This window comes from Cygnus atratus, chromosome 3, assembly GCF_013377495.2.
Source record: "Cygnus atratus isolate AKBS03 ecotype Queensland, Australia chromosome 3, CAtr_DNAZoo_HiC_assembly, whole genome shotgun sequence".
Lineage (NCBI taxonomy): Eukaryota > Metazoa > Chordata > Aves > Anseriformes > Anatidae > Cygnus > Cygnus atratus.
This window is the reverse complement of record NC_066364.1, coordinates 63948940-64237297: the sequence shown is the minus strand read 5'-3', so window position 1 is coordinate 64237297 and position 288358 is coordinate 63948940. Positions and strand designations below refer to the sequence as shown.

At 42.6% G+C, this 288358-nt stretch overlaps 2 protein-coding genes and 1 long non-coding RNA gene across 15 annotated transcripts in view; 2 read left to right on the top strand and 1 right to left on the bottom strand.

Annotated features, from left to right (window-relative positions):
- The window catches only part of AIG1 (androgen induced 1), a 123549-nt gene extending 15946 nt beyond the window's left edge, over positions 1 to 107603 (bottom strand). Inside the window, exons 1-4 of one of the 2 annotated variants that reach the window (XM_035538866.2) lie at positions 107331 to 107603; positions 70500 to 70655; positions 62475 to 62576; positions 40103 to 42118 (exon numbers count right to left, since the gene is read on the bottom strand). In XM_035538866.2, coding sequence (XP_035394759.1) covers positions 41717 to 42118; positions 62475 to 62576; positions 70500 to 70655; positions 107331 to 107471 — 801 coding nt within the window. In that variant the 5' untranslated portion in view covers positions 107472 to 107603 and the 3' untranslated portion in view covers positions 40103 to 41716. Of the gene's footprint in view, positions 1 to 40102; positions 42119 to 62474; positions 62577 to 70499; positions 70656 to 107330 lie in introns of those variants that run through there. The other variant, XM_035538867.2, reaches the window with a different exon arrangement.
- A 22241-nt stretch (positions 107604 to 129844) lies between these two features.
- Positions 129845 to 265884, top strand: HIVEP2 (HIVEP zinc finger 2). 12 transcript variants are annotated; one of them, XM_050709704.1, is made up of 15 exons: positions 129845 to 130126; positions 164401 to 164506; positions 180148 to 180284; positions 180400 to 180795; positions 188601 to 188662; positions 189774 to 189849; positions 198925 to 199712; positions 210775 to 210872; positions 237469 to 237513; positions 238796 to 244424; positions 245189 to 245343; positions 250382 to 250557; positions 253178 to 253279; positions 253850 to 254760; positions 263318 to 265884. In XM_050709704.1, exons 10-15 carry the CDS (start codon positions 239007 to 239009, stop codon positions 264134 to 264136), a joined length of 7581 nt encoding a protein of 2526 aa, XP_050565661.1. In that variant the 5' UTR covers positions 129845 to 130126; positions 164401 to 164506; positions 180148 to 180284; positions 180400 to 180795; positions 188601 to 188662; positions 189774 to 189849; positions 198925 to 199712; positions 210775 to 210872; positions 237469 to 237513; positions 238796 to 239006; the 3' UTR covers positions 264137 to 265884. The 12 variants fall into 12 exon arrangements, with proteins under 12 accessions (XP_050565661.1, XP_050565659.1, XP_050565660.1 ...); XM_050709702.1 differs by lacking the exons at positions 180148 to 180284; positions 180400 to 180795; positions 189774 to 189849; XM_050709703.1 differs by lacking the exons at positions 189774 to 189849; positions 198925 to 199712 and having other exon boundaries at positions 180148 to 180482.
- A 9484-nt stretch (positions 265885 to 275368) lies between these two features.
- LOC118243974 (uncharacterized) lies at positions 275369 to 285875 on the top strand. The gene is made up of 2 exons (XR_004777406.2): positions 275369 to 275655; positions 285590 to 285875. It is a non-coding gene; the product is annotated as an uncharacterized LOC118243974 (long non-coding RNA).
- Positions 285876 to 288358: the final 2483 nt, after the last annotated feature.

The following is a 288358-nucleotide window of genomic DNA, read 5'->3' as shown; positions in this document are numbered from 1 at the left end:
GCAATTAGAAGCGTAAGGAGAAAAAACAGAGACATGTATCTTTAATCTTAATCACTTAGAGCAAATGCAGGTGCTACCTGCAAACAGCACAGTTTTAAAAAGCCAAGGATGAACTTCAGTTTAAGATATTCTAATGAAACCGCCACTTTAAAAAGCTACTTCAGATGCTTCACCCAACCTACAACAAAGATAAAATTTCCCTTTCCTACACTTCCAGCCCCTTCAAAAACCTTAATTTAAAAAACATAACCCTTTCTAAGCAGGGATACCTTCTGTCAAACAAAACACTTAGAAAATAATGTTGATGCTTCCTTGACCTGTTTGTTAAAGATCATGCAGTGCTCACCAAAGATGCCCAGTTAGTATCTTGGGGACTGATCCCATTTGCTCACCATCGGGCTTGGTACAGGCCTGGGAAGGACAGCACATTTCTCACCCTGCTTGTCAAAGTATCTCTAGAGGCTTACTTAAGAGAAGACTCAGGCATGAAGAGGTTCAAAATGGTGAGGATGATTAGTCACTGTAGCAGAAGCTGTCATTCTGCAACATTTAAAGTCTTAAAGAAAAGGGCAACTTATAGAGTATAGTGACTAGTATAGTGAATTATAATAGTAGTAAACTATGCTATTATGAGCAAAAAATACTATATGGATAAGGCATTTTTATTACTACCGAAAAAAAAGGAAAAGGAGATTTGACAGATCTGCTAGCAAGTGCTGGTCTCTGCAGAGCAGCAAACTGCAATTTCCTCCCCATTTTGCATCCACCACTCAGTGCTGCTTCCTGAAGTTTGGTCACCTACAAGTGGGGAAGAAATTTGGCTTGCCGAACCTTCAACTGCTCGTAACGATGCGTGAAGACAGACAGAGACCAGCTTGACTCACAGAGCCCAGGTGGAATTTGCAGGAAGGATATCATATGGATAATTTGATCCAGGAAACTCTCAGAGACTGACTCCGAAGGAGCAGCCTCTGAGTGAAGCTCAAGAAGTGGACCAAAAACCAGCCTGAGGGCTGCAGGTGGTTAATTTCTCGAACCACTGCAACAACTTTCTGAGAGAAATTCTGCTTGAAAGGCACAGTCTTCAAAAGGTATTTTTAAAATATGCACCTCCCCTCACATGGAATATATGTGCCTAATGACATATTAGGCTGGAAAAGCACATTACGAATAGGCAGCACATCTGAAATGTTGGCTTGACAAACCGAGATTTGATGGAGGGCTGCACTTCTGCAACAGGTAGCTGGAAGAAGAGATTTTATGTAAATCAAGTACATTAGGAATGAGTTCTGTAATAGTCTTTAGGCAAATTAAATGCTTGCTCTTGAAAGCCTGATTGTATGTTTTATCTTCCAACTAGTAAGTGCTGCTTTTTTTAACACTGTTTTCATCAGTACCTTGACTAGCCTTTTGTCCTCCCCTAACTGTGCTCTAAGGGGAACTTTAAAGCCCTTTAGAAGGTGCTAAATCAACAGCTTTGAGTATCTTCTGTCCTTAGCACAACCCATGGCGCTGCTATCTTCCCACTAAGCCACCCGGTCCTGATCTGCAGAGGTTGACCAGAATTACCTTTAAGACCAGGAGTGCAGTCTAAAAGAGCACCTGCCTCCTCAGGTTCCCAGTTAGTGTGCAGAGGCTTTCCTGGAAGCTTTCCTGGAGTAAGGAGCCTACGTGTACGTGCTGATCTATGTAATTTCTGCAGCCTGGGACCTGGAGGACTGCTCCCACACCTGCTGCGGAAGCTGCCCTGCACTACGTCACCACCACGCCAAAGGCTGCTGATGCTGCCATGAATCTGTCTGAGGCCCCTCCTTGGTGCCCTCTGCGGAAATGGCTGTGCAAACTGCTGCATGCCGGCTGCCTCCGTTTTCTGTCTTCCTAAATTCCTCTCAAAAATCTAGTTTCCATCAGTAGGACGCCATCCTTCGCTTCTTTTTCTGAGCTCCCAACTCGATTATGCGTTGTTAAACAGCTGCTGCATGTCAGAGTGAGTGAAGCAACCTGTCTGCATCTCCTTCTTACTGCTCAAGAGTTTGTGCAGCTCCCGAGATTAAAGACTTTACAGAAATGATCAGCAAAGTAACCCATGTCCATTCCTCTTAATTTAAAATCACAACCAGTGTATTCTCCCTAGAAACCAATACTAGTAGGCCTAAAAATCTCTACAGTCGTAGTCAGCACCATTTGTAAAGTAATAGCAGTAATAAAGCTGCATTTTCCGCATGTTCCTACTGGAGTAAAGTGGAGAACCAGATCAGAAGCTAGTAAAACAAGGGGCATGATCGTGATTTACTTGTTGAGAAACTTCTGAGAAAGGAACAGCTGGCAAGAGAGTATTTATGTGTCATCTGAAGGATGATACCTTCCACCAAGGCAGCCTAATCCATAAAGAGAGCAGCAGGATATCAGAACTGGGTGCATAATAAATTGGAATCCTTGAGTGAGTCTGAACCCTTCTGAGACTGAAAGTGCTGGTAGCACTTTTCCTTTTACCAATGAGAAATTATGACTATTAACTGAGACACACTGATGCACAGGATGCACTCCAAGGCAGCCACAGACAGCTCATTAATTACTATTGTAGGTTGGAGAGAGGAAGAAGTATTCCATGATCTGAACAAAGACTAATACCATACAATGCCACAAAACACACAAGAGCCAGAGACAACCGTTTGCAATCAATATGAGTGCAGAGTCCTTTGAAAAGAAAATTAACACTTCCTCCTTAATGCTAGCCCCTCTTTTCCTCTTTTTTGTACATAAATTCAGTGGACACGGTGTATGTTATGTAATCGGAATTGTATCATTTTCTCCACACATACCTACAGTTGACGGGTTTGTTCTCCTTGTTCCTGACATATGCAGTATACACTATACACTGGAACAGCACTGTCAGTCTGCTCTCACCCCTGTGATTGTATTAGTGTCAGGGAAGGTTATATATAGGTGCTTATCTATAGAATTTCCACAGTGCCAATCACTGAGGCACTTCAGCACCTCTAAAGCTTTACTAAACATACCCTTGCAGCAGTCCTGCTCTGTAGGGGCAGGATGTCCTATGCCCATTTTGCAGAAGGGGAAGACAGAGATGGAAGGCCTCACTCAAGGTCACGTAGGGTAGCTATGGAGGAACGGAGGACCACATCTTATTCCTCAGTTTCTGTGCAGGGTGTCGGCCTAGGAAGAGCAAGCATGTACATAGAAGTAATAAAATTTTGGTAAGAAAGCACCTCTACTCATTCAAGTTTATAGCTCTGAGACATCTTGGCCCTTTTTGGCGTCTCTCAGTGAGATCACCTCTTTCACTGTCGTGGTTCCTCTCCGCATTTGGAAGTTTCTCAACTGTTTCCCTCTGAGCTGTCCCTCTCCCATCTCAGCTCCTACTGCTTCAAGTTGCTGCTTTGCAGCTCTTGTCCTCCTGGTCCAAGGGACTCCCTCTGTGCCTTCCTCACCCCGATTCAGTAACTCCTGGGGCGATGCACCCTCACTTCTGTCTTGGCCTCTTTGAGTTACCGCAGGCTGTCCCTGCAGATCCGTCCGTATGTTTGGCAGGTGCAGATGATGCCTTAACTTAAGACACAACAAAATCTTGGTCACTTGGACTCGAAACAAGATGGTGGCAGGGACAGGATGGGATAGGATGTGGCACATCTGGTATAGCAAAATTAGGTAATACCAGTGCCGTGATGCCAGCTGAAACAGCACTGTCATGTTACATGCTTATTTTTCTTTCCTCTGTACGATTCAATATGACTGCTTTTAATACATGTCACGTATCCAGGCACCATGAAACACATGCAAAATACAATGTCATGTAAGTCACCTCTCCCTCTCTGCTGGGACCCCTTAGCCAGACTTTCTGTTCCTTCAGGGACGTGCCCAAACTCCCCAGTCAGCTCCCAACAGTGTGCCCTGCATTACTGTTAGGAGACTTTTGAAGTACGAGGGGAACCAACAAAGCTCAGCTCCTGTTCAGTCAGCTGCAGCTGAGCAAACTCTTGTGAGCCCCACTTTACTCTCAACCTCAAGTCCTTATTTCTGCCACAAAATCATTAGAAAACATGCCAGTAAGGACTGGAACATACACACACACATGCATGTCCTGTGCAAGGATCACTCACTCATTATCAAAATATTAGGCAAAGTATTTTTCTACATATTTTGTTCAGCCTATTTGACTCTTACCGGTTAAACCATTTGCCCTACAACTTCCTAATCTACCACTTGCAAAAAGGTTTATCCAGGCAAAGAAATATTTTCTCGTGTCTTGCAATTATCCTTAAAATCAATGTTTATAGACATATATGTACAGACTTACGTGTAGAACAGATTTAATTTACACGAATGACTGCTAGGTGTTTATGCAGGTCATGATGAAGAAGTGCTAGTAAATTCATTGAGCCTCATGTATTCCTAGCACAAATGTAGCTACAGAAAGCTTGCAGATGTATTTTAGCAATGGTTTAAAGCAATTCTACTCATATGGAAAACAGTATTCCTCTCCTTGAAAAGCCAGTTCCTTCCATATCATGAGGCCAATTACACAGGACTCAAAAGGAGAAAATAATTTGTATGAATATGCTTTCTAAAGCTCTTTTAACTGATTTGAAAAGTTTATCTATACATAAAATGTGCCGTGTTAGATTTTAGTGTCTGGCATTCTTCCACGGCTAGCACTAAGGCTTTCACAGAAGGATATTTTTGGCTTCATGATAGCAAAAGGATCCTCTTTCTAACCTGAAGACATTGGACTTTGGATCTGTCTCTGGTCCAGGACTGAATATTGCTTGTCCTGGGCTTCAGGCCAGTGTAATTTGGGGAAAGAAATTCCACATTTGGGAAAATCAAGAATCCATTCTTTGGCAGTTTCTTTTTCAAATGGTGGCTCTTTGATGCTATTCGGAAATTTAAAATCTTGGAAGCGGTTACTGAGGAGCTGGATTTATTGGGTGTTGTGCAGGTGAGGTAGCCAAAGGTCAAATTTTCGTCTGTCACATGGTAACTGCAACTTACCTGCAACTTGGTTCAAACAATTTATTTCATGGGCATTATCTATATTTAATTATTTCTTTATATTATACACGCAAATTCCTTTGGTAAACAATTCTGTGGGGAGTGACACAATTTCCTAAGCCTTTTTGCTCCTGTATTACAGAAAGAAGTAGCACAATAACACGAGCGTAGTTTCATTACCGCACCCAGCAATCTGTCTGTAATCAGCTTTGCATGACATGCATTGCCCTGCATCTTCTAAACAGCGTGCACTCCACTGCAAGGCAGATGTGCGTTAAGAAACAGCTTCCCAAGCCGCTGTGGCCATGCCCCTGGCCAAACACTGCAATAGCACCAGCTCCACGCTCCTCCAGCCTCTGTGCTGACACTGGGTAGCTGCCTGCCTTTGTTGGTGGCAGCCCGGGCAATAGGTATGGCTGGAAACCTCGTTGAGGGGGAAAGTGAGGCTGTGCAGGAAGGTGGGAGAAGACAGAGGGAGGTACGCCCCCTGTGCGTCCTCTAGAGCTGCTTCTCCTCTGCAAACCAGCCTGGGGAACATCCTGAACTAAGGTCTTCTGTCACGAAAACACACTGACAGTCCCTACTTATTTTGCTCGCTATATGACATACTTTATTTAGGAGAATCACTGTGCTTCAAACTCAGTTAGTCCTAAATGCTATTGTTCATGTTAATACAATTGTTATTTTGATTGATAATAAAAGCCTACACTCCATAGTAAAAGCAGCAATGTCGGACACAAAGACATGACAAAATCTATAACCTGACCCTTTAAAACCTGCCTTGAACCATCAGGCTTGACTTACGAGACTAGTTACAATAGCGCTTCATGCAAAAAGCATTAGGTTAATGCTGGATCAGGCAATGTTGCCAAACACACCCTGGCATAATTAATCAAGAATATTTCAAAAACAGATCACCTCCAAGAGGTTATTGATTTCCTGTCACGACACGTTTTCCTTATGAGGTGCTACAATGCTATGTATCTGAGATGTGCTGGCATGTATTTTTCAGTGACTAAGCCTTGATCTATCTTCCTGGATTCCTGCCACTGGTGCATTGACATCTGCAACTACTCATGTTTGACAGTCTCATGCATGAGCTATGTGGCTTCCAAGTTGGATGGGATTAGTACAGGAGACTTTCTGAATACTTCAAATGTAATTGAAAGCAGATAAATACAAGGGTCTCAAGAGGGTGGCATACTTTGTACAAATGGTATCACATTCAATCATGCATATACATGCTTAGAATGAGAAAGATCGCAGTGTTAACCAGCATAGTATGCGAGGAAGTTTTCCCCCTTGTTCTAAAATACGTATGAATCCTGATAATGTCCCGTTTTTCTAAACTCCACATATACTGCATGGCTGAAGTGTGGCTGCACAAGCACGCAAATGTACACATTTGGGAGAAGGGTCAGGGGAAGAGGAACATGTTTTGAGACTGGCAGGTGTTTTGCCTTTCATTCATGCTTGAACTAAGGCACTTGTCTTCTGTGAGCCATGCCTGCTATATGATGACAGCTGAAGACAAACTACACATCAAGTAATCTCAAGATTATGCCGTTATAATGTAAAATGTCAGCAAATGAGAAATGATCTTTTCTATTAGAGCAAAATTCAACTTTATTCCTTACATAGAGCACATTTTTACTTACCTGTTTTTCTTGGTGAATGTAGACATTGATATCCTCATCTGTAAATGCATGTTTGTATATATTTACTGAATATTGTAAAATAGAGGATGTAAACTCTGCTGTACAGAGTTTATCTTCTACGTTGCCTTTTTTAGATTTTGAACTCTGCAAAAACAAGTAATCTTCCTTTATTGCAGATAATGCAGAGCTTGATAAACTCTTCTAATGGGAAATAAACTACTGTTTCCTGCTGTCAAATACCTATTGAGGATTGCAGTGATGGGTAACATATCATAAGTACAAGAGGGCTATGATACTGAATATATGTGATACCAAAGGGCTTCAAGATAATCAGTTTGTAGCAGAGCTACAAAACTTCTCCATGTTGTCTTGCAGACTCTGGCCTGATTTTTTCTGTTCGCTTTAACCTTGGTAAGCCTGGCTCTGATTCCCTCCTTAAGAGCTCTGTCCCCAGCCAGGCTGGTCTCGCTGAGGTATCAGTGACCTGCATGGCCTTTCTATTCCAGATGTGAAACAAGAAGAGATGGAGATGTGATGTGATTCTTCTTCTTACCACATGGTAGCATTTTTCCTAGTAAGGAGGGCAGCAGAACTGTAGCATGTGGTGTGGTTCCTCAGAGAGCAGCAGGTGAGGGGAGGAGTTGCAAGAGGATAAGTGGTCTCACGTCTCATACACTGGGGAACCCTGGAGAAAAGAGGACTTCCTACTCTGCCTGGTGTTGCAGCTCTGCCATGGAATGAAGTCCTGAAAGACTTCTGTTTCAGCCTCCCAGCAACAGCAAATCTGCTGAGGTCCTAAGCAGCTGGTGTAAGGTACCCCTCGGTCTCCTTCCCAGGACCCTGCTAAATGTGGTCAGAGGAGTTTATCAGCTTGGTCATAATTGCAGGATCGTAATGCATTCTGGTATCAGAAATCTTATCCATATTCCCCTACTGCTACAGGGATTCAAGACAGGACTTCCTTTGCAGCACCTGCTCATAAAACTGTAAAACAAGGCAGCTGTAAAGTTTTGCCATGTATCTTTCAGCTGGTCTGATCTCTTCTGTGTTGGGAGATGGATGCTCGTATCAGGACTGAGGTCACCCATACATGCAAGTGACTCATGACACTGTTCTTTAAAGGTTAGAAATATCTTATTTTACTGGAAGGTTAGCCAAACACTGAAGGCTGCAGTGTCTCTGTCCTTGGAGATATTCAAAGCCTGACTGGACAAGGTATAGTGCAACTGGCTTTAGGTGGCCCTGTTTGAGCAGAGGAGGTGGACAAAATGATCTCCAGAGCTGCCTTTCCACCTTGGCAACTCTGATTCTGATCCATGATCAGAATGTTCTTGGGAACATGATCTATGTTCCCAAGTGCCTGTCTGTTTGGTTACTGGCCTTTACATCCAGTCTTGTCAGTCCTCCCTACCTCTTCTTCCATCTCCCCTTCCTGGCCAGGACTGGGACCATAAAAAGTTGCTGCATTTTTACGCATGGTCTCGATACTGTCTCCTTGGTTCTCTGGGGTGAGAGCAGAAAGGGAGAACTGAACTGCCCTGACCTGCAGCATTTCACCACTGTGTACTTAAGAAATCTCTTTTGTTCACACTCAAGGTATTTTCTAAATACAACAGTCCTGTAATTGTCAACACTTTGTAGCTGAGGAACAGAGAGACAAGAGGAAGGCCTCAGCTCCACATGCAGTTTCCTCATTGTTAATGATCACACTGTGTGTGACTGTGTTTGAGGTGGAAGATTATGGAGATGCTTTTCAGGTGGGAACAGATTGGTCAGTCACTGGACGTGTTTCATAATGTTAGCTATAACATCATTCTGTTTCAGCTAAAGTACTCACAGTGTGAGAATTGCAGAGTAAACCCATACAAACGGGGATGATCCCTACAGACATTCATTGGTGAAGAGAGATAACAACAACCCTGACATGCCTGAGACTCACTCTTATAGAGGTCATACACTGGAGAATGGCATCTGCTGGGAAGGGGAAAATGCACATTTGATTAAGAGCACCCCAATTCCACAGCAGCAATATTTTCCACTTGGAGGGCAGTAAGATTAATCTTGCTGCTAGGGGAAAGACAAGGAAACCTGGCCAAGATGCTGGTGTGGAAGCCAGGGTGGCTGGCTGGGCGGGCACAGAAGGTGAGGGAAGAAGATATCTGTTGCAAAAAGCAGGTTTACTGTGAAAGGCTGGTTAAGGCCTCCATCTCCAGATCCAGAGCTGCAGCCACCTCAGCTGCACAAACTGAGACTTGCTTGAAAGGCAGATTTGGGCCTTCACCATGCCTGGACATCTAAGGTAGTAAGAGCACATGGTGTATATAGCAAGGACGGAAGAAGCCATTCTACCAGGCCCGAGAAGGAGGACTGAGTTAAGAGCATTGCAAAGACAGGCCAGGAGGAAAAAAGACTTACCTAATACTGTCAACTTATTGTCAGTCACTGGCTTTCCCATGTTACATGCTTATTTTTTCACTCCCATCAATAAAGCTGCCTTTGCTTTAAGCCCATGGAGCCACTGCTAGCAAGTATCTATACACTGCTTATTAGGGGCACCCACGTGTGTGATTCACTTCTGCAAGTCTGTATGTGGGATCCCGAGCCAGTGTTATTTTCAGCAAGAATACCAAAGTGATTGAATCCGGTCCGTTCTACTGGCAACAGCACTTGATAAACAGGTTACATGAGGTACATCCATGCCAGGCTGGGAACTTCAGTCCTTTTGTTTCTCCTCTGGTGCTGTGGCTACAACACGTTCTTAGTGTGTTACTGAATTTTCCCTTGCAGAAGTATCTGTTTTGTGTGTGTTTTGTTGTTGTTGTTTTTGGACTGGTGTTAGTATTCTAATTACTTCACCTATTAGCCTCCAAAACTGTGGGGTATTTTTGTTTAAGAATCTTTTTTTAGTCTTGAACCAACTTCTTAACACTCTCCATTTTTGAATAAAATTAAAAAAAAAAGACTATCCCTCAGATAAAATGTCCAAGAGCAGCAGAACTACTAATAAAAGGCCTGAAACTATATTATAGTCCTTCAATAAATCCTAAACTTTAAAGAGGTAACCCTAGTAGATGCTATCACTTCTTTCTCACCTCAGGAATACCAGTTACTATTTTACCATGTTGCCATTTTACTGCAAGCAAAAAAGCAAAACAAAACCAAAAAATCTGAGCTTTTAACAAAGGGATGAGAAGTATACTGAGGTTCCAGCCAGCCCCCAATCACTGTGGGACCAGCAGGGATTACTATAGTACAATTCCTTGTCATGTGGTATATTTTCAGTTTTATCAATAATTAAGTTATCTTTTAATTGTCACTATGCTCTATAAAACTCCTCTTTACCCTTGTTAGATTTCTGTGAGGCTTGTAAAAAAAAAAAAAAGTAAGTAAAAGCACTTTATCTGTGAAGAAATGCATGCAAACAAAGAAAGAGCATCTTGTCTAAACCAAAGCAAGGGGAAATCCATCAAAATGATGGATTTTGTTCTGGAATGTGGGTGTTGGCAGTGCCTTCGGCTGGGCTCAGCCCACCACACCTCTTCCATGTCCGGAGGTCAAACTCGGAAAAGTCCTGGTGTGAGGTCCACAGCTACATAAGGGCTTGAAGGTACTGACCTCATACGTTCATGGCAGCGGGAGAAGAAAATCCCGTGGATAAAATCCAATAGTTTAAGCACCCAATCTAAGCACGTTATTTAAAATCATTTTATTAAATATGAGTGTATCTGCCTCTGTAAATGTCAACATAGACATGCTAGAAGAAGCACGAGAGGAAAAGCCAGAGGAATATTTGGGCTGTTGCCTGATAAATTTATTCTTGTTCTGACCTCTCTCTGCTGTTGAAAGCAGAGAGCAACTGGGACTTAAAACTAATGGACTGCAGCTCCAGGGCAACTTTAGACAGGGTCCATGAATGTGAGCCCAGGGTTTGCAGCATGCATCTCGGTGACTCATGTGATTGGGATTCAAGGATTCATGGCATGCCTTCAGCTAGGCATATCTTGGGAAGCAGAGAGGATGCAGCAGTAGGTTAGGGAGCCAGGCAGATCACAACAATACTTGGGAGGGAGTTGCCGTACTGTTTCCAACCTCCCCTTCCTAGGAAAAGTCACAACACATTTAAGAATAACCACAAGACCAAGGAAGCTAACAGAAACTAGCACTTTGGTCTCCCCCTCCGGTCAGCCTTCGGAAGGGATGAAGGAGCTGAAATGACTCCAGCAACATTAGTGGCTGACCTCAGGGTGGCTATGGACGTACTACAAAGCGTCGTGCCACGACCGACATCTGAACAGACGCTAGTTCCATCACCCCCACGCAACAGCTGGGAACCTGGCAAACACCAGCCAGCCTCTAACACTCCCCATAGCAGGGAAGCACTGCCTGTGTTTTAAAGGGGACCAAGCTATCACAACTGGAATTATTGGCATGCTGCCTAAGTGGCAGCACTAGGAACTGCGTCTTGATCCTTCAGGAAACCTTCTCTGTGGACCGTTCTCCTCTGCTGCGATAAAAGCTCCTTTTTTATTTTATTTTTGCCAAAACGTAAGGAATTCTTCTCACTCTGCATCTGGGAGAGGTCAACAGCTCCTCTAACCAGTAAATCCACGCCTGAGAGTTGAGGATTGCAGATTAATTAAATTGTAGGTATTCAGTTGTTTACAGCTGGTTTTGTGCAGGGAGGGTTAATAAAAAAATCTTCTATTTTTCAGAAAGGAAAGCAGTGTGGATTTAGGCTTTCTTTAATCTTGACAGAAAAAAAAAGTATTTGCAAAAAAAATCTGTTTTTTTCCCCTTAAAATAAGAAAAATAATTAAAGTATATATTTGATTTCAACTGAAAAGCCATTTTTCATTAAAAAGTAGCCTGAGTTTAATATGTGACCAGCTCTGGTGGTAAAGTAATTGAACAATATTATTGAAAAAATGTCCCGGTGCCTACTAGAATTCCTTTGTGAAGAACAGATGCATCTAGTGGGACTGAAATATAGTTGAAATAGGAGAAAATATTTGGAAGACCTTGCTAAAAGTAATTTTTCATCAAAGACATTAGCACTCTATTTGTCAAAGCATTCAGAAAGCTCTTTAATTCTGCTAGACTTGTTGTTAACACTGCTGCCTATGTTGGGACAGTAATAATCTCCCATTTAATAAGAAGCCACATTATTTAATTTTGGGTGAGGATTTGCAAATGGCAGTCTATTCATTCATTTATATATTCCAGATGTATTTAACAGTCTTCAAACTGCTTGGGGCTGAAATTGGGGAAACAAAAAATAGATTGACTGGAATATGGCAACAGTCTTCAGTACATTATACCATGCTTTCTGCCCTCTGAGGAGTCTGAAATCATTTCAACTTCCATTTCGCTGTCTTGGTTTTATTGAGAGGAAGGAAACCTCTAGACCTGACCTCATTTGGGAAGAGCAATCACCACCTGAAGCGTTCTTTCTCTTCCTACATTTATCCATCTTTCCTCCATGGAACTCCTCTTTACCTTTCTGCTGCCAGCCTCACATTGCCTGGGTGCTGCTCTGCTCCTCCAGTCTCTCTGTGCTTGTGTGGCATGGTGTGAGGAAAGGTGTTAACATAGGCTTCATCACTGGATGTCGTGTCTGGCCTTTGGTGGAGAAGAAATCCTCCTTCTTAATGCTGTGTTCCAGCAGCAGCTACAAGAGAAGCTGCCTCGTCATTCACAGCCACAGCGAGAGGCAGGCTTTCTAGAGACAGCGCAGCTATTAAGTCCTCCTAAGAGGAAAGCTCATGGAAGTTGGAGAAAAAGCATTCTTGGTTAAGGATGCTCAGGTTTAAAATGTGCAGTGAGAGGCAAGTAAATATGTCATCATTGGTATTTTCAACAGTGGGAAAGCCAATATTTTCCCAGTCTTGTAAGGATGAAAAAAAAAAAAAAAAAGAGAAACTGGAAGCAGTGGTAAAAAACAAACCTACTGAGCACCCTAAACTCAGGGAACATAAAGGATCCCAGACAAAGTGCAGAATCCACTAGAGACATTGCATTACACGTCTCAAGTGCCAGTTCTTGCTACTAATACAGCATGAGGTATTTATGCTCCCTGCTTACTTCTCAATGAGAGATGGGCAACTTACCTTGCATCTCGAGCAGGCGTGTGTGAGGCAAAAGCATACAGACAGACATAGCAGATGGAGAACATATGAGTCAAAGCACGCTCTGTAAACAGAAGTTACAGAGGAAGATAGGTGGAATGAAAATTATTTTTTATTAAGTGCTCTTAGCATGTCCTTAGGAGCCAGTTCCTTTAGCATTAGGAAACAGTTCTTCTTGTAAGGAACTCCAAACTATTTGTTTTACTGATTGCTTTGGTAGAGATGTAAGTTTTGGGAATCCAAACTGTAAGATGAAAGTTCAGCACTGGTAATGATGTTTGCGTAGGATGCATGTATCTTAGCCTGGAGGCTGACACAGGCTGAATACATAACATTCGAGCTGTGCATTTCAAAGAGAAGATACACAGCTTTCCAACATTTTCTCATTTCCATCTCAGCTCTTCATTCTTTTTAAATGTCTTCTTAGGGAAGAATGAAAGATGAGGCAAGTTCCTGGATATTGCTTTTTTTCATTCACTGACATTAAGAAGAGAAAATGGCAGAAAGATAAAATGGGAGGAAGAAAACCCATACTGGTAAAAATCCAAAACACTGAAGTTTAAGTTTTGATAAAAACCCAGAGATTTAAACAACAATTATGAAAATGAAAAGTTTCTGCCAAAGGACAATGGTTTATTTTCTTTGTTGGAAACAGCTTTTAATAATTCTATTATGCATTTGATACCTTCCAACTATAAAGTGCTATCGGTGCAAAAATTTTAAATTGAAACAAGTTACATAAGGTATTTAAATTATAATGTCCATACATAGATATATTAGTATATACTGTCTATATAAAACTCCTAGCATTTTACAGCTAAGATTTCAGCAATCTTAAAATGTCATGCATCTGCAAAATACCATACTTTGTTGTTTTCACCATAAGCACATATGTCTGAGAACTATATGGACCTTCTAAAGATCTTGACAAAGTATTGTGGTTTCTAGAGGTACACTAGCTCTTTATAATATTTCCAGAAAGAAATTTGATGTAAAGCCTGCATATAACTAACTAGTAAATGTATGTGTCTCCTGGCAGGTCACTTATTCTCAAGGTTTCCACCCAAAGATGAAGTCCTAAGATTCACTCTGCTTTCCCTTGTCTCTGCTCCTCATGGTTGAATTCTGATGTTTGCTCGCTGAAAGGATGAGTTAGCTCAGAGTTAATGGTGCTATATTTTACCTGCCTGAAGAATGGCCAGCAGAGAGGGCCGCTTTTATTTCCTTTAAAGCCACGTTGCCATAATATTCTATTGCATTTGATAGTCAGATGACTCTTACAGTCCACATAGAACTGGAAATGATGTTACTGCTTCTGTTGCTTAAATAGTCTTTTTTCAAAATGACTGGATTACCTAAAACCACTTAGATAACCTTGGTGCAGTTTAGATATACAAGAGAATTTAGTATAACCGATGTTTTCTGCCAAATGTTATTTTTTAACACTTCCTCCTATGAATCCTAAACCACTTTTTGTTATTCATCTCACTAACCATTCATGGATGAAAGGCAATTGCTGAATGTCTCAGAAACAACACCTTGAAAATGTCATTCAAATCAATTTCTCAACAGCATGAGAGGCTAGGAGGTAATTCACACTTCTTTTATAATAATATTCTATAAGAGGTACTGTAGTCATTTGCCTTCCCCCACCCCCTCCAAAAGTAAAGGACTATAAATTCATTCTCATTTAGCGCAGCCAAATGTAACAGGCTGAGAAAAACACTGCAGGCAGAATATACTACGAAGACTGCTAAGCTGTGGGAAAAAAACACCTCCACTATTGCCCCAGAACTAACCCGTTCCCCCAGAGCAGCAGGCGCATGAGGAGAAGGATTCTGCAAGGCAAACCTGGAAAATTTCCTTCCTCCTGTATGGAGCAATCTATCCACAGCCAGCAACTCCAAAAGCATCTAAGCCCAGTGCCTTGAACGCTGCCTCCTTCCATCAAGAGGAGTTCAGAACCCACTTTTGTCTCCCAAATATTACCTACGTATGAACACCCCCAGGGTCCTTCTTCCTGAAACTTCCAACAGGACATATACACTTTAGGGTTTCAATGATCTCCTGATCCTCAGATGTCAAGACACTATTATTCCAGCATTCATTAATATCCAGCTCTGCCCTGACTCTAAAGCAAGCAGTGGTTCAAGTCCCAAAGCTGGGACAAAGGGATTAGAAACCCTACGGCTAAAAGACTTGTTTCTTCCTTTCAGGTGTCAGCTGGTGAATGAGGAGGTACCAGCTAAGAAGCTCGTACCACAAGATCAGTCCCACATCTGACATTTGAGATCAGTTTCTGGCAGCCGCACCACGTCCCCTAAGCACCCTAAACCACTGCAGCAGCAGATTTGAACCGCAGCAGAAGAAGGAATGAAGCAACCAAACCCAAACCATCTCTTTTCAAAGTCTGCATATATTACTGAGAGCAGCTGTAAAAAAAATACGCTGCCTCTTTCCCTAATCAGACATGCAGACCAGGCACATTCCTGTAAGTCAGTTACTTTCAGGCAAAACCTCTGATAAATCTTGCAGCTAAGGGTGGACCCACTTTTTAGCACAACATTTGAACCTGAGCTCTTTGCTTCTGGTGACTTCATATGAAGGATGCTGGCACCACACAGTCAAGGACGCCGTAGCTCAAACTCCTCTCAAGGTGGACGCTGCATAATCTCTCTCTCATTTCACACACAGAACAGAACAGCCTGCACTTGCCGTGAGCCTCAGCCTTGCAGGACTGTCGGGGAGCTGGCAGATATTCTGCTGTATTTCAGTGCTTCTCCAGCTCTCCCTGTTAGAACAGCTTCGTGCTCTTTTAGTCTGACTGGTGCCTCACGTAGGAAAGATTACTCTTCCCTTCCATCATGCCTGGAAGCAACAAAGCAGACTTGCAGGCCAAAAAAAACCCAACCCAACCCTTTTGAATTCTGTTTTTCAGCATTTTCCATGACGATTCCCAGTCTCCAATACAAGGCTGAGGAATTCATCGCGTGCTCAGCTGGTAAGACATTCTTTTCCCCACAGCATATCTGCTAGCACTGCTGAGCAAGAGCTCCACTGTGCAGCATCTCCCTTGTCATGGAAGACATACCCTGGGGAGAAGGGGAACTTCTACAGTGCCGTTTTCTGGGCTGCTGCACAGCCAGATAGGGCTCAGGTAGGTCAGGGAGCTTCAGAGGCTGCCTGGGATGAAAGCAAAGCTTTCACCTTTTCCTGATGTATCAGGAAGAATTTCTGAAGTGAATTGCTCGTGTTCAAAGGCTTGGACCTACCCACAGAAGCAGTAGAAAATTTAAACCCGCTGTGGTGCTTCGTAGCTATTGAGCTGTTCACACGGCCTGTCCTTCTGTCCCACCAGCGAACATTTCCTGTTAAAAGAATTTCTGGCAGGGCCGCTTCATTCTGTGCAGGGGGCAGAAAGTCAATGCACTGATTAGCAGTCGCTTTGCTAAAGAGTACCCCACAAATCAGGTCTCGTCTATCTGTTTGCCTTCACATTTCTTCTGGAGCCTCTATAATTAATTTAAACAGATATAAGCACTTCTTCTCCTCTCCTTTTTGATGCCAGCTCTTCCAACAGGCTGTGCACTGAAGCTGCAGCAATTTCAAAGGCTTCCGCTCCCTGTGCAGAGTGGAGCAGCTGCAAGAATAGTTTTTTGAAGAGGAAATGGCACCCAATGGGACTGGCAGGCGGCTGCGAGCCGAGCTCAAACAGCCCCCGAAGTCCTTGGGAGCATCTGAGGACATCAAAAGACAAAAGATCCAGGCTGGGACAAGCCTGAAGAATTAATTTAACAGAATCCCCCCCCAACCCTGGAGCTTTCTTCTTGCAAACAGTGCATCTGGGAAGAAGTCTTCCTCACATTTGGTTCTGATGATCCCACTCCCATTGCAATGCTGGAAATACAGGGCTGCACGAGGGGCAGTCGCATTCCTTGTTAGTTTTTTAAGTTACAAGTGTTTAAATGGATAAATCTATATAAAAAAAACTGCAGTCCTGTATATCATTAAAAAGCTAATATATTTCTATTAATATAAATGTAGTTAATATAAATAAGCATACTGCCATATTTCAAAGTGACCGTAAACTACTCACGGTGTTTCATGCATGTGTAAGTGGTTAACAGATGGACTCATTGACATGATTGATCTCAATAAAACTGTACTTTTTATGATAGCTGGCAAACATTCCTCTGTTATTTAGAACACAGCACACACATTCCTCCTATCTTGTTTAAGAGATGTATAGAAAACAGTACCTTTGTTTCATATACATGAGCTTGTGCACAGGTGCACACGTCCTCTCCTCCCAAAGTGTGTAAGGTCAGTGACTTGGAGTCGAACTTTGTAACCTGTGTGAACTTCTAGAGCTGATCCAACAGGCTTCAGACTGAGCAGCAGGGCATTCGCTGAAGCCCTGTGGCCACTGCCACTCCTGCAGGACTACCATAGCTGAAACACGCTCTTGAAACAGCAGTCAATTTTCATGGCAGGCTCACAGATCAGAACTATTAGACCAAACGCATGTTCTTTTCTGAAAGCTGCATGCTTCCTTAATTCCCTATGTATAAATAGATGCCATTTTACTAGACTCTGCTACCGCACATCATCAAGAAGTTGTCTAGAAAAAGAACTGACACAACACATCCTGCAAAAGCCTCTTCTTTGTCAGATTGCACTAATTATACACCCACTGCATCAAACTTCTCCATCTTTGTCCTCCTAACTGGCAAATTCTGTCTTTCCCCATCAATTTCACACCACTCTTCTCTCTCTTCACTTCTGAATTTTGCTTTTCGATGAATTTAAGTTCACGTACGTACAAGTCTGAGTTAAGCAGTGTGCAGACATATTGTGCATGCCTGTTTGTGCACCCAACTCTGCACACCAATTGTCACAGATCTGGGCAGTCTTTTTTCTGAGACCTTGCTGTGTTCGGCAGGACAACACAGCGTACTGTCAGGAACTGCCCTGAAACAATTTTGCTCTATTATCAGTTTTACTTTGTGATTAACATTATGCCACATTGTTCTGGTATTGCCCAACAAATTGTGATATAGCATTATATTGTGACTATTTATTATACATTACTATGAATCAACTAATAAACTTAATTAAAAACATTTCACTTTTCCTAAGCATATAGGCTGCTTAACTGAGTTATTACATGATGTGGAAAAATAATACAGAGAACTAAGATGAGCTCGGTGGGATAATTTTCACTGGCACATTTCTCTCTGAAGTACAAGGTACACTGATACTCCACGACATTTCACTTCTTAGTTGTATTTTAGAAGTCTGACAGGGTCAGGTGTTGAGAGACAAAAATCCCACAGCCAGTTGTTTAACTTAGGACACCAAAATTAAAATGCAGAGCGAGAAATAAACCAAAATGGTCTCATACTTGAATGGAATATAAACATGCTGCTTAATTAGGTCACTAAGCATATGTTTGTTTACTTGGATATTTTCTCTCTGGCAGTTCATCTTTGGGTAACGCAACTACCTCACTTCAGATAGGGGAATTCCCATGGCAAATAACATAAAATTTATAATTTGGGGGCTGGAAAAGTGTATTTATTAGCACTATGTCAAGCACTTGATAATGAAGAGAGCTGAAGTGTGAGAGCAATATGTAGCTCACCGGCTTCTGTGTTGGATTGGTGTCCGCACAATATTTTTGCTTAGGACAGCAGAGCCATCTTAGGACAGCAGAGCCAGCAGGGAGCTGGCTGTGACTCTGAATTTCTGCCTGTCCCTGATTTACCTTCTTGATTGATTCCAAGGCAGAGATGGGTGTTGGAGCTTCTGATGCCTAATCTGTACATATGGAAAATCTTCCTGTGTTGCAAACTCAGAGGCACAAGCAATCTTCCGCCTACATTCACCTCAATCCCTACATAATTTTTTTTGGAAGAGCTGCAGAGGAGAAGCTTTGAAATCTTGCACTGTTCCCCTAAAGCTGACCAAGGAATTAGAAAATAATTACAGCTTTTAAAGTATTCCGTACAGTTGATCTGAACAGAAACGGCATCAGCAGCTTGGAGTGCCAGTCTGCGTTCAGAGGGACCCTCTCCCTAAAGCTGTCTGCAAGCAAATTGAGTTCCTGATTTTATTTCAACTGAACAAACTCCCATTAGTCCACTGTACCCTGAAGGTATGAAAGCTACCTCTCAGCTTTGCAGTGTTGGCTAATCCTTTCTGCTGCAGCACATGGGGCCTAGAAATCCCTCTATCAGCTGTGCACATGCTATCTAAAGCAGAGCCTTTCTTTAAGAGTTGAAGAAAGCCAGTCACTAGGAAGAGTTTGAGAAGCATGCTTTACTACTGTGATTCACAACTATCTGCTAATGCTGAGGCTCAGGAAGGAAATCCTGAATGCTGGGATTCACAGGAACATCCACAGGCACAGAAATGCTAAGCCTGACCCCTTCTGCTCAGAGCCCTACCATCTTGTCATTACTCTGTTCACCTCCTTTCTGGCTCTGTCACAGAGTTCCCTCTTTTACCAACCCCTACACAACTCTCATGGGACTTTAGTCCCATCCCTTACCAATCACTCTGTGCTGCATCCTCATCCACCTGCTTTCCACACGGTTGTTTCTTTCCTGTCCCCCATGCTCACTACCAAGGAACTGGTATGGGTATAGAAGAGGAAGGTTTGCAACAACTCAAAAGCCTCAGATTGCCACACACATCTAAGAGTCTTTGATTTGGGATCCTGTGCTTAAGTCCTGGCTTTCCCAAGGAATATGGGACCAGCCACTCAAAGTCAGAGCTCTGGCATGTCACAGCGCCAGGAAAGTGTAACATGTTTTGAGTCCTGCCTGGGAAGGGGTGTCTCTTGCACAAGGTTCACAAGGAAATCCGTCAAGCAAACAGCTTGAATGTTGCTGTTTCATTCATCATAGGCAACGAACCTGACTGCTTGTAAACAACATTACATCACTTGAATCTGCATGTTGCAACAAACCTGCAAATTATTTTTTTAGAAAAGCGTGTTATTTGTAGATTCTGGAGATGTATTTGATCTCCAGTACTCTGAGATACTATCAGGATAACTGAATGTAGAAAGAAAAAGGGAGGAAAACTAGACCATTAACTCAAGAATACCTGTGGTCACCGAGCAAAGAAGAAAAGGGGACAAATCTATGTTAATAGAAGAGCTTGAGCTAAGTCACTTAAAGGCATGCCTGCACAGATGCATTCAGTACTTACAGTTCCCATATTGCCAAAGCAATCCTCAGCAATCCAGAGGAGCACTGACATCAAAAGTCAACCCTCCTACTTGTATTGGGTTTACACGGCAAGGTTTTGGTAGCAGGGGGCTGCAGGGGTGGCCTCTGTGAGAAGAATCTAGCAGCTGCCCCATGTTAGAGCTCCAGCTGGCTCCAAAAGGGACCCGCTGATGGCCGGAGATGAGCCAGGGAGAGAAGTTTGTGCCTCTGGGAGAGAAGATTTAAGAAAGGGGAAAAAAAAACCTGCAATGCAACAGTAGCTGGGAGAACGAGGAGTGAGAAGCAGCCCTGCAGACCCCAAGGTCATTGCAGAGGAGGGCAGGAGGTGCTCCAGGCAGGCAGCAGCAGTTCCCCTGCGGCCTGTGGAGAGGCCCCTGGTGGAGCAGGCTGTCCCCCTGCAGCCCATGGGTCCCACACGGAGCAGATCTCCACGCTGCAGCCCCCCCGTGGAGGAGCCCCCGGTGGAGCAGGTGGATGTGGCCTGGAGGAGGCTGCGGCCCATGGAGAGCCCCCGCAGGAGCAGGCCCCGGGCCGGAGCTGCAGCCCGTGGAGAGGAACCCACGCAGGAGCAGGGGGTCTGGGGGGAGCTGCCGCCCGTGGGGGACCCATGCTGGAGCAGTTTACTCGTGGGGGATGGACCCTGTGGTACAGAGCCATGTGGGAGCAGTTCTTGAAGAGCTGCTGCCTGTGGGCAGCCCCCGCAGGCTCAGTTCGGGAAGGACGGCATCCCGTGGGAGGGACCCCGCGTGGAGCAGGGGCAGAGAGGGACCGTGAGGGAGCGGCAGAGACGAAGCCTCAGGGACTGACTGCAGCCCCCATTCCCTGTTCCCCTGAGCTACTCGGGGGGAGTATGTAGAAGAGGATGGATGGGGGGAAGGTGTTTTTAGTTTGCTTTTAGTTCTCACTGCTCTAGTCTGTTACAAATAGCAAATAAATTGTATTAATCTTTCTACATTGAGTCTGTTTTGCCCATGACAGTAACTAGTGAGTGATTTCCCTGTCCTTATCTTAACCCTTGAGCCCTTTTTCATTTTACTTTCTCCCCCTGTTCCTTCAAGGAAGGGGAGTGAGAGGCGGTGGTGGACCACTCTGCTCTAGGCAGCAATACGCTCAGTCCTTCTGAGGACACGGTGCATGCGCAAAGCGATCCTCACTAGGAGCCTGGGGAAGTGCCACCTCTGTGGGACTGAAGAACCAGGTGCCCAGTTCTGACAAGCCTGCCCTGAGTCTGGAGCATGTCAGAAGCTTGCCCTTAAGCCAAACCCTGATAATACCTGACAGACCAGCAAAAGACATACCTATGCAACATTGTCTCTTTGGCAAAATTCAGCCCCTTGCTCTAATGATGAAGGTGTTGGAACACCTCCGATATCAAAAGGAGTGTTTTTTCATAATCCAGTTCTGATAGATGGCTGACCTCTGTTTCTGAAGTTCCCTCCTGAAAAGATTGGGTAGGAAGGTGACTCCTCACAAGGAAAATTTCAGGCTGTCCTTTTTATCTTGATGAATTTAGAAGTAACCGAAAGCGTTAGGCAAACTTAACTATAAACACTTTTATGCATAAAATTTATCTTTATAAAAAGATGCTCCAATCTGCATTTCTCTTCATTTGATTTAGTCTGCATCCCATTTTCCCTCTATACCCATCCTTTTCCTGTTTGTTTTAAGAGCACAGGCTGCTGGGAACATGTATCCAGCCTTCATATCTTCAGAGGTCCCAGCACACTTCTGGCGGTGGATAAAAAACCTTCCTTTTCTTGCGTTGCAGGCCCAAGCCCCGGCTGAGACTCAGGGAAGCCCTTCTGAGCCGGCTGCAGCACGGCACAGGCACTGTGGCGACAGCAGATCCTCCTCACCACGGCAGACCCCTCCTTTTATGGGCCTGAGTCGAAAGCAGGACAGGGTTTCAGAAACTTGCAGCCTCCGTTCCCCCCCAGATCCCACTTCCCGGACGCAGACTTTAAGGACAGGCGTGTTTTTCACAAATAGCCTGTATTTTCTGGACAGAGTGCCTCAGCAGTTGTTCCTCCTCTATCAGCCTCACGTCATCTCCTGGGATGAGTTCTGATTTCTCAACACAGATTACTTGCACCTGGACGGGAATGACAGGGTGTTGGCAGAGACGCCGAGCAGACAACAGGAGCGGGGAGAACCCTCGCCAGGCTTTGTGTGTGCAACTGCTGAGTCAGTTCAACAGCCTCAGATACCCCCACCCCACAAACACAGGTGCAGATGACCATAGAAAAGTAATCTTAATTTGGCTGCCGCCCAAACTCCAGATTCCTCTTGGCTCCCCCGAACACTTCTCCCACATGACCTCATCTCCCATGCCCTTGCAGCAGATAGCCAAGCAGACAAAGCACAGTGGATTTCCTAAACATCCAGGAGTTGTGGAAGTGGGAAGGAGATGAGAGCCTGATACAGGAGAGAGGAAGAGCAAATAGGCATGCCTGGGTCTGGGCCTCTGACCCTCAGACTTCCCCCACGCCCATTAAAGTCCAGGAGCCACATCCTCAGAGCTACCGGGTTGCCTTTGTGTCCTTCCAGCAGCAGCACAGGGCTGCAGGAGCTCCCCATGTGAGGAAGCCTCTGCTAGTGTCAAGCTGCTCTGCACAGCACCCTGCAGTCCCTGCTTTGTCCCCATTTGGGACAGGATTAGAGACTGCTCCATACCAACCTTGTGGGAGGCTCAAGCTGTCACCATTCAGCCCCAGTCCCTCAGGGAACTGGTCAGGCCCCTGCCCCTCTCTGCCTCATGCCCCCCACCCCCCCCCACCCCCCCCGTAGATGAGGACCTCAAGTCCCCAGGCTTGAGGACTGAGGGCTACTTTCTGCACTCATCCCAACACACGAATTAAGGCCGAGTACAGCCATGGCATGCAGAGCTCACAGATACCCAAACACAAACACCGAGGACTAAGGAAGTTAGGTTTGACCTACACAACCCATAAATGTGCTCCTGACTACCATGCAAGCCTTTCCTACATTAACTTACATTACCCACCTCTTTACAAAAGAAGGGAAAACCCTTGCCTTTCTAATCCCTTCCTAACAATTAGCCAGTCCACATGTTTACCAGTTGCTAATGAGACTCATGGAGCCGGACCCAGTGGCAATGCACAACTCCTGAACAAAGGCTGTGTCCATGCTGCGTTGCAGTTTCCAGATGAAGCCACTTCAGCTGCACAGCCAATGAACTTTGTAACTTGCCCCATTTTGTTCTGGGAGACTCTTGCTTTTTCCCCCTTTACTGATATTTCACAGAAAAGTAATTTTTTTTTTTTTTTTTTCTACTTTTGATTATGGTGAAGCAAAACAGATCTTGGAGTACTTCAGATAGTGGAAGTTTCAGGAATTTACTTGCTGTTTGAAACAGGGATGTGGACTAGGAACCTCTGCACACCCCCAGCCGTAGGGACCACTGCTTCAACAGCTATGATTTGGTATAGGAAAATCAAAATCTGTAGCACTCAGATGTGTATCACATTTCATGACGCATATTTAAGAACCACCCATTCCCTCATCTCGTGTTTAGCATATCCCATGTGTTAGGGCAAAAAATAAAAACCTGAGCAGAAGGCACGAGAATGACAACACCATCGGGAGCCTCCTGCTGTCGGAGGCTATATAGAGGGGAACTTTGTTAGTTTGGCTGAGCTTCAAATTTGCCCTAAATATGGTACAACTGGCTTAGAAGAGATGGGACAACAGGGTGAGGAAGCTTGCCACTGGAGAACTTACAACATAAGCTGGTGGCTACTTTCATCTTTGCTGGGCTCTCACACAGACTGAGCAGTAAAGGTAACACTAATAAATACTACCAGGTGTTACGTACGGTGCGTGCGAAACTAACATCGGACTACTAACACACAGCAGGGGTTGTGACCCCGTGGGACAGGCCACCAGCAAGGAGTGGCACGCAGGTGTCTGCACCCTGAGGAGCTCCTGGTGGGAAGGAAAACATCAACTGTGAGAGGAATTCCTTTTTTAACACAGTGTGAGAGGGTGCTCTGCACCTATTTAAATCTGAATTGTGTGGGCAGTGGAAGTGAAAAGGGAAGGGTGGGCAAGGTTAGGACTGCACGTAAAATTTTCTGGATCAGATGGGAAAGATTCCTATTTGGCATCTGAACACGCTGCGGGAAGCACTCTTGACTTTGTGTCTATACTTTTGGCCTCCTTTAGGGCTACAACCTTGTGTAAGAGACCTTTGCACAGTAGCCATGAAGTTGCTTCACAGTCTTTGCCGGCTCCTAAGGACAAATACTGAGTGGGAAGCTTTACTCTTTCTGTCAACCTGGACTGCAGTCATTGCAACCTTCCAGGGTTGCAGACTGTGTCCAAAGAGCCTACAAGCATCCTCTTGCACATGGGCTCTGGGCTAGGCTTTAGTTTGAAATCATGCTGTGAACTTGGGAGAAAGGAGGTGAGTGTGAAGGAAGATATGAGAACAGAAGGGAAGGACAAGGCAAGAGCCAACAGTATGATGGAGAAACGGAGATATACGTGAAAGTTGTCCTCACCAGAAACAGAACAGAAAATTGTTGACATGACACCCTACGTGAAACAGAGCTACAAAAAATACTATTAGCAGCGTTGGAGGTGTGCATGATCAGAGAGTAACAAGGAGGAAGGAACATCCTGAATCTGAATCACTATCTGTCCTCGAAACAAACAGCTAATTAATTTTTGTTTTTAAAAGCTGGAAGAGATCACTGATCATTTGAGCATGTTTCAGCATGATTAAAAACAAATAAGGACAAACCTAGCTTACAAGTACCAGCAAGCCATGTTTGGGATGATTTGTTTTTATCAGAATTTTTTTAGAAAGAGCATTTATAAAAATCCAAATATAGATTTGCTGCTCCGTATGTATGGTAAGTAGAACATTTGGTTGCACTGTCATCTCAGTGGTATTAACCTGCAGTCTCGTGATTCATTATTTATAACATCACTCTTTGTGAAGTACCAGGTCACAATCATCATAAAAACAGAGATATTTCACGTCAGTACTAAAACTGTGATCAGTCTCGAAGAATACAAAAGGAGGAGAAATTAAGTCACTCAAATGGGCAAGATAATTAGATTCTGCGAGAACACACAAGAGGACAAGCAGATCATGTCAACAGGAATTTTGGCTCTAATAGCTTAAAGTGTGGATAGAAGCTCTCATGTCATGTTTGTCAAAAGACCGTGCACAACAGCTCCACCATGTAAGCAGTTGCTATAACCTTCTGTGGACCTGCAAACAGCAAATCAGTGAATGTGCACTACTGATCTCAGCTAGTAAAATTCTGCCCTGCTCCCACTTGTTCAAGTTGTGGCAGTTCAAATTCTCATTAAACAGCATGAATCCAGGGTAAGGATCACCCCCCACTCTGTGCTTGCACAGTGCCAAGCATGAGGGGGTGGAGGACTCTGGGTGCCACACAATACAAATAATAGTGATTCATCTTTCTGATGCCTCACTATTAGTTTGATTACCTGGCTTGATTCACCTGATGTCTGTAATGGTTTCCGTGGGCTGTCAGAAGCCTTATTTCATTAAGACGTTTCTAATGGTGAAAAAAAAACAACACACCTGCTTCCTCAGAGGATTGGTTTGAGGCAGAACACAGCCTCTCCTCTTAATGCTAGCGTGCACAAGTTTGCCTGAGCTGTGACTGAGGTGAAGAGGAAGGTTAGGAATCCAAACTCTGTATCTGCAGCCAAGAGTAGCTTATCTCTACTTCAGGTGAGAGTTATGTTTTCAGGGAAACAACGCCCCAAACTGTGCTACTGCTTCTCACCCCTGCAAGGGACTGGAGGTTCCTCCTGCTCCCTGAGCACACACAGGGCATGCTGCAGCAAGCAAGTCCCAATGCCCTCGCTCTGCTCTAAGCCATGTCCTTGGAACACTTGCTGCTACAACAGTTCTGTGGAAGCAGATATTTGTTCATTTTAATAAAGCCTTGCATCTATTAATTCATCCTGTCCACATTCTCATCAAGATCCAGACTCCCTCTGTGGCTGTCTGGGACATTTGGAAAGAAAGCAACGCCTTGTTACTCCAGCCATACTCATCTATCATTTGTTTTTACAATAAATCATTTGTTTCTTTACAAACCCTTACTCCATGTCACAGTTTGATCAACCCACAACCTATTTCTACCTTTCCTACATTCATTTGGTTTAGGTATTGTGCATTTACCTGTGCTGGACTAGTATTCAGCAATTTTCAGGCTGTTCAGCATCTTTTCAGGTCTTTTTTTTTTGTTAGTTTTTTTTTTGTTTGTTTTTGTTTTTAAATCTGGAAGTTAGCCATTTGGCTATCCAGCACATTCACCCCGCAACTTTAATTCCCAAGAGCTGATGGCTGCTGTGATAGCCAGCCTCCTTAATCTCAGAGTACTGTTTCTTTCAGTATAAGGAGTAAATTGTTGAGGAAAAAGTAAAACTAAACAGAAACCCAAATTTTAAAAACAGTCCTCATGCCTGCCTCTTCTACTTAAATGCTAACAATATCTCTACCTACCTTTGCAAGTGTAAGTTTTGAAAGTTTTTCTTTCAATAACTAGTCTGATTTTGCTGAACAACTCCTCCCCCCATCAACAGGATTCCCTTTCATTTCTTATATCCCCCTCCAGTGCATGCTTTTTTCTTCTTCACATCCTGCCATTGTCCTTTAACCATACTTGTAAAAAATGTTTGTGGAAAAACTGCGCCTCTCTTTGGCCTCCACTATTTCCGTTCTCTTCTGTCCAAGACCTATGACCAAAATCCTCCTAATCATTAAGAAAGCTTCTAAACTGTACAAATAACCAGAGACAGAGACACCTGACAAAATTACATCTTGTGATCTAAGCCAGTTATAGGCAGAGTATCAACCTCGACTAATTACACAGTTACGAGCTGTTTCAAAAGCCTTCTTCCAAGCCCACAGCTAAAGCTGGCGAAAGTCTTCAACATTAAACTCTTGCAGCTTCTAAAAGCAATGTCACATCTCTTTTCCTTTTTGTGCACGATTTTAAGTGATCTAAACTGTGAAGTTCAGTCAGTCACAGCTCCAACTGCACCTCCGATCACCTGAAAAACATTCACAACGTAAGGCAGACAGGTTACATAGTACGCTCTTTCTTGAGGAGTACAGGCCATTAATCTCTCTTGTGTAGCCAGTGTGAAGCAATTCCCTGTCAGCAGACACAGAAGAGGAGATGGGAAGATAACCTTTCCCTATCTGTGTTGCAGCAGCCTCTGAAGGCTGTTAATCTCTCCAGAACAGCCATTACCATGATGGCTCTGCATGCTGCGCTTGAGAACAGTGACATTTCATCAGCTGCCTGCTAGAGATGCTGAATCAATGGAGAATTACTTTACAGTTTTCCAGGGACAGACATGACTAACAACGCATGCTGTATCTGCTAAAGCTTCTGCACTGCTCACTCACACATTATTAGTATTTTTCCCACGTGCTTATATTCCTGCGTACTCCTCCTGAAACCTCTCTCAGACGTACCAGCCTGTAACCTACCCTGTTCTGCTGCAGAACCTCTGCTCAAATAACCTCACCATAGCAAATGCACATCTTGGCATCTTGCTTTTCTGGGCTTGCAACAATGGCTCATAGTCAGCATTATTCTACTTCTCCATATTGGAACAGAGCAAAAAGCCAAATGACACCACTTTAGGTCACACACAGTTAAGCGAAGGTAACCTTGAATCAGGATTGATGTTAGCTACTGCTTTGTTCTGCAGCCTCCTGAAGGATCCATTTCCTAAGTCACTAAGCATGGGACAGACTTTTCCAAAGTTATCTATATACCCAGAGCCCACATTCTGCCTTTAAGTGAGGGAGGAACTCAGGAGCCATGTATGTTTGAAAAGGTAATTTTGAAATCAGAGAATGAGAGGAAAACTGCGCTGGAAAGGGACCTCTGGAAATAGCCTAGCCCAAACCTGCTGCTCACAGAAGGTGTGAACTACAGCAGGTTGCCCAGGGCAGTGTCCAGCTAGGTTCTGAGTATCTCCAGAGATGGAAACCCCACAGCTTCTCTGGGCAGTATGATCCAGTGTTTAGTCACCTTTACAGTAAAAAAAAAAAAATTTTCTTATGCAAAAGTAGCTCAGGATATCATTCAAATATTTCTCTCTCTTCTCTGAGTAACCTGAAAAGCTGCCTACTCATCTGGGGGAAACTCCCCCAGCAAGTGGGAAGCGTGGGTTCCCTGCCCTCACACATCATCTTGAATTTTTTAAGACAATAATTTACAGCATAGATTGCTAATTCTGAAAAGAGATGCTTATTACTGTGTCTGTTTTCTAGCAAACAGCAGAAATTATGCAAACATTGTGGAAACAACATTAAAGAAAGCCTATATCTCAGCAGTCCTTTTTCTTACCCTCTTTTCCAGCTCCTAGTTACCAGTGCTGATGAAGTGGAAGAGTAGAAGATTTAGCAGAGCTTTGTTCTTCCTTTTATTACTGTATAGGATACTGATGATGCTATCTGCCTCTGAGATTCATAAGCAGGATGAAAACAATGCCAGTGTCATGCCTATCCCTTAGAACCTAATGTTCAGTCTAAGACCTGCATACAGCATCTATCTGTACATCACAAAAAGAAGGGCTTTCAAATGGGACTTGCAGCCAGCCATCAGGCCCACTGGGATTTTTCACCAGTTTGTCCATCACATCTCCACCTTTCTCTCGTAAGGTTATTTTTTTAATCACGCTTACTAATATCAGGATTGGTTGAGTAATCTTCCACACTGTAGCTTGCATTTTCTTCACCAACATAAATTGGTAAATTCAGAGACTCGTTGATCCATTTTACAATAGTTAGCTACTCATTATTAGCCCCAATTAGGCTTCAAAATAATAAAAAATGATAATAAAAAGGTGGGAAAGAAATCCTCCGAAGTCTGGAAGCAAAGCTCCTGAGTACAAAGAGGATCACTGCCGAAGAACCAACTGAGGTGACTTCTACACAGACAGGGTTGTTTAATACAAAATGCATTTTGGTTGAAGTAGTATCACCTATGCTGCCAACATGCTTTATGACCTAAAAAATAGCTGATTATGAAATGAGGAAAATGATGGGATGATATAAATATAACCAACTTCCAAAGCAGTAATTAAGGTAATGCTATAAGATAGTCCATGGCCAGAGAGGGAATTATGGGTCTTTTTTTGGTAAAGCTGAGAAATGGATATGTCAGATCAGCTACCTAGTACAATAAAAATAAGACAGCTTCCAAAGTAACTACAAAGTATAATAGATGTACTAAGTCATTGACTGCAAAGGTTAGAGACACCTGGACCAAGACAGGATTATCTTTGCTGGATTTTTATATGGAAATAAAATGTCAGCTGAAGTCAACCTTGTCTGTACCAGAAAATTATATTCTATTATTATGTATAAAATAACTCAACATGAAAAGATTAGGGCAGACAAAGACTACTACATTTAAAGGACCCTGATGTTAACTGGAACAACAGAAAATGATATGAAGTTAAGGATGACAGTGCTACATGCCATGTCAAATTTAGCTCATGTAAACTAATATGATAGCTAAAGGATGTTCAAGTATAGCTTCCAGATGGAAGAGGGAGAAAAAAGAAGTCAGAAAAAACTTGCTTAAGATGATTTTTGGTGACTTTATTACTGGAAGAACATAGTCAGCCAATTAAGACTACGCTAAAAAGAACGTAGCCTCTTGCAGGAATTGTACCCCACCAAACAGAGCTCCATCCATCCATCTCTACATATATGCACAGAACTGTTGACAGATACTGTGACAGAATAAATGTAAATACAGAAAGTTAGCCATTTCTACCACTTTTAAATATTTTGAAAAGAGCAACTGATATAAGGACATAATTGGGGTAAAGCTCAACTCACTAGCTTCTCAGTTACAAAAGGTTTTTGCTAAAATAATGTCCTATACTGCTTTCCAGTAGAGACTGCTATATTGCTTATGCTGGATTGCTCACGGATAAAGAGGTGTTAGAGAGATACCTTTACTAATGAGAGGGCTGAGCAATCACCAACCACATGACGTTTAACAAGAGCAAGTGCTGGACTCTGCACCTGGGATAGGGCAACCTATACATATCCCTATATGTATATACATACAGAGTAGGGGACAGGAGGCTGGAGAGCAACCCCACAAAAAGGGATCTGGGGGTTCTGGTTGACATCAAGTTGAACACGACCCAGCAGTGTGCCCAGGCAGCCAGGAGGGACAACCATGTCCTCGGGTGCTTTGGGCACAGCATGGCTGGCTGGTTGAGGGAAGGGATTGTCCTTCTCTGCTCTACACTGGTATGGCCTCACCTCGAGTGCTGTGTGCAGTTTTGGGCACCACAATATAAGAAGGTCATAAAACTATTAAAACTATTAAAGAGTGTCCAAAGGAGGGCTACAAAGAAGGTGAAGGGTATGGAGAGCAAGATGTATGAGGAGCAGCAAAGTCACTTGGTTTGTTCAGCCCAGAGCAGCGCAGGCTGAGGGGAGGCCTCATGGCGGCCTGCAGCTCCCTCACGAGGGGAGCGGAGGGGCAGGCGCTGAGCTCTGCTCTCTGGGGACAGCGACAGGACCCAAGGGGACAGCATGGGGCTGGGACAGGGGAGGGTCAGGCTGGGGGTTAGGGAAAGGTTCTGCACCCAGAGGGTGGTCGGGCACTGGGACAGGCTCCCCAGGGCAGGGGTCATGGCACTGAGCTTGACAGAGTTCAAGGAACATTTGGACAATGCTCTCAGCCATAGGGTCTGATTTTTGGGTGGCCCTGTGTGGAGCCACGAGCTAGACTCAGTGATCCTTGGGGTCTCTTCCAACTTGGAATATTCTATGATTCTGTGATTCTATGAAGTAGAGATATCACAAAAAAATCTAGTTGCAATGGAGACATTTATAGTGTCCTTCAGTAAAACCAAAATGAAAACAACTAGCAGTAAGATGGTAAGGCCTGAAGTACAAAACATCTGAATTAAATCAGAATACTTGTTAATCAAAGATACATGCTTTCATTATGGACGAGTCTTTAAGAGGAACTTATTAGATTGCTTCAGCAATTAACATACCATTGTCAAATGCATTATAAATAAAAATATGGATATCAGAAATAGTCTATCTTCATTCCAGAACACAGAGAATTCATTCCATAAGCAGGAAAAAGTGGTTTTCAAGCCCTCCTAGCACTAGAACTGGGTATTTGCTAATAGTTTCTATCTTGGATTATGAGTATCAATGTCTTTTGAATTGTAGTTTTCCACTGATAAATGCAACTACTGTACCACCACCCTCGTTACAAAGTAGGAATAGAAGTGGAGGGCAAGACATACGTAGGAGAAGAAAACAGAAATACTGTATTGAAACTTTATGATGCTGGACCTTCTCTCAGGCATGTTTTCAATGATGAGCGACATGTTTTGAAGCTGCCATGATGTGGCCAATAAGCTGTACTGAAGGTGAGAGCAAGACTGCTGTATTGAATTTAAAGGTGACCGTAAGGGCCATTATGCTCAAGCTCTAGCCAGCATAAATGAGCAAGAATCAGCATGCAAACATAGAAAACCTTGACCTTTTGTACTGCCTGGTCGTAACCAGAGCCACTAGCATCGGGATCCCAAAATGTAATGAAGACTAAGAGATGTGTCTACTCAGATACCCTACTAAACCTAACTCAGCACTGGCGGTTTATGTTGGCAGGAAGTTCCTCAACCAAAATACACTACAATGACAAAAATATTTTTGTTAAGTATAACCCTGGTATAGCCACATCCACTTTGGTATAGAAAGGAAGCAACACCAGACAACCTAAATCAACACTGCCATGGCAGGAGGAGTTTCAAAGATAACCAGCTTCCATATGTTAGCTACCGCATAGTCTGCCACATTTCTTCTAAATCAGTCTTAGATATAAACTGATGTAAGGGGCTGGCGAATGGCAGCTGTAGTGGGAGAGAAGGCCTTCTCTATCCTCTGCCATGAGATACATCCTTGCTGCAGGAGGAACTCTCCAACAGCCTTCTTCATGTTCAGATTCTCCCACTAGTTTGCCACAACAGCTGAAGAAGTGTCATCAGGCTGGAGAAGACCACTCATACTCCCTTTGCCATTTCTTCTCTACAAGCATTAGCTTGAAGGGGAAAAAAAGAACAAAAGAAATACAGGAACTACAAAATACACTATTGTAATAATAGTATTTTCTTAAAACTCTTTGGGAGAAAGGGCACAGAAAAAGAACACTGATTTTACGCTCTTCTTCACATTCCTTTCCATACACCACATCCCCAAACAGGACATAACACAGCAATGGAAACAGTGAGCTATGGTTTTCCTGCCATATGGCCCCTTACTTGTCCACCTGAAAGTCCTGCACTCTGCTGAACTGAACTGGGCCCAGAGAGACAATGTAAAGCCCACTAGTATTAGCTGTATATGAAGTTATAAAGCTAAATTGCTTGAAAGCATTGTATAGGTATGTAAGTCTTATGGTGGTTTTTTTTTTCTGCCTTTTTTTTTTTTCTTCCAGAAGATATAGAACTGGATAGAACTGGTGTATTTTCACTTTTCCTTGTAGAATGCTAAATACGGATTTAATCCTCTTTTCCAGATTCTTACACATTTTCAAAGCCCACTAACACAGTTTGGTTTAGGAAGAACTTGAATTCTGACCTTTTTATCAATTACTAAGAGAAACTGAGAGTTACACCAACTTTTTTTTTTGTTGTTCTTGTTAGTTTTTGGTTGTTTCTCTGGGCATTTTTGTTTTTTAAAAACAATGGAAAGGAAATCATGTGTTTCTATAACTGGCCAGGGTTTCTCTATCACATCAGAAAATATTTTTGAAGCTTGGATAAAAAAAGAGTGACCAAATGTTTAAATAACTTTTTTCTTCCTGGCAAAATTCCAAGTATTTTTCTTCAAAAAAACTGTATTTGCCATGACTTTTAAAGAACTGTCAGAGGCTTGGCCACACATCTTCTATTAATATAAAGAAAAAAAAAAAGATGTGGGCAAACCTTTTCATCCAATTCCCTGAAAATTTCAACCTTTGATAAAACAGAACACCAAAACAAACGTAGTAATAATGTGGTTGATGTTAACTTGAATGGTTCAGATGTTTAAGCTTTATCTGATTCCATGCTTCCTGAATATGGATAATTTGGTTTCTGGAATAATAGCAGTTTGGATAGTTATTTCATTATTTCATCTCAACTGGGTTTTTGAGGAAATGTTAGTTGATTTGTGGGTATGTTGTTCTTATTTACCAAGGAAATATTATATTCAAATACAGCAAAGGCTTTTTCCCATTTGTGTGATATATAAAATAATAACAATTCAGCAGTATCCCTGGAGGATTTCTAACTGACAAAATCCTTCCACGGGTTATTTTATCCTCTGTTTTTTTTCTTGTTGTTGTTCTTGCTTCCAGTTTGTCAGCAATTGAATCAATAATTAACTTGGACTGTCATGCTTTCTGTAACATAAATAGATCATTTAAAATAACAACCCTGAAAAGCCCTATTTTCCTTAGGTTACACAACATCTCAAAAAAAGTAGACTGAAAACCACCACACAATTGATTTCCATGTTTTGAGTTCTGAGGGAAAGTCATCTGCAGGACTTCTGTGCCTGTTCTTCAGAGGCTTAGGATGAATGCAAAGTGACCACTCTTCACATGTTTTCTAAAGTAGTGTATAACGGTTGTTTTTTCAACTGCCTATGAACGTGGCATTTTATTGCTATCCTTACAAACACCTTTGATGGACAGGTTAGGACCTATCAAAGAATCTCCTTTCTCAGGGGCTCACAAAAGATGACAGCAGGCAAGTACGCACTGCCTTCTAGGCAGCAGTCATCCTAAACTCCAATTCATATGACTGATATTAGCAAAGACAGATGTCTAATCTATTAATATAAAGAAAAGAAAACAATCCTCACTTGTATCTGCTCTCTTCAAAGCTCTCTACTTATATTAGCTGTGTCATTCTGTTTCTTAGGGAGATCATACAGTATATTTCTTACAATTTTAACAAGATGGGAAAAACAGTGACATGACATCAATGGATATAAATGCAGTTGCAACTAAGACTGTCAAAAATTTCTTGACTTATGAAAATAGTTTTGCCCAGATTCAGAAGGGTTCAATTATTATGCCTCATTATTTCTGATATATTATGGGGAGGAAAAAATACACTGAGAATGATACGTGGCAAACAAAAAACATGGAGTCTGCCAGCAATACTGACTGCAGCATTCTACGTTTAAGCATGCAGTGATGTGTGATCTTATTTCTGGAGATATGCTGTACTATTTGGTCTAAAGAGAACATAGTGTTGTTAAAAAGACAATGGAATATAATTACTGAGAGGTTCTTTTGAAAAGGATCACAGGAGGACAACGTAAAAGCAGGAAAAAAAAAAACACGATTATTAGGCTTAGAGTTTTGTCATTATGGACTTTGCTGTGCTGAAGACAATTTACTACATTTTTTTCCCTTCATGATTTCTTAAAAACACAAGGAGTGAAATAATACTAAATGCAAGTTTTCTAGACCGAGATGAATAGCACACCATGCCACACGTTAAAACTACAGTCTGGTTCTAATAGCTCAATAATTCTTTCCCCATGGGCAAACACTGAAGAAGTACCAAAAAGGAAATGACACTCTGACCCAGCTCAGGCTAAAGATTTTGGTGTTCACTTTGAACATGGGGAATCAGTTTAGGGCAACAGCCTTTTTATGAAGGGTCAGTTTAATAAACAGCAGAGAATGTTCCCTGCTGAAACCGCCTGTGCAAATCTACACTTCAGACCGAGGATGTGCATTATGTTGACCTCATTATCGGGGACCTGGCTGCCCTCTCCACTCCTGTATCCTAAGAAGCAGTTCTGCAGCTCAGCGATTTGATGAAGCGCTTTCTCATGACATTCTGGAAAATGATTCAACTAATGGCTTGGTGGGCAGGTCCAGTTTTCTGCTTCATTGTCTGTGTTCTGACTCCAACTCTGTATAATATTTTGGAGAAAGTTCGCCTTTTCTGTACTGCGCCGAGTAAATATTTTGTCAGTTGTTAAGGATGAGCTACAGAGTAAGACCCGGCAATGTATCCAAATTCAGCAGCAAGACTTGGAACTGCGTTAGAGCTTTTTCCAGATTGTGATTTGTAATGTATTTCAGAAGCCAGCAGAAAACCAACCACTTGAACTATTACAGAAAGGCTGAATGAACCCTTTTCAGAGCACTGAAAATGTTTTTTCCGCACAGTTGGGAAAAAAGAAAATCATTAACGCTAGCAGAAAGGGCTGGGTGACAAACGAGGAAGTTCACTTCCCAGCTGGCCTGTGGTGTGGCACCTTCTCTGACCAAGAGCTGCACCAGGGACAGAAACCTTAGTGGGCTGAGGCAAAAATACTGCACAGGCCAGGGCCAACGTAAGGTTTTGAAAGCTAACTGCATGTGCCACAGACACATCCACACTTGCAGTTTGGGAGGAATGAGCAAGGAAAATGCAAATAAAGGCTGCCTTACTTCCTGTCGCCAAAGTGGAGCTATAGAGAAGGCACAAATGAAGACTAAACAAAGACTCATTTCAGGAACCTAATTATTTGATCTCTGCTGCAGCCAGGCAATTATTAGAAGTGATCATCACTAAAACTGAATTCCACTGCTTAAGCTTGGAAAACATGCAGCTTATAACGTACGGAATAAAGAGAATGAAAAGTCAACGCAACTGCGCAGCTCGGCGTCAATCTATAACAATGTCATGGTAACCACTTGTTTGTACTTACTATGTTATGCCTAACTTAAAATCTCTACAGTAATAATCTGTGGAGAAAAAAAAAAAAGAAATAGATCCATATACAAAGTGCTGTTGTTTGGATCCATGAAGAAATAAAATAAAAAACACCCTCCTTCCCAATAAAACAGTCCTTCCTGGTTTAATTTTGCAGCTGTATTAAATATTTGGTATCTTGAGATGTCAGAAATATTGCCTCTCTTTTACTGTTATGATTGGGACTCAAAAAAATAAATTTTACATTTGGCATGACAAGGTACAAAAATCCTAAATCACTGGTAAGCACGCAAAGGATGGAAAGGACCACCAGGAAAGCCTAGACTGTGAGGAAACAGAAACTTGAAAAAATGACGTTCCTGTCCTCAATAAAAGGTATACCTGTGAAAAATTCTGTCACTACCACAGCTATGTAACAGAAAGATGGCAGTTTTATTTCTTTCCATCCATCCATCCATCCATCCATCCATTTCCCTTCCCTTCCCTTCCCTTCCCTTCCCTTCCCTTCCCTTCCCTTCCCTTCCCTTCCCTTCCCTTCCCTTCCCTTCCCTTCCCTTCCCTTCCCTTCCCTTCCCTTCCCTTCCCTTCCCTTCCCTTCCCTTCCCTTCCCTTCCCTTTTCCCTTTTCCCTTTTCCCTTTTCCCTTTTCCCTTTTCCCTTTTCCCTTCCCTTCCCTTCCCTTCCCTTCCCTTCCCTTCCCTTCTCTTCCCTTCCTCCTTCTTTCCTCCCTTGCTTCATTCCTCCCTCCCTTCTTGCCTTCCTTCCCCCTTTTCCATTTTTTCTCTTTCTCTCCCTCCCTGTCCCTCCCTTCCTCCCTTTATTTTTCCCTCTCTGTATTTTTATGCTATTTGGAGGTACAGGCTTTACACGGGAGATACTGCTAGCAGAGAGCAACACTTCCTCAATCACGATTTTTTTTTAGATAGCGTTTACAATCAAGCCTGGCTAATTGTTCTAATCGCAAACTGACCTTCCTTCATGTGTGCTCAGAGCGAAGAAAACCAGTCCTTGAGTGAAGGTGATATAGGAAAGCTACAAGAAGGCCAGAAGGATTTAATTTTTGTTGCAGCTATACTTTGCTATTGGCAACAACATCCAAAATGTCTTGCTGTATTATCAGGCAACAAACCGAGGCATGAATTGATAAAATCTACTGATTTCAGTTTGTAAGAATAATGATTCTTGACAAAATTTACAATTTGCACTGTGAAAAACATTTTCAGTTTTGTTTCTTTAGCACGTTCATAAGCTCTCCCTCCAGCCTCAGGGACATCACATCAGACAAAAAAGAAGCACCAGCTTTTATTTCTTCTCCGGACAAACATGCCCTAAGTACTGGCTTGCCCCAGAAATCCTCTATTTGCTATCCTCCCATCCCATCTGATTTCAGGAGCTTCCTGCCACGCTCTCAGGCCAAGGGCACCCACGTACCACCACCTTTCCCTCCCCATCCATTGGGTCTTCTGTGCCATCCCCCGAGCTCTGGGTGTCCCTCCATGCCACATTACAGCCCCTTCCTCCTCCTCCTCCTTCTCCCCACTGGGGCTTCATACACTCTTTTCCCCCCATCCTGTTCCTTTTCCTTCCGTCCACCATCAATGTTTTCTGATTCATTGGGACTGAAACAGAAGTGACACAACCAGCTGAAGAAGCCAGAGGCAAGGAGCGTGGTTTGTCCTGTTTTCCTGCAGTGGCTCAAATGGCAGCGCCTGCCGGCAGCCAGAGCCTTACAGATAGAAAAAAATTGCTAGAGGAATATAAAACTTCTGAGGAAAGTCTAGAGGAAAGTGGTTAGTGGGGTGTCTCGTGACACATGCTGCTCTCTGTTTTGAGAAAGGCTTCTTAATCAGATTTCATAAGGAGTCAAAACTACGGATAAAACAACAACAAAAAAGATTTGGAACAGATATTGCCAATCCATTTCATACTTTTTGGGCTACTTCTGAGAGCTACACTGCAGACCAGCCAGAGCCCAGAAAGTCAATACAGGCTGCAAGACGCACCCTCGTGGTGCTTCGGCTCTGGATAATGCCAAATCCTCCTGGTATCATGAATGTAACGAGGCCAAAAAGAGGAAGGAAAACGCTTACCCAATTAATTCCTACATGTTGGGAAAAAGGCATGAGATGGCACAAGGATCTCTGCCTGCTCCTTAAGGACTGCTGAAGCAGGTGGGAAAAGAAGCTCTTTTATGCTTAGAATTTCTTCATATAAGTGAACATCACAAGAGGGATGGGACAAAGCATTAAACCTGCAGCCTCCTTTCAAGGTCTGCTCCCATTTTCAACCCACGTTTATATCTTCATCAGTGTAACTTTGCTCACTTAGGGAGGCCCAGGCCACGGGACCATTTCATTTTTCTCAGCTTGTGGAATTCTAGAAGACCGTCCAATGAGAAATGTTATTTATATACACATTCGACCAAATCCTGAAGGCTTTTATCATCTGCTCTCGCAGGCAAATGTCAATGTCCATCCCAGAATATAAGCAGTTTGCCTGAAGAGAAAATGGGTAAGGATCTAATTTCCATTGACTTCAGCATCAGAAAATCTTTCATCCCCTGCCACTTCCTTAGTGCCCTTCTGCTGTCCCAAGTACTATTGCTTATAGCCAGCTGTTTGAACTATTGTTCAAACACTGTACTCGCCTGAAAAATCTACCAGTGCCACAATCAATAACAATACGTGTGGCAATGCTGCAACTGTTTCTTACATTTTAATTATTTGTTGCTCTTAAGGAACTGCATTAGCTCATACATCATCAGTAAAGAATTTAAATTCTCCTAATCAGAAGGGACACAATAAACTGTCATTGCCTCTTTCTGGTATGCACACGATATTTCAGTGAGATTGCAGGTGCAAATCTTCTCAGCATTTCAACAGCCAAAGTCCTTTCCTTTTGTGTCAAATTTGTGCTATCAATAAGAAACACCACTGAGCTCCCAAGCCATTTAGGCATGTGTTTCTAATTATTTTCTTTCCGTCTGTTACCCAAAATAGAAATTACATTAGTATATAAACACAAGTTTTCTCAGTCATGGTTTATCTTTTCATCTTCCTGCTGGCTCAACGAATGAAGTCCTAAGAAGTTATTTATGTATGTTAAAAGTTATAGCCTGCTTATGTGTATTTACTTGCATATAAAGCCAAGAAAAGACTATGCTTAAAAAGTAAGTACAGTCCAAATAAAGGTCATTGCTTCAACAAAAAAATAAAAGGTATTGCTTTCCTCAGTAGTCTGTCTCAATGAGGTGTGTTCCACATTCTTATCAACCGTAAAACCTGACTGAGGTTAAGTGAATGAAGGGAGAGTCAGCGACTAAGTAAGGAGATAGCAGATAACAGAATCAGGAAATTAGGTATATGCCAACAAAGGATTAACTATACAGACACAGTCCTCTAATCTACTCTATCTGGCATCTGGCCTGGAAGAATTTGCAGTGCATGTACACTCACTACCTACATCTGGCTTCAGCGGTGCACATGCACATGCCTATCCCCCAGTTCCACCACGTTTCTGAAAACACACCGCAGACATCCATTTTTTTGGCGTGTGCATGTTTAAGTTACTTGCTTTTAAGAAACACATCATTTCTGGGATATCTGGCAATTCAGACTGCAGTACTTATTTCTTTAAGCCTAGTGACTGAAAGCAAGTTTCTGCAATTTTGTTTACTGCTGTGAAGAAATTCACATTGCATCTTGACAGCACATAAGATGACATATGATGAGGAAACAGCTTAATAAGGCAGGCAAATATCAAACAGCAATTCAATACAGCTTGAGAAAAACATTTTAAAATTTTGCTTTGAAAAGTTCCATTATATGTATTTTAAAATCTGTAAGCGTGCTTCTTAAAAAGCAAACCATTGGATAATTCCTTACTGCACTGAAAGAAATGACCAAACTTGTGCTGATGTCAAAGGGGTAAGACTTCACTGCATACATCAAAACAGTAACTACATCAAATGATAAATAGCAAAATGTTTTGCAGGGTTGTAGAGTATGTTCAGATCATGGTAAGTATAAAGACAGTATTAATTTAAAAATTTTTCAGAGGCAAGAACTGGATTTGTGTAAGTAACTTTTCCTTACTACGTGCAATATCTAGCATTTTGAACAATGCAAATTTCACCCCTCTTGAGGAAATAATAATAAAAAATACTAGAACTTTATTTCAAGAACGATCCAAGAGAACTGATGAAGCAGTCTTAACTTCACCAAAAGGAAGACAATATAGCAGACATCCTTACTTCTTTTTTTTTTTTCTTTTTTTTTTTTTCTTTTATGCCATGGGAAAAGGAATAAAACAGTGAAAAGCTAGAAGCAGCTGGGGAAGATTCTTCTTGTACAAGCTCCATGAGGACAGTTGTATGGTTATCCTCAAGGATAATGTATACAAAAGTAGAGATTTATCTCACAGCACAACTGCAATTTCACACCACACACATCCCAGTGGGCAGCCTGTGTAAATCACTGTAATTCTGGCAATATAAACCACAGCACAAGTCTTTCTAGCCAATGGCGCAGAAAAGATGCAGGAGGACTTCAGGAGAGCCTACCATCTCCATTGCTTCCTTGGGGCACGATTGTTGAACCTTTCAGAGGCTCCATGCAGCACCTTGCCTGCAGCTCCAACACGTGTAAACTAAGTATTTCTTCACATTTAATTTATAATTATCTTTTTCACATTGTCATCTGACCTTCCATTCAGACACCTAGTCAGGACTCCTTCTCCCTAGAAATCTGGAAGGACAGGATTGTTGTGATTTGAGCTGTGGCAACACCTTTCATTTTCATCTAAGATGTCAGAAGATTGCATTTGGGAGGGATGAGAAACCAAACTGAACTGAACAGTGGGGTGGATTTTTAAAAAAATGTACATGTATGGCTAGTCTCTAGCCTTCATTTTGAGAACTGTGATGAACTACAAGTCTATGGAGGCAAACTTGACAAATTCTTAATCAAATTTTTCCTTTCAGAGTATAAATTACAATCATTTCCAAAATTATCTTCCACACACCACTGCAACAACAAACACAAGTCCATGCTGATGAGAATATCATCTCACTGGCTGATCTAATCTCACTGAGAGAAAGGGAGGCTTATAAAAAATGTTTAAAGACTAAACATTACAGCTAGTGCCAAGTTTCGCTTGACTCATGCTATATGGAAGCAGAGGCCCAAATAGCCAATGTTCTTGTCTGCCAGAGGCCCACGTTCTCATGTACAAACACATTTGCCAGTCGTATTTCCAGGAATCACCGAGTTCTATTAAAGAAGACATTTAGTAGCTCATATGACACCATATACTATATTTAATTTTCTCTTTAAAATGCATTACGATATGTTTTCTCAAATATAATTTACTCATAAACTAAACATAATCCCGATGGCTATGAGTACACAGACATTTTGGAAAGGAAAGGCTTGAATTCATTGTTTCTGAAAGGTCCTGAAGTTTACAAGGTCAGACCAGAAACTTTCAAATAATATTAAAAAAAACAAAACAAAACAAAACATGAATGTATAGAAGTAACAAACATCTGTCAGGCCACAGTTCATACTGCAATTCAAAAGCAACACAAAGAAATGCATGCAAATAGCATTCCAGTTTTGGTGCTTCTGGTGAGATTTTAACTAACCAGGAAATTTTTGGTTAAGAGGAAAACAGAAAAAAAAAAAAAGCTATGAAAACTCATCATATTCCAGCTCCATCCTCCCTGACTGCATTGCCGAAAATAAGATAGAAACCTCTGGCATTTCTGATCCTCCTTCTAGAGGGAAGCAGAGAGTCGGTCTTCCTTATCCCAGTGAGTAGGCTGTGCAAGTGTATGCTGGCATTTTGAGACAGAACAGGGATGTATCGGAGGCCAGAAAATCCCTTTCCATAGGTTGTCTTCACTGCAGCAGACCCGTGGGACGAAGGAGAGAGGAAGCAGCGCGGGGTGGCAGGCGGCGGCTTGGGCAGGAGCCCAGGCTGCTGAGTGCGCAGAGCCTGGGAGCGGGACCGCGGGGAGGGCAGGGCACGGCTCCGCCCGACCTCATCGAGAAGGAATCCTGGAAAATGTAATCCTGGGATCTGCTGGGATTTGCAGACCTCCATAGAAAGGCATATTTGGAAGGAGTGCAAGAAAGGAGCAGTCTCCTTTCTAATAACTGAGCGAAGTCTGAAAGAAACGAGAGCTGATGCTGGTCTCTCCGGAGAGCAGGGACACAGATCCCCATGTTGGACCGTCCCTGTCGAAGCCAGTAACTTAACCACTGCAACACCTGGGGTAGCATTAAAACCTGTGAGCAGGCCTTTAAACAAAACAAAACAAACAAAACAAACCTTATTAGAAGTGGTTTTAGTTGCTTGTTTGTTTAGACTTTGCCACTGGGGAAACAACTTTCTTCAGAGCGAAGCTGTGTTGTCTTGAAAAAACTTGATAGGCAAGGCCTGCAGGGAGGATTGGCCTGTAACACGCAGGAAAAGCACACGCAATGGTAACGGATTCAAAGGTTAAAGCAGAGTCAATGAGGAAATTAATTGGGTTAATGAATGCCCTCAGCCACCCACCCACCCCTTCATCCAAATACAATGGCGTAGCTGCACTCCAGATCCAGGTACATCCCCAGGCGGGATGAGGAGACCCAGACACCCCAGCAGCACCGTCAGAGGCATCACACAGACACGTAGGTGGAGAGCCCTGAACGTGTAACCAGACCGGCAGCCTGACTGACCTGGCGCTGGGAGAGGCCCTGCTGGCTGCCGTTTGGCCTCCTGCAGCGCACAGGTTACAGGATTTTGTTCTGCAGCTGAAGGAAGCTATTCCTGTTAAGTATGTGGTGTCGCTGAGCCCAGCGTGATCAGGTTTAACTTAACTACAGGCCATAATGCAGGCGGAAGGTTTGCCTGCTTCCCCAGCCACCTTTATAGCTGGGCTCTCTCACACCGGCCCCTGAAAAGCCAAGGCAGCTAAGTCACTGTTTCAATTCAAGCAACATTTTGGGCTGCTTCACCAGCTCTAGGTGGCCCTGCTTCGGTGAGGGGCTGGACCAGACGACCTCCACAGGTCGCTCTGGCCTCAACCAGTCTGTGATGCCGGGTGGCTTCTGAAATGACCTCCCAACCTTTCCTCTCCGATCCCAGATTCAATAAACAAACTCTAGCCAAAATTCCAGTTCACAGCTGGTAATCAGTTTACTGCGACTGGCTTATTGAATGTCATCCCTCTGGATATATTAAAAAGAGGTGAATAATGACTATGCAGGCTACTGTACGTCCATATAGCAGCAGTGCGTTTGGGTCTGTCATGTGTGAGACCCTGGAAAGATAGATGCTACGGCAGGGCTATCTGTGCTGGATTTATGAGCATATACAATGTACCTTTGCTAAGCTCTATCATACTATCCAAAAAGGAGAAACAGAGACTGTTGTATCTTCTGGCTTATTTGGGGCTATGAAATAAAAAGAGAAACAATAATGCAAACTCCCATTCAGGTAAACTGAGCTGCAGAATTTGCTGTCCTTCCTGGGGAAAAGCTTTTTCGAATGCAAAAAGAAAAAGGATCGGGAGGGCTTTAAAATGAGTCCAAGGCCAGGAAGCCATAGCCTTAAATTCAGCAGCACTGACAAGTAACGAGTTCACATCTGTCTCTAATAGCACCAGAAGTGGTTGAAGCGTTACACCTAGTCAGCTAGGTCAACTGTGTGTAAACTATTTATTGTATACAACCTATTTTCTCTGTCAGGCTTTCCTCCTAAAATAAACAGCACTGTGCTCCATGAAAGGCAGATGGTGACCATCTCACATTGTATGCGTGCTGATGTGCTAGGGACGATCAAAATGATCTATGAGGGGATGCTGAACCCGTGCATCTGCTGACAGCTCAGGTGCCCCTTATTAAAAGAGGGTATTGGAGCAGGGGCAAGAAGATCCACCAGTACTACTGGGAGACTGCAGAAGATCTCCTGCAAGACTCTAAAGGGTCTTAGGCTGATCAGTTTATCCAAAGAAGGTAATCACAGAATCTCGCCCTGCACAGAAAACAGTGATACAAAACAACAAATAAAGGGCTCTTATTTCTTATTTCCAATATTCTATTTTCTTATTTCCAATATTTTATTGGAAAGCACAACAAGCTGAAGTCAGACAAGTTAGAAATTTGGAAAAGAATTAGCAGTGAAAATGAGTAATGACAGGAGCAAGCTGCTAAGGAACAGAAGATTGTTTATCTCTTCAGTTCATGACCAAAGGCTTTTCTGAAAGATAAACTTCAGAGAAACTAAAGTTACTGGGCTCACTACAGGTACAAGTGAAATGTTAAACGCGCCTGTGTTAAATGGGAGGTCAGACAAAGTGATCTAATATTTTTTCTGCCCTTAAATGCCATGAATGTCTGGGTTTGTCTGCGTGGTATTTAGTTGGTAGGTGAGAACTCACTCTGTTTCTGAGTCTGGATGAATCCAAGCCAGCAAGGAACCTGGAGCTGTGTAGCTGTGGTTAGCACAGTGCAGAATCCAACCTAATAAACTTGCTCCTGGCTTGCAGCTGGCTGATGTCCGGCCAGCTCTGAACACAGAATAGAGTTGCATGTCTGCAAAATACCATACAGACACACCTACCCCAACCCAGCAAGCCAGCCGCCCTCGCGCATTTTCGCAGATAAGGAGACAAAAGGCATGTCTGTGCCACGGCCTGGAACGCGGTGCAGAGATTTCGGAGATGGCACTCACCATGCCGGCTGCGCAGCCCGCGGCAGCACCCTCCCCTCCATCCCACCGAAAGAGCCTGGCAGAGGGACCAGCCTGTCCCCTGGGGTCCAGCGTGTCCTGACCAGGCTGCGCTGCTTGCAGAACCAAATCCGTTTGTTGGCACAGGTGCTCTCCTACGTGGTGCTGGCAAACAGCCGTCCACAGTGTGGGGTAGGTGGGCACAAAGTCTTCTTGCTGCGTGTGCTACTCCGAGGCAAATTATATTACAAATTAACTTTTTCCTGAGCAAGAATGGGGGCTCAAAACGTGCTTACTGGTCATGGCTGGAGCTTAACTGCTCCAAAAGGACCACCTGCATTCCCCCTCTGTCAAACTCTCAGCACCTCCTCTGTGACCTCTCTTGTTTTCTCAGCATGAACCAAACTAAAGCAATTCTGACTGCAAAAGGGGCGATGTGGTTGCACACTTTTCTGTGCTAGGCATCTGAAGAATAAAATAATGAACAAGATGATAAGAATGTGTGTTGGACAGGCAAAGAAGGCCAAACAATGTTAATAGATGCTAACATCATTGTCACCACCCGGCCTACTTTTACTGAAAACAGAGTAAGCAACACATTGAAAACCTCAGTTTCTCAGCACAGAGCTCTGCACCAAACTAGAACAGCACAGCTTAAGCAAAGAAGACAGAACATGGTCCTAAGGGAAGACTGTTTTCCAAAAGACCTTATGCCACAGGACAGAATTCATGATGTTAAGAAGTTATTCAAGTAACACTGCAAACCAAAAGTGAAATTCAGACATCCACTCCACTTGGCATGAGCCTGCCCAAAACAGTAAGAGCTGGGAAGGAATTAATATGGGAGAAAGCATTAACCACTTCTCCATAAAAATGAACGTAGTAAAGCACTTTTAAAAATATCTTAAGATTTGGAAGAAGCACCAGAAGTTTACACAGAACTCAATTAAAAAATAAGAAATACAAATGTAGAAAACAATCAGTATAAGCTAACGTGTCAAGCAAAACTCCTTGGTACCAGGCTGTATTTACTGCGAGACACAGACTCTCCTAGGAACAACTGACCCTCCATCATGTGGTTTTAACGTCATTTGGTTCTATATTCAAAGAAATACTGCAGCTCTTCCAAAGACTAATAAACAGTAACTGTATTCAAAGTGCAGTAGCTACGGTTCTATAAGAAGTCCTGAAGTTGTAATAAGTGTGAAAGATGAAACTGAAAAAAATCACTGATACTAAGTACATGGCACTGAAAGTTAAGCCTTTCCTTCAGTGTAGTAAAGCAGGTGACACGTCCTACACTCACAGCACTGTCATGTATTTCACGACATTTGGATTTTTTTCTTAAGGCATCAGATCCTCAGTTTACGTGATTAGTTGATAATCTCAGGTTTTATTCAATAAAAAAGGTATTCCAATCCTTCATGATGTGAAGAAGAGCTTAAAACAGACCGTAAGTATTAAACTACAAAGGCAAAACTTCAAAATTTGCATTTTTCTGAGCTTCTGCTCTTTCTAATCCTGACCATTCATATGTTAATGCTTGCAGGCTTACCTTCCAGACCACTGACACCTGGTAAAGAGCCCAAAAATACTGGCACCAATACAGGATGCTCAGGGTTTATCCACATGTTTCACACTGAGACTACGTAAAGAAATACTCAATGAGAAGGACTGGTGCATGAGCAGTACTAGCACATACGACTTTCTCCACAGGATAGCTCCTGAAAGCATCCTGTGTAGCTATGTGGGTGGACAGTTCCTTGAAAGAATAATACCCAGTTGAATGAGCAGAGTATTTGGAAAGAGGCACTGGGAGTGAGGGGTGTTAAGCAGTACTTCAGCTACTGCAGATACACTATAAAACATGTTAAACATTTGAAAAAGGCCTATTAATGGCAGAAAAGGGACATCTAGGATGATAGCGAACAAAGTTAGGTTTTTCTGTAACCATAAGCCTTTAAAAGTTGAAAATTCTCCTTCTTCCATCTCTATTGTGCACCAGTATGATTCTCAAGAAAACACCACCCCAGTTGCTGTGCTAGGAACAAAAACAGGATGGATATTAGACATTGGAAACTCTCCATTTGCCTTTACCACAAGTTGTTGTTTTTTTTTTTCCCTTCATAAGAAGGGCAGCCGGGCATTCCCTTGAGGCAAACAGAGATGTTTTCAGAACATCATGCAACAGGAATACTCCCTGACAACATGTCTATAATAATATGTTCTAAGTTCAACTTTCTGTGCTGCACCTCAGGCTGTTTGGCGGTGGACATATTTTTATGCCCATTCATTGCCTTGAACCTGTGTAGGGACCAATGCAACTACACAACGGCCTTTAAAAAGCAGGACGTCTCATTTGGCCACACATATGCTCCTAACTAGTCAACACGTCCATAAAAATTTCTGAGAAAGTATCTATGTATCATCATTATCCAGTTTCTCAATCAGCAAGGTGGAAAAGGTTATGATGAAAGAAATGTACTTAGTCACTCAGTATCTGGCGAGAAGAAAGATTCCAACCCACTCCTCATCCCAGCATCTGGTTTCCTTACGCAGCCTCTCTGTGGCCAGGCTTCGATAAAGAAGTGAAAAGTGAGACAGTGCCAAATGCCATCCACGGCTCTGCTGTGGATAGACTTGCAAAGGAAAAAAAAAAAAGGAAGATATTCTGGGTTCGTTTCAGTCCCCCAAGGCTTCACTCAGCACACAGCGAACATAAGTACCACCCCAGGCGGTGCTTCCCCAAGCACTAACAACAGGTCCTGGGCTCGAGGGGTGTGCTAGACAGCCAGGCTCAGGTTTGGTAGATGCCCTGCTATGAATGCAGCAAAAGGAATGAGATTTTTGACTCTCACATGCTCTCAGAACAGCTGCCTTCTCTTTGCATCGCTGTGAATCACAGCTGCAGTAGCCCTGCTCACTGAAAATAAAATTTCTCTGTGCTGCTGATGGTCCTTTCCTTTTCACATCTGGAGACTGTTAACTGTTTCCCATGTGGTCCGAGTTTTAGCAGCAAAAACACTCCAACAAATTCTAGTAAAATTGATTTATTTTTATTAACTGGACACTGGATACCAAAATAATGCTGTAGGAGCGACTTTATTCTCCCTTCCTCTTCAAATTGACATTTCACCTCGACGGGTTCTATGAAATAAATAGTAGGGGAGCCTCATGTTTTAGCGGTTGGAAGTTCAGAACTGAAAAGGTCAAAAGCTGAAAATAATTTAACCGTGACATCTCTTCTGCTTAGGAGAGCCCAAGTACCTGTGAGCAGCAGAAGTCTCAGCTAAAACTCAAACTTGATCCTGTGAGGCTGTGACTGCCCCATGGCTACCAACAGCTCAGAGCAACCCCTCTTTGTGCAAAGTCATGATTTGCTGCCATGGGAAGAATTATAGTAGCAGAAATGGAACACATTGCTTCAAATCTTCAAGGAACAAAATACTACAGGAGCAAAAAAAGTGCACATATATATATGTGCATTTTTTGCAACTGCATGAAAGAAGAATCCAGATAAATACAGCAAGGGGGAATGCAGAGTGGAGCTGGGAAAATGGTTTTAAGCTGCTAGCATGGAGGAAAAATTACCCACGTCTTGGATAGCACAATTTACTACTCTTCCGGGCCCTCTTCCCAAGCCTTTCTGCTGCCCACGCTGCTACAACATTTGTTGCTGTGTGAGGGGCTGACAACCCAACGCACCCTGGGCTGCAGCCTGAGGCTTTCTGCTGCTGCTGCTGTGGCAGGGGAGTGTGCTCCCACTGCGACTGTGCTAGGGAGGGTATTTCATTTGGGGATTTACGTCGTGGAGAAAGGTGATGGAGTGCAGGATGCACAAAGGCTGTGCTTGGATGGCTTACATCTAATTTATGCATGGGTGTATAGAGGCATGAACTGCTCAGAGAAGGCTGCCGAACACACCAGGCTCCAGCTGTAACGTGGTGCAGCAAACATAAACGGCTCCTGCCCCAGGCAAGCACTGGCTTCTGGAGAAAAGGTTTATTGCTCAGCCCTCATCACCACATACTCGGGAAAATGAAAGAGAACAGATTTTATTTCTACTACAAATCATGCACAGCACCAAAACCCTTTGTTGCAGTCAGAAGAAAAGCAAAGGTCATCCTGTTATATCCCAAAAAGTAAGACCTTTTTTTTTTTTTTTTTTGACAGACCATAAGCTTTGAGATTATGGAACAGAGTATCACTTTAAGAGTTTTAGATACTATTCCCACTTAAGAAGAAGAAATGTGAAAATCGTAAGATAGCGGAGAGATTCCTGCAGTATGAGAAATTATCTTTGAAGATTTTGAAAGCGGTGCCACTGAGCCTTCCAGCCCCTAGGTCAATGCAAGCCACCGATGCAAGAGCTCGGGCAGGGAGGGTGTGCCTGCCAAATTCCTCCTAACTGGTAATAAGGACAGCTGAAGACATTGGCCTCTGAAAGAATAAAAAAGATTGAAATGGTGGACTAACTTCTTCAGAAACACCACCACCGCTTCTGAGGGGAGCAGGAGATCTACAGGCACGGATAGATTGAGGCTGATAGCTATAAATAGCCCCAAGCTGGCAGCGCTACAGCAGTAACAGAAGCCAGACTGTGGTAACAGCCGGCTTCGCTGTAGAAATTTTCATCTTAATGCCATCTTCCTTCTTGCCTTGGGAGACGCACTCAAAACAGGTCTGGATAGTATATTAAAACTCTATCGTGCTTTCAACAAGGTTTCACAAGGTTACACGGGTAATTTTTCAACAACGTTTTAGAAAACTACATTACTTTTCTTTGGTTCAATCTCTACGCAATAACCTATAAAATTCCTAGATTTCACTGCTTATATGAAAATGCCAAGGAATCTGACCTTAAAATACAGTTTATATACATAGTAAGTTTTCTTTATAACAGCAGTAAGGAACCTTATAACGAAAGCATTCAGATAAATTAGCCAGATTAAAGAAGCAAATACCCTTCATTCCTTTTGCTGATGTTGTTGTTTTAAACTGATATATGTGATTTATTCCTTCAGAATCGATGTCACACCTCAATATATTAAAAAAAAAAAAAGAAAGGAAAGAAAAAAAAGCCTAGGTAAACTGTCTGCAATACTCTTGTAAAGTTTAATTAATTTGCTTGCAAAGTGACCTGAGTTCTCTGTAAAGATTAAGTACTACTTTCTCTTCTTAGTAAAGGTTAGAATATGGTTGGAAATTCTGCTGCAGTGATGCTAAAGAGGTTGTTTCCCACAAACATAACAGAAACACGAGATTCTCATGTACATCACATCTGCGTTGCACACAGTGCGAGAGCATGGCCTAGAAGCAGAGAGGAGTGAAGTCCCACCACCTTCCTAACCTTCTGATGCTATGGGGTTTCTGGGGCCCGCATTTCCTGCAAGAGTCAAGGAGAATAATTTGCTGCTGTCACTTGCACTGACAGTAATGGCCTCATCTGTGTCATCTGTCAGGGGACTAAGCAGGGACTAGCTCTATTTAAATGCTGTGTGGTAGAAACATTGTCAGAGACTTTTAAACGCTAGCAATTTTACATATTGCTATTTATATTTTGAAATTGCAGTCACAATGCCATTTGAGTGTTCAGACTCGCCTTTCTCTGCCTGACAAGGTATAGGTGGGATGTTCCATGTACAAGCCAATTTGATATACTTTGCTTTCAGGTTCACTGCAAAATGTTCTTCTTTACACTGTAAAGAGGCTTACCACTTACCAAGAGGCTGTACAGTATTATATTACATGGTAATGGTATTTCCAGAAAAAAAAATGAATTGCACACGAATAAGGCAATGAAAATATGCAGGTAACCATGGCTACTGTTGTGAACTAAATAACATTTTTTATACAGCTGTGAATATTTGTATTGTTGCCAGTTAAGCTGTAGAGTTCAGATTCGAGACAGGGCTAGTAAACACTGAATCCTTGCCTGAAGAAAGGTACTTCCCGAAGTGAATGCAGGCCTCTACATCATGTCACTGCCCATTTTAGTGCATTTTTTTTTGTCTAGTAAACACTTCTCATTTGAAATAATCAAAATACAACCCTTCATAGCCAGTAGTCAGTGATACACTTTTGCACAAGTTACCTTTTCTGTCTTAAGGATATTTTTACTTCTGTCCCTCTTGCCACGTACCTGCACCTGCAGTTCCATAAAGGCTTTTTAAATATCTTTGTCTCAATAAAAGAGACTTTTGGAAGATCTTAAAGAAATTTCCAAGCAGAACTCTCAAATTTTCTTGGTTGTTTTACCAATGGTAACATCCGTCTGGACAACAACAGAAAAATCAAGTCCAAATGACAGGGGAGATGAGAGGGGCCTTTTCTGCTTTGACATTTTTTTGAATTTCCAAGTTCATCCTTCTTAAGTTATCCTTTTGTTTACGTGTCAGTCTTTCTTCTCAAATCATCAGTCATCAGAGGACGAATGGAAAACTAAGGGATCTTTCGTCTGATAAAAAGGTACGCCCAAAAAATTATTTGGAACAAGTTGATGGTGGTTGCTATACTAAAAGAAAACAAAAACCCAAAAGCAGCTAGTGAGATGAACCTGTACTTCCAGTAATATAAACAAACTGCAAATAATGAAACGCCTGTTGTAACTAAGTGAAGGAGAACTTAGAGCAACATCTCTCTGTTCAAAGATCGAGTCACTTCTTCCTTCCAATAGAGCGAGAGTTTGAAACCCAAGTGAGTGCTCTTTCACTCCCTATGAATCTGTCTTTCTTGCCCAGTTCGGAGAGAAAGGATCAGTTCTTAGTAAAAGCTCTGGGTAACAAAGTAAATCCAGATTCACTTCGCAGTTCGATCTCTAACAAACTTCGGTAACCTCAGGCAAACCACAAATTCTGTGTTTCAGGTTCTCCTCTGTAATATAACTCATTTCTCCCAGTCTTTACCTGTTTTGTTCATTTACACTGCAAGAGGTTTGAGGAAAAAAACATTCATCTGTATCAAGTGCCCAGCTTAAAGTTACTCGAGATGTTCTTTAAAAGGGTACTGTCGTTGTTATTACACTAATAGCCAACCTACCATACTAACATGCTACGATCCTAGCAAACTGATGACATAGAGAACACGACTATGGGAGGCTCAGCAGCAGAGTGCTTGGGCAAGTGACTGGGAGATCTGAAGAGCCCCAGGGATAGGGGACAGAGGAGCAGTGAGAGTACAAAGCACTTCTTTTGTTTCTGTATGCACAAAAAAGTCAGACAAAATCGCTCTGCCAACAATGATCCTGCATAGTGGTCACAGGAAACCAAACGAAGCCGAATTTCTGCATGTTGGTCTAGAATGAATGGAGGGTCGCATTTTCAATGTATGCTGGGTACTTGAAGCTTCTCTTTCAAGCTTTTCCTCAGTGATGTACAGTACACACAATTATCACCTCCACGTTCTATGTCTCTCTCCAGCTGACTACTATTAACACCTCTTTATTTCAATATTTGGTTTCCTCTACTTTGCTCGCTTTTCTGTCTTTTCCTCTTAACAGCCTCTAAGACCATCATTTTTTCTCCTAGCTTCTGACACATGCGTTTCTTTCTCCTAATTCCCTCTGATTTTTCATCTTTCATTCCTCTGTTTCACGAGCAAAGACCAAAATGACATCCCCCTTATGTCTCTGATCTAAGAATACATATATTCACCTTTCAAAATGATTTGCAGCTGTATTTTTAAACAACTTGCAGCCAACGCACATTTGTTTGTTAATGGGAACATCAGTAAATCTGTGTACTAGTAAAAACACATTTGAATGGATGTTTCCTTTTTAGAATATGATATCATTTCCCATTTCATTTTAAAAAGTGCCTTAAAATACAAAGTTCAGTAGACCAACATACATATTTAATCTTTCCCATAAATAGTTCATGAAAATTTTCTACATTACATATTGTATTTGCAAAAGAAGCCACAAAAATGTGCATAGTAGTGACTCAGCAGTTTGGAACCCTGCATATAGGCTTTATAGAAAGCTGGTAAAACTCAAAATAACAGAATAAAAACCTAAAAGCCCCAAGATGCAAATAAAATTTCTTCCTGTGGGAAAAAAACTTAAGGATGTGATTTGAATATTAGAGCCATTTTTGATAAGGAAGAATTTCCTTTCCAGGCTTATTTGAACTTTCTATACTACGCATCACATCAGCCTACAGTGTTTTATGAGATACTAGTAGCCTGAAATTTAGTGTACAACCTTAGGTTATGTTATTATTTGGAGTGGAGGTCACTTCTGTTCTACAGAAGAATGGACAGCAATACCAGCTTCTAGCTCTTAGCTGTGTCTGCACCCATGAACCTCAAAGTAATTTGTAAAAAGGCCATTCTCTTCTTCATTGCAACTGAATGAACTGGATGCTAAGGCACATGAAAGGGAAATATCTGTGAGCACAGTGGTATTCTGGTCTGGGGCTGCAGCTGCCCTGCTTGGGACACCTCATAACCAGAATCAGGCATGGTGATATAAATCCTGTAACAGCCACCACTGTCTTGTTAACTGTCATTACAGAGCCCCACAAAATGCAGATGTTAACTAATTAAGACACATAAAAGCTTGTTTTCGATCGAACATTACGCAATTTCTGTCATTATTCAGTAAAATAGTGGCAGAACCAGGAATGAAACTGAAATTTAAAAACAGAGTTTAAACAGCACCTCAAATACACAGAGTTACTTGTTTTGAAGAGAAAGCAAGCTACGCAGAGTTAAAGGACACCAGTTAATATTGCAACAAAGGTGTAAGAGGACACACTGGCCACTGACCTGCCTTTTGCCACCTTGAAACACCTCTGTGCCCAGTGCTGCTTCTCCATGGTGGAGCTTTTCCGTGCTCAGGGAGCTGTGGTGTCAGAGGGATGAAGAGAGCCACCTTCCCACCCTCACGGTCCCTCTGAGAAGTGCCACCTCTGGAAGGCCACTCTTTGTGCCGGGCAGGGCACCAGGCTTGGACGGTGGTGATTTAGGTGAACATCCAAAGATAAACAGGGTTACTGCAGACCTGTGTGACTAGTGGCAGTGGCATACACATCTCTCAAAAATGCCCCTCAGGCTACACCCCGAATTTGAATCTCTTGTATTTGAAGAGTTACTAAAATGCAGTTTTAACTTATTTGTTTCTGTGTGGGAAAGTAAAAATATGGGGACTGAACTGCACAGCAGGGCAGAAACCAGGTTATGTCAAATGCTCATAGGCCACCATGAGCAAGAGTAATTCCCAAGCTCATTCCAAAATCCTTGATTTCTACAGATCAATGTGCACAAAACATTACTGCTGTGGCACTACTTCAACTTATTAATCATCTGAATATGAAATGCTTTCCCCAGAAATGCTGTCTGTTTCCAAATACAAAGACGTGTAAAAAGACAGCAATTAACAAAGAGAAAAGTTACTTTTAAAAAGTGGTAATTTGTTACAAAAACAATGTCAAAATATTTCCTTGTATTAGCATTCCTGTAGCGCTAATGATCTTGTGATGGAGGGAGAAGTAATATCTTTTATTTCACCAACTTCAAGGGCTGGAAAAAGCATCTAAGCTTTTGGGCTGAAACTCCCTTCACCAGGTCTGCTGATTCCTCTGGTATCGGGTCCATGAGAAATAACCCACTTTCCAACAATGATAAATAGGTAAAAATCTGGTCACTGAGTTAGTGCATATGTCTTCAATTGAAGGAAATGCTGTCTGCCAAGCTTCAACCAAGTAGATCATAGGTCTGTGAAAAAAAGAATCTAAAAGCATGGAATCCAGTTGCTATAGCGGCAAATTAAACAAATAAATGAGATACCATGGAATGCTGCAAAATATTTGTGGTCTGATTAAGTCATATTTGCCACATGTGTGAATACTAACAGCACAGTTTAGTACAGTGGGTACAACATAGTACAAATACACTTTTATCATATATACATATTAATTCTTATCTGAGTAAGTGCTAATGAATGTTAACAAGCGTGTCCAAGGATACAAAACACTGCACTTTATTGTAATCATAAGGTGAACTACAGTTCTCTTAAATGCATAAAGACAGACAATAATTGCATATTAAGCTACTATGTCTTTGAAACAATACTTGCATCCTAAGGCTTTTTTGTAGTGATCACTTCTAAGATGACTTGCAGACGGGGTGCTTTAGAATACGTAACCTGTAGCAGGGAGCTAACATACTAAACTTTCTTTAACATGAGCAACACCCCCAATATATAATTTTTTTCCCAGTGAAATGTTCTCCTTTCTTGATAAAAGACGCTATTTGAATATACTTATTGTTAATCATAATCCTGTATCAGTCACAGTTTGATCTTATCATCTGCCTATGTTCACTGGAAAAAAAAAGCACAAGAGAAAAAACAGAAATCTATTATGTTGAAAGATAAGGCAGGCACCTGATTTTAATTAAGAGAGAAAAGGGCATGCAGACTGTTATCAAAATGCTTATAAATTATTGACGCATTTTGCACTGATTTAAAAGTTAAACATTATAATCTGCAAACCGCATATCTGAGATATTGTGTGGTAGCAACAGAAAGATGTACCTGCTTAAGCACCCCAAAAGAACTGTGCATGGCTCCAGCAGTGACTGGGGTGAGCAATATAAGCTGCCCTGAACGTGAACGGTCAAACAAAACTAGCATTCTTATTACTGTCAGAGTTATGGGGATGAAGTGAGTGGGTTTCTGTCCCACTCTGCTGCTCGTTTAACAAACAAATCCAGCGTTCCAGGGCCAAACCCTGGTTCTAGGAAAACACTGCTCAGTACATTCTCCACACCCAGAGGAAGACAGAAAGTCTAAGACGCCCTTTGGACATCTTTTGGGGGCTTTTCATTGGTCATTTGTTTTGCGCCCATAGTAATCACTTTACCAAACATTTCTATGAGCAACTTCATTTGAAAGCCTGTTTCTGAGCTTTATTATTACTATTACTACTATTATTAATTTCAGGGTTACCCATGACTTTTTCCTGTTAAAGCAGAAAGGGTTGAAATGCAGACAGTACTCTTCCTTACCACCGGTGCCTCAAATACATGATCTTCCAGCATGCTCGCATCCCTCAGCAAGCAAATAGCTCATTTGACTGCTGTAACATGCAACACAACCCACACTTCACAGCTAGTTTGGAAAAATAAGGCACACTCTAAACAGGCTTGTTTTCAGCAGCAGGTCTGGAGGTTTGAGGGTCAGATTTTTGAGGGTCAGTCAAGACAGTGTACTGCATTGCCAGATAAAAACAGAGAGAGGCACCTGTGCCATTCTACATACAACACCCAGATACAATTCATGTGAACACAGGTCTTGTATTAACAAGTTCCACGTGGTTTTATCCCTAAATATTTTACAAGGATTTGAAGCTCCTGGCATTTCACCGTGCAAAAATTACTTCGTCTACCCTGTAGACCTATGTTCAACAGCAACAGAAGAAATTACACCCCTCTCAACAGCAGCATCACTGAGCCATCTCCTTGCTCTCACCTCCTCTGATTAGCAGATTGCAGGGAAGTTTTCCCAGGGAAGTGATGGAAAGATATGGTGAGGAACTCATACTCTTCATTTCCTCTTTTTAATCTTTTTCTTCTTTCTTTGCTTCCCCTTTCCTCGTCCTTCCCCTCCCCAAGATCCTCTTTATCATTTTGTCTCTTCCATCTTGTTTACATTACTTCCTGGTTCCTTTTTTATTCACTTGCCTCAGCCGCCCTTTTTTCTTCTTTTTAGGTTGGAACAGTATCAACTGACTTTTATATTCTTTTCTTTCCTCATACCTATCTTTTCCTCTCATCCAACTATCTTTCCCTAACCTCTTTTTTTGCTCTCTCCCCTTTGACAGCCACTGTCCTTGTTTTGGTGTGGACACCACGGGCTTTCAGCCTCTGTGCTAACAGGCTGAGTTACATTGCCTTGTCAACAAAGGAAGGCAAGCTTCAGAAAAACATCTGATCTGGGGAGCTTGGCTCTCACGCTTTTCATTTGTAATGCTCACCTCTAGAACAGGGCTCACAGGTTTAACATAAAAACTCAACAGTATTTTACTAAAGGTCTATCATTACTGTGTGTTGGGTGCTTATGTGTGGGGAGGAGGCTGTGTGTGTGCTTTTTGTAGATTACTAGAGATAACAAATAACCAGAAACATTCAGCACCTGTGCTCAGTTAGAAACCTGTCTTCAGCTTACTGTGAAGAGTCTCCTCTGGCAGCTATACAGCGTTGTTAAGGCCAGCTTCCCACTCCACAAAAAACACCGTGCTGTTACTGCATTAGGTGAAAGGGGTTTCCTAATGGTCTCAGAGGATGCCACCCACGTAATTCCGTCTTCTTTATCTAGAAGCCTCTCTCAATTTGGAAGTGCTAGCTATCACAAATTTTGACATACAACCAATTTCCATGCCCTTCACATAAGTAACAGAAAATCAAAAAAAAAAAAAAACAAAACCACAACATTTTTATGCGATTGCTCTTCTTCTCCCCAGAGTGGGGGGATAATTGGTCCTACTGTATTCATGCTCCAGTTGTGGAGCTGGCAGATAATGAGGAGAGATACCAGACACAGCAGCTTAACTACAGTATGAACATGCAAGGAGTGTACAGATCCAACAAGATTATTCTCACTCTTTTTTATAAATACTCTGAGTCCACAAGGGACCAACATCAATGATATTCTTTTCTTCAGACAGATGTTTAAATCATAGCCATCTAAAACTGGGTATTCTGTGGGAAATGGAGTTTATAATTAAGCTACAAATTTTCCATGATTGCTACCAGAAAACTTTGCAAGCTATGTAACAAGTGGAAACTACCTCCTGGAGCACTGAAGATCTTATTCACACCTAACATAAGAAAATACTATAGATGATTCAAGAAGAGCATTTAAGTTGTAATATCTTTGAGAGCCCTAAACTGGATTGAGAAACAAATCTAGGAACAGGTTAGATTTCTAGACATAAGTGTGAGACATTACCAAGGTGCAGTATATAGAGTAAAAATAGCCCACATATGGGATGTTGGTGCATTAGGAAATCCTCAAGAAGAATACTATACTACACTACTTCAAATGAGTCGTTTATGAAGAGGATTTTAGGACAACACACTGGATGAAAACACTTTGCTGAAAGAAAGGTCATCTCCTTGTTTGTACATCAGAGTGAGCATGGTGTAGCAACTGACCTGACTAATGAGGATGAGGCAGTTTCACCAAAAATTGCCAGTTTTAGACCTTTGAATCTCTACAGATCAGATTAACATGAATTTTAATTTTTGCGTGGCTTTTGTATTTTTATGCTCACTGAATCATTAAGGAAAAAAGCTTTCAACCAGAAAAAAAAAGGAACAAACCAGCCAAGGCCACTGAATCTAACACAAGACTGCCAGGAAGAGCAAAAATCGGATAGGTGGCGGGAAGGACTCTGTACCACTCTCCAGTGGGCTGAGGTTTTCAGCTGAGCAGCCAGAAAGAAAAAGAGAGGCAACTTGACAAAGAAGAAAAGATGTGTCACTTGGACAGGCTCCTTCCTCTCTTGTTTGTGTCTGCTATTTGTCCCTGGTTTTGTGCAACCTCTTGAGTGCCTTTGTTTCCAAAAAGTGGAATGAAAAGAATAGATTACTGAACAGAAAGAGTGCGTACAGATTGTAGTGGCACATAATCCATACAATAATCAATTTTCCAGCTCCTCAGAGTCTGACTGTATTCCCCTTCCCCAGCCTCTCTCCTCTAAAGAGTTTTCTTATGAAGACAATTCTTTGTTTCCGACCTCCAGAGACATTAAACTCTTCACTAAGTAAACTCTATCTCTGTATTTTACTTTCCTTGCCACAAACAAAAGATGATTCACATCTTTAAAAGGAATTTGGGACAGTGTCTATGAAAAACACAGAAGGACTCTTGCTGAAATGGTATGCTAACTTGGATAAATACTGTATGCAATCCTGCCATGTAACCTGGCTCAAAATCAACAGTGCTCAAGCTTAAATTAATTCAGACTACAGATCTGTTTATGTGGGCATCAGTTAGAATAAGGGCAACCTCTAGTTTTATAGTCTGTGCTAATATCAAAGAGAATATCACTTTTGGAAGCAGATGCTCTCCATGCATCATCCTACCCAGTCCCAACACAAAAGGGTAAAACAAATGAACAGATATGAATTCTATTACTGTGACATACCAGTTTTAAGCACTGAAGGTTAGCCTTTAATTAAAAATGCCTAACACTGATATAGATCACATAGATGGACATCAGAAATAGGGAAATAATATTTCTCATAGATAATAGGCCTATGGAATTAGGGGTTGATGTGGATTCAAAGTGCATGACAGTCTCAAGAACATGAACAGCATCTTTGACGGAAAAGTTCAGTAATTTGGCAGCTAAAATGGTAGCCAGCAAAGATGAATTCATCTGCATAATACCTAATAAATACAGGAAGTGAACGTGACACTTCAGAAACAGACCCAGGCTTAGACACAGCCTTATTCTTCAATAGTTGTCTTTACAGAGGTAGATTATTCCTACTGATAGAAACTTAACATCAGCTATTCAGATGTGGTCCTTCACGCAATAAACACAGATGAAGTCCCTGCTCTGCTAAAATCAACAGCAACCCTGCCCTTGACCCCCCCATGATTTCTCAAGTCTTAGTGATACCATTGGTTATGAATGAATCAACTGACTGAGGCGATGAAATATAAGAGCCTTATGGCACAGTACAACTCTATTAGTCATGTCTTTCACAAGTGCACAAATCTGTATGTATGGGGTACCATCTGGTACCAGAAAGTGCCACTGACTACACAGATTTTTCTGTAGACAAGAATTGTATTTTTAACTATTATGGCATATATATAATAGAAATATCATTCTGAAAAACCAAAGGCAATTTTATAGTCTGGTAAATAGTTTGTGATTTGACATTTGTGTACTGTGATGAGCCTTCTTCCGTTTCTATAAAACTTTATACACAATACTAAGAGTAATATTAAGAGTGAATTGGTAATGGGATTGCATAGCCCTGGGGCTCATTTCCCTTATGCTTTCCATTTCTAGAGATTTTTTTTTTTAAATTAGGCATATTTTTAATATTGAAAAAATGTTTCTGTGAAAGAGTGGTATGAGTGCTAGCAAGACATTAATATCAATTCAATAAATGTTTTTTTTTTAATTATAGACAAAGTTCTAACTGCAGAGAATGGATACAAAGGTAGGAGAAGGAAAAAGGGTGAAGAGAACTAATTACTGTAAACTAACAAAGCAGCAGACAGTGCTGCACAGAGTACTTCTGCTTGGGCTAATGCACTTAATCGGGCCAGCCCTTCAAACAATTTCTTCATATAGCCTTAAAGATAGTCACCCTAAAATGGTTTTAAAGTATGCACACTCCAGAGTATTTTGATATATGTCCGTATTACTGTTGAGAATGGTTGCTATTATTAGAGCCACAGATTTTATGACTTACCTTTCCTTTTCGCCTTGTAGATTTTGCAGGCTGATGTTGACAGTCGAGCAACTTGTTACAGCTAGTTATAATACGTGTCAGAAACTTCTGAAAAAATGACTTCATTTAAAGTAGGGAATCTTCTTACCATGGAAGACATTCTTACCATTTTAGTTGAATTCTTCCACTTTTTGTGGCTATTTTTTCTAAGCACATGCTTAGGGAAAGTAGTAAAAAAAAACCTGGACAGACTGTTTACATGTGAAATTAGCATTTAAGCTCAAATCATTAGGAGCTGCACCAGGCACTGTAGGGAATGTTCACAGAGAACAGGAACTTATCAACAACAATGTAGTAACAGAAAGACCCAACTCTTCCTGTCTGATTTCATTCTGCCAAGGGTAATGAATCGCTTCTGTAAGTTTTGTTGTGCAAGGTTAGGCTCCAGCACAGCCACTCTTGAGTTCAGAAAAATTATCACCAAGCGTGCACAGCTGCTGTCAAAATGTACAAGAAAAGATGAGAATAAATGTTTACTTCAGTAGAAAACAATAGCTGTGGACTTTGACTTTTCTGAAACTCTGTTGTTAGAGGTCCTACCCTCTTGCCAAGGGGACCTTTATCATGTTCTCTAAAAGCCACCATGTCAAAGTTGTAACTCTGCTAATAAATGAGGCCAGCATTCTCACGGTAGTTTATGAAGAACAATTTCTCCCCAGAATCTCCATCCTCATCCCCCAAACCCCGTCACATTATGATGGGCAATGCATCAGAATTAATTATTATGAAAACTGGTGAAGATAAAATGATGGCTAAAACATCAAAAAGAATTAGACTGAAAGGTGGTGAAAAGCCCAACAGTCATGAGCCTTCCCTGTGACTGAGCTGAAGAACACTTGGATAAATGGAGACTGACACAGCAAACAATTCCTTTACAAAGAACTTTCAAAAATGCCTTCTACAATATTCCAAGCTGAAAATAAAGATGTCTAAGATGACTGCATGCAATTCATCTCAGCAAATGCTGCTATGCCCAAAAATTTCAAACAGAAGATTTCTTCAAATCTACCAGTAATTATATACTTCTAACAAAGCGGCAGGAACTTGAATTGCCTTTTAGTTATGGCACAGAAGAGACTTCCTGAATACACAGGACCACTTGTTGTCAAATGCTTCACTTTCATGAAAAATGTTACAGGTTAGGCACTTTCAGTATGTGGAATGTCACCTGGAAGAAACATCATCAGAGTTGGCACTGATGTGGTGTTGGAAAAAATGTACGTATGGCTTGGCAGCACTTGCAAGTGTTCAGTTTGTGACCTCAAAACTCAAAGGAGGACAGTCCAAACAAACACTGTTAAGAGTCACCGGTCTCTTTGCTCAGCTCTACACATACACATCATTCATGCCATTCTTCTCACAACATCATAAAAAAGTGCAGTATCTAGCAGAAGCTGATGCTCCTCTTATCAGTAGGAACTCTCATACTGCTCCTTTAACATAAACAATTTAGGGAATGAATATACAGCAATGCCATCAGCCCCACTCCACAAAGGAGCAATTTATCAAGGTCAACAGCAGTGGACAAATCTTGATCTGCTGCGGATCTGCTGAAGGATAAGCTCTGTTGTCATCTACCGATGAACAACAGTGTAAAGTGGCTTGCCATGCCTTGCTATGGAAAACAAAATACCAAAGAAATATTTTGCACCAACAGAGCAAGAGAAGCAAACATTACACCTTTCAACTCCAAATACTGCATGAACTGTTGTAAGCACCTGTTGCAAAAATGTACCCCTTACCATTTAAACATACAGTTGAGAGAAATAATGTCCTACCTGACATACCAGATAGGGATGAAAAGTTCAAATTTCTTCTCGGAAACTACTTCTATGAGTACAGATTCAGCAATTTTAAAACTACTACACCTTTACCTTAATGCATGTAATTCCATATTTAAAAAAAAAAAAAACAAAACTCTGATACAGGTTCTGCTATACGAGTGTGGTATACTTGAGAAATGAGAAAGTATTTTGATTTTTTTTTACAAACACAGAAGTCCAAAAAACGTAAAGAGATTTTCTGAACATTCATTTTTACCAAAAATATTTCATCACAAATAACACTTTTTACAGAGTTGTAAAGAATCATTCAAATGTTTCTGTCATTTTGCAGCAAGATTTGTCAAAGTCAACACTTTTGTTTTGTGGAGAGTATCTTTTGATTAAATTTCTACATGACCAGGATGGCATTACTCTGGGAAGGGTACCCTATCACAGAAAACAGCCCACCCCCAAAACTAGCCTGGGATGTAGGACGCACAAGTTCTAATCTCCACATTGTTTCAACCTAATAGGGATTCAAATGACTCAAGGACTCAAGGAAGGAAAGATGTTATTCTCGCTTGCAAGCAATGTTCCTTAATCACTTCTGAGAAGATTAGTGCTAAGTGTACACAGAGTCATACACATAGAATCTTAGACTTTTATTTACACAAGGAAGCATTTGCATCACTTTACTCACCATTCCATGATTTAGCCATGCTGGTATAAAATTATCGAGCAGCTTTGGGTAAACCAGTTCCCTGTCATAGATATAGATGCTCCAAAACATCGTCACAACAAACTAGGAAAAAAAAAAAAGGGAGACATAATTAAATAAATGTTTCTGAGCAATTAGCTACATATTCTAGATTGCAAAGTGGGGCATTTAGCAAATGATCTATGGACAGATATAGATACAATTGTTCTTTGACCCAATCAATAATATGAACCTGGATTATTCTTTGCATTCACTGTTCCAATTTTTTTTTGACTTTCAGCCTGGAAAAAAAATCCCTTTTTTTTGACTTATGTGCCTGTGGCCAAATTACAACTGAGTACTGTACTTTAGTAGCAGATGTGGTGCATAAATAATGTTCCACCACTAATGGGACAGAAAACAAATGGAAAATCAGGCAAAATATCACTTGGAATTCATAAAACATATAAGTATGAAGCATTCATCCCTGAACGGAAGCCTATAAACTCATCTTAGCACTTTTTAATGTCAGCCATCAAAATAGCATTATTAAAAAAAAACATTAACACTTCAGCCAGTCTGCACACAATTCACGGACTGGGATGCACAGAGAAGAGTTCCAGTATTCCCCTCGCTTGTCAGTACAAAATTTGCCCTAGCTCTTGTCAGAGACTATTTACTTGGAGCCCAAAGAAAGACCATTATTTTCTCTAAACTGAGGGCAGGACAGATGGCTCAGATAAAGTTTGTGCTAGGCTCAACATTTGCCAAATTGTCACTAATTCATTAAAGATAATCTGATGTCTGAAAAGCAAAGACAATATAAAACCACAGAAAATTACAGAAATAATAGTTTTAGCTTACCTTAGCTGGGGAAAGAACAGTCTGTAGCCTTCTAATTAAAATGCAATTGCTTTTTTTACCTTGAATTTGAGCTCTTATTGCTTACAGCAGTAAAAAATGGTATCTAGGCCAGGAGCTTTCCAGTGACAATTTTGAGGGGATCTCTACGCTGTAGCAACATGTCTGAGTTTCAAGTTTGAGACAACAGATATGACTTGCACTGAAATCAGCAAGGAAGTACTCATATACATCTGAACCGATTTGGCCCGTGATCTTACTTAGATGGATTAGGACTAATCTTGGAGGAAGAGATGAGAGAAAGTGCAAGAAACATGGGGTGAGCACAGCGAGGTCAGCAAATTATGAGTGTGTGATAGCGTAGGTATAAGTTGTTTCATATGCTTGTAAGGTCTGTAAAGCTAAAACCGAGGTTACAGTTTATCGGTGGCACCTTGTTCTAGCCTCAGGAACACACGCCTCGGTCAGACAGCTATGTGAATGATCCGAAGCAGTACGCTGTTCCCTCGGCGTGCATACAGTACATAGTTTCTTGGTTTCCAGCACACTCACCCGTCTGTTACGACAGCTATCGGTGCCTGCTCGGAATAAGCTCGGAGACCATTTGACTAGTACGCTGAGGCCAGGAAAAAAAATAGGGTATGATGGACAGCCCGAAAAATATTGCAAGTGTAAAGTACCCCACAAGAAGTCTCTCTTCTGGCATTGGCACAGCCCAGCTCTATACACACCTGCTGACACATGAGTGCCAAGATAGGAATAGCTGAACAGCGGGGAAAATGGAAGCAAAGTATCCTCTTCTCTATAGGCTTCCTAGAAGTCACGCATTATTGCAGTGGGTCTCTGAGAACCTGCTAAGACCAACTGGGACATAAAACCTCACGGAGATTCAGGCACACGAAGAACAAGATTAGATAATGCTTTTTTCCAAAGAAGTTTTACAGCAAGGACAATCACCCAGAACTACGCTGAACCTCATTGTGCTGAACACAACATAGCTGGCATGTTTTGATCTACGATTTCTGTGTGGAGCAGCATAAAACAATTGACTTTGCCATGGAGGTAAAGATAGGAAAAGAGGGGATGCGCCATCTGTCCCTTTACCAAAGTCAGCCAATGGATGGAACGAGATCAGCCTAGCTGGTTGCAGCCATCTGGAGGTACAGACGGCAAACGCTGCTTAGCGAAGCACTATCGCAAGGTAGACATAAGGTAAAGGAAGTGCGCAAAACCCAGAGTGTTACAGAACCAGCCTGTCCCAGAGGATGACCAGACACGAGACAACACAGCGCCCTGGGGAAGATCCCTCCCGGTGTCTGGATGGTTCACCTTGCCTTTCTTTACAATTCGTTCATTTGGATAAAATGAATCCTACAAATGAACTGTTGAACTAAAATGAACTATAAAAATAAACAATTTGGATAAAAAAAGTTATTATGAGGACTTCCTATTTAGATCCTTTGGCTGCTTCTGAATTTGTTCTTTGATTAATAAGCAGTTCTTGCTCTGGTACTTCAGAACCACCTCTGCTATTCCTACACTGTGCTACTGGTAAAACGTTACCTGAGCTGGGCTTTGCCAAGGTCACACACAGCCATGAACTGCAAGGCCACTGCAAGGAGCTGCTTCTTTACGCTGCCTATGTAAGGCTCAGAATTGCATCTCTTACGCTTATAATCCCATCTTCCTTGTGGCACGGTTCATTACTGTTAGGGCCAGAGTCATGGTACTGCCCTCAAAAGCCAAGCTGAACAGGCTGCTCAGGGGCAGCACATAATGATTATTTCTGGGAGTCCAGTACTTTTATTTTCCTTTGTTCCCGAGCCAAAATGACACAAATGTCACTCTTCCACCACCTCTTCACACAAACTCGAGGTCTGGAATTCGAGGAAGAAAACGGACACCAGGAATTGCTTTTACACTTCTTTGCATAGAAATATCCTAAGACTGCCAACCTTCTGAAGACACTGATGACTTGGTTAAACAATATAAGGTTAAGCACCATAAAAAAACAGAAGAGTCCCTCTTTTGCTGCTTTCCTGTCTAGGGTCATTACAGACCAAAGGGAACCTCAAATTTGCAAACAAACCTTGGAAATTGTTTGAAAATATGGAGTAGCTACAGACATCTGGAGTATCACCAAATAAATACACACCAGCGGAAACAAAAAACAAGTCTGAAAACAAAACTCTTTTTTCCCATTTAAGGAGATTCTCCTTAAGCTTTTGTCTTCTGTCTCTGAAGCTTTAGAAAAGGACATGAGAACATGTGGCACTGCCACAGGGGCAATTTTAGAGGACAAGCTGGGAAATGGTTGGTGAGTCAAAAAGGAAAACAAGAAGCTTTATCAAAATACTGTGAATGGAAGCAAAAAAGGAACTAAGAGGGGGAAGCCAATGAAACGAATTGCATAATTTGCTGTTTCAGATGAGCCCAACCAAGAAATGTTATGCAAAACAAGAATGAACCCAGTGGATCTTTATTTTCCTGCACTATGTATTTTTGGTTTTGGCTGGGCTGCAGTTAGGTTCACTCATTTCCTGGATGGCTTCACGACAAAGTAAAAAAAAACAACTCTGGCCTTGACAAAATTACATCTAAGTACACGTTGTGCAGTTAAAGGTAAGTTTTCTGGCTGTCTCCCAAGACAGCTGTGGTTAAGTGCAAGTATAAATATATCACTTGGGAGCATCGTTGAGGGTTAAAGGCATTACATATAGAAGTGAATTGTTATTAAAAGCAGACTGCCATAAGTGCAAACTGGCATGGTACTACTGGCTTTATGTGGGATCTAGCGCTAGCACAGAATCACACCAACTGAATTGCAAAAGGGCCAATGAAAGAAATCACAAAGAGTGTGAACTGAAAACCAGGGAGGGCTCTCCTTGGAAAAGAGAGTTCAGCAGTCAGCTGTACTGCATGCTCATGCTTCCCTCACCAGTTGCTATTTCACCACCAATGAGGGCAGAATCTGGAATAGAAAGATTTTGGCACGGCAGAATCAGTTACAGAAATAAAAGTGTTTTGTAGTCCAGTAAAATAACAAGGTAAGTAGAGGACTGCAGCAAATGCCTACACATCTTTCCTTGGGATAAGATCTCTAATCAGTGTTATTAATTGTCAACAGAAGAAGGGTGATCAGCTTTCCTTTTGACTGCACTAGCGCCTTCTTAAAATACCACAGAGAAACCAGAGATACGGAAGCATGCCTGGCTTTCTGTCTTTAGCATCACAGCTTTTTAAAAGCATAAAAGTATAATTTATGCAAATGAGATCATTCTTGCCAGTTTAGACTCAGGCCCAAACTGAGCTATTAAAACTACATAATAATGTACAGTCTGTGATTTTCTAGACAGCAATTGCTCTTCTAATATGTAACAATATCCATTTTCTTTCTTCATTCTATTTCTATTAGACATAGTCTTAAACACCTAGAAATGCCCATTCTATCTCTTTCTCTTCTTGTATGGTACAAATGAGTCACAATAACCACTGATAAAGCCATATACAGTTTACACAAAACACTAAGTAGCAAAAGAAACTTGGAAACTCCATGATCTTGTCAAACAAATAGAAAAGAGTAGGGATAGTTTAAAACACTGGCATAGGCTTTGACTTGTACGCTTGCCTTACATTTCTTTCGTAAACTATTCCCAACACAAATCTCCTTCAGGATGATAAAGGGGTGGTAAGCGCACCCAGAATAGACAAGAATTGGTAGTAGACTTCTAAAATAGGCCTATTGCAAACTTTTTTTTTTGGTGGATGCTTCCTGATCTCTTAGGCATTTGAATAGTATCCCAGCCTTATAGGAACCTTAAAAAGGGCCAGAAGTGTTGCCCAGCGACTTCATATGGAATAACACTTTACTGCACAGAAAATTGGTTTGTTGATTTCTGATTTCATTCTCTTAAAAGCTACACTAAAAAGAAGAACAACAGGTACACAGGAGTCATTAGGTCCTTCGAAGAGGTTCATGTTTATTGCTTGATGCTCCTAAACCTAATAGCAGGTTGGCAACTCTCAGTTTTATCAGAGCCCCTGGAGATACGCAATGCATAGCACAACACTGGAGAAATTTGATTTGCTGCAAAGATTTTGCAAGATTTGATTTGTTGCAAAGCCACCCAAGGAGTTTGTTTGCCCTTGGGCTCGTTCTTTCCCTTCCTTTGGAAGGTGGGAGGAGGTTGGTGGTCAGACTTCCCAGGTGGTTTACATGTTACACTTTTAAAGGAAGTACTAAAAATGAAATGCTGTAGTTTGTTATGTGTTTTTTCACACATCATTGTTTGACTTGGGAGTGGAAACCCCTTTTCTCATCTATATTTCAGAGCAAGTCGTCTCAAGGGCTTCAGTAAGCAGGAAATAAAGAAAAAATGTGTTGAATAGCTCTTGAGAAACTACAGTTAGTGGGCTTTAAAATGTTCCCCTAGTATTTGCATTATTCCCTAAATATGCCCTGTGTAAAACACTGAGCAATAAGAATAATTTAGATGTTAAAGTAACTGACAAGTATTTAAGCATGGCCACTGTACTGTTACATTAGAAACCCAACAAGGATTTTATTCACATCTGTTCAATTTTTCTGTGTGAATATTCCCTCATGCCGCTACTGGAAAGCACTGAGAAGCTCCACGGAGAGCTACGTGGGTGAGACTCAAAAAAAAAAAAAAAATCCGCATTTGAACTTACATTGTTCTTTTTTTTTATTTTTTTGGAGTGAAGAAGCTGTTAAGAGAATATGGGAAATAAGGGAACTTTAACTTTTTTCCTGCAGACACTCTGTTTTTTAATAACTTCTTCCTAAACAAGCACCCCTGGCATATCAGAATTTCACTGGGTATTTTCTTGCACATAAATAGGTCTTTAAAGAACAAAACCAGCATTAGACATTTGCTACTTTCAGGCAAACCCTTCCTACTCATAACCACATTAAAGAAAAGCGGTGCCAGCCTGTGGCGGGTCTGCTGTCCCACAGGCACTGCCTAGTGCTTGGGCACATGGTAGCTGTGATGGCTGTCAGAGAGGGTAAGGTTTTGGGAAGGAGCTGCCTTGGTGTGTCTTACATGTTAGACATGTAAGCCTGAGGCAGGGCAATGAGGCCAGTGTTACTTTCTGAAGCTCTGTTTGTCTCTCAGTAGCCATGAGAAGAAGCAACAATAAAAACAACCTTTTTAGGCTTTCTTCATTAGTAGTAAATTGAAAGAATATGTGGTAAACAATTGTTCCACCTCCCCACTGAAACATTACCTTTAGGAATTAAGAGCATCTGTTCAAGGAGCGTGGCCATTCCTTTATTTTCTAGATTATTTTCTAGATTTTTTGTGTGTGTGTTTGTGTGTGTGTGTGTGTGTAAGAAGTTGTTTCTGCATGAAACCACTGAGAAGCAAGCTAGCTCCAGGTATGCAAAATGTCCCTTGGGAACTGTGTAAATTTTGCAACAGTACATTTAGAGCAGGGGATGACTAGTGGTGATTCCTTGCTTACTAGTGGCAAGCAAAACACTGCATGAAAGAAACCCACAAAACATGCAGCCGAAAATTGCTCTCAGAATTGCCAAGCCAAAATGAAGCTAATATTCTCCAAGATCTTGAAAGTTTCAAGGTCAGAAACACTGCAAGGGTGGAAAAGTACACTGACATCAGAACAGCGCTAAAACGGAGGCAGGAGAGAATCCTTGTAGATTGTTTTGATGCTTACACTTGTATATTGAAAAAGGCACTTAAACTCTTTAAATAAAGACAAATAATGTTATATTGTTCTTTCTTCACTTCTAGTATTAACATGGTAGGAAAATGAGCTGCTGCTGATCACAATCACTACTACTTCATAATTCCCAAACTCCCTCAAAATATACATGTAACATATATATCTCTGCACACATAAAATACCTATTTGCAAGCCTACTTATTCAGAGATTTTTTAAAATGTATTATTTGATACTAATTCCTCTATCATGGCTGGAGAACTGCAGTTTGCTACCCCAACATGAACTGTGGCAGTTCCCAAGAGGTAGGCCAGCAAGTACAGTAAGTGAAGGCTACCAAATGGGTATTTATGCAGGAAACACCTTCACAGGGTTTCAGATACGCTTTGCATTTTCTAACTTCTTGCAAAAGCATTCTTTATTTCTTCATATATTGTGAAATCTCACATTACTGAGAATCACATGTAATGAAGCATCTCTGAATATAACAAATTATAAATGATATATTGATAAATTGGGTTAAGTGCTGTTAATTGAAAATGAGTGTTCAGCTTTATTGAAACGGTACAAACTTTGAGGCAGTTTTCTAGTAGTTCTACAATGAAAAAAGTGAATGTATTTTGAACTACTCTACATCGAAATTAAAAATCAGAAATCAAGTTTCAATCCAAATTATACTAAAAGCAGTACTTTAATGAAAGGTTCTCCATTCTTTTAATGTAGCCTAAACTTAGAACTAATCTGAGACAGACACACTCCCACGTAAAAACATAAAATTCTGGATTTTCAGACTTTTTCAGTGTGTGGTATGAAACACCTCAAGACATTGAGCGCCTTTTGCCTCTGAAAGAGAAGTGCAGTGTCCCAGTGGAACAGAATCCAATCCAAAGAATAGTTTTCCTTTGAAAAAGACATCTAAAACCATATTATTCCATATCTTCTGTGTGCCTTTTTTTACGTTACCGACTAACTCCTTTTTTCCTACCCCATTTCTTCTGTCAGCTCCAAATCCCCCATGGGATTAACAAGGATCAACCTGGATTTTAGCTTCCCTTCTTCTCCATGACAGAACTGCACACAGCCTGGGAGCTCCAGTCAGGTCGTTATGGTGTAAAACATGTCAGTCAGCACTTTCTTTCCAACTGATGATGACACAAGGTGCAGAAGAAGCCCAGACTGATTCTTAAGAACCCACCAGTGGAATTCACATTTGAAATCACTTCTACAATCTACTTCCTATAGTAAAGTACATTTTTTAATGAACCAAAAATAATTTCAGCAACATCAGCGTTCTCTTACACCTGTGATAAATACAGAGTAGTAAAATCACCTCTACCATGTTTCTCTTTCTCTGTAGTCTCATGTGAAGAGATGTAAAAGCCTTTCAGGCAAAAGACAACCAGCAAACACCACCACTCACCCAGCCTGTGAAGATGTGCACAGATTAACACCACACTTACCACTCCGATGGGGAAAGCCAGAACAGCCATCATCCAGTCGCGGAGGGAAATGAGTTTTTTCAGCTGCCTTTCTTGTTCTTGACTGTCATTTCCTTTAGTGAGAAGACTGGAAAGGTCGGTCAACACGCAGATCCCAAAGAAGACAGCCTGGATAACCTGCATAGAAACGGGAACACATCTTGAGGAGTGGAAACACCGGATTTTGGCAGAGAGCAGAGGCAGATGCAGGCACAGGTGAGGAATAGCACCTCAGAACAGTGTCAGGGAGTGGGGAAGTTACCTCAGTTACTTCAAGATGAGTAGAATTTGTTCACGTTAAACATAAAGGTCCCTTGTGCTTCCAGGCTGGGAGTTATCTGGGTAAGTACAGTATTCACCTAAACCAGTTTTCCAATTGTTAGTCCATAAGGTTCACATTCTGAGCACACTGAAATAAACACTCTGACCAGGATGCCAGTGCAGGGAAAATACACTAAGTAGGTAGTTAGTAAAATTAAAAGAAACCTGATTTTGCTGTTGGTAGGTTTCATGTCCATTACCTCAGCTGGAAGACCCTGCTTGCTTTTCATGTTTCTGGGGGAAGCTGTGCAAATGGAAGGACTGTTTCGCTGGTGGTAAGCCCACCCACGCGTCAGCCAGGTGCCACCTGCCTGGGGGCTGAACTACAACGATCACCCCTGCTTCACCCCATAAAGCTAGGCCCCAAAGCCTTCATCTCAGCAGTGGAAAAAGCGAGAAACGCTGCCTGTAAAAACAAAGGAAATAAAAAAGATGAGCGGTTCTTCCTCATGTGCCAGGAGCCAAACCTGGAGACCCCCCCTGCCCAGGAGCGAAGAACATGCCTGAGGCCTCCTGAGAGACTCGGCACGCACCACAGGCACTGGCAGATCCGTCACTGCAGCTCGGGTCACCAGCGACACAATGACCAAGCTGCAGGAGTCAGCCAGGCTCTCACTTCGTGATGGCAGTCTGCCATTTGCCTGTCCTCTTTTTTGTGTGTTTATGTGTGCAACACTGTGAGATTATCTCTTGTATTAAATTGTTAGTTTAATCACCTGAACTCACCGATTTGGTTCAAACTTGACTTGGTCTTAGCTTGATACTGTGTTTTTCTTCCTTAATTAGCTTAGTAAAATTGTAGTAAGTTAGCTCAGGAATGCTCTTGCCTGAGGACGTATCAACTTGCTCATCCTTTTTAGTACAGTTCAGAAAAAGTGCACAGAGTTTGTTTACTCTCAGAGCTTGAAGCCCAGGTCACAAACCCACATGCATCGGGTAATCTCAGGTAAGAAATTAACAAAACACGGGCTTGGTTCCCAAACTGCACAGTGATTCATCAAAAACCATACACATACACTTAAAATACATACTAGATGTTTTTTCCAAAACAAGCCTGGAGTACTAGTGTAAAAGTCTAATTGTAAATCTAAGCGTTTGCCTGACTGCAAGCCTCATACTAAAAAGCAGGCCGTCTGTAAGAAATAAGAATAGCACATCCCTAGATTTTTCAAGATACAATTTATTAAGTGCACGTATCTTTGCAGAATTTGAACTATAATACAAGTACTGTAAGAAAACTCCTCAGGATAGAGAACACTAATTCGGAATAGGGGAGGAAAGAAAGAGGGAGGAAGGAAGGAAATACCAAAGAGATGTTGACTACTAGAAAGAAATCCAGAGAAGCGAAATGGTTGGATGGCTTAAAGTACATTCCCTTCCTCAACAATCCTCATATAACCCAAATACTTATAAATTCTGGCTGTAAAGCTGTGAACGACAGACGTTCAAATGGCCCCTGAATATTCTGTCATCAACATAATAAAGGAGCTGCTTGCAATTCTGCTTCCATTGCCCTCCCCTCTCCCTGCTGTAGCTCCATATAATTTGCTTGATAAATAGCACAGAGCATAGACCAGCAACATTGCAAAACATTCCCTGAAGCCATGAAATGTGACAGACTACTAATGTTGGACCTGAGTATTCAGCTAGAAAAAGGTATAACTTGAAATGACTTTGGAAAAGTTAATGTTTTCTATGTAACTCCTGAAAAACATTTTAAATCAAAGTAGGGGCTCCTTGGAGCTACATAATCGCACAAAGTCCTTATGCATTTTTTCATGTTATTTATTTGAAAGAAGCACTTAGTAGAAAAAAAAAATCTTCCCATCCTCAGCCCTGTTTTCCACCAGACAGATGGCCTATTTGGAGAGAAGGAATAGAAGCACTAATTATGTATTTGCTTGACTTAAGAGGAGATATGATACCATCTACACTATTCGCTCAAGAGTGTGAATGCCAAAGAAGGAAAGAGATTCAAGACAGGACTGAAAAAAAAAAAGTATACCTAAAGGTAATGAGATCAATCTGGGTGTAAAGAAGTTTAGGCTGAGTACCAGGAAATATTTCCTAACAGGGAGTTCTACCAGACCATGAAATAGTTTCTCAGAGGAAATGGTGGAAGCCTCATTGCTTGAGTCATTCAAACTGATATTGGACAAAACATTCAATAATGTACTGCAGGGAACAATATTACGCTGGCAGGGCTTGAACGAGTGACTAATAGATTGTTTGCAGCTCTAACTATGATTCCCTGAAATGGTCTCTCTCCAAAGTAACACAGACTCAAACAACCACACACCCACTTTCCAAGGGAATTGGAATCGTACATCCACTAATCAATCATAAACCGAACAGCTTCTCTCCCCATTATCCTCTTAACGAACACACCGTTTCAAGGGAAAATACAATGATATCATAGGGAATAACTGAAAATTCCTAAAGGGAAAGACAGTACCCGAAGTCTTCAGCAAGTAGCTATGAAAGAAACCATTCTACGAAAAGACTAAAAAATAAAAATACATATAGGAAAGAGAAAATTACATATTTATTGAGAATTGCTGAACATACAGAGCCAGTGAAAAAATCCTACAGTGTTCAGGGAGCAACATTTCCAGCCTATTCATACAAATAGCATGTGTACAAGCATCACAATACTTTCTTTCCTTTCTAGAATGTGCAAGAAAATTCATCTGACAACTATCAACATTCAGGATTAGCCTAAGGACGGCCAGAGCTGCCTGAATCTCAACAGCATAAACTGAACAGCCACAGTTAGTAACAATTTACATCCTTTGGGGGTCTGGCATAGGGAAAGCAGAGGATGCTCACAGAAGGCTCAGGGGAGACCTCATTGCTCTCTACAACTACCTGAAAGGAAGGTGTGGGGAGCTGGGATTCGGCTTCTTCCCAGAGATAACAGTGACAGGACTAGAGGGAATGGCCTCAAGTTGCACCAGGGAAGGTTTAGGTTGGAAATGAGGAGACATTTCTTGTCAGAAAGAGTGGTCAGGCATTGGAACAGGTTGCCCAGGGAGGTGGTGGAGTCACCGTCCCTGGGGGTGTTTAAGGAAAGGCTGGACCTGGTGCTTAGGGACATGGTTTAGTGGGTGATATTGGTGGTAGGGTGATGATTGGACCAGGTGATCTTGGAGGTCTTTTCCAACCTTAATGATCCTATGATTCTGTGCAGCTAATGGCAGTTTATCGTATAAAACAAATTTCCAAAGTCCATACTCCTCAGTGTGAATGTTGCATAACAGATGTAAAAAGTTCATAGCGAGGGAGAAGAAACTCCTCTGTAGCCATATGCTCCAAAGTACCCTGACCTTACCTCAGATTTAGGATCGCATTTTCAAAACAAGGACCTTCTTTTGAGAATCTGCAGGTGGTGAATCTATACAAGAAGCAGCCCCAAATGTTAAGCAAATAAGTGATTTTTTTTTTCTTGGAAATGTAAGTAATAAGAGTGCTTCAGAGCAAATATACTCCAATTTTTGCCTCTAACTAGAGTTTGAAGGAAAACAGTGATTAAAAAATGACAAATGCAACATGACAGGAAACAGCCACACCTTCCTTACACCATGTAACAGTGATAAAGAGGCAGAAACTTGTAAGCAGAGTATGGAAAAACAAGCAAATCATTGACAAGGGTAAAAAATACTAACTTCCTGCTGACCCCATTTTTTCCACTGAAGCCTAGAGGGGCAAATGCTACTGTGCTTGATACTACAGTACCTTTAAGATTTGTTATGTAATGGCAAGTAATGCAAACAGACATCTACAGGTATTTTAGTAACACAGAACTCTGAGGAGAGACAAAACTTGTTAAAATGCTGCAGGAGAAAACAGCTATGAATAGAAGATGAAACCAAGCAACCAAGAAAGCTTCTCAAACAGTGAGATCTGTTCAGATTATGTATCAGAAAAAATATTTCATTTTTTATTGCACCTTATGAATGATTAGGATCAAGTAAGCTAATTGTACGTGTCTGTCTCCTACAAGATAATAACGGTTTGCTTCAGTACAGCTGTCTTCCACAAGATGCTCGCTGAAAGATAGCAGCCAACAACCCCCCCACATTCCCCCTGACTTCTTAGACGCAGCCTTTCGGGTTGAATGACCGAAAATATATTTCCTCATAAACCTTTCTTCAGTCCATGCAGCTTCTCTTCTGTCCCATGCCGTGGAGCCCCACAGTGCAGATATATAAATCTCTGCACAACAGAGGTCAGCAAAAATTCTGTCACCGTCCTTAGCAAGGCAGAAAACTCCTACTAAATTCACTGAATCTAGGATTTCATTGCCTGTGGATTGTTCTTCTTTCAGGCTGCCTCACAATGAGAAGCATTCCTTAGAGCTCAGAGCAGGAGAACTAGAAAAGGCTGTGGAAGTACCACCACAGCCTTATTCACAGGTACGTTTTGCTCTATATTCTTTGACAATGGAGAATTCACTGTCCTCCAACATATCATTTTTAAAGATTGCCAGCATTTACAAGGTGTTTCATGCACCCCTCTATGAAATAAGGCACATGAGCAGGCTGGCAAATAGGCAGGGCTGCCAGAATAAAACATGCAAGTAACACTCAAAAAATTAGCAAGAAATAACAAAAAAGGATGGAAAATTAAGTAATGTTCAAATTTTCCAATCTGTGTTTTCAGAACATGGTCTGACCTCCTTTTTGAATAAATTGAATATGATTTACAGCTCCAAAGTATGTTACCACTCCTCATCGCCTTGTGCCACTTTTGCTTTCCTTCCTCCAGCCTCTATATTATTATTCAATATGAAAATGCGTAATATGATTCAGCAATTAGGATGACTCTGTTGTAAGAAACTGAAATAATTTAAGTCAGATTTTTATCTCTCTGCCCTGACTGGACTCTGTTTTGGGACCATGCTTAGTTTCGATTGCAGTGTGTTAGACCATACCCAGGCACCTGTGGATATCCTGCATCCTGTAACACATGCAGACATCCTGCAGCCTGTAAAAGCAGCTCAATGAGCTGAAGTTGCAATACAATGAGCTAGTCCAGGTAAGGCAATAGCAACAAGGTATTTTTGATAGAAAACGTACTGTGTTTACAGAACAAAGCCATGGACTGTAGCTATTTATTAATCTGTTACTACTCTTGACTGCATGAAGCTACCGATTCTCGTCTGCTGCCACTCCACTGGTGCTCACGAGCACATGGCTTTCACTCTTGACATTCCTCCTCTCCTCTCTGTACCTTTGTTAGTCTGAACGGCAAGCAGAAGCTGGACAATATGTAATCAAGTGCTAAATCTTTGTACCAGAGAAGCCACTGGCTTTAGGTAAGAAAAGGACAACTCTTCGTGCTTACAGACAAATGAAAGACAGAAATAAAGTCATAAAAGCAAGAAGCAACAGCATTTGAGGTATTAAAATACACACCAGTGTAGTATGTCTAATTACTAAGTTTACAATTAAGTAAATTGAAGTGCAAATACCTTGAAGAAGCATTGTGTGTTACACAGAATCATTACTCCTTTGCAAGGAATGGGGAAGAAGACTCGTATTTTAAAGGCCAGAGGTAGAAGAGCAGCATCACCCTAGAAGGTTCAGCCCTCGTATCAGTTTGGGAGCAATCTTCTTCCACACTGACTGCAGTGCCGTGGCTGTTTTGTTTGTCAGAGCAGATTTCAACGATGTCATAGCCCAATGCAACACAGACAAGGAACGCATCCCCTGCGCATCACAAGCCAGCGGCCTGAGAAACCAAATACACAATGTACAGGCAAAAAGGTAAGGGGCAAGGGAACAAAATCAGAGTAAGCCAAAAGAAGACTAAATGCAAAAGAAGACTAAATGCAACTACTTTGCTCTAAGTTGTTTCATGGTTAAGCATCTTGAAATATGTTTTTCTTCCTTCTCTTTCACTTACACAAATTAGAACTTAAACTTCACCAGTAAAACATTACACTTATTTCTATCAGAGGAGCCATTAGAAATTTGGTAAGTGCACATATTTCACACTGACGGACAGCCTTATAAATATCTAGCATAATCCTCATCCACAACAATGACTCACGTCTCCCTTTACAGCCTTCGGTGGGGGGTAGGTTCCTGTAACCAGGATGTCACACATGAAGCCAAGCCCTTACTAGGAAATGTAACTTCATTTTCATGATTTAGTCATATGACATGAACCAGAGCTTATAAAACATGCCTAATCCCTTACCATAGGATATATGTTTGGGGACTGTTTTAAATATCCTTTACTTTCAACATAACCTCCTGTAGCCTTTTCCTCTGAAGCCCACCAGGACTGTCCAAATGTAACCAAGGAAGGACAGGGTTTTAAACCAATGAGATTTTACAGATACAGAAAAGAATAAAGTCCACCGTGCAATTATTATGCATGGAAAATAAATCTATTTGTCTCCCGGGTCTAGTTTTTATAGGTACTAAATCATTTGAGCCCAATTATTTAAGTACCTACAGTGGAACTGTGGAAAGGGGACACAGCTGTGTAAGTTAAAGAGAGACCTTGTATTTCCAAAAGGAGAGAAGTACTGCAAAATTCTGCCTGTTGGAACACAAGATGTGTTTTTATCTGGACAGACAGAAAGCGACTTTTTTTCTGGAAACTACAGCAACTTAAATAAGAAATCAGAAATCTAAAACAGATGTGGGTGCCTAAAATATAATTTTTATAGCATTGCCTTTCAGTCTCTATTAGAATTCACAATTGCCAGCAAATGAAATAAAACAATCTACTGTATAATATAACCCTATTGCATGCACCTCTTCCTTTCTCTCTCCATCATTCCATGACTTTACCCAGAAAAACACCAACACCTTACTGCACTACGCTTACTGGAGAGGTTAAGTCTCAGACCATTCTGTCTTAACATGATTCTTGCCCATCTTGTAATGGTTCTCAAACACATGCCACACAGTTCTCACAGAGCTAATGTGGTTGTGCTAATGTAGTTTTACAAGTAGCCTCCTTAATACTGTCAGAATTTCTATAAGAACATTTATAATTACTACAACAGACTATATGGAAATTTCGTAAAGTATCAAAATATTTGGAAATGCTTTAATGTTTAAAGGCAAAAAAAAGCATATTTCATTTTGTGTTTCACATGCGTAAAATGTTCCCAACAACAACAACAAAGTTGCCCAAGTGGACGACAATTGAGAAACTTATTTTGAAGTACGACTATATCTCAGCTGCGTTGCATAGATGACATTTCCAGCATGATCTCAGCATGAGAGACTATATGCCATCTGGCTCAGAAGTGTTAACAGCGTGGAATCCACTACCACTATCAGATGAAGAGATGAAATGGACAAACACAGAAAGAGGTATCAACAAAAATTTGACCAGATGCTCAGAGAGTGTTAAATTTTCTCAAATCTTCTGCATTTTTTTAGCTGTGTCATTCCTCTCTAACCTCATGTCCACCCAAGTCTTCCTTCTTCCTCTAAAAACTACAGGCATTTTTCTGGATGCTTCTGAGTTATAGATCCCTGAATATCTTATTTTGATCTTAACTAATACACTCAAAGAAGCACTAAGTTCATTGTTGCAGCATTTAAGAAATTATTATTCTATTTTTATCTTTATCCTTTTGATTTTAAATTGTTTTGACTAAACTCATTTTCTAATAATCCCCATTTTCTTTCTTACTCTCTTGCATTGTGTATAGAAAAGCTGCCATTACTACTTATTGTATCCTGCTTATAAGACACTATAATTTCATTAAACTTATATAATCCATTCAGCAAACATGTATAATACAGTTTATTCAGAATAGATTATGATTTTATTAGGTTATATCTTTTATGTTTCTCTTTGCTGAAGCTTAATCCTATTAGGATTATACACTGCTCAGAAGGTTATGTCATTATTTTGGCTTAAATGCGAGTTTTACACATTTCAGCATGATTGGTACGGTCTCTGTAGCAGTGGCCTTGCACTCAACCAGCAGGAATGGCAGCGCTCTAGACAATGTTTGGGATAGCTAGCTAAGAAGCTAAGACTTGTTCTGCAGCTGTCTGTGCTAAACTGAGCTTTAGGATAGGGTTTCTGATGGCTGGAAAGTCCCTAGAGCTTTGCAGGTTAATTACCCCCAAAAGAAATTAAATTTTATTAAATACAGATTTCCTCAAAGAAATGTCTTGCTTAAAACTTCAGAAACTTCTGCATTGCACCAACTTTTTCATGTTTAGAAATACTATGTGAAAGCCACTAGAGGGAAGCAATTTTGGCAGACCAAATTTGAAAAAAAATAATAAATAGAAGCTCTTTAACATGAGAGTCACTGCCTTTGCTTTTTATTTCTTCCCTTTTTAATGAATAAGGTAACAGCTGCTTTCTAAATTGCTGAATCTAGAAAAGGCAATGACTGATATATCTCAGCAACATGGTTACAGAGCTGGAAATGCAAATGGAAAAGGATTACAATTTTCTGAGACACAGCAGCCACAGTGCTGCCCTACCACGTCTGCAGGAAATAAAAGGTTTTAATCCTTCTGTTTTCTGAGCACTGTAAAAGCAATAATGAATGACTCCTCACACCAGTCCAGCAAGGTAGAATATTAAGTGATACTGTCTCAGTCAGGCAGTTCTCCCTCTCTCCAGGGAAGGCAGGGGAAGGAAACATTATGCCACCTCTTCGTACAACCAGCCTACCAACAACGCACAATCTAGGTAAGTTGCAAACCCACATTGTGAAAAATAGCTCAAGTCTCCAGTCGGGGTAACCTTCAGCTTTTGCTTAAAGCAACTTTTCTTCTTTGGCTCACTGCTGCAGCAGCTGAAAGATAACTTATGAGGGACACGTAAAGTATGTTCATAAATAAAGTTATTACTAAAACAAGGATGTTTTGTAATTAGACCACAGCAAAGGATGCTGTTATTCAAGCTCCACTTTAAAAAAAAAAAAAAGAAAAAAAAAACAGCGAACATAATCTTGTACATTAATTATGAAACACATGATTAAATGAAAACTGATCTAACATGTTGTACTGTCCTCATAGACAAGACTATTCTTTACAAAACATTCCAAAAAAGGCATTATAAGTTATAAAGAGTTGCATTTCAGGGGAAAAAAAAGGTCTTCATTATCTCGTATCTCTAATGAAAACATGGGAAAAACCCTGACATAAGCTAACTGTATTTAAATTAAATAATACGAGGGAGGTTGAGTGTTCACTAGGTGTGTGGCATTTCAACCCTGAATAATACTACTTCCCTGTGTACATTGTCTTTCACAGAAATAAATCTCAAAGGAAACCGAGGATTTGTTTCCCAACTGTCCATTGGTGAAAGTGAGGCACGGGGCAGCGCGCTGCTCAAGGTCACGCAGGGAGTCAGCAGGGGAGCCGGGAAGTGAACTGCCGAGCCCTGACCTCCAGGCAGCTCCCTGTCATTAGATCGTGCTCTTTTCCTTGCAGCTGCGCTCCTTACAGTGAGAGCTATTTCAACTGCGAACGAAGGAAACACTCCTGGCTTTCTCAGAGAGGTAGTGTGGACTGTTTCTGTCCCCCCAAATACAGCCACACAACTGCTAGTGTAAATACAAATACTTTTCTTCTTATGCACCTCATATTAATCATAACTTCCAAAGACCTTTTTTTTGCTTTAGTGAATCTTTCAAAGTTTTCTAATGGTTAGATACTCTAATCCTGACTAGCTGATCTTGTGCCAACCAACGAGTTAGCACGTTCTGAAATATGACAGCTCTGGAGAGCTTGTCCATTACACCATTCCCACCTTCACTGTTCTTACTCTTTAGTTCATAATACCAGTGATTTTGAGCAACATTAGCACTGAAAAAAATCTTTTTTTTTTTTTCCTTCACTTGTTCTGCTCCATGTGAGTAAGTCTGAGGAGCTGCAAGATCAGCGTGTTGCACACCTTGCTTCCCTGCATCCCCACAGGTCGGAGTGCTGGGTAGGAGAAGCACGGCCATCCCATCTGTGTCCTTCACACTGTCTTCAGAGGAAGGTCCTGAAAACGAAATGGCCTGGAGCCCTATCTTGCCTTACAGGCCTGTGAAGGCAGGCACAGCTCAAACCTCCGTGCCTATCACGAGACATGCTCACACCATCCATGCCTATCAAGGGACATGGCCCACAGGTCAGCCGGGCAGATCACATCAGGAAACGCACAGGCATCACGTATCCTCTGCTAAACCTCTCAGTACTCCAAGACCAATGACTCCGCGCAGCGAGTAGGTGTGGTGTCCTCTGAATTACCGCTCCAGCTGCAGTCGCAAGGCAGCTGGGGATAAGGGCCGGGCCGTGCACATGCCAAGAGTGCTGACTCACCAGAGGAACTCCCTGGGCAGTCCCGGGAACTCCCCAGACAGTTTCTGTGAGAGGAGATAATGAACTGAAGGCTGCGGGAGTGCAGGAGCCCGCCCCGACCCCACCAGAGTCAGAGGGATCGATGAAGGTCCCTGGGCAGCCCCAGTCCAGCTTCGTGTCAGCCAGATAAGTGAGGGTGTGACAGGGGCTGGGGTGGCAGGGAGATCCCGGCAGCCCTGGGAGCAACACGGGGAGCTCCTGCCCCACACACGTGAAGGAGCTGGTGGCCTGGCAGGCACTACTCGTGTGTTCGGGTATGTTCATCACTGGACGGGGCAGTTCCTGCACACGGCTGAGTTGACAGAAACTCACCATGTGTGCACCAGAGCGGTGGCATGGGAGCACAGGCCAGCTGGATTTTAAGAATTCACCAGCCAGTGGTTTGGGGAGTCTGATCTGAACCAGCTGAAAACGCTGTTACGAGTACACTCACAACAGAGCCTCCTATCACCACATGGCCACACTGTCACAACAGTGACAACACTTACACAAGAGCATTACCTCATGCGGCTGATCCACACTAGATCCTTTAGCTAACACGTACGCCAGTGTTTGTGTAACATGGACCAGAAGGATCTCTATGAAAACGAGAGCCCACCACCACACAAGATGTCCACAATGAAATCACATGAGGCTTGAAATACTACCCCAGAGTGTAAGGGCATTTGTCCAAGGAAGTGTATCTGACGCCACAGTCGGATATTGTGTAAGGTAGCTATAATTCTGGCTTGCAGAATACATGCTCCTTTCCCAAAATACCTACCAAATAACTGCATTCCAGTATCCTGCCCCACTCCTCACAACACAAAATTGCTGGTTACACAGATAATGTTCATAAGCATTGGTGGTTTGTGGGCAATACCCATTTATTTATAATCTGGCCATAATCCATTACAGCACCAGACACAGACGCTCCACTGGTAGGAACAGGCACTCCCCTTCAGGCCGTCTGTAAACATGCGACAAGAAACTTCACACCAGAGTCTCTGATCAGAGCTCCTGACCTGCTCCCTTGGCATGCCTGTCCTGAGACTAACAGCCAGACTAGGTCACGCTCATCCTCTTGCTTTTAATCAGCCAGGAATCCTGGCTCCGAGACTTGTTACAAATTTCACAGTACACGGCCTGAGCAGGGACCCGAACCCCTCAGCCCTCCTGCCATGACAGCAAGGCCAAGTGCTCAACACAGAGCTGAGATGAGTCCCACCTGGACGCTGCCTGAGGACAACCATGTGGGACTCTTCCTCCTGTGTTCAGGAAAATGTGGCGTGGGCTAGGCCTGTATCCACAAGGAGGTTTAGGTGTGACACTGAACAGGGTGCTTTGACACCTGGCTCCTGAAGTGGAATTCACAAACCTAAGTTGTGCACACAAAATTCAATTTCCAAAAAGCAGACCATAAAGGGGAGAGATATTTTAGAAAAAAATAACCGGATATAACTGGTAAGGAAAGGAACATGTCCGGAATCCCTCCTACAAGGTACATGCATGCAGCACTAAAGTGACTTCAGTCAGTTACTTGTGTGAGACTGGTATTCACAGCTTGAAGCCCAGAAAGGTGTTAGGTGTGTAAAGAGTCAGCCATTATCTCTAGGGATTGCTTTCTGTAACATATGGGGGAAGGAAAAGACAAATTATTAGTATCGACTTTAATGCAACGCTGAAAGTAAGTATAGTACTTGTTAGGGAATGCACCTTCTACACCCATTTCAACCCCAAACGAGCCTAAATAATAATTCTTAATTCAAGAAGGCATATATTAGTGACCATGTCAGAGACCAGGATGTTCCCCCTTCCTTCTGAACTATGCCAGTGTGAGAGCCCACAGATATCTTTGGAGGCTTATACTGAGGTCCCAGTCCTTCACCTACATTCCATGTGGAAAACCTATTTGCTAAAATGCCTTAACTTCATCTGGAACAAGAAACAGAAACCAGAAATCGGGACTACTTCCTTCTGTCCCATCCTTCTCTACACAACATGCAAACTGGACAGAAACACTCTATTAGCATAGCTCTCTATGAATGCTCAGTCTACAATCTTGATTTTAAAATACTCTGCCTAGGGGAAAAACTCTTGGTCACAAAAACAATATTCTCTGCAGGCCTCACTGTAGAACTCAGATGTATCACATTTCTTAAGGTATTCTTAAGGTATGAAACCTCAAGCAACACACATACCAGAGGTGTCTTCAAGTTCCGCTTGACTCAATTTACCTTCTTCTTCCCACCCCACTGAAGGGAGGAGGCAGGGGTGAGCTCTGGCCACGTCCAAAGCTCTGTATGAGTCTGCTGTCAAGACTGGACCCTTTGACTTCTTCACTTCTATTTATAAACATAGTTAGGTATTACAAGAGCCAGACTACTTAACCATGAAGACTGTCAAAATAGATAATGTATTGTGTCTCACTGAATTACAAACTGGCTGGGTGCCTAGCCTTTTGACTTCAAAGGTCCACTCCATCATAGTTCAAGCAATGTCTTCTATCTACTTTAAAAGTTGTGACAACAGTTAACCGTGAAGTGACTATATGGATCATCCAAATTGTATTTGTTAATCATTCTGTTGGTAAACTGCACCAGTTACTAGATCTGATGCCAACTTAGGAAGAGCAATACTCTACCAGAAAATGCAGCTATGACCTTCATTCTAACAGGATAACGCTCAGCGGTGGTCTCTTGTGGTATCCACACTGACGTGTGCTCAGAGAAGTGAAGGTGTTAACTTACTCTACGGGTTGTCTGAGAAATTGCTTTCCTCATGTATGTAGGGAGCCCATGTGCATCCACAGTGGGATCAAGATTAGTATTACATTTCAAAGAACAAAGTACTTAACCGTAGTAACAGCTACAGCACAGTAACTGTTTTTATGAGGCCCATGAAATTTTATTTACCTCAGTGAAGGCATTGCTTGTATCTGCTTCCATTAGTTAGAAAACTAATGGCATTTATGGGGGTTAATATGGGTTAATAAACCTATAAAAAACCTGCAAGAAAATCTACAACAAATACAACAAATCTAATATAGATAGGAAAACATCCCCTTTTGAGAGGAGAACGCTGAAATAAAACAATAACCCAGAAAAATACACATTGACTCCAAGTTAAAATATCACAGCTTGCTTTTATATAAGATTGTACTAGCTGATCTTTTGGAGGAAAATATAAATTAAATACTGCTTTGATTTATAAAATGCCTGACATCTGATTGTCTGATCACTAACCTGCACACGCACTGAATGAAGTGCAAGCACATTCTGTTGCCCCAGAAAAAGATTTCTTTTAAAGATGGAGCGTTTATCCAGCTATGGATGTTGACAAAACATATATTTAAAAGCAAAATATTATATAGTACAACAATATCATAGGATTATCATTACTATAAAACTACAAGCTTCATGAATTTCATCTCTATATTTACAACGTTTGTATGAATGCAAAGATAAGGTGAGCACATCATACATAGTCAATTTGAAAAGCAAGGACAAAAAAATCAACAGCATAAAGAAAAGCCACATATTTTAACCTTGTGTTTACCAATCATGTATGCTAACAGGTAAACCATCATATCATGATTTCCATATTGGGTCAAAGAAAAATTAATCAATTTGTATATCACAGCATTACCACGGCATTATAAATGTCTCTCCGCAAACATTCTTCTCACACTTTTTTTTCCCCCCCAGTTTATATTTCCCAGGTTTTCAGACTGAAGATGGAGAGAGCATGAGAGAGACTCTTGCCTAGAGATTTTTTTAAAAACAAAAGAAAACCATAAAGCAGAAACCAACTGATTTTTGAGTACACTTAATAAAATCTGGTTCAGTCCTCAGAAACTATACAGTGTGCTTCTACCTTCTTAATTCTTCTTAATAGTAGCCTTTCATAAAACTCTATAAAAGAGATTTTCCTTACAGGTCAAAAAATTTATTCAGATCAAAGCCAGGAGTAAGATTCAAAACTGAGAAGATCCCTATCAGTGACCATTTCATAACAAGGCAGGAATAGTACATGTTAACTTCAGTGTTTGTATAATAGCACATGAGGAGCAAAAAAACAGCAAAGTAGGCAAATCCAAAGCCATTTACTGCTTACTAATTCAAACCAGCACTTTAAAGTCAGCTGGGAAAAAATACAGGAAAAGCTACTGTAGCTGGACCAAAGAAAAACAAAAGGTAATTTCTTTGTGCCAAGACATACTTGGGAAGCAGACTGCTACATTCTGCACAACTTACCATTTCTTCGATGAAGACCCTGCTGAAGAGCACCTCAGAGAAATAGGGCATGAGGCACTGTTGCCACATAAGCACCACAGAACAGTCACATTGAGTGCAACCTCCTGTCAACCACGGACAGAAAAAAGGACTCTCGTATTTTGGAACATAACCTGACTTGCAAGGGCCGAAACCAATAGAATGGCAAACTCTTCTCTAAAGAAATGAAAGCCTTTTTTTGCTATATTCCTTTTTTTATTATTATTACACTAAGAATGGGGGGATTAAACTGGTGCATTTATTTTATCTCTAATAGATAAGTATCAGGACTGGTGACAGGATGAATTTGGATAGAAACTGGAATATATGAAAACTATTCCAACCAAGTTTGAACTGTTTTAACTAAATAAATGAACTTTAATAGTGTTGCACATGCAAAGAAAAGCATATCACAACACATTGTGTATTTAAATCTGATATACTCAACAAATGAAATGTTTTCTGTAGTATGTAAAACCGGACTTATTGTTTCTTTTCACCATGCCCTACAAGATTTTAGAACTCATAGATCTTAGCCTCCCACACCTCATTGTTATTTGCAGACAAGGAGAAGGAAAACCAGCTTTCCTACTTTTTAACTTCTAGTTGTTTTCTCGGCTAATTTTTCTTTATCCTGTTTGGATGAATTAGTTATTGAACTAAACTACTGAATAACAGAAATAAATACTTTATATCTGCGGAGAAGGCTACTGTTGTCAAAAAAATAATAATAACGAGGCAAAACCTTGTGCTTTTGCATTATTGCATTATCTGGTGCTTGAGCATTACTTTCATTATCTCTGTGGTGTGGCTCCTCCTAAAATCTTCAGTAATACATATGCTGGCTAGATATAACTAGACCTACAGAAAAACTTGGATGCGGAGCCCATGCCCATAAACAATTCCAAAAATATGCTGTATCAGGCTAGATGACAGATTATGAGCACACATGCTACATTATCACATGACCAGCAAACAGGATCATCAACAGCGAGATCCTTAACAGGTAACACAATTGAGCAGTTCTAAAATACAATAGAAGGAGATGGATGTGTAACTGTAGAAGGGTATTAATGTACTGAAGAGTGGAGGTTTTCAAGCCATTAGTCAGGACCCGGCTGGACAATGTCCTAGGAAACCTGGGTCAGTGTTGAGCATGATCTGAATAAGGGGTTGGACTAGATGACCTCCTGGGTTCCCCTCCAACCTGAACGATTCTGTAACTACATCAAGTCTGCGTGTTCACATGAGGGAAAGTCTTTAGTTATGTCAAGGACTGTGAAATTTCTTCCCTGTTAGCAAAACACAGATATGTTTTGAATGACTGGATCTGATTATTACATTTTGAACATTTCTGAAGTATTTGCACAATTTACTGAAGGACTTTTCCTACAGTCATTATAGGTTTAAACTTCACATGAGGACTTTGGTGCAGACAGTACAGCAACAGTACTTGGTCTTGCTCAAGTGTCTCCCTGCTGGTGCAGCACATTAAATACGTTACTCAGTTTGGGGGAAAATAGCCAGGGGACTCTCACCAACTGAGAATTTGAGCTTAAACTCATATAATGGATGATCACTAAGTAATATGTACTAGGTAGCATTTGATTGCCATTTTGTATGTTCATACAAAAACAGTAATAACAAAACTGGAGATCATTCTGTGACTACAATGGCAGTAAAGATAATCTAGGCTCAATTCACCCATCAGAATAAAGACAAGCTACTTTTGCACATTTCAGCATGTGTCTGTTACTGACACACGGAAAGAGTGAAGACAAATAGCTGGTTATTTCATTGCAATTTGATGTCTAACAGGTCAGTAAGTTCTCTTGACAGTTCACACAGTTCACACCAGTACTCCCTTTTAAACTGCTGTACATTTCACATGTAATCACAGGTTGATCTTTCACCTCTGTGGTGCCAGTCCAAAATCTGCTTTTATCTCTACAAAACCAAAAAACATTTAAAACAATGGTTTTGTCTTTTACATGTAATTTTACAGTCCACTATTTTCCTGTCATATGAAGAATTCTTACATCCTGTGTCCAACTCTCGGTTCACATTAAGGTGATGCTACACATTCTTTGCTGAGGTCTTCATCGTGGTATGTGATCCTGGATCCTTACAAGTCCTGGTCTAGCAGCAAACTGACATCAATTCAACTTTTGCCAAGATTAAACATTTGTTGATTAGAAGTTTGTTACGTAAGTATCCGTAAGAAATTTGTCACTTACTTATCTGGAAGACAACTTGCAGGTGAAATACAGCACTAATGAATTTTCTTGAAAAAGTTTATACAAGTCTTCTGGCTAGCCTTTCCACCAGATAATGGTGTATTATTGAAGTGCTTAACAACTTGGGGAGTGTTCTAAGGACTTGAATTTCCATAGGTTTCTCATTGGCATCTGTGTGCAATGTAGACAAGATGCTAACAAACTAGATGGAAATGTTTTCTTTTCACTTTGTGGAGTCATTTGTCAATGAAAATGCAATACACAAGAAAGGGATATGCATGAGAGCATGTAGTCACAGAGTTTTCTCTTTTGCTGGAAAAGGCTGAAATCAAAGCTTCAGTTTGTCTTCAGAGATTAGAGTCACGTTAAAGGTGCAGAATTCAAAAATTGGCTAGCCTCAAAAGAATTCTATCATTCTTCACCGCTGCTAATTAAAACTGATCAATAGAGAAAGGACCCAGAATCTCAATGCCTGTTACAGCACCATAATCACATCTACAGCGGTCTGAAGAGATAGATATACTTAACCAGGAGAGAAAACAAGAACATGGCGACTGCGGTAGAAGGGATTGTTTTGCTACCTCTCCCCTTACAAAAAAAATATGACCTACGTATCCTATACATATTCCATTTCACAAGCAATATTCACCCTCATTTTGTTACTTTTCCTCCTCTGTTCAGCCCCGTAGTACATTCTGGTTGGGATCTCACAAATATGTGGCCTTTCTTGGGATTTCTGCTCCACTGATGCCAATAGGTGCCTAAGATAACTGAAGCAAAGTTTTTGAAAAATCCCACTTTTCCTAATCATATGTTGTATGAAATGAATATGCAAAGTCTAAATGAAGGACTTTCATATAAGTCTTGCTGAAGGTCCGTAACCCAGTCTTATATGCCCTGTCAGGTGAACTTCAGTTCACTGTGGTTTTTTTTCTTATTTTTTTCCTGGACATTGAGAACATCTGATAAAATACATGGATGCTGGCTCCATATGCTATAAATTAAGATAAGGAATATTTTCTAGTGCAGTTATACAATATCACATTACTGGTTTATTTGAAGAAACTGTGAAACAAATTTACAGCTAGTAAATGCTACAGCAAAGTACTCATCCTTTTAACATTCATAGCTCGGACTTCAGAAGAAATTGAAAATGAAACCTACTAGACTTCATAACACAAGGCACAAAGCACAGAAAATCATGTTTTGTTATACTTTACGACATTACCAATGAAGCAACAGTAGCTAATTTTATTGTCACATTTTATAGATAAACTGAAGCACACAGTTTATGAATTACCCTGTGATGACACATTAAGGCACAGGAGATTCTGGAAAGATGACAATCAGAACTGCGGACTGAACTAGACTCCCTGAATAATCCTTTTGCCCTTGATAGAAGACAGTTGGCAGAAATTCTTCAGGATTTGAATACCTGCCTTCTTTATAGACATCTTTGAAAGGTCACACTTAAATATAGTTATACACACTTCTAAGTAAACACCACTTGCTTTTCCTTCCTGTTGATAAAGCTATGTCCACGTGGTAAGTCTATCACGGAGAAAAGTAGTTTTCATGTGGCAACATGAAACATAGTTAAACATGAACATAGTTAAAGACTCTGGAAACAACTGGAAAAGTTGCAGTATACATTTAAGATTGTTCTCCATGCTTCGGTTTGTCTATTTACCAGATTAAACAAGTGTTTTTAACTGGCATCTGCCTCACGTGAGACAGAGCCTTCATCCATCCTAAGTCTAATTTCCTATTGCCTTAAACATTCAAACTTACCTACATCTCCACGTAAAACGAAGATAAGCTACTAGCAATATCAAATGATACTGATGTGCATTCACTTTACCAAGACGTAAATGGCAACACAGGGTGCAAGCCAGAAGCCTTAAAACAGGATGAAGAATGCACAGAAGTTCAAGCGCTAACAAAGCTAAATTCTGAACTCATTTGGAAGAGAGAGGAACAACAATAAAAACTAGCACAATTTTCAAAGTGAAATTGTCAGAAGCAAATTTGGACTATGATTAATCAAGAATATAAACACCTAAAATTCTTTTGCTGCCATGATTGTTTACTACTAATTAAGCAGATAATTTTTTCACACTCCATTTGCAGCAACATCTTCTGTTTGAAGTGTTGTAAAGATGTTGTGTTTGTCCAATACAGAAACAAACACTTGTAAATTTCCCTTTTTGATGGTTCTACACTTTGATCATGTCAAAGTGAATTTTATGACTTTTATGACTTCAGAAAACCTGGCTTTTAGATATTTACTCAATTTCCTGGTCTTAAGCACAGCGAGAAATGGTCATATGAAGTGTTTGATGACCACCACCTTTGGCTCTTTACATTGTTGCTCTGTGTCACAATTGAGACGATAAAAATAAAGCTGTGGAAAAGTCAGGTTAAGTACAAATATTAATATTGCTTCCCTTTGCTGCTGTGGTTCTTTGTAAGACACTTTGACATACTTGGTGAATGGAAAAGGTCTGAAGCATGCTTTGTTCACAGAACTGCGGAAAGAGGAAAGGAGGGATGTTTATAATGGAAGTGGGTCTGATTAAGCTTAAAGCTCAAATCAGATAAATTATTTAGGATACAGATTTTCAAATGATAAAAATCTGAAAGCTGCTGTCATATGATTACACATTTAAATGGCAGCTACTCCCACAGCTAAGTGCATCTGGAAGCTATCTCCTATGCTTAACTGAAGTCCTGCGGAAGCAGATACATGACCTTATCTGAGTGTCAGGTGCAAGGCAGTCTTCCAGTGCTGGGGTCCAGGGCAGTATGAGCCATACTCTACAGCAGAGTAAAGGAACTGACACCAAACCTTGCTCTGTGATTCCTGAAGTTTGTTATTGGGGTACTTTTGCTCCTTTTTATGTTCTTCTAGTATACAATTTTGCATCTTCAGATTTTCTTTTTACATCAATTTTCCTTAATTAAGGCAAAGACCTTTTAAGTCCACATAGCTGAAGGAGATACTAGGAAATTACTCAGAAAAGATTAATTTCATGCTCTGGGATGGGAATGCAAAAAATGTACTCACAAAATATGCTTGGACAACATTCTTGTAAGAAAAAGAGTAAGCCATAAACCCTTATTGTCTCCACAGAAAAGTGCTAATTAATGAGATAACTGAAAATCATAAACAGAAATCTACAAAAAATATTAAATCCCAAAGAGTTTGTGAATTAACTTGACACGTTCCACTTCAGCACACCATCATGACACTTCCTGTTGTACCCCGTGTCCTTCTTTCTTTTTATATACAATCATAAGAATATATATATGCATTCTGTCTTGCATCTCAAAACCTTTGGGCTAGGGCTGGCATTGTTTTTTTTTTTTCCCGAAACAGGGCGATGTGCTCAGCAGCTATGAGAGCTGGATCCCTGTTTCTGGAATTCCTCATGGGCTGCTGCAACGCAGCTGCATTTATGAGCAGGCAGAGGAGCATGCCCAGCGTTTCCCTGGACGAACACAGACGCTCAGGAACCAAGTGGCAGACTGTGTGTGGGCAGTGCTTGGCTGTGAGGCCTCTCTCATCTGCCCACGACTGCTCCCCATCTCCCCCCAGAGAAAGGCAGTGAGCCGCACGGAGCCCCTTGGGCCACTTCTCCAACAGCATCGCTATGGAGCAGCAGTAGCCATGAAGCAGGGTCCCTACGCACAGATGCAAGTCGTACATAGCCCTAAGTGTTTACATAACCACTAATAAATATGGGCACGCACAGAATCAGGATTGGATAGACAGCCAGAACAATATGTTCCTCTCTAAAGAGCACAGACCACAAGTTCAGCCCAGCTTTCGAGAAGAAACCTTCACATATAGAGGCCCAGTTCAGCAAAACAGGGTCTTTATTTGTGAGGACTGGGGGACTGAAGAAATACTGACAGTATGGTTTTTGCAATCTCCTCCACTGTAACTCACTGATCCTTTACAAATTTTTAAACAAATAATGAGTAACAACATTTGAGAAAAAAATTGTCCAGCACAAGCGAAGCAACAATCCACGGTCATGAAATGCATTCCTCATTTCTCCCTCCATTCAACTCTGCAGCTACATGAAGACGGCAACACAGTAAACAAGCCTCCTCCTCCTCAACACACTTCAAGTCATTCTTCCCACACACAGCTGCCACTATCATGCATATTTCAAAGCCTCCATCTGGGCTTGACAACTGTACCTTCCTCTCTCCCAGCCAAAAGAAATACACGTCCTACTCAAACACGCAGGGACGATATCGCGCTGTTTATTTCAGAAGAGAAGCTGCCACTGGTGTTCCACAAGTAGGTCATGTGGGTGGAAGCCCCCATGCTAACCTACATGCTAACCGCAGAGGTGAGAGCTACCATACATTCATTTTTCCCCCTTTCCAGCTACAAGTTGTCTCCAGGCAGAATGGGGGGATTCGTGGTAGTTGTCCGGGCTGCTGAATGCCTGATTCTTCTGGATCAACATCTACTGCTCACGCAGGGATTGACTTCACAGCGTGTATGCAGCAGGTTCGACATCTTCCAGAATTTCCTGATTTACGCTGCATGCGCTACACAGTGCAGGTACACCTCCTTCTGCCCAGAAGTAAAAAATAAACCCCATGGCTGCTGCTGACCTGGAGGATGCCCTCAATTTGGCATATACAGGGACCAGATCTCTGGTCTGGGGCCTCCTCCCTTCCTCCTCAAGGTCAACTCTCCATGCTCCAGCTATCCTTGATGCTCTGCTGCAATAACCACCCACTCTGCACTTGTGGTAGCAGCCTACGTTCTGCCATTTAAATAGCTATTTCTCTTCCTTTCTCCCTCATCAACAGTCTGGCCGCAGCACACCCTTCCTGTACCATCACATCCACCTTCCTAGATCCACCAGGCAAACCAGCACCCTGCCCCTCCCCATCTCTTTTCCTGCAGCAAGTTGAGCACGGTGCCTGTTGCTGCAGCTCTGGGAAGGGCTGAGCCCAAAGTAGGACGTGGGGCTTATCTTGAAGAGCAGATGAAGCTGGGGCAAAACGGGAGTCAGAGTTGAGCCTGGCTGCTCTCAAGGGGGAGCAGCTGCCTGCAAGAAGAGTGCAGCCCTGCACTCACTCCTAATGGCAGGCACCGTGCCCCTACAAATAGCCACACGCTTCCCACCTCTTTGTGAGTAGCAGTGGCAGCACCTGAGTCAGTGGGTGTGACAGGGAGGGCTGGGGGTGAGGTTTCACTACCCAGACAGTGCTGCTGGAACAGCCAGTCCCAACCCCAGCCCCACCCCATCCTGCAAAAAAGCCCAAAGACTGAAGGGAGTGATCACCTCCTGGACCACCTGAGATTAGCGGTGTTCTAAAATATAGGTTATACAACTAAGATAACACCACGAGGATTTTAATGACTACATGTCCAGCTGATCTGATGCTTCTCTGCAGAGGGATGTTGTGAAACTTCGTTAGCTAATACCCCCTAAGTGATTTGAGATCTTGTAATAAAATAAATTGGCACTACAAAGCAATTTTACTCTTAGCAAGATCCTGGCTAGCAGGATTTATTAATTTGGTCCTAAAGAGAAATCAGAAGATGTCCGTCTACGTGTGCATTGCATCTTTCTTGGATGATGGAGAACTAAAGAGTTCATATGGAAACAAGAGTATACCAAGTAAATGGACAAGGTTGGCTATTTGGAATAGTTACTCTTCACACGTTTATAGTATTTACTTATGCTTTCTTTTGGGAAGATCACCAAGGAGGAAAACCGCAAAGAAAAACCCAGCAGAAAGACACTTTCCACCCAGAGCACTGACTCATTATAGGTACTATGGAAGAGACGTGGCCTAAATCTTCTGCCACTCTGCAGCCACTGCCTGCCTTCCTATTCTAACAGCATTTCCAACACACTGAGATATGGCTTTAATTTCTATAACCTGATCATTCAGGCTTTAAAATTTTTCTCTGATATTTCTCATAGTGCTTTGGAGGTCACCCAGGCATTTTATGCAGACTGCCGGTACGCTTAATCATTTCAGTGGCTTCCTGCAGTAAATCAGGAGACATTATATTAATAAAAGATGGGGCTGTTCCAGGTCTGATTCATAATGCTGAATGCCCATCTACCTGGCTTAAAAGAGTCCTTTAGAAAGGTCAGTTTACTCTAAGGAATTCTGAATGGCAAGGACGTGTCTTCTCTGACACAAGACTCTTGCAGAATATATACGCTCCAGGCTGGCAACCCGAGGGGTGCAGAAGACACCAGAATGATTCAGAACCGGGGCTCAAAGATGTGTGGGCCACAACCCAGCCAAGACCTCCTCTGAAAATGCACCGAGATACAGGCACACCGTGCAAATAAATAAGCATCTCGTTCAACAGTTTTACCCCCATATTGCTGCACTTCTTTGTCTGGCAAACCCCATTTAGACACATTCATTGAGCACATAACCCAAAACAGTTAAAATAACAGGTCTAGGAGGGAAAAACTGGCCAAAAGGAGACTTTGCTTGTACCACATTCTTATTGTTCGGTTACTTCTCCAAAATATGTACTAATCCCCATAATCTCGATGCACCTAATAAAGTAATAAAAAAAGAGATTAAACCATTTTCAGTGAAAACAGCTGGCAAAATATTGCTGAATGACAATTTCTCACTGCAAATGCCAATTTGTTTGCAATGTAATTTTTTCCAAGTATCTTAATGAAAACAATCAAGTGTTTTGTTTTCACTTGGTCAGTCCAACTGCACTGAAACCGTGAGTTTGAAATACTTTTTCTAAATCTTTTTTTTAAATGAGAAATTGTGAGATTGATTTCTTCTTCCCATAGAAATTCACAATTGCTAAATTTACTGTCACATCAGAAGAGACTTAAAATAATAATAATAATAAAAAAACCTTCAGGGCCTTATCTTGCAAGATGCTGAAAACTCTCATATTTCTAGCTTACAAGCAGCATGGTGAGTGTCACCTCCCATCCAAACCAAGCAGAAGGAATGTGGATAAAATGGAGTGAACACCTTCCTGTTAGCTGCCAGAAGTAACGCCAAAATACCTCTTACAAGATCCACAGACCTTCTGTGACGTTTTTTCACTAGGCCATCGTGAGCATTGGTTCCAATGGCAGGGCACACAAATTGAACCCTGTGGTAAGACAAGACTCCCTGCAACAAGCTGCATCGAGACAAATCTGCTCCCATCGTAGTGATGCTCTCAGCCTGCAGCCCCCCCCGTGCTGGTCACAGGGAAGAAAGAGGCTAACCAGGGGGGCTACAGACCCTGTGTGGTCATATGCTGAGCGCTCCTTGTTCCAGCCGTCACTTGACTATTTGGCTGACATATCTTGCAAGACATTCTTGAGTCTAAACCACCTGGCCCAGTCAGAATTTTATTTGTATTGGCATACATTTTAGAGACCTGTTTTTACACTTACAAGACACTATGGTAAGATCCCTAAGGACTTTACTGGGCACTGCACTGGAACCCAAACCTTCCCTGCCTGAGTAACCACTCTGGTGATAAATGTAAACCACAGGTGGTCTGTGAGCAGCAGGCAGCGTTTCAGTCAGTTCACTCATTTCCCAGGGAAATCTCAAGCCCCAGAAAATTGCTACGTTACATGATAAAAGGTGTACACCACACACACACACAGGTGCAGAGGGAAACCAGTGCCACAAACTGAAGTCAGACCATGGCCTCAGGGGACCGTGCTTCTGTGGTGTCAGCACCCAGAGCAGCGAGGGTCCATATGTGAGGGTCAGTGCATGACCCCCAGTGAGCACCCTGTGGTGGCTGAGTGACCCCAGCCACTTAGCACAGGTACCGCCACCGTATTTCTGGGCATATTTCCCACCAGCAGGCCTTCACCCTGATCAGCAAGAAACAGGAGCAGGAGCAGGGTGTTGTTGGTGTGCGCGCCAAGTGCTGCTGAGTGTTTCTGCCTGTGCTGATCTCTGTGGCAGGCCCTGCATGCATGTACATACGTATCATGCAGGTGCGCTTCTGCGTGCCTACTGGGCACGTATTTGACCTTGCTCCTGGTTGGACCTGGGGGCACGGAGCTGTGGCAGGCTCGGCTCTCTCAGACTTTTGGGTCGGCAGCCCTTAACAAGAAGGAATATTCTTCCCTATAGGTTTGAATAGAAAGTTACCGCTGTGAAATGCAGATTTCCCTCTTCCCCCGTTCCCACATTCTAAATTGCAACATACGTGTCTGCATGCACTCCCAATCCGCCCACACAAACAAAGAATAAGTACTTATACACGTTCACATGAAAAAAAGCAAGCTTCCTCTATTAACAACAATAATGGCTGATAAGCTAAGCAATGTTTCAAAATATTTTTGTTCATCTCACTGCACGCAGCAGATTTCAAACCTCACAATTACTATTACAAGATGTGTTTACTTGCTAGGCAATATAAAATACAATTAGAAGAATTTCAGCATCATTTCAAATATACAAACTGCCAAAAAAGAAAAGACAAAATGTCTGAATAAACAGTGACTGACGATTCCCTACATCATTTTGATTTTTCCACTGGAACATCAATTTTTATCAAGGACCTGCTTCTGAATTGGAAAATTTATCACAAAAATTTGCATGTCAGACTACCAAAAAATGACAAGATTTTAACACCATAACAAACATTAGGCTCTTGATCCATTATGCTTAACACTTATGGGTGTTTTTTCCTGTAATAAGGATGCTTAAAAACTTGCTCAGAAGCAGAGAGCAAAGCTAAGATACTTATGTAACAACATGATTCCAAATGTGGTTTCTTTGAGGCTATCACTAGTCTGAAATCAGGCTTTTCTGGTGAAAGGTGGCTGATTCTTCGTTGTTATGGGTCTATGCTGGGTGCTTTAAGAAGACACAAGAATGACAATAAGTAGATGAGGTATTGGGGATGGACAGGATGAGGACAGGATGAGACAACGTAAGGCAGTGAACGCACAGGGAAAAAAGACAGGATGCGTGAATGGTGCGAAAAGTATAATGAGCACCATGGGGACAAGAACAGAAGCACTAGAGGGGAAAACAGGCTTCTGGAAGGGGACTGGGTGTGCAGTTGGAACTAGGAAACCGAGCCGAAATATCATGGACATGATGCTGGGTAAGAAGAGATGAGAAGGAATGAGGAAAGGAGTGCTGCACAGGCAGGTTCGCACAAGGAAGAAAGGGAAAATGTGAAACTGGGGAGCCTGGCTGGGTGATAAGGGACACAAATGGAACAGGGCAAAGTGGGAGCACTTGTGTTCATGAAGCCAGCAGTTGATGGCTAGAATCATCCCTTGCACACCCTGAAGCATGAATGAAAGACATCCATGCTTTGCTTTTATGTTGTTGGTTGAATTTTAAAACTGAGAAGTTCAGATCCGACTGGCTCAAATCGCCGAAGTAGAGAGAGGTCCTTCTGACATTTTCTAAAATACATCTGCATAAAATACATCTCATAATTTTAACTCAACCTCATACTTCACAGGAACAAAACAGATTTTAATTAATTTGGCAATACCATTTTTGTAGCTCCTGCCTCAAACCACGAGAAAAAGAAAACAAAACCTAGCTTGAAATGCCACATGATTTAATAGCATAGGATATTATCTCTGGTAATTTAGAGGTGTTTAGCTTCTGAAATTATGCTGGCATTGAGTCAAGGGGATTTGAATGCTAATCTTCTATAATCACGTTAGAATTAGAAACAATCGTTAGCTTCTTAATAAATACAGGAATATCCCTTTCTAGCCCTGCTAGGTCATGAGACAGCTGACCTGAAAGCTGCCTGCTCTCCCTTCTTAGCTCCAGTTCTTTGACGCTCGAAAACTGAACAGTGTCTGGTACCTCAAACCACTCAAACCATTCTACCTGTGGTTCATTAACTGGTCACCTAAGCAGTCTTCAGTGGTTAACAGGCCAATTTACTCTTATGTGTGCACAGCATATGGAGAGATTAGAGCACAGAGCAGCTTTTATGAACACAGCTTAATATTTTCATACTGTGTGCGGTGTAAGTAAATAACAATTATCTCAAACGTACACACCGATGCATATCCGTCACCAAATACCCCAAATCCCCTTCAGCCTCCTGATTGTCCAGTTCACCAGCACAGTGCTTGCACAAGTCCCACGTGGTAGAGGTTTCCTCCGTGACTCACACCTCCTTAGCACTCGCTTCCTGGGACATATAGGAAGGCCGCTAATTGTGTCTAGTGCTCATGCAAATTCTCAGTTCCTGGAACACTGCTAGAACAAGTAAAGTAAGGTCAAGAAAGTTTTCACAGCGTGGAATTTCAATTTGTTTGGGAGCCTAAGTGAACAGCAAATGGGGACCTCTGCATCTGTCAGTGCATATGGCTCCCAACGAAGAGCAAAGTTTCGCAGGCACCCTGCGCTGCAGAGCAGAGGGCTAAGCCAAACACGTCCTGCAGGGACGTGATTCTGTGCTGCCAGCGTGAGGCCGTGGGGGCGGCGGTGGTGGGGTGTCGGAGGAAGAAATGGGGAGAGGACGAGGAAGTCCGAGGGAGCCCCAACACACGCTGGTTTGGGTGAGAAATACTGGCCGCTTCCCATCTCCACACCTTGTTTTCCCTCATTTCGTCCTCATAGCTGGCACACACCCAAACACCAGCTTGTCACAGCGCTAGGCTCGTCAGACGGTGTGCTCTCTCACCTGCTCACCCCAGCGCGAAGTGCTGTCATCTCTTCCTGTTCTCTCCCACTTTTTCTACTTGCAGCCTTCACAGAGCTGAGCCTGCACCAGCATTTGGGCATGACAACTTGCGTCTTCTCTAGGGAAGAGAGCCCTACTGCAGTGTCTCAGGATCACACACAGATGCTAGCCTGAATATTAGCTGTATGAAATGCTTCTATCACTTCGGCCACGAGCTTGTTAAGCACCTCAAAGAGAAAACATTCCTTCAGCATTCATGCATTTTACCAATTTATACAGCAGCATTAAAAGCAACTTCTTTTTTCTTCCTCTTGCATCTGAAACAAGGACATTTAGGAACATATGCCACCTGTGCCCTGCATGTGGAACTCCCACTCCTACTTAAGTGTAATAATACTAGCAATAATAATAATAAATAACATTTTGTTACTTAGCTGCTGCCAGGGCCAGAAGGCTTCAAGATACCTGATAAATATATACAAATAGAGGAAAGGAAAAAAAAAATAGTAAATTCACCCTCAGGTACACAAAGGTTTAATTATATATATAGATACAGACGGCACTGCTCAAAACCAAAAATAAGCCAGAGCAAAACTGAAATTCCTTGCAAAGCCCTTATACAACCAACTCAAACAGTCTGAAGCATCTAGCAGCATTTGTGCAGGTAAATTCTCATAAATTGTTTCACTTACACTAATTCATTGCAAAAATGTACCACTCCTTGTGCTTTGCTAGCAAGGAATCAGCAAGGGATTTGACATTCTCCTCTCCTGCACATTCTGTTCTACTTTATCAGGACACCTAATATTCAGCTAGTAAAAATCCAGCACTACTAGTTTTGTTTTAAGCTCTACAGGACTGTTTTAAGCAGTCCTGAAACACCCTGAAACGACCAACCTTACAGACAACCGTGGCAAAAATACCTGAGCTATGTCAGTTGCGCACAGATTTCAGTGGAAATTATGATATAATTGCACCCTTTGACAAGTGTTTGTTTGGAAAACCCTACTGTAAACAGGATGCTTGCAAGGACAGTGGCAAGACAAGATGTTCAGGGATTGTTGCATGAGGCATTCAAATGTTTCTTTCCAACTTGAGAGGGAAAACAGGGACTTACCTAAACTGCCAGAAGGAGCCTTCATACAAATGACAATCAGGTTCTGATTTCCTCCCAGCACTTCATATGAGCTTAGCCTGTTTCCAGCCAATAGAATCTCTACATTTTGCAGTAGATTGCAAAACAAACAAACAAAACAACAACAAACAATGCCAACTATATGTCAAGAGCGTGTAAAATACCCTGAGATAACTGGTAAATTGCTGATGAAAATCCTCAAACCACTTAACCCCAGTCCAAACTGGGAAAGAGACTTGCTTTTAAGTCTTACCAAAACGTGTTATTTTATTTTACTTTCGTTTGTTCCTCTTTGAAATAGCTAGAAGTTTTGCTTCAGCTTCCCACTGTTTTATTTGTTTGCTTTTTTCCCTTCAGGCTGCTGCTAACTTTTCCATCCACTAAAGCTAAACACACCTTTTTCAGTTGTAGTAAATGTCGCTACGCTGAGTTGAAAAAATCTTGCATCTTATATAATAAAAACGTAAGGCTTTGAAGACTAGTAACAAATTCAGGGCTTTTGAAAATATGGGTTGGGTAAAATGTAGTTATTCAAATAAACGCAGGTGAATAAGGCAAAACTTGAAAAAGTTTCCATAAGAAGCAAGAAAGCTTTCCATATTCACCCCATTCACAGAGCGAACAAGAAGTTTGTGTTTCACTTAGGTCTTCAAAATAAACCAAGGCTTTGCCAATTTTCTTTCTGCCTTATAAATCACATATAAACCTGGACATCCAAGGTGTGAAACTGACCCTCAGACTCAGACAACTGAAAGAAAACAAACAAAAAATAGAGAGAAATTAGATGTTTTACATGTGTATATTGCAAGCAGTAACATCCCTCTGGTTTCAAATACAGGAATGTGTCCAGTATCGTGTGAAATTATTACATGCCAATATTTCTTTCACTCTTAATTCTGCTGAAAAAATACAAACGTGTCACTGGTGTTGGTCATGCAGTTGCATTAGCAATTACAACTCTAAATGACAAGGAATTCTCCACCTGTGCCGAGCTCCTCCCAACATCAGATTCTGTATTAAATTAGCACCCTTAGAAAAGTGTTTTCTAGATACCTACCGCATTAGGACAGGTAGGCACTGACAACTCCACTTACTAAATATGGAAAGATGAAGCGCAGAAATGACTGCATATAATGAAAGCAACCTGAAATATTTTGATTTTATTGCTTTGTTCACACACTTGTCAATCTCTTGTAATACATCTACATTATACCATATTTCATACATTGCAGAATTGCCTATTTTTTCAACTTGATTTTATTCTATTTTATTGTCATTGTACTTTGTTCAAATCTGCAAACAAGTTTATTTTGTTAGGAGGACATAATGGCACATTTTATTTTTCCATCACACTGATAATAAAAGGATTTTATTGTGTGTTTCCCTATTTTCAGATACCTTGATCGATTTTTTTTTCCACCTGAAGAACGAAGCAAGCAACAACCTGCATGGACTTCTATCATGCAATTTTGAGTACAGCCTCAGGTAGATCTAACTGCAAAGAGTCAAATGGAATTTGATTTTATTTAAAATATTTCTAATTTAAAAGGCTAAGTCTGCAATTTACTATATTATTTGAAATATTACTTAATAGGCTATATAGATCTCCAGTAGAACTTAAGAAGGTCAATCTCTTTCTTTTCTTGTATAAGCTTATATGGCCTCATTAGTGTAACAGAAATACAATATCAAAAACACATACAGCAATTAAATATTTTATTATTGATTTATATTCACAAAGACTTAGTACAGCCCAGGACCCCAGCTTTAACTTCACAGAAATTCCTTGAGATACACTGGATGTGTTGTCATTGTTTAAATTTATTGTTTAAAATACTTAATAACTTCATCATATGGATACATATAAGAAAAACTGAGTTATTCTTACCACTAAAATAAAATTATGAAGAAAATCCTTCAACTGCAATGCAATGTAAATAGGATTTTTTTCAAAGGGAACAGAAAATCTACTAAACCAACTGCTTGAAGTTGTCATCTGAAACTGCTTTGGCAAACTTGTTTGGACTTTTCACTGTTTTATAACATAGCACTGTTATCTATCACTTACATACTCCAAGTTATAAAATAATATTACTGTCATTAGTTAAATCTATCACCATAGTAAGTGATCCCAATTTGTCCTCTCTTCTATTCGCCTCCCTTCCACTGCCAACCCTTCTGCCAACACAAATATTTCATGACAGCCACAACTTTCCTAAGAATTCCCAAATTAAATGTTGAACATACTTAAGTCCAATTGTAAAATAAAGACATGCTAATGTAATGTGAAAACAGAATTCTTCATACGGCGCTCGAATTTCACTGAACTTGTGCTACCAAAAGCAAACGGAAAGCACGGTCTCCCAATGACAAGCGGTGACACCATTATGTTTTTATTACCGCACTGACAGCACTACACACAACTGTTTCTCTGACACGTTTATAGCCAGAGAGGGAACAAGAGAGCTCTAAAAGACATACTTATTAAAAGGCTCCTTTACCTATATTGTTGCCTATTCTCTCAAACACATTAAGCACCATTAAGAAACCTCACCTTGTTATTCCTAAAGAAGCAAGCACTTAGCTTCTTTCTCCATAAATTGATAAACACTGGTGGCTGCATTCTGTGCTATAGTAAGAACACAGACACCTAGGCACGCTGATGAATTACCTCTGCGAGTAATACAAGATAACATCTTACACTTCTGTAGTCTTTTCACACAGAAGCCATAAAGCACTTGACAAAGATGGGTGAATATCAGGGTAACTTTACAGATGACGAAAGAGAGGAGCAGAAGGTGAAATTCATTTCAGTAAAGGAAATCCCGGAAAAGAGTCATGTAATTATATTCCACGGAGTGAGGGATACGTTTTCACTCGTGTCCTCTGCGTTGCAGCAAGCTCAACCCATACAGTTAGCAATGAAACTCGCTCAACTTCAGGTAGCGAGCCAACCGCGCGGTCTGGAACACAAACTGCCTTTTGATCTCCAGACCTCAGCTAGAAACTGCAGCAGCTCAGAAAGGGCACGAAAGAAACTAAGAGTTTACAGCAGTAAAACAAGAGGATCTCGCTTATAATCTTTAACAGATGCAGTGAATACATGCAGGGTAATACCACACAGAGGAGAAGTCAAGAATTTACATCCATATTTATGAACACAGTATGAAATTTGTGAAATATTTGATTATATGGATAATGAATGACAAGGAAAACCAGCGTAACTTTCTAAACTCTGCTCTACCTCAAATACCACTACCTGGTGGCCAGCTAATCAACCTTAACTTCCCTAAATTTATAGATTCCATTTCAAAAATGATTTCAGAGCATCTACAGTGAGGACTTTCAAGTGCAGTGCCAGAGAAGCACAAGCCCAGAGCAAAATCTATATTTTGTTAATACTGAATTAATATTAGCGGTAAGAGTCTATGTACTGTAATAAAGTACTACTAACAGTGAGGCATTGTGATTTCATAAGGTAAACAATACATCTTCTAATAAAAAATGATCTAATTTTACAGCAGGCGATGACTACATAGCCTGTTTGCAATCAAGCTGACTTTTTGACTTTAACTTAAGGAAAAGCCTCAATTTATTCCTCACTTCTGACTTCTTCTGGCCACTGGCATTTATTGGTCATGCCATTTCCTATCAGAATGGCTAAATTCAGAATGGGCACAAATAATCTATAATTTTAGCCTTGCTTTGTTAAGCAGATATCTTTTTTCTAATAACTGTACCTCGCACGACTTAATAACTAATAAACAAAAAATGTAAAGGATAAATGACAGATCTACAAATTCTAGTTCCTAGTGCTATTGTTGGTAACATGCCCCCCTGAATTTTTCCAAAGGCAAGAAATGAACTAAGTTTTGATGACTTATTTAAACTTAATGAAACTAAATCTAAGGATATTTTCTACACAACAAATACAGCATGTATTAGCAAAAAATAAACTGCAAGCAAAACTTGTAATTGTTTTTCTGTGGAACTCAATCTGCCAGCAATGTATAAAAGTAGATACACAGACATCTTGCTATTTCTTTTACAGGAGTAATAAAAATATATGGCCAGACAGATTTATATATAAGCAAAATTAATTTCTCCCTAGCCTTGGCTGCCCTGAATCGAGGTATGAATACTCGTGTTAACATTCTGTTATTCAAAACAGGGACATTAATCATAATCATAAAGCATAACACTTGGGACTGCTTCCAAAAAGCCAGTCTTGTTTTTTGTCTCTATAACTACCCTCATCGGCCTGTCAGAGAGCCCCTATGATTAAAAAATCCAAACAGGATTTTGTTATTGCAAGCATATGTGTGTGCAACAGTGTATCCTGGTTTATTCACGCCTGTTTGAAGAATAAAATTTCTACAGAAACTGCACAATAAAAGTTACAAGCTATTTAGATGAGGCACCCCTTATTAAAGAGATACATACTTAGGTTAAGATACTTTTCTGCTAATTATCACACAAATCTAAACACAAGAAGTAGAGGTGGTCTTCCTTTGGCACCCACAGGCTCCACTTCATTCCAGAATACAAACTGCGTTTATTTTTTGTCTCCTCTCGCGACAATAATAAAAGAACCAAGAGAAATAAAACTTAATCCCTGCAGCAGTAAGGATCCTGCCATTTTTGAAAAGTTGTCACAAAGGGATCCCTCAACAAATGTGTTTATAAAGGCAGGTGCGTGATTACAATGTCTGCAGAACGACCCAGTTATCTTTAATTTGGCTACTTCCAGCACTTAGAGAGCTGAACAAACAGAGGTACAAGTAGGGAAGATTTCTGGAAGATTTATGCAGCTGACAAACTTGTTGCAAAGAATCCTTTCGTACTGGCATCATTTTCACCCTGCGATAACTTTCACTATGAGGCACAGCAATGAACTTACGGATAATGGTGCAGGGAACAGTGGAGCAATCCACTACTGAAGCACCGAGTGGTGAATCTAACAAAGGCAGCTATACAGGAGATTTTAGGCAGATCTCTTGGTGTATCCCACCTAAATCCAGTTCCTTGCCATTCCCACAGGAACTAACTTCGGAGCTTGGTTTGTATTGTGAGGCTAAATTGAAGCAACATGTTTTACTTTTGAAGTAGCCTGAATGTTAAATTCAATAATTTGATCTGCTGGGCCCACTAACTGGTCTTGGCAGCAATTCTTTACCTCTCTGCATCTCCCTTTCTTCCTCTATAATGACACTGGTACTAAGCGGAAGTCTGTTCCACTTTTGGAATAAGCCAGGCAAGCACCTATCACCTTTGCATACTCAGGAGAAAGCCCCAAGTGGAGAAATGGTCATTAGTAACAGTGAGGAGCATCACCAGTGTACTGACAAAACATACTTACAGTACATTCTCCATTCCAGTACATTGCTTCATAAACCAGAAAAATATGGAAATAGAAACATGTCTATGGAAATAGACAGGGATGTTTAGGGAATGTTACTGCCATATTAGCAACCGCAAAGAAACAGAGTCAGTAATTGGAATGACAGCAGTTAGAAGTCATCAATAGTGCTTATTTTCCTTCATAATCCAAGGACGGGTGAGATTAAGCAGGAATACTGGCACCCAAGACAATATTACTTAGCTGTAAACATCCAAAATATTATGGATGGACAGGTACCATACAGCTTCAGCTTTGTATGAAACAGTTTCCTCTTAATGCTTGACTTCTACAAATAGCGTAAGTGCTGTTCGGATCAATAAATACATTTAGAATATTTTACTCTGTCTAGTGTTTCAGTGTCCAAACTACTAGATTTTCATAATATGGTTCAAAATTCTATTACATGCAGGATAATTTTAAGTCATTTCACATAGTACCTCTGCAAAGCCAGCTACCTGAATCTCTGAGACGTTTACTGACGCTGAGACTGAGAGGAATGTTCCATTATAAATGGGCAGGTGAAAAAAATCCAAATGATTTTTCAGATTCAGTTCATAAACTCACTTTTCTCTAAAAGTGGTAGCTGTTTTTGGAAACAGATTTTCTATGTGCTTCTATGATGTCAAAGATGAAATCTCTGCTTGTGGAGGTACAATCTGTAGCAGGAACACGTCTGCCAAGACTCTGGCATGGCTGCTATTTTGTCTAGACAGACTCTGAAAATGACTGACAGAGGAACACTGCACATGGCTGAGGAAGCTGAAACTTATGGAAGAGTTTTTCAAGACTAAGCCAACACACAGGATTTTGGAAGTGTGCCTAACATCCTTCAACCTCTCCTCCTGGTATCCTCCTCACGAATCTAACAGTATTTTGTTTCTTCAAGTCTCCCAGTTGTCCCGGGAGAAGCGAAGGTATATTTGCTTAGATAACACGCGAGCAGGGCCTTTTGGTCATAAGTAAACATTGTCAACAAGTGGGGAGGTCTATTTGCTGGCAAGTCACTGAGAAAGGCATGCAAGCAGTTGTGTCTGTTATTTGGAGGAGCGAAGACTGTAAGGAGCTGTTAACCTTTTCTCACCTATACAACTTGGTAACTATGAGAAACACATGACGAGCATCAGCTAAATGACAGAAATGACTAGTTACAGCTCATCACTGTTCTAAACACTTCAAAATGCACTCTATATTTACCTTGACCTTTAGGGCCACGTCAGAAGTAGCCTGAACCATGCGTGTGTTTTGACAGGAAAGTCCACATGAACTTGCCATGGACAGCAGACTGTAATTTTGCAGAAGTAATGAATATAATGTACTGTCAAATGTTATTTTCAGTGTATGACAGCCTCAGTTCACTTAATCCTCAAGCAACTGTCAGGGTTAGAAGAGGGAAGAAAAAGGAAGAGACTCGAAACCACATCACTGGCTTTTAGCTTTAGTTGGTTTACATCCAATTCAATCCCCACTGAAGTCGATCCCTGATTTACTGGGATTTGGTGCTAACTTCTATCAATTACTATCATTGCCTGTACTGTTCAGTAGCCTGAAAGAATAAAAAAGGCGAATTTAAACATTAGTTTGTCTCCCAGGAGAAAATCAGGCCTTAAGACACTGCTTCAAAGTAGCAGTAAAGCACTAGTTGGGGTTGTGGATCCCCAAAGATCCGGCCAATTTTTCACACCCAACACAAAAATTGTCCTGGCTACATGAAAAATATGGGAGCTGCTTCTTCTCTCTAAATAAAATATGGACCGCGATGAACCTTTGCTTAACCCTGCTAAGGAAACTGCCACGCTCCACCTACGAGGTTAGCAGTGTATAACTTTGGTCTCCACAAACCCAACCTACGGACTGGACGTGGGGTGCTGAGGCTGCTCACACAGCAGCAGCAGTACTTGTGAATCTAGAAGGAAGCTGTAAGAAGCACTGGAAGCACGGGGAAGCACTGAGATACTGGCATTTTGAGACATTTCTGTAGCTGCAGGAACCGTAAAATGCCTGTAGACTCAAAGAAAAGGAACCGAAGGGGGTTGTTGTAGGCACTGAGGGGAAGCAGCTCCCTCATTTCCGAAGGCAGAGCGGTTTCCCCTCCCCTCCCGGCCGTGCTCCCGCCCCTCCCCTCCCACCTCAAGGCTCTGAGCGAGGCCGCGCCGCCGGCGGAGCCGGGACCAAACGCGGCCCCGCTGCCGCACCGGGCTGGTGGCGCTCCGGCGGCCGTCCCCGGCCCGGATCCGGGGCGGAGAGAAGCGGAACGAGGCGTCCTTTGTGCCACGGGCTCCGGCGGGGAGCCGGGGAGCCGAGCCGCCAGGCGCCTCTGCCTGCACCTGCCGGGGGCCGAGCGCCCCGGGGCGCGCTGCGGGTCCCCCTGCGCCGTCCCCGCCTTGAGGTCGCCGCCGTTAAACGGGCAGGGACACACACACACACACACACACAGAGACACACACACAGAGCACACGCACGTACCAGGTCTATGAAGGTCAGGAATTTCCAGCTGCCCCCGTAGGTCTGGTGGGCGGGCATGTCGATGGCCTTGTAGTTGCAGAGGATGGAGCAGTAGGACAGCAGGATGGCGGCGCGCAGCACCTGGCACGGCACCAGCGCCATGTTGCGAGCGGCGCACGGGGAGGCGGCCCCGCTGGCGGCGGCGGCGACGGCCCCGGTGGCGGCGGCGGGCGGCGTGTGGCAGTGCCGGCCCAGCCCGGGCTGCGCTTCCGCCCGTGCCCGGCCCTGCGCGCCGCTGCCGCCCGGCCTCCCGGCGCCCCCGGCCGGGGCGGAGCGGAGCGGAGCGGCCGCGCCGGTGCCCGCTGGGGCCGGGGAGGGCGGCGGCGGCCCCGGGGAGGCGGTGGGGGGGGGGGGGGGGGCGCGCTGCCGGGCTGCGGGCCCGGCGGGCAGGTGAGGGGACGGAGGGGAGCGGCCCTGGGAAGGAAGGGGTGTGTGGGGGAAAGCTGTTTTGGGTGCCCCGCTGCTGAGTAAAAAAATAAATCCGGCCGTAGTTGCGGTTTTTAATCAATACAAGGGCCGGGGGAGCTGGGGCCGTCGGCCCTACACCAACACTTTATGTAGAGCGAAGTGCGGGGCCGCTGGTTGTAACCTGCAGAGCGGCTGGCACCTTGCCCATGGCTCTCTTGGATCTCCGTATTTGTCTTGTGGCATCTGAGCAGGCCCTCAGACCTGTTCCTCTTCCTTTAGTCTGGGAGAAGACAGAAAAAACGACATGGCACTAAAAATGTACCTCACAGGCGCAAAATCAAGTGCAAGATGGCACCTGTGGAGGTGAGCACCCATGTGGTGTGAGGGATCACCATGCCAGGCTGTGCTCAAGGGCAAGGTCAGTTTCTGTCAGCTGAGGTTTGATCTGGAAGGCAGCTTTGATGACAGGAGCAACTGAGGGGGTCCTGTGCTTGGGCTTCTGCACCCTGAAAAGGAAAGGGTCTTAACGTGCTTGGTCGCGGGCTACACATTAAATTGTTCCACCATATGGAAAAGTTGTTATAAAAACACACAGTGATGTCTGAGCTTGGATAGACAAATGTCTTCTATAAATACCATCTTCATATGAATATCATCTCCATACATCTGTCTTCTGAAATAAATATTTGAACAATAAAAATTTGAATCAATGACTGTGCAATGTGTTCCCTACTTTTATTCATTACATAATGAGTAAAATCTTAATCTTGCATGCCTCTTAATCTGGTATCTGCTGTGTTCAAATTCTGCTAAAACGAAGGACCATTTGGGAGAACGTGTGCTAGCAGCTATCCTAGATGAAATTAGGACAGTTTAAGACCCCTGCTTCTGTAGAGGAATTGTAATTCAGGCTTGGTCAAAGAATCCACAGGGAGTATGGAGCACAAATTTCCCAGCAGATCATTCAGGCTATCTTACCAATCAGTTTTGAGCCACAAGCAAGCACATTAGGCAATCAGACCCTCTGTGGTATGTATTAAAATACATCTTACAGGCTAACAGGCTAAAAGGGTTTCGTTTCACTGAAATCTTAAGGTCCAGTGTGAGAGGTAATGATGAAACGTAATGGTCTGCAATACAATAGGAGACCGTGCTAATAGCATCAGTAGTGTGCCCCAGTGCAAGTGGAACAGCACCGTTGCTGAGAACCCGATGCCTGAACTGCATGTGTTGAAGGAGATTTCACTTCAGGCTAGCTCTTACTTGGACCTGTGGACTGAGTGTTTGTTGGAGGCCAGAGAGCATTAAGTGAACCCCTGAAACACATCTTCCGTTCTGGTTTTATTCAAAAGGAATCCAGCTTGCTTTGTGATGGATGTCAAGTTACAAACCAAAGCGCGGTATAAGTCCGGATGATCAGGAGACTTACTGCTAAAATGCACTCTTGATCTGAACTGTAGTGCTGCTGCAGAGGCACCCTCAGTGTGCGAGTCTTGCTGCACTGCAGTTCTGTAAGCTCTTAGAGGCAAGTAACTGTGCGGAGCTCTACAGTATGACTGATCACGGATGTACACATGCACACACTTGTGTCTTGAGATCTGCCTCTGACATGAAGAATTTGGGGCTGTCTTAAGCCTTAGGAGGTCTGTCCTCTACTTCTCTAAGTGTACCTCTGTGTCACTAATACAGTACCACAGACATGAATACTCGCTGAACACATCTTGAAAACTGCCATTCCTGTTTTGCCTTTTAGTCACACGCTTTTAAACATCCTCCAGGGGTTGTGCATCCTTAAAACTTTTTTAAAAAGAAAAAAACTACTCAGGCTTTTTGGAGCCCCATTTTCAATGCTCTTCAATTCTGCTTTCCAATCTTCATTAGAAATCTCAGCAAAACTTGCAGAAAATCCTAACCTCACACGAAGAAAAACTTCACTCAGCCTTGTAATCCAAGGTGAAAGTCTAAATGAAGCAGAATATATAAACACTTTTGTTCCCGGTTTTTTTTCTTCAGTCATGAAAATCTCAAGGCAGGCTAACTAAAATGCTTGGCCCAGCCAAGCTTCTTCCTGGTCAAAGACTCTTCTTTATTAAGCATTTCTAGACCTCTGAAAGGAAACTGAATTCCTTTGTGGGTGGGCTGTTTGTGCCTGTGTCCTTTTTAAAGAAATATCTGTTGAATCTCTGGACAGTATTATAATAAGGACTAATTAGATTGTAGGCTGCCATTAGCCTTTATGTGCTACTCCAGAGTTTATACTCCCCGTCTATTGAAAGCAAAGCGGCAAGGTCTTTTTTGGCTGTGGTTGAAATGGGTTTGCAGTGGATTTTGTTCTCCTGTGAGATTTGGTCTCACTGTTTTTCAGCAAAGTAAAAATGAGTAATTTACTAATTTGCCCTTTCTATTGCTACATGAATGCAACTTTTCCGTATTTTGTAATATCTTTAGATCTCGGGTTTTTGATTATGTACATAAGTAGTAATAAGGTAGACTATAAACGCGTAAAATATGATATTCAGTACCAAGCTGTGATTTTTTCAGGTAAATTGTACATTTTTCCAATTGTAAATTGTGAAAAGCCTCAACTGAATTTTCCAAAGTCACATCCTGTAAGTTTGTTTGAAAGTGAGAGTTTGACTTGGATCATGCTTGTCATCCAGAAGAGATGGAAAATGGGTTTAGAAAGGAGAGAGAGTCAGAAGCACTGGTATATCTGGGATGGGGGGTGTTAAGAAACACTAGGTACTACGGGGGATAAGAAGCAAGATGCCTGCAAATATGTCACAGAACTGAGTGGAAAAAACATCTGAAAAAGTGGGTTTCCCATCCACTTGTTAATAGGAAATGCATTTTTTGCTGTTTGGCACTTTGGGAGAATAGCACGTAACATCTAGCAGGTGAGAATGCTTGTGTGGGTATTTTTTTCTCTCTTTTATTTTTTTTTCTATTTTTTTCTTTTTTAAATGAACAACATTTGAATTTCTGAACAGCATTGTATTTTGTATTAAGGAAAACATTGGTGAATGATCTTTTAGAGATATTTTGAAACTTTTGGGTCTCCTTTGCCTTCTCTTATGCAATTGCTTTAGGTGGAAGTGTGCTGTTCACAAGGAATTATGCCACAAGCAGTTGCCTCCAAAGAATAATACACAGTAATGCATGCTTGAACTCATAGGAAATTGGTAAGTGCTGCCTCATCACAGTGTGTTCTTGGCAATGCACTTGATACTGCAATTCTAATATTTGAGGCAGAGTGTACAAACTGTGCCAAGGTAAGTGTACTTAGATGTGTGGGAGTGTGAGTCCCACAGAAGCAGAGATGCAAAAATTAAGCTTTCTTGCAATGGATATAAGTGAAATTACTGGCAACACTGCAAGTTAAAGATCAACAGGCAATTTTTGAAAATAAAACAGCTTGCCTTTGTCTAAGACATAGGAGTCTTTAGAAATGTTCTAAGATTGTATGTATGTATTTAATATATGGCTCTTCAGTCAGGACAGCTATCCCTACGGTAGTAAATGACCCCATGTATCAAGCGAGTATGCAGCTCAAAATCCTTGGTAAACACTGCTATAACTGAGCCCACTGTTAATATCACTAATAAAATTCAGTCAAGTTTTATTTCTTCATTCCCTATTTTTACTTTCTTAAATTAGGGAAATTTACTTTGTGCAGATATAAATGAAAAAATTGAGGGATAGATTAAAAAGAGAATAAAATCGAAAGAACACCTTTGTGTGAGGTCTAAAGAGCAATGTGTTTAATAACACTTCTGGAGCTACTTGATGACTGAAAATATTGTTGCTAATTTTGTTTTAAGTTTAGGTTTAAGAATGGCAGTGAAGTTACTAATTGAACATTTTGTACTGGCTAGTCTACAGTATATATCTATCTATACCTAATAGTGGGAAATAGAGCTGGAGCAGAGACAACCAGGAGATAAGTGGAACAGAGTTTGGGGGAGCTAGAAATTCATTCATCCCCTCTGCAAGTTAAACTTTGTTTTATCCTGTAAGACCATGAACTTTCTTGCTATAAATGAGAGACAAGCAGATAAAATTTGCTGCATTCAGCCTCTCTGTTTAACTACAATTTCTTGAAGTGGTAATTTTTAGAACGAAAAAGCCTTATTATACAAATGAGTTGTGTACGTGTATGTGAATGTGTACATTGCTGTGTAAGTTGATTAACTTTTGTCAGTAGGACAGTATCATACTGCAAAAACAAGCAAACAAGTAAAAACCCCACCACAACAAAGCTCTGAAAATGTAAGTGGAAAGGAATGTCTATGTGAATGTCCAGAAGTTCTGGTTCTGGACATTATGCACAAAACATAGCCTATTTTCAAGCATCTTCAAGTCTTGCATGTACTTATGCAACCACTAACCTAGCAGCTTTATCATTTATGAGCAGCCCAGGTGGCACACTGGGATTCAGAAACCAATCTAAATCCTTGGAGGACTACATTTAATTTTGACTGGTTTAGATTAATCACAAAACTGACCTTTCTCTTCATGGTTTCTGAACCTAAACAGTCCAAAGTTTGAGAGTGTTTTTATTTGGGGTAGATTTTTTTTTTTTCCTCATCATATAAGAGAGATCTTTCTGTCAAAGTAAATGATATCATGAACATTTAGAGCAACAATTAGAGAGAGGGATCTTTAAAAATTTCAAGCATTCCTGATGGAAGCTGGGGAAATTCCATATTTTTCATTTTGTCACTGAAAACCTGTCCAAGTGTGTCTATTATCCTAGTAAAGGATTCATTATGGGACAACAGCATGCTGCCTACTATAGAACTGAATACAGTATGATGGATTGAGACAGAAGACATCCACACTTTTCCTTCTTCCAAGACCAACACAGCTAGTTAAAACCTTATTAACTGTAATATAATGATGTTTCTTCTCTTGGGACTTACTTGCTTATAACAAGGATAGGGTGTATTGCAGGGGAATGCAAACAACGAACATTCAGTATTAGTATAAATTTCAATTGGTTACCTAAATCTCTATGAACCGAATCATCTTTACATAAGTCAGCTTTTTAAGATAATTAATATAATGGGAATGCTTAACTACTGTGTCTTTTCCACTTATCCAGTATAGTTCTTCTGTCTTTTATGAGTAAGTTAGCATGCCTAAATAAACTTGTACTTTTATCGAAATTAGTCTATAAACAGTTTTCTAATTCAACTAACCATCCAAATATGTGTTCAGTTTTAACACCGGCAGTGGATCTGAGGTGAAAATTTGACCCTTCTTCTAAATTTAATGCTATAGCTTCCAGTGGTAATGATAGATGATCAAACCAGTGCTCATGTAACTTACTAATTCAAGGCCAGCGTTCCAGCATCATTGAAGGTTTCAAACTAAGGTGTAGAGTGTAGTTTCTATGCCACAACTGGTACTCAGTACACTTTGAGTAACATCATTTTTCTCTCAGTATGAGCATATATTCTTAGCATTCACTAATGTGCCAGTAAGCTAAAAGGGGGAAAAAAAATGAGCAGAATATTAAAGTAAAACAAAAAGCAGTCATCCCCCCCCCAGAAAAAAAAAAAAGCGTGCATGCAAATTAAAGTATTCTATGGTGGTAGGAAGTGATTGCATCCTAAGCCCTTTACCTTTTTCACAGGTTTTGCGTTATTCTCTAAACTCTAAAATGATAGCAATGGATCAAATAACTTTCATAAAAACAAAACAAAATCCACTGTTATTAGGCTGAACAGATATACCATGTAGACCTTGTTACTATTTGCTAATTTTCAATTAATTCATTAAGATCATCTCTCATTTTTTAATTTTCAGTAATCAGTGTCACTCTGTTATGAAAGCACCTCTGCAGTCTAGACGGTACATACTCATTTATGTGATAAATAATGGATAAACACTGAGTGTGCCATTAGCCGTTAATGCAGTAGATTGATTCCTTGCAGCACATACTCTCTGTCCTTGTTTTAGCACTTATGCCACCTGTCTCTTGCACTTACTGCATGATGCTTCAATAATGCGAATGGGGTTCCCTGATCATTCTTAATTTAGCTCATTTTTATTACCTCATAAATAGATTGGCACTGGTATGACAGATGAGCAAATCAGAAGGTGCCTCACTACTACATTTATGATTGCTATTACTGCTTTATCCAATGGTTTTAGTACAATACAGATTACTTGTGGATAACCAGATAGAATCAGACCTTTTTTCTTTTCACAGATTTCCATTTTAACGTATTGGTACTGCTTTGTCTGATGGCTAGGACAAGGACTAGCTATTTAAAAGCTCTGTTCCCATTTCCTTAAGATACAGGAATGGGGATTCAAAGTGAATTAAAACAAACTTAATATCAGAAAGACACCAGGACAGATTGGCATTCAACCAAGATTTTGAAGGAACTCAAATGTGAAATTGCAGAATTTCTGACCAAGGTGCTTCACGAGTTATAGAAATGGCCACTGTTCCAGATCACCAACGTAACTTCCTTCTGCCAAAAGGGCTCTTAAAGAGATCTGGGGAACTACAGACCAATGGATGACTCTATTCCTGATGAGACAGTAGAGTATATCTCACAGAGTTAGATACCCGATCACACAGATAAACATCGACTGTTGGGAAGAAGTCAGCATGTTTACTTTAATAGGAAAGGCCATTTGAAGAACCTGCTCAAGTTCTGTGATGGCAGTCAATAAGCACAAGGATAAAGGGTACTGAGGAGACATTATATCTTTCATTTTCAAAAGATCTTTGACACGATTCCACACCAAGGTTTACTACAAAAATTTAATTTTGCATGGGGAGGAGGTTTGCTCTTATGGAATCAGACCTGGTTAAAGGATTGTGAAATTTAATGAGTTTGATGAGCACTACTAAAGGGGGGGTCAGTTACTGGTATTCAGTGGTTTAACCAGTTTTATATAACATCTTCCTGAGTGACATGGAGTAGGATGTATGCGGTGAATTATTCAAGACTTCTTTTCAGTAATGAAATGCAATGTTAATAATAAGGAATACCAGAAACAACTTAAGGAGCTGGGTGAGCAGGCAAGCAGGTGTCAAACTATCTTCAGTGCAGACTCTATGGAAAAATAATCTAAACTCCATGCCTGCACAATGTGAAGTGAAAAGTTACAACTTTAGGAAGAGATCTTGGAGTTACCATTGACATTTTCTTGAAAACATCTGTGTGGGGTGGCTGCCAAAGAAAGCCAGTAAACTATTGGACATCATTAGGAAAGGTATAGTGATCAAGACAGGAAACACATTGCTATTTTATAAAACATCAGTGCACCCGCATTGTAGGTGCTATGTGCTTCTGTCACTACAACTCAAGAAGACATGGTGAAATTAGAAAAAAAAAATGTAGAAAAAGCAGATAAAAGGGTTGAGGAGAAAGAGCAGCTAACTCATAAGAGTCTGAAAAAAAATGGGAATTTTCACTTAGTAAAGATGAGAATTGAGGGATATACGTTCTAAATCATGAAGACAGCACAATACTAAAACAGATACTCAATGAAACTAGCAGAATATTAATTTAGAATGTCTTTTAAAAGTACTACTTCACAAAGCAAACAGTAAACTTCTGAAATCTGTTGTCTCACCCAAAATTCTATCTCCTTATACAGCTGGAGAGAGAATGTTGGGCTAAGTGGACCATTGGTCTGAAACAAGGGGCCATTTTTATTCTCATATTCTTGTGCAGCATTTGAGGCTAACCTAGAGAATGTCTAGTGCATGTTGTGCCTCATTTGCACAACTTTTGTCACAGTTTTCAGTCAAAACCAGGAAAATAAGGAAAAAAGTGTGCTTCACACACACACAATACAAAGACTGATGAGCAAACTAGAGGTGTTGCAGTAGTCAATGGTGCATCCCGCAAGTTAAAAAGGAGGAGATTCAGAGTAGAAGATGTACACAGGAAATGGGGAACACAGTTTCAGCCTCACTATGTGCCTCAGCATTGCCAATGGGATAGTAGTTGACTGGTGTGACTGTTGTTATTCGGTGTGAACTGGACATCTTTGACCCATGACAATGTGTTAGATATGACACAGTGAAAGATTAGGACAAGAATGTCCACTATACTGTAGGAAAGATGAATGAAGGAAAGCACAGGAAAGGAAGGACACAAGCAACTGGAAGATGAACTCTTTTTCCTGAATAATTCAGTGGTTAAAGCAGTCACTTGGTATATGAGAAAGTTTGGTTCACTTCTTCCCAGTAGCAGAACAGATTACAATCTGTTGTTCTTGTTGTTCCAATTCTTGTTCTCTCCAACATGATAGAAGATATGTTTGGGTGGGAGAAGGATGCTTCTGATTATTTTTGGTGACCGTGTATTTTAATAAAAAATAAAATGCTCTTTATTTTGGTGATTAACATTCAGGTTTCATCTCTGAAGCAGGACTGAAGGCTTGTTGTGACTGTGGCTGTTGACTTTTGTTTTACGCAAAGAAAAAAGTGTCACCTATAGAAAATTCTTCTATCCCATAGCTGAGCCATTAAGGCTGTCACATGCAGATAATAGGAGAGCTAGTCTGAATCTACTCTCTACCTCATTCATGCATACCCATGACTTTTTAGCCTTGTTATTTGTATTACTCTCCCAGCAAAGTACAGAACTTGTGTTGCTCATGTCTTGGGTAAGAATTTTAACCCTTAAGTTATTAACTAAAAAAGAGGGAGAAAAGATGCAGGGAAAAACAGGGGATTCTTTTTGCATCTCTGTGAATAGAATCCTCCCCACCTCCCAAAAGCACCCTTCAGTCAAAGGGATCCAAGCATTTCAACAGATATTTGCAAATAATTTCAAGACTATTAAAAATGAATTTTCCCTGAATCCATTATTCCTTTCTTACTTGTTTAATTCTACGTAGACACAGCTATCTGATTTTCTCCTTGGATGGGCATGTGTGACTTTCCTAAGCATGTGAAAGACGGTTAGCAGAGAAAATATCCTTTGAAAAATATCTCTACAGAGAGCTCGTTTGTGTCTTACTATATCAGAGCCAAGAGTAGTGCAGAATGGCCAGAGATTTCAGGTCTCCAGCACTTACAGCCGTAGCCCAATTTTCACAGGAGCTAAGTCTGTAAACCAGTCAGGTTAGTGTAAATATATAACAGAAATATAGGGATCTGATGTGATACATCTTTAGAGTTCCACTTACTCTGAGACAGTTCTTCCAGATTCAATTCCTCACAGGGAAAGTTGCCACTATAAGGTATTTATTCAGGAAGAAGAATTACGTCTTCCCACGTCCATTTGTCTTTGCTATAGTCAAAATGGAAAATTAAATTTTTTGAAAGGCTTTTAGTCGGAGAGCTGATTCTTTCTTCTTTTCGCCAGCACTTGCATCTTGCAGAACTACTAATATAAGAATATTAGAAATTAAAACTGAAGTTCATGAGGAAGATTTCAAAGTGATACCACTGGAACCAAACCAAATATTGGGATGAATATTGTTATTGAAAATTAGACAATTATTGCTTGCCAGGAGAACATTATTCACCAGCAGTACCAGAATATTCCCAATGTTTATGGCTAAAGCTTGATAGGCAGGGCTTAAACAAAAAGTTCAATAAGAAATGAAAAAAACATCCTAATGCCACAGAGCTGCCTTTTCCTACCTACGTTTAATGTTTGTTGTAGTTGTTTGTTTAATGCAAAACACATACTGCCTTGGTTGAAGATATAGCTCATGTTAGTCACTAGCATTAAGCCACGTAAATAAGGATCTGGGTTCCCATTAATAATAATGTCCTGCTTTGGTTGAGAGGAGTCCCCAGATATGGCCGTGGCACTGATACTTGATGCCATCTCTTCCCTTGGTATCAAGAACCTCCTTGCCAGAGAAAGAGTTTTCCTCCTCATGAAAACGGCTGGACTGCCTGGAAAATACACCGTGGTGGGGCTCTTCACAGCACCAGCCCCAAAATCTCTCCCTGTTAGATAAGCCAGAAGGTCCCTGCCCCATCTTTATCTCACCTGATGGTTGCTTCTCAGAGAGGCTGAACTTCATCTTGGGTACCATGAAGTTCTCCTGCAGAAGAGATTTCCTCTTTCACTGGCCCTGGCGAGGTCTGCACCAGCTCCGGCCCTGGGAGCTGCGTGTGCCGGAGCGTGACCGACGGGCTGGCTCTACAGAGGCACAAACGGATTCGACCGTAGTGAAACAATAGCAGGAAAGGTCAGATGCAAGTGTATTCAGTTTAATCAACAACAACTATTTCCTCAAAGGACTGTTGGAAAAAAAAAAAAAGATTCGCTTTTATTCAATCTGCTCATTTTGCAGGAGAAAGCTACTTCTCTGATCCTCAAATTAAATTTATTTATCCAGGCGTGAGGGAAGAAAAGTGAGTCTGAGTGATGCCCTGAGATTTAAAATTCTGTATATTTTGCTTCCGGCTCCATTAGATCCTTTCTTTCTTGAATTTCAAAGACTTTTAAGCAACTGAGTCATGCTACGTAGGAAAATTACACAAAGCAATCTGACTTTCAAAAGAATGATTATTATGGCTGAACCCTGGAAAAATCAGTAAGAGGCCAGCATAAAGCACTGGTCACATCTTAATGTCAGTCTTGCATCACTGAGCGATGTTCAGCTGTGATAGTGTACTTTTCTCAGTATGTTTTCATATTGCACTCAGGAAAGCAAAGTTATTTCAGGATGAACAACAGCAACAACTACTCCTGTCCTTTACACAACACATCCCATGTATATTTACTGTAACTAATCTGACTCGTGTATTTAATTCATGGCTTCTTAATTCAAAGGAAAATCACAACAGCCTTAAAAAACTTGCACTGAGTACCAAGAAAAGGTTGGTACCAGAAAAATGAGGACAATTGGAAAATGAAAGCACCAGTCTGTCTCTTCTTTCCTGTGCCAGCCCATGAGTGTTGCTACTTAATGTGTCCTAGCGGGTTCCTGATCTCCTGGGGCTTTGGGTGTTTGCTCTGGCTCCTTGCCTGTGACCCCATCCATGGAGCAAGACATCAGACCGAGACTGGGGGCCGGTTATACCAGATGCTGATTCTGTCACATTCTTCCCTAGTGCCTTGAGGAAAGTCCAGGGCAGTGACAGAAATCTCCCCGCTCCGGGAACTGAGCAGCATATCCCAGCATATCCCAGCAGCATATCTTTGCTCCTGTAGCAGCCTAGCTGTACTGCCCTAGGAAGAGCACTGAGAAGGAATTATATATATCCGTAGATGCATGCCTTCCCCTTTTATGAGATGCAAATGCTGACAATGACAGATTGCTTGCTTTTGACGTCTGACTCCTGATAGATGGAATTGAGCCGTTGATTCCACTTGCCATTCTATATACAAAATCCATCAAAGCTTGTGTGGTGGAAATGCACCAAAAGGAAAGAAATTGCAACCACTCTATATGAAAGTCACAGAAAGGACCAGGGGGGTCTGCTCCTCCTTGTTTTCTTGCCTGCCAGCACACAGTGAAGTCATAATCTTTTAGCTGCAGCTTCCCATCTGTAGAAAAAGACTATATTCCTCCTCTTACAGAAGGCCTGGGAGAATAAAAAATGAATCTTTTTAGAAACAGCCACACACTACAGCAACAGTAGCCACAATAAAGAGACAGCCTCCACTGGTGAAACCTTCAGGGGAGCCAGGAGCTGACTTCCAGCTGAATCCTACACTTTAGCATGCATTACGTATACGTATGTGTATATACGTATACGTATCACTACTTGGCACATGTAGCACTACTGAGAAATAGCAGGCTTTTGAAATATTCTAGTCAGTTAACTGGTATGATACTCATATCTGTGTCCTTAAAAAGATAAAAATAGATGTTTAGGTTACATAGTTAATAAAAACAACCTTTCTTTTTAAAATCTTCCCCAGTATGTCTTCGACTTTATTCCCTTTAGTCCCTTTAGAAGGGACTTTAGTCCCTTCTAAATATCTGTCGCCTCTCTGCGTTGCAGCCTGGGTCTCCGCCTGTCCCAGCAGAGCAGCCCATGAACGCTCAGTTGGCTCTAGCAGTGCTCTGACTCAGTGGCAGCAGGGACAACCTGGTAGGCTTGTCATCTGGAACATCCACTCAGCATCCTAACTCCTACTTTTTCAAATAATGTATGTATGGCCTTCATCACTGTTTTCTTTAACCTAAGCCCAGTAAAATCTGAAGGGAAAAAATATTTTTCGTGGTGATTGAGGATTATCTGACTGATAAAGTTGTGATATGTTAGAAAACATCTTGTAGCCCCTAAAGAGAAAAGAAAAAAATATCCATCACAGAACCTATAAAAATACTCTAAATATTCTTTCATAAATTGTTTATCTGTTTTGCATGTTATGAAAGTCAATTTGTCAGAGTTATAAATAACAGCACAGTAAAAGTCAGATTAATGTATAGCAATACCAAATGTATTCCATCAAGCAGTACAGCCATTCATGTAGATAGCTTTAGTCGGTATATTACTAAACTGATTGGATACTCAGGATACTTATAATGGATTTAATTTAGTAATAATAAAGTATTGCTTATGCTAACTGTGCTATCCAGATTAATAGGTTTTAAATGGTTAGTGCTATTTTATTGTCTCTCCCTGAGTAATGAACTATGTCTATATATGCACTGTACATTGAAAGATGGAGACCAATAATTCAAATAGTATCATTACAGTGGTATCAGTATGGGACAGCTGAGAGGTCTTTTTCCTATGTGTTAAAGGGACAAGTTGAAGTTTATGGGGGGAAAAATGCTCTCAGTGTTTAATGCGTGCAACAGAAACTGTAAATAGCTGACAGAACACTAGGAAATTGGTAGTGTCTGAATGCCTCACCACTACTCACTCAAACCATCTGTCACATACTTCTTCAGGAAAAAAAAAATCAGAAATGTTTGTTCTGAAAATGCAAATTATTATTTTTTATTTATTCCCAGTCACGTAGCTGGATCTGTTTCTTACACCACGTCTGCATGGAGATATGGTGCTTATTTAACTGCTTCAGAAAAACATTGTGAAGGCTTGGAAATTTGCAGTCCCCATCCAAGATAAGCTTGAAATCTCTGTTTAGCATTGCTAAAGGAAAAGAGGAGTGGATGAGGACACACAGAGCACAGTTTAACAAGTGCCTAAAGGTCATGTCCTGCCCCTGTTGCTGGATATGTTGCTGGATATATTGCTGGCATGTTAATGGTGCTGGAAAAAAATAATGTTTTGCCCTCATCTCTCCTGCTTACATTCTCCAGACCCCACTGACATTGCTGGCACCAGCTGCATGAGTGAGTGCAGCTTGCGCAAGTACTAATGCCAGCAGAGGAGAGGTGGTGGAACAACAGGGCGAGGGGCTGTGGGATGAGGAACATCACCTCTCAGTGGCACCATGGACTTGCACCACCCCAAGCAGCTTGTGAAACTGCTGCAGAGCCCCAGCTCAGCATGTTGCTTAAATATATGCCTAGCTGGAGTCGCACATAACGTTGGTATGAAAGCAATGAATCATATGCTTTAACTTAAAATACATTATTAAGAGCTTCCTGAATTGAGATGACTTCCTTCTCAGTACTTCTCTTCCCATCCAGCATAATTTTATTTTTTCACTCCCTGCCAATATGTGCTTCATTTCCCTCCTTGGATATTGCCAGCTATCCCTTTACTTTCTGGCTGCCCACCGTTTCATCCTCTCGGACAAGCTCTGTCTGGCCATGCGGAGCAGGGCCAGGGCACGGTGCTAGCCTTCTGCTTGCAGTCACATCTGCGTTCAGCAGTTCCCAGGTTTGCTGGCATGGTTTGGGCTTGTGGCAAGCAGCCATCCACCAGGCACACCTGGGTACAGCCTGGGGAAGAGCATGGGCTCAGGGCTGTCCCTGTGTGTGGTGCTGCTCTAGTTTGGGGAAAGCATTCAAGATTTAAGGGATTAAAGTTGTACGTCCTCCAGGGACAAAGAATGGGCCCTCGCCTGTCTCGCTGAGTAGTACAGCTACAGCTTTGTTGTCTTCTGTGTTGTATGAGTCTAGTTCAAAAATAATAACCAAATAAGAAAGTCCAAATGCCTTTAAGTGAGTTTGGATTCAGACTTCCATAGCAGCCTGCTCTGGGATCAGGACCTATGTTATTGAAGGAAGGCCTACTTCTGCACCACTTCCAGCTCCTGCTCTGTCTCTTGTGGCCTTGGGGAGACAGACTGGGGAAATAAAAAGCTTATAAGTCCTGCGCTGTAGGGGAGCTAGGCAGTGCGAGACAGTGCAATTAGAAGTCCCAAACTGTAGACAAGTTTAGGTCACAGCTACCCGATTTGTGGGCTGAACTATTTCAGTATCAGAAGAAGGTTTTGTTCTTGATTGCACTGACAGCACTTCACGGAAGCCAGACTTGAAACCTCCTGTTTTCTCAGGACTTAGGTCTTTGTTACATTTGGTCCACAAAAGTTCTTCTTCAGTTGTGGTAGCTTGACTGATGCAGCGTATGCAGGCAATAACTTGCTATGCTCAACCAAATGGGTAACGCCTATAGGGTTTCTGAGGCCTTATTGGGATGATACTGGAGGACTAGCACTGAAGAGGACTAGCAAATCTGCCAGCCTGGTTTACCATTAAAACAGCCACCTATTTTGATCTCTGTGTTATCTTCTCTGATACAGTATTCTACTTTTACTTCCTTTAATCAGTCTGAATTTGTATGTGACCTGAAGGAATCAGTGATTTTTTTTTTCTCCCCACAATGCCTTCACCTTCGTGCTATATCTGTCTTATCTGTCTGCTGGAATATATATATATATATATATATTTATTTATTTATTTTAACCAAAATCCAAGTTAATTTACACTTCAGGAACATCTTTTGTCTACAGTCATAAACTCATTAGCCATTTATTTATTTATTTATTTATTTTCTGTCAGACCAAAGATGAAATTTTGATATTTTGGAAGAAAAGCATTTCACCTAAACTGTTTAACAGACCTTTATACCTACCTAGGGCAGAGAATATAAGACAAAAAGGTGGCCTTTAAGTTATTATTACATGTGTGTGAATGAGGCTTCTATGCCCACTGCTCACAGCACACAGGGATAGCTGCTGCTAATTTCTCTGTAGTATTAAACATTTATGGAATGTTGAAAAATAAGTGTAATTACAGTTCAAACAAAGACATCACAGAACTTTTAATTTGCTCTTTTAGTAATCTCTACATTCCAGGGACCTTGAGACAGGAACATTTGTGGTGATGCTGTTGGGCCAGGAGCAAATTTCTGTTTCTATGTGTTGGTATCCACCAACTGACTTTCCCCAGCTGACTTTCCCCTTCTGTTCCATAACAAAATATTGTTATTACACGGGAAATGACAATTTTTAGCTTTAGGGTAAAAATATCTTTTTTTTTCTTTCTTTTTTTTTTTTTTTCTGTCATTGTCCTTATTGACCCAAAAGACAATGTGTCTCCTTTTTTTCTTTTCCCACCTCCAGCAATTCTTTGCAATTATACTGAGACCACAATTATAATGGTAACTCATCAACATCGAATGCAAACTTTTTGAATTTAGCAGTGCCAACCCACATGAAAAAGTCGGTGATTCTCAAATAGTAGGAAAACCATGTACATGCACACTAGCAGTCTCTGAAGAAGGGAAACTGTTTCATTAAGTGTACTGATTTAGGCTAAATTGTACTTCTAGAGGTGTGTAAGAAATGTTCCCATCTATGAGAAAGGATAGAGGGCACAGGACTGTGAAGTCTAGAACACTTAAGCATTTTTTTAAACTTAAGCCCAAGAGAGCATCACCAAAATCACTGGGTTTTTTCCTGCACTTACCAATAAGAGTACCTTTACTCAGCGGCTTACCTTCAGACTTTACTGTACTATACCAACTGTGCAATTTTACCCAGCTCCCACTGATGTAAGAATCGTTATGCAGTCTTTAGGGGGTCATAAGTGAGATTAAATATTCTATTACAAAATGTTGTTTCCATTACAGTTTACAACAATTTTAACATTTAAAGACTATCATTAAAATATGTAGCCTTATAACATACTTTATTCGTATATGTAGCAGATTGCTACTTACTGGCAACTGGTCATGTATTAATTTTTTTCAGAAACATGTTTCCTGAATATGACTAATGACTCATATCCCTTCCATATCTCTTTAATAATGATGAGTTCTATATAGATTCTAAAATGCAAAACACATGCTGACCATCTAATTAGAGTGATACTGTCTGAGGAAATATTAGAAGTTCAAAATATACAAATTTAATAAAAAGTTTCCTGTTTTGGTACTTTACATTGAATACTTGTGGTGTTTAGAAATAGGATTTATGTCGATCTTTTCAGTACTAGGATTCGTTAAATCATGACAAATCAATATCTTGCTGGAGATCTTTTGATACGTTTGTGTTTTTAAAGCAGAAAATATAAAATGTGCTTTGCAATTTCTCTTTCACCATGTAGAAAAACAGTTCAAGGATGAACCAACTTTTTTTTGAATGCTTCTGCATATAAGCTTTGAAACTGAAAATTATGAAAAAGCCAAAAAGTATGTTTACAGAAAGAGATGCTAATAGTGACTGAAAAAGAAAATAAAGATCCAGAAATCGGTAGGAAGAAAAGGGCTGCCACTGTTGCAACCAGATGGAAGCTCTGTGTAATTTATTGTCCACAAAGAGTGGCCAGTTACAGTGCTGAGGGAAGGAATTCCCACTTTTTGTCTCCCTTGTTACAGCCTCTTCTGCCAGACAGCGAGGGGACTGGGTACGGACCCCCTGAGCATCCATGTGTGTACGGGTGTTGTTCTAAGCACTGATAACAGGCTACCTCATGGCTAACAGGGCACCCCTCTTTGTGAAGATGTTCATCCTTGGGCAGCCCAGGGATTTCTTCTGCCCCAGGTTCACATTTTCATGGTGTGCTGTGCGAAGAAGTGGCTCTTTTCACTTGTTCTAAATCTGCGACCTGGTACTTCTCTTGGAGGGAAGCAGGACACCCTGATATCTTTTAGGTTTTGAGAGTGTCAGTGAGTATTCAGTTCCAGCTCACGCTCTCTTGTGACTAATGTAATAGGCACTACGAAAAGGATGTCCACCCGCTGTAATCCACAAAAACCTCCCTGTGCCTGAGAGCCACGCCTCGGGAGCTGATGACAGTGCTGGAGAGCTAGAGGTGGGCTTAGGTGCCACATACCTGCTGCACTGCATCCAGCATCTCCTTTCCAGGCTGAACACATTTTGTCTGGTTTGTTTAGTCCCATTTGGAAGCTGCTCTAGGTTGTCCTTGTCAACCCGCTCTAACTCCATCCCAGCCTTTTCTTGTAGAAAAGGACCAGAACTGCACTCGGTATGCGCCATCCTGGATTTATACAGAGCTGCAGCTTTTTTTTCCCTCTCTTTTCTGACTCCTAATAACTGTCTTCTTGGCCACCGCTGAACACCACGCTGATGCTCTTGCAGAACTGCCCAGAGTGGCTTCTAGACCTTTTTTTTGATCGCTGATAGTAGAGATGCCATGAATCATACGGCATGTTTAGAGTTGGATTTCTCCCTTGGTTTGTGGTTGCTGACAATGAATTTTATTTCCCTTGTATCTCCCACATATGTGAAACCTTGAACAGCGCAGTTTCAGGCACTACAGAGGTTTTAATGTACCTCATGAAATGTCAGTTAAAACTGCACGTGACAAAGCCAGTAGAAACACTTCCAACTGTTATAATACACATTTCAGACTGAGAATACATTAAGATACTTACTTTAAAACATTTTATTTCATTTTTTACTTTCCAATGGAAACAGAACAAGATTTCTCAGGAATAAATACGCCCAATAGAGAAGTGTGATAAGCTTCAGAGACACATATTATCTGTTAGTTTCAGTGAATCAGAATTTTAGTTTTTTTGAGCATCTACTGTAATATACGCGAGAAGAATTTAAATCAGACTCCGATATGAAAGGCTCTCATAACCAGTTTTTCAGTTGCCAGTCCCAAAGATTTTAATAAAAGCCATTGTCTTGTTAAAATATTTATTTATTATTTCAACATGGTTTTCTAGTTGAAACAACGCTGGCCAGTGTTTCAACTTTGTTGATATTTCAGTTATACTCCAAAAGTGATGCATTCCCCTGTAGGAAGAACTTCATAACATGAGACATGGGTAACCGAAGGACACTGTGTAGGTGTGTCAAACAAGTTATGGCAACAACTCTCTGAAGTTCCTTTTGAGCTTGTTCAACCGAATGATTAACTCAAGAAAGTGCGCTATCAAAGGGAACTACTGTCTGACAATGAAGGAAGTTGTTTGCTCATTTGTTAAAAAAAAAACAACACCTTGCTGCTACCTAATAGACAGCAAATACCACGATATCAGTGTAACCAACACATCCTTTGGTTGTACAGATTACCCCTAAAATCTAAGCTTTCTTGAAGTTATAGCCTCAATTCTTGATATTCATCCCACTTTTGGCAAAAGTGGCAGTGTAGGGGTAACACAGTTGCTTTCAGACAGAGGATTTATTTTGATCTCAAATTACACTGCTTACGCATGGATTAGATGGAACTAGCCTGGATCGCATTTCCTCACGTTCACCTTCATGACCTTCCAATTGCTGAGTTTTCTAACTTTCATAAGCCTAACTCCTAATAGCTAATTCCTAATTAAAAACCGTGGTGTGGAGACCTGGAAAGTTGAGGAAAGAAACTAAAGCAAGTCCAAGGCATACAGAAAGTGGCCGAGGTCCTTCAGTAGGTGGCACACTTCCCTCTGAATCAGTTGTGAGCGAAGGTTACTGCAGGGTGCTCAGGGCACCGGCCTGTGGGAAGCCTCCTGAGATGCAAAACCAAGAGGGCTACCAGTGTGGTTGGGAAGGCTCCCAGGGCAGGTGCCGGAAGAGTAAAGGAGATGGGTTAATGCAGCCAAATTCTAGGCGGCTCCAATTTAATGTAATTTTTCTTACTCAAAGTGTCCTCTGCCACTTTGAGGAGGCAAGATGTTCTCCCTTTCCCCCATTTTCAAGCTGTCACTGCACACCACCAGGGTGGTGTGCCCCTCTATCTCTCCCCAGCCCATATGGGAAATTCTCTATACATGAAAGCACCTGAGCTTTCTTTGAACTGGAAGATGACAGAAAACTGAGAGTCACCTATCTGAGAAGAATGCTGAATGAAAGGCTATCAGGTCTAGTGGGAATTCAAATAGGTAAGCTTTTTAGAAAATAAAGTCACTTAATTATTCAGGCTATATATAACTCAAAAGTTGCTAAATCATGCTGTGCCTTTGGCAGGCTCTTACTTCAGCTGTTCCTAGAAAAAGTGGGGCATCAGGAAGGGTGGGGTGTACACACGACTGAGAGCAATACACCAAATAAGTAGGAGCTATTACATCTCCTTTAAAGAGAAATAACTGGTAATAAAGTGCAAAGATGGCCTGCTTGTTAGCAAGGCAAAATATTTTCCCCAAACTCCTAAAAGTAAGGGTCTTTCAAAACCTTGCCTGGGTTGTGATAGTAACAAAAATGGTCAAAGGGAATCTCGCTGCAGCACTCACAGGGCTCATTTATCTCGTATTAGAAGCACACGATGGGTCACTTGGCTGAGTTTCTAGTCAGCATTGTATATTTTCTTATTCAGCTTGCTAAGTGGCTCTGAAATATGGAAGTGGGTAAAAATAATCAAATTTTATTTAAAAATCCTTTCCCAGAATTCATGGGCTTTAAAAAATATTCCCGCAAAGGGGCATCATTTCAGAAAATTTTGTCTTTTTCATTTTTCCCCCTCTTTCAAGGTCAAGTGACGACGTGTTATCATCATCAAGCTGTTGATAATCACACACAGCATGCTAGTTCTGCATCTGGAAATACTTTATGTGGAGAAAGCCACTTTTTTGGGGGGTCGTGGGGGATGGAGGGAGGTAAGGGTGAGCTCAATATAGCAGAAAAGTGTTTTACCTTCAGGAAATAGATGTATTTGTTCATTACCAGGCAAATAATACTCTCCTTCCTTTTGGCCCTCGTCCAGAGTTATTTGCACAGTGACTTATTCAAGCGAACCACCTCGGCTTTGGGCTCCCTCCCACCATTTGGTGCTGCGGGAGCTTGAAGCTGCTGCGGATAAAGAAATGCTTCACTGGGACGTCTTTGTGCTCTGTAGAGGAGTCACGGGCACACTCCCCTATGAGGAAAGACCGCTTCTTGTTTACACAGGAGGGCAGACAAACGAGATGCAGCAGCCCTGCATCATGTAACGCGTGTGGAGGTGTCGGGAGGGTGGCCCGGCAGCGTCCTTTCCTCTTCTCACAGGGCAAGGCGGCACTTGAGCAACGTGAAAGCAGTGTGTGCAAGTGGGAAGGTGGAACGCTGTGGCTGGAAATACGCTTTATGGTATTGAATGACTGATATGTGAAACTCATAGCTGCTGGTTATCTCCAAGGGCAGGAACTCGAGGGGGTCAGGAGAGGGTAAATATCTCTGGAAACAAAAGTCCCCTCAGTTATCAGAAGTAATGCTGCCGTACAAGCTGATTTTTGATGCGCTCGGCATCCAAAGCAAAGCAGGAGACAGACACAACCCTTTGAGGACTCTCTCCCAGCCTCCTGATCCAGCCGGGTCTTGCTTTTTGTCTCACCTCGGCTCTTGGGCAGTCCCCATGGGGGGCTGCTGGCAGAGCCCCTGCATGGCTCTGGGGCATCCCAGCCCCAGCTCGGGGCCCTTCTCTCCCCCACAGGGGACGAGGATCAGATCCTGGAAGCAGCCCTTCCCGATGGGCTCCTGAGGGACAGGATCGATCCCGTGGTGGGAAGGCAGCGTCTCCTCTGGCGGGGCTGCATCTGTGACAACTTTGTGAAGAAACGGTGAAGAGCCTTGCAGGTATAGGCTTGGGGAGCAGAGTAATTTTTCCCAAGGAAAGGCAGGATGAGTCCCTGCGAAACTGTCAGCTATTTTAGGAATGGCAATTTAGCGTTTCGACTCGACTGTATCATTACAGAAAAAGTTATGTAACATATTTCCCATTATCCGGCTGGGGAGCAGCACGGCTTACCCAACCTATGTATTCTGTATGTCCTGAGAAAAACAAACAAACAAACAAACAAAAAACATCAAAAACACAGGTCTTTAGAACAATTTATGGCGTTTAATAAACTGTGAGCATCACTGCTGAATTATAATGGATCTGTGTTGTCACTGGCAGCGGCCGCGACGGCCCAGGCGACACTCGTGCGGGTCGTTACGCGCCGTTATTAACGCCGCCGTGCCACAGGAGAGAGCACCCGCCGCGGTGCCCCCGTCACGGTGAGAGGCGCCGCCCCGCCCCGGCCCGGCCCGCCCCGCCGCGGGGGATTCCCCTCACGGCCGCTCTGCACCCGGCTGCGGCGGGAGCGCGGCCCCGGCCCGACCCGGCCCGGCCCGGCCCGGCCCCTCCCCGCACGACGTCGCGGCCGCTCATTGGCTGCGGGCGGCCCCGTGGGCGCGAGCCCCGGCGGCCGTTAACCGGCCCCGGGGGTCCGCGTGTGTGTGTGTGTGTGGGGATGGGGGGGGGGGGGGGGGCGGCGGCCGTTAAAATAACGGCCCTGTAACGGCTGAGGAAGTGTGAGGGGGGCAGGCGGGGGAGGCGAGCGGCAGCGCGGGGCGCCCCTGAGGTTCCGCGGGGAGGATGCCCGCTGCCCAGCGGGACACGCGCGGCCGCGCGGGGCCGGCTCCCCGGGGAGTTCCCTGCGCGGGGAGGGGCCGGGGGGAGCGGAGATCTCCCCCGGCGGGGCGAGGCCGAGGCCCTGCCCCTTCCCCTTCGCCCCGCCTCTCCCCGCCGCACCTCTCCGCTCCGCTCCGCGCCCCGCTCCTTCGCACAGCCGCGCGGGCAGCGCCCATCACCCCGCGGCCGGGCGCGCCCCGCTCGCTCCGTCCCTCCCCTCCCCTCCCCTCCCTCCCTCCCTCCCTCACACGCCGCCGCCGCCGCGCTGGGGGACCCGGTGACGTCACGGGCGGCGCGCTCCCGGCGCTGGCTCGGCTCTCGCCGCCCCGTAAGTTGTGCCGTGGGAAGCGGCGCCAGGAATAGCCCGGCCGGGCTGCGAGCTGCGAGCCCTGCCTCGCCTCCCCTCCTCTCCCCTCCCCTCCTCTCCTTCCCGACCGCGGCCGCCGGCCTCCGCCTCGCCCCCGTCAGTGCCGCGGTGATGCTGGTGCGTTCCCGGCGGAGGGGCAGCGATGAGCTACCTTAAGATAAATACGCGAGACAGACGCCCCTTGGCCGCTGGAATATCTCTGCCTGGCCTTATATAAAGAAACGCCGCCGGCCGCCGAGCTCCGGGCAAACAGAGCGCCCGGCGGGAGCACCAGCACCGCCGCCAGCGGCAGCAAGGGCACCGGGAGGGCTCCGCTCCCTCCTCCTCCGCCGCCACTTCCCAGGTGAGCGGCTGACAGCCGCCCCGCGGGGCCGGGGGGGGGGACCGGGGCTGCGGGGAGGGGGCGCTTGACAGGCGGCGGGGGGGCGCCGGCCCGGCGGTGCCCGGGGCAGCGCGGCCGGCGGGGCTGGCCCCGGCGCCGGAGGGGGCCCGTGGGTGCCGGGGCCGGGCCTGTGCGGGTGACACGGCGCCGGGGAACGCGGGGAATACCCAGCCTGCGAGCGCACGCAGCTGGGGAGCGGGCTGCCTTGCGCAACCCCCTGCCGCGGCGGGGAGCGGGCAGGGTGAGCGGGGAGGGGGGTGCGCGGGGGCGCCCCGGCCGCGCTCTGCCCGCGGCCTCGGGGGGGGGGGGGGGGCGCCCGGGGCCACCCGGCGCGGCGGCGGCGGCCGGAACGCCCCCGCAGGGCGGGCAGGGGAGGGGGGACGCCCGCCGCCGGCCGCGTGTGCGCGTGTGAGTGTGCATATGTGAGCGTGTGTGTGCGTGTGCGTGTGCGTGTGTGTGTGTGTGTGTGTGAGCGTGTGCGCGGCGCGGCGGCTGTTCCCTGAAGTGGGTGGGCCGCGGGCCCGTTCCGGGAATGTTCCATGACGTGTGAGCGCCGCAGGAAGGGGGTTCGCGAGGGGCTCGGCAGCCGCCGCCGGCGGTGGTGGCAGCGGCGCGGGGTCTGCCGGGGGCACGGCCCCTTATGTAAGGCGCGCCGCCCGCCGCCGTTATGTAAGCGGCAGCCCCGGGAGGCAGCGCCGGGCCGGGCCGCGCCGAGCAGAGCCGAGCAGAGCCGGGGCGGGAGGGGAGGGCAGGGAGGGGAGGGGAGGGGCGGGGCGGGGAAGCCCGACCGGGGCTGGCGGGCAGGCGCCGCCCGCTCCTGCGCCGGGGGAGCCCGCAGCGGACGGGGGACGGGCGGCGGCGTCCCGGCCTCGGGGCTGCCCCCGGCGGGGTCCCGGCGCCTCCCCTCGCCTTGTCGCCGCGGGCAGGCGGCCGGGGCGAGCCCCGGGGCCGCGATAAAAGCGCTCCGGGAGGAATTCCCGGAAAAAGGGCTCGCCGGTTTTCGCGTTACTTGGCAGCGCTGGTCAAGCGCTGCCTCGAGGTGTTTTGTTTTCTTAATATGGTAATTGCAGGAATTAAACTTCTCCTCAGACATTACAGATCTTTTATTCCAATAACTCTGAAGTACCCTCTTACATTAAGCTCGCAGAAATATTCCTGAATTTCGGTAGAAACGTTCAGCTCGCTGATTTTCCCTTCTCTCATTCTGCAAGGAAGTAAACTTCGATATAAAACCCGACTCCTATTTTTTTTTTTTTTGTACGCTATTAAATACGGAAACACATGCCTGCTTAGCCAAGGGTGTCGCTTTCATTTATTTATTGATTTTCAACTTGCGCCGCATCTTGCCCGGGGATTGCTCGGCGGGGAGCAGGAGCGGTGCGGGCGGCAGAGGCAGAGCCCGGGCGGGCCGTGCTGCTGCAGCTCCCGGCGCAAGGGGGCTCCGGTCATCGCCCGAGCGCGGGGACACCGGCTAATTACGGTAATTACTGCACCCAGAGAGCCGCCGCACTGACGAGGAACAAACGCGGTGGGCCCGGCTTTTAAATTCTCTTGTTGCAGGTTGCCGCTGACTGCCGGAGGAGTTTGATCCTCGGGCCGTGAGGACACGGTGCGGAAGCCTCGGTGTTTTGATAGTGAAAATGATAGGCAGACGTGCTCCGAAACTGCAGCTGGTTTTAAAGATAGGAGACTCTCTGCCTGGTCGGCTTGCAGCGTGCGGATGTGTTTGGTTAGGTGCACGGTAACCAGGAGATTATATTTATTTACAGCTAGATGTTAAATCTTTCCTTATCCTTCCAGGCAGCAGATACTTCTGAAAGTTTAGATATGGATTACCCAAAACGGTCTGCATGATTCTTTTTTGCCTTTCTCGTTTTACAGAAAAAAAAAAAAAAGGCAGCATTGCAGATTAGGCTGGGAGGCTTTTTCCACTGAAGTTTTTCAAAGTTACTACCATCTTCAGTAAATAAATTTAAGGCTCCTGTGGTTTTCAGCGGTGCAAAGGACAACCGTGGTGTGGTACAAAGCCAGGGTGTCGTTGCTTTTGTTGATGGAACGACCCAAATTCTTCAGGTTTTATAGGATGCAACATTGCTGTTATTTTCCAGTGGCTACTGGGCAAAGCAGGTATACACCCTGGCTGTGGTGGCGTGCCACAGCATCGCTGCTGTGCTAAGAACAAAAGTGAGCAGCACTTGTCCCGAGGCACAAACGCAGAGGACTTTTAATTGTGTATCCAAGTCCGGTGGTGTGGCAACAGCGCAGAACGCCTCTTTGGAGAGACAGATTTTTAGATTCTCAAGTGACTAGATTGCCTCATATGTGAGATCTGTTTACAAACCTTCTTGTTACTATGAAGACAAAACAGAGAGCCATATGCATTCATGTGGTCCTTGCGGAATAATGGTACATGTGTCTGCTTGAGCGTTTGGCAGTATATCATGTTTAGTTTATGTGGTGGCACCCTGCAAGGCCATTCTTTTTTGGCTTTTAACTGTTTCTCATACCCTTGGCTGGGCTCACTTATGCGAATAAACCTAGGACACTAGTCTGCATGTTTGTGACCAAGCTGAAAGTTTTTAAAGTGTGAAATTTATTGTTGAGTGTTTTGCCAAATTTTCTGGTTTATTTGTTTGTCGAGGTGCTTCTTTTCAAAAGAATTAAAGCGAATTGGATTTAAACAAAAATGAAAGTAATGAGTGCCATTTTGCATGTCTCTCTTCTCATCGCTTTCAAGTCATCAGCAGGGGCAGTTACTGTTACTGCTTTTGACGTTTAACCATACCGGGTGAGGTAACGGGAATGCAGGAGCTGCGTGTCCGGCAGAAGTGCTCGGCTTGGCTAAATACTGCGATACTTACCCATCCAGAGAGAATATTTAAGAGTGTTACTGTAGGTGGGAAGATCAGTTATGTGGCTTGTAGCGTGTTATGAAATGAGGCAAGCTATCTTTCAAATTTCAGTATGGTGTGGTTTTGTAACACGCTGTGGTTGGCTGTATTGATAGCTCTGCACCCAGCTCTGCAGGTGGAGCTCAGCGAACGCCACTGCCACGGCATCCGCGCTTGGTTCCGCCTGTAAAGATTCCAGGTGAAATCCTCAGAGCTGAGCACCAGCTTTCTCCAGCTGTCCTAGCTCCTGGTGCAAGTCAGGTCCAGCAAAAGCTGGTTCTTATGTCACTGGCCTTCACAGGGTGAGGAGGGGAGAATCTTTCATCCGCCTTACGTCGATCATGGGGAAGAGATACTCGAACCTGAGAGTGCTGGGTTATAAGCCATTGGTCCTTCCCGCAGGAGGACTGCAAAATCATGAGCGGGTCTGGTGGGCTCATGTCTTCAGCAAGAGTTAATTGCTAATGCTCTTGGGATCTCCACAGAAGTGTTGTATGCAGCCTCTGCATACCTTTGCTACTTGCAAAGTTTGATAAGTTATGAGGAAACTGCTTTAAAAATCTTCGGAGAGGCAGGTTATTTTTTCTTAACAGATTTCTGAAGCAGCGTCTCTGAAGTGGTGTTATGGATTAAAATAACTATTTTTAAATTTACTTGGGTTTCTAGTGAAATTTAACGTTTTTTATTATTATTTTTTAAGTAGAAGGAACTGTCTAGCGGTTCCTGAAGAAGTAAAGAAACTGCAAAGGGAGACGTACGCTAGACAGAAAATAGAGAATAGCACATTTCATTGGTGTGTTTCAATCAGTAAGTTTGGATGCTGCATTTAATTAAAGTAGCACGGAATTATCACATAAGAGTGACAAGTTTCAAGCTGTCTGTGACATTTTATTAGGAAATAGCAGCTTTCTACAGCTTTGTTGCTCTTTGTAGAGCTTACATGGTTTTTATAAGACTTTGCAACAACTGTTATATTATGGCAGGAAATATTAAAAAGCAATTCATTGAGGCTGTATTTTTCTTTCTCAAGTGAAATTAGGACTTTTAAAAGTGCTTGTCTGACAGCCTGAGAGCAAAAATCCATTGCAAGTAGAAGTATTAGAAGTTTTTCCATCATAACCAACTGGCGAGCCACTACTCGGACCTTAAGAAATCATTGGTGAATTGAAAGGATTCGTTAATCTGTGGAAGCAATCAATCTTTGCATTTTTTTCAACTGAAATTGGCAAATGAGAGGCACCGCATACTTCTGGTCTTAGAATAATGAACTTTTGTTCATAAATTAAACAGTTGACTTGAACTAATGACTCATTTGTAGTGGGTTGCCCTCAGTAAGATTCGTCCCCAGGAATCTCTCTCACAGCGTTGTGGACGTGGAAAAGGGGTGAGAGGGTACGGGTTGGAGAAGCAATCTGATGCGCTGTTTCCAAATCCCTGATGTGAAATAATCAGAGGACGCACAAGTATCTTTGCCTGTCAAATTAAAAGTCTCTTAGCCTTTTTTTTTTTTTATTATTTTGTGATGGATTTCTCACCATCATTACTACGGTCTAAATGTAAGCGTTTCCTCTTGCTGTGGGGAAGCTTTGTGGATTCTGGGTGCCTATTTTCATTTGTCTTTCAGGCACGTTTTGTACATCTGCAAAACGGTTGCTCTCCGCTCTCTGTATGCCAGCGGAGTGTGGACCACGTCTGTTTATGCTCACAGCATTGCTTGTATTTCTGCATTTCCTCCTCCTGCCCTGGGCATGCCTCTTTTACTGTTTCTTGAAATTGGATGTTGCCTCTTAACTTTGTCAGTGAAGATCTTTGTATGAGTAAGCAAAAACCTCTCTGTGTTTTTTTTCCTCTGCTTTCCCTAGATGGGGATCTCAGGGCTTGTGCTCCAGAAAACGCACCACTTACATGATACTATTCTTCAAGTTCTACAGCGTACCAATGTGGATGTAATTATCTGATACAAATTTCCCCAGCATGTGGTTACTTTGGCATGACTAGTTTGGGTAGTGATTATATCCATTTTTTCTGAGTGTGTTTATGCATGTTCTGCCTCTGTCAGAGTAGGCTAGGTCTCAGTGGGAAAATTCTTTCTAAAACTGATGTAGAAAGTGTAAATAAGGTAGTAAAGTAGTTGGTAATGTGTTTGTGGTCACTTCGTGCACACATGGGTTTGTTTTGTTGCACCTCAGTTTGTGTAACAAAAAAAAAAGTTCTATTGGCTTATTTTTTTTTCATTTTTACTTGCAATTGACCGTGCTGTCCTAATACACCTACCAAGTCTGAAGAATGCCACTCTAATATGAAAGAAATTTCAACTTGTAGGAAAAAGATTATAGAGAATATCTGTATGTAATTTTAATTCATTGCAATTTAGTAAGTTGTAATAAGCTGCTGCAACTCTGGCTGAAATCTCTGATTTGTGTAAGCTGCCAAAGGGTAAAAAAGGATTTACAGTATTTTTTTCAAGTCACACTTTAATCCCTGTTGTGTTATCCAAGGGGATCTTCAGGTTTGATTGATACAGAGTTGGTTTTTTTTTAAATGGCGGTATATTGTAAATTCCATACAGAGGAAAACAGTTAGATAATTTGCATGAGTAGTTCAATTTAGCAGAAAAGTAAAAACTAGAAGAGCTAAAGGGAATTGAAATTACAGAGCCAGGTGACATTTTAAAGGTAGTGAATAAAGTTAAAAGACCCTTCCCAAGCCCTGGTGGTGCTCCTGGAACGTCCCCACACTGGGCTCGCTGCTGGGCTGCCAAGGCTCGAGTGCCCGCTCCTTATCCTGTGATTTGTGAGTCAGCAGTAGTAGTGGACCTGTGCTAATAAGCAGTGTAAAAAGCTGAAAGAAATATTCAATTACATGCCGTAGGACGTGATATCATTTCAGAGAATGTAGTAGAGCAGAATGTTTAATTTTGGTGAAATAAGATTATTTTATGAGCGGTTTTCCCATAAAGCAGTATCCGTGCTTAGGCAGAAAGGAGCTTTATGTTTAAAACAAGCTAACAGGGCCAGATTGGGATTATTAGAATTAGTTTTATTAGGCAGCGGGGTTTTCTTGTGTATTGTCTTTTTCTGCTCAATAAGAGAAATGGCTCATTCTCTTTTTTTTGTGTATTTTGTATTTGTGGTTTGCATTAAAACAAAACACGTGTAGCGTGTCAAGAAAGAATAGTATGAAGTAATTACTGGGGTTACCCGTCCTTGACAACAAGGCATGACACTGTTTAGTTTAGAGCAAAAAGTATTTAGTTTAGAGCAAAAAACTATTTAGTTTAGACCAAAGTCAGTATTCAACAGAGACTGAGCTGCTGGCACGTGTTAACAGTGTTCATAGTTCAGTGCACGGCACTGGAGCGCAGTCTGTTCAGAAGGGTCCTCCAGGTGTGTGCAGTTTTGTATTCCTTGTCTTTCAGAGACAGCTCAAATAGTTAATTACCTGGAAAATGTATCATTATTTGCTCTAACTGCTGTCAGCTTATGTGGTGTTTGAGAGCGATTTTCTTTCTTTCTTTCCTTCCGTACACGCATCAGCGGTGGTAAAGAAATGCTCTAGGGAGTGGTGCCGGCCCCTCTGTAGCTGCCGTCTGCGTGCTGCCAGCGCTACCTGCATCCGCTGTGACACCTCCGAGCGCTGGTTCCCCGGGGAATCAGAATTTCTAAAACTGTTCTGCTGACGTTGTAGAAGAGAGAGCCCACTTCGCCATCTTCTGTAACAACAGAGAGGGACTGTTTTTTGACTTTTTCCTACTTAAAATCAGCTATGTTTGGGAAGACAGTTTTGGAAGCTCTTTATGAAGTAGTGTTTCTTCCTACATTTGTCGAGACAAAATAGTTATCTAGTGAGGAAGTTATGTATCATTGGCTAGGCATTCGTAGATTCTTACAATCAAATCCCAATCCTCTTGAAAAGTTTGTACGCTGTGGTAAAGGTAGGATGTAACTATGAGCTTTCAGACCCTAGCGTCAGACGTTGGGATGCTGTGTGATGTGATAGTCGATGTGATCACCAGGAGAGGCCATAATACTAGGCTCTTAGAGCAAAGTGACATTGCTTGAACATCTGTGCAAAACTATGTGAATATAACTGCTTTCAAAATTCTTAGTGAAATTATGTCAAAACTTGTAGCCCATTCCATTATTTTTTTGCTTGGTCTTACAGTAATGGCAAAATTCCTCCAGAAGTGAGTGACTAGACTCTGTCTCCTTAAAGCTTAAATAAGGGGTATGCTACATGTATTTAATTGGGAAGTACAGCTGAATTTTGGTATGAGCTTGCTAAGATGTTGCTAATTCACCGAAGAAACTTGTGATGAGTGTAAGGACAGGAGTCATTTACAATACACTTGAGTTGGAAATGATGAATAGTGAAAGGGTGTTTAGTGAAGTTAGCATGATATTAGTGAAATAAAAACTCACAGGAAGGTTTTTGTTTTAGAGTTTGTGTGGTGCCAAATATGGTGTTGCTGCCTCTCCAGCAGTTTGGTATGGTGGCAATGAAGTTGGAAAGGAGAGGGCAGTAAAGTTTGTCTAAGTTATCTGTCATGTTTGATGCATATTAGTTCCATATTGTTCACATCATTTTTATTTTTTTTAATCTCTGTTTTACTTAATTACTAATGAAAAAAATACACAAATCCGTACTCATCTTTGACCTAATTTATCAGAGTGGGTAATGTTAATTATTGGTAGAAAACTTCAGAGTCAGCCATGAATTAGTAAAACTGCTACATAATGCGGTGTAATTAATAGCGCGTGTTTGAGACAGCTACGTATTTGTGAAGGAGTAAGGCTGTGAGTTGGAACTGGTACTGACTGGTATGCAGGTTCCCTTAGCACCTTTCTTTGGTTTGGTTTGTTGTTGCCAGGACTTTTGTCCGCAAATGTCAGGAGACAAAGGGATGATATAGAACTTTGATTTTCTCTGCCTTTTTTTAAATCTGCTCACTAATAGCTGAAAACTGTTACTGTATAGCTGTTCAGTGATGCCATTAAATCAATTAGTGATCTAATCCACACTCTGAATTCTGCACTCTGTGTAGTGCTGTTATGAACGTGTTTTGTAGAGAGGTAAGAAAGTAATAGGCAAGGAAATGAGCATGTATTAGAACCTCCAAAACCTCTCTTTTGGAGCAAGGACAGGGTATGTTTATACAGCACCATGGTAATGCGTGTTTTGCTTTTGGGTTGTACGGATTTCAATTTCCAGAGCTGATAAGCCCAAACCTTCCTTGATGGCAAGTTAACCCAGACACATTCACTTGCAGAAGACGTGTATAAAGAGAAAAACTTCTCCTTTTGTTTTGGTCTGTCCCCTCTATGTGATACTATGTGGTCTTTCTGGGGTCTTTTCTTTTTCTTCTGTAGCACTGGTGCAGTAGCCTTCTGCAGGTACACCCTGGTTTTCCTTCCCTTGCTCCCCAGATCACCCTCTGCATGGCAGGAAAGAGAAAGACGTGTGGGACGATGCAGTTCCTTTACGCATGCCTCTCTGAAGCTTCAGTGCAGCATATTTTCCACGAAAGGAGTGACTATGAGAGAAACCTTCTAATTTACTACTTCTCTCTCACACAGCCATAGTAATTAAAGAAAAAAAAAAAAACAGGAGGTTACTAAATAGACATTTTTGGATGTACGTTGAATGAGGCCTAGAGGGGAAGTTTAATAAGATGGGGAGGGAGGTTTGGATGTGGCTGGCAATGGATTATAATTATCTACAAGAAGTTATTTGTATCAGATCAAGTCTCCCTCTAATGTTAAGTCCTCAACCTAAAGAATATTAGTAGTGTGGCTTTTAAAACCCCTGTCAAATTGTGGGGTGTTCAGTCTTGACAAGTAACTAAGATCCAATAGAAGTCACTGAATTCAGTGGTAGCAATCTCTATTTCCATTGTTTGACTTCTCCACAAATAATTTACCCTCAGAATACATTGAAATACACCTTCTTGTCTTGCTCAGTGCTTGCAGGTATTCTTTACATTTGCTTCTGTGCTGTGTTGATTTAATTTAGTTGCAGTATCATTTGATCCTGCTCAATAGTTCAACACGCTTAACTAGCAAGCAAGGGAATAAATTTAACCAATTTTGGGCAGACTCTTTCTCTGTCAAGTGGGTTGTCTGGCAAGCCAAGAGTGTAATAAATAGATTTTGTGGCTATTTACAGACTTGTGCACTAGAAAACAGCCAGCCATGCTTCCCAGTCTCATTGCGTAATTCGAGTGGTGTCACATCCAGATGATGGGATTATACCTGTGTTGTTTCTCTCAGCCAGAAAAAAAGAACATTTTTTTTGCTCCTGAATTTGTTTTCACATAAATTTTCTAGTGTGATCTGTTTATTTTTGAGAGCTTTGCTACGTTGCACAAAGAAATATTTAAGTGTGCATGTACAAGTGCATGTGTATACACCTACATCGCCTTATGTGATCATAGCGTTTGCCTCCAGTCATGTTCTGTCTCCTCTGCAGTATGGAATACCAGGAGAAACTTCATGAGGGCCTCTGGTTGCAAGTCTGCCTTATTTGTCACCGAGAGGAAGATTTGACCTGCTGCTAACATAGATTCAACTTGTGCTATTTTTTAAATTTAAAAGAAAATACTTAAGCAAGCTTAGTTTTGTTATTTATGTGTGAATATTAGCAGTCGTTGCACAAATTTGCATATAGATGCCTATCCACAGCCACATTTTGTTAAACAAGTAAACAGTCGTATTCATTCTCCGTACCCTACTGTGCACTCCCTGCGGGGTGGCGGGCTCTGCAGTCTGCCCAGGTGACCTTTCTGAAGTGTTGTTCAGCGTTGGTGGTGCCACCAGGGTCAATATTCATCCGGTAACTGGGCACGGCTCTTCTTACTGCCTGTGACTGATCAACCAAGAACGTGTCTTGTGAGCCCCTGAAGATATTTGCCTTCTAAGTTGAGGCACTTTGAATTCCTTTTATATCCTTTTGTTTCCGAGGGCCATAGCCATTTCACTCAGTCTAGTCGGGAGGTTAAAGGATTATTTCTGAGGCCCTGTCATTGGTGGTTCACGGCAGTCAACTCGTGCATGGTGCCCATTAACCCTCACACCGCTGGTAAGATCATTCAGCTCCATGGCTGAACTAGCAGTGCCAGGTCTTTATGGCTGGAGCAGTGGGACTAGAAAGTCAATTCGTGAACAGACTGCCTGTGTAAATGGATTATGTGAATGAAAATACCATTGAAAAAACATCTGATAATGCCAACTCCCGTCATCTTGCTGCTTGACCTTTGTTTTCTCTGTCAGGTGCAAAAACGTCTTACCCTCATCCCCAGGTTTTCTGACCAGTGCCCCACAGCTGAGATGGCACCAAACTGTGCTCAGCACATCTTTTTTTCCTTGTCAACTGCACCATCTCTTGTGAATAAAATAAAAACGACATTCTTTTGCATCAAATCCTGACTCCGACAAAAGTGCAGAATGGCAAGTTTTTTATTAATTTTCATGGGACCAGGATTTATCCATCAGTTATAGGTAGGAGTTTTATTGCTGAAATAGCGCTCCTCGTGACTGTCTCGGTGTGTCAGTGGAAACCTTCACGATACGAGGTTTATTCTTCAGAGGACATAGGAACACTAGATGAGAATATTGGAAAAACTGTCTACATGGAAACAGCCTCTGGATACTTGAGGCAGAGAAGATAAAAAACAAAAGGCACTCTCAACAGAAATGATTGTTACATTGCCAGATGGTATAAGATAATTTGGAAAGAAAGAGTAAAGATATATTACCTACCCCAAGGTGCTTCCATTGTGATTTGAATACAAAATGTGTAAAGTCTTAGGTACAAGTGTTGGAACTGACAGTGGCTTAGAGCTGTTGTTTCAGCTTTATTTTATTTTTTAACTCGTCTGACAAAGAAACTCACTGGGTTCCTGAAGGCACCATAGCTCCAACAGTTAGTGAGCTTGGATACTGGACTGTACCTTACCTATTCTCTATGCTTGTTTCACCAATTACATCTGATAACCTGGTTCTGGAACTGCTTGTGAAGAAGATGTGAGAAACTTTGTGTTTCGTTTCAGTTTGTGTATGCTGTCATTTTGGTATTTTTTTTTTAATGAGGTCTCATACCTTCTAGTTTGGCATTATTACCAAGTTGTTTTTGTTTTGCTTCTTGTACTGTCCAGCGTTAAATAAAGGCATAAGAAATCATTGTTTACGATAGGATTGCAAGGTTCTAGTATGTTGTTGCATTGTAGTGTAACCTACGTGTACTGTGTGGTTTGTGCTTCACCTGAAACCCAGTGGCACCAGCTATGTTTGGTTATCACTGATCACTGGGTTTCTCTTTGCACTTTCACATTTTTAAATCTAATTTTAAAGGAATCTTGTACGTGTTGGTTGATTAGAGGGAGGTGGACTTTTTTCTTTTTTATGTGCTACAAAGAAAATAATAAATGGGGGGAAAAAACCTCGATCAACCAAGGTTTATGACATGATTTTAAAATGTGTTACCTTGGGCAAAAGGGGCCAGTTATTGGAGTAGTTCTTGAGTAACCTAATTGTTTGATAAGGATCCTTGCCTGTTTAAGTCGTTGTTGGTTGTTGGAAACATTCCATTTCTAAATTTGTGCCTTACTGCATACCCTGAGGTATGTGCACAACCCACTGTAATTGCACAGTTTATTATTTTATTAATGAGAGCTATGATAATGTGTTGGCTCTTGAGTTCTCTCCAGTCCAGGTTTGGTCTCCTAATTGCCCAGGGTTCTGCGATTCCATCGTTTGTTCCGGGCATGGTGATGGGGAGCGAAAGCATGGTTTGAGGAAATCCAACCTTGCCCTGCAGCCTGTAGTTGGTGTGCTGCTGCAGCCAATGGCTGGAAAGGCAGGGGATGTTTTTAGCACACCCCTGATGAATAATAATAGGAGGCAGAGTAAATTCTTACTACCTAATCCCAAGTACCTGAGACTTTGCCAGCTGGAAGGCAAGGGACGCACACCTTAATTGGCCCTCCTAACCATAACAGAGCACCCCTTTCTGCTGCTTTGATCTAGGTCTCCCCTGACTGCTGCTTTGCCCGAGTGGCTGGTAGACTCATACGTGGCTTGCTGTAAGGCACACCACGGCGTGCAAGCATCTGGTGTGCAATAGCAGCTCTTATTTTTAACGAGCCTTAGGGGCAGCAGGCATATGAGGGTGCCTGCTCCCATGTTCCATAAACTGCATCTCTGTCAAGACACCAGACTTGGTAGTAAAAGAGCAGGAAGCAGCATCAGCAGAGGTGTGGTCTGCGGAGGAGTTAGGGAAATCCAGCGTGCTATGCCCGTAGCTCTGGAGACAAACCCAACCTTCCTGTGGAAGAGAGGCAGCGAAGCCCCACCACCTGAAGTACCGAGCGCCCGCTCCTTGGTGCCACCGGCCCTGGGCTCTGGGGACATGGGGGCAGCTGGGTGCCCTCAGCCCGCGGGATGGGACGATGACTTCCCAGCGAGAGCTGTGCATGCTGCCTCCATACCGCGCCAGGTGGGATGGTTTTCCACAGCTTCTCAAACTGCTCATTGCAGCGTTTGGCTCCTCTACAAGGGCTTTTCATAGCTGTAGCCCCTGTGGCTTGCTGCAGCATGGTTTTCTTGCGGAACAGATGGTGTATTGCGTAGAAAGTTACTGTATTTTTGTATCACTCATTTTTATTTATTAATTTCACTGTCTCCCCCTCCCACCCCCCCCTTTATTTTCAAGGGGGTCTTATAGCGTAATTGCAGAATTTGGAATCGCTGTCCGATTTATATTTGTTATATTGATTTTTACGTCTCTGTGTGTGTGCGCAGTATTTTGCAGAGCAGCGCCTGCTTTCTGAAGTGTTAACGCATTTCTATCAATTTGAAATTAGCTCAAAATACTTTAAGGGAAAATAACCCATGAAAGAAGGTCTTTGAAAGCAAAAGTAAATGTCTTAACCAAGCATTGTACTTACTGGAGTACAGTTTCAATTTTAAGTCAGAAGATGGACTTTCTGTATCTAATCTTTGTGTTGTTGTTGTTTTATTAATTGATATCATCTGGTCAATTTGAGGGGAAAATGCTATTCCCATAAGAAAAATATTTATTCTAAATATTATTGTTGCCTAGGATCTTGTTGAATTCATGAGATACAGCAGCAGTCAAGTTGATTTAATATTTTTAACGTTTTTATAGTGTTTTCTCATTGTTTCCATGAAAGCAATTTCAATAAATATTTTTGCAATTGCTTTTGGTTTCTTGAAATTAGGTTACCTATTGTTGAAAACTGCATGTTCTCAAACATGGGTTTCAGATCTGCTTTGTCATGATTAGGCATTTGAAATAAAATATAAATATTTGAGTAAGTCCCAAAATGAGTGCTTGCCTTTCCCCCCGAGCTCCCAGGACATAATTTGTTCTGCCCAGTAAATCTCCGTAAGCTGATACTTGAAAAAGATAGTTCCAGTCATAGGGGTTTAGTTCCATTCAGCCAAATCACTTTCATATATTCAGTTGTATGCATGTGTGAATGCATATATGTATGTATACACGAGTGTATGTATCTGCACGTGTGTACACACAACACACACACATTTACACACTTACATGTCTATGGACACTCACACACACCTTAAATGTATGGGACCGTCCCATTTGTAAGGCAAGGGTCATGTTTTCATCCTGTACCCAAGCCTTACTATATGCTCACTGCAGTATTTTTCCCTTTGCAACGCGCCGTTTTTCCAGTAGCTTCTGAACGTGAGGCCATGCATCCTCCTGTGTGGAAAGCTGCTGAGGTATGTGGGAGGAGACAGCAGGGAAGACTTGAGCGATTCCTGGTGGGCTCGGCTTTACTCCTGGCTGGGTCATGTCCTTCCACAGGGGGCGAGTCCCTCGTGGTGCCACATTTAGGCTGGGTAGCAAGCACGGTGAAAAAAAAGCCCCCCACTTCTGTTCTCTGCCACACGTGTTTTGAAGGTAAACGGTTTCCTGCTGTCAGGTGTTGGACAGTTTGGACCCTGTCATCTTTACTTGCCTTGTTTTCCTCATAAAAGCATCACAGGACATTGGAGTAATCTATTTATAGGATTGCTTGAGAGAATTCCCTTAATGATGAGACAGTTCAACAAAAAATCTCAAGATAATGGCTTTTCCATTTGCACCTCTCAAACATTCTTTTAAATGGAAGTGAAAGCATTATAAAACCCTTGTAAGTAGTTTAAATTCCCTAGTGATACAATATAGTGGCTTTGTTCTAAGCATTACACAGATGGGTTGTAAGGGGTAAAAGTATAATCAAGTTTGTGGGAATCTGTAAAGGTGTTAAATATTTTGTAGGTAGCCAACTCTAAGAGTCTTTTCCATACGTATTTGCACTTACCACAACCAGTTTCTATTTTGGAGTGCAAAAGCGAATGTTTTCATCAGTGTGCTAAGGGCACTTAGCAGTGACACCAGTTCATGCTTAGCATCTGTCCAGTTGCCTCAAGTTTCGGAGTTCAAATGAACAAAAACCAACAATAGATACAGCTCTCTTAAAATGCCATGGTCATATTTGGATACAAATACACAAATTTGGATAGCGTATATTGCAAAGATCAGATAGCATTTTCTCCTGGCAAACCTTGGTAAAGATGGTTTAATACTGTTCCTCAACTAACGGAGCAGTAAGATGTAATTACTTGAAGATCAGCTTTCAGGATGGGGATGAGTATCTCAAAGCGCTGCTCTTCCTTACTGTATTCTCTGTTCTTCAGCAGACAGCGTATGGCAGTAGATGCTCATATACGTATGAAACATACCTATTGCGATAGTGTGTGTCTGTGCCGGATGGCTGCGCAGCCTAGTGGCCCTCTGCTGTTGTGCCATGTGTGATTGTCTCGGTGCAGTCAAAAGTACCAATTGTGTGTGCATTTCTTTCATTCTCAGATATGGGGCTAAAACTACTTGATCAAGCTTATTGTGAGTGAGTATAGTAATTTACGAGCAGATATCGGAAAATCTAATGACCCTCTTATGTGCTTTTTAGGATGCTGTGCACAGTGGAAACGTCCTCACAGTACTTGGAAGGTTTTGTCCCCTTTTCCCTCCTTTCAGGGGAACATGGCTTTGCACACCCATTAATCTCTTGCCCAGGACTGGGTATGATATGGGCCAGGTTCAGATCTAGCACCCACAACTTATGGGCCAAATTCTGATCTCTTTACTTTGATTGAACTACTCCAGATTATCTTTGCTAAAGTTAATGCTTTTTTTGTTTGTTTGATGCAAAATTAAAATCAGCTCTGCTCCCTCAGATCGTGTATTATGTACTCGAAATGATCGCCAATACCAAAGACTCATTTCTCTGCATTCTTTTGTATTGAAAAGAGTCCTGATGGTTAGTGCTACATTGACGACTTTCAGGATTAAGTCTTCAAGTTAATGTCAGAACAAGAACAGTAGAGGTTTATTCATGCCATCTGGGCAATGAATCTTTAAGATAAGTGGTCTTTGAACGACTTAACTCTGAAAAAAAAAGGGTAGAAAATAAACCAGCTCATATCCTTGTAGAAGGATATGTTTTTAAAAGCATTTCCAAAATGTTTAGTTAAAAAGTTTAATTGCAAAATTGTTGCTTTTGACCTTCTTTTAGTAAAATGAGCAGTTTGGGTAAGCCAATGGCATTGCATATGTCCAACAAAAGATGTGATTTATTATAACTGTGAGATACAGACGTGTGGTTCCCTGGTTTCAGCTCTAATGCTTGGTTTTACCAGGGCTGAAAGGTTGGCTTCAGTTCCTGGTGTGACCACAGGGTGGTTATTCCAGAAAGACAGAAGAAAAATCCTTTTCAGCTAGTGATGGCAGCTTGAGGTGAAGGTTGGGACTAGCGCTTTCCAAACTCCTCTTAACTGTTATCATCAAAATACTTTGAATTAAGGGCTACTGTTTAAATATCAGCTTATATCAACCAGAGCATTGCTGCTTAGTCTGCCTCAGGGTCTAGAGGGAAAGTCTGGCGTCCTAGCCCCCAGCGGATGTTGCCGGGATGTGCTCATTGGGGAATAACTGTTTTTATCACTGTGTAGCATGTGCTACGAGTGAGAGCGTACTGCTGGTGTGTCCATTGCCCTGCCGAAGGGAGGACCAGTGGTAACCACAGCGCTTCCCCGAGGTGGTTTTTGAGTGGCTGTCCAGCAGACATCCTGTGACCTCCCACGTGCCCTCGTTTGGGTCATTAGTGATGCTTTCCATCAACAAGTCTTTCCAGTGTTTGGCTTTAGGGCAGTAACTGTAAGTCGGACTGTGAGCCAGGCGCTCCCTACACTTGCTCGATAAGGGTACTAATGATTTACTTAGGGTCTGATGGTCAGCCTGCGAGAGAAGCAGTTCCCGAATGCTCAGCAACCACATGCCACAGCACAACCCCTGCGCCTCCACCTCTTTCCTTACGTCGGGCCCCTACTTGCTTCAGAAAGGCGGGAGGGAAATCGAAAAGAAGCATCTGTATTCACTTTGCTGGGTTGTCAGCCATCTCCAACAAGTGAATCCTGTAGTTTTACACTCCAGTTTTGCCCCAAATGCATACACAAAACATGTTTTACTCCACGGGATCCCAAAATATGTAAGGCTTCATCTCCAGATGCCTGCAGGAGTATGGGCTGTAGCGAGAGCTGAGCGCATCCCTATGTTGTAGTAATATTCCTTACACAAGCGGAACAAGGAAAACCAGAGCAGCATGGCTCCTGAGCAAATATTGTTTCTAGTCACATACGATACTTTGCAGCTGAGCCTGGTAACACGCTGCTCAACTGTTTTGCTATGCAAGTGCAGAGAACGCTGTTAGCAATAAAGCCGCTGCTGGTTTCTCCCCCAAAACCTCCCTCCTCGCCGTGCGCTGGAAATGACTGAACTTTGGCCCTCAATCTGCTGACACCCTGAGGGAGTGTAAATGTAATGACGTCTTTGCTTGTTTCAGCTGCACAACAGGAAACGCTCATGGCCTCCCCGTCTTCCTGCTCTGAGAAAGCGCTGCCTTCTCTCCCTCCCTTCCCCTGCGGCGCAGCGGGCTGAGACCTACTTTCAGGTCCGCTCTCTGCAGCGAGCCGTGCTCGCGGTGCCCTGGCTGCTGCTGCCGCTGCTCCCCCTCGCCGGGGCCGCCAGCCGGCTCGCCGTCAGCGCGCCTTCGCCCCGATGCGAGGCGTGGGGTACTTGGTTGGTTTATTTTTTTTCCCCCGGAGAAGGGGCTGAGAAGAGAATCCAGTCACGTTGCAATGGCTTGCTTCACAGGGCACGTCACTGGATGCACCTCAGCTGAAAAGACCGGGATGGTCAGGTGATAATTTGCCGTGGGGAGACTACATCACTTGCATAACATAGAGGACACGCTGTCAGGTGGGCACGCAGGGATCCTGGAATACGGCCCAAATAGTGCTGAGTAATGCTGGGCACGCGGGGCCTGAAGAGATTTCTTTGCCGTGGTGGAGCGCGGAGGCTTGCTTCTTGCACAGCAGCGACAGGAAGCCTGTTTAACCCTCTCCAGCTGCAGCTTTCATACTTTGTAACCAAACCAGGGATATGAGTAAGAATGGTTGTTGAGAAACACCAGCATTTTGCAGCTAGCTGAGGGCAGAGGATTTTGTCCCATCAAAGCCAGCCAAAACATTAAAGTGTTGCGGAGCTCTTGCAGGGGAAATTAATTGGTTCAATATTCAGCTGTTATTCTCTAATGACTGGGGCGCATGGTGTGTGTGTGTGTCTGTTTCTGTGTATGTGTGTCACTCTTTTAAAAATAAGGTGCATACGCACCGGTGAGTTTGCATATTGTGGTGGGAGAACAGGCGCTGAATAGTCTAGAATACAGTGTCCTGAATTTGCAAGATTGAATTAACTTTGAATGTAGCTGATTCTGGTGCAGTTGCTTATTTATTTGCTTAATGCTGCAGAGGCATTTTGTTTGAGGAGCAGCGTTCATCTGGGCTCTGTAATAAGCAAGTTCTGAATTTACCTCATTAATCTATTGCACTACCTAGCGAAATAACCGTTGTTTTTAACAAGCTGGAGTTATGTAACGTGAATCACGCATGGCAAGATGCTTGCAGGCAGGGAAAATCAAGATGTGCAAAGAAATAATGGCATTCAGCCTTTTGCAGAATAGGATATGACTGGGTTTTGAAATTAAATACTGTGTGTTGGTACTCTCAGCCGTACAGGCAAGTTCCATCTATTCATTATGAGAGCGTGTCTTGAAACAAAGTTTTGAGATGGGAATGTTTAACAGACAGGAGAGTGAATTTGCTCAGCCATGTGCAGTCCTTGGAGGGTTTTGTATCCGTGCCTGCCAAATTCCGCCCCCCTCCCCGTTGTTTTTCCTCTGGAAAAGCACTGTAGAATTATACATGTGAAAAGCCTCTTAAATGGGACCGATTTCATGTGTGAAAGAAAATAACTTGATGAGCTGTGATTGCCCCCATAAATTGTTACATAAATCTCCTTTCTTCTTTTAAATATGCCCCTGTAGGGTCATTAGGTATGTATACACTACAGTAGTCCTCTGTCTCAAGAGATTTTACAGCTAGTTTATGGAAAAGGAGAAGCAAGTGGTTACGTGAATGCACTAGAATCAAAGAAATTGATTTTAAGTCATGTCTTTGACAATTTTTCCATGATAATTTTCTCTGCTGATACTCAGTTTTCATCTTCAAAGCCATACTGAGATGTTAAGCCTGGGATAACCTTTTGCTTTGGTGGCCTGGATACAAATATTAAATAATAATAACAATAGGAAATAAAGGAATGAGAGTAATAGCTCTTTAGGAAGGGAATGGGAATGATGACAGTTTGGGAAAGGAATGATTTAGTGCTCTTGAATTCCTTTTCAAACCGTCCTGCTCCCTCTCATGTTGACCAAGTAATTCTGTATTTTTCTTTCCTTTCTATCTGTCGATGAAATAGCTGTAAACTGTGGGGTAGGGCCATAAACTGCTGTATTTTGAGATTTTACTGTTATTAGTAACAAATATGCAAAAATAAGTGCTGATAATTATGGTCTTTATTCATATGCTGTGTGCTTATGTGTACTGTGGTTGATTATGCATTAATACAGACAGCAGCTGAGATGTAATAAGGAGAAGTAGCTACATCTACAAGCTGCTTTTATAACTAGCACCGTTATAACTATTGCCATTGCTGGTAGTCTGAACCTGGAGAACAGGAAACGAACAAGTATGGATGAAAACATGTATTTTCTCACACAGAAGGCCACTCAGGTCACGGCCAAGCATGTCGAAAAGGCATTTTAAGGAAGCGGACCGTGTTGCTCTCATTATGTCCTTATTTTCCAAACAAATGCAGGATTTCTCTTGGACTGTCAGTGCAACATCCTTCAGAAGGCACTTGCTGTGAAAACTTGAAAGAAAATTCAGCCTTCAGAAGAATTTTAATTTATCGTACTGAATTGACTTAGTTTTGTATAGTCATGCATTACCGTTACAGGGGGAGAAGCACAGAGCCAAGTGTAGAAGTAGTGCCTCGTAAGGGCATCAGCATCTGACGGGTGGAGAATGACCCTGTCCTGAATTTGCGTGATTATAAACAAATACGGAGTTCACCAAATGTTCTTCAGTTGTTTTGGCTCCAATACTCTTTCCTTTTGACTCCGTGATATTTTTTGATTGACTAATAGTGATGTCCTTTCTGCAACTGTGTGATTTTCGTAATGCAGATGAATATTATGTAGGGGCATCAAATGAAATTGTTGGCATTCTTTTGCACGTTGTCAGTACTAGGGAGGTCACGATTTTATGAGGTGGTTAATTAGGAGGGTTTAAGTGTCCTTTGCGTAAATTTCCCCTGCCCTTTTGGATGAGAAGTAAAGGCTGCTCTCCGGCTGCAGTGGGAGGTGTGGGCAGCGGAAAAGAGGCTGCCCTTGGTTTCTGGTGGATTTTCTGTTGAGATCAGTGCAACCTGAGTGAGCAAAGCAGGGCAAGTAGGTGGCTGATGGGTGAACGAAAATGCCGTGAGTGACGCTGCTGCCTATGAGGGTGGTGGTGGTGGTGTGTGTGTGTGCGTGCACGCACAGAGAGCGGCTCACTGAGGAACAAACTCTTGCATTCTGGGGTCCTTGAAGAGATTGTCAGAGGTTAATAGCCCAGGTCACAACGCTCTGCAGAGAGAGAGATGTCTTACCCTGTGAGTTGTTGTACGCAATTGTCTCATTTTCCTTGCCTCTCTTAACAGCCAGTCTTATCTCATCGGTTCAAACTCTCAAGTATCCCCAGATTAGCAAGTTGTTCCCATATTGCAGCAAAACTTGAAATAATTACCAACTCAGTTTCACTATTTTTGTGAGTTTAGAAGGAAAAAAAAAGTGAAAAGTAATTTACACTAATTACTCAGTACTTGAGATGCTCAGCATGAAAGTGGCTATGTGCAAAATAAGATTAAATATGTATTGGAGAAAAATACATTGTGTAATTTTTTTCATATTTAATGCTCTATTTGTATGTCATTACCAGTCCATCTGCAAGAAGAATTCTCTTAGCAGATTGAAGAATTTTTTTTATGAAAAAAATATTGTTGTACAGTTAGGCTGTCAAATTAAAAATGAAGTTTTAGTCTGAGCAGATTAAGATAGGAGAGATGTAATAAAATCTCATTATCGCAGGCTTACTTTCACTTACCTCTGTGTAGTTTATAGGCCTTGGTATGATCTGAGAGGCCAAACAGTGGACTTGCTTTTTCCAGTTGTGTTGCTGAGACACAAACATTTTGCCTCCCCGAAACTCGTGCATGTGTTAAATCAGTGTCTGGTACTAGTGAAGGTTGTGAACTAGTGAACATCACCTGAGCGGTACGTGGGGCGGGCTCCTTGTCGCAGCAATGGGTTTTGGTATGGGTGTCACTGGAGAGTGTTTGTCTGGTTCCTGTAGCTGTTCTTGCTGCAGTCCTGCAGCCCTGCAGCTTGCCCCGTGCAAAGGTGCACCTGCAGTGGTTCAGACAGGTCACAACTTATGATGCTTCTGCTGCTTTGGGGAATGAGGGGCAAACCCTTTTGTGCAGTCACAGACAAGACTGGCCACAGGGGTGGGGCAGATGCTCCATCAGTCTTACCAAAGTGCTGAACCGCTATTGCCAAGGTACACATTTCTTTGGAAGCACCAATGCTTCCAAAGCACCGCTTCTGTATTTCAGAGAGCTTGTGTCACCACCCAGAGATGCGCATGTTCTCTCTCTTTACCTCAGCTGACCCCGGCTTTGAACTTTCCAAACTTTGGAGATGTTTGTAGCTAGACTTTGCTTTGTGAATGGAATTTGTTTTTCTAAGTGCAGCATGAAAGGCTTGGTTTCTCTGCATGGAGCATGCTTGCTTGAGCAGTTGCTTTCCCCAGTGCAGCACTTGTAGACTAAAATCCTTTCTGTTGTGGTTGTGCCAATTCAATTCATTCTGCAGCAAGTCGGTTTTGCTAGCGTACTGCAGCAAGGTACCTGGCTGCAGTAGTGAGGAAGGAAATTTTTCATTTCCGCTGATGTGTAATTCTTGTAGATTTGAAATGGCAGTGACAATTTTTTATGATCATTTTGAAAGGATTTTCTGAAAACTAGAATAACACTCCCTGCTTAGACGCATGTTTTGTTTCACCCGTAAAACTACTTTTAATTCTCGTGTTTGCACTTGGAATCCGAATGCTCTGCGTTGACACTAGAAGTGGCAGTGTCATATGCATAGAATATGCCTTTTAGTTTATTGTGGCAACTTTTACTATTTGTCATGTGTGATCACAGAAGCTCAACAGTGTACTGCTCATGTGACACACTTACTGTAATGCTCTACCTAAGGAAATACGGTCTAGTGAGTAGCTGGTGAGGAGGGACTTAATAACCACAGGTTCAATTCCTGATTCTGCTACACAGCTTACGAGTTTGGGGTAAGATCCACACCACCTTACAATGTTTTCCTGTGAATTAAATCCACAAGTATGAGTTATGCACAAAAACACCTTTGTGGTGCAATATTCTCTTTATGTCAGTTCCACTTCTTTACCTTACAGGGATGTCATGTAGGCAGATGCTGCATTCTGCTATTGACCCATAGAAAGCCAGTAGTTTTGTGCTAAAACTGATTGTAGGATTTTTTTTTTGGCCATTTTTAAGTGACCATTCTCTGAGCTATATACAATATACATAATCGCATGATTTACTATAAGCAGACCGCTATTAAAGACCATACAAGTCATCACAGAAATGGGGCTATGCGCTGCTTCGGAGTCTAGTTCTGTCTCCTTTTCTTGGCTGAAAATGGCTGGGCTAAGGTAGGGTACGTTTTTCTCCCAAACAAACTGGTAAAATTTGAGGTGGGAATTTGTAATGTAAGACATTGTATTGTGGTGAGCGAACAGCAGCTTTGAAGAGTGGAGGGCAAAGATGTTTCTGCTGTTCAAAGGATGAACGTGGGCAGTGCAGAATGTGCCAGTTTCACCCTGGCTTTTTTCCATTTTGTGAAATACACATTTTGAAGTATGTAGGCAATTCAGAGGGTAGCTGACCTGAGCAAAGCGTGGTGTAAGGTAGCTGTTGGGAACCCCAGAAAATGCATCCTGAAGGAGGGAGCCCCCGGGGACTCTCCCAGGCCTCTCCTGAAGACTGCGCCGCATCTGCGTAGGTGTGGCTCATGGGCAACCCGAAAGCCATGCTGATCCACCCCAGACGATGGCATGGTCGTGGGCAACCATTGAAACGCAGGGGGCTGGACCAGGAGACCTCAGAGGTCCTTTCCAGCCTCGGCCACCCGCGATCCTGTGCCTTGACCTGTCCCCTCTGTGCCGGGGGACAGTGTAGTTACTGCAGCTTCTGTCCTGACATAGGATGTTGCGACCGAGCTCTATAAATACCAGTATGAGCGTCAGAGATGGCTGTGGTGAGGAGTCCTTAAAAGCTCACCTCTCTAAGTTCATCCACCAGCAGCACACACTTCTCACTGACAGGCGTTCCCGAGAAGCCGTGAATCGCCGCCGGTGCGTGCTCAGGCCTCGCAGCCTGGCCCTGTCCTGCCCCAGCTGCTGCGAGTGGGCGATGCCCGGGGGCCTGCAGGCAGCAGGGAGGGCTGCGCTGGTCTGAGTAATGTAAGTAATTAAACTTGGGCTCTTGGTACTGCTTGCCTTGCTTTCCACTGTTTTGCCAGTGTGGTGTATTTGGGAGGGTGTCCTGCCTGATGGCAGTCCTTTCTGCTTATCGTGTCCCCTGCCTGGCAGCAGCTTGTGTTGCCGGGATGCCTCCTGCGTGCAGCTACACCCTTCTTTCTTTGCGAGTTTGCTGAGCACGCTGCTTAGCAGGTGAAGAAAATCCTGTGACGGGTGGAAAACACTGCATACAGACCCAGAGAAAAGAGAAGCCTGTGTTGGGCCAAATATCTGCCAGATACATCTCGTGCTTGCTTAGCGAAACCCCTCAGTGAAACTTGAATTCCGAGCAGACTCCTAAGTTGTAGTGAAATCCCTGGGTCCTACACATGATCTCGAAGTTAAGTATATGCTTATGCACTTTGTGAATAGAAATGGCTTATTGAACTCAAGCCAGGGTGGGGAATTTTGGGACTCCTGCTGTTCTGCTTACAGTATTTTGCAGCAGAGTTTAAGGCTGTAGAATGACACCAACTGGAGCCACGGAACAATCTGCTCCCGTTCCCGCGAATTCCAAATTATTTTCCTTCTCACATGCAAAGTTGTACCAAGAGCTGCATTTAAAAACCCATCTGTTGTCCATGTTATATCAATAGGAAGAAAAATTTTAGACTTCTAAAATATTCTGGTTATTCGCTCCATACTGCTGTCATCTGTCTTTCAACTACGAGCCATTTCTTTTAGTTGCAGTGACTTCTAGCCTCCCAAAATTTTTCCTTCCACCAACAGATGAAACTTCTAGTTGCCTAAAGAGCACAAGTGGAAACAGGATACTAGAAACTGGTTGTGGAAAGATTTGACTGCTTTTGAAATAAGACGTTTTGATAGCATAAAATAGGTAAATTGATGTAATAACATTGTGGGTTTGTTTTCTTCATATAAAGTGTGAAAATAGTAATAAATCACTTTAAAAGTTGTTTCTTCATATTTTTCATTACACTGATAATATTTTTGAAGTCAATGTCTATAAATATTTTAATACAAATTGACACACAAATATATAATGCATAAAAGTAGAACAATTTTATATTGCGTATTAATTTTTACAGCAAAGTTAAGTTTATGATTCCAGTGCTGCTGATTATAATTAACCTGCGGCTGACCCCAGCTTTCTGTGTTGCAGTGGCAGTAACACACACTTCACGCATTTCATGACAGATACCCTGCTTTTGCACAGGGCAGCAGTTGAATTCATCTATCTAATTTTAATTTGCTGTTACATCTGTAACAGCAAGTTGTTGTAGAACTAGAGAGGTGATATTGTATCATTTCAGATTGCAGGGATTTCTTTGCAACTGTAATGAGTACTCAGGTATTTCTGTATATATGTATATATTTATATTTGTTACAGCTTTGTGGCTTTTCTCCCGCCATTTGTGAAGCAGTAACTTCTCTCTGAGGGCTTTATGGTTTTTCAAATGCTGCACTGCATTCTGCATGGGAGATGTTCACGAGATGAGAGCTCTACAGCCTTTTCCTTTACTGACTGTGAAGAGGATATGGATCACAAGCTATCCATCTCATGTTCACGAGAAGTTCAGTGTCAATGCCCGTATTACTTGTCAGTTCCCTGCCAAGATTTGTGCTCGATAATAGAGCAGCCCTTATGTTAGCCTGTGACCAGATGTGTTCAGTTCTTCCCCAGTATGAAGAACTCAAAACACATATGGTTAAGTACCTGCTAACCAGCTGATTTTGCCTGGATTTGTATTTCCATTACCTAAAACCTAGACTCTTATCCCAGTCTCTCTTTGCTAGTTTAGTATTTCCAAAGACTAACTTGAGCGATTTCTCTCAAAGCCATCATCCTCTTGAGAACTGAAGCTCCCTGGTGCGGGAGCATTTGGCAGGAGCTGGTCCTCATCAGGTCAGCTTATGGCCCAGGACGATCCCCATCAATGTCGGTTTGCAGGTGCCCAGTCTTACTGAGGTCTCTTTCAGGGGTTGGGTGGTGGAGGTGAATCACACAGAAGAAAGTCGATGTGGAAGGTTTCTGGCCACTGAGAAAGATTTTGAGGACAAGATTTGGGCCAGGGATGATCCCACAGAGTGAATGGCAGATTTCAGACATCAGCTGGTGAATGGCCACCTCCTGAATTTAAATGGTTGCGTCAAAGGGCAGCGCTGTTTCCCCCTGTTTATCAGGACATTAAACAGAAGTATCCATTTTTAGAGAAGCATTTGGTAAGACCTCTGTTGTGACGCTGCTGGGATACGGGTGGAAGGTATAGGAATAAAACACTGGTGGAAATAGAAGATGAAAAAGATGTGGTGGACCTCTAAAGGCAAGATATAATTAACGCAGTCATGGTCCAGTAGCATATTGTCTAAAATGTTTACCCGATGCTTTCAAAGAAGCCTGGAGGTGTGATGGACCTTTCTGCCACTGAATTTCAGTCCTGAATATCTGTGGCTAGAGAGCTGTAAAGCAGTCAGCGTTTTCACAGTTCTTTCTGGGTGAAATGCATTTGTATAAAATAAGCTGTATGTGTTGTTTATTGACTTGTCCCTTGAATGTAGAGGCTTTAAACTTTAGAAGTATGCATGGGTTACTGTCATTAAAAGTGTGATAAGCACCGGGTATAGGATGTTTGTAGGAAACAAACTGACGTCTGCAGTAGCAGATTTTTGTGGCTGTGCTGCAATAATGTCAGATTCAGGGGATATTTTTGGGCAGTGCCCCACTTGCAGGGACCCGGGGGGAGGTGGGGGCCTGGGCACTGACCTGCTGTGGTTATGAAGGGGCTGCGTGCGGGGTGGGGAAGCTGGACTTCAGAAACAGCCCTGGCAGGGGTGTAGCACAGTCGGTGCCTTTAGGCTTCTTGGCTTAGTGGCATTGACATCCAAATTCAGGTCAAAGATGAAAGAACAGTGGGACAGAAGGTCAGCAGGGCATAGCTGTGCGGCAATGGTACGTGTTTCATATTTGTCAGCCTTCCCACTCCCCTGATTTTCTGCTCTTTCAGTTCTGCAGCCACCAGATGCTCTAGAAAACACCTCCGATTTTTGAGTATGCAGCAGAAATCATGAACCCCGGTTTCCTATAAATATCTGTCTTTTTGATGCAGTTTCCAACTGTGTTTGCGCAACTGTAGAGAAGGAGGTGAAGGTCTGGTCCTTGATGTGAAAGCCAGCTCGTACCAGTGCTGCTGCGGCCAGAAACAAGGCTATAAAAGAGATTCGAGAGGGAAGACACAATTAGTTCCTTTGAGAATACTTTCTGGATGGGAAGTTCTGTGAAAATGGTAAAATGTTGGAATTGTGAGATGTAAGTGATTTATTATTATGATTGCAATTTTTCCCGTGGTATTGTGTAAAGGCTTCTGTGAACAAGTAGGCTTCCCTGACTTCGCGTCTTCAGGCACGTCCAATTTACAACCTAAGTATCTGTTAAGGATGAAGAGGGGACAGAAAGGTTATCACAGGAATCGCAGACAGACGGCTGGTGACATGCCCTCTGATGTCAGATCTGACACCCGGGGACGCTGGGAGCTCCAGCGCTGTCAGTTGGTAGTGCTCCAGCACCGCGTGGTGCTCAGCAGCACGCGGGTCAGCCTTGTGACGTGGGGTGAGCCTCGGGCCCCGTGTTAAACATTCAAACCTTCGGCAGACCTTTTTCCAGTGCAGCTTTTGACATATTTAAAGTTTATTACATGAACCTTTGTGTTGCGATTGAGACCCAAATTTGTTTTAATCTGAAGTTTAAAGGTCCCTTCTGACATAAAGCACATTGATTGTTGGAAGATTTATGGAGTAATGTCAGATACTGCTGTTGTAAAAAATGTTGTTGTCTTGCAAAAGTGAATTTCTTGTTTCTTTGTCTGGTGACATATTCAGAGCACTTGGAAGGAAGTTTTGGAGTAGGGAGATTTCTGCCCTGGGGAGGTAGTATCCTGTGCTTTACTTAGGTCATGTCAGGCCATTGTTTTGCTTTTCTTATCGTAAAGATCTTGTGTCTTTATTCGTGCTCAGCTGTGGACTTGCGTTTCCTGGAAGGGAGTGAAATAATTAAGAATTAATACTACAAAATCATATGTTCTGTGCCTGTAGCTAGGTTTGTTTAGTTGAAGGCAGTTGTTTAGTTATGTATAGTAATGGGTGGTGTGTATAGGTAGCAGGTAATACCTTGTATCTGTGGTTATCAGTATAGCTGAAAAGCAACGTGGTAATTCTCTTTAAATACGAGAAAACATAAAATGAGAGATTCAAGGTCACCCATCCAATGGCTAGTAAAACAAGGGTCTCTGACCCCTGCCAGTCTTCATCCCTAACTGTTAGCTGCTGTTCTCAGTGGCTTTGCCTCTGCTGGCAGATGTCGCAGAGACAGGGTATGGGAAAGGGCATATTTAATTTGTTGGTCCAGATGTGGCTGAGGAGACGACAGGGGGGTTTATCAGTGTAAGAAGCCACTAAAGCAGAGTGATTCATGTGGTGCTGAAGAAGGACATGTGGTGTGTGATGCTTGCTCCTAAAAACCTGCAAATGGCTACTCAAGGTCACGCAGCCTGAATGCGGGTCTGGTGAGAGGGGCTGGGGGAGGAGGAAGGGCACTCCCAGCCTGAACAGCTTATATTGCTGTACAGTTGCAGCATGTGATGGAGCAGCAAAACCCTAATGATCACTGCTAATGGGATGGCCAAAGCTTCTCTGTCTTGCCTGGTGAGTTTGGCTTGGTCCTGGTATCAGAGCTGAGGCATCAACCTGAGTGATGTGAGCAGTAGCTGCCATGGTCACGGCCTGGGGTGCGTGGGCCTGCTTTGCAAGTCTGCTGGATTTCCATCAGGGTTTCTAGCTCTGACAGTGAGACGCTTTTCACCAGAACTCAGTTTGTCATTAAATAGAAGGAGGCACGCAAAGGGGTTGCTGGTTCAGTTTCACAGGCATGCGGCTTCTGGAATTTTTTTATTCCATTTCTTCCAAGTCTTCCTCAGGGAAACACCTGATTTGGATTCCCTGTGGGTTTTACCCTTGATTCTTGAGTTGTCGCTCTCTACCCCCACATTATGGCCACAGCTTCTGTCAGCTTCATTCTCCCCGCCACCTTTGCTCCGTGGTGGCTCCCAGTAGATGCACTGTGAGGAGGAACAGCAGGGCGTCCCCGGGAGCCCAGTGGGGTGCCCCAGCTGACTCAGTACCACAACTGTGGGTGCGCAGCAGTCATCAGACCTGAGTTGTCCGACTGAGGCCCAGCATACTTGCACACAAGCAGAAATAAATTGCACCTGCTGTAGCGTGCTTATGCCAGGGGACAGGTCTGACTGACTGGGAGAAGCCAGAGCAAACCTCGTGGCAGAGGTTATGCTGAGGCTGTTTCTTCACGTAAGTGGCAATATCAGAAAGAGATTAAGCTGCACAGCCATGAGAATAAACGCGCAGAATCTAAAACTCGCAGTCCTGGCTCATCTGTCACGTAGCGTCCTTTTGCAGTGCGAGACGAAGTGTCCAGCTCCAGCTGTAAGCCGCCCTCGGCAGACACGCCGTTACCTTCTAAGTGCACGTCTGTAATCTCATCCTGAAAAATATGATTTTACCTTCCACTTACCCTTCTGGAGACAGCTTGTCAGAACAACATGGTACCGCAAACTTATCCTGCTTAATGTCAGCTAATTAAATTCATTTTTGAATATAGTACTAAACCAATTTAATTCTGTCTTTCAGAGCCTGCAGAGACAGTTGTGACTCTCAGATGGGTTTCTGTCTCTGATTAGTGATCAGATCTCTTTGTGCCGTTTCAGACTGACTCCGTCTTTCTTCTGAGTGTCTCTCACCTGTACTTGTGATGCTGGGGGACTGGCTGTTTCTTCCCCTGCTTTCATAGCCCCAACATGCACTGTCACACTTGACAGCATGCTCCGTTTAATGACTTTTGTTCTCTGATCTGAAAGTTCTCTTACTGTTGCTGGAAAAGAAATAGAAATTATTGTGAAATGCTCTCGATGCTAGATGTTGATTTAGGAGGTTGTTTTTCAGAAATGTTGCTCTTCGGAGGGATGGCTATTTGAGTGACCTTCTCACTCCGCACTAGTGTACCAGCCTCCGGATGGTTGTCTGCATCGCAGTCCAAGTGCGACAGCCTCCAGTAATGGTTACTGCCTGTCACTCTCAATGTATTTTGTGATCACTAACATTCATGAAAATGAGGGGCAGAATTTAAAAAAAGAATTAGTCAAAAAAAAGAGAAAGGTCAAAGCAAGTCGTGGTGGGAAAGAGAACAATACACTTATTTAATTAAGTAGTGCTGATGGAGTATATCTTGCCAGAGACAGTCTGGTAGATATTTTTTGATTTTAAATGCCCTCTGTGCAGGTTATCAAAGAAAGTCCAAGAAAAATAAATGCTGCTTCTCCGGGGATTTTCATGCATTATTTTTCTGGCACATCCATCACTGCCTTTGTGCAGCTTTGTGCTGGGGAGCATGTCTGATCTGTTTCGAACCCCCCAACGCTGCCTGATGGAGGATACATGTAGATTGCAGCGGAGCTTTCTGGTGCAGTTCATCCTGTGTTCGTAGCTGTATTTGCTTTCTCTCCTCGCTTCCTCTCCTACACGTTGATGCGGTTTGTTTGTGTTAGGACATTACAGGCACAGAACTGAATTGCTATTACCAGCCACATAATTCCCTGTTACTGAGAAACTCCTGCTCTTGTTCATTCCAGGATGTAACCAAAGAGTGTTTGGAAACACGGTTTGGGAAGCAGCTCGTGTTGCTGCTTCGCTGTGCTTGTTCTGCACAGAGAGGAGGTCCTTGGTGCGTGTGGATGTCAGTTTGGCATGTTTTACAGGCAGCTAATTCATCCATGTTTTATGTTGCCTAGTAAAGTACACAAGTGCTATGTTGTATGTAATATAGCTTCGGATCTCAGAGAGAACTAAACGGGCTTTCTCACCTTAACTGACATAACGCTTAACTTCTGACACAGGCAGATACCAGGAAAGTAGGACTCAGGACTGTAATTCCCTTCTTAATTCCTCAAATTTCTTATGAGGAAAGGAGAGGAAAGTTTTGTTTTTCAGGCAAGTTAATGTGTTTTCGGATCATTAGTTACATTTTTCCTTTCATTTTAAAATATATTTTTCTGAAAGGTTATTCACAAATGTATTGTTTTTGTAATTAGTAGCTATAGTTTTTTTAAGAATTCATAATAAAATGTATGTATTGGAGGAATTTTTGAGGCTTATTGCTTAGACCTGACTTTAAAAATCAATTTGTTGCCTGTACCTAGCCAATCTAACCATGTGGGTTTAAATACTTTGACCATTTTATAAGTCCTCGTTTGTTTTTCCAGCCAGCAACCAGTATTTGTTGAAGGTGGAGAAAGAATTGCTAAAACCTTGCTAAGCCCTAGAGCACAGCAGTGCTTTATAGGTGTGCTCTAAACACCTGTGTCTGTAAGATCTCTTCAGCTCTGTTGGTGTGAATGTAATGTGTGCATTAATGTGGACATTTATGGTGCAAACGATTACATATTTTCTTCTTCAGTGCTGTAAGAAAAGTTCTTTGGGGCAAAAGAGTAACTTAGCTGGAGTTCATTATGTTTAAATACAGTTTTAAGATTGCTTTAAGACAAATAGACTCGGTTTTGAGAAGTAATTGTGCCTGATGTTTGCATTTCCTTAGAAGTATCCTAATGAAAATGAAGGTCTTAATTGTTGGCACTGGAGATTGCTACCGTCTAACTATAGTAAATATACAGCTTGGACAAGAACGGTGTGTATTTTCTTACAGTTCTCTCTTTATGTAGAGACTATGTTGATTTGTATCTTCAGTTCCCAATCTTTCCCCCACCCAGATTAAGTGCCGGCTCCCCAGTGTATTCCTGTCTTCACTAGCTATTTCCATAATTGCCAGAGCCGTCTACTATATAATTTACGTTTTCATATTTCACAAAGGTGTCCAGTTGTCTTCTTCACCTAGAAAGACTTTGCCTTTGCTTTAAAGAGGCTCTTCTAGGACTTGCAATTTCTGTCAAAGAGTATTTTCAGAACTTTGGTATTTCTTTCTCACCAAAGGAAAGACATTAGGAAGTCTCTGCCAGAAAAATCAATGTGAAAGATCTTGAAAGTTGTCAGATTCACGAGTAGTTTGGGCTTCTCTTAGCAGCTGCTCCCTAGCACCTCCTGCTCCACCAGAAGTGGTTTGTTTTGAGGAGTTTTGGCATTCTCATGTACGGTCCCTGAGATCCCTCCATCTCAACTGTGAGCAGAGAGGAAATAGGCATTGAATACGGTACGTGCCCTGTGGCCTTGAAAATCTTGACCATGGCCTTCCTTGCAAAGAAGAGGATTAAGAATCCATTGAGGAATCTGAGCAAAAGGGTCAAGAGAGAATTAAATAGAGAACTCCAAACTCAGTCCATAGATGACATTGACCAGCAGGAAGACAATGACGGCTTTTGACTGCTACCAGCCTGAATTGGTTTTCAACTAATTCATTAGAGATGAAAGACTGCATTTCATTTGGTGCCTTGTGTTGTGATATATTTGTGTTCAAGATGTAGAAGATGTAGCTGCTTTGTGGTGATTTTCTACTCCTGTGGTGATCTCGGACTTTTGTTTCAGACTATTCATTTTCCAAGGGTACATTAACAGGCAGCAACAACAAAACCAACAAAGTTTAAATGACTTATTCACCTGAAAAGTTCAAGCAGTTTTTTGAAAAGGTAAATGAGGTAATGTGAGTTAAATGATTAGGCACAGTCATTAAGGAAAGATTGATTAAATGACTCCAAATAAATCTGCAAGCAGAAAAAGAATGAGTTGCATATCTTGCTGTGTTTTCCTGTTGAAAACAGCTGGCCATTTTTAGCAGCATCATTTTGTGGCAAAGATGCTACAAATGATTTCTCTGGGAGGGAAAGTTCTTTTTAAGCCTGCAATGGATGAGAAAGAATTGCTCGCATAGGTGAAACAGAGCTAATAGGGAAGCAAAATTTAAGCAGGTCAATAGAAGGGATCTGTCTAACACTCTGAAAAATGTCTGTTTTAGGGAAACTCCTTTATAGTATCAAGTCTGGATGTGAAGAGTTAGAATTTTTGAGGAATATTTACCCCTAAGTGTATTTGGTGGAATGCTTTAACTTACAAAGTAGTGCTTTCTTGTTCTTATACATCTATGTCTACCTAGGAATACAGATACCTGCTACTATTTTGGCATTTCTGGAAATGAGGGACTGGTGAGCCCTCTGCGTGTGCTTTCTGGGCAAAATTCCCCAGGCAGATGAGTAGCTTTCACAAGCTCATGCTCTGAAGGCCGTGTCTGTAAGGTGGGGAGTGCTGTCAGTTTTGCTGTGAGCGTTCTGTCCACACCAAAAGCGTTCACAGGCGGTCGGCGTCGTTCACGTGGTGTTCCCATCCATCCCCGCCAGGGTGAATTTACCTCACCCGCCGTGCCTCAGCCAGCGTTTGCACTTATTTGCCAGCAGTCCCCAGCTGAATTCACACTTATTCACAAGGTTCCTGGTATCTTGCAATTGGGCAGTGTAGGCTTGGAGCTAGGGGAGCCAGCTGCCTGCCGGGGCTGTCCCTGGACGAAGGGAGTCCTGCAGAAAGCCCAGGGCAGGGGCACGGTGGGGGGCTGCATCTGCCGCTTGCCCCAGGCACCCCAACAGTCTCTGCTCCGCCAGTGGGCTCCTTACTGCTGCGTCCCGTGTTGGGCATCAGCGCCTCACCTCCATCTTTAGCATTATATATGGGTATGTTTCAACATGTGCCCTTAGCTCTCGGCTTATTCTGTTTGCCAACCCGTATTTATACTGTTCCTGAGTGGGCAAGCACTAGATATTACATACTAGCATTGTGCCATGGGAAGTGTGCCCTTTGTGAGTATCTTTTTCTTGTTTCGGACCATGGATGTGCTCTTCCTAGCTTAAGCTTGTTATTAAAGACCAAATGCAGAGACACTGACTTGCTTAGTTGGCAGAAAATGCAGAAGTATTTGGTGCTGGAGTGCTGTGTGACGTTGTGGCTGGCCGATGAAGCATAATAAAAACAAGAGCCAAGCCACTTTGGAGGTATGAAGAGTCAAAGAAGCATTAGAGTAATTTAAAAAATGTAAACTGTGGGTAAAATCCGAAAACATCATTTCTTTAAAATTCTTTGTTATTTACCAGACTTCCCTCCTGAAAACCTCCTACCCTAGGATGAGAAGCAGCTTGCAAAGCAGGAGGAAGATTGGTTTCTTTTGGGGGAGGATTTATCTCTTCTGTGACTTCTGACCGCTGTGGGCGTGTCTGTACGTCTGTGTGTGTCTGGGTATATTTTTGGGTATCCTGTAAGTCATTTTATCCACATTTTCAAAATAAAAGAACCCAATTAATCTGCCTTTGATGTCAAAGCTGTGTTTTATAGCTTTATTCACATCCTCATGCATTGCAGAATAAGTCAGTGAAATTTGTGTGCAAGAGTTTCTTAACTCTTGTTTCAAGCACTTACTTACGGGGATATACAGCCCAGGTGAGCTTTCGTTTATTTAGTGCTGTAGACTTTTAAGGTTGCCTGAGCCTATGTTTGTTTCCATCAGTTGTGATTTTGCCATTAGTTTTGGTAGGAAAAAGCTTTTTCAGCTCTTGGAAAGTTTGTTTGTTTTCTGCCATGTATCTTTCCACTGGAGACAATGCTGGTAGTATAAACTCATTTTCTGTATCTCCATATATGAAAATATTTAACAACAGATTAATTGTCAAGTGATTTTAGATGATCAAATAATCATAAATAATATGATTGTAGTCATCAATAGGAAAGCAATGCTCTCTTAAGATCCCTTGATCTTCAGTGGTGCATCTTCTAAACTGGTGATGTTCAACTTTAAAAAAAAAAAAAAAAAAAAGATTGAGCCACACCGATAATGCAGCGGTGAAAAGAATTACCTTTTTGTCAAGTCCCTGACAGACGGGAAATCTTCATCTGTCCACCAAACAGTTACAGCTTATGTATTATCAATGGAAACTAGTTTTCGCTGCCTTGAGATCATGCCTGAAATCTGGCCTGGAGCAGTGGCCAAACAGTTTGTGTGGACTTTTAGTTCACCAGTGAACTTTCCGTCAGTGAACTTTTGCTCGTCATTGTGAACAGCAAAGTGATTTCTGTGAGCCTGGGAAGAGCCCAGATACTGTTAATGCAGAGGGGAAATACGTGAAAATGCACAGATGTGTTAGTAAAGCTTGTTGTAAACCTGTGATTACGATGAACACTATATCTGGACTTGTTATGTTTTCAGGTGGGACCCTCTCCTGATATGTGATCTGCAGCGAGCAACCCTGAATCATACGATGACAATGTTATCACTGCCACATCTCTGGGAACCAGTTATTCATAAGTATACGGTATGTGAACTTCTGCATCTTACATTAACCACCGCTTGTCGGAGCAGCACAGTAACAATAACACAAAGGTGCTAAAAGTCAATGAAGTAAATGTTAAGCCACATGTATAATCAATTACACTGAGCCATTCCAACAGATGTTTATCTGCTAGGCCTGGTCCATATGCAGAACAGTGAACTGTTTTACCTATGAGTATGATCTTGAAAATGTATTCATTTACAGCTGTTGGTAGAAACCTTCTACCGATGTTTTCTTTGGGTGAAGTTATCCTGGTGTAACGATGACGTGTAGGTATGCAGCCTACTACTCTCTTCCTCAAGGAGGAAGCGGTGGTGGCATTGGCGTGAAGGGTTTTGTACCTTAATTGTATCAATGCATTTAAAGCAGTACTATTTTTGTGTTAGGAAAAGTTCTTAATTGCTTTTCTCCTTCATTCCATTTTCAGTTTCTGTCCAATCTAAATTCAATTAATTTCACACACCAATGAATCCTTAAAGAAGTGCAAATTAACTCCATTTTACCAAATTCAGCCAGATGATGGCAGGTATTCCCTTGATGTTTAGCTTTACATCACCCACTGCCTTTGAATAAGATTTTGATAGGAATTAAGTCTGTATATTGAATCTTTTTTCCTCACCCTGTAAAAGGAAGTGGAGACTGAGCCACATGTTATGAAAGGAGGCTATTTAATTTATGGTCTACAAGGCCAAAAATTTCAAGTCACTAATATCTGGCATGTTTTTATTTCCTACTGTTCTGACTCAGGTACTGTAAACCACGAGCAAACTGTTTTTATGAGAATGGCTATGTCATTGTTTTATGTTCTGGAGCAGTTTATAGCACACCACATAGCCGTTAGCATGGAGCATCTTCATCTGATTTATAGCTGCAATGCAACTCCCACTGAAGCTGGTAGAAAAACGTTTCTTCACGCTGATGAGAGTTGAATTGCACTGCACATAGCATCTGAGACTTTTGTTTAAGTAATGTTCTCTGTGGGGGATTTTTTTTTTTTACTGATTAGCCACTTTTTAAAGATTAAGTATTAAAGATACAGCATAAAACAAAATTACAAGGAAATGGATTGACGAAATAACATAGGAGAGGACTCAGTGAAAATCCATGTGTAGCTTCAAGAGTTATAAAATGATGAGGAGAGATGACTGTTTGCCCCAAAAGTATGCATCTGGATTAAACGCACTGTATTTCTGTGTATAGTTTTGAAGATGTTTGTCAGAAATGTGGCTGATTTACTGCTACGTCAGTGGTGTGAGACATGGAAAGCAATACAAAATCTTACAGGGATTGGGGAAAGGAAGTTCACGCTTCATTAAACAATTTAGTTTGTTTTGGGAGAGCCGTTTGCAGCTCAGGTAACTTAGGTTCTGAATGGTGAAGAGGTGGCCAAACGTGGCTGGGCTCTGGTTCTTCTATACGAGAAGCTCCTGGAGATGACGTCTCCCACTGATGTGAAAGAGCGTGGATCCCGCTGAAAGGGCTTCTAGTGTGGCCACCCTTGGTAATCCCTGAAGGGAAGTTAGTTGGAAGAAAATGAGTTTTGCATTCTGTAGGGGCAGAGGTCTGGAAAGGACCCAGTAGGCCAGCTAGGCTAGCTTCCTGCTGTCACAGGAATCCTTTCAAAGGAAGGATGGATGTGTTTTGATTGACATTTCCCTTTTGTTAGGTGGAAAGTGGCTTGTCACTGGGAGAGGAGATCTCTCAGAGAGCCAAGGGCTGGCTGGTGGGGAGAGATGGCTGCCAGAGTGGAGACTGCTTGCAGGTGTCTGTGTTTGCTGGGAAGAAAGAGGAAGCAGACACCTCGCTGCTCTGCTTTTGAGCTGTAGAACAAGGGGTGCCGTGTCTCGCACCTTGGGAGAACTTCTGATAGGAGGTATTAACCTTCACAGGTTTGCCATCTTCCCAGATCAGAATGAAATTATGAAATTTCTTTTGACTGTTGAATGTAGGAGTCAGAAGGAAGTGAAGGCTTTCTTGGTTGCTTTTTCTTTTGGGTGTTATTTTGGTTTTCCTCTTTGGCCAGTTCTGATATAGCATTGCAAACATTTCAGGAAACTAATCTGCAGGAGCAAAGCTCATAAAAGATAGACCTTCCGAAGGACTGCACTCTGCTTATTGCAGAAAGGCTTCCGAGACAGGCACAGTGTAAAAGATTACAGACTTCCACAGGAAATTAAATTGGATGTAATATAGCAAAAGAGTGAGAAAATGGAAAGGGCATATGTAACACATTTATGATTATTAAGTGGTAGGAAAATGAAAATGTGTTATCCAGTAAAGTGTATGTGTAATTTAGGTATTGATACACAATTACCAATATTTTAAAGAATTTGGCCCTCCTCTTCCATTCGCCCTCTCTCAACCTCATTATCTCAGTGTAGAAAATCATTAACTTCTTGTAAAATTATGTTGACTTTATATTGCATTATGAAGTGTTTTAAAAGCCTCAGAGCAAACCTGTGGAGTGCAGTTCCATCGCATCCTCCAGCGAAATGTGCATGTATGCAAACAAGCTGGGAATGAACGGTGAGAGCCTCCCTTTTTGTGCGGTAGCTCTTCCACGTGGAAGCATGGTGCTGGTGGAGAGAAAAGTTCCCTCCTTTTTGTCTCCTTCTTGGTGTCAGCTCAGCCCAGGTGGTGAGCCGGGCTCTGTCCTGGCCAGGTGCCTGCGGTCAGAGCACAGGTTTCCCTATCAGGGAACCCTTCAAAGGGGACAGTAATAACTTCCAACATTTTAATAACTTTTCCTATAAGATCTGGTTACCTGGAATTGCAAAGGATAAGCAGAACTCTGAGAGATTTAACTTTATTAACCGTCATAAATCCTTTCCCTTTCGACTCTAATCAGTCCCCAGGGTCTTTTTAATGCTCTTGACATTGTGCCGGCCTTTCATCGTCACACAATATACATTTTCCTGTAACAAGAAAATCAACGGTGAGAGCCTGACTTAAACCAGAGGTGAGGGCAGGGGTGGTAGGGATGTAGTGCGAGCAGAAATTCATTGCCAGCGAAGGGAAAGAGGGGGCTGCACTTTGACAGCGCTGTTCAGGGTAGTTTTTCCATCAGTGGAGGGGAGCAGAGGGGACCTGAGGGTGCTGGAGAAGACTCTCCCTGCAGTTTGTGAAAGCGCATACAGACAGCAGCGCTTTTGTGCCTTGTGCCGGCACTGGGGGCAAAACGTGCTTCAGAAAGCCTCCTTATGAGCAGGCACAACCTCACGTCCCTGGGGGCAGGTTGCTGCAGGAAACTCTTGCTGCGTGCCGGCCGGTTCAGCCCCAGGAGCTGCGAACAAGAAAGAGGTGGCTTGTGGCAGCGGGATGCGGGAACCTGCTGGGCGGAGGCGTGGGGTGAATGGGGCCCTTCTTTGCTGGGGAAGGAGTGTTACCAGGTGGTCGAGGGATGAGGAGTGAGCACAAATGCCTTCTTCATAAAGTAGCTACCTGGGTTACTGCTTTTCTATCCGAGCCGCACACAAAATCCTCCGGAAAACGAAGGGGGAATTCCCAGGCTGGTAGTCTGTCCGTCCTTGTGCTGTCCAGGAATCCATGTGATGGGGAAGGCATCCAAAGAATCTGTCCCCGTGTGTAGGGAAGCTAAATTCCCTCTTGTTTTTCCCTATATGCGAGTCAGCAAGTTTCTTCAGCAAATGCTTTAATTTTAAGCCTAATGCTATGCAAATATTTAACTTCGGAGGTAAAAGCCTCAGGCTGGCTTCAGATCATGGACAGGCTTCCAGCTGCTTCAGCAGGTACAGATCCAACGTTTATATATGTGAATGGCTATTTATTTATTTATTATGGTAACCTTTTTGTAATAAACTTGGATATTTGCATACCGTGTTTTTGCTTTGAACATAAAAATTGATTTATTTGCAATGTGCGTACAGCCATTTTTAGAAGCTTTGGCAAAAACCTCAGATCTGCTGAAGATAATCGTTGTAGGCTGAATATTTAGATAGCACAGAGCTGTACTGACTTACTTTTCCTGTGACTGAGGTGGCCAGAGCTCTGCTCACCACTGAAAGCCCAGCAACCTCAGTTACGAAACAGAGGTGTAGAAAGACCTGATGCCTGCTGCAGGAGCTTTATCCTGTAATTTGGCTGTCTGGACAAAAGAACATTGAGCGTCAAGAGCATTAGCTATAAATATGCTTGACTAGGTTTCCAAAATCTACGAAAATGCTGCCTTGACATATAATACTTTGTTGTATCCACGTGTATTGCATATACTTATGCTTTCTCCAGCCCTCGTTTCAGCTGCTGCATGCCTGCAAACAGCCTCTTATTAAAAAGGGAAAGTCCGTCGTCTTGTGGACCTTCTGCAGCGTGCTCAGCGTGTGAGCTATTGACTTCATAAAGACAAGAATAGCTATGTCAAATGTGTTTCATTTGCATGTGGCAAGATAGAAAAAGCAAACTGTGTGAAGAAGAACAGACAAGAAAGACACTGAATGCCTTAAATACTAAGGGAGTTAATGCTATGCAGTGATTTTTGCTTCTGTTATAGGAAGTGTAAGAACAGTATGCTTCCTGGCGTACATCACCATCCAAACTGCAAAGGTTTCAGTTCCATGGCAACACGAAGAGCCCGATTGTGCTTAAGGTGTATGTATTAATGCATTCAGAGCGAGGGGCTGGGAGTGAGATGGAAAAAAAGAAAACATGCCGAACGTCTCCTGTTTACTTATTTATATATAATGTAAAGGCTTTGTTCTTAGAAAATCAGAACTGACATGATTGCACCCTCCCACCGCAGATTCTCTCAAATTCTTTTTGTGTATGTTTTTCTCAGGCAAGAAGCAAAAGAAGAGGTTGGTTTTTTAGTGATTTTTCTATAAGACTGTAAGTGCAGCAGCACTTGAATGTTGCAAGAAAATGCTATTAATTCCTGAGACTGTTGTGTATCCCTGGAGAGAAAGACTTGGTTGCGGGGAGATTATTTTTTTCCAAGATGTAGTGCTTTACAGACTAGAGTGAAGCAGTGTTGTCTTCTTTTTATTATTATTATTTTCCTTGATCTTTTTGATCTGCCCTCTTTCTGCCTTTCTCTACATCTACCTCCAGTTTCCCCCACCTTCCCTGGCAGAGGAGCAGGAAACAAGCCTGAGCTCTGTTTCCTGACATCCAAAGAACTATAAAAGTAGAAGGAAACAGGGTGTTTTTTTCTGCCAGCCTGCTTGGGTTTGCAGCCTTGCCCCAGTAATGCACCTGCTCCTGGGCAGGGTCGGGAGTCACCCTCCGGAGCAAGCGGACAAGTGGCCAGGGAGTAACCGGGAGTTGATCATTAAGTGGATTCCCTTTGATCTGCTCAGCTGGCTGCGTGCACATGGGAAAGGGGAGTGTGACAAATGCGCTCTGCTCAGGGAGAAGAAATGCCTGAGGCCGTCCTGCTCCTTGCGCTAGTGGCCAGCGGGTGGAAGAAGGATCAGCCTCCAGGGCCCGGAGTCGGGCTGGGAGCAACCTCCGGCTGCTGGGATTTCTGAGGCTAGCAGCAGTGCTAAGCTGGCACGGTAAGGCTGACAGAAACTGGCAAGTTAAACTGGATTTACAGCTGCTTTGCATTGCTAGAACAGGCAAAGCAGCCAGAACCTATCAGTGGATCTGGCCTATAGGTTTCGGCAAGGTTTCTCAGTGTGACGGCAGAGAGAACAGAGCCCTGCCATTGGAGGCTGGTTGGCTGTTTCCTGTTGCTCTGCCAGGAGGAATAAAATTCATCTCTCTTATCTGTATCTTTTCTTTTTTTTTTTTTTTTGACTCACAACAGGAAAAAAGTATTAAAAACAAGACATTTTTTCACTGAGGTTGAAAAGGCTGTCTTTGAGGTTCCAGCTGGGGGAAAGTTGTCCCTGCTCAGGACAGCAGTGTGACGCAAGTAAATCTTTTCTAAGGGCATAAATAGGATTGAAATGAGTAAATTACCTTGCACTGGCACTCAGCAAAGGGTGAATTTTGCCCTCGGGGTGGCAGACCTGGGCAGGAAGGAAGGGTCACTTTGAAGCAGCCACTCTGTAGAGGAGAGCAGTGCTGGGAGCACGAGCCACGTGCTACTGCTGTGTTTGACAGTCCCCCAGATTTGTTGTCGTGCTTTCTGTGCAGTCCCCTGGAATGAAAACCAGACGTAGCTCACCGAAAACATGGATGTAAAATTAGCACATGCTCCTCAAATTACAGGGCACCTTCATTTTCCTGACTTTTCACAAAGGGCTGTACGCAGGACCCTGGGTGAAGAGCGGGATTCATTCCAGCAAGCAGTGCAGTGGGCGAGGCGACGGGCGCCTGCGTAGGTGTCTGAGCCAGCACAGCCCTCTGAACAGGCCAGCTGCTTCTGGTGAGCATCTCCCAGTGGAGTACCTCGCTCAGTTTGGCAGGAAGGATGAAGAGAAAGCACCAGGAAACATCAAAGGAGAAAGAAAGGAGGAGAGAAATCAAGGACAGGAAGAGAGAAGAGTGAGGAAACAGAGCAAAGACAGAAGGGCCAGCCCAGAACAACAGGGGGCTGGGAAGAGCACAAAGCAGGAAAGAGAGGATGCTCTGGTGTGCATGAGGGAAAAGTTGTTTTCAGATGTAATGCAGACAAAACAGGGCGAGAAAATTGTAATACATGAAGGGGGAGAGGATGTCAGAGGTGCAAAGGAGGAAAATTCAGACTGAGGTGAACAGAAAAGATACAGAAACCATTTGGATTACTTTGACACACCAGTCCAGCCAATTTCAAATAGCAGCTGCTAAGTTCATAGCATCAGGGGGTTGTGCCATTCTTCACAAGGAGGCTTTGGGGGCCTATGGGAGCAGTGGGGCCATACTGTGAGGCTGCTGCAGGCACTGTGGTCGGTGGCTGGAGGCAGATCTCTCCAGCTGCTTTCTGCAGGTGGGAAGCCTAACGCCAGTGTGAATATCCCTGAGACTTGTACTGTGCCTGAGCGCTGGTGGCAATAAACACCACAACAATTTTCAATGTTTTCTTTCTGCCATCTCTCTCTGCAGAGCTTGAGACACCGCCCCTCTGTCCTTGGAGAGCAGTGCAGCGGGGGCACCTGCCTCCCCGGGAGGAACGCCCCACCGCCGTTCAGTTTTCCAAACAGGAAAACTACATTTAGAGACCGGTAGTCAGAAAAATGTGTCTGGTTGTCTTCTAAGTTATCTGAGGAAGAACAGTTGTCAGGCAGGCAGGGATAAGGGCTCCCTCTAGATCCCTCTTCTTTCACTTGTTCAAGCTATCTAGGCTACCAGAAATAAACAGCTGAATGGAAATTTTAGTTCTGACTGTGAAAAGCAGCTTTTGAATGAAATCTGCATCAAATAACAAATGTCTTCTTTCCTCCTCCTCCTCTCCACCTACCTTGTTCCTAAACATTAACTTTTCATGTCACTTGAGCTAAGTTCAGTGTCAGACTCACCAGATCTTACTGAAAAATACATCCCTCTTTTGTGGCAAGCTGGAGAAGATGAGAGGCTTGTGGTGTTTTTCCTTCTCAATCTCTGCTCCACTGGGAAAAGAAGCTAAGGCTGCGTGAAGCTGCCTCCTTCCCACTCTGCTCAGCTTCGCTCCCAAAAATGCTTCTCCCTCAGCTGCTTTGCAGCTTCTCTTAAGGAGGCATGGGTTGGCCCACTTGGTGCCATCGTTTGCCAGGGGATGTTTTCTCAGCCTGTGGTGACTTCCATCATGGTAGAAGGCTGAAGAAGATTGCTGTGGAACAAGTCATTGACACTGCTAGCTGTGCCATTTGAAAATCATTACCTAAGCGTGAAAGAGAAATCAAATACGAAGAATTATGAGATTTAAACCCAGCCCAAAGCCCCAGACCTCCAAATCATTTCTGCCATTTCTGCTTCCTGTTTTCTGAAGTCTTGGGCTGTACTCGCAATCATGTTTTTAAACTTTGCTCCAGAGCCACAAAGGTGAGAAATAACCCTTTCTCTGACAGGAGCTGTTTTGTGAGCAGTGGTACTGCGAGCTGTCCTCCTGCAAAGGAGAAAGCTGTGGATTTGAAGGCTGGAGAGAGGTGTTGTTTCTGAGAGTGTTTTTTTTTTCCTGCACAAAAGGGAATGGCTCTTGCTAGACAGCGGTGCCTGAAATATTCTGCGGTATGCAGTAGTACTTACGATAAAGATGGATGCATTTATGGTAAAAGAGTGGGGACCTGAACTTACTCGGGGACCTTACCGGTATATCCTAATATTGAGAAAGCAAGTAGTGGAAAGGCCCAAGAGGAACATGTGTCTGTTGGTAAGAACAGACCTTGTGACACTGACCAGAGTCTTGCTGTCTTTGGTGGAGTGGGCAGGACTATTCCTGTATCGCACCACAGTTAAGCAGAGATGTGCTCGTAGTTACTTACTTTGATCAGTCCTGAAAATCAGAAGCAAAAAAATTGAATGTGGACTTGGGGTGCCGTCATACAATGTTGAATCAGCTGAAATCATAGCCAGGTCAAAGTGTAAGTGTGATGGCTGATGTTCATGAAAAATAAAATCTCTCAACCAGTGGCTGAATTTACTTCTCACCTGTTAGAGAAAATTCACCCCCCTCACAGATGCCCTGCAAGCAAGGCAGCTGCAGCTGCACGACACAAGGAGCTCTTTCCTCTTCCCTCACCTTGACCATCAGTCCAGCAATGAGGAATCAGATTTAACCCTCAGTGCGTTTTGCAGGCACTGTGAATCTTTAATTCTTTTCCAGCAGCAAAACAATTATTTTTGATAGACACACTAGTTGTTTGTTAATTTGTTTGTAATCAGTTTTCCGGGAGGTTGCTTTAATGTGGGAGGAACTGAGTTCTTTGGGTGCAAATGCTCACTGCTGACTCTCTTCTTAGTCATTAAGAGATGTTTTTCACATTAAGGCGCCTTTACTTTTAAGGGAAAATGTCAAGTGTCTTCTGATGCTAGGCATATGAAGTGACGGAAACCGTTTGCTGGGCTGTACCATGCGAGGGCAGGCATGGCCATGGCATCATCCCTCCAGTGCAGACCTCTCAGGCAGGCTGAAGAGCTCCCATCCCCTTGCAATGTGTCTCTGCTGTGCCTCCTGCACCAGCCCCCGGGACCTGACATCCTGCTTCCAGGTACCGACCTACATCCATGCTGATGTGCCACCAGGCTGAAGGATGTCACTGTTCTTTTCCAAAAGGAACGTGTCTTTTTATTCAATTCCCTTGCCACCTTTTTGTATTTTTGAACTGCAGCTCTTTTCAGGCTCCCTGCCTCTGCAGTTCTTGCCTTTGTTTGGGTTATTTTTGGAAACTGGGGAACAAGGAGGAGGGATGAAACTTAGGGAAGTTGACTGTGCTGCGAGTCTAAAGCTCTTTCTCTCCGTGTACTCTTCCCTCTTTCTTCTGGCACCCCCCCCCTGTCAGAGTGGGCTCCAGGGCATGCCAGAGCAAGCTCTTTGTGCTCCGCAGGCCATGTCCTTGTGTGCAGAGCAGGGCCGGTGCATGTGCTGCTCTCCCCCCTTCCTTTCTGCAGCAGCTGTCATTGCTCTTCTGCTTGTCTGGGTCAGCCCAACTGGCCAAAAAGTGGTAGGTGGTCAAACAGGGTTTTGAGAGCTGTGAAATACCCATGTCACTTGGGAGCTCATGTACCTTAAGGTGAATTGTGTGCAGAGAGGAGTGCGCATCCAGCTCTTTGGAAGCCTGGGGAACAGTGGCTGAAGCCGGAGGTGGCCGGAGCCTGGGAGCTCCTCTTCAGCCCCAGCCTCTGCTGGCCCCCCAAAGCCTCCGAGCTCCTCTGCATGGCGGGGAGCACCTCACCTCTCACATTCCGAGTGCAAAAATGTAAGGAGAAATTTTCTACACAGGAGCACCTAAGAGCTTCCCTGTTTCTGCGTAGGTTTTCTAAGATCATTAGTGCATAGGAAAACGCTGACCACCCAGTAGGTCAGGCTGTCCTTTCGATAGCTGAGGCAATGCTCAGGTAATTGAGATGCCTCTGATTGCCCATGAAAATTTGCTGATGTTTACACTGCTGTCAGGTACTGAAGTCACTCCATAACATTGATTGTGGGATCTTGCAATGGATTTAAAAATTGATCAATATCTCAGCACAAAGTGGGAATTTTCCACTTTTTTTTTCCCTGCGGTTATGAAAATGCTTAAATAGCTGTATAGTACAGTAAATGTTAAACATTAAAGAATGGCTTTGTGTGTACTGATAAGAGAAGATTGGTGGAGAAGGAAGTAACTTGAGTTTGGCTGGTATAGCTGATAAGGTTATGGTGGAAATCAAAGTGGGGGATGATCATAGTCTTAAAGCCGTCTTTGAAGGATGGGTTTGAGTCAGCAAGAAGAGATAATGAGGAGGACTTCTCCCTAAATTAAAAAAGAGGGGTAGATGATTCTACGCAAAAAGCTGCACAACTGATGCAAAAAGTCAGCCAAATAGAGAGAGAAGGAAATCAACAGAACATGAAGTACTCTCTGAAAACACATAGAAATGGAGAGGTTTTTACTACTGTGCTGTAGCAGAGATCAATTAAACTGTGGCAAATGGTTGTGCAAAATGTTTGCTGAAGGGAAATCATCATTCTCTTTGGATTCCATGAAGGAGCACTGGCGCTCTGCCTGTGGTGATTTGTTGTCACCCAGCCCCGGTGCTCATGGCTGGCACTCAGTGAGGTTGTCTAGGGCAGATTATTTATTTAATTAGGAATGGCCACAGTTGCACCGAGAGACTGGCAGCTCCGCAGCAGGAAGTCTTTTAGAGGATAAGTCCAGTTGCGCGCAGATAGGCTGCTTGTTCATGCTATAAATAATTAAAATCACAAATAAGTGTATGTTGGCATTTTTGTATAAGCTTATTAACAGCAACTAATAATATCAAATGTGGTTTATGTACTACCATGCACCATAGTCCTCTAATTTCTTGATTAACTAGCCCAGAGACCTGCTTGGCAAGCTAAGAAATTGGGTTGTTGCTAACTGAACTTTTGAACTGTTCTTAACAAAAGGACACGTCAGTGAGGGAAGAGTCAAATTTATGAGTGTGTGAGCATGAGCAATCCAGAAAATTTCATTCCAATAAGAGCAAAGAGAAATCCCCCTCTTTTTAGGCCAAATAGGCAAGGTCATGCTGCTCCTTAGTTAAACATATTCCAAAGGTGACAATGAGCGCTGGTGGTTTGAGGGAGTCCCAGGAAGAAAGGAATTTGAATGTGACTTACGAGAGGCACCATCATTTGAGACAAAATCTCTGGAAAGTCTCTTCAAGATTTTATGTCATCTGCTGTGGTGTTTTTTTTTCTTTTTTTTTTCTTTTCTTTTTTTTTTTTTAAAGAAGAAGGCAAAGCCATGTGATTTAGCGGTCATGTTTTTACCAATAAATTTGACTTTTTAAAATAATGCATTCTGGGTTTGATCCATGTCTTCTTTCCCTAATTATCGAGTAATAAGAAAAATTATTGCAAGAGGAAAAGAAGTAACCTCTTTTAGAGGAAAACATTCATGATTTTCAGTTAGGGGATTGGTACTAGATGGTTTTAAGGTCCCTTCCAACCCGAACACCTGTGATTCTACAATAAGCCGAGCTTTGGCTTGCTCCTTCACATGCAGTAGTAGGGATGTTCCCCTCACCTCCCCCGACCTTCTGCAGGCACCAGGTGCCAGGCTGAAGCTGTCATGTACAGCATCCAAGGCACTCCGTGGCTCCTTGGAGTGCACACTGGGGTCATTATGGTGAAGGACAGGGGTAATTCCTCTGCTGCCCTTTTCCACTCCCTGCTTTCTGTAGCCCGGGCCAGTCTGTGTTTCCCATTCCAGATGGAGGTACAAACGGTATCCACTCGGAATTGGGTTTTTATTGTCAGCACCTGTGAACAATCAAAGCTGGTTTGTGCAGATTTGAAATGAAACTTCAGTCTGAAATGGATGTGATTTCAGAACAGTTTTTTTGCAGTCATTGTCATTATAAGAATGAATTATAAGAAATAAAAGGCTTTATGGTAACTCCTAGATGTGACTCTAGTAACTGTGCACAAGAATAAACCCATCGTGTTTTGACAGTTAAAGTTATTTGGTCCCTTAAAGCCTAGTGGCATACATACGGTGTGAGCAGACTCCTGAGACTCCTGCAGTTGTATTATTTTTCATCACCGTATTCTAAAAATTCATTTTAAGAATTTTGGTGAAGAACGGATCTCAAGAGTATTTTTAGTTAATATCTTGGAATAGAAAAGTACATTTTCCTCAGCTTACGGTCACTCAGCTGTGAATGAGCTAGTTATTGAACAGACCAACTGAATATGGAGAAATGAAGAACCCTCCGATCCTTTTGTTGCAGCCCCATAAAAGGCTTGCTATCAAGTGCTAGTTTCAAAATCGCTTCCAGGTGTGTAGGAAACAACTTCCTTAGTCTGATGGTTTGATGTGCTTTGCAACTTTGGCATAAAAACTGTTATTTACTGCTAATGATGCTACCAAATGGAACCAGCTTAGACTGCTACATAGGAGGTGATAACTTGAAATTTAATTGTAAATATACTTACTTCCCCAAAATAGAAATGTTGATTTTCATATTAAATATCTCAAACTCACCTCCCTCCACCACCTCTCTACCCATTATTACCTGTCTTAGATTTCTTTGGGGGTGTTTGCATGCAAAGGAAATACCAGATTCATACTTTCAAGCAGAAAAAAATATCTATCTGTAGCCTCAGAAGTCTCTACTTCTATAATATTTTAACTTTTCAATTATAATCAATATTACCTGTTTTTCCAATGCTAGCATTAGGGGAAAAGCCTTAAAGAGGTTGATGTGCAGGTAAAATGAGAGTAGCATAACTATTTTTATGTTTCTGACATCAGTGTCCTGGTTTGTCTAATGTTGTATGCCACAGTGAGTAAATGCTCCATGCTGTGCTGTCCTCAGTGAGCCAAACATCTATTCCAGGACTGCCCCTTGCTTCAAAACTTGTAGAAACTGTATAAAAACCATTTGCTTATTTGGGGCGTTGTCTTACTGCCTGCTTGGAAATCTGCTAGTCTCTCTATTTTTAATAAACAAGATGCCTACGCCCCATGAATGTGTGCTCCTAATAGAATGCGCTGGAGTCAGTAAGAGGATTCATCTGCCTGCTGCTTCAAATACTTCAAAAAACCATCAGGCAGCGTTGCTACACCAGGGAACCTCTGTGTTTGCTTATGTAGTCGGGCACATTCAGTTATCATCACGCTTCCTCTTCTGTCCTTTACCTTTCTGCTTTTCTGTTTCCCTGCACTGAAAAGCAATGCATTTTCACCACTGGGAACACTGAGAGCTGTTCCTGCCAGACCCTCACTGTTCCGCATCTCCTTCTACCCCCCCGGCAGCACCTTCACCGCCCGTCTATCACGTCCCCACGCTCATACCTATTCTGCACGAAGTTTCCTGGGTGCCTTTGTGTTGCAGGAAAACAGGCTTTTGAAAACTCGGTTGACTTCCAGAGGCAGTTGCACAAACCAGCCTTGTGCTAGGTCTACTGTACAGGAACTGACAGAACTGACAGCTGTTGGGGAGGGAAAAAAAAGTAAACCATGCCAAAAATTCCACTTTCCAAAGGGAGTAGGATGCCTGTTGTACAAGAACAAAGGGGTTTACCGTTCCTTGTTCACACAGCCCCTTGGAGGTTGGGGCTGTGTCCACTCAATGAGTGCTGAGCCATCCCGCGGTATCCTCTGGGGCACAGCCCATCTGTGGGGCAGCCGCCAGAAGCGCCTGGGGGCTCCCCAGCTGTTTGGGGCAGGGAGCAGGGAGGGAGCCGCAAGCTGTGGCTTTGCTTTTCTCCACGGGGCTGCGGGCAGCCGCTGTGTGGGTGCCAGTCCCACGGCTCAGACCCCAGCCCCCAGGCACTTGGGCAGCATGGGCTGCCAGTGAGCGTCTGCGTGGGAGAAACGTGAGGGCTCTCTGCAAGGCGGTTGGGCTAAAAATAATGCTCGGTGTTATTTTTAATAACGTTGTCGTGGATGAAGACAGCAAGGTGGGAGTTAGTAGCCTGGGACATTTCTTCCTCCCGCTTTACAGGATAAACACTGTAAATCCTGGAGTGTTTGTTTGGCTAGGTAATGCTTTCCAAAAGTATGTCAATGAAGTAGGCATCAGAGTCATAAAATACTTTCCTATATTTAGCTTATAAATATGCAATAGAAAGTCATTAACTTTCAGACTCCCAAGCACCAAAAGCGCTTCTGAAAAGGGACTTGGATGTTGGCATGAGGCGATTTAAAAATACGGATTTTAGTGCTGCCAGGATTGCACGGTCAGTGCTGTGCTGTCGGCGGCGTTCAGGAGGCTCAGCCCCATCCGAGGTCAGTTCGGTTACTGCGAGGGCATGATCCTGAAACTGTCGAAGGGGGCAGGATTACTGTGGGATTAGCACTTGATTGGTTAATTTGGAGGATTATGCTTTTAACGAGATATTGATACCAAAAACCCTGTTACAGAGACCTGTGGAATAATTTAGGCTAGAAGGGGTCTTGGGGGGGGATATCTTTCTGGCCCCTGCCCAAGGCAGGTGCGTGGTTTTGCATGTTGCTAACTCACCTGTACGTGATTGTGACTTATGCAAGAAAGGTGAATTATTCAGATGAATTATTCTGATCTTTTTCGAATAGAAGAGGCAAGTGAAACCCGGAGTATTTCACAAAGGCAGAGATGAAGCTCGTGCTCGAGTGCCGCCAGGCATCGCTTGTATGGGCGCCTTCATTGAAAGCAAGCGTGGCTCGGGGGTAGCGCAAGGGGCTGAGCACTCGCGAATTCATTTACGCCGCCGTGTTCCTGGCGGGGTGACACCCCGAGGGGTCGGTAAGCGCGCGGAAGGAGTTGGTGAGCGGCGAAAGCAGAGGCTGCCCGGCGCTTTATAGGCAGTGGTTCTGTTTAGGCTTAATCCCCGTAATGCCGTGTTAAAATTTACAAAACAGCTTGTAATTGCGGGAGCTGATTTAAACCAGCTATTTGTGGTTACGTCTGCCGAGGAAACTTAAACTTCAGCGTTCCCCAGCCATCTAATGGCAGCGAATCGACTGCGGGTCTCTTGCAAGAATATCTAAATGTAGGCTGTTGAATAATCCCTTTGGGGGCCCTGTAACTATTTTCGTGCCTGGATATGCGTCATCAGTGGGTATTTTCTCTGGTGACTAGCTTACATCAGTAGGTCTCCTACCATCCACTCCATCAGCGAGTGCCTGATGATTGATGGGAGTCGCGGCCGCCGCCGGGCTTTTAGCCGTGACCTGGCGCCGCGGACAGCGGGGATCTCCGGGAGGCCCGGGCAGCGCAGGTACCGCCGGGGCCGGGGCCGGGGCCGGGGCCGGGGCCGGGGCCGGGGCCGAAACGGAGCCGCGGGGACGGCGGCGGCGGTGCGGGGCCGCCGGGGATGCTCCCGCCGGGGGCGCGCGTCTCGGCGGGGGGAGCGCGGGCGCGACGCCGGGGACGCGCCCGGCACGGCTCGGCCCGGCCCGGCTCTGCCCCCGGGGCGGCAGGACGCGGGGCATCCCCTTCTCCTCCTCCGGCCCGCGGTCTGAGGAGGGGAAGGGGGCTGAGGGACCGGCGCCAGGTGGCTGGGAGAGGTCCCCCCGTGAGGTGCCGGGCGCCCTGCGGCAGCCCCGGGGCCGGGCACCGTGTCATCTCGTCTTCTTTTTCTCCTGTTCTTCCAGTCTCTTCCGGGCTTAGTGCTTTTGGTACAGCTGTGATGGGAAGGACAAGGTCAGCTCTTTGTGAACTCTAGCTCAGAAGTCTCTCCGCTCCTTCTCCTGGCAACCGGGGAACGAAATGACAGATGTGGATGCTCTCGGTGTGGCCGATGGTTAAAAAAAGTCCTTACTGCTGTTTATCGCACGGCAGTGTTTGGCTGAGGGAGGATAGTGGCCGGATCAGAATTCCTCCTCACCACTTCTTCCTGTTGGCAGGTGGCCCTCTCCGCAGAGCCTGCGGTTTCAAAGCCTCGCGCTGCTCGTACGCGTTTCGGTGCCCACCGTTGCTTTTCACCCAGGTGATGACGCGGTGCGTCTCGTGCGGGATGATGAGACTTGAAAACTTTCGGAGGGAAGAGGGGAGCTTCATTGTAACTCGCCTGCCTGTCTCCTCCTCCCCATGCACTACCCCAGCGGTCGCAGTTAATGAATGAAACCAGACTTCCTGTACGAGCTGCTTAACCAAAGTCTGCGTGTTTGTTGACACAGTGCTTATGTAAAGCTGCCTTCAAGAGCAATGTATGTGCTGCTGTGGCACGGATGCCCTCGCTCCGTGGGATGCAGGTTACCTACATACCTTTCCATACCCTGCAGACAGATGCCCGATGCAACGTAAGAGCTGGGTCTGAATCAAATTTCCTGATCTGCTCTCCAGCTAGTCGAGCGTTGGTTAAGAGCTGTGTCCGACAGAAGTTGTAGGAAGAGAAGTGGCGACTAAAAAGGAGCTTGGAAAATCAAGGGAGAGGAGGGAATTAAGAGGTTTTCATTGAATTGCCGTTTACAAGTATACCCTCCCATTGTTTCTATATAATATTTTTTACTGTCGCTTCAGTAACACTTTGTTATTTGTTACAAACTGGTTATATAATTCAAAGTCTGTAAAAGCTTCAGTGCAAAAAGCTTGATGAGTCTGGACTCATTTGCGCTGCAATTTGTTGACTTTTCCTGAGGTACTGTGCTTAGAAAAAGTAAAGCTTGAGAACCAGTTGATGTTGCTGTGCGTATGATTTGCCACAGCTTTCTATTCTATTTCTGTTCTATTCACATCATTATGGCCAGCTACACATCAGCATCTTTTGGCTAATATTGGCTGCCTTTCCACCCCTTTTATGGGGATTATATGTTAAGGTAATGATAATATTGTTGGGTAGCTTTTATTTACAGTGTTTGTGCAACAGCTCAGCGTCACCAGGTTTCTAGATAGACTCTGCAGGCCTTCAGACTAGTTCAGACTGAGTGATAGTTTGCTGGGAAAAAGCGTTTGCAGGTTGCCCATTGGTTCCTGGTGCTTGGCACTGGGGCTGCGTGCACGGCTGAGGGATGAAGTCCAAGTGGATGTGTGCCAGCGTTTGTTGGTGCCTCCCTGTGTGCCGGGACGGGGATGTCACGCCGGGGACAAACAGCAATTGAGGTGCTCACCCGGTGGTGAGCTCATGCCAGGTGGATGCCCAGGTCCACACGCCCACGCCCTGTTGACTTAGGTGAGTAAATGCAGGCACGGAGTTCTGCTTGCACAGCCTTAATTGGGGAGTGATGACTGCGGTGGCAAAAGCCTTGTTTTTCCGGAAGAGCCTTCGTCTGTTCAGTAGCCGCCTTTCAGATCTTGTTGGTCACCCTGGACAATGGCTAGCCAGATATTTCATCTGGGGTGTTAAAATAACTAGGTGTCATGAGCAGGGAGCAGCGCAGGTTCAGTGGAAGTCCAGACATCCACTGCTGGATCTCCCAGTAACTCTGTAGTAGGCCTCTCTCTTCCCTGGTGAAGTGTGTTGGGGTTTCAGCATGCATACAGTTCCCAACAGGCACGGGGTTGCAATTACCTTACTTTGGAGGTGAAAATGGCAACTGAACCCGATGAGGTAGTATCAGGGGCTCCATGCTGAAATTTTCTGAATGCACCAGCCAAAGTAAAAGATGCAGTGCAACACATTTCTCTCCTGCCAGCGACATCCGTGACTGCATGCTCCGTACTGCTGCTGTGCTGTCTGATATTTGGGGAGGGTCATACCACACCAGCAGTGAATCAATATTTTTATCGTCTTGTGTTCTTTGGACTTTTAGTGCCTAAATGCTCTTGACAGCAAAGGCGCACCCTGGGATGGGAAGAATCGCAAAGCTAATAGGAAGCTCCCTTGTGACAGCAGTATTTTGCGTGAGGAATGACTGTACGGAGCAGGCGGTGCTGCACGGGCATTAGCAAAAACATTGCCGCTTGAGAGATGTTGCTGCAGTGAGCTGGCTGTAAGTTGTAAAAATACTCTGAAATACGAGGCAAGGTAGTGATTTCACTGCTTCGGGGAACATAGTGTCTTTGCATTCTGTTAGGTCAAATCATCTTATTATGGTCATAAATACTTGGCCTCTCAAGAGGGTCTTTCTGTTTCCGTAAAGCCCCATTGACATCATTGGGCCAATTCCTAGATAGGAGGAAACTCCAGTTTTGGTCCACTTCGGTGGGGAGGGGCTTGGATAGTTTCATTGGTTTGTTTGGGTTTTGTTTCTTGATTTTTCAGGTGTCATGGAGGAAGTATGGGTTAGCCATTGTCTCATTTAGACATTATTCTGACTGCAGGGAAAATTAAGGGGTTACTCATAACCATTGTTGTTGTTTGTAGTAAGCGGAGTAATAAAGAGCCAAGAGGAAGAAAAGAAGTGCAGTGAAATTGTACAAGGAAAATCCTGCGTAAAGAAAAATTGGAAAAGTGAAAAAAGAAATAATTGGTATTTCATTTTTGTGGTATTTCATTTTTTAAAATCCAATTGATAAGGTTAATGAAGAGCTCTCCTTTTTTTTTTTTTTTTTTTTTTTTAATGATACGGTCTGTACAAAACCATGAACGAATGGAATGAAAGGACTCAGATAACACTTCAATGCGCACTTGGTCCACGAGGGCACTGGTCCTGAAACCTCTGCCCATCTGCTTTGTCCTTCCTCCTGCAAGCGGCCAGTGACTTTCATAAGACTGTTTGGGATCCAGTACCAGGCTGTCAGTAGCTTAACAGCTTGGTGAATGTTGCCCTGGAGTATGATTAGTTTGGAAGAAATACAACCATTGGTTTGGACGTGGGGAAGAGGAAGGAATGAAGATGTTGCAAGTGAAGTCTCCGTGCTGTGGCGGGCGGAAAGGCACCTCCTTCATGTTGGCAGCCTGGCAGCAAGTCCTGTGAACTGTGGCGAAGTCTTTTCTTTGTCTCCTGCTCTGCTTCCCGTGTATACACAGCGCAGTAACTCCTGCATGGATTTTTGCTCTTGGCAGTATTTCTCTTCAGTGCCACAAAGTGAGCATTTTTAATGCAGGACCTCACATAGCTCTGCAAGTTGTGTGCTGCCAGTGACTCAGCCCATCTGGTAGCAGCCTGCACAGCTCCTACCAGGCGCCGCTCCTCAGATGCAAAGCCACACGTGAAGCCTGAGATAGCAGCGGGCTAGGGACAGGGTTACTGCGGGTAAAGAGGTCCTGTTCCCAAAGGGGTGGTGAGGGAAGAAGCTCCCTCCCTCCCAGCCCTGGTTGAAATCTTCCCCAGGTGCATCCTGGCCCTCCACAGGGAGATCAGGTTGGCTTGGAAATGAGGTGTAAAAACAGAGAGAAAGAAATGCCCCACACTGACATCCTCTGGAGCCTTGATAAAGTCAGGACACCTGTCAGCACAGGAGTACTTAAAAAATATCATTGATGGTAGGGACTTACATGGTACTGCAAGTCACTAGTAACATGAGTGTGGCACAGGCACTAATTCAGGAGTTTACCAAGTGTCTGGAGTTTCATGTCTTGACTTTGTCCCTTTGCAGACTGACTGTTAGCATTCAGGAGTTTTCCGGAAACTTGTCTTGCCTTTCTTCTCAAGCACAACTGCCAATTGCTACCCTGCAGGTTAGAAATAATAGCGACCAAGTTAAAAAATGAAATTCCTTTTCAGGTAGTCATTTTGTTTTCACATACTTACTCCATCGTCCTCAAAGTTGCTCTCTGCGCAGTTTTCCTTTTTCTATACTTACTTATGCTTTTAGCCGGTGAAGTGAATGTACATGTCTGAAGAGATGTTGTAGGTCTATGTGCTGCTTTGTGACTGTGTTTGTTGAAGGACAGGGGAGACAGAAATCAGCCTGTGAGGTCCTGACACTTGCTGTCCTTTTCCTGAGAGATACGATGTCAACCTGCAGCATGAAAACCCCTTGCCCCCTCCAGGGACTTCAGTATCCATATACAAAGGCCAGGCAGAAATCCTTAGGTGGAAGTCTGTAACTTGGGAATGAGAAAGAAATGGGGTTATGGCAACGTGGAGACACATGACCAATGTGCAGGGAGAAGTAAGAGTAACCAAATTATTGTAGTGTAACCAAATCATAGAACATTACATAAAGGGTTGAAGATCTCCATTCTTCATAAAGCTCAGGTCATGTGCTGATGAAATGCACCCTTTCTTTCAATGGGGACACTTGTTTTTTTCATAGTCTTGATTCTTGACCAAGAACTAACTTCTCGTTCCACTGGAAATTTGCTTCTGGTTACTGAGGGAGCTGGGATGCTAAATCAGAAGATCAGTTGCTCGTTCTAGTTTAACGTTTTCTACCTTGATTGATTGCTATTGAGTTAGATATAATGTTAAAGGCATGACCACCTAAAAGAGTATAACAGTCTCAAAGAGGTATAAAGGAGTGAAAAGGTGCAAACAAGTAAAAGGAGTATTAGCTCAAATGCTGGGAAAAAAATCATTATGTTGAAGGCCAGTTCTCCTGATGGAAAGCAGAAGAACTGATGAGCTGGAGTAACTCAAAAGTGACCTGGACAAAACACTGTAAAATATGCCACATAGATTTTTCTTATTTGGGTATGAGATGATCTAATAGACTTTGTACATTTCCTTTGTGATCTAATTTCTGGGGTTCTATGATCACTTTTTGAAAAGGTCATTCTATTGCCTGTCTCGTTGCAAACCCTCTTCCTGAAATTTTTTGGCACTTTTCACCAAAAAGGAAGACATTTACAGGAATGCAACATGGTACTATTTTGAAGAACCCAAACAGATTTTTCCTGGCCCTTTCTTGCTGTTGTTCCAGGGTAAAATTCCCATAATTCTTGATGGGAGTTTTTTATTAAAATTTTATGGCTGTGTATACTCACTAGCTACTCTTCCAAGGCCTGAGAGATATCCATGATCTACTCCCACAGTTGCCCTTTTCCAGTTCTTTAAAGCTACACTTGGGCTTTACAGGAAATAATAATCATGCCTACCATACTGTAACTAAGTATTCAGACACATGAATCTTTTTCTTGACTTCCTATAAAACTGTCATTCGTAGCTTTATTTTGTTCTGGTTTGACCATAATATAAACAAGAGTTTATTAAAGCGTTAGTTTTCAGTTGCAGTTCTTTCTTGAGAATGCAAGGTCTCACAAAAATAGTATTGAAACTGCAGGTCAAAAACATGTATTAACAGAAAAATGAATAATGAGTCTGTTTTCATATGGATTTTTTAAAAAGTACAGCTTGTAGTTGAACTAAATGTACCATTTCTTCCACTGCAGCCAGGAAGCCCTCATAGACTTTTGACAGCGTCGCCAAAAAATTAATGCTTCAGCTGTTTAAAAGATATCAAAAGCTTGTTTGACAATTGTAATCTTTTCCAGGAATTTCCTTTCCCATTTTCCCTCCCTATAAAAATTGATAACAAGATGCTTGTATGGTAGAAATGGAAAGTCCGAGGTATGCCATGAAGCATTGTGCATTGCTTCCAGCCTTGCTGGATGAGGCACAAGATCTCCAGGGCTGGTAGGAAGACGTGGGCACTCCATTGTTTGAGTAGAATTTGCTCCCAGGATTATCTGCTTGCCAAGACGGTGCAGATATTTTAGTATTTTCTAAGCCATTTCTGAGTTTTTATGTAACGTGGCAATAAACAGCAGAGCTGTTGGAGGTGGCTGGGTAGGAACTCAAAGCGGTGACAGAGAAAAGGCGAGGATGAAGGAAGTGAAGAAATCACCGCATGTGTCAACGTCAGTTGACATGGCAGGACCGATGGCAAGGGAGAGCAGCCCCGGCCCAGCTTCTCCTGAATTCCTGTCCTCTGTTTCACATGCAGCAAGGTGTGACAAACTGAAATGAGGCACAGCTTGAACTTTTGTTCTGAAGCGTATCAGAAAAGCACTGAAACGCAGAGTCAAAGGTCAGAACTGTTCCCTTTTCTCTAGCAAATTCCCAAGGCAGCTGTTGATACTACTCTGTCTTTTAAGGCTAACCTTGAATAGTATTTGTTGGCACACAACATGAAATAAATAGTATTACCATGGCTGTTCTTCTCAGATGATGGAATGGAGATTCCACGTTGAGAAGAGTAAGGCAGTCGGGGAGGTTGCCAATAAAAAAGCCACTGTGTTTGCGGAGGGTGCCTGTGCATTCAGCAAATGCCAATTAGAGAAATGTCACTTTATGGGTATGACGGGTTATTACTGCACAAACACATGTACAATTACACAGTGGGTCAAAAGGGCAGCTAACCTCGCCTCACAGCTATTATTTTAAAGCAAACACAACTATCAGGCACACAAATATCAGGGATTGCAGAAGGGGAGCAGTAAAGTAATGAGTGTTTGGAACTGCATGCTAACGAGAAAAAAAGTGCATGTAACAAGCGCTGGTGCTGTGGGAGGTATTTTTCTCCATGTCTGCACTACATGGATTGAAATGTCACCCTTACATACTGGAGAAGCAAGCGCTTCCTTCTGTCACTTAAATAAAGTCAATGCACTGTTGTGTTGTTCTGGAACTTGGAAATGGGAAGAGAATATCTATACTTTTTTTCAGTTACCCGCTTTTATACCAAAATGTTTGTGTTCTGTGTGCCTTTGTAAACTAGTGTGTGTTTTTCCTTCTGTTGTGTTACAAACATCTTCATGGATATCCCCTTCTCTCAGCTGTGATGTAGCGCTCCAGTTGACTTCAATAAAGGGCGGTCCTGCAAGTAATGCAGTGCAAGACAGGGCCATGGGTGCTCCTTACTTGCACTCTAGGTCTCTAGGTATTTTACTTTATTTTTTTTTTAACCTTCATTTTGTGTGTTTTGCCTGATACTTCATAGAGTCAAGTCTAAAGAGGCGGAAGGCTCTGTGGATGCTGTGGCTAACATGGGTGTGTGTAGGATGGCCGTGCTATATGTGGATTTCTGAATTTTGCTCTAAGGCTATCAGGATTGTCTTCCCTTTTAATATGGTCTCAATCAGTGCTTTCGCTGGCTTCTCTCTGGGTCACAAGAAAGAGCACACTTCAGCAGGAATTGCATTATAGCCGGTGGCCTGAATCTTTGCTCTCACTTGACCTCGTACTTCTAGGAAGCTCAGCTGGCAAATGCAGCCCAGACTGTCATGGTAACACCCTCTGTGGTGTGTGGGCTGCTGGTTAGGTTGTCCTGCTTCCATATATGCCGAGGTATTTTCACTGACACGCTCTTTTCACAGGTTTGAAGTCACTCTGGCTTTCAAGGAGCGGCCTTCCCTAAAGTGGAAATGCGGCCCTAGCCCAAGGACCAGCTAAAACCTAGAATTTGCCAAGGCAGAACGGGGTGGCAGAAGTTAAATGGAGAGCTTTAGGTCAAAAAATTTTATGAGATCACCATCCTTTTAAATTGGTTTACACAGATGGCTGTCTGGTTTGTTGCTTTGTCCTTGCTTAATAGTAACTGTTTATGGAAAAACGAATTGCTTTGCAGAAGGAGGTCCAAAAGCTCATGCTGTTGTTTCCCTCACTGAAGATCTTCATGTTATTATGGGCATACAAGGATTTGGCCTGAAACGGAGATTAATTACGAAGCGCGCAGTGAATAATTAACCATTTGACTTGTTCCTCTGTAGTCACCGGGTTAGAAATGATTTCCCAAACTGCGGGAGATAAGAGAAGGTTATTCCTGGTTTCACAATGTCCTTATTGTTACGGCTTTGTGCTGTGTGTATTCTGACATCAGCTGATACCTACGCAAGTCGGGTCCAGCTTCTCATTCAAACCACTTCCTGGGGTTTTCTCGGGTAATGGCAGTGATTCAGAAGACACCACCGTGCCTCAGAAAGCTGCCTCTGACATGTCGCACCAGGACTGCGGGACGGGGAGCATGTGAGATTCTTAGGAAGGAGTTTTGATCTTAAAAATACCCACGTTTTTGTTTGTTCAGCATTCAAATTTAGATGCGCATTGCTTGGCTTGTGTTCTAGTGACCTATTCATAGACCAGTGGTATGTATTGTGGGGTCCTAGTGATATATATGTACATGTGTGTGTGAGGCAGGAGCCTTAGACTAGCCTCCAGGCAGACGTGCTGATTTTACATCCACAATTGTTCCTGCCTGGTAAAAAAAACCAAGAAATAGAAATGACTAAAACTTTTTAAAGGAAATCAAACCTAAATAATAATACTCTGTACTTTTGCAGGATTGTCTACTTAAGAAGCTGAGAGTGAGCTAGAAACATTGATGAAGCCTCTATGCTGTGAGGTGGGTATGCATTTTTATTACTATTTTGCAAAAGCATAGAAAATTCAAACCATTTGCCCAAGTCCAGACAGTGCTATTTAAGAGCTCTGAACAGAGTCCAGAAGTTTTCTACCGTAGCACATGTTCTGACTGATCAATACCTTATGAATAAGGTCTTCATGTGCCCTCCCGTTGAAGGAAGTGATGAGGTTTTGCATTCTGTTATCATTTGAAGCGCTTCTTTTAATTTTTGATTTCTGACTAATGGAATAAGTGACTCTCACAGATACTTGTGCTCCACTGTCTTCCTGCCCCTGGTGTGCAGTGCATTTAGATCACGTTTTTGGGAGAAGGCAATTTATGATAGGGGAGTCAGTGGAAAACAAACATGTCCACTGGATCTAGGCCAAACATAATCTGGGGTTCAGAAATGTTTAGTGTGTTTCATTACTTTTTTACTTATTTATTTATTTTAGCCTTTTGTCACGGTCAAATGCACCAGCAGGCTTTTAATAAATCCCCGTGTGTGTGAGACTTGCAACTCAGGTTTGCAGACCTACGAGGGCTGGATAATTTGAATAACTGTGAGAAGTGAAACTGAACATTTGTAGGTCCATCAGCTACAAGCTGCAAAACCAGTGCGTTGTTGTAATTTGGATAGTCTTTGTCATTATGGGATGCTGCATGCAAAACTGTCAGCTCTGCTTGGCCCGTGCAAGAGTAGCTCGGATGTGGAGCCTCTGTGTTTCCGTGCGCCGTGCTTGTCACCCACCCCAGCTCGAGGGGCCCCACTTGCAGGGGACCTGTTTTAGGCAGCAGCCTGGAGAAACTCTCTCTTAGGCTCTTCACTTAATTACAGTGGTTTCCCTTTTGGCTTTGTGAGAGAAACCCAGTGAGGGTGCTTCTGTCTTCTGCTGCATTCCACTGGGATCCTGGATCTGCTGTGACAAGGAATAAGTCAGGACTGGAATTTGTCTCTTTAAGGATTTTGTTTTTTCTTTAAACTGGTGTTTGCCTTTGAAAGCCTTTTTTGAATAAATTACTCTGACAGTAAGTACCAGAATATATATTGATAAAACATGAATTTATGCCTGCCAGCATTTATCTGTTTTGTGCCTATTCACAAATACAGATAAATTTCCCCAGCTGCCAGTTTCTGCTTACCTGCATGAACAAAAGGGGACAGAGTGCTGGGGCACACGCTGAAGGTGGGTATAGCTGAAAAGTTATATTCAAAATCTTTTTCTCTGTGACATCATTGTGGCTCTTCAAGTATCTCTCAGTTTATATGTAAAATGCATTAAAAATATGACACAGTTTGATGCTAATGTTAACTTCACACTCTTCTCAAGAAGGAATGAAAATGCTCAGAGGACAAGTTGCCTGTGTGCAGATTTGGTTTCTGGGTAATATGAGTGGTCCAAAAGCTTTTATTACCTTAGAAACTTTTTAGTACACAGTACAGTTGTTAATTAATATCACTTTTATTTTAAATCTGAATTTGGACTTTGTTGAATTGGAGACGATGGGCCTACTTGTAATCTGCTCGATAGGGCTGTAACAAGTTGAGATACCTCCAGCCTGAGACTTTCTGTTTTCCAAACATAAGCACCATTTATTTTGCTCAGTTCTAAAGCATTTGAGCTCAAAATCTATGGTGAAATTTGTAATACATCATTTGACTGAAATTATGCAAATCCATTGCTGTAGCATAATATGCTGTAAGACCTCTGGAAAGGAAACCACCTGCTTGTTCTGCCGCGGGGTGCCCACAAGTGATGCGTGGATGCACATCCCCGTGTGAGGATGTCAGCTGATGCTTTGCTACCTGCCTTGTGTTGCCCCAAAATCCAAGCCAGTGGCTTCACCCCTTTGGTTTGAACAGACTGTTCAGTGTCCGAAACTGAAAAGTCACGATCTACTGCTAGCTACTGTAGTCATTAATCAATGATTTTGTTATTGGTTATCATTATTTTGGCTTCTGCAGCCCTCTGCGTGGGCAGCTAGATGGTTTTCCTGTGTTGCTAGAGCTCCAGTCAGCTGAGGAGGGAGCGGAAATCATCACAGCCAATTTGGAGATTTCTTTGGAGATTTTTGAGTGCCTGTGCCTTTAGAAACAAAATCCAAGGCCTCAACTTTCTATCCTTGTTGTGGCATTAGGGCATGCTGTCAACTTCAGAGCAGCTAGATCAGCTTTTAAAAACATCGAGGTGGTTAAACAGAGAGAGAACCAGCTAAGGGGGAACAGAAAGCAAAAGCTGACTGGAAGAAAATTTAAAACTGCAGAAGATTCTGGAATACTTCACCTGTGCTCTGAGCTGGAACAAAACCACAAGACTTCTTACACAGTAAGACATCTTATTCCAGAACGCTCTAAAGGTTGCTTCAGTTTTATTTGCTGAAAAACACTGTGATGGCATGCTAGTATTCCAGCTCATCTCTTAGTCTCATTAAGGTAGTATGAACTACTGTTAAAATGTTAGTACTGAAGTAACGTGTTATTTCATAAAGCTATATATTTCCTAAATCTTCATTTAAAGCAGGGACAAAATCTATATTTTTGTGGAACTTTTCAGTTCTACCAAAGCAGTACGTTTTATTCAGGAAACCCTTTCAGTGTGAAAAATTTTGATCATTTACACAGCTTTACAAGTTTTTTTGATTCTTACTGTATAGCTTCCGTTTTTAAAGAGAAGTGAGTTATCTTCTTTTACTGTCCTATAGAGGCTGTGAATCCCTAGAGTTACATGTTTATGACCACATACGCTTTCAGCCCGGACACGGCTGACTCCCCATTTCAGTGAGAATGTTTACAGGCAAGCAGTCTCATGACTAAAAGTGCAGCTTTTTACGTGTGCATTTTGCGAGTATAGGACTTGCGCACGCTCTGCGCCGAGAACCCAAAGCTTTGAATTCAGCCTGCAGAGAGGAAGGAATTCGTCTGCGCTACAGTGAAAGGAAGTATTTGCTGTGTTGTTGTAGCGCATGGCCTTTTGCCATCTTTGATAAAGTATTTAAGGGTTGTGCACCCAAAGTCTGCTGCCCTCCTGACCCACCATCAATCACCGGCTGTACGCGAGGGTGGATGAAACGCCGGTCCCGTAGGAGATCCATTGTTTCAGCCCTGCGCCGCTGCTCTGAAAGCGGAAGCCGCGGACAAAGTGTCTCCTCGTGATTCCCCCACTGCGCAGCACTGTGGGGGCTTCTCCTCCATGCACACCTTCTCTGGCCCCGGTGGTACCGGCTGAGGGGTACAGGTACATGTGGAAGCTGTGGGAATGGATGAGATGAGCCTCTGGGATGGCTTTTTCCATGTGAAAAAAGGAAAACCAGAAACAATTGTCATAACACTGAGCCTTGGCTATATATTTACATTTATTTCCCCTTTGACTATTTAGCACTGCCTATAGATGAGGTTTAAAACAGTGAATGGCCCATCATTTTCCTAGCATGCTGCGAATTGCCCAACCTCTGCTTTTTTTTTTTTTTTTTTTTTTTTTCTCTCTTCAAGCAGTTCTGGTTACAGAGATGCCAGCATCCCCAGTAAGTATGCCAAGAATGTACAGTTGTACTTTATACTGCTAAATTAACAGACAGGAATAGTCACACCAAACCAGATTCAGCTCCCAGATGGGAAAGCATCTCTTCTAGCCCAAATTTTAATGACATTTTTACATGAGAAAGTTTCACCGATAGAACATACAATGTGATTTAAAACAAGTGCTGTTGTCTTTCTATGGTGAGGACAGGTAACTTGCAGAAAGTAGCGGTGATTTTGGTTTTGATGACCAACTGGGGGTTAGAAAAGCCTGGACATTCAGATCGGTTAACTCTTCTCTTAGTACTTTAAAGTATTTAAAATTTAAAAAGTTAATTTTTAGTTTACCATTTTTACTTTTCTGAGGACTAGTTTGATGTGAAAAATAGGACCTGGTTCATACTTGATTTGTTACATATTTCTGTGTGTGTAGTTCTGTTAGCTTTGTGAATTCATTTCCAATTACATTCATGTAAGTGACAGGGGAATAGAGTCCTAGGTCGCGTAACAGCTATATCAGAAGAGCTGACTCTGATTGTTGCAGTATGTGGTGCTGAAGATATGAAATATTTTCACACACACATTTCTGTCTCCCAACCAGGAAGGGTCTCCTCCTGGCATTATGAAATCTGCAGTCTTTATCAATTTGTCTGTGACAGCTGAAATATCGTGGGAGATCTCAGCCTCCTGCAAATTTTAACAACTGTGTTGTGATGAAGCAAGAATGAAGTTTTATGAATTATTTAAAACAAGGGGAAAGGGTCTTTCATTTTTGCAAACACCATACTTAAGGTACACTGAAGTCCATTGTCTGACTTCTCCTTGGAACTATTTTTGGTTCCTTCCATGAAACTGAGTGGGTTTCCCAGGCACCAGAAGAAAAAGTTGAGAGGAGTGTGCACAGGTGTTCAGGTGAGAAGTGGAAAATTGTCCATGGCTGTCTGGTGTCTGTCCACTGCAGACACCAGACCTTTCGGCCATTACAGGTGCTCAGATGCGTGCTCAGAGAGGTGCTTCAGACTGGATTACTTTGTGCTGTGCTCAAGTTCACGGTATTTCTAGATTTCAGTGCACTGTACTGCTCTATTCCTGTTTATAAATCTTTTAAGTGTGCACATTAAAAAAGTAATTAAATTGTCATTATAATTTATAGTATGCCTGAAGTCAATCACCTAATTAAACGGAAAGAGCAGAGAGGTAGTAGGTTCATAAGCATTTATTAAGTACTGCGGTATTAATTATGCAGGACTTTTGAACCAAGCAAAAGAGGAAAGAATGGAAACACCAATCTAAAAGGGCCTTCCATTGCTGCCCTTCTCAATTTAATAATATGAGACCTCCCCCCCAGTTAGTAAGACAACAGTAATGCTTTCTTTTTGTTAATTTTTAATGAAATTTTGATGGATTTTTTTTTATGATGATCACTTGCAGCATTTTCCTGTAATATTTTTTAAAGAGTAATCTCCCTGCATGGGGGCCTATAAATATGTGAGTAGAACTGGAAGATACATTTAGAGCTATGGTTTGGGCCAGATTGTGCAGGAACAGGCTCTCTTGATCATCACTTCACAGAGTGCCAGAAGGGGAGTGGAGTGTGCACGGGTCGCACAGGCGGCCCCCCAGAAAAGAGCCTGGGGACGGTGAAGGTGGGGGCTGATCCCAAGAGAGAGTGCTCAGCCAGAAGAGCAGAGGGGACGGGCAGGGACACTGTGGTTATGAGTACATTTGCTCTTTCATTGCAGCCTTTCTCCCATCTCTAGCTGTGAACCCGTGTCACTTGGTGAAAGGTGGGGGCATGAGCTGCTGGCCAGCACCGGGCTGTACATTGGGGCGCAGGGAATGGATGTACGATACATTACTGAGCTTGGCGAACAGGCCTATCTGACCAGGCTTTATTTGTGTTTTGCTGTCTGTGGGGAAGGAACACCATTGCTTTTTTTCCTACAGGAACTTATGGTAAAAAAGTCTCTCTCCCAGCTCACCAGTAGAGACACCCTTAACAGACCTTTAGATCTTTTTAAAAAATCGCCAAAAAACCTTCCATATAAGTGGACAGGTGTTAGAGACTTACTTACTACTGTCATTATCAATTTGGTGTAACATATTTGGAGCCTAATTACATGGGCATCACTTTACCTTGGAATATATTAAATAGCAATTCTTTGGTAATGCATAATATCAACCTATAGGCAACATCTAGAAGTTGGGCCTGACTTATTTGAAAACTGGAGACCCTGCTCAATAGCCTGTTTTTTTTCTGGAAGAATTTGAGATTGTGTGATCGGAATGTAAATCCATGCTGAAGGCCATTTCTTTTCACAGTCTTTAATAGGTTGGACTTAATTGACAGAAAAAAAAAAAGGAAAAAGGAAAACTAGACTGAACAATCAAGAAAATTTACGGTGCATAGATTTTTCTTCTATACAGAAAACATTGAATCTATTTGACCATGAGTGCTGCAGATGTGTACTGTACTAAGTTGTTTTGCTTAAGGATGCAGAGGATTGTATGCCAAGGCCTGATGCAGCCATGGTGCAGGCAGCAATTTAATTTGCAGCGCCACCTCCTTGTCCCAGGCACCTGCTGAAGCATGGGCTCACATACGTGGCTAGAGAGAGACTACAACTCTTAATCCAATGAAATCAGTAAGTTTTGCTGCTGTTTCAAAAGATGCAGTTGACATTCCCTTTATAGCAAAGATAAATTTTTACCTTATATGGAGCAAATCAAATTATTGACAGCTCTTGATCTCAGTACTCATAATTACCCTATAATGAGCACATTCATTACACTTCAGGTTAGCAACGCAGCAGCATTATATAAGGAATGTAACTTGACAGTTGTCTGGAAAAAAAACCCACATAGATGTAAGTGGTAGTGGCCTAACCTACTCTCAGATGATATGATACAAGTTGGGTTATATAATTCATTTATGGTCAATAAGCCGGTCTTCTCAGCTGCATATTGGAGAGTTAACGCTTGTCTGTTCGTACCAGATCTTACAGCTATTTCTTCAATGCATAAGTTGCTTGTGCCATGCTATTGTTAAGCATTTTCAGCTTTGTGTTTTAGCAGCCGGCAGAGGTTGTCCTGGCAGTGATGTCCTCTGTTTGTTGAAATGGTGAAAAATAAGAAAAAGCAAACCTTCTTCTTATTGATTCTGAAAACAGGTTGGATGGGTAATGTATTGTAGATATTTGAAATGACTGTGGAGTAAGCCATTGGGATGCCCTCTGCCAATTTAATTGTCAAGACAGAGAAAAAAGTTTTCAAGTATCAGAGCCTCTTCTTTACCACTTTCTTTAGGCATATATTTTCATTAGAAACATCAATTTGTTTTATGTTATGGGGAAGTAATGGATTTAAAGTCCCAAATTCTACTTAAATGCATGTGCATTATGATACAACGATACACCAAATGAATAGAGTGTCCAAGTGTATGGTACCATTGCCATGTCTGGAGCCTGACTAGTCATATCAGAAACAGCTTGGAAGCAGGTAAATTGGATCCTGCTACTGGAGCTTAGTGTGTACTCATCAGCCTTCAGATATTCTGTGTAAATGCTCGGATAATCTTGGTGCTGATACAGCTTCACTCCTAGCAGTGCCTAATCTCTAATTGGAAGTGTATGTTTATGTAAGGAGGTAAAACTCCTTGGTCAAGTTTGGGTGGAAGCTCCCTGGAATTATGGAGCACATCCTGAAGAACAGCAGTATTAAGTTCCAACTATCTCATTAGTGTGCTTATTGGTTTTGTATGCGTGATTTGCTCAAGGTGTTTCTTGGGAGTACAATATTAAACTTGAAAGAACAAATGCCACTATAAAGCAGGGAGATGTGTAATGACACATTTGTAACTTCAAGCTTCATAAAATAAATTCCTAACTAGACTTGGTGCAAACATTTCAAATCCTCTTCAGTCCATAACATCAAGAGCCAAAAGGTAACCTCAATTCACAGAACTCCTCAGCAAGATGGAGAAGCCCAAAGTCAAGATAAAGTATTTGAGACAAGAAGTGTAGGTATGTTGAGTCTGGAGAAGGTGTAATTCAGAATTATAACTATACATATACATCCAAAATAGTTGGAAAGAATGGGGCAAGGTATCCTCACATGTTGTTGAAGAGAAAACGGGGGAACAATGCTGTTATTAAGCTGCAGCAGGGAGTGTTTTGCTAGACTGTTCGATATTGGAAAGGGGTTACTACTGTGCAACATTTAGGTCAGTGGAGCAAACTGCCATGGGAGGGTATGGAGTCTGTCATGGCTAGACTAGATACGTGTCTATGATAGATGATCTAGGACGACCCATTTAGAGGTTGCTTCCAGCCTAAATGTTGTATGTGATTTTTGTTCTCTTCAGGTACAACTCTTGACAGATTGGCTTGTTCTTCCAGTCAGAATGTGAATTATTACAGCCCTACTGACAAAAAAGCCCTCTGTGCTAAGAACAGCATATAAGCTAGAAATATTACGGATATTACTTTGCATGTTGTAACAGATATAATGCCAAGTAATTATTACATAAACTCAGTGGTGTGGTACTGCTTATGAATAAACTCTTGTATCTGTATTAAGTATTTAGACTATTTTTTAAAAACATTTTTTTCTTCTTTCTTAGAATTTTTTTTTCACAGAAATGTATTGCTATTTTAAGGTTAGGAAATGTATAAAATTTTAGAGAATAATATTATGCAGAAGGTGAGAAACGCTCTGTGTCCCTATGACCATACAAGTTAATCTTTCCTCCTACAAACATTCATCATAGTCATAGCTCCCAGGGAAGGGTTTATGGGACCTACAGATCAGTAGTTCAATGCACCTGTGTGTTTTGTGTGTGTACACATAGCATACACAGTGTATGTAATAGTGGGGTAGTGTTACTCAACTGTTACTGTAGTCAGTGGGATTTTTGATTGATTCCAGGGCACAGAAGACATGTTTTTTCTATTTCAGGTTATGGTTTCTTTCATGACAGTTTATTGTTCAAAAGCAGGTTGTATTGTTGAGTAATTAAAATTGGTGCATAGAGGAAGACACACTTTTATCAATAGAAGAAACATAATGTACAGCTAACCACCCACAGCAGGAAAAAATATTTCTCTTTGGGTTCAGTCCAAGTTCCATTGACTTTTACGATATTTGGATGAAGCTTTCTAATCATGTTGCTGTAATGATCTGCAAACCCACTGGGGACTTTACTGCTCCTTGCCAGGACTAGTCGTAATGAAATGATATGAAAAACATTGGCACGTAGGTGCAGAAACACAGCTCTGCAGTTCAAGTTAAGGATTTCTTTCATTTGTCAGAATGAAAGAGAAGGAGAAGCCCCAACATGAATAATAATGACTGTGTTTACTTAACCCCTTTAAAACCCATTTGAAAGTAATGGGTGATCGGAGTATTAGTAAGCAATACTTAGAGGAGCAGTGAGAGATGCTTTAACCTATCCTGAGGACATGCAGCTGGGAAGATCAAGTGTGGTGTGCTGGCCTCTGGCCTTCCCCTGGGGTCTGTTGACTCTGCTCATCTCCCATCAAGTAGTCTTGATAGAATAATAGCTGATTTTCTCTGAATGCTTGCTTTAAAAAAAAAATAATAATTTAAGCTATTTTTGGTGTTCACAAAGGTTCTGGAATGACATGATAACTGTTTGGGATATAATTGACTGAATTTTAATACATCCATTTGCACTTCCTGAATCAGAATCTGTGGTGTTCATCTCTGGAAACACTGAAGTGGGAATTTGAATAACTCTTTGGAGATGTAGAATTCAGTGGGGGCCTTTTCTGCCCTTTTTTGATCTAACCTATCTTCTTCCTTAGTTTTTAATTGTGTCTGAGTTTCTGAATGATCACCGTTATTTGTTCTGCCTTTTGTTTTGCTCGTGAGAAGCCTTTAACTTGATTTCTTATGTTTCTTAGCATTGGCAGTATGTTTTCCTGGCAGAAACACTTTTGCTGTTTAGCATGTTGACTGTGCTGTCTGAAAGTGTTTTAGGTCCCATGCTTGCTCTTGGCTCCTTTCCTAGGGCAGTTTTTCCTCAGTTGGACTTTCCACAGTCAGTGTGGCCTCTTACCATTTTCCTGTTTTCTATTAATTTTTGAGCAGAAGCCCTAACATAGAGTGAAGCCTTGAGGTTTTAAGGGGACAAGTCCTGTTGGAATTGCCACCTTCCAGTCTTTACTCTTTTGCCTGCAGCTGCACTAAACCTCTGCTGAACACAGTAGAGAGAGCAAAGACAGCTTGAAACCAGGTTTTCAATGGGGTATCAGTGTGAGCTGGCACCAGACTCTTGGGCAGAGACGTGAATAAATTCAGAGGAGGCTCTGCTCACACACATTGCCGTTTGTATTTCAAAGGTAAATAATTTGCTTCTCTAAAATGTATTGTTTTAGTGACCTTTTGGGGGACGTTAAAGGTATCTTAGAGAGGGATCATTTTAGTACGCTGTTTAGGAATCTTTATTTTGTTTTGGCTCTATTTGAACCATCACAAAAGGATACCAGGGTGGTACTTCGACCACAACAATGCTTTCAAGTCTTGAAAATTCAGGATAAAACCTGTCTATCTGCCCTAAAGTAATGAGTCTACTGTCAAGTACAAAATCATGGTTAATTGTTATTTATGGCTCTTAAGTTCAGTAGGGTTCCTGGTAAGTTTATTTCTTCAGCTAGCACAGTAATGATACAGAATTTCAAACTTTCCTTCATGCCTTTTCTATCACTCTTCATCTATGCTGCAGATCTCAGATGTTGGACAAGTATTGCCTTTGCGTGGGGCTGCAAAGGTTGAAGATGACACTCTGCCCATGGATCATCATTGCTAATTAGCTGAAAATTACTACTCTACCACTCTACTTGTTGAAAGAGTCGCACAAGGGCTCTGTTTCTTACTGCAGGCAAAGCCATCTGGATTGGCTTCAGTGGCTACTGAAGGTCAGCGGAGTGCTCAGACTGACTGAAATAGGAAGATGAGCTTCTGGCCAGCAAGAGGTGACAGTGGAGACAGGAGCACCTTCAAATGGGGACAGGAGCTAGAGGAAGAAGAGGACTTCTGTCATGGGTCCTAGCCAGCAGTAGTTTTCCTTTAAATGAGGCATGCTGGGGTAGATCAGATAGCTCAATATTGTGTATTTTCCTCCATGATGCTGTGCAGAATTGGTTGAAATCCATAAGCAAAAGTATACCAGAACCTGTCACGTAACTGTATTTGCAGGAGCTTTCCACCATCCTCCAAAACCTAGCCTTTTCTCTGAGATGATTCTCCAGGCTGTTGACTACATTTTTGAGAGCCGCAGTGTCCTCGGCAATGATTGCGTCAGGACCATCAGTTGTTATTTCTAGGTCCTCAATTTTCTTTTCAGCCTCCTGCTGTTTTAATCCCAAACCTTCAAGCTTCCTGTCCATGGAAACCATAGTAGCCTGGATTAAGTCCAACCTTCCAGAAATACGTACTGCATGCCTTGTAAAGAAATTAAATAATACTGGATGGGCAAGGACCACAGCTCTAGACATGCCAAAGCAAAGGCAGGTAAGCCCTTCTACCAGGCTGCAAGCTGTATATGTATAGGCTGCCAGATCCCTCACAGGTCATAATTTCCTCAAGGGCATGTTAAAGTCACTGCCCCTTCTCTTACAAAAATCATAGATGACAGTGTTAAAATCTTAAATCACTTGAGTGATTGTGAACAGTAGGACGTAGCACACCTGGAAAATTTCTTTTCAGACAGCTCCTGAAAACAGATCCACGTGATAATTTCTTGAAAACACATCTTAAGTCAGCTGTATTTTTCATCATTGTAGTGAACGTGGTTGTTTTTTTAAAGCCGTCCCCGTAGTCCCAGGCACTTGGTTTGGTGCAGTTTGTCCCATCTCACTGTACACTGTGCAGATGGGAAGAGAGGGCTCGGGTGGTCCTCCCTTCCCAGCACAGGAGAAGGCTGCAGAAGGCAGCAGCACCCAGCCTGCCGCCCACTTCCCCCTCCCCGCGGCCCCAGGGAAGGGCGCTCAGCCTGGGTTGTGCCCGCTGCCATGGGCAGGGCTGGGGGGAGCTTTCCCTTCCCAAACGTGGTGGAATAGCAGCTAGGGTCAGTCGCAGGCGTGCTAGGGACCGCTTTTTGTTGTGGAAATAGTGTAACCTTTCTGATCCGGGCACCTCTGCATTTCTGCAAAACGCAAATGAGAATGTAAGGTTTCCTGCTAGTGGCAGAGGCCAGTATTGAAATCTTTACGTAGGACTTTTCACTCCAGTCACAGGAATAACACACCTGTTTTACAGATTTTTGCTGTCGTAACTATCTCGGCCAAAGGTGTAATGAGGCTTGATCCTTGATGTGATCCCTGACTGACGCAAAGCTCTCACTGTTCATACACTTATGACAAACCTCTATTTTTACAGAAACATTTTTGGCTTACTGGATGAGGGAAGAGGGACCTTAGGAAAAAAGCTGTGCCAGCAACTAATATGATTTTGCTGGTACGAATGAAGCCTGTGCTGGGAACACACTGTCAGTACAGTTTGCTAGGACAGCTGCACCAGCCGAGCTATCCTATTCTGGATACAGCCTTGTCTTCTGTTCCAGTTTGTCATGCATGATTTATCTTTCTGTCACCTCTTCAGGTCCCTAGGCACCTCTCAGCGTAAAAAGAAGTTAAAACACAATACATACGAGTCTGCTCTGTATTGGAGTCTTGACCTTTAATATATCACATTTTCATATTACAGCTTTGCCAGCAAATAGGCTGTCCTACTAGAATCACTACTGCTGTAGTGATCTGTAGAGGTCCTACCTCAGCCATGCTTCAGCTTTATTTGCTTCCACCTACAAACTCTCAAGCTGCTTGAAATGCCTTTGAGTGGAGATAAGGTTTTCAGATTGCCTGGGAGATCATAACCCAGAACTCCAGTAGTCCAGTGAGGAGAAAAACCTGTCATCAAAAATCTGAGAAAACACTCTGACAACTCAAGCTTCAAAAGGATTGCTTAATGTTTTGTCCTGTTATGAGAGTTTAATTTTTATCATTTTATTAATTTTTGGTGTTTTTCTCCAGCCCCACTTTGGTTCTCTCATTACATTTTCCTTCCTTTTCTAAAGAAAGTGCTGGCATCTTGCTCTGTGATTTCGTGGCTGCATTCGTCCTGAGCAGACCGGTGTGTCGCTCTGACGGCAGGTTCACAGTTAGGCTCCGTAGATCAATAAACCATCTCGGTTAGTTGCTGAGCATATCAGATTTGAATTTTAAAAATCCACAGTCGCACTTAGAATACCACAGAGGCCAAAACCTGATGTAATTTTTAAGAGGCACCTGAAGAATTGCTCTATATTTCAGTCTGCCAGCATTATCTTCTGACCAGTTCACTGTTTGATTGGGTTTTAGTCTCCTGTTTTTCTCTGCAGCTATTGAAGGTATTTTTTTCTTTCTTTCTTTCTTTCTTTTTTTTTTTTTTCTCCTCCAAGAGACAGACAACTGTGTCTTTAAAGAAACAAAACAACTGTGTCAACAGATGGGAGAGAAAATGCTGTGTCTGAAATAGTGCTACGAATAAACGGTGTTAAAAATAGGTAGTCTTGCCACAACTGTTTCTTGGGCCAATGTGGAAATCCTCCCTTCCCATACTAGCGTGCTATCAAAACTACTAAAACCGTGTTAGAAAAACTGCCAAATTAGTCTATAAAATGTTGCTAGAATAATAACGACCCTTTTCCTGTCTGATTGTAACAGCCAGGCTAGTAAAGGGGAGAGGCTAAGAGAGCCCTGCTGCCAAGGGAGAGCTTGTAACAATTCCTTGCATTGACCCCTGGCCAGCAGCAACTAAAACACAGCTCTTGGAGCTGTGGACGTCATAGATTTTAATGAGGTGGCCCCCTTTGCCCCGCAGCTGTGCTAGGACAACTGTGTAACGAGGAACTAGAGGGTGTCAGAGGCTTGCCCCTTAGATGCATAATTTTGCTACTAGGTATGGAGGAAAATAATTTGCCTGACCCAAAACTATCCGGGGAGAGCCCATGGCAGTTTTGCTAGCAAGTTGTGTCTGTTCTTTTTTTTGTAAAAAAGAAAAAAAAAAAAAAAGAAAACTCCTGCCCTCCCCAAAATAGGAAAGCAAGCCAAAGTGTGCTTAAACGTGGTTGCTACTAGCAGAATTACAGCTGCAGTTTAGACATTGCATTTCTGCTTTCCATCTGTTGTCTCACTTATTTTTTCAGTCTGTCTCCTTGCTTTCAATTGTCTCTTCTGTGTCTCAGTTTATCCAATTTTCAGGGCTGGCCAGCCATTTCAGCATTATCGCTGTCCTAATGGCTGTAAGAAGAGCAGAGAAGCTCTTCACTAAATGATTTCTTTTTTTTCCACAATGCCTCTCTGCTTTGTTTGTTTGGGTTTTGTTTGCGCTTGGTGCTCTATGTTGTGTCATCTCGAAAGAGAGGAGATGTTTGCATAATGTGTGTTTTGCTATAGTTGTTTAATTCCTGCGAACATTTATACTATACGGCTCATGGTGCCTTTGGGGCAGGGACAGACTGTAACCTCAGGGACTGAATCAGGTCTTTGACCGTGCTCCTCACCCCTCTGGCAGCCTGGAGGGGCTGGAGGACAGGTAGAGCCTGGGCTTCTGCCCAGGGAGACCTGCTGTGGAGGAAGCAGCCTTGGGCAGCTAAGCATGATTTCGGGCGACCCCAAGGCATTTGTTATTTATTCGTGACCTCTGAGATAGGGCAAACCATGAAGGTAGGTAAGGCCCTTCCATCTGGGGAGAAGGGCAGCAGTAGGCGAGCGGTACAGCCTGCGGCCGAGTGCAAATTCCTCGTGACCTGGTGCAGCCCTGCTGTTTGCAATAGGCTTTTCCTTTCCCTCATCTGCGGTCGAGGAATGCTTCTGGGGATCCATGCTTGCCTGGAAGTTGTCTGTTAGATTAATGTTTCTTGCTGAGACTAAAGGAAGTCTAAAGGAAAAGAAAAGACTTTAGAGACTTCTCAGTTTACTTCTGCACGTCTAGGAAAGAGACACATTCCTTATCAAATCTTGTGTTCATTTTTTTTTCTACTCTTTCCTCATTGTCATGTGAGGAAAATGGAAATGGATGAGTTTATATGCCCATGATTTTTCCTTTTTCTTCTGGTAGATAAGGAAGCATCATCTCATCCTGCCTCTGTGGTTCCCTGCAATTTGTGGGAAGTGTGCATGTTTGTCTGTGTCCAAATATATGTCCCACTTTTTGTTTTGGTTTTGCTTAATAAATCTATGGATGAATTAAAAAGACTAGTATGTGTGTAAGTGACAGTTTGATTAACAGCTGAATTTGACCTTCTTCCAGTACGATGAGCTCAGAAGAAAATTTTTGGTGTTACATCCTGAGTCTGTGAAAAAAACATATTCAGAAGGATGCATGCCATCTATTCACTTTTGACTTGAGCACACGCTTTGCTTTGCTGAGTTGGCTCTACTGATTAGAGATGGAATTAAGCATAAGCTTAAATGACTTGCTCAGCTGTGACTGAGGTTGCATAATTTGTCTGCTCATTTTCCTCGAGCTTTCCTATTGAATTCAGTGAGAGTAGAATCAGGCCATGGCGATGGAGAGGTGATGCGGGTGTAATTGGAAGGATATGCCAATTAAAACTTACTCCTTTTGTATTGCAAAATGAAGTTTTGCTTTCTTGCTTTGGCCAATTTCAAATTACGCTCTCGAATTCTGGTCAGGTCAGTGTTGTTTTATGGGAAAAGTATAGCAAAATATTCTTGCTTTAGCTGTAGGAATATATAAATTGGATCCCTCAAAGCTCTCCTACAGCTGTAACCAGGCTAGCTGCTCTTGGACTGCCTCATTTTTCAGACCATTTCATTCTTGGACTGGACACCAAAATCATTAGAAAACATTTACTGGCAGTATTTAATAGCATATTAAAAACAAACAAACAACAACAACCAAAAAATCAAAAACACCAGACATTTGTGATGCACCACTAATCTATTGGTAATTTGTTTAACTCCACTCATCCACACATACAGGGGAATAAAATAAAGTGATTAAAATAAAAGTGATTTAAAAAAATATCTTCATATTTATGGCTTTTTTTTTTCCTTTTTCTGAGAGTCCATGGTGATAGCAGGAGGTGAAAAATTGCAAACAAAATTAAGAAGTTCAAGTTAGCTGTGGAGCCAGAAGTGTGATTCAGGAGCTGAAAATATCTCTGCGCTTCATGCATCAAACTCAAACACTGCTTTGGCAACGCCCCCTGGATCAGAAACAGAGTTTGAGGTCATTCCTCCTCCAGCCTGCCATGTATGGATAGGGCCCACGCTCATGACAAATTACCGACTTAGTGAGCGAGCACCAAGAGCACAGTGACATCAGCGCAGAGGGATCTTGCCTCACAGTGGAGGACGGAGGACTCCACGGCCTTCTTTCTCCTGTCTTTCTTTAGGCCTGGAGGGGCAGTGTGGAGGCACTGGGAATGAGGACACTTTAAACATTCCCTTTCTAGATGTGGAAGTGACAAGAGGCAGAGAAGGAAAGCACCCACCTCCTTGTAAAGGAGTTGTGAAGCATCCTGTAGAAATGCTAACAAAGTTTCTGGTCAGAGGTGTATTAGTGTCCCATTCAAATTTCTAGGACAAATCACAGAATGGTTTGGGTTGGCAGGGACCTTAAAGTCCATCCAGTTCCAACCCCCCCTGCCATGGGCAGGGACACCTCCCACCAGACCAGGTTGCTCAAAGCCCCATCCAGCCTGGCCTTGAGCACCTCCAGGGATGGGGCATCCACAGCTTCTCTGGGCAACCTGTGCCAGGGCCTCACCACCCTCTGAGTAAAGAACTTTATCCCAACATCTCATCAAAATCTCCCCTTTTAGTTTAAAACCATTCCCCCTTGTCCTATCATCTGCCTCAGTAAAAAGTTGCTCTCCATCTTTTTTGTAAGACCCCTTTAGGTACTGAAAGGCCTCAATGATGTCTCCCCAGAGCTTTCTGTTCTCCAGGTGAACATCCCCAGCTTTCTCAGCCTGTCTTCATAGGAGAGATGCTCCAGCTCTCTTATCAACCTTGTGGCTCTAAACATACGACATAGCTGCTCGTGGTGGTGCTTCACTGTGGACGCAGACCTGAAAAGACAATGGTTCATGCTGTGCTGTACAGGTCTTTACAACCAGGAGCACAGTGTCAGAGGTTGATCTCAGAGTGCCTTAAATGAAGTCTGTGCTTTGACTTAGCACTGCTGAGTTTGACTTAATACTTGCTGAGGTTTTAATTTTATTTTATAGAGAGTAATGACTAGATTTTGCAGGTAACTACAACCAAAACTCTGTAAACGTACCCCAAGTCCTTAGAATCCTCTGCTGACAAATTTCTGTTGTTCCCAGTCATTTCAATTCCCTGGTGTCCTGCATGTCTGCCTAGTTGCCAACTTCTCAGGGGCAAGTGAGCTCTCATCCTGCTGAGCTTGTCCAGTGCTGCTGCCAGTGCTCTGCCATGGCATTGAACAAGGTGCCTATGGGGATGGTCTTTCCAGTGAGATTGTTCTGGCAGCTTAAGTGATTGTCGTGGGTTTGTGGGTCACCTGATGCATTACAGCCCACCTGCTTGGCAGCTACCAGTGGCTCTGCTTTGGTTTCTTCATGGTGTGTAGGGCTGTACTTTTTTTTTTTCATTATTATTTGATTTTTTTTTCCCCAAGATACGGGTGTCATAGCAGGGTAGTCACAGAATCACAGCATGACTGAGGTTGTAAGGGACCTCTGGAGGAGGCCAGCTGGTCCCACCCTCCTGCTCAGGAAGGGCCACCTAGAGCAGGTTGCCCAGTTGTTCAAAGAGGGAAGAAAAAACAAGGCACTGGTGCAGGAGATTCCTCAGGATGGTTTTGCTGAAGCTTGTTTGGATCGCTTAGAGCATGAGCTTTACCAGGAATCCTATCCTGGGCTCAGCTGAGACCTGCTGTTCTTGCCTCTGCCCCCTCCCAGATGATCGTGAAAGGTACTCACGTCTTTGTGCCAGCTGCCTGCCCAAACAGCCCGATCCTCTTGGCAACAGCAGACTAGACAAATGGGTTGAGCAACATGTGTATGTGGACACAGTGTCAATTGTCAGCCTGACCATTGTCTAAAAGCATCAAGCCTGGTTAGCTGAGGGCACTGATCTCAGCTGGCAGTGTCTAAACTGCTATTTGCAGTGAGGTTATGGACCTATACTTAGGGGGATGTGCTCTTGCTAATTTAGCTCCTGGCTGAAGTGGGAAAAAAAAGTAACCCAAAATCATAGTTCCAGCACTAGCAGCAAAACAGGATCCTGCACATTGTAGATTTTGGCAATAAAAGAAATAACCTAGAGAGGATCCTGTACTCCATATAATACTGTCAAAGAAATCAGGTGTTTGATTTTCATAAAGTGGATCACTTATGTGTAAAGTAAAAAAACAAAGTTCATAGGTGATGTTCCAAAAGTCACTTGGCATGATATATCTTTTAGGTAAATTTTGTTCTTACTGCTAACTTTCTGGAGAGCCTGAGAGGTAACAGAAACAGCTTCACAAACATAGACATGCGTTAGTATGTATGGCTATTTTTAGTTGCATAATATGTATACATATGCATATATACATATACACGTACATGCATGTATGTGCACACATCTGCATGCATATGAATTTGTAAATGAATACATTTCAACAAATGAAAAATGTTGCAAAGTTTTCTTGGTGTTCTTTGCATTCAGATCTGCAGCACGGTGCTAGCATGCAGGAACAAAAATACCAAAATGAAGAAAAGCTGTGAATAAACAAAATTTTAATGGGCTGTCACACTCCTATTGAGAAAAATGTGGAAAACAAAGAAAGCATAAATACAGAAAAATATATTAGGCTTCAATTTTATGTTTTGGTAATGAAGATGAAAATGTTTACAACATAGAGACATAAGATTAAAAAAATATATATACCTTTAAATTTGGAGGTAGTTCAAGATTTGATCCATTAATTTCAGCAAACTGCTTGTAGGAAAGCATATTTCTGCAGCATCAAGGGCTTCCAGAGTGACCTGGAATTAGGAGGGTAAAGGTAGAGACACTATAAGTATTTTAATTCATCTATTCGCAAATGATTTGTGTGAACACATTAAGTGAGAACACCAGTATAGTAATGGGAGTAATTTTCTTTCACTTCTTCCAAATTCAATTGCATACAGTATGATTGCATTTGATCAGGACGTGAACATCATTTCTCAGATGATTGTGTTCTGCCATTGATCATATGAAGCCAATTTAAAGCATGACATTGCTTTTACCTTCCTCAAGTAGGGAGGCACTTTTACTTCTAGTCTTAGCTGCTGTAGATATCAATTTGTGTATATAATAAATTGTGCTTTGTTTAGAGAGTGATAACTGTAAAATATAGCTCATTCAGAGAGTAAGTACTGAGATTGAGATTGATGTCTGGAGCTTAATGCATCATAGCGTCAATCAAGCAAGTTCTAGACTTCTTACTCCTCCCAATGCGGACTGTTATTCTTGTAATTCTCTGGACTTTGTGTTTGAAAAGGAGAAAGAGAGCAGAGAGAAAAGTCTGCATGGGCTGTTTCACATATATAAAGGAGGGGTTTGAACCTATGGAAAAGAAGTGGGAGATTTGTGTGTTGCCTCAGTGCTTTGAGTTACCAGCCATGAATTTGAGCCCTGGGGTGGCAAGCTGCAGAAGTGTGCGACTTTTTCTACCTGTGTTGTGTGGATCATCTTTGGTACGAGCAATCTTATAGACTTGGTCAATCTGAGTCCTGAAGTGAATTCCCTTCCCATGGTAAGGTACAGTCTGTGCTGGAATGATACCTGCTGCAAGCCAGTTAAGGAGTAACAGAGGCAAGGCTTTATTTGCCCTTTGTACTCTTGAGGCAATTTCACCCATTTATTGTGCTATTTCAAAACCTTAGAATAATTAGCAGTAAAATAAATATTTGCCAGTTGTTTTCCTTAAACTTTAGTTTTTCATTAAAATACACATGAGATTTCTGATTTTTTTTTTACCTTGTAAAGTGCACAGGAATCTTCCTCTCATACCTCCTCAATTAACTGAAAAGTGACAGTGTAACAGAAATATAAGAAGTAACACAAAGTTCTTGTTGATCCATGAAATGACTTAATCTTTGTGGTCAGATGCTGCCAGTGCCTACTGCTACATTTTTGTTTCACTACTGAAGGTGTAGTTATACAATCAGAGTGATTAGTGGAGCTGCCAGGGGAGAGTCTAGCACTTTTTTCAAAAGCAGATGGTAAGAGTCATCATCAGAGTACCTCTGCCTATGTGTTTCCAAGTCCCATGTAAAAAGCTAATCCCTGAGTGTATGAGCTACAAAGTTCAAACTGAAAAAAGTCTTCCCAGCAGTGTCATGCCATGCTTCTCATACTCTCATTCCCCTTCTGATGTGCTTGTTTAATCTTAGTCTCCATGGCTGGCAAACAACAGCAGTATATTAAAACAGTCTTGACCAGATATGACCAAATGCTAGGAAATGATCTGCAATGGTTGTTGCATTGTTGCCTTTCTTTGCTGGGCTGTTGTTAAAGGAACTCGTCTTCTTTTGCTTCCAAACAACCAAGGATTGCACAACATTGCAATGAATGCAGTGATAAAAACAAATTAAAAGTTCCTGGTTTTAGTATCACAACAAAGCCTTTGGGAACTTTAATTGGGCAGTAAAATTCTGTTTGATGACACGTGCATCATTTGGAGTTGTTAAAGGCTCTGTCGGTTGGCTGTTCCCTCAGACCACGTACTGTTTGTTAGCTCCAACATTTCTGTAAGGTTGTTAACTTAGTAAGGAAAGGCATTAGTACTGCCTAGACAAAATCATACTGTCCTTAACCAGAACTTTGACTAATATTTTACCTAATTATAAGTAAAGATTAAGCTTTTTAAATACTCAGAAACTGACCCAACTTTCATGGAAGTCAGGTGGAGTCTTTCGCACTTGAATCAGACCCTAATGTGTCCATTGAGGAACACCGCTGAAGACAGTGAAGTCTACCGCATGAGTGAATATGCTGACTCGCACCAGTTAAAAGCTAAAAGAGAAATTGGTGAAAACAGGATATAGCATTCCTCATGGATTTCAGTTCAAAGACTTTTTTGAAGCTGGAACAACAGTATGATTTTGTGTCATAAATGATATATTTCACTTATGATTTTGTTGTCTTTTAATGGAAGTCCCCTCTGCTCCTCCCAGCTTGCTATCGAGAGGATTTAGTCTAAATGAGCCCCTTGTCTTTGGGTTGGGGGCAAGATAAACAGATTTGCAATTCACGTTCATTAAAAAGAACTTTATGCAAGTGTAGCCAGCATCATTAAAGCCAGCTAGGCCTGTCTGAAAGCATAAAGCACGGGGCCGAGGGCTAGAGGGTATCCATATACCAACAGGGAAAGCAAGCTGCAATTTGGTGCACCCCTAGGTTTTAGTGAAGGGTGGACTAATAAAGATTCGTGACTTCTTTATTGCTTTGTTTTGTTTTTTGACTGGAACTTTTCTCAGGCTAGTTGTAAAAATCGAGAGTGAAATACCGGCCCTGCTAAAAACAGGATTTTGCCCTTGAGTGCAGCCTTGCCAAAGTTTCACCCATAGATTAAAAACGTATTGGGCTTTGTCTGCTCAGAGATTGAAAAGTGGTTCCTGGCTCCGCATCCAGATTCATTTCCTAGAAAGCTGTATATTGATGTGATAAAATGTCAGTGTCTGGAGCCAGAGCATATGTTCTTTTATATACTCAGATGCCTGTATAGACCACTGTTGACATCGCTGGTTAGTAACACATTATCATTTGCTATTTGTTTTTGTTGCTGATAGCAAACAGTACAGCATAAAGCATAAGCGCATGCCTTCTTCTACTAACTAGTTCCAGGCCTGCTTCACCCTTCATGTGTTGGCACCCTGTTTCCCTCAGCTCGCATTTGCGCTCTGCTGATGGTGGAAGCATGGGGCTTTGCCCACCTGCGTGGTGGGCAGGCTTTGCCCGGGGTACGGGGCAGTGTGAGGAGCCCTTGCGCTCATGAGAAGCCCAGGGAGGTTTTCTGTGTACTCCTGTGGGAGCTTGGTTAGGCCATGGCCAACGATCTGCAAGTCCAGTGTGCCAAGTTTGGCACTTTCCTGTCAGAGGCCTCCGCCATGCTCCTCTGCCACAGTGCTTGTCAGTCCTTGAGGAGCAGGCACCTTTCCTGCTGTGGTGACCCAGCTGCTCCATGAGGGCGGCCAGCCAGGGCCCAGCGTCACAGCCATGCACCACAGGGCACGGCAGGGCGAAGAGCAGAGGGGACGTACAGGGCCTCCTGCTGGGACCTTGTGCTGTCAGGTGGTTCCCCAGCAGCTGCCCTGGGGTGCAGCCCTCTCCAGGAGCACAGCCACCCCGGGATGCCCTCCTCATTGCCCATCCCTGGCAAGTAGCCTGCGGTGGCAACTCACATGCAGGTGTTCAAGAGCACAGGGAAGCCTGAAAGGAAGAACCCTGGGCAAAATGCAAGCTGTAGTTATCTGAGCTTCACAGCATATATAACATAGGTTATAAAATCAAGGCTGACGTGACAAAAATCCTTAAAAATCCTTCATATTTATTTTTCTAAATAGGTGGAGGAGAGTGTGAACAGCCATATTCGCTGGAGTGCTGAACCGAATTGCCTTGACTGGAACCATTATTCACTTGCACCTTTGACGGCAGCAGCCAGGTAGGAGAGCAAGGAAAGAATGTGTTCGAATGAACTGGGGAAGCAGGCCTGGGTGGATATTTTTTTGTTCTCAGAAAGCTTTAACTGAAAGTAGCTCGCATTTAAATAGTAACTGATTACTTGTCAACCTTTTGTTGCAAGTGAACTCACCTCTTGCTGAAACCAGAAGCATTTCTCTTTCTGGACAGGTTGTGTTTTTGGTAATTCAGAAGTGGTGTCTTTGCTTTGACCGTATATTTGGTTTGCCGCTTTCTCTTCTTTGTATAGTTCTTGCATCAAGAATCCAGGGAGCACACTTTCTGAAAGAAATAAGCAGAAAAATTTACTTGTAAAAAGTACAAGAAAAAAAAACAAACAACAGTGGATGGGGTTTTGATATCTAAAAGAGCTGCTTTTATTATTGTTATTATTTTTCAATTGTCCTAAAGAGTAAGTTGGTGGTTTCTGTTTGGCCGTCTTGCCATTTCAAGTGCACCATTGATGATACTGTTTAAGATCAAGGTTTATTTTTTCCTCTGGGTCTTGAACACATGGGCACATGCAAACTGCGGTTATGAAAATAATGACACTGTAGTAGCCTGATACCCAAGCTAGCTTAAAGTTAGTGGATTCCCAGTAGCAGTTTAGCTATGGCAACACAATTCAGAAGCCAGTTTATCTTGTCAGGAAAAGGTCTGTTTTCAGCTAGTTGTTGCAGCTCCATGTTTGTTTGGGGTGCTAGTCACAGGTTGGACAGATTTCACACTGACTTTGTCTCAGAGACTGTGCCTTCGTGTAGTAGACAGAGTTAGTTTTGTTGCAGCAGCACTGAGGAGCTCCTCTTCTCTAATATTCTGTGTACTGGTTAGCCTTCCGAATGTCGTAAGACTGACTTAAAATAGTGAAAAATTAAGGAAATGTTTCATCCTTGTCATTGGCTTTTTTTTGTTATTATTATTCAATATTTATCTGCAACCATAAGAATGGTTGCAGGCATATAAAGAAGACACAAGAGTTTCTCATGCCTTACCATGATCCCAGGAGGTGTTCAAAGAAAACATACAATGTATTTTGAGATGAAACTGCCATTTTTTTCAGAACTGTAAATGGGATTAGACCTCTGTTTCATTCTATATATGAATTGAAGGAAGGAATGACAGGGGTTAAATTGAAATGGGCTGTCCCTTGAACCTTTGCTCAAACCTGGAACTGATCCCAAATATTCTGCAGTCCATGGTGCTGCTATATGGGATATCTCTTCTTGTGGATCCTTTTGCAAGTCCCTTCAATTGAAGTTGTGTCTGTGAGCGTTGCACTATTTCCCCCCTGCAGTCTGAGACCTGAGATCTTCCCATGCAGCCTGGGATCAGAGCTAGGTGAGAGGGGTGCAAATTAATGCCTGTCAGCAGGGGTGTTAACAGGGAACATGCTCGCAAAAAACTACGCATCATACTTGCCATAGGTCCTGTGGAATTTATGGTGAAAGTTCAGCAGGGAAACAAACTGTCCTAATGCACCCGTGAGCTCTGCTCCCTGTTTGGGAAGCATTAACAGTGTGTGAAATTTATAAGCAGGAGTAATGGAGTACCAAAACCTAGCCATGTCCTGACTCACCAGGCAGGATTTAAGGAGAAAACTGAGAATTTTGGTACACAAGAGTGTGGCAGCCATCCTCCAAAATGGGTTTTTAGCATAAATTTTTCAGGTTTCATTAGTGTGTAACTTAATGGTACTTCTGTGCATTGGACCCTTGCTGCTGTGGCTCTCTTCTATGCTGAGAACTCCCCTTATAATTTGTCAGCCTAGTAATGGTGTACTTTACTTTTTGGTTTGGAACAGCTGAACTTTAGAATAGATGCTCTCAATTAATGTAGTTCAGAGTGGTGTTATTGTAACTATGATAATATGTATTGCAGCCTTCTGTGCTAAGGATATTAAAGCAAGCGCTTAATACTGGTAGGGTAGTAAATATGCCATGTGAGCTAATAAAAGGCTCCCATTAAGAAACTGAACCCTATATTGCATACTTTACAGGTGAAAACTTGCAGTTTGATTCCACAGCTAGATATGGGGCGATAGCAAGGCACATTTTCCCTGAAGACAGGAGCATGCAATGCTGCCAAACCAGCAGTCCCAGGCGCCCTGCAGGGGATGATTCTTGCAGCAGAGAGAGATTGCACAAGCTGTGGTGTGGAGGACTAGCTGCTTTATTTTGGCTGAGTATCTTCTGAAGATACTGGTCCTGATTCCCTACTGTCTGAAACCTTTTGCTATTTATACCTGGGTAAAATGAATGCCAGGCGAGCATAAAATGCCACTACCCTAGTGCTAGAGGAGCTGTTATCCACTTTGCCCAAATATAAATGACCATGCAAAGGGTAAAGCAAGTTCAAGGTCTCTCTTTTTGTTACGGCATTGCCCTTAGATCCTGCAGCTTGTTGATGAGTGTGTGTGAGCAGGAAAAGGCTGTGCTTCAGTGGTGGTGGTTTGAGCTCTAGATGTGCAAGTGCAAGGAGAATCGAGAACACTAATTTCTTGTTCCACTACTAGTCAGAGAGAGAAAAACATGTTTCTTCTTCTACTTCCAGGAGGTGGCTGAGCAGGATAGTAGCATAACAAATTTATTTGCTAGTTTTCTGACAGTCTGGGGTAGGAAGAAAGATGCTCGAAAACAGCTGGAGGAGGCAGAAATGGACATTGTGACTTGAAGTCTCCCTGCCCTTGGGCATTCAATAGCAAGCAGTGCATTAACATGCCATATATTGGAAGGACACAGTCCTTGAAATCCTCTGGCACTGCAAGCTACTGCTTTTAAACTAGAACAGAGACAGATAAGGGTAACGTGAAGGAGAAATTCAGCATTGCATATTATAAAATTGAATCCTTAAAAAAACTGGTCACTTTTGGCGGAATTTCATATATTGTAAATAGAATCCGTATATATTCATGCTTATTTTAAACAGAATATAGTGTACTGCAATTTCTGCTATCTACGCAAATATCTCGGTAGAGTAATTTAAAACAGATCTATTTTGTAGCCAGCACTGCGCCAATTTAATAGTAATACTGGCCTATGTTAGAGGTTCTGAGTCAGGTTCTGATAGCTATATACCTGCTGAAGACAATGAAGACCTAGCATGGGGTGAGGGCATCAGTGTCCGGCTCTTTGTGAGCAGAGCTGTTTGTGAGTCCTGTGCTACAATGCCCACTGCTGTGGAAAGGACCGATTCAAAAAGCAAGAAATGCAAATCATTTTGAATTACAGGCAGCAAGAAGGATCCTTCCATAATACCTAGATAAACCTCCATTTATGTACTATATTTCAACAAATAGCCTTTTCTTTTTTTAGGGATGGGGTGTCGTAAGATTATTAACACTGAACCACACCCAGTGCAATTCATTTTATGTAACTTCTAATACATGCATTTACCTATTCACATACACTTTTCCCTGTTCTAAATATATCCTAAGGTTACACATGCAAGGCTCACAGCTTCAATGCAGACATAGAATGAACAATTGTGGTTTTGAATCTGCTGGTGACAAATACCCAGAATTATTTTAACATGTCATGCTGTAGTAATGCTAAATTAAATATTTCAAAACATAAACAAGAAACTTGTATTATGTAGATCTTTAAAAGTAATACCGTGAACCTTCCTTCTTGTCGCTGTATTCTTATGAGAAATTTGAAGAATTTACATTTTTGAAAAAATACATAATACCCGTTGCAATTGTGCGAATCCATGTTAGAGGATTCTTTTGCTCACAGATGCTTTGCTAATAAGTTCTGAGCCTGAAAAGTTTTGGTTAGTTGGGAATCTCAGATCCGTGCTAGCAGTTATCTCCAGATGGCTGCAATCTATTTTGTACCAAGCCTTCAGCATCTCAGCGGTTGCATGTTTGGAATTATGAAACACACTGTTCCACTTGTTTTTGCCAGTAAATATACTGTGCATTGTATGTTAAGTTTTGATGGGTGGTATAGTTCGAAGAAGAGGTAAGAGAGAAAATGTGGGGAGAGAAAAAGAGAAAGGAAAAGGGTAGGACAGGAGAGGAAAGAAAACGCAGCAAGAAAAGTTTGTCTGCGTAATGAATTCAGTCTGACTGGCAAACACAATCTGACTTCAAGTTGTGAATTTCATTGAATTTGATCCAAGAAAGACACAGCTGAGCAATCTGCAGGAAGCAATCTTTTCCTAGAAGTATGCAGCTCCAAACTGTACAAATTCTTCCACTGATCGTAAAATTTCTGTGCACCACTAAACCTGTGTAATTGGATACTTTTGAAAAGAAAGTAGTGTATTGAGATATTCAACTAAAGAATAACAAAAACATCATTGAATGTAGAATTTTGAAAGAAGAAAAACTATATAATTTGAAGTTGGCCAATGAAACCCTAGTGATAAGGACAGTTAATCATTTCTGGTGCAGCTGTTTCCTGACATTTCTGCAAAATGTTGTGGAAAAATTAATGAAGGTTCGTTCAGTAATGGTTTCAAGCTTGGCTAGTGGAAAATATGACAGTATTTCCATCGTCAATTAAGAACAAGCAAGGCCTTTTTTTTTTTTTCTGTAGGGGAAGTGGTATGCAGTTTGTACTGCACAGGAAATTGTAGACTTGAGAGCAGCTGTGTGATAGCAACAGGTATGCAGAGAATATGAAAAAGAGCCTGGGCCCTTTGCTCTTATCACACGTGTTTCAGTGCAGCAGAACTCTGCGACATGCTGGAAGAGACAACTTGCTGCATGGCATGACGCTACCTATCTAGCATGTGGGGTATTCCTTCGAGTGTCCGACTGAAAATAAACGCCCTTCATGCCACTTCAATAAAAAAGGATATATCAAGTGAGATTTTCATTGTAACTGTGTTTTATTACTGCAGTGTCCCAAAAGCATAACTCATTTTGGTGGAGAGACACAAGATATTTTTTTAACTGATCTCTGTAATTCTTGTTGCTTGCAATTTGACCTCAGGCTATATGATTTTTACAGCCACACAGCACGCCTTAGTGAGCACGTGTGGTTGCTGCGTTCCCCCAGTGCAGAGCATCCCCTGCTATAATGGGCTGGCCATTTTGTGTCTGGGGACGGTGAGAAACCTGTGGGCCTCGCGCGCAGTATGGACGTGGGGTTATATATGTGAACCCAATACCATGTATGTGTACGTAGCATTGCATATAGCTAAGAAAGCATGTGGTTTAGAAACAAGAGCGTGGCCCAGGGCTGTATTCACATCGCAGATCAGCATAGCTGAAGGTTACTGTAGCAGCTGAGCAGTGGCCTCTGTCCACTCCTTCACCTCATGGCAGCAGGCGGGGAGCCAGCTGCCGGCAGCCTCCTCAGCGGCACCTTGGGGCTGGCGCTCCTGCCCCAGCTCTGCAGTGCCCAAGCTCCTCCAGCTCAGCTTGGTTTTGGGGATGCTAGATTGTTCTGCTGTTGGATAGCCTGCATGGGCCAGCATTCAGTCAGCACAGAAACAAGATGCACCGCTGGGAGTAAGTTGTGAAGATCAGTCCCAGATTGCCAGTAGAATTAACTGTTTTTCCCCAAAGGGATCTACATTTTATTTTTGGTTAAAAATGCATTAGTGTGAAATTACAAGGCTTATACAGAACTACTGTAAATCACTGCAAAAGTTTAGGTGAATGATTTAGAGACTCGGTACCTCTTTCTGGACTGTGAGGGGTTTTACAAACCTGCCTACTCTAACAGATTTTTTCTTCCTCTTAACATGCTGAGATAGTTTGAGCCCTGCCATAAATATGATTTCTAGCCTGTTTACACAGTATGGTGATTCATGCTAGCATGGTTGATAGAAAGAAAATACATTATAATGAATGGTTTATGCTTTTCTAATATCACTCTGTAAAGGAGACGCTTACTCAGTGCTCCTGCTGCAAATTTAGAAGACCCTCAGCAAGCTCGCTAAAAATGTTTGTCTTACTTTCTGTAATGTTAGCTATGGAGTGTGTAGTTCTTACTGGTTTAAGCCAGTGTAAAACAATTAATAGCGATGAAGCCCCATCCATGATTTAGCTCCATTCACATAATCATGCAAAAGTCAGGCCCAGGTCCCCTGTCTGTGGTGCAGTCAACTCTAAGGAGCTTTGTTTAAGACTCTCCCAAGCCTGCAATCCCTTGTGTTGGTCAAAACTTTGCTGAAGTCAGTGGCAGCTTTATCAGGGACAGCTTATGTATAAGAACCTGTAATTAATCTTGATTTGGGACATTAAAAGATAGTTCTTGAAGTGTCCCTCCACACGCTTGAGTAACCAGGTGAGTACTGTGGCTGCAATCAATATGCTGCTGTACTCATGGTGGGACTACATGTGTGCTTCAGGGAGTGCATAGGCAAAAGGGAAAGATGAGGGCTCTTGTCCCTCATTTTGTCTGACGAAGGCAGCAGGTCAAATATGAGCTGCTTTTAAACTTCTCAGCATGAGGTCTATGCCTACAGCTACAGAGGAACTTCCCATAAACACAATTTGTCAATTGAAAGAGGACTTTCCACAAGAACAAGTTTTCCACTGGAAAATTTCTGTATTGCCTATTTTTATTTTTTGCTTTTGTTTTTCCGTGGAAATCTCTGAACGAAGTACTTCCCTTTAAGTCACCTTAATTTACGAAGAAGATATTTGATGAGCTGAACTGAGCTAGCATAGTTTCAGTTGTCGTTAAGTTACTTCTGTCCATTACTCCCTCTCATGTCATGGCAAATGGCAATACAAAAACTTCATGCTTGAAAAGTTCCTATGGGCAGGTCACCTTGTCAGGCCTACATGTTCCATGGTGTATGGGAGTCACCGTGGTGAAAACATCTACTAACTAGTAACAGAACAATGTCTTGGTGAACCAGATTCAAAAAAAGAGGCCACAGTCCCTGGGAAACCAGAGGAGCTGTTGTGTGAGCTTCTATCTTTGCTGTTCAAACTCAGTCTCCCAGATTTTCGTGTATTTTTTACCAGTTATTTAAAACTTCTACAGCAGTTGTAAAACTCTTGGATCCATTTGAGCTTAATGATGAATGAAAAGTAAGTACATTTAAGTGATTGTAAAATTGGCTAAGGTCATACAATCAAAGTGCTTGAAGGACGCCTACACGTTTCTTGCTTTATTGCCTTAGCTTTCCCTACAGAAGGCAGCTGGATAATAGCTGGGACATTACTGGAGATGACTGGACACCTGGTGTGGAGCATGTGGGAAGGGAGAGGAGTGCTGCTGACACCAAAGTGTTCATTGAATCACACAGTGACCTCTTATGGATGAACATTAAAAATGAATGCATGCTCATATCACAAATACTACTTTTACTTTTTCAAGTAACAGTCTGAATAGTTCAGCAAGGTTTGTAGTAAATGTAGTGTTCTCCTTACAGTACTGTGTCTCCTGACTTTCATTAATCTTTTTCTTTTTCTTGTCCCTCATGGGGGGAGGGGGGGAGCACAGGGATGGGGACACACATCCTACTTTTATGTAGACATGTTGCCAATTATACTGAATGCACCAAACCTTTGGTGATATTGAATAGTGACCATCTCTCAGGTTTGATGATCGTGGCTGGTGGCATGCACAGAGCACTGGCCCCTGCCATCCCTGAAGGAAACTTGTCCCCCGGAAGGAAATGGGCTGTACCAGTGACCATGCTGCTGCACAGGAGGAAGCTCTCTGTCTACATGAGACTGGAGGCTGGTGGAGATTTCTCCACCACGTGTACACAGGAAACAGCATGTCAGATGTCTGACTTTCCTTCGGGCGGTCTCCCCGGTGCTTCTCAGAAGGGCACGGGAGTTGTGGTTAAATATTACAGTCTAACCTTTTACTTGCTCAGAGACCAAACAGGAGCTAAGTAACTTTAAACCATTAGCTTCATTTTAAGTATCTCTTCCGTGGGACGAAGGGCAGTTGATTCTCGATCATGTTATATTTTCCAGATGAATGACTCAGAACAAAAGTGCCAGGCTACCCACAGCAGAGTATGCCAGTGCAGCTAATGAAACAGAGAAGAGCAAGGGTCCTCCTTCGTCCCTCATTCTGCTTCTTTCACAGGATTCTCTCCGTTTCCTTTTCCCTCTTACTCTGTTGGTGTTTTATTTTTCTAATCATAGTTTTAACGGAGTGGCCTGAATCAGATTTCTGAATGTTGTCCACCAGCAGCCCTATTCTCACCTGAGGGTGCTGGGGAGCAGCCGTGGCCCCAAGCCCTTCTGCTTCCCTACTGCTCAGCTGCCCCGGGCTGCTGGGGACAACGGGAACAGACCTGAATTGAAAGAAGTGACACATACAGACCGGCCATTTAATTAAATAAGTCAAAAAATGCCTTTGACAGATACCAGCTCTTTGGCATTCAAGGGAAAGCCAAATACACTTTCCATGCTAACAGCTAAGACTTAACTGTAGCTGAAATGCCGAACACAGTTTCAGAAGTAACATAATGTGACAACACCATTTCTACCAATGTACTGTCCTTTGGGGGAAAAAAACAAAACCAAAAACTTGTGTTACTTTCAATCTGCTATATTAGATAAGGTGTTTTTTGGTGATAATTGAAACCAGAGTTTTCATTCACTTATTAGAATTTAAAGACTATGTGAAGAAGGGATCATAGAAGTTATTCAGATCATTTGAGTATAAGAAAATAAATCGTTTAGCAAAACTCACATTGGTGACAATCAGTCGTATTTCACAGTTACATTGCGAAAGCTACGAACAGCCTCAGTTCTAAATTTAAGATAGTCAGAAATTGTTCTGTTTAGCATGTCCTAAAATTATCCAGCACAGAAATACTTAGGGGAAGTGTTAAAATTAATTCTCAAATTTTAAAAAGGCAGCTTAAAGGGGAAGGAATGCAGATGTGGAAGTATTAAATAAGTGCCATCTCAGTAACAATTTTACCAAACGCAGGGAAGAGCCATACACTTCATGTCCTTGTTATAAGATTCTTGAAGAAAATACTCCCACTCGGATAGAAATTCACTGTAAACAGCCCTCTTGCTGTTGTCATTGGTGTACTTCTGAGGATGCAGTAGCTCTTAGAAGGAGCTGGGTCGGTTGTGCAATACTGTGACCTTATGGTGCATAGACACTTCCAGTTTTGGAATGTGAAATGTCTGAAACTGGGAGTGGGCGGACAAGAGGTGGAGCTAGCGAGGAGCCCGGGTGGTTTTGTTTCTGAGAAACTCTCTATTGCTGGTGAGCACTGCTAATCTGTCAAGTGTATGGCCAAAGCCCTGGATATTGCTAAGTTGAGCCACTAAACAAGATCAAGTTGCAAACGGACACGGAGCTATGGGGTGGTATTTTGGAAGTTCAGCTTTTAAAACAGTCGAAAACAAGGCTGAATTCTTTCAGACCTGAAACCACAGCCTCCCAAAATGCGTCAGAGACTCTTGATGCTGCAGCGAGGTCAGCTTCCCTCCCCCCCACACCTGTGAGTCAGGACAACTCTATTAAAGGAAGCTTTTATTGGAAGCTGTCAATAGAGAGGTAGACAACATGCAGATGTTGAGGACACGGTGGGAAAGAGTTTGGATCCTGTGCCTACATAGATGGTCACCAACAGGAAGAAGAGTATTTTTGTGGAAAACAGAGGGACGCTGAGGAAAGACTAGTGTTTAAGCAAGAGGTAGGTACGTCTGATTTCATCTTCTGTCAAATTAAAGCTAGGATTCAGAGTCCACTCAAGCTGGCATTGTATCCATTTCTCAAGGGGGACAAAGGCTAAATGTTTCGTGGGCTACATGCCCTCAGTGCTTGTCCACTGTGCCTTCTGTACCTACTTTTGCTGAAAGTTGCAGAAAAATAATCTTAGAGCAGCTCAGTTGAATGCAGAGGGAAAAAGAAAACCAAAGATGAAACAAAGTATTGGACTGGTGGGAATTTCAGCAATGTGATCTTGATTTCCACGTAGTGCAGACACTTTTTGAAATGAAACTTCTTATAGCGCAGTCATGGACTTACTGTTTCCTTTGCTATAAATTCAGACCTGCTCATGGGTGAATCGACAGTAATGGGGCTTAAAAATGTCAGTGAACAATGCTGTCCCACTTATATTGATTCTCCTTTAACTTTTTCCATGTTGCTTGTTATTACTACTATGACCTGGACTGCTCTAGCAGAGTGTTAGCATAGATGAAGTTCCTGTAACAAGCAGCATTGCAATAACTGGGACCTGTGGTTTTAGATGTGATCTTCCCTTAATACTGGTAGGTGCTCTGTGCTTACTGAATTTACCTCTACCAGAGAAGAAATATCATACAATAACTTTGTGACTGAAAAAAATACCTCTAGAACTAATTTATAGTGCCAGTAATTTTATTGTTTCTGTGTGAGATTGCTAGCAGAGGGAAAGAGATCCTGGAAACCAGCTGCAGCTATTTAATTCATGACCTGTCAGGAAAATAGATTTTGGTTTCCAATCCTGATGAGCATCTTGGGTGAAAGGCAGAGTATGGTCCTGGCTGTGCAAAGAGCTGACCTTCCTGAACCCTCATCACATTTGGTAGCACTGTATTTGCTACTGAATAGCACTGTGGTAGCACTGTATTTGAGCGGTTTTCCTGAGAACATCCCATGTGGAATTTTCCTCTGCTTTGAAGGCTTACATTATACTGTTTTGATCCACTTTCCATTTCACTGGTGGACTATTACTATTAACTTTCTCACAAGGTGAATCAAGCTGCATTTAAAAAAAAAGGAAAAAAAATACTCTTCTTTGCACCTTTGATTTTTCCTTTTGTTTTTTGAAACCATGTGTGTTACATTTTATGAGCAGTCCCAGAGATGCCTTGTATCTAGAAATGTAAATAACCTTTTATTTGAAAAATAAAAACCAGCTGGGTGCACTTGTGGCATCCCTGACTGCCAAACGTTCATTGGCAAACACTCTACTGCAGGTACGGCTGAGCCCATATGTGGATGCATTCACATGTGGAATATGAGTTTGAGAGAATTAGCTGCTTTTGGTAGTCTTACTGAGGCAGGTATCTGCCTCAATTTACATTTATATTTTCTGTTCAGAATACATTCAGTCTGAAGATGGTGGTGAAGGAAAAGAAACAGAAATACGTGTTCCTAAAGTGTAAAGCAATGGCTTATCAGATCTGTATGATGAGGGGAGAAGTGGTTGGAAAGAGAAACCCAAGCACAACAGCATGGAGGCATAGAGCTGCACCTGGGGGCAACTGCAACATGCAAAGGGAGCTCCTGGACATAGTGGTGGGACTAGCTGGTCCCCATTAGTGTGATTCAGCAAATTTTTACCCTGTTGGACAAGACAAAATTGTATCTCCCATGCCATCTGCCTGGTCCCCTCCCCTACAAATCTGCTCTGACCAGCCAACAGGAACTGTGGCTGCCTTTGGCCTTTCCATGGCCTTCCTCTGCTAGCCTTTTTCTGGCCTTCCTCTGCCCTTTGCACTTTCTGGCAAAGTTCTGGTGCAATCAGGCTGCAGGATAGCAACGTAACTGTCAGCATCTTCCAGATGTCATGTGAAACAGAGCAATGTGTTTTATACCAGTCATGTCCTTGCTATGTCTTTTGCTAAGCAGGTTTATACAGAATATAGAAGTCTGAATCCTACCTTGAAATTAGATTTGACATCCTTGAATGGATTAAGGTGAAAAATAAATTGTTATACTGAAGAAAGCTATAAAGAAAAAATCAGACTGACAGCATCTTTTTTTAAGTTTTGCTGATCAGAAATCAGAGGCTGAATTTTGGCTCAAATGTCTATAAGCAGTCTTGCAATCAAATACTCCCAGTTTGCGAGGATACAAACAGCAGCTCCTCTAGCTTGCTCTAATGAACCAGCAGCTCTTTGTTGGTGCAAGCAGAGCAATTAGGCTCCCTGCTAGAAGAGCGATGTTTGTTATGCAGTTTCATCCAAGTGATTGGGGTTATTTTATTCAAGCAGACCTCACTAATCCGCAATTAAAATGGCATTTTCATCTCACACTTCGAAGCTGAGAAAAAGCTTTGGAAGATTTTAGTAGCTCTGATGATGAGCTTGGTAGAGGAACAAAATCAAACAAGGACCTTTTGTTGCAGTGGTTGGGTCATGACTGAAACAGTTGACTACTTCACTACAGCAAACACATAGGTGGCTCTTCTCGTGTTTTTATATCCAAGAGGGGAGCAGTGACTTTCCTGACACCTTTTGGGGGAGAAAAGGCTGGGCTGTGTCAGCTGTGCCACGTGCAGCACCTGCTGACAGTCAGTCCTTTTCCTCTCCGCCGCTTTGAAGTAATAGGCCACGTTTTTCTGGCAGGCCCAAGTGGTGAGGTTGCACTGGGTTCAGGCAATTTAAAATCTGTCTGCAATTTTTTGCACCTGTTTCATTGTGGTATTTATGGCTCATTTTTACCTGTGCTTTCTGTTCCGTGTACTGTTACCAGCAGCCTTCCTAGCTGGTATTGGTGCAGCTCTGAGGGAAGTGAAGAGAAGAGCGCCGAGTGCAATTTGGAGGATGATCAGGGTGAGATCAGTTCTTGAAACCCGAGACAAGTTAATGATGAAACCTGAGTTTTGTTAATAATACATTGTGATTATTACTGCAGGCAGGGTAGATATCTCCTATTTCTTATCTTTTAACTTGCGGATCCTAGTTGAAGCGACCGGACTCCTCAGCCACCCCACCCGGGGAGCCGGCCTGTCCCCACAGCCGGGCTGGCGGGCCAGCTTCCCCCGGCAGAGCAGCGCCTGCAGATGTCAGCGAGTCACACAGGCTGGGAGGAGGGTGTGTGATCAGCAGATGTAGCAGCAGAAAGTTAATGACACAAGGCACCTAACCGGAGCTGCCCTTACCTCAGCGCTCAGCACCAGCCAGGCCGGTGGCAATGCGCTCCCACGTCCTAAGGTCTTCATAAGGGAAAAACTGCATTATGAGCCAAGCCTCTTGCCTGCAGTAATTGCCAATAAAACATTAATCCTAACCTTTGGTAGACCGCATCTATCTCTGTCAGCTGGGAGATCCCAGGCCCCACTGGGGAGGTGGCACAAACCAGGGTGCACGTTCAGGGCCAGTCGGTGGCAGGGGAGTGGCGCTGGTGAAAGTGCTGCCACCACACAGGGGCAGCCAGAGGCGGCTGCGGCAGGAAGAGCACCCACGGCAGGATGCAGGCAGATATGAGATAGCGTGGCCCCTCCTCACCTACCGGCCTCGTTTCTTGCCGCCTCCCGACGGCTCCTGTCACCTCCTGCCCTGCTCTCCTTCTCTGGAGCACGTGGCGCCAGCAGCCTCCATTTGGCCTCGGTGGCCTTTGCCTGCCCTCCGTGCAAAATCGAGAGTGCTGCCGCTGTTTTGTGGAGATCCTGGTTGTGTGACCCGAGGTGCTGGGAGCTGCTGTGCCACGTGCTTGCGTAGACCACAGTTAGGGACTTACTTACACACAGGCCAACAACTTTCCAACACCCACAGTTCAAACATTGGCTGATGAAGAAAGCCCACAGCAGGAACTTATCGAAAGGAAAAGATAACACCTTGTCTTGCTTTACTTCTGCTCATTACCTCACCTGTATCGTGACTGTTGCATGTTATGCTGAAAGCAGAAAATATTCATGACTTTGAACACCCCATGGGTAGGCTCTGTAATAGTCCAGCAGACCCTCAGCCTGATTTGGGCAGCAGAGCAGGCAAGAAGAAGGTGAGCTGGCGGCCCTGGAGCTGTGGGATGGAGGTGGCATTCGGCAGGATGTGGCCCCGCTGCCCCACCAGCTCCGTGTTAAATCCGCAACCCCTTGCCCTGCTCCTCCCCGACCCAGGGCTGCCACCACATCCCCTCCCCGGCATGCAGGGACTGATCCGACTGAGAACATAGCACTTCTTTCCCCCAGATTATTTCTGAGTTAGCCAATTTCTTGGTTTTAGATTGAATCAGGCATTTTGTCTTCTTCTTTGTACAATTTTTTCTTCCTTCGCGTTAAATTGGTAAAGATTGGTGATAGGTGTTATATTGCTCTTACTTAAACACAAATTTTATTCCAAATTTGGAGGTAGGGGATAGTATTAGGTTCTGATCATTCTGCTTTTAGCATTGTAATTTAAGAGCCCCACGGTAGTTTTGGGTATATGGTCCCATGTCTTACTAACTTTATATAAATGTACTGCCAGTGTATGGTCTTCAGTATTTAAACCTACTAATAATTATTTTTACATTCATATTTCATGTAGTAGAATAACATTTGCTCTTAATTTCAGATTAAAATTAAATTGTCTGAAGAATAATAGCATCAGCTGATTTGTCTTGCACTTCAATGTTTATCTATTCTGGTAAAAAAATCAGTGACTATTAAATTTACTGCTAAGACATAGGATAAAAAGGCAATGCTATGATGCTGAACAAAGGATGGTTGTATCAATGGGAATTAATCACAGTATATCAAGAAAAGAGCATGCTCACAATTTCCCATTGGACTTCATGTTAAAAATATAATCTTATTAACTTCAATTACAGTGTTGTTCTTTTTTTTTTTAGTTTTAAAATAAGAACAAAATAAAAATTGTAATGCCAGAGTAATCATTTTTATCGACTCTTGCATGTGAAGTTGGCAGTGTCTTACAGTGGGCTTTTTTTCCTGATGTAAATGAGAAGAAAGGTCTGGTATAAACCTGTGCATTTTTGTTTAACCCCAGCCCCAGAGTGATTGATGTGAGGTCTTTGGAGCCACACAGGAAGAATGGATAATAATGAAACAAAACCCTCATGTAAGCATCAGCCAGAGGAGTCACAACATTAAATAGAAAAACCATAATTGTAGAAAAGACCATTTCCTTGTACAGCTCAAATGGAGCACTAGAAAGTTGGCACGTGTATGACTTCCAGTAGTAATGTTGCAGTAATGTAGTTTAAACAGTTGCAGAAACTCTTCAGAGAGTCCTTGGGGCCTGGCTTGTTTTCCCTTTGTGTTAAACTCAATGTTGTGCAGAAGCGTGAAGTCGCCCTGGAAAGGGAGGTTGCAGAATATTGCTATTGCCTAGCTGTTGGTCATCCTGTAGCTATACGGCGTCAGGTATGGCATCGTGAGCAAGTGCCTGGGCTGGGGCTGTTCCTGGGCGCACGGACCAGATGCTGCTGGGAGAGTTTGAGCTCCCATCTCCACTCCTCCGCGTGTGCCCACTGCTGCCCCAGTGACAAATATACCAATACTGGAGAGGTACAGTCGTTAATTCCTGTAAATAGAGGTCTCAGGGAATAAGAAATTCATCTTCGTGGTTGGCAGTTCTTCTCAATATTCCTCTTAAGATGCTAAACTGTATCACTTGGCCAGATGGTCATTTATACTTGTGCCACTTTATTAAGCACTGTAGGAGTGCTTTAAATGGCAGTAAGTTATATTTACACCCTTTCTAACAGCTCCTTTGTGCTGATAAAAGGGATGTAAACTGGCCTCAGAGTAGGCAAGACTTGCAGAATAGGACTGTAAAAGTGCAACAGCCTCTCGTTAGCATGCAGGCCTATGTGTCTGCTTCTAGTGGGGCACAGCCTTCTGTCCAGGGCAGTGCTGACTTAGGTAATGGCTCTGACATGACAAGTTCCCACCTTCCTTTAGCTCCCAGAGCCTCATTTCTGGTCCCTGGAGAAGCTTTCTGTGTGCTGGTGTGGAGGAACTGTGTTGTAAACCTGATCATTGAAATGCTCCAGATTAGAAGAAAAAACAAACAACAACAACAAAAAAAACCATTCCCCCCTTTAATTTTTAAAGACGACTTTTCTCCCAGATCCTTCTAGTGTTCCAGCTTGCAGCAGGGTCCCACAAACGTTGTAGCATGGCTGCAGGTGGCTGAGCCATCGTGGAGGGGACGGTGCAGGTTGGGCTGAAGAACAGTAGCTGCCTAATACAGTGCTTCTGCCAGGTCTTGGCCCATTTGAAACTCTGCCCACCCCATCAGTACTGTTTTGAAGACTTGCAAGTACTTGAAAACATGTTTGTTTCTGAATCTACTTCCTAGTCCTGTCGGCTGAAGGAGGATGCCTTAATTAACAAGCTCTTGTCCCTTCATTATGTGATGTTGGAATGCAGACACCAGGTAGAAGTTCTACCCAGTCTTTTTGTATTTTATCTGTTGGTAATCTCAGTGAAAAAGGGACAGTTCCAAATCTGAGTTTTTTCCCCTCATCTTCTCGTTTCTCAAGTTATGTTTAGAAACAGGAAACTGTTTTGCATAAAGGTAAGATTGTGTTTTTAACAAGTAAAGTTGGTGTTAGACTAGCTAAATATACCTACACAGTCATACTCAGTGGGTAGTCCTGGCTATTTTTAGGCTTTATTTTTGCCTCTCTTTATTTATTTTTTTTAGTGACACCTCCACTGTACCTTCAGCTTCTTGTGAGGCACAGCTTCCTGAGCCTCTGTGAAACTTGCAATTACAGGAGGAGTCAATCTTGTCAGGTGTCATTTATCGTACTTTGCAGAGGGCTGATTCCAGAGAAGGATGAACAAAGCTTAATAAAAAGAGAGAGAGAAGCATTCTCTTAATAATTTGCCCTTTGCAACGGCAGACCCTTATCTGATCACCCACGCTCATCTGGCTGCTGACGCTGTACTTGCTTCATTAGTACGAGCTATTTTTACACCTTTTGTGTCTTTTGAGGAACTGTGTGGGCCTTCTGGCTTGAAATGATTCACCATCTCCAAGTGAACAGGGTGTCCTCAAATCCTGCAAGTGGGGTAGGGAGAAAGAAGTGGGGAAAAGAGTTCAATTGAATAAGCAAATGTTGATTGTCTTAGGTGGTCTGAATGCCAAAACATTGCAGTTTAGTCTAGTGAAAATAACTTACGTGCTTTTGGTTTGCAGTGGAGGTTTTCAGACTAAGAGCTATCTCGAGGAGCATTTACTGATTAATCAGTCTTACTGTAACTTAGCAAACATGAAGCCCTATATGCTTGTGCATATACTCTTTGTCTTTGTGTTGACGGTACTTTCTTTTGTTCATAGTGTACAAGTGCCATTGGTGTATCACAAACACCCAGGAGACTTTTGGGTCAAAGCTGATTTCACTTCCACTTCTGACACTGGAAAAAAACTAATTCTGGTGGAATGGGCCAAGCATGATTTAGGAGGAGAACCCTGTACAGAGTTGTCTGGGGGTTTCTGGAGCTGAGCAGTGGTTGCTTTCCCTTTCAGTGCACCATTAGCACTCAAAATGTCCTCTTAGACCCTGCTGAGCTCTCGCTTGGTGGCTGATATTAAGGTTTTTGCTGTCCTTAGACTTTTCCTGTGTAGGAGAGATTTGGTATCCAGTTGTGCCACTTTTGAAGTACAGGATAATGGTTTCATATTGCAGGCTTCCTTGGAGTCATTTCAAAAGTTGCTGTGATAAGGGATACATATAGGAAACTCTTCAGGAGCTGTTTGCACTAGGAAGGCCCTGAATAATGCTCCCTTGTCTAACCTTGACTGATAGCAAGTCCTCGTGAAACCTGAACAGTACCTTTCCCAAAAGAAGTTTTGTTTTTTTAGTGTATCTCTCTTGTTGAGACTGTAACTGAGCTGTCAGCTTGGACTCCCCTCTCAAGTATCAGCCTGTGGAGTAACAGGGGCATGGCATATAGATTCAGGCATTTTTGGTAAACTTCATCTTCTCAGTAGTGTTTGCTCAGGTGAGTGGTCATCACATTAATAAGCAGAGTTGATTTGTGTCTTGTAGAAAGAAACAACTGCACAGAATGAAATATCTCATATACCTACAAAACACAGCAAGAAAGCATATGCATATTTTATTGAATGTTTTAAGAGGTGTTCTGATGCAATTGGATATTGTGCATACTGGCTTCCAATACTTCATGCAATAAAAAGAAGGAAGTACTATAAAAAATAGCTAGGGTAATTTAAAAGAGCTTTTTTTTTTTTTTTTTTTCCCCCTTTTTTTCTCCTGTTAAACATCCTGAGGGCTATAAACAAAACATCGTCCTTAAATGTGCAGTCTAGTTAGTGTATCTTATATGACCACTGCAGTGGTCATTAGTCTTTAGGCAATGCTAAGTGACCAGATTTCCTACTGTAAAATGCCTGTGTTCAGTCACTAATCAAAACCAAACATTAGGGCTGCAGGGTAGTGACTGTTGTGACACCTGCGTGATGTAGAGCTTTGGGCTTAATATCTGATCTCAGATGAATTTTAACAAAGGCTTCAGAATTGATTGAAACAGAACTGTCACAAAACCCCACTCTACTTTGGGTTCAAATAATGGAAAAAAATTGGTAGGAACATGCTACTGATGCTCTGTATACATCTGTTTTTGTTTTGACATGTGGTGACCACAGAGTTTAGTAAATAATGGAAGGTTTTAAAATAAGCCTGTAATAATAAGCTTAGTGTGAGTAAAACACAAAAGCAAGATCAGATACTTATAAATGTCTTCATATGTAATTCTTTCTGGGGTGAGTGCATTGAGTTGGTGCCTTTGCCCATTCAAGAAAATATTTGAAAGACACTGATACTTCCGTATGAAGTGCAGGTGACTTCTTCTGACACACTATGAAAGGAAGCATAGCTGTCTGCAAATCTTGCAGTGATTGCATAATTAGTATTGCATAACTTTTAACTGAAAAAAAAAATCACTTCCCAGAAAATTCGGTGGTATTTTCCCTCTGTGATGGAAATGCTAGGCCTCTGCCTGATATTTTTCTAATATTCCATTTGGCAACAGAATAACAATCATTTTGTCCCTAAAAATGATGTAATGTTTACAAAAGAAAAGATTTTTTTTTTCCTGGGAAAACTTGGGGAAATCCTTCATAACACCTTAGCAGGATCTTACTAACACTGGGCTGTTCTTCCCAGCTGCTGCCCAACTCTGCAGTTCTTGTGTGAAAATGAAGAAACAATTTCAGAAATGGCATGTAATTTCAGTTAGGAAAATTATTATATCTGACAACCTTATCAGTCTGAACTGTCTGGTGTCACTGCTTTTACCTTTCTTACACCCTTATGGTGTTTTTAAATCTAGAAACGACTACGTAGCACACACACACTGGAATCTTGCCCTTTGCATATACTTTATCATTCATACAGTGTTGCTAACTTCATAGTTTGGTTAATCTGTCCTTTATTAAATATGAAATTCCTCTTTCTGATTAACACATTTCTTTGTGTTGAATTAAGAATAAGGTCTTTAGTCTCACTAATTTTCACCAGCTCTTGCAAATGCAAAAGCTTCATTGCAGTCCCTATAAAGTCTTGCTTTTCCAGTTTAGCATGGTACCCTCATTGTTCGATTGCTGTGGCTTAGAAGAAAGTGAGATAGAGCTGAGTTTCTGCTGATTAAGAGAGCAGCCCAAGAATTAAGAGCCCGTTTGTATCTCAGCACCCTCTCAGATACTGTTATACATTTTTTCTGCACATTTAGTAAATACTATTTACTTACTACTTATCTAACCCTTGAGTGAAATTCATTCTTCTACAGATTGGGACCAACAAGATCATGCATCATACCAACTTAACTTTAGCAATCGTAATAGTGTTTAAAGAGGGCCTCAGTGGTGTGCATCAGTTTCTGACTGTTCTCTGCATGGGAGCTACTCTTGTATGTCACTGCATACTCTGATTCAAAGACAAATAGGGGAAAAGAGCAAAATGACAGTGGTATTTTTTGTTGCCTTCCAAATTTTTAATAATACTGGAAGTATGGGCTGTCAGATCTGCCATTGCTGTGCCATCACATTTTAAGGTCCATGTGGGTTCAATTTTGTTTCTTAATGTGTTCTCCAAGGAAATAAGTAGCAGTGTGAGGAGACTAACAGTTTACATACTTCTCTTGTTTAGTTTTATATCTGAATTATCCCAATCCTTTGCTTTGGTGTCACAATAGGTTTAATCTGTCCGTGCTTGAACACACTCAGCCAGAACAGGTAGGTTTTGTGTTACCTGACATGTTGAAGCACCTCCAATAAAATCCTATGTGCACAGCAAGGTTAGGCATCCAGAAACAAAATATTTCCCTGATCTGTTAAAAGCAGTGAGCTCAGAGAGATCAATTAGCTACTAATTTACTGACAAGATTGTTTGTCCTGTAGGCTGTTTTGGCATCTCTTTGATAGCAGTTATTTGTTCAATTCAAGAGCTGTGGTTAGTTTCAGAACTTTTACCTATAAAGGAAGTGTTTAAGATGAATTTGGCTCCTGTGTAGCTTTTTTTTCCCTCTCTCTCTCTCTCTTTTATTTTTTTTTTTATTTTATAGTCATCCTGTGGAAATAAGTCTGTGTTCAGTTGGACTTTGGCAACGTGAAAGATTTTTTTATACATTTTTTCCATCCGGTAGTAATGTGTACATTATGTATGATGCTGAAACAGGAAATAGTGATGTTCTTTAAGTGAGCAATCCGTGTCATTGCAGTGAAAAGGTCAGCGTTAAGGCATTTCTGCTGTAGGCTTCTTCTGTGACTTCTTAAAATATACACTCAACTTGAATTTAAGTTTTTGGGGGATGCTATTTTTCTATAGAGAGTGGCAATTTAAGATTATATTTGAGGTACTTAACATAGCAAAAACAGTGTGCAGCTGTGCTCTAAGCATTTAGGCTGGAAGCCAACATCTCTTAAAGAAAATCATCCGTGTTTTCTTAATACCGTGTAATTGAAAATTTATTGCAATACATATTATGAATTTCTCTGTGGACATCTTAGAGGTGTTGGATTAGTTTATTTTCAGTTTGTATTAAATAACCTCAGATATTTAGTATATAGGATGATGAAGTCTAAACCTAAGTAATGTCTGATTCTGTGAGAATTTGCTCTTACTTTGACCTGCTGTTGAAATAATTTGTCTCCTTTTACTCACTCAGAGGCATACCTCATATCTGATCAAAGCTCCTGAAGTGAAATCGGACACTCCTGTTTCATGCCTGAATTTTCTGTAAGGCCACCACAGAAGGGATATAGGTTTTCTATCTTGCCATACCAGTGTGCCTGACCTCTGGCTTGGTAGGGTCACATTCAGAGGAGGGAAGGAGAGTCCTGTTCTTCACAGCGTGTACCCAGTGACTTTTGGATGCAACGCCCAAGACAGGTTCCTACAGTTAAGGTTACAAGAGTAAAACAGATTCCTTTCTTTGTTTTCATCATAGAATCATAGAATCACAGAATGGTTTGGGCTGGAAGGGACCTTAAAGGACATCTAATTCCAGCCCCCTGCCATGGGCAGGTACACCTCTCACTAGACCAGGTTGCTTTCGAGCAGACTGATTCATTTACTTTCTTCAGCATGCTCAGGTAATGGTCTCAGAATAGTTTTAATTAGCTGAATTAGCCAGTTTAAAGTAAGCTTGGTAAAGCCTTCATATGAATGAAATAATCAATGCTACTACAATTAACTAAAATGTGCCATTGTGTGCCATCTCTCAACTTCTGGAATTCTAGAACATTTCTCAAAATCTGGGCCAGATTTAGTGTGATAACTGAAATAATAGTCACAGAAATCAGGATGCCAGATTTCATACAACTTCTAGTTTTATGTGCACAGATGCCGTCTCTGGGAACCAGTAGGTACCATGGACACCAAAGTATGTTCTTAGAAACCTGAGAGTAAAAGCCTAAAATCATATTCAGTTGTGGAGAGCTTGCAGTCGCAAAGAGCCAGAATATTCTGCTCTTGATGCTTCTGTAACTTCATCTTCTCAGTCAGTCTCTTCGGTTCCTGACTTCTTGGGGAACCCCTGTGAGAAGTGTTTACCCAACAAAGAAATGAGTAACAGATAATCTGAGTAACAGATCCTGCCTTGTAGCCTCTCCTTAAGCAAGTTTAGTACAGTTTGTTTGATTATTTAATAGTAAATTCACAGCATACTGTATGTGCTTGCTGAGCAGTATTTGTTTTTATATTTTCTAGTACTTTTAAATAATATCTAAAAAAATATTGTAAAGATTAGTTCAGCTGCCCAAATTTAAAAATCTATGTTATTCTAAATATTTTAGGGTATTTTCAAAACTGTGACTTTCTGGCTAGCTTTGAAAAATGGCAATGCATTCAATAAAACACTGAAATCCAGAGGGCAGGCAGAACATCTGGGGTGGAATTAAATGATCGAGTTGAGTAGCGTCTTCAAGTATGAAGAGGTAACAACAGTATTTACAGTACAGAAAGTAGCAGGTTAAAATAAATACACCTAACCTATCTTAAAATGGCTGCCTACGTGAAATTGCATCCGTAAAAGGATGCCTCACAGCTCCTGCCGAACTGCAGCAAAAGCACGGGCATCTTTGCGTTCCCAGTAAAGCAAGATTTTGCCAAGTGCCAGTGGTTGACAAAGGAATTTACGGTCATTCCTAGAGGTGTTCAAACAGACAGGTAGAAGGCCAGCTACAAAACCACAGTCAGAAGGGACCCCTAGCCAAGGACTGCTGAAAATATGAAGAGAATCTCTCTGGTCAGGAGTGGGTAGTCTTTTTTACAAAACTGGGAAAATTAAGAAGTGTTTCATTTTCCTTATCTTTTTAGTAACTATAGATCAAAAAGTGAAGAAAGGGAGTTTGCTTCCTGATGGCATTATCAAGTGTGGTATCAAGTAGTATGAAAAGATTGAATTTGCTCATCTTGTGTTTGTTTGTTTTTGTTGTTTGTTTGGTTGTTTGGTTTGGTTTGGTTTGGTTTTTCATTTGTGCAAAATGACAAAGCAACATACCCCAAAGACTACATTCCTTTTATTACCTTGCTACAGTGCACAAGCAAACTCAGCCCACCTCCTCTCCCCTCTCCTCTCCTCTCCCCTCCCCTCCTCTCCTCTCCTCTCCTCTCCTCTCCTCTCCTCTCCTCTCCTCTCCTCTCCTCTCCTCTCCTCTCCTCTCCTCTCCTCTCCTCTCCTCTCCTCTCCTCTCCTCTCCTCTCCTCTCCTCTCCTCTCCTCTCCTCTCCTCTCCTCTCCTCTCCTCTCCTCTCCTCTCCTCTCCTCTCCTCCCCTCCCCTCCCCTCTCCTCTCCTCTCCTCTCCTCTCCTCTCCTCTCCTCTCCTCTCCTCTCCTCTCCTCCCCTCTCCTCTCCTCTCCTCTCCTCTCCTCTCCTCTCCTCTCCTCTCCTCTCCTCTCCTCTCCTCTCCTCTCCTCTCCTCTCCTCTCCTCTCCTCTCCCCTCCTTTTTCTTTTCCCCCCATTGGGATGTCAACACCAAACAGCTCTTCGGGGAATATCATTAGTGGGACAGAGGGAAATAAGGGGTAGGATGGCAAGCCAAAGGTGTGCTCCCCCTCTTCCTGAAAGGCCAAGTCAGTTTTATTCTCAGCTGCAGGTGGGGAAGCGCTCAGAGGTGGCCTCCCTTCCCTGTAAGGCTGGCTGACTGCTGGGCTTGTCCCAGACATGGCTAATAAGGGTCTTGGCAGAGGTCTGTGAGTGAGCATTGGGATTTTATAGGAGCCACTGCAGCTTGTCTATACTAATGATTGCCCTATAGAATAAGAATCCCTTAGGGGCCAGTTACGGTGGTTTTAGGCCGGTTTTGTGCTGGCAGTGCTGGACAGAAAAGATTTAAAGCACGGCTGGATCTGACCCTTAGTCCTTACTCTAGAGTCAATATTTATTCTGTATGGTGCACTCAGGATTTAGCCGGGAAGACATAAGCTTCCAATTTGTTCACTTGCAAGAGCTGTAATACGAGCTACAAATTGAGAAGTAGTAAAAGTTGTATTTTGCCAAATTTTATTTTAAAGCTGTTGAGTGTAACCATTTTAATGGTCTCAAAAATAAAATAAAATAAAATAAAATAAAAAAAAGGAAAGAAAAGAAAGGAAGGAAGAATCTTGGAGCTCTGTAGCCACCCAGATCTATGTCTCTTGCACGCAGCTCGCAGAGGCACCGCAGGAACGGGAGTGACAGAATAATGCTCCTTTTCTAGAAAGTTTTAAAAGTCTTGATTTAGTAGGTGCATCTGACATAAATACAGTTCCCAGTCTCCCAGTAATCTTCTTAGGTTCAAAGCCCGCAGAGAAGTGAAATGCCCTGGTTTGAAGCAGGCAGATAGCGCAGTTGGCGTGGCGGGGCGGGGGGATCCGGCTGCCAGGCCGCATTCCTACGGGAACCTGGCCCGGCCCGCTTCCAGGGAGGCCTCCGCAGCTGATGGCGAGCGAGGTGCTCAGCCCAGCTCGCGTGCGCTGCCTGATCCGCCTAGGTGGGCTCCTCCAAGCCGCTCCAGAGAAGCCGAACGGTGCCAGAGGTATTAAAGGGAATGCACATTTTTATCGTCCATAGTTCCCTGCTTTGAAATATGAAGTATTTGAAATATCGGGAGTTTCTGTCTATTGAAGAGTTTCTTTTTGATGAAGAGCAATACTGGCAAGTATATTTACAGTGTTTTCTAAAGGAGAAACATTAATCCGTTGAAATTTGGAAGTCTCTTGTTGGCTTAAGCTAGTCCATGGTTGCAGGAAGATTAGATAAAAGCTTGACTGGGAAGAACAGACAGAATGCAAACTACCTTTTTGGTATGTTGGATTTCTCCATTTAGGCCAGTAAAACTTAGCATTAGGGAAAAAAATAAAAGGAAAGAAAGAATATTAAAACAATCTTTGACACAGGATGGATGGGAGTTCAAACCAAACCAGAAATGGCTATGTTGATTCTGGAAAGGGATTTATTTTCCCCAGGAGAGTGACGTTGACCAAACTTAAGCCATCAATAATCCCTGTAATTAGTCTATACCTGTTTCATAGTGTAGGTTGAAAAATTATATAGAGCGTTCTGAAAATAGCAGGACCACAGAATGACTTGAACTCTGTAGCAGACGTCTCAGTCCAGAACTAGAAATTGATGGAAGTATATTAGCATCATCTTTTGCTCAAATAAAACCACTGCTGTCACATTTCTGTGACTGGCAGATTTCTGCCCTGAAGATGTTCTTGGCAGAGGGAATATGGAACAGAAAGGATGCTTCCATCCTCTAGAAATTTCTGCTTCACCGTTTGCAAAATTGTCTAATATGGAAAAAAGTATTTTTCTTTGAAGATTGCTAACAACTTTATGCTCTTTCACTTAGGAACATTGCCTCTGGTCCCTGTTTCTGCTCCTCAGATGCTGTATTGCCCTTTACTTCTGTGCTCGTATGTTAGCACCATTGCTGACATGAGACTTGGCTTAGCTCAGTTGCCAAAAATGGTTAGCCCTTTGCCTGCCATTTGCTAATAAGGAACTGCAGATCTGCTCCACTGTAACCAATTCTCATACATTGTAAATAGTGCATAAGGCTTTTTTTTTTTTTTTTAACATTTGTAGTGACACTTTTCATATGAAGAAGCAAATTAGGAAAATTTAAAAAGTTTTACTTGGATTACATTTTGTCTTTTTCCTGTTGGAGGATCAGACAAGAGAACTATTTAAAAATCCATTAGCACATCAAAGCTGAATGACTTTATGACCTAAGATGTTATGGTTTCTGTCTAATTGATTGCTATTATTTTGTACTATATGGGAATCCTCTATAGTTACATTTTTAGCTTTATTTGTGCTATAAAATAAATAATTGCTAACTGGTGGCACAGTAGTAATTCTATTAACATCAAATCATCAGGCTTTACTAATGTCCATTCTTTCTTTGAAAGTGTTATTAAATAAGTGTATTTTTAGCACTTATTCTAAGTGATTACAGAGATCTAATTTTTTTTGACTTTTAGATATGTTTTTTCTTTTATACACTTTACTATTTCATCATCTGTTGGTTTTATTCAGTGGAGAAAATGTAAGTGTACTAGCAGTTTTTCTGACAATTTCTAATTGGGTGTTATTATATTAACCCATATCCCATCCTCTGCAGCTAATACTTAAGGTATTTCTAAGGATTTTGTATAAACGTAAATGGAAGTGCTCTGGGGTTTGTCCTCCTGGATTTTTGTCTTCTAAAGAAATGTTGCTTTTGTTATCAAAATCAAACAAATCTCCTTTTTAACAAAACAAAACAAAATACATTTTCAAGATTGGATTTGTCAAAAACCGCAGGGGAGAATCCTCCTTTTACTGCAAGGGAGAACTGATCTTCCAGCTAGAGAGACACTGCTCAGTTTTCCTATTTCAGATGCATTCCCTGTGCTGGTCATTTCTGTAATGCAAAGAGTAGCTTGCAGTAGCAAATTATGGCAGGTACATAAGTCTTTTAGATATGTATTTGGTCTGTAGGTTTCTCTTTTGAGAAGGCAGACACATATTCTTGAGCACTGTCCCACTGGTGTTAACTGGTCTGGAAGCTTACTTGTTTTCACTACTTTTTTTATGTACCTTAGTGGTGACATCCTGGCCAGGATTTCATTCTGGTCCCTGAAACATTTAATGAGAAGCCTAGAAGGCCTAAAAGTATTAGCTGGAGTGAGGTATTGAAAGGGGATTTGCCAATGGGATTCAGGAATAATCCAGGTTTAGCAAAGGTGTAGGAATGAAGAGCGACATTGGGCAGCTCTCTTTTTACTGATTCAGGAAGGTGAGACTGCACTAGTTTAGATTTGCAGTTATCCTTAAAAGACCTTTAAAAAGCTTCACACATACTCTTCAAAATGTGCTTGCTCAGATCTCTGAGATGCGACGTGACATTTTTCCAATGGGTGGATAAATGAAATTTTCAGGCCTCTACTGTAAATAATAGAAAATTTTCTTCAGCATCTATACTTAATATCAGTAACTTCTTACGACTGTATTTTTTTTTCTACAGAAAATCTGAAGACAGTCATGCCTATTAGATGTCTAGAAGATGCAGGTAATTGTTTTATACCAAAAAAGGCGTATATTCTCATTCCCTTGTTGTTTTCTCGTACTTCTCTAATGTTTCTTCAAGCCCAATTCAGTTTTTGTACTGTAGGAATTAAAAATATTCAAGTATCTTTAATACTGCTTTTTTTAATAACCTTTTTTTCTCTCTACTGTAAAATAGTGACTTTATAATTTGCACTGTTTCATCCAGAAAATATCCTCTGTTTGGATAATACGGAAGCAGGAAGCCTACATTGTTCTTCTAATTCAAATGCTGTACTTGCCTGTGAATGTCATACCTCCAAGTTTTCTTCTTTGTAAAAGAACTTTGGAATCCTGTTGCGTTTAGGCGTAAAAACTGCGTGTATTAGCTGGATGGAAGTGTTTCAACATTGAAATCTAAAATGCTTAAGTCACATAAAACAGTCAGAGCTAATTTCTCTAATATGTGTTTTACCTCTAGCAAGACATTCTCACTAAAATTTAATGTGGTGTTTGGAAGATGGAGATGTGGAAAGGTACTAATACTGTTGTGTTCAGAAGGCTTAGCTGATGTCTTTTTTGACTGTATAAAAGTAGTGTAAAAAGGTAATCAAGACTTCCTTGTAAAAAAAAATAGATTATATAAGGTAAGAAGTACCTCACTTTAGCCATCTTAAAACTTGGAATATTATCCAAGGTAGTCATCTAGGATTTCTGCCTAGCCAACAGTGAGAAACAGGCATCTCCAGAGTGGAGGGCCATATGCATAGACATCACATACATTTGAAGCACACACTATGATATGGAAAGATTTCTCCTCTGGAAGTACTGATCACGATCCTCTGACTTAAGAGGAAAGCCAGGTGACTAAAGTGCATGTCTGAACTGCAGGTGAGTAATACTGGATAAGGTAGTTCCTGCCGATGGGGTTAGGACTGTATTTTCAGCAGTGATTTGCTGAAAGGTCTTTGAAAGTAGATGTCAGACTTTCGGAGAATCAAACGCCTTTAAACTGTCCTGAGAAAGCCTTCAAAAATTACTGTTCAAGTTGGAAAGTGTAGATCCCTGTTTTCTATTCTTAGGGCTTTTATTGAGTAATGATTACACTTGTGTGAAATCTCTGGAACCATTCTTTACTGTGTCTCCTCACAAAATGGGATTTTGTGAAATGCAGTTACCTTTTCTTAAGTTTCGTAGTATTTTTAATGAAAGGCTCAATAAAAATACAACCAACTGTAGTGATGTTGTTTTGCCCAGCTATATTAATTGGTGCTTGGGTTTTCTTTGTTTTTGCTTTTTCCTTACAGATACCTGTGTCACCATGGAGGAGATGAAGAGAACCTTGCTCTAGTAGATCATAAATATCTCTGTGTCATTCTGCATCTCAGTGTTTAATAACAATGGAAAATGTCCAAATGCTATAACAAGTCTTTGCAAATGTATAATAAACTGTTTAGGAAAGTTCATGCCATGAACAGGACTGTATAATAATCACATTAGTGTACAGACACAAATCTAATGCCTATAGACTACTGCGTGGAAAGTTCCAAAGAGAAAGAAAAGTCTGTGAACTTGCAACAGCCCTGGAAAAATGGGAGCAACAAAACTTTAAAAAGCACAGCTTTGGACACACTCCATGAGTCTGCACAGCTTTCAAGTGAACTAGCACTTAAGACCTTGTGTAACAAAATGGACTCTGGGGACACAGCTATAGGGCAAAAAGCTACCTCAAGGTCTGGAGAAACTGCTAAAGTACCAACTAGATGGAGGCAAGAACATTCAGCTGTTATTAAGATGAGCACTTTTGGCAATCAAGAAGTACAGAGGCAACCACAAATAGATCACGAGCAAATTGGAAACACAGCATCAGCACAACTTTTTAGTTCTGGGAAACTGGTATCATCAAATGAGGCTGCACAGCAAGTCACAGAGAAGCAATATCCACAGCATCGTCCAACTCCTTACTCATGTCAACATTCACTTTCTTTCCCACAGCATTCATTGCCACAAGGCTTCTTGCACAACATAAAGCCACATCAGAGCTTGGAAGGCCCTCCTTGGCAGTTTCCTAGCCACTTGCAATCAGTTGCCTCAGAGGACTTGTTTCCTTTTCATATGCATAGCCATAGTGGAGGTTTCTCCAGGAAGAAGATTTCAAGTTTGAACCCTGCGTACAGCCAATATTCACAGAAATCTTTAGAACAATCAGAAGATGCTCACAAAAAGGAGCACAAACCCAAAAAGCCTGGCAAATACATTTGTCCTTACTGTAATCGGGCTTGTGCCAAACCTAGTGTACTTAAAAAGCATATTAGGTCTCATACTGGGGAGCGACCGTACCCTTGTGTTCCTTGTGGTTTCTCCTTCAAGACAAAAAGCAACCTCTACAAGCACAGGAAGTCACATGCCCATGCAATTAAAGCAGGACTGGTACCTTTCACAGAGTCAGCAGTCTCCAAATTGGACCTAGATGCCAGTTACATTGATGTGGAAGCTGAAATACATTCAGATGGTGAGCAGAGCACAGACACTGATGAGGAGAGCTCACTGCTTGTGGAGGGGTCTGACAAAATGAGCCCTGTTCCGCAGCTCCCCCTGGACATTGCTAGCAGAGGCAATTTTCACTCCTCCATGGAAGAGTCCTTGGTGGGGCCAATGAAAGTGCCCATTTTGATTATCCCTAAAAGTGGAATTCAGTTACCCAGTGAGAGTTCACCCTATATTGGCTCTGATATGTTGCAAAACCCATCCTTAAGTACTAAGTCTGATGACTCTCACACAGTTAAACAGCGACTTGCACTAAGACTCTCAGAGAAAAAAGGGCAAGATTCTGAGCAGTCATTAAACCTCCTGAGCCCACACAGTAAAGGAAGCACTGACTCTGGTTACTTTTCCCGCTCAGAAAGTGCTGAGCAGCAAATAAGCCCACCAAATACTAATGCAAAGTCTTATGAAGAGATCATCTTTGGGAAGTTTTATAGGATTAATCAAAGGACAGCACTAACAGTAGCCACAACAAATCAGGAACACAGTTTAATGGGTAGAAAGGGCAAAGCGGAGCCATTACCTCTCTTAAATAACAGATTGGATATCAAGATGCTTGAGGAACATATTTCTCAGCTTACTCCAGGTAAAGAAGAACTTATTGACTCCAGTAATTTGAGCACTATTAAATCTACACAAGTTTATCCAGGCAGCAGTACAGAATCTAGACAATCCCCAAGCGCATCATCCATCAAAAGTGAATCCAACTTGTATCAAGCCAGTCAGCAGGGTGAGGTGCCTGTCCTTCTAGAGCCCCCAGTAGATTCTTCTCCTCTTATTAGAAGCAACTCCATGCCAACCTCTTCTGCAAACAGCCTAAGTATTCCCCCATCTCTGAGAGGAAGCCACTCATTTGATGAGAAGATGACTGGCTCAGATGATGTATTTTACCCTGGCACAGTGGGAATATCCCACCAAAGGATGCTGAGAAGGCAGGCTGCCTTTGAACTGCCCTCTGTGCAGGAGGGGCACTCAGATTCAGACTATCATGGAAGACCAGGGAAAAATATCATTATTGCTTCCAACAGACAACCAGCAGGTGACAAAGGACCATCATCAAAAGAGAAGAAAGCAGGGGACAAGACCTTTTATGACTATGATGCCAGTGGAAAGCACTACAGAAAATGGGAAGAATTTGAAGCTCAGAAGCAAAACTACAGGGACTCGCCATCCTTAGGTGGAACAAACAAGGGGGGAGAGTACTTCATTGATCCACTTGGACAGTCTCAGGCAGTGCCATCCATGCTTGGAACAACTTTTGAAAACAGAAAGCGCAGGAAAGAGGAGAGTGTTGGAGATGAGGAGGACAGTCCCATGCTTTGCAGCAGTACAACTGGCACCACTGGAGGAATTCAGCCTTTGGACTTTGATCCCAAATCCCAAATTCAGGACGTGCCAAGGAGTGGATTTTCCCTTCAAGGTCTGGACAATTCTGCCCATTGCCATGCAGAGCGTTTTGAAATGTGCAGGCCTTACTTGCAGTCTGGAAGTCCTGCAGCTTCTCTGGAAGACTCATCCTTAATTGCAGAGCAAGAAAAGAGTGCAGAATCACTAACTAGAAAGCTCCCTGGAAATGTCATCTCTGTCATTCAGCACACAAATTCATTGAGCAGGCCAAACTCATTTGAAAGGTCTGAATCTACAGAACATGTTGTATGCCAGCAGGATAAGATCTATTCACCATCTGAAACATGTGAGAGTGAGATTTCTGAGTCCCCCATGAGCCCAGACCGAGCTCCACAAACAGAAAATGCTGACACCGGTAAGCCATCTCCATCCCAGCAACCTCAGCCATATCATATGCAGCCCAGATTGGTTCGCCAGCACAACATACAGGTACCTGAAATTCGTGTCACAGAGGAGCCAGATAAGCCTGAAAAAGAAAAAGAAGTGCAGAACAAAGAACAGGAGAGACCCACAGAAGAATTCCAGTGGCCCCAGAGAAGTGAAACCCTTTCTCAGCTTCCAGCCGAAAAGCTACCACCCAAAAAGAAGCGTTTACGACTGGCTGACATGGAGCACTCCTCTGGAGAGTCTAGCTTTGAGTCCACAGGTACAAGCCTCTCTCGCAGCCCTAGCCAAGAAAGTAATTTGTCCCACAGTTCAAGTTTTTCAATGTCCTTTGAAAGAGAAGAAACAATGAAGTTCATCACACCTCCCAAACAAGATGAGTTTGGAAAACAGTCCGAGTTTTTAACAGTTCCAGCTGGTGCTTACTCACTTTCCGTCCCTGGGCATCACCATCAGAGGGAAATGAGACGCTGCTCATCTGAACAGATGCCCTGTCCTCACGCTGCTGAAATCCCAGAGATCCGAAGTAAATCCTTTGATTATGGGAACCTGTCTCATGCCTCTTCAGCTGGGACACCTACTACTGCACTATCTCCATCACGAGAAAGGAAGAAATGCTTCTTGGTTCGCCAGGCTTCCTTTAGTGGTTTTCCAGAGATTTCCCAGACTGATCAGAGCACAGAACAAAGTATAAAGCAGGAACAGATGGAACACGCACAGGCTGGTCTCCGCTCCTCCCAGCTTGCCTGGCATCACTCCCCTTCCTCTGTACTTCAGCCCATTCAGGTAGATGAGTCTGGAAAACAGGCTGTTGGTTCTTGTGCTCAGCTTAGTAATAGCTCATCCCACCTTGCCCAGCAACAGGCTCTTCTTGCAGATAGTCCAGAAATGTTAAGGACTCCCTTGATCCAACAAGCACCTTATATTTCCAACAAACATCCATCAGAGCAGCAGCAGCAGCTATTTGCACATCAGGATAAGGTCCCATTTCCCCCTATTCATAACACCTTATTTCAGTTCCCATATCCAACTGTCTGCATGGTTCACTTACCACCATCTCAGCAGCCGGTCCTGTGGCAGTCATGCACAGAACCTCTACACTTCCAGCATCATTTTGTACAACAGCTGCAGAAATCTTATGTCAAGCCACCTTTCCAAACAGACGTTCCTCCAAGTTATCACCTGGAACATAATTCAGAGTTTATTGGAAAGAAACCAGCTGATTATGTACATGCTAAAGAGCAAGCATACCAGCATTACTCAGGAACATCTGGGCAGTATTCAAAAAATACTCTTGCGAAGTACCAGTCAGACCATAGCATTAAACTGACAGATACCTCCTCTGAGCAGCATCTTCAGACAGAGTTTGACTCCCCATCTGACGGATCTGTACAGTCTTTGCCAGGAACAGTTGTTCCCGTCAGGATTCAAACCCATGTGCCATCATATGGTAGTGTCATGTATACAAGCATTTCCCAGATCCTTGGACAAAGCAACAGTCCCGCAATTGTAATTTGTAAAGTTGATGAAACTGTTTCTCAACGAACATTGGCAACTAATGCAACAATGCATGGAATTGGATTTAACATAGCTCAGATGTTAGGTCAGCATGGAGGGCTAGAAAAATATCCTTTGTGGAAAGTGCCGCAGACACTATCACTTGGACTGGAGCCCTCAATTCCCCTCTGTTTGACTTCCAGTTCTGACATGGCTTCTACCTTGGGAGGAGGCAAACGAATGCTTTCACCTGCCAGTAGCTTGGAGCTCTTCATGGAGACCAAGCAACAGAAACGAGTCAAAGAAGAAAAAATGTATGGGCAGATAGTTGAGGAGCTAAGTGCCGTTGAGTTAACTAACTCAGATATAAAGAAAGATTTTCCAAGAATGCAGAAGCCTCAACTGGTAAGGCAGAGCTGTACTACTGAGCCAAAAGAAAGTCTGCCATCCATGTCATCCTCTTCACCACTGTCATCCTCATCATCTCAAGATTACCCACCTGTCAGCATGCCGACAGCTGATGCTTTCCCACTAAGCAGGGAGAAACTTTCAAGTTTTGATTCCACATCACCAGGGCAAAAGTCCAGTGGCCCTTCTGAAGGAAGAGACTCGCCAGAAGAACTGGATGTGGATGAAACAGCCTCAGATATGAGCATGAGTCCACAGAGGTCTTCATTGCCACCAGGAGAAATTCAGCCAGAAGACCAACTGAAACATCAGAAAATGCCTCTTGGGATGCTAGTCCAGATGGCATCCAATAACAGTGGGAAAGTCACAGGTTCTACCATTCTCCTGACAGACGTAGCAGATTTTCAGCAGATCCTTCAGTTCCCAAGTCTTCGCACTACTACAACTGTGAGCTGGTGTTTCTTAAACTATACAAAACCCAATTACATTCAGCAACCAACCCTCAAATCTTCTGTTTACGCTTCATGGTGTATAAGTTCATGTAACCCAAACCCATCTGGGCTAAGTACAAAGACCACTTTAGCACTTCTAAGGTCCAAGCAAAAAAACACCACGGAAATCTACACTCTGGCTGCTATGCATAGACCTGGAGCTGGTAAACTGACATCATCAAGTGCATGGAAGCAATTTTCTCAGGTAAATAAGAGGTTTTAATAAAATTAAATTCATATATCTTTATTTGAGAAAATACTAGTAAACTATGAAATGTAAGGTTCCCTCTCCCCCCCCCCCCCCCCAAAATATATATCCCCATTGAGAAATCAGGCTTTAACATCTTCCCATGACAACTTATGAGCCTCGATTTACCCCTCTGCAAACTCTGATACTTCTGCTGCCTCTGTCTCCATTTTGAGAATCAGTTGTGAAAAGTGAGGCTTTTAAAGCCCTCCTTTCACATGTGCCAAAACCCGATACATTATCTTCTTCTATTTTTCCTACCTTTTTGCCATGTCCTGATTCAAACAGTAGACACAAACATCCGTGCAAGTTCATAAGTAAAGATTAAGTTAAAATTGAATAAGGATTTTCAGGTCATTTTAATGTCTTTTACATATTGACTCTTCCTCATGAACTAAGCATTAGATAATGGTGCCAGGGAAAATTCTGTAATAGCAATAAATTACCTTCTGAGGCTTTTCCATCTCTATTTTCCATGATTTTTTTTTTTCCCTGGGGAAAGATATGGTGCTGTCTTTTCTGTCAAGACTCTCATAAAAATTTGTCCACGCTGCCCCCTCTCTTATTCTCCATCAAACTGAATGGGACAAATTAATTCATCGTATAGAGTTGCACCAAAATGAGAGTTTGGCTTTGACCTGGAATGTTAAAAGTACTTGAAATGAAGTGTGCATTTATTGTGTGTTCCAGAAGTAACACCATTCCTTGACTTTGTTCTACAGATGAAACACGAGCCATTCTTCTTGTTTGGCAGCAAGCTTGAAAAGAAAGTAGTGGGGAATATTATAAAAGAAAGAGTAAAAGGAGACATTCATGGAGATAAAGACATTACATCCAAACAAACTGAGCCGATACGAATTAAAATCTTTGAAGGAGGGTAAGAAAATGCAACTGGAAATTTCAAGCTCAGCCTGTCGTTTTAAAAAGATTTGAAAATGAACATGAATGTACTGGGATGTAAACAGTCTCCTGTATTTCTGCCATGTATTTTAGCTCCCGAGCTTCTTTTTGTTTTGTGTATACGTCAGTCTTAAAACAAACTACAGGATACCTGTATAGTTAGTTACTCTTGGCTCAACCTTTGCTATTAAGACAATTATATTTTTTTATATCTGTGTGTGAGCATTCACTCTAAATTGTCACTTTCGTTCTTTAGGTCAAAAATAAATGGATAGACAGTTAACATTTTGTCATTTTCTATACATTTTTTTTTTTGGTATCTAATGGCTTCCGTGAGGACATCCTTCATTTTTAGACTATGTGTGCCTCCACTTACTTGAATGGGTTAGCTAGGTATGCTTACTCTTAATCTTGTAATACTACATTATTGGATTTTGGATTTTGGAGATAAAATGTAAGATGTAAATGTAAGATAGCAATGAAATCTATGGTATCTAAGCCTAATCCATAGATCTGTCATGTAGAGTTGATAAAATGATGCTTAATTTTACTACAGCCATCTATTACTCATGTGATAATAGAAACAACTAACAAAGAGAGGGAGAAAGGAGACCTGAAAGCCCATTAGCAATGTTTTGAGGCTTATGAAGCTTGTTATACAAAACAAATGAAATGGACAGTTGTTTACCTCTTTTGGAGTATACTCTAAAATGTAAGATATTGTTTTATTTGTTTTAAAGAATTCTGACAAGATGCAATTAATTTGACAGAGGTTAGTAGTGAATAGTCAGGTGGCTGAACAAGCTGTTTTTTTTAGTCTTACCGCACCCAAATGGTCTCATAGCGATGTGTTACTGGGATAACTAAATAGGTCAGGATGGAGATGTGATAAATTTGTACATGCCTTTCATTCCCCCATCATTTGGTACTCTAAAATCTCAGGTGTCCTTCATTCCCATCATGTGTTTTGAATCCCCTTGGATAGTCTCCATGAAGTGAACATTGACATTTCTTTCTAGTCTGCAACAATGAAAGGGTATAGCCTACATCTTGCTTGAAAGACTGAAAATGTTATTTTGGAGATTGTTATAGGTATGCTGACCCAGACACCCTGATCGTGGCTGTTCTCTGTAGCTTTACAGAGAACTTAATACCCCAGTCAGTAAGGCGGCTACATGAGAGTGACCCAAATTCAAGGGTGAGCCTAAGTTTATAACAAATTTAAAGAGCTGTTGCTTAGATTCACGCCCACTTTGAAGAATAAAATTTGCCTGCTTCCCACTACGTATCATTTCTGAATTTGGATCAGTCAGTTGAAGATAGTCTGCACTGATGTAAGGCTCACGATGAGAGTTCAGAAGAGTAAAAGTTTGTTAAGAAAAGCAACTTTTAGAAGGATTCAGATTAGTACAGGCTGTAACAGATTACTATACCATCTAACATTTTTTTTAAGAAACTTTGTACATTACTCACACTGTCTTAAGTTTCCTTGTGCACCAATAAGGTTTATGTAACTATTTGTGTAAAGGCATATAATTCACGTCAGCCAGACATACCTCCTAGTAATACTTGGCTATGTTTACTCTACTTCATTAGAGTAGAACAGAAAGAGAGAAACCTTGATACTCACATTAATTTCTGGAGTTGGAGGAGGGGAGGGGAAAAAATAATCTGTGCAATATACTTCCCTAATTGGCTCATATAACCTGCAAAGCTTCAGTGAATGAGGTGATAAAGTGTTAATCAGTCCACCCTTTCCTTATAGATCATCATTGTAATGTACATTTTATAGGAATTGTTTGTGGAAGGGTAGATTTTTTCTTTTTATTAGTTTGGTTGCTGTTGTTTTTTTAATGGATCAAATATTCTTTACATGTTATAACCATGTCTTTCATTATTTTCTGTCCTGACTAATGAGTTTGTTCTCGTCTTCAGGTTTTTGTTTGTGACCTCTGAAAGCTAGGTTTTTAACATGGGTGGGTTTTCATGCTTGCCTGCTCTTGTCTGTAGAGCTGTTCTGTTCTACTCTGTTCTCTTCTGCTTTCATCAAGCTCATCTTTGCATCACCTGAGCACACACAAGCAGTGCACTGAACTATGCAGTAGATGTCTGTTGTGTTTGTTTCATGTTCCCCCCCATAGACAGACAAGCATGCATGGCGATATCTTGTTTCAGCAGGGTATTTTCCTCTAGTTTTTGTTTGTCTTAAGGAGTGGATTTACTTATGGTTCTTGACTATTTTTGTTCTGTAAATGTGGAGAAGGCAATTCAGAATTCACAGTTGAGAAAGACCTGCAACCATCACAGTTTTCAGTTCCTGGGAAAGTCTATCCACTACACAGGGAAATGTAGTCATGCAGATGCTCTGTGCCAGGGGAGTGGAGTGCTTGTACGACAGGTACAAGTAGGTTTAAAAAACCAAATAGACAGGGCTGGGGACTGGGGATCCGCGAGAAGGTGAGGTAACAGAATGAACGGAGTTCAGCAGAAAAGTAGGTGTCATAGCACATCACCACATCACTTGCTACACCAAAGTCAGTCAAGAGCTGTTTGTAAGCATCACAGCAGAGGGGATTTTGAAGGAGGAAGCTAACAACCATATTATTACCTCTGGCAGGTGGCTTGATTCAAATGAAATTATTTGAATCACAAAATCTGCTTTCCACCAGCTGTGACTACCAAACCTCGGTGCAATATGAAGCAATATTCCTCAGTGAAAATCAGCAACTTGAAGTTCGGTAGTAGTTCAGTACAGTTAGATACTCACAGTGTGAAGTTGAAAGAAAGGAGCGGTAGAGAATGTTCCCACTCATCTGACATCTTGCTTAATGACTTTACCAGCTTACAGCAAGATTGCACAGTTTTTTTATGTTTGCTCTTGTATATCTATCAGTAATAGATTCTAATTCAAGATCCCCAATAAAATAGCATTTTGGTTAGAAATTGCATGACTCTCAGGTTTATGAATGCTTTTTAGCTCTAGAGCCCCTTTAACATCAAGCTCAGAGTACCACTGACCATAGTCACATGAAAGTTGTGCAGTGGGAAAGGGGAAATCATTGAAAGATTTGAGAGAAGCACAAGTTAGTAGTAAGCTCTAATATTCCTGAGGACTAGGAAAGGTGTTCACCATAGACTCAAGACTTCTCATGCTTCAGTGTTTGGACCAGACTATATTTAAATGTCAAATTTGTGTGTGTCATTTCTCTTGCAGTTGTTGTGCTGGTGGGACGTACTTAGAGAGTCAAGGTCAATTGTGGTCAAGAACTGAGTGACAAAGAGATGACTCTTGTCTAATTGACTTTGTGCCCAGTGGGATCTGAGAGGTGACAGAAGATGGTGGAATGAGGTCAGGCAGAGGATGTCATAACAAAATTTTTCTTAGCAGTATCAAGCAGGGATGGTTTGGTAGACTCCATCCCAGCAAAATCAGACTATAGGGAGAGATGAAGAGAAGATGGCAGTCTTTCAAGCAAAAATGAATATTTTTTATGTATGTGAAAGAAGGCCTGGAGGTGGCTGATGAAGCAATAGATGTGAAGATGAAAGAGAACCTGGGAACTGGGGCGCACAGAAAAGCAGAATCCCAGAAATGTACAACCAAAACTGCCAGAGAGATGGCTCTTAAACATCGTTAAACTATGTCAGTTTTGCCTGTGGTGCCAGGGACAATGAAGGAAAAGGGAGACGGCCAACTTTATTAGAAAGGCGATGAGAAAAACTGAATTTAGGCACCCACATTTGAAAGACAAGCTGATGTTTTTCATGGATAATGAGGTGGATGTGAGAACAGGACAGTGTTTTATGTATTTGTAAGATATTAATTTCAGTATTTATATTGTCAGTGGCATTATTGAACATATGGAAGAAGTGTTCATCTAAGAAAAGCAGACTTGAAAAATGTTTCAGCTCTGTAACCCCCAAATTGCCACTTGCTTCTTGTGGAGTTATCATCACATTAACAGAACCTTTCACACAAACCCTTATTTATTTAAAGTGCTGACTGTCAGTACCAGTGATAGTTTGTGGGCTCTGCATCCACAGTATGACTGAGAGTACTTTGTGCTGCTTAGGGAGAGGACAACAGAGAGAAAAGGGTAGAAAAATTATTATTTCTCAGTTCTTGCAATTTCTGGATTTTACTTCAGGTGAATGAGGATGAGGTTCTCCCTCTAGGAAATGCCCAGCAACTTCAAACCTCAGAATAGCTGAAGCAGATCTCTTCAACCCTTGTAGATTTCAGTCTTACCATTTTATCATCATTGTAAAGGAAATGTACAGCTTTACATAGATTTGCATATCTTATTTATTATCTAACTACAGATAATGTAATCAGCAAAAATAGCATGGAATGCTTACGCCTGTGCTAAGAAAAATTCCTTTAACGGTGTTTTGCTAAGTAAGCAGGTTGGAAGTTTCCAATTTTGTTTGTAGAGCAGCAAGTACCTGCATGAGCTCAACATGGTGTCCCTTAAAGAGGGTTCCATCTTCGTGAAGTTCAGACAGTCTGTAGTGTAAATACGTACATACTTGCTAGTCATCTGCATTCCCTTTATGCTTAGTGGAGAGAAACAGGATGTGATTTATCTGATCCCAAGGGATAAATATACTAAAATAGGTCAAATGAATCATGCCACAAAAGGGCTTTGTCTTCAGTGGTGGTAGACGCCTGTGTGATACAAGAGTACAGATGAATCCAACACACACATCCATATTTGAGGTTGTGCTTTGTCTATAGGAATAATGTGTTCCCTTGCAACGTGTTTTCACTATACCCATACTATAGCCCTTTGGTCTCATACTAAAAATAACTAAGATACACAAACACAATGGGACCAGTGCGTTCCCTGAAAGGGAAATACTTTGTGAGCTCCAGCATGAAAAGTTTGTGTGGAATTCTGTGGAAGTTTTGTGTTGAGATACATACAAGATCAGATTAGATACACAGAGGTAATGTTTGTGCATGTATGTTACCTAGAGGCTGTATGATTTAAATGCTCATTCTCTTCCAACAGGTATAAATCAAATGAGGATTATGTCTATGTCAGAGGTCGTGGCCGAGGAAAGTACATTTGTGAAGAATGTGGAATTCGCTGCAAAAAGCCAAGCATGCTCAAAAAACATATCCGCACTCATACTGATGTCCGGCCTTATGTATGCAAGTTGTGCAATTTTGCCTTCAAAACTAAAGGTACTTGACCCTTTTTGCTGAACTTTTGCCACTTCCCAAACAAATCCTGAGCTATTTTGCCATCTGGAATCCAAGCACCCTTTTCAGTCAAGGAAAGAATTTTCTTCAAAATAAAATGGCTGTATTTATGGGTACAGGACTCCATGAGAGAGATTGTTCTCTCCTGTTGAATTTGCCCAGGAATTTTTTGAGACTCAGAGACTCCTTGGATAGTTTCATTAAGAGCTATTGGCTCTTGGCTGGTCCATCTGTCTGCAGAAAAAATGTAGTAGCATAAGAACTGCCCTTACAAATAATACTTTCTGCCAAAATTGTTATGTGGTACAAATTTTAATTGCAACAACACTCAAATGCTACCAGGAGAGTACACTTATTATGACATAATGTAGAAGCAGAGCATCAGCTGCTGAGGAAAACATGCCTTCACAGGCTTTACAGTGGGTCAGTTTCAAGTTTATAAATAATGTATGTCTCCCAGATGGGCCACTCCATCCACTGTGGCATTAATTATGAATAGAGATCTGATAGCCTGTGTTCACATGTATTTATCAGCACAGAAAAAAGCTTCCATTTGTCACCCTGAGGCCACAGATAATGATATTCTTTGGAATTTGGATTTGCCATGCAACTGTCTCCTTAAAAGAAAAAATTCCTTTTCTTTGATAGCATTTCTTTGTAGCACAGCCCAAATGAGCCTTACATTCTCAGTTTCTTAGCTCCCCTTTGACAGGCAAGGGAAATGGATTCTGGTCCCACTGCACTGAATTTACTTTAAGGGGGAGAGAGGAAGCTGAAAGACATTTCTCCTGAGATCCCAGTGCAGCTTCATGGCTGTTTTGAGGATTGAGGATTGTAATAGTTTCCATGACTCCAGCACTTCTTCCTCTGCCAAAGATGGGAATAGCTGATGGATGGTAGTAGATCCATCAACCTAATTTAAGATGAGAACTTTCATCGGGGTGTAGAGACAAAGAGAAGGAGCTGCTCATGGTAGTCCCAATGGGCCATCTGCGGAGCTGTTTTCAGATCACTGTTTACATTTGACATTGCAGGAGAAATGGGTCTTGAGGAGAGACTTGAAGAAGGATTGTGGTTTTGCAGCTGTGTTCAGAGAGGACATTCCAGGCAGAAGAGATGGCATGGAAATAAATGTGAAATTGCTTGCTGAGGCTGGCATTTCTGGCAGAGAAGAAGAAACAGGGAGGAGGTGGCGTGCTATTGCACAAGAGGGGGATGAGTAGGAAGAGACTAAACCTTCAAAGTGCAAGAAGTGTCTAACTGTTGTGTTACTGCTCATGGGCAGTTGTCAGCCTCATAACTATTGTTGCTATTTTGCTGAGGACAGTAAGGGACAGATCTTCAAAGCTACTTAGGTTTTCAGAGTACACCCTGAGCGTTTAGCCACCTAGAGGCATTGAAGCTGTGTTAGACCTTTCGTGCAGTGCACAGACACCATAAGAAACTTACTGGGAAGAGAATTACATAAACTAGCCAGGACTGAGAATCAGAGAAGAAGCTTGTGTGCTTCTAAGCACTCCTCCACTATCCAAGAGAGTGGTGCAGTATTCCCCCCACCATGTTGCATGTGCTACTCATACCATCTGGTCAGGGTCCCAAAAGTAGCGTAGGTACATTCACAGAGTGCTTTCCCTGAGGTAAGAAGTGTCATGTCTGGGTTGGCACTTCCCCTGTTGGATGTTACAGATATGACTGAAGTGGATAATGGATTAGAGTGATATTCGTGTTTTTCTGGCTTGTTCTCTTCGTGCTCAGGGTTCTTTGCCATGAAATGTCTCTTGGGGCCAGTCTCAACCCAGTTCTCTTATCTGTGAAAAAACAGACCAAGACAGACACTCCAGAAAGTCAATAGTCTAGTGTTAGATTGCTCCCTCAGGGGAACGGGAGATCTGATTTCAAATCCCTGCTGTGTCTGGTTCAGATCCGTACTCCATAGAAGGGAACTGAACCTGGGTTTTCCACATCCCAGGTGAGTACTCTAAGTACAGCTCCTCTCAGTTCAGGGATTGCAGCCAGACAGTAAACTTGCACTGAGAAATCACCCACAAATGTCTTTTTTGTTGCTTCAAAATGCTTCAAGCACAACGATTGTTTGGAACCCACATGTGATGTAAACGGGAGAGTCCTTAGCTTGAGGTGCCACTGTGAAACTCTGGCTGAACCCTGAACAACTAGTGTGCATTGGTGTTACGTCAATGTCCAGGCAATCTGTGCATATCACAAACACTAAGCTCAGGGATAGATAACATAGAAAAGTGAGTTTTTGAGTTTGCTGGGGCACCTGAATGTACTGTGGAAAATTGGAGAGATGCCTGCATACCTCTCAGACCCTGAGTTTAAGTATATTTGAACATTATTATTTTTTGAAGATATAAAAACCCACTCTCTGTTTTTTAATGAACAGGCTCTAAGGGCAATAGGCTGGATGAATCAGCCCCGTCTGTGTTTTTTTGTTTGTTTGTTTGCTTGCTTGCTTGATTTTTTGTTTGTTTTTAAACTAAAAACCCTATCTGCAGAATAATGGAGTTAAGATACACCAAAACCTGACTTGGAAAGTGATCTTTGCTTTTGTCAGTTAATTAGATTCATCTCTGATCCATAGGAAATCTGACAAAACATATGAAGTCTAAAGCACACATGAAAAAATGCCTGGAGCTTGGAGTATCAATGACATCTGTAGATGATGCTGAAACTGAAGAAGCAGGTATGTCAGAATGATTTAATTTAGTTGGAATGGCCTCTGGAGTATGCAAATGACTCATTGCACTTTAGCACAGTGGCTGGCATGGGAAAATATATTAAGAGTATTTTGGGCATTTTTTTAATTAAGAGACATCTTTTTAACAAACAGGAAGTATAAAAACTAAATCTGATCCATTTGTCTGAGTTATGTTTTTTATTATGATACATGAGGAGAAGCTAGAAATAAAAGTATGACCTATTATTTGTCATGCATCTCATACAAAGTACCAAGTATTTTCAATTTAGATGTGAGAGATGGCAACATTCAGTGAAGTTACAAGGTGAATGATGAAGTTGCTTTGTATGCTTTCCTTTTCACATGATGAATTTGAGTGTAGAGTTTTAAGGTATTATTGTAGTGTGTATATATATGAAAATATTTTTGAGACCATTAAGAGTGGCTTTATTTAGCCATCCCAGATGAAGAGCATCCAGCGATGGCAGCAGGTGTTCTGGGTGTGGAGTGAATGTGGCAGAAAGAGTAAGAAATGTTGAATGTGCTCACCATTTTGACTTGTTGTGGCTGTTTCAGAAAACATGGAGGACATGCAGCAGGAGGCAGAGAAGAGTAGCAACTTGGCAGGCCTGTCAGCAGAGCATCAGTTTTCTGATGCAGAGGAGTCAGATGGTGAGGATGGTGATGACAATGATGAAGATGATGAAGATGAGGATGACTTTGATGATACTCAGGGAGACTCAACACCAAAAACCAGATCAAGAAGCACCAGCCCGCAGCCCCCTCGGTTCTCCTCCCTGTCGGTGAACTCGGCTGGGGCATCACAGGGGGCTTCCCCTGAGGGCTCTCTTTCCATGGGACACTCCTCCCTCATCAGTTATTTGGTCACCTTACCTAGCATTCAGGTTACTCAGCTTATAACACCAAGCGACTCCTGTGAAGACTCACAGATGACAGAATATCAGAGGTTTTTCCAGAGTAAGAGCACTGATTCAGAGCCCGACAAAGACAGGTTAGACATACCTAGCTGCATGGATGAGGATTATGTGCTTTCGTTAGACCCTGGTTCATCTCCGAGGGACCTCTCACCTTCCAGTCGGCAGTCATCCCCTGGCTATGATTCTTCACCGTATAGAGATAACTCACCAAAGAGGTATTTAATGCCAAAAGGGGATTTATCACCCAGAAGGCATCTGTCACCCCGGAGAGATATTTCACCCATGAGGCACCTTTCCCCGCGGAAGGAGGCTGTGCTGAGGAGAGAGTTATCACCGAGACGGGACATTTCACCGAGACGTCACCTATCACCACGGAGACCAATGTCACCAGGGAAAGATGCGTCTGTTAGAAGAGATTTGTCTCCTAGGCGAGAGAGGAGATACATGGCCTCGGTTAGAGCGGCATCTCCCAGGAGGGGCTTATACCATAATCCAGCGTTGTCCATGGGTCAATATTTACAGTCTGAATCTATTCCAGTGGGGCATTCAGTAAGTATGAAAGAGTATTTTTACTTCTGTTGTCAAAACCAGTGCTCTTGCCTAACATGCATATAGTATTTTGAAAAACTTGGCAGCTTTGTAAAAAAAGAAAGCATAAGCTTTGAACTTGAGTGGGAAATCCAGGAATGAATGCAAGAAATTTGGAATAGACAGGGACCAAGTCAGGACGCTGATTCATTTAGATGCAATACAGTCAGCCTAAGGGTCAAATCTTCACTTGGTACACATCAGAGTAGTTCCATTATCTTCAATGAAATTAGGCTGGCTTGCATTAACTGCCCCTGTCTTTATTTTAAAATGTCCCAGGAAGCTTACATGGTGTGTGGGGCTTGTTACAGCACTGTAAAACCTTTTACCTCCCAGACGGTCAGATGGGATCAAGCCCAGATCAGGGCTCAAGGCCCTGATACTGCAGTATGGTGCCCATCCCTGAAGTATTGTTTAATGCAATAAAAACACTAAAATAAATGGAACCCCTTTGAAAAGCAGGGTGACCATCTAAATCAGGATCTGTGGCTGGAGTTTAAAGGATATTATTGTGTGACAGGAGCAGACAGCTGTCTGCCCTGCAGAAAGCACCATCACAACTGGCTGTTTCGGCAGGGACACAACTGTCTGAGTGGAAATGGAAATATGCAAAACTTGCACAGCTGCTGTCTGTGCTGTTCCTGTTCAGTAAATAAGCTCTCAGAAACTGCCGACTTGGCTCTTTTGACAGGCCCTAGCATTCACAAAGCACTCTGTCTACAAGTGAATTTGGTTTTTGGAGTTAGGAAATGGCCTTACTGTGTATACGTTTATTTATATATGTAGTATGCTTCCCTTGCCATGTTTGATGCTGCTGCTGCCCTCCCACTGCCTACTTCACTAACCGGTGTGCGGAACCAACACGGGGAAGCTGTGACAGGCTGCCACCATATCAGCCCCTGACAGGGCTGCCCTCCTCTCCTCTCTGTCACCAGTCTTCTTTATTCTTTGTGTAATCATGGCTCTTCTCTGTAGAGGAGAAAATCTGAATTAGCATTTCCAGAGCTCTAGCTTGAATTTCTCTACAGAGATAGGCTGGGGAAGGTGGACTTGGGCAGATTTGATACCTGCACCTGGGAATGGAGTGAGGAACACAGCTGGGCCGAGGTGGCTGGAGCAGGGATGGATCAAACAGGGCTGAGGAGTGCCAGCTTGGCAGATCCAAAAGTGGCTTTCTGGCTTTTCAGGAGGATTAGGGAAATTGCAATATGAGTGGCTAGGCATGTAAGAGAGAGCAACACAGGTCCCTACAATCCTGTGCAGACCTTGTTCTGCCCTTGGCCAGAGCCTGCTTCAGGCCTCTGTCACCAAGCTCCATCCTTGCTGCAGCCACCTCCTCTTGGCCTCACATCTGTTCCCTCTGCCTCATCTTAGATGTGGTATCATGGTCTGTTAAGTTGTTGGGGAGAGAAGCAGAGAGGGGTGGCTTCCTAAGCTGTCCCTGGGGAAGGGCACGTTGAAACCCTGCTGTGCTCTCCCAGGCACAATTGCTGTGTAGCTGAGAGAGGATACAAATGCAGCCATCAGCCATATCGACAAAGTAAGGAAGTACAAAAAAAAGGATAAACAGCCACCAGTTTAAGAGTCATAGTGCCTCAGTATTGAGTGGAAGGGATTATATGAGATGCTACAGCTGACATTGTATAGAAAGTTTAAGTCCCTAATGTCCTGCATCAGACACTTCCACTGACATCCTGTAGTAGAGATTTTGGATGTGTGATGATGTTGGCAAAAGGGTATGCAAGTCACCCTTGGCGATGTGACAGTTCTTGCTGCAATATTTGCCTTGTTATGCACACCTTCCAGCAAGGCGTTTAGCACATTGCAAAGACTCTTTTAGCACCCTTAGCTCCTTCTTTTGGAAATTGCTCTTCACCATGCCAGATGGGCTCTTAACACTTACCTTATTTTTGAGGTACGATCAGGCATTTGTCCTACAGAAAGCATTGGCAACTCAATGGCATGTTGAGTGTTTTGAGAGAAGCCTAGACCTCAGTACGGTCACTGGACCCTGAACACTGGTGTCACTAGAAGTGGAGCCTGGGCAAATTTAAATGAGGGAATTAGAGTTGAAGATGACTGCCCATCTCAACAAACACAGTGAGGAAGAAAAGATGGATTCCTCGCCTCTCGAAGCCTTTCCAGAAGATAAACTTGAGCCAAACAGAAGTTGAGTTTAGGTGAAATACACATTAATGCACTCAGTGTGTGGGAAGACAGATAACACCTGAGCTTGCTATAAATGAAACTGTTAGAAAAGAGAAAGGAATAAAGGGTGTTTTTCGTTTTCAGAGAAGTGAAATCCAGCAAATCAGAACATAATTAACAACTGTATCAGTGATGCAGATGCCAACTTGAAATCCTGCTTCCTGTTTCAGAGCTGCATTGGGTTCCCAGTCCTTGCAGGAATTAGAGTATTTTTGTGCTTCTGGTACCTGAAGTTGCCAGAAGAAGCCAGTTTTATTTCTTTTCCATTGAAATTGATGTATTTACTCTAGTCTCTTTGGCCAGTGCTTATCTGGTTCCCCTTCATGTTTCTTCACCTTGAATGTTCATGCTGGTTGGTGGTCTTGTGCAACGAGCTTTGACATTGAAATCATCAGATAGAAAGCAGTTGAAATTATTTCTTTAGGAAGTGGAAAAGAGCATGGGAAAGTAACTATTTTTGTAGACTATAGACAAAAATACAGAAAAATATTGTTTTTCCTTTGGCAGTTAATAACAAGATGCACTCTTGCAATAGGATACTCTTTCCAAAGTAGCCTAAAGCTCTTGTCGATGCGGGTGCATGTTTGGCTTTGGCAAGTTAAATTACTGTCTTTAAATTTAAAGGCACATCACCATTTCTCTCTAAATACATTCGGAATCTCCTATTCTGTCAATGGCAGAGGTTTCTTTTCTTTCTGAGGAGGCTGGTGTCAGTATTGCAGGGCTCTGATTCTTCTCTCTAGTAGTTATTTTATACCAGTCTTGAGAGAAAAAGGAGAAAAGGGAACGCTGCTTTTATTCAGCTTCAGTACATCTCTGTTAGCATTTTAGTTTGGATAGGAATGTGCTTTGGAAGTGAATGTCTCCATTGTCATATTTATTGTGCTTTGACTCACATCGCAGAGCGTTCTTGGAATAAGTGAGCTGGATAATTTTCAGATGACGTTAAGCTGGAGAATGTGCTCGAGGAGTGCACCAGGTGCACTTAAACTGTTAGTGGGCATTCAAGTGAGTGAGAAGGGACTATTGGGTGAGTCCAAACTAACCTTCCTCTCCAACCCCACAATACATATATTGTGAACATTAGGTGCAGCATCAATCGTTTCACTCTCCTCCCGCTTTTCGCCACTCCTGGTACACCGCATTACCTCTTCATGTGGACAAAAGCTTTTGCCTTTTCTTCCAGTCCCAGAACTAGCCACAGCAAGACTGTGAATATACTTTGCTGTAAGCAGTACATACTTGTCACTAGCAACTTCTTTAGCTTCTAGGAGGTAGTGGATTTTTTGCCTCCTTTGCCGGTTTTCACAAGCAGTTGCTGAGTAGGAAGTTAATGCAATTTGCTTTATTGATGTAAGTTTATCTTGAGTCTGCTTGTGTTCCTATTTTGTTGCACCTTTCTTTCATTTTGAAGCCTGATGCCTGTCTCAATGTATTCAGAAGGGCTGAAGGGAATTAGGCACCTCTATATACACTTGAAAGGCACTAGGACTAAGGTCCTTTGATCATCCCAGACATAGGGATATTAGATCCTTTCCCAAACACTGAATATTTTATCATCTTGAGTGAAATGCATTCCTGTACAGAAAGCCAGCATAGAAGTCTGAAAGTCCAGGTGAACTGTAAATAGGTCCACTGATGTATGTGGTCTGCTATAGTGCATTCTTAATAGCACTGCAAATCAAGTTGATCCTGAAACTGAAATCCACATAGATTTACAGTCACTTTATTGAGTATCATGTCTTTTAGAAAGCACATCGGTAATAATGTTCTCTGTTACCAAATTTCCACATCAAGTTCAATGTTTTCTGGTTTTTAACTTTAAAAAGCCTCAAGTATGTTAAGATCTGGTAATCAAAGTGATTTTTTTTCATGCACCATCTTTTTGCAAGTAGTAGCCTAAGGGGATCTGGGGCTGCCAAGAGGATGTCTGTGAAGGGCATTTGTCTGAGAAATATGATCTTCCTCTTAATTCCCCATAGCCTGTTTTGGGTGATGCGCCAGTCTTCAGGTGATGTACTGGTCTTTTCCCTTGAGGCGCTCTGGGAGATGTGAAGTTGGATATGGCTTTGCTCAGGAGTGTGGTGTGGAAGTCTATCTTTATGATCAGGTTAGAGAGTTTAGTGAAAAGCTCCTACAGAATATCGTTGTTTCGAAAATTATGTCACCTGGAGTTGGAGGAAAATACACTAAACTGCAACAAATGAGTATTAATAGAATATTAAATGGATTCCTCTTGCCTGACAAAGAGAGGAACTCATCTCACTGCGCTGATAGCAATCCATTCTGACTGTACAGCAAAAAGATACTATGACTTTCCTTACTGTAGTCAGTGTTGAGATCTAATACTGCCAAGAGAATAAGGTCTTTAGATTTTCAGAATGTTCGTTAAAAGATCATCTAACATTCAGTCTCTTCCCCATGAATGTGTGTATGTCACAGAATCACAGAATCGTCTAGGTTGGAAGAGACCTCCAAGATCATCTAGTCCAACCTCTGACCTAACACTAACAAGTCCTCCACTAAACCATATCACTAAGGGCTACATCTAAACGTCTTAAAGACCTCCGGGGATGGTGACTCAACCACTTCCCTGGGCAGCCCATTCCAATGCCTAACAACCCTTTCAGTAAAAAAGTTTTTCCTAATATCCAACCTAAACCTCCCCTGGTGCTACTTTAGCCCATTCCCCGTCATCCTATCACTGGGCACGTGGGAGAATAGACCAACCCCCACCTCGCTACAGCCTCCTTTAAGGTACCTGTAGAGTGCGATAAGGTCTCCCCTGAGCCTCCTCTTCTCTAGGCTAAACAACCCCATGTGTGTCTGTAAGTATGAAAATATTTGTAAAGGATATAGAATCATAGAATATCCTGAGTTGGAAGTGACCCACAAGGATCACTGGGTCCAACTCTTGGGTCTGCACAGGACCACCCAAAAATCAGACCATATGTCTGAGAGTGTTGACAGAATGCTTCCTGAACTCTGGCAAGCTTGGTGCCATGACCCCTGCCCTGGGGAGCCTGTCCCAGTGCCCGACCACCCTCTGGGTGAAAAACCTTTCCCTAACACCCAGCCTGACCCTCCTCTGTCCCAGCCCCATGCCGTCCCCTCGGGTCCTGTCGCCGTCCCCAGAGAGCAGAGCTCAGTGCCTGCCCCTCTGCTCCCCTCGTGAGGGAGCTGCAGGCCGCCATGAGGCCTCCCCTCAGCCTGCTCTGCTCTGGGCTGAACAAACCAAGGGACCTCAGCTGCTCCTTGTACATCTTCCCCTCTAGACCCTTCACCATCTTTGTAGCCCTCCTTTGGACAACCTCTAACAGTTTTACGTCCTTCTTGTATTGTGGTGCCCAAAACTGCACGCAGCATTTGAGGTGAGGCCACACCAGTGCAGAGCAGAGAAGGACAATCCCTTCCCTTGACCATCCAGCCATGCTGTGCCCAAAGCACCCAAGGACATGGCTGGCCCTTTTGGCTGCCAAGGCACACTGCTGGGTCGTGTTCAACTTGATGTCAACCAGAACCCCCAGATCCCTTTCTGTGGGGCTGCTCTCCAGCCTCCTGTCCCCTACTCTGTACATATATCCACGGTTGTCTTGTCTCAGGTGCAGAATCTGGCACTTGCTCTTGTTAAACTTGGTGTGGTTGGTGATTGCCCAGCCCTCTCATTTGTCAAGATTGCTCACCAAGGACTCTCTACCCTCAAGGGAATCAACAGCTCCTGCAAACTTACTTAGTATACCTTTGAGTCCTTACTTAGTATACCTTTGAGTCCTGCATCTAGGTCATTTATGAAAATATTGAACAGAACTGGCCCCAAAATGGAGCCTTGTGGAACCCCACTGGTGACTGGCCGCCAGCCTAATGTAACCCCATTAACTACAAGCCTTTGAGCCAGACACATCAGCCAATTGTACACCCATCACATTATGTTTTTGCCTAGCTGTGTGATGGACATTTGTCCAGAAGGATACTGTGAGAAACAGTATTGAAAATTTTGCTGAAATCCCAAAAGATTACATCAGCTGGCCTCCCTTGGTCAACTAGGTGGGTAACCTTATCATAAAAGGGAATTAAGTTAATTAAACTAGACTTTCCCCTCATGAACCCGTGTTGGCTGTGACTGTTGTAAAAATAGGATGAAAGGTGTGAACACTTATTAATGCCTATAACGATTTATGATGGCCCTTTCAAAACTCACCTGCCAGAGCTAGAGAAAGATAATCTGATACATGCTTAGGCAGGCTTGGAAGGCATCCAGTGGACATGCACACACTGTCACTGTCTCTGTAAAAATTAGGCATGAGACATACATTGGATGATACTGCTGATCTTGGAGCATGTAGCAGTTTCTATCATGTTAACCACCTCTGTCTGGCAAGGACAGAGTGATGTCTTACTCCCTTTTGAAGCTGTGGCAGGGTACAACGTGAAGACAGTGTCTTTCTCAATTAGAGCTATGAGTGTGACTAGATTTGCTCTTCAATGAGTTTTACTCCTTTTGTTTTGGTTGCTTTTGCTCTATTTCCCTTGGCCCAAGTTCACATCAGATGCAATAGTGATAAATGTCATGGCTTAGGAAACAGCCAAGAGGACAACATGACTGAGAAACGGGTTGACAGAACAAAGATGGAAAAAAAAGGGTGGCAAGTAACTGTGCAGAGGTGAGGTTGGTGATAGGAAGGGCTGACAGGGTAAATGAACTATGTCCTGTGGCAATTCTAGTTTATTCTGTAATTTTTTCCCCTTTCAGCAGTATAACGTGCTGTCACTGTACTTTCTTATGACAGTTTCTCTTTTATGAGACTCAAGTGTCTCACTTTCTGAATAGGAAAATTCCCAGAATTAGATTATTCTCAGAATAATAGCATCTTTTAAGTTCAAGTTTGATGATTATGGGTCACCCTTCCTGTCTCAGCGTTGATTTATATTCAACAGGACAAAGCATCTGAGCACAGTGAGATTCAGCCACTGGGTAGCACAGAAACTGAATCTTTAATTGCCCCCTAAACCCATTCCCCAGGATGGGATCAAGAGGTCGCTTAATGCCTTGAGAGCTAGGATTTCCCAGCAGTGAAGTGCTGCCACTGCAGTGCATTGGCATTTAGCAGCGCAGTCGTCAGGCTGCCACACCAGGACTGGGGCTCTGGGCAACTGATAGGTGTTTGGTCAATTTTCAGAGCAGAGATGGGTATTTGTGTTCATTTAATTTCCTATGGGCATCCCCGAGAGTTGTGTGGCCAAATCCCACATACAATTATGCAAATATCATCCTGCACTTCTGTCATCGTTATTTCTCTGTTCAACAATAAACGATACTTAATCATCAGATAGAAAACAAATTTTACAAGTTAAGAACAAAAAAAAGAGAAATCCAAAAGCCCAAGGCATATTTAATGCTGAGTGGAGATGAAGCTATTCATTCTTCCAAGGCAGGAACTAATGGGAAGACACTGAAAAAGTCAGTACAGTGAGATTGTTTTTTATTAGCCATTACAAAATCCTTCATTCTTCTCAATCCCATTATGAGTGGGTGAGTGTCCCCACTACAGAATCATCACTTTCACTCACAGTTAATGCCTGTGCTTTTGTTATTATTTATTGTTTACACTACAGATAGGCCAGAATGGTGCTCCATTGTGTTAATGACTATAAAAACTTCTTTGCACAGAGATATTTGAACTTCCCTGGAAATACTTGTCCCCTTTTGTCAAGGAGGTGGATGGGTAAAGCTTAACAGTGGGGGGTAGGAGGACAAAGTCCTTTCCCTGGGGCTTCAGAGCAGGACCTTTCAACAGGCAGAACTTGGGTACATGCAGTCAGATTTTTCCTGGTGGCAAACAGGGAGCATTCAGATGTGCATTTCTCTACAGCAAAGACTCGATACCCAATGCAGGCTGCCAGTACCAGCACAGTTTGCACAATTTACCAAACCAGAGGGTAAGATGGATGTCCTGGCCAAATTTCTCTTGGGGAATGAAACTCTACCCCAAATTCTCTCTGCAGTTTCAGTTGAATATAATACTCTTCACTTCCTGACATAAATTGCTGCATTGTATTGCTGAACACTTAACTAGCTGCTGCATTTCACCTCAGAGGCAAGAGCCCTGCAGGGCTGAGCTAAGCAAAACCTCCTATGTTGTTTGGATAAGCAATTAGTGGAGTTTTCCAGACGCTTTGGGATCCATCTGGATGAAAGGTGCTGTGTGAACAGGAGGCTGTGTTGCACAGGAAAGCAGATAGGTGGTTTGGCAGCATGACAAGAATTTTGCTAGTGGCAGCGCTGACGTTTCTTTTGTTTTTCTGGTTACAGAGGAGGGGATTGTCTCAGGGGCCTTACTTCAGCTTATATGGAGAAAAAGGAGCTATGGAGCACCACGGGTCTAGCCCATTCCCTGAAGGTCCGAATGACTACGTCTTCAGTCACCTTCCACTACACTCCCAGCAACAAATCCGAGCACCCATCCCCATGATGCCTATTGGGGGTATTCAGATGGTCCATTCAGTACCTGTGGCCCTTTCAGGTTTACATCCTCCGTCCACTCTTGCCCTGCAGAGGGAGGGCTCTGAGGAGAAGCAAAGAGGACCTGCAGAAATCCTCACGAAAGAGTCATACGGTGTTTCTAAGCACCACGAGAAGCGTACCTCTCTGCACAGCTTGCACCCGACCGCTCCCTCCAGTGCACCCTCCTCTCCGTTGCTGTTGCTGACACAGAGCACTTCAGAGGACAGTGTAATAGCGACAGAGGGGGAGCAGGAGGAGAACATACAGACTTGTACGAAAGCCATAGCCTCTCTGCGAATCGCCACAGAAGAAGCTGCTCTGCATGGGGCGGAGCACCCACAGAGGCCTTCTGAGCCTCACCAGAAACCCTCAGAAAGTGCACATTTTAGCATTAAACACTTTAGTGGATCTGAGCCGGGCCAGACCTGTGCCTCAGCCACCCATCCTGACTTGCACGGTGGTGAACAGGACAGTTTTGGTACATCACAGACTGCGCTAGCCCATCCCACCTTTTACAACAAGAGCTTTGTGGACGTCCGACAGATGGGCTTTCACAGCAGGAATGAGCCCCCATCAAGCACACAGGAAAGAAAAGATCCGTCGTCTGAGAAGAGCAAGCCACATTGATCTGAGATGCATGGCGACTTTCACCCATACATTTACCCCACTTTTTTTTCTAGAGATAGAAGAAGTATCCAACTTTACAGCATGCCTGTTCTAAGTTACAGTAGTTTGCTATTATATATACTTTTGTTATATCAAAAGAATTAGATAAAATAACAAGTCATCATGAGCCTGACCAAAATTAAATTTGAAATTCTTATTGGGTCTGGTACTTTTAAATTGTACAGATGTTTGTGCCTTTTCTTTACTTTGCTTATATTCTTATAAGCATTTTTTTAGCAGTAATTTGTACATATTTTAGAATTTGTGTATCTGCTTTGTAATAAATGTAATTTCTTTCCTTTTTTGGACACTTGGATCTAAATGATGTAAAGCAAAACAGCATCAATATATGTGAGGTTGCACTAAAACATATTTTTATATGATTAAAACTGAACAGCTTTTATGTACAGCTCTGATTCTGTAATACTAATATTTATTTACTTTGTTTCATAAATTGTAAATTTTTTTCTTAATGTTGTGGATTGCTTTTCTATGTGAAGCATGGGATTTACTGTTGCGTAATTAGAACAAAATGTATATTGTAAAACAAGATATTTAAACTAGAGTATCTTATCTTATTCTGCACTTATGCATTAGTTAAAAAAAAAAGATAAAGGATGTATCAGTCAGTTCTTAACTCTTGTAATTTTTTTTTTGTCTCTTGTTTGCTGGATTGACTATAACTTAAGTGCTGATTGTGATTTTAAACTGATAGTACCGTAAAGCATTAAAGTAAAACAATGTGCTATTGTGAGTTTTTTCAAAGCTTTATAAAACAGTTATAAATATATTAAAAGTATTTGGTCTTATGTGAACATGTTGATCTAGATACTCCTTTAAAAAGCTATGGGAAAACATTCCACCCCATGTAGATATGTACAAGTGCATCACTGGTGCTGGCTGCGTAACTCACCTGCACACGCCTGGTCAGCCGTGCCATGCAGGCGCTGAGTGGGGGCACCACTGGCTCCAAGGCAGGCAGGCCATCAGGCCACGGCTTCACCTGCTCCTCCCTTTCCAGAAACAGGGTGGCAAGGCCCCTATGGCCGCATGGGGCTTGGTGAGGAGCTGGACAAGCGGCACCACACTGAGCCCCAGCAGTCCCCAGCTTGCGAGCATCCACAGCACCTCTGCCCAAGCTGAGTGTGGAGCTTAGGTGTCACGCAGAGGTGCCCCGGAGTGTGAGCAAGGGACTTGGAGGGGGAAAAATGACATTTCCTCACACCTGAACACCAGCAGCTGGTCACTCCCCACTGCGACACCTGAGTCAGCTGTAGGGGAGGCTCCCCGTCCTGCAGATGGAGGAGCATGATGGCCCTTCCAGCTAAGCAGACAGCACCACCACCCTGGCATCTTCAAGGAGCAGGATTCATGGGCAAGGAAGTCACAGTCTTCCAGAGCAGGGTCTCCATCTGTGCGAGGTTTGATCCAGAAGAAAGTCAATAGGAGCCCGGGCTTGTGTTTGAACATCTGTGGTGGGTTATCACTACCACCAGCAGCATGCGTGCATGTGCGCACACACTCTCACACACACACACACACTCACACACACACTCACACACAGACATACACATGAAAGAAACCAACAACCTGGATTATATTTTGTGCTATTTAGTGGATTATAATTCTGTGAAACCAAGTTTGTATATTGACTTACAATACATTTAAGGAGTGTTCTTTAAAAAGAAATAAATATACAGTTACATGCATGAGGTGTCTAGTTTTCATGTGTTCTTTGCATTTTCCAAGTTTATTGGCGTTACAGTACATTGTCAGAAGCTTTTGTTCACAAGTGCTGCTTTCCTGCACAAGGAGCACCCTTAAGAGTGTGAGTAGCAGCTAAATTTGTGTATCGCATTTTGGCCTCATGAGATATTATCAGACTAAACCAGTTTATTTCTCCAATAATACCATGTGCGGACAGAACCACAGAACTGGTATGTTGTCATAATTCTAACACTACGGCATATGACTAGCCTAACACCATAATGGACTGTGACCAGCTATAACCATTAAAGATTAGTTTCTTATCTCCATTGGGGTGTTCTTACCTTTATTCCAGATCGTTATGGTAACCCTGCCAAGATAAGTGCATGCAAGAAAGCTGGTTCATCTCAGGCTGGAGAGAGAAGCAGTGTGTGTAGTTGGAGGCAAGCAGCTTGTTGGATCGTGCTTCCATTAAAAAAAAAAAAAGTCAATTATACATTTTAAATAAACAAGTCTTATCTGATAAAAACCTCTCTTCTCCTTGGCTTCATGGCTGTATTAAGAACAGAATGCTCTGCACAGTGATCAGCTAATCAGGTAATCACAGATATTTTATTAAAAAGGAACCAAGCTAACCCCCTGATGGTAAATGTTCTATTAACATTGCCTTTATAAGCAACCCCCTTACTGTGGCAGTTACTGCTGGCTTGTCTGATTATTTTAATTAATTTGCAGCTGCAATTTACCATCCACCTTTTCAGCCTTGGGACATTTTTTTTTTTATAATCATTGAGCAAATATCACTGAAATTACATGTGATATTTTGGGGTTAGAATGGAGCAACCCTAAAGAGGTTTCAGGTATTTATAATCTTAATTGTATTTTCTTAATGAGTTAATGTTTATACAATGCTTTGAAAAAAAACATTCTCATGCAAGTCCTCGGCATTGATTATGACTACTTTTTACGCGTTAGAAGGGATGTGGAGGAGGAAGGCAAACAAGTCCGACAAAGATTTCACAGGCACAAGCAGCTTTCAGAACCGACAAAGCCAGTACAGTAATTGATAGTTTTGTGAGTGCTTTGTCTGCTCTGAGCCATCAGCGGTAACAAAGGTGTGGGGCTGCATTTGTGTGCTGCTGTGCCGAGCTAACACACCTTTCCTCGGGCCTGGAGACTCCGGCTCAGTGCTGCGGTAACACGACTGCATGGCCTCCTGCTGGGGTTGCCTGTGCTGGTAGCTCTTCCGAGGGCGCTGGGGTGGGGGTTCTTCAAAAGTACTTGCTACAGCGGGGGCACATAGGCCTGATGAGAGTTTCATGAGTGCTTAGATTATCTGGCTCTTAGTTCCCCAAGGCCCAGTTCCCAAGCATGGTTGGTACCACTGCAGCTGGCAGTGACCTGTTGGCCGTTTCATACAACAGCCTCTTCTCATCCTCAGCAGCCGGTTAATTTTTCATGGCTAGCCTCTGTACTTAACAGGGAGATGGGACCAAGAAGAATAACTCTGAGATCTCTGCTGTAAAAGTTCCGTGTTTTTAAATGGGATGAACACAAGAGGTTTAACAGGGCACATTAGAAAACTGCAGAACCTAATGAGGATTTTTTTATATGCAATATGCGGTGGAATTTCTAAGTTGGGAATATAATTACCTATTACATTGTTCAAGGAGGTTATAATTTTCTGTGAAGATCCATATGTCTCTTCTGTAAAGCACAAGGGAGATACAGATGCTCTGGCAAGCACTCTTTATTCCATTCTCTCAGAATACTGTCACCAGAGTCACTTCAGGATTTATTTGCGTCAGCAAAATGGAGAGCGTATCAGTCTCACATAGCTGCCTGCACAACGCTCTTATGAAACTTTAGATTCCAACTATGGGTAGCTACTCTATCGCATGTTAAATGCCATTGTGTGAACTTACCCGTTGTCGGACACATTGCCAGCTGTGGGTAAGAATTAGTACCAATAAAGGACAGTTAGCTGAAGCAGGCCCAAAGTGGATTCACGCTACTTAGTTACACAAATTTCAGTCCAAGAATGCTAGAGTCGGCTCCCATTTAACTCCAGCGGCACCTAACCTTAGGAGGTGCCACCTTGCTTGAGGCTGGTTCCTTCAGTTCTGCTTTTGGGCATGAGCTGAACTTCTCTCCTCAGAACTGCGTGAGTCCTGTTCTTCTCCCAGTCTGACCTGGACACCAGAAACTAAACATTTCTTGGCCTAGATCCTCCAAGGGACCTGCCCTGCTGAAGTGGGTCTTTGGAAATACCTCACATAGGATGAAATGAGTCTCCCTGTTGAATTACACTTACGACAAGTGCAGTCACCACCTCTTATAGATTAGCCTAATGACTTAGTCCCCTTTCCTGGGTATCTAAAAATACATTTCTGTCTATAAACCTCTCCCCTGGTAGTCTATTAGTTCAGTCTCCTGGGAGAGAGCCCTAAGTACCCCCACGAGGAGTAGAAGAGTCTTTGCTTTCCTGTTGAAATTCTGCTACTGTGAAGCAAGAAATTCAAGATTCATTGTCTCAGCAAGACTGTAGTGTATGCTCCCCAAGACGAAAAGCTGTTTGGAGAAGTGTATGTAAATATGTGACCTGCTCAGTGGGGAAGGAGTCATCTGGAAGGCCAGTGACTACAGTGGTGTGGCAGAGGCTTTGAAGGACAGGGACTGGAGCTCATGCATTTTCTTGCCTGTGGCTACCTGAACAGCTTCTAAAGTGTGATTTCAAACATGCTTCTTGCTTAGCACCCAGCTACTCTCTGAGGTGGCTGACTCTCCCATGTCCAATGGAGGCCAGATGACAGGCTTACGGCTCTGGGCTTCAGAGTGAGAACCAAGCCCACAAAAGTTAGGTGCTGCAATGCTTGACTCCTTTATGTTTTTGCCCTAAATAGCTCAGACAGAACAAGCCTTATTGATTTAGTACCTTGCACAGTGGAACAAGTCAATGGGATTTATCCATTTAAGTCATTTAGCCACCTCTGAAAATCCCAATCGATATTCTCTAAAGAATGTCCCCAAAGTAAATTCAGGATATTCAATGCAAAACCTACACAGCACATTATATATTTTAGTCTAGCCACTTTTTTTTTTTTAGTTAAATTGCCTGCATGAAAAAAAATCAGCAGTCTGTATACTAATTAAATTTGTTACTGTGTGATGTTCCTGTGCCCTTTTCTCAATACAGATCACATACGCTAACATGGACTCTGAACACATGCTTACTGTAGGCTCAATTTAAGATGAAAATTCTGGGTAGTTTGACTTGTTCTGCGATTATTCTTGGGGTCTTTACATATGCTATGTCTGTCACTTGTGTTTCTGCAACCTTTAATATACCTGCTTTTAACTGAATTAGGCACCCCCAATATCACCAGGAATGTTGGAAACAGCTTTCCCTGTGAAACACTCAGCTTTTGACTTTCTGTGATGCCTACACGAGCTGTAAGAAGTTGATCTGTTGTGTGTACAGAAGTGTGGTGTGTTTTTTTTTAAATTTTTTTTTCAAATGATTGTGTTTTCATTTGTGAGTATAGAGGTGTCCTGTACATATGGTTCACATGTGTGGGGTTATATAGGCATACACTACACATGATTGAATTTAAACAAGAGATAATGTCTCTGTCTTCTTTATACAAGATGATCTTGAGCTGGACCCCTGAGGAGGCTGGGATGGATTAAACCCCTTGCTGGGATCAGACCCCTGCAGTGACCACAAACCACTGAAATCCCCATAAAGGATGAAATGGCATTCAGGGACTGCTGGTTCTCTGTGCTGGCACCTAGCTGTACATCATGCCTTGGTGTCATTTTCCCTGCAGCTTAAAGAAACAAGAATGACCTCCTGTTGTGTCATGCATTGCTGTAGGTTGTATAATCCTCTCCACTCACATCAAAGCTAGAGGCAAGCTCCTCAGCCAAGGCTCATCAGCCTAGCTCCAGTGCTACCAGTGCACCTCTGCTGCAGAGCAGCCAAAGGACTTAGCACACCTAACACCTCTGAAGCCCAGTCAAACATTTAAATAACCTGCACAAGCTTGACTGCTTGCAAGCTTGCGAAAGCAAAACAAAACAAAACAAAACAAAGTGCTTTCGAAAAGCAGTAAAAATTTCTGCTCTAGTGCATTTCCCTGTTTTTCTGCATTGTATGAATATTCATTCCGAAGCTGACAGGAGGAGGGGAGCTTGATCAGCAGCAGGCCTGATCAAAAACAAAAACAGTATTACCACATAAACTGCCTTTTCGCATTCTTTCCCGATGAGTGACATCTCATAACTGACAGGAGTATTGCTAAGCAAGCAGTCAGTATGAATATGTATGGCGGCACACACAGCCCCACGAACACCCAGCAAGGTGGAGAAAGCCAGTAGAGGCAGCTCCGGCTCTGTGCTAGAGAACAGCGTTTCCTTTCCCTCTTCCCTGCCAGAATATAAGAAGAGGCTGACACCATGCCATAGAAACTAATGGAGTTTCCACATTCATTTTAACAGCAGGAGATTCAGTCTCTGAAGGCTTGTTTCCATGAGGTGATGAGAAATCTTGCTGCTAAAGTTGCAGGGATGTCAGAGCATTTGGTGCTTTGCCGGTTCAACTTCTTTCACTCCCATCTGCTCCCGGAGAAACGAAGGTCTTTGCCTGCCTCAGTTGCACTCTGCCAGGGCAAGGGGCAGGGGGGGAAAAGCTCCAGGCTGTGAAGGGAGGTGGTCCCTCCATACCCCAAGTGCTGGTGTCCTGAATCCTCCAGGTGTATTAGCATTGGCCCTCTGAGCAGGGAGATTTTCTAGTCTGCAAGGCTTAGGGGACGACTTGTGTGCTTATTCTTCCTAAAGAGATACACACTCATATTCTCCAATGGGTTATTTTGAAAGGGTAAATATTTCACAAGCCAGGTTTGCTGAAGAGCTGGGGTGTTTCATGGAGGCACTCATATGAAGTGGTCAGATTTTTCAAAAGTGCTGAGCACTTGTTCTCGGCAGAAACTGCTGGATTCTGGGCACGATGGAAAATCTGGCCCTTAGAAACTTCTTAATGACTAACTTAATGACGTCTGGCACTTCACTTCCATTTGTTATTTCTCACAATCTTCCTTCCCTCCACAACATCCATATTTAGCCAGAAAGAAAGAAAGAAAGAAAGACAAAAAAAAAAAAAGAAAAGAATGAAATAACGAGCAAATTTTCATGGCTCAAATAGCCTGCTCCATTTTGCTGCCAGGAAAAATGAAAATGATAAAGTGGAGACTTTGACCAGTTTTGTGACAAAGTTTTTCCTCTCCATTTCATATTTCATTATTACATTTTAACAGTTAAATGTGGGACTGGTGCAGAGAGACATCTTGGACTCATCTTAAATCTTTCAGAAGTTTTGTTTGGACAGTCAGTAGAGAGGGGATTTTAACCAAAAAAAAAAAAAAAAAAAGAAGAGAGGCAAAGGCATGGTGTGCTGAGGGGAGCTGTCTTTCTCTGGCAGAAGATGAGCTAAATAGGCTAATAGTTTTTTCCATCTGTATTTCCTATCGTCCTACTGTGAGCAGAAGGGATTCGGATCCAACTGATCTCTCAGGGTGGGGGGGCGGAGAGGGCTGGCGGATGCTGTAAGCAGAGCCTGGCTGCCTGCTCCATCACTTAACACAGGCAGCAGTGGGAAGCTGAGGGGAATAACACCCCCGCCGTGTTGCACCCGCTCCACAGGATCCCACCAAACATTTTTGCTGTCTCTCTGCAGTGCTGGATTGCAGCCAGGCTGTAAGAGTGAAGGATCAGCCACCGTCTAGAGTACTGCCCTGTGCTAACCCGCTGGATTTCCATGTCGAAGTCCAAGGGAGAGTTAATACTGCTTTGAGCAGCCTAAGCTTTGGCTGGGCTTGCTCTCTAGCTGCTACCGCACAGCTATGCGCTGGCTCCAACGGTGCCAGGAGAGCCACTGGTGGGGTACCACTGGCTGGGGCAGCCCCTTGGGTCAGGGCATTGCAAGGAGGGAGCTGGGGGGGTGCTCCGGGGCAGCTGCTCCTGGGGGACACGCTGCTCAGGCTCTGCTGGCAGGTTGGTGTCCCACGAGGAGAACTTGGAAATGCTGTGTCCTGGAGCTCACAAAGTTTCCTGGCTCCTGCAGTCTGATTTTCCAGGAAAGGGGACAATCTAAACCCTCCAATGATTTGGTTTGCTGTTTTTCTTAAAATTAAGGTATTTGAAATAATGCCAACAGTGCCAAACATTACCCATTCTCTGGGGGAACATGGGGCAGGAACCAAAAATACGTTGTCACAATGCAGACTACCTGAGAATTTCACTAAATTAAAAAGGGCACCGAAGAAGTGAGTCTCTAACCATTTTTAAAGGGTAGGACGGATCTCCCTCCTCCCCCTGTCCCCCCCCCCCCAGCTTTGGCCTGTTAGTTTCAGAAACATCAGCAGTGACGATGATTTAGTCATCTGTATTCTGCTTTAATGGAATGCCAACTCCTGATTTTATACACAAGTTTCTTGATAGACTGCCTATTTCGGCAGAAATTACTGTTGTCAGCTTGGTGTTCGGGGTGTTAAAATCATCAATGTCACAATGTTCTAAATAGGTGATGCAAAATGTGACATCCAAAGAGAAGAACTCAGAGGGTGTGACATTTTCCAAAAATTCACCATATTTCAAACGCTACAGAGTCTGCAGCGAAAGGAATAGGGGGAAGGGAGAGGAGGCCTTTCTGTGCTGTAACGCCTGAAATGCTACAATGGAGTTTGAAGGTGCAAATCAGGCTATAACAAAACATGAGTGTGCATGCTTTCAACACCAAAATGACTTACTGGCTGCTAATTAAATCTCACTGCAAATGGGATTTCATTTTTATTTTTGATGGAAAAAGTGGTTTTATTACATTTACTTGGCTGACAGCCAGGAGTACAGCTCAATACGAATCGAGCAAAGTTAAAGGCCTTCTGCAGCAACATATGGCTTGTTTGGGAAGTATGAGTCATAAATGGAACCAGATGCAAAAAAATATAGTTATAAGAAGGTAGCAACTGTCCTCAGGCAGATGCCGATATTGTTATTTCTGATGTTTCCACCTCGTTGTGAAAAATTTACATGTGCATATTAGTGAACAGTTTTTTCCAACACGAACTGTCTGTTTCAAAGCCTTTAGATGGCATAGGTCCACTCACTCTGCTCCTGTTGCTGGTTAATACCTTACACAAGTTATTTTCTCCTTGTGACTTATTAAAACAGGACTTCCAGAGATGTTTCTCTCCAGGTTTGATTATATGTGTCTTAAGGTGGGCCTACGTGAGCATTGACTCCTGGCTCCCTGAAGACCCCAGGTGGCCTTCAGGGCTGCTTCTGACACACAGGGCTGGCCTTCATCTTGCTCTCTGCTCCCTGTGGAAATGCAGGCTGGCAGGAACGTGTCCTTGCACGGGGAGGAACCCCGTGGACGCCTCGCCACCACACCCTGCACCTATCTGCGAAGATGGCCAGCGTGTGTGTGCCTGCAGATGCACAAGCCGGCTGGGGTGCCAGGAGAATGACAATCACCACAGGTGGAGGAGCTGTCAGGGGCCATCTTCTGCCAAGAGCTCCGGTAGCCTGTAGTGAGGCAGTGGGTAAACGGGGGGGACAGGAGCGGTGAATGGCAGAGGGTGTGGGCAGGCTGGGGGCATTTCTGCACAATTAGTAGTGCTGCCAGCTCTTTGCCCAGAGGCTGCTGGAGTGGCTGCTGGTAAAGGGCCCTCTGCAACCACAGAAAAAGCTGCATGTATGTACTCTCGTTGCTGCCTTGTGCACCCACAGAATGTGTGTGCTTTTAGCACAGAGGCCCACATGTTCCTAAGAGTTTGGTTCTTGAGCCATAAGGCACCATTTTCCTTCCACCAGAGCCCCGTGTCCATGATTTACCCTGTTCCTGTTGTCTGTCTCTTCTAAATCCTCCAGCCATTCACTCCCTGTTTCCAAGGACGGATGTCAAGAACTTTGGCAAAGATTAAGTCAGCAAGATCCTCTTCCTTCCCACATAAAATCCCCTCTTACAGAAGTAAGACAGATGCGCTGGAGCTCTCTGCGGGGCAAAGCCTAGGTATCCCTGGTTGCAAAGGAAACAATGTCTTACACTGTAGAGGGAAATGGTCATGTACTCTTGAACAGTGACACAAACCACCCCATGCAAACAGTGTAGGTGCAAGCATTAGGCTCTGTAGGCTAGGCTATAAATCAGTCCTACCCAGTGGTGGACACCAGAGCAAGAGTACAGAGTGAATAAGCCCTGCTGGAAGGCAGTGTCCTGCTGCAGGCATCTTCCTCACCCTGGCTCTCCCTGAATCCTTTGCCAAGAGTCCTCTGCTGCGGGCGGGTTTGCACAGGTCAGGGCTCTCATGTGGCTCAGCCGTGCTGCAGCTCCTCACAGGAGATGGGCAGTGGGCAAGGTCCTTGGAGATCTTGTGAGACAGCCTCTTTGCGCAGTGGCCTTTTCCAGCAGGAAGTACAAGGGTTGCCTGGGGCTTTGCTCATGTCCTTCACCTGGGAAGCTCAGCACTTGAAGCACAGCTTGAACCACTGCCCTTTTCGTGACAGGCTTTTTGTATACTTAGAAAAAGACTACTGTATTAATTAAGTGATTATCAGATCTCACAGCGTCTGACGTCGTTTGGTCTACAAAGCTTAACATGTCATCTGTCTCTCTCAGCAGAAATGCCTTTGCATTCTGTGGCCATAGCCCACCCAAAATGTCCAGCCACGCAGTTACACCAGCTCCAGTCTCTCCTTTTGTTGTTTAAGCTCCTGCCCAGTTACTCTGACATATGAGCAGCCTGGCTCAGCTGAAGAGGGGAAACCAGCTCAGCTCATAACTTGGAGGTATGCTTCCTCCCTCCTTATCTGCGTGAAGAGTCGAACTACAGGCAAACACTACCTCCCAGGGCTTGCATTACACCATACATGCAACCCTTTGCATTTTAGGAATTCAGATTGCATATCTGAGTTGGAATGTTATTTCCTTCTTTTGCACCTGGTTTATGCTGATGTCTGGGATTCTATTGATAGAGGAGACTTGGCTGTCAGTAATTTTGAAGGTGATACCAGGGACTGAGGATAAGGGGAGAGTTGCTACTAAGGCTGTTGCTTTGCATGCACAGAAGTCCTCTGGGAAGGTGAAGGAAAGCTCAGGAGACTGTATGGCCTCTGGGGTGAACCCGAATCTGTCACCTTGGTGGGGAATCAAGAGATCAGTTGGATGACTAGACAGGTTGTGCCATCTTGATGGATAATGTTTATGCCTGTGGAAAAAAAAAAAAAAAAAAAAAAAAAAAAGCTCTCCCCTATAGCACACAGTGCTACTTAAAGGCAGCTAGATTTTGCAATTCTTGCTCATGCTGATGACATCAATGGGATTACTTAAGTGAGCGGGTGTTTATTAACATGAATAAGGGCTGTGCTATGTAGCATTAAATGCACCCCGGTTGGGCTGGGGGTTGGGGAGTTCATGCTTGTGACTAATGCATGGAGCTTGCTAAGAGCTGGGAGTGCCAGAAAAGGAGCTCCCAGCTCCTGGGGGAAAGGGTTTACTTTCTGTGCATTAATTGTACTTGCTTTGAACGTTGTGAAGTAAAAAACAAGCTCTGCAGCATGCCCTCCAAAGGCTTCCTACCTCAGGAAGAGCTGTGGGAGGTTTTGTGTGTGAGTGCTCCATAAGAAGAAAAGGCTGAGAGGATGGAAAAAATGTGCCTTTGTACCAAACTCCCACAGAGAGAAATTTCAGGGGGGTTGATCCTACAAAGCTGGAGGTATGTGCTTAACTTTACACACCCAGAGAGGCCCCATCGACTAAACTTATTTAAAATCATTGTATGGTCTATGCCTTAACTTGTATGCTCTTTCAGTCAAAGATTTTGTCTGCCTCTTTGGCCAAGATTTTGTTTCAGACAGTGCATCCTTCCAAGCACAACATTTGTGGCAGTGGAACGGGTAACCCTATTTCTATAGCGCAGGAAACCTGGTGGTTGTTTCCATGCTCTGGGGTTAGATAACCCTCCGCCATATGCTGGAAGCCAAACTTCCTCGCTCAGCATGCTTCCTGGCTCTACAGGAGACGTGAGCCAGTGGAGGGCTTGGGAGCACTTAACTCCTGTGCAGCTCTCCAGAGTGCCTCGTATATGCTGGTGGAAATCCTGTAACAGAACTATCTTGTAATTCAGAGTATTTGGCTCCTAATTGTGCATGATTTTGATGAGCAGCTGGTGAAAAAAGCTTCCTTGAACTGAGTTTTGCTTTGACTTTCTGAGGTTCTCAGGTGTGTACAAAACTTATTAATGGCAACCAAAACCAGATCTGTACTTTTGTGGAGCAAATATATCTCTCCTTATGCTACACATGGCTTCAGCTAAATCTATACAGTTTTATTCTCATGACTTTCCTTGTCAGAAATTCACTTAAAATCTATTTGTTTCCGTCTCACCAAATATAATATTGTGATAACGGCTGCTATCATAACTCTCAGTGTTGCAAACTCAGTGTCACAGAAAGCTTAAATTTTCTAATGATTGTAGAGCAGACTGAAGCATTAGGATGAGAAATGATACAAAAATAATCCCACAAAAATATCCGCTATGTTACACAGACTAGACACAGAAAAATTCAGCACCCACACTGAGAAGCAAGCTACTTGCTGACAGGCGCAGGTGAGAGGGAGCATACAATTGCACAGGCTTATAGAGCTCTGGCAGTCTGACTGGGCAAATTGGATTTTATTGTTTGAATGAAAAAAAACATTTTCTCTCAGTTACCTTGGGCTGCTGAGCTGAAAGCTGGGTTTGTTAAAGTCAATGGAGGGAAAATCATGAAGCACTTTCCTGTTGCTTCACAGGTGCAATTTTTCTTGGTTGTCTTTTGGCTCAAGCTTAGTGATGGTTTGCTGGCAGCTGGCAATAAGGTGCAGGAAAAAATGCAGGCTTTGGAGTGTTTGTTTACATCAGCATACAAATCTGGAGGCCATTCAGGGAAGCCTGGAGGGGGTCAGCTCCAGGCTACAAACACCCAGGCCAGAGGAAGGATCAGAACAAAGGGCAAAGCTCAGTTTCTCAAATGTCAGGGACAGGACAGTGGTCTTTTTAAAGTGCAAGCTGATCACTGCAAGAGGGGGGAACGATAATAAACACAACAATAACAAAAACTAGAAATGCTAGAAGGATCTCTTCTTATACAAGGTTATATTCCTATTACATTATTTTTTATGATGTCCCTGTTCAGATATCAGTCCTGTTCAGAAACAATGAAATTGTAGCAGGTCCTAAGCACCCAAACTTGCAAAGAGGAATTCTAGGAAAGAGCTGCATGTAGACGGCTGGCTGCTTCTGAGAATGTGTACAGGTACAAGGTTTGAAACCAACCTCTAATTTGGGGCGAGTTGCTTTTTGGAAGCTTTAGGTGTATTCAGAGTTCCTGATAGAGAAATTAGCAGTTGAAAAGGAAGTAAACATCCAAGCCTTTCTTTAGAATATTTCACTTGATTTCTGGTACATTAATATCTGCTGCACTATAGTGAGACAAGTGAGATAAATTAGTCAGGACATACAAGATAATATATACTGTAATATTTTTTATGCTGGAGGGAGATGGTGTCCATGGTAGACATGGTGATTTGGGGAAACTGTCTAAGAACAGTTAATGGGCTATAGATCCAGTACACTTGTATGATATAGAAAACTCCATTTTATCAGAAGGCTGATCTTTGTGTTCTCCCTCTGGCTTGGACTAACGTTCCTAGGAGGACCTGGCACAGAGCTTGCAACAATAATTAGTGATACTATTGCAATCCCATCAAGTCAAACTGGTTCATCAGTGCATAACTTAGTTTGGCAATGCTGTCACCAGGCAAGTGTACTGTCGTCATCAGATAGGGTGAATCAGATCTGATCTGACAGAGGACAGAGAATGTACCCTCTTGAATAATTTTAAACCTCAGTCAGTTTATACTGCTGAGGAACAGCCTGCAGGAGGAAATCCTTCAGACAGGAAACTCCCAGCACTGTTGAATGCGCATGAATTACCAAGGATGTCCAAGAGGGTGGATGAACCAAGGGGCAAAGGACAAAAGCCGATCCATGAAGATGTTTGTCTTTGGAATTCAAATAAATTTGGGAGAAAAAAAAACAACAACAAAACCCACCACCACCACCACCACCACCAAAACAAAAAGCAAAACAAAACAACAACAACAAAAACCACAAAACCACCAACAAATAAGAAAAAATATGTTCATGCATCTCCTCATTTTTTTGCACACATGGGGTAACATGTATTATCTGTGTTCTTGGTGACTTAATACATAAACCACTAGGTTTGCTTCTCTCCCAAAACTCTGGAAAAAGTGAAACTCTAGGAACTCTGTTTGAACCCCAGGAATAGGTAGGTTTTTTTTCTGTGGGTCTTACCCTTGAGGAGACAGTGCTAGGGGGAGGATCTAATTCTTTGCTAACCCCTGAGACAGGTAAAGTGTCTGGACTCTTGCTTACCCCCCAAAGGCTGAAGACATGCAAGGGTTCTGTACTGCAGCTGACTTGATCTCTCATGTGGCTGACAAGGTGCACTGTGCCAGATGTTGCAACAGCAGCTCCAGACATGATGAGACCGATGTGCACACTAGATACACTCTACTTAAAACAATTATATGTAGCTGCTGATCTCCTCCGGGGAGTGAGATACTTGTCATCACAGGAAAACCTCTCCCAAGGGGCTAGGTCTCCGCTAATGCTTGCAGCCTTTGGAGAGAATGAGGGAGTGCATGCATGTGCACAAGAAAGAGATCATGCTTGTTTTAGCAAGGGTTTCCAGGATAAATAGCCTCTGGATAGCTAGTAAGTATTGAGCTAGATTTTGCCTTTCAGAGCAGAGAGTGTGAGAAGAAGGTGAGGGAGGCTCCGTAGTGTAGGCAATGCATTGATGAATCCCTGTAGTCGCTCAGTGGAAGTGAAAGGAGCCCCTGCTCAGACAGAAGCCCATCGTCACAAGCTTGACAAGTGCAACTTTCTGTTGAATAAACATGAGGGAAAGGAGGATGTAAAACTGGACTGTGATATTTTTAAAGACTTTCAGAAAGCACTATATTTGCTTGGTAAACTCATGGAAATTGGTAATTATACAGAAACTCAAGGCAAATGGTTCAATTAGGTGTAGTAAAAACAAAAAGGACAAAATAGGACTTTTGTGGGGCTGAGGCTGTTTGAACACCCAAGAGCTTAATGGGGGGGGCACCCAGCCACTTTAGGGAACCGTACCCCAGTACAATGGGCAAACATGGGACACATGAGGTATACTAAAATGAGAATGAGACTTTGAGAATTGAGATACAGTAACACCTGGGAATTGTACAGGAATGAGGGTGCTGGCTCAAATGTGACATGACTGCAGTGAGATGGGTCATGCAGAGCTGTGCTAGAGAATACAGGAACCAAAAGAAGCCTCCAATTAGTCTCAGGTGCAGAATATGATGTGGAGTTGTGCAACTGTTCAAATCTGGGGAAATTATGGAAATTTGGAAAATGGGCTGCTGAAGTTTGAGCAATAATCTCTGGATAGCTAGGGCAGTGGATGATCTAGGAGCTGTCTGGATTTCTTTGCTGTTGTGTCATAAATGTCAGGAAAGAGGACTTTTATGTGAACAGATTGAGCAAATAGTTTGTAGGCAAATAGTTTGCTGTGGTAAAGTGGCCCTGCAGAACTGGACGCAGAGCACATAATAAATTGTATATTGCAATAGTGTTCTAGCAAAGGGTGGAAAAAAGAAAAAGCAGCCACCAGCTGAGTCTGGTTTTAAAGTCCAGGTTTAGAGATGAATTTTAGATTTCAGCTACCAAAGCTCTCACAAATTATGGATTCTTACTTGTTTGTGCAATAATTTTGATCCATACCAACATTTTACTTCTGTTGTAAAAGAGAACTATGACACTCCCAAAAAGAAAAAGTGAGCCAGAAGATTTTGTAACTGATCATCTACAAGGAAACTGCAAAGTTCAAACAGATGAAAATGTCTCCCTTGAAAGTAGGAAGTGGCCTTGTCCTTCAGCCTCCCTCATCATCCTGATTTAAAAAACCTCAGTGACAGCAAATTTGATGCGGTTACTTAGTAATTTCCCTTCACATGAATGACTGCCTAAGATGCAGGCAGGGTAAAGATCATTGACAAAGGAGAGGTGATATTTGCTGCAGGAAAGGATCTGTGTAAGACAAGAGAAGCCCGTGTGCAGCCATATCTCATGGGATCATCAATGGATCATGGTTTTGTTCTGTTTTGTTGTGTTTTGATGTGTGTAAGCCTTTGCTTGAGGCAAAGGCATGCAATCAATATTTGCTGTCAGCAGCCAACTACTTTACAAAATGGTTGGAAGTTTGTCCAGGAAGGAGACAAGAAGCTATGACAGTAATAAAATTCTTGACCACTTCTGGTAAAATCACGTAAAGAGATGGTTTTGAACCTTAAATTCTTCAGTGAGTTTATGAGAACCGAGGGATCAGCCGAATCCAGTCACCCTGGCATTCCACAAGATAAGGGTCAAGTACTGCACCTCTGGGACTGGGCATATGCGTTTCTTCTCATGGGTTACGTGGCTCTCCTGATAATTTCTTCTTTCCTTGTAAGTGAAGCAGGGCTTTGCGCCCTCTTTGTAAATAAATCAGTCAACGCCCAAGAAGCACAACTTGTGCCAGCCTGCTGTCCCCATGGAAGCAATCTGCAAGGCCCAAACTCTAACAGCTCAGGCCAAAATAGAGCCTGGGATGGTGGCAGGCAGGTTGACTTGCTAGATCCTGATAAATAAGAAATAACGCCCTTCCTTGAGTGTACTCCCCAAGGTCCCTTCCCCTAGATGGAAAAGATTTTCCCCAGCCAAATAAATACCCCCTGAAATAAAAGTACATGGTGTTCCCTGATCAACACTGCAGCCTACTGGCCATTTCCCTCTAATAAACTCATTGAGTCTGAAGCAAAATTCACTGTCTTCAGCAGGAACCTGATCAGGTCCTCACAGACATGCTTGGATTGTATACAACGTGTCTTTACCAGCAGAGTCATAATACCCGCTGAGGGTGGCTTAAATATGTTTGACTTGTTGTGGCAGATCCAATATATCTTCATGGAGAATTTGCAGTTACTATAGCAAAATAAGTCATTTAAGCTGCCTTAGTTATATCTTGGAATTTCCTTTGATTTATTCATGGTTGGAGGATTTGCAATTCAGAGTTTTGGCAGCTTGTCAACAGTTGTGTTTTTGAAGGAAAAGATGCATTCCACAACCTTTAAATAGTCTGAGAGCGTCTTGTCGGATGTGTTTCTAACATCTGACCAAATTCCTTATGCTTATAGTTAACTTAACAACATTTTCTTGCAATTATTTCCACATTCTAGACTCTACTCTTATTATTTTTTTTATTTTCTCTTACAGCTTGGATTAAAAAAAAAAGACATTTGTAAACTATAAATACAAGACTATATGTGACAAGTTGTTGAAAAAATAATAATTTTTAGAATACAACTTCTAAGATAAACTACTCTCTAACATAATCATTCATTATCACTAATTTTGTTTTAGACTCAGCACATCTTCTTCAGGTAAAATATTGCCCTTCTTGTAATCCATTGGTGGTGTATTCATCAAATACTTGCATAAACATAAAAAATTAATGTGGAGCACAACGTTATTTTCAATGGAAATGATTGCATTCCTGAAATTTGTCCCAGGTTAAACATAGATGTTCTTCCTGACCAGAAAACATATATCAAAATTGTTTCAGCAGTGATTAAATTCATATCTCCCCCCACCCCTCCAAATCCCCCCGGAATTAATTTAGGATTGCTGTCTTGATTTTATTATATTACTTATCATTAATTGATGTGCAAATTCAGAATTTAAATATGCTTCAGTTCCTTTGCTTGCTTCTTGAAATGTAACTTCACCTTGATTTATTTTTGGAAAAAGGAAAAAAAAAGAACCTAATAACAATATTTTGAAGGGTCTGGAGATTCTAGCTCTGTGCTAGGGAATTGTGAAGGAACTCGGTCAGAACAGCATCCTATATCTCTGAAACACCACTTTGAAAAGCATGTTTTTCCAAAGTAGGACTGCCCTGATCCAGCCAAGCACTTAACTGCGCATTTAACTTTAAGCACCTGCCCAAGTGCCTTACGGAGCCAGCTCCTTTGTCAGCTGAAGGGTGCAGGAAGGAGCTGCGGGACTATCTGGCATTATTTCAGAGTGAAGGTTTCGTGCACGGTGGTGGTGGAGGAGAGCTGTGGGAGGAATCTGAACTGATTTCAACCTCCCAGCCTGAAAATAATGAGGAATGTGATCTGAAGTTGCGCTGCTGCTTTCCCCTCCTAAGGAAAGGGAGAGCAGCCGGTTGCTCATGTGCTCGCCTCACTGGCCAGCCAACAGCTCTGCTCCAGCCCCAGCAAGGCCTTGCTCCCCTTCTCCTGCATCAAGCACAACTGTAGGTGCTCCACTTCATTTATTCATTACATATTTTCTTTCCAGTAATTCAACCGTTTATTAATTTATTTATTTTTTCGGTACAGACAACAAAGGCATTGTAATAGGGAGGCAACCTTTGGCCTTGAAAACACAGAGAGGCAAAATAGGCAGTTGGTATCACTGGAAATCACCCTGTAATTACAATCCAAGACACTTGTTATGATTGGGTTTTGGCTTGCAGGAGCTAGCATAACCCCCCCAGGCTAAAAGATAAAGGTCTGCTGACGTTAAATTAGGGTTGTGAATTAATGCAATGAATGACTTTTAATAATACCCTTTCAGAGGTGGCTCAGTGTTGTTAGCAGTAAGTTCTGACTGGATTTGCTGTGTGGGCCTGAGGGACTGGGGCATGCACCATCAGGGAAAGTAAATGGCAGTGGGGGTGCACTTGGTTTTCTAGAAAATCCCCATGTCCTGTGTGTGGCTCCTGTCAGTTCCTTCATTGCTTATAACACCAAAAGGTCAGAACCCATCAATTTTATTTCCAGAGATGTGAGCAGAGCAACTTCAGGTGGTGTTACATTGTTAGGTCAGGCCTTAGTAAGACATATTTCTGAATCCTGAGGGTGTTCCTATCTCATCTCTTCAACAACCAGGGATGAAACTGTGATGGTCAGCAGCTGTGAAGATGTTTCTGGGCCAAATGCAGCAGCCATATTTTCTCTAAGAGTCTTCTTCAAAAATGGCACTTACTTCTGCTCAAACCCCAAAGGGCTGCAAGGGCAAAATTATGGCGGAAAGCAAAGAAAGCAGAAGCAAAGAGCAGTAAAGAGGGAACGGTACGGTAAAGCAGCATATAGCCTCTTCTGGGTGTGCTCTGGGCCACTTTTAATTGTTTGGCACTTGGCTTAAACTTACATATTCCCCAGGCAGTCAGCACAAGAAGTGGCTGGATGCCTTCCTTTACGAAGTGAGCACAGCCTTTGTGGCTGCAGTAGTGGAGGAAGGAAAAGTATAGCCCAGACTGAAGTAGTGGATGGAAAAACCCTCAGACATCCTCATTGTACTGATTAGTATCTTGAGTCATTGCCTTTGGGGGAGGTGAGAGTTTCCTCAGTACAGCTGAGTTAGACGAGTTCCTTTAATGAGGTTAGATACAAGAGGCATTGCGCAGTATGATGGATTTCCCTGGGAAAAAAAAAAAAAAAAAAAAAAGAAATAAAGATGTCTTCTTTTTAATGCCGAGGGTCAAGGTCTAACTGGGCGTCATCAGCATCAAAACAATAGGCTTTGTGAGCTGCCAAAGCTGCCCTAGATATCCAGCTGAAGGCAGCTGGAAGTGATGGATGGAGTGGTGATGCCACGTGGCTGCTCCATGCCCCAAAGATCTGCCTCGGGCTGAGGGTCTGTCACCACAGAGGGGTCCCCATCCTGCCCGTTGGAGGCTGTCCCTGCCCCAGCTGCCAGGCAGCCGGCGGCGGTGGCACAGCAAAGGCCAACGCACGGGCGGTAACGCTAATGCAATGTGAAACCTCCCCCAGACAGCCAGGCGGGAGGGTGGAGGGGAATGAGGACATGGGCGAAAAAGGGAAAGAAATTGGGCTGTCTCTTTATCTCCTTTCAACAGACCTTTGTTGCACAATGTGCATATTTGTGCTGCTTTATATAGCACGCGTTAGGTTTTCCTGCTTCCTGCGTGCACTGTCAGGACATGGCATGAAGACAAAGTGTGAGTCTGCTGCGCTTGAGGAGTTAAACTTGCTGAAGGGAAAGGGAAGGTCTGACCTGCATGAACCTCATGACTGCTAATCTCTGTCCTGTGGCTAGCGTGAACCCCCCCAAATCTGCCCGTTCCTGTTTGGAAGCAGCTGGTGCCCTGCTTCGGTCCCACTGGGCTTTGCAAGTTTCAACACACAAGAGGTTGCGGTTTGCTCTGAATAACACAATCTGAGCTCAGAAAGCAAAGCTGTCGCCGTTGCAGTTAGACCTGCTGAGCACCTTCAGCTACCAACTGGGCAAGCAGCTTGTCACACACTTCACGTGGCCCATGCGGAGGGCTGACCTCTCACTGAAATGCCACTTGTCAGTCTGCTGCTCTGGAAATCTGTTACCATTTCTTAAATGCTCAGTAAAAGCTGTGGAGCAGGGAAAGATCAGAGAACTCACTTTGCATAGAGTGACCTGGTAGTACTGAAGCTGTTTTTTGTTTGTTTGTTTTTCCATTTATTTCTTTCGTTCTCCCCTAAGAATCATAGCTCAGTCTCAATAATTTTTTTCTAATAGTTTGGAGTAAGTTTAAGATTCCCTTCATTACCACTTTTTCTTTCTTGAAAGTGCCAGACTGGATTTTGCACAAAAGGCATATTAATGGACAGAGAGCTGTAGTAGTTATAAATAACAGCAGCAAAAGCTGCAGCCAGCACCCTTCTGCAGGGAAACAGTGAATCCAGTAACCAGTGTCTGTCTAACCCAAACCAAGGGGCTCTCAGGAGTCCTGCTCCTGCTCCTGCTCCTGCTTCTGCTCCTGCTCCTGCCTGCAAGAGAGCTTGAGCTGGCAGTGATGTCTTGGTGGTAACAGGCCTAGGTGAAGCTGCCAAGGGCCTTAGCTAAAGAGCTGAGACCCAAATTTAGTTTTGGATCTTTTGGGAACAAAGGGTAAAGTGTCTGGATTTGGGGTTCTTGGTAGATGTAAGACACAGATGAAGTTCAAGGTTATAATAAAATTTCTGACAGCGTGAGGGGAAGTTGGTCCTGGGGTACCAAGTATGGATGAACCTCAGCTTCCTGTAAAAACACCGCTAAGCTATGTTAGTTTTTTCTTGGTGAAATGAACATTTCTCTGGGCCCTTTAATGCATTTATCGCCCATACTACCTTTCAAGATAATAGCTATGAATGCCTCCTTTGTTGTAAGATGCGCACTGCCCTGTGTGTGTGGGAGGTGGGTGTTACGCTAGGCATCATACAGCAGTATTCTGGTATTTTAATAAATGAGCTTCTACTGGAGGTGACATTACTTGAGTGTAAAACCAGGCATATCTGTCTCCTTAGCAAGATACAGGGTATTTTGTGGGGGTGTGAAGTAATTTTCTTTGAATAATTGAATTAACTAATTATGCGTTATATAAATGTATAAGGCTCCAATTGCCATAGTATCTGTATACCATTCACAGAACTCAACGCAATATTTTCTTCTGATTACATGAACACTCTATTCTGAATACGCCAAACAACCTTCCTTTCTGTTTTTTTTATAGCTCCCTGACAACTACTTCTGCAACACCCATGAGATGTGAAGAACAACCAGTGACCTCCTACAGGGAACAATCTGCCACCAGAAGAGCTGTGCATTTAAGGGATTTTTTTTGGCTCTGTTGCCAACTCATGCCCTCATTCTAAGACACACACACACAAAAAAACCACCATAAAATAAAATACTTTTTAAAAGTGTTTCTTGGTGAAGCAAAATCTCAGAACTTGTAATGTGTTCAAAAGATTTTCATTTGGGTACTTGTAGATGAAATAAAGGGTATAGTCACAAAAGCTGCTGTGGGAGGATATATTACCAAGTATCCTGGAGCATGCATAGGGACAGGAAAGCTAGTTAAGTTTCCATCTCTGAAGAAATCTGAGTGTATGTGCCACACAGGACAATGTTCTCACTAGTCCCTTGCAGGCTGGTTGTGTTTATGCAAGGTTTGGAGCATTGCTCCTTGATCTCTTCTGATGAGACAACCACTTTGTGTGCAGCATTTTGCATTCACTGCAACACACTCTAGAAACCAAACTTCCACTTCCCAGCCACGAGTCATTTTCACACTTGTCTTCTGCTTCAGCAAATGGTAGAAGCATTTTATTCCAAGTAGACTGGCTTCAGTTGGAGTATCTAAGGTGACTCACCTGACTTCAGAGTGACCTGACAGTTCTTTGTAGGACATTCATCTCTAAGATGGAAGAACTAGGCTCAGATCTTCCCCTAAAAGAAGCATCAGAGCTTTGAATGGGCCCGCAGTGCTCCCCAGCAGTATCTGAGCCTCTAGGCACCTGTGCATCTTAGGTGGCTCCTTTCAAGCCCTCCTCTTGCAGCTGCTCCTTGTCGGTGCAGAGAGCAAGACTGTGAACAATTCCCAGGGGATGGGAACACTCACCTGAGAAGTGCAGGGGCACAATTCTGTGTGAAGGGCTTAAGCATAACACAGTCGTACTCTCCAAGGTTTCAGTCACCAGAATAACTGTGGGGTATGAATTTGTCATGGATCACCTGGACAACACTGTCCATGGTGGTGGACATATGTGGCTGAGGTGGCAGCTGGGGTGCTACTCTATCTTTCTAATTCCTGCTTTCTTACTACAGGATAGTATTTGGGTTAAGCAAAGCTGGCTAGTTTTGTTTGAGGACTCTTCAGATAAACTCTGGGAAACCAGGCAAGAACAGTGTTTGAGGTTATTGAGAAAGATGAAAAATTTTCTGATATCAGCATGTTGATGATGGGAAGCCCCATACTTTTCTTTTCTTCACCTCCTTCTTATGTGGAACAAGAGCAATAAGCATGAAATACAAGTTTCCTATACCAACCAATATTCACCAATATTTACTGCTCTCTGGACTAGAGAAATAGTAAAGGTTTAACACTGAATAAACCATCTTGTTTCATCCTCAACTTCTCTTTTTGACATTCTTTTTATTTTGGTGTTCTTCATCTAAAAGCACTGAATTCTTCCAAGATCCTCTGCAGATTTCCAAGATGTAGAGTTTTGCCTTGGGCTTCAGTGATCCCACTTGTGCCAACATTTAGATTTTTATCTCAGTTGCAGCTCTGAGTCACAGAACTGTGTTTCTTCCTTCCTTTTCCCACCCTTTTCTCCTTTTTAGAAACATCAGAAAAATGTTTCATGTTCCCTCTCTCTAAAAATGTTTTGGCAATCTTAATAACTGGCAATTAATGGAGCTGTTTCAGTGTCTCTAATGGGAAGCTAACATTCATCAGTTTTGTTTATGATTTTGAAGTAAGTACGTTCTGATTTGCAATGCCGTTTGCTCCTGGCTTTGTCTTTTGGCAAGATATTTGAAAATCATAATGTCCCTGGTGCTGACCATCCAAGAACAGTGCATTTTCATCCCTTCAGGTGGCTCTGCTGAAACCAAATGTCACCAGGCTGCCTTATAAAGTCTGTGAAATGTGGAATAAACCAGTCGGTAGCCTGGGGAAGTACCCCTTTCTGGGTGGCTTTGTGTTCCTTGGCAATTTTATATGCCTGCATACATTATCCTTGTAAGTGTGATCTGGTGTGTAGGTGGTCCCTATTTCTGACACATTACATTTATCTGCATCTCTGGAACAGATTAAAAAGTCAAGCCTTTTTTACAGTCAGAATATTGCTGCAAATGTGATGTATTCTGGAGACTGCATTCTGCATCTTGAGCATTCAGTTAATCAGAGCTGTAACTCCAGCTGGCTGCATTTTGCCAGTGAAACAAAATGGAACTATATAGGGAGAACACGTGAAGACATGCAGTAAATTTTTATGATCCCAAGGATGGAATGACCACATCGCTAAAGATTCATGAGCAGAGAGTTATGAATGGCTTAACCACGTAAGCAGCAATTAAAACTTTATAGCATTTCACATTGTCATGTTTGTTTGTGCCCTATGTGTAATTTTTAGCTCCTATTTACACCAGCACTGGTGGAACTGAGGACAACACCTGTCCCCAGTTGGTCACCCCAGTACCATAATTTCATTTTGTTGTTTCATTTTTTTTTTTGTTCCTACATCTTTCTTGAAGTTTCTCAGAGTTTTTCCCCCCCTTTTTGAACCACGAGGTAGTACACAGCCAGGAGGGTGCTGTGAGGTAACATTGCCTTCTCCCCTTCATGCAACATGGTGGGTTTGCCTGTGCCAAGTGGTGACAGTGCCATAATATATAGCTTCTCGTAGGAACTCTTTTCCTCCAGAAAGTATATTTCTGTGGATACCATGGAAACGGAAATGTGCTAGTGGTGCTTATCATTGTATAACAAGTG

Excerpts from the sequence above, each read along its gene's own strand:
- HIVEP2 (XM_035538425.2), top strand. The coding sequence starts at position 239,007 with ATGCCTATAGACTACTGCGTGGAAAGTTCCAAAGAGAAAGAAAAGTCT. Across the intron at positions 245,344-250,381 it reads ATTAAAATCTTTGAAGGAGG|GTATAAATCAAATGAGGATT; the intron begins GTAAGAAAATGC and ends CTCTTCCAACAG. Across the intron at positions 250,558-253,177 it reads TTTTGCCTTCAAAACTAAAG|GAAATCTGACAAAACATATG; the intron begins GTACTTGACCCT and ends TCTGATCCATAG.